The sequence below is a fragment of the Spermophilus citellus genome (genome assembly GCF_964194105.1).
Source record: "Spermophilus citellus genome assembly, chromosome: 4".
Classification (NCBI taxonomy): Eukaryota; Metazoa; Chordata; class Mammalia; order Rodentia; family Sciuridae; genus Spermophilus; species Spermophilus citellus.
This window is the reverse complement of record NC_138185.1, coordinates 110,768,017-111,056,374: the sequence shown is the minus strand read 5'-3', so window position 1 is coordinate 111,056,374 and position 288,358 is coordinate 110,768,017. Positions and strand designations below refer to the sequence as shown.

The 288,358-nt window shown below is 39.8% G+C and overlaps 2 protein-coding genes and 1 long non-coding RNA gene across 10 annotated transcripts; 1 reads left to right on the top strand and 2 right to left on the bottom strand.

The window, feature by feature from the left end:
• Nucleotides 1–108,312: 108,312 nt before the first annotated feature.
• Nucleotides 108,313–217,360, bottom strand: UACA (uveal autoantigen with coiled-coil domains and ankyrin repeats). 4 transcript variants are annotated; one of them, XM_081289547.1, is made up of 20 exons: nucleotides 216,585–217,360; nucleotides 212,387–212,432; nucleotides 157,602–157,735; nucleotides 152,834–152,922; nucleotides 149,376–149,440; nucleotides 148,554–148,611; nucleotides 144,469–144,539; nucleotides 144,274–144,380; nucleotides 140,127–140,308; nucleotides 138,994–139,031; nucleotides 135,747–135,815; nucleotides 134,426–134,533; nucleotides 129,212–129,244; nucleotides 128,689–128,787; nucleotides 123,944–123,980; nucleotides 123,060–123,112; nucleotides 118,383–121,109; nucleotides 116,730–116,882; nucleotides 114,372–114,437; nucleotides 108,313–111,488 (listed from the first exon to the last, which is right to left on the bottom strand). In XM_081289547.1, the coding sequence occupies exons 3-20, from the start codon at nucleotides 157,697–157,699 to the stop codon at nucleotides 111,417–111,419; spliced, it is 4,125 nt and encodes a 1,374-aa protein (XP_081145673.1). In that variant the 5' UTR covers nucleotides 157,700–157,735; nucleotides 212,387–212,432; nucleotides 216,585–217,360; the 3' UTR covers nucleotides 108,313–111,416. The 4 variants fall into 4 exon arrangements, with proteins under 4 accessions (XP_081145673.1, XP_081145672.1, XP_081145671.1 ...); XM_081289546.1 differs by lacking the exon at nucleotides 212,387–212,432; XM_081289545.1 differs by lacking the exons at nucleotides 212,387–212,432; nucleotides 216,585–217,360 and adding an exon at nucleotides 159,939–160,078.
• On the top strand, nucleotides 160,093–270,598 carry LOC308646520. Of its 4 annotated transcripts, XR_014021409.1 has the most exons (6): nucleotides 160,093–160,230; nucleotides 204,694–204,791; nucleotides 214,253–214,318; nucleotides 229,484–229,640; nucleotides 265,426–265,597; nucleotides 267,611–270,598. It is a non-coding gene; the product is annotated as an uncharacterized lncRNA (long non-coding RNA). The 4 variants fall into 4 exon arrangements; XR_014021408.1 differs by lacking the exon at nucleotides 214,253–214,318; XR_014021411.1 differs by lacking the exon at nucleotides 229,484–229,640 and having other exon boundaries at nucleotides 267,611–270,597.
• A 1,081-nt stretch (nucleotides 270,599–271,679) lies between these two features.
• On the bottom strand, nucleotides 271,680–287,713 carry LARP6 (La ribonucleoprotein 6, translational regulator). Of its 2 annotated transcripts, none has more exons than XM_081289126.1 (3): nucleotides 287,164–287,713; nucleotides 276,525–276,732; nucleotides 271,680–273,270 (listed from the first exon to the last, which is right to left on the bottom strand). In XM_081289126.1, exons 1-3 carry the CDS (start codon nucleotides 287,361–287,363, stop codon nucleotides 272,203–272,205), a joined length of 1,476 nt encoding a protein of 491 aa, XP_081145252.1. In that variant the 5' UTR covers nucleotides 287,364–287,713; the 3' UTR covers nucleotides 271,680–272,202. The 2 variants fall into 2 exon arrangements, with proteins under 2 accessions (XP_081145252.1, XP_081145251.1); XM_081289125.1 differs by having other exon boundaries at nucleotides 276,525–276,735; nucleotides 287,164–287,711.
• Nucleotides 287,714–288,358: the final 645 nt, after the last annotated feature.

Sequence of the window (288,358 nt, the reverse complement as noted above, 5' to 3'; positions counted from 1 at the left end):
GATACAGGAGCTGAGAGAAGTTAAGGGGTCTGTCAAAGGTCACAGAATGTGTGAACTTAGGAGCTGGGACTGGATCCCGGTCGGGATGCTTCTGCAGTGCTTGGCCTGGCTCCTGACTCAGGCTGCCTCTCCCCTGCCGCTCTGAATGGCGGATGTGTGGTTATGTGTTCCCCAACTAAGATCTTCCCTCAGAGAAAGAGTAATTCAGTGACAGGAACAAGGCAGAATGTTTCTTCTCTCCCTGAAGGATTCAGGGGGAGAGGACAAGTAAACAGAGCTTCTGAAAGAGGGACCTGCAGTTCTCAACTCTGTCCAGCCCATGCAAGGCTCAGGCACCTGCACACGGGCATGCTGTAGCCAGGACCTCTGGCCTCCCAGGCCTAGAGTCTGTGCAGAGAGGTCTGTCCCTCTGTGCAGAACACAGGAGTTATCCATGGCCTCATTAGCCATCTAGTGCCACCTCCACCACAGCCACAGGAATCCATCCAAACAGTGACAGCACTGAGAGGCACTTGGCTTCCGTCAGGAGAGAGGCTGCCACTCCACAGAGGCAGCCAGGCCAGCTGTCGGCTCCAAAGAAGATGCGCTGCTGGAGGACGTGACAGACGGAGTCCTGGGGAGCTTGCAAACCCCATCTGTCCATGGCTGGGGGTGGGGGCAACGCCTCCCCAAGCAAGGCGCAGCTTTCAAAGTCCCACTTAAGCCACAGAGGGTGCACAGGAGACTGAGTGGCCACACTCCGCCTGCCCTATCCAGGAGGAGCAGCCCCATCAAAGGGGTGCTTTGATGTGACTGGGCCGCCCAGGACCTCCAGGGGAGATTACTCAAGGCCCCAGTTGCATGATCTGCTGATACCAGCAGGTGCATGTTGACTGAGTCAGGGACAAATGAGATTCCAGGTTCTGGGAATTCCCAAGGCTTTCACCCCCAGCATCTTCCTTGCTACTGGCTCCTGCATTTCAGGGATCCATCACCACTGTACGTAGACCGAGTCGTGGGGAGCGCCAGGAACACTACAATTAGCCCTCCCCCCCCCCCCCGTTCACAAAATAAACACAGAATAAGCAAATAAATAGCGAACATTAGACTTACTATAGATCTTCCTGAAAACCTCAGAGGTCCAGACAAGTGACCACTCTCATCTCTTATAACTACCAGCAACTTAAAATCCCTGTTTTCTTTCCTAATCTCTGGGGTCCTCTCTGACCCTCTGGGACTCTTGGTTCCTGTCAACATGGTGCCATTGGCTTCTCCCTTCCTCCTTTCTCTGCTCTTCTCTCCATTTCCCAATCCTCAGAGCAGCAGAAGTGCCTCCTCGGCCACCTTCAAGCCAAATTTCACATTGGAGCAGGACTGGACACAATCATCTCTCTTTGAGGGAACCACCTTGGGATGGCTCCTCTACCCAGCCTCTTTTTTACATGTACCTGTGTTGTCACTGTAGTCTGAGGCATGTGCAAAGAAGCCACCACCTACTTCTTCCCTAAAATAGGGTCTGTCACTTATCCAAAGTATTTTCTAGAACACACCAGACCTTTCCACCAGCGCAGATTTCTAGCAGGCTCCACCTGGGACAACACAGAGACACAGAAATGCCCCTGTACATTCTTACTGGCTTCTAAGACTAAGCTACATGTTGACTGAGTTGGGGACAAATGACTAACTGCACCTACAGTGAAGAGTGGGAATAGAAGGAGGCCAGGAAACCACCACTCTAGACCCCCAGAGCTGGCCACGCCTAGAGGACCTCGAGTCCAGCTCCCAGCAGAGACAACACTGAGGGCCCAGTGCTGCCACGTGAGCAGGACTTGAGCCGAGGACCCCGGGACTTTGCAGCCCTGGGTGTTGGGCCAGCTCTGGTATGTTCTGGCACCTTGTTCTCAGCAGCTCAGCACAAGAAGCCATGCTGAGTACAGGGTGACAAGGACGGTGGCCCTATTTTCCAGGCATGATGTGATGGAGGTGTCTGAGTACTTGAAGACCAAGGCAGCCCCAGCCACCCCCAGCTCCACCACTGCCCTGCTGCAGCTTTCTTTGTGGGGAAGTGCTTGTAAGCATCCTCCACTGCCCTGTGCCAGCTGGAGGAGAAGGACAGGGGGACATGCCCACACCAGCTTCACTTCAGCTCAAGCTCCTATAGGAAATTGGGGGAGCAACACCTGCAGCTGAGACCTCTCTGTACCTTGGGGCAGAAACAGGCCTTTCATTATATTGGCAGATAAACTCTCATATATTTACTGTGTACAACATGATGCTTTGAAGTATGTTACATTGTGGGTGACTGAATCTAGTTAATTAGTGTATTTCTTCACACAGCTATGATTTTTGTGGTGAGAACCCTTTACATGCACTCTCTTAGTAATTTTCAAGACTATAACATATTATTAGCTAGAGTCCCATGGGTACAATAGGTCTCTTGAACTTATTCCTCCTGTCCAACTGAAATTTTCTGTTCTTTGACCAACATGTCCCATTCACCTTGTAGCCCTTGTAACTTGTCAATTCAGGTATTAGATGTCCCCCAAAAGCTCACATATGAGACATGCAAGGTTTATAGAAGAAATGATTGGGTTATGAGAGCCTTAACCCAATCAGTAAACTTATCCCCTGATAGGGATAACTGAGTGGTAACTGAAGGTGGATGGGGGTGTGGCTGGAGGAGGTGGGTCTCTAGGGGAGTGCCTTTGGGGTATGTTATTGAGCTGAGCTTCCTGATCATCATGTGAACCACTTTCCTCTGCCACACTCTTCCATCATGATGTCTGCCTCACCTTGAGCCCTCAGGAATGGAGGCAGCTATCTGTGGACTGAGACCTCTGAAACCGTGATCCCTCATGTCAACTTTTCCTCCTCTACAATTGTTTTTGTCAGGTCTTAAAGTCACAGCAGCAAGCAAAACAGCTGACTGTGACTTACCCCTTATGCTCCCTACTTCTGTCAGAGCAACTTTCTATAATTTCATATATAAATGAGATCATGTGATAACTCTTTTTTCATGCCTGGCTTATTTCACTTAACATAGTATCCTCCCTGTTTTTCCTTACTGTTGCAAGTGACAGGATTTTCTTCTTTTTCTGGCTTACTAATACTCCATTGTGTATCTATACCTCATTTTCTTTCTCCATTCATTCGCTGACAGATGCTTAGATTGATGCTATCTATTAGCTATTGTGAGTAATTCTGAAATAAACATGGGAGTGCAGATATCTCTTTGACATACTGATTTAATTTCCTTCAGATATGTAGCCAGTAATGGGATTACTGGATCCTATAGTCTTTCTCTTTTTAATTTTTTGAGAAACCTCCATCCTGTGCTCCACATGGCTGTGCTAATTTACATTTCTACCAACAGTATACCAGGGTTCCCTTTTATCCACATTCTTACCCACCAAAAATATATAAGGAATTCAAACAACCCAATAACAAGAAAATAAATAACCCAATTTAAAAATGGGCAAAGAACCAAAAAGACATTTCTCAAAAGAAAGCATACAAATGATCAACAGGGCATATATATTTTTTAAATGTTCAAATTCATTGGATTTGTAATCCCCAAAGGATCTCCTTACACACAAGCATTAGATAAATCTTCAGAAAGGTGTTAACTTAAGAGTGGGTCCAAATTAGCCCTAGACCAAAGGCTACCCTGCATTCCTATGAAGAAAGCTTAAAAACAAGTTTCAAAAGGATCAAAGTGTTTTCAAGTAACTTAACTGCATCCCCAGAACAAAGTCCAACAATATTTAAATAACCTTTGATATTTGCAAAATCTAACAATGAACAAGGAAAAAATCTAAAATAACCAGTACACCATCAAAATTCCTACCCACATCTACTCACTCCATTTCTATTTAGCATTACACTGGGAGTCCAGTCAGAAAAATTAGACAAGAAATAAAAGTCATCCAGATTATAAAGGAAGAAGTAAAAGTATCTCTACTTGCTGATGACATGATGTTACAGATAGGAAAATCCTTAAAAAAATTACAAAAATGCTATTAGAACTAATAAACAAGCTCAGCAAAGTTGCAGGATACAACATCAATAGACAAAAATTATATACTGATATAATAATGAAAAAAATATAAGATAAAATTAAAAACAATTTATTTGCAATAGCATCAAAGAACAAAATATTCAGGAACAACTTTAACCAAAGAATTGCAAGACTCATACACCAAAAATTACAAAAACATTGTCGAAAGAAATTATAGAAGATCTAAATAAACAGAAAGACCCCTTCTGTTCATTACCTAGAAGTTAAATGTTGCTCAAATGGCACTACTCCCCAAACTGGCCTCCAAACTGAATGTCTGTCAAAATTCCAACTGCTTCTTTTGCAGAAATAGACAAGCTGATCCTAAAATTCATATGGAAATTCAAAGGAACCCAAAATAGCCAAATTAATCTAAAAAAAAAAAAAGAAAAAGAAAAACAAAGCTGAGGACATGTACTTCCTGATTTCAAAACTTACTACAAAGTGACAGTAATTAGGACAGTGTGGTGCTGATTCAGGAAGGGCATAAGATCTGTGGGATTGAATTGAGAATTCAGAAATAAACCCAAACCACTATGGTCAACTGCTTTTCAGCCAAGATGTAAAGCTATTAAATAAGGAAAGAATAATCAATCATTCCCACACCTTGTGCTGGGACACCTGGATGTCCACATACAAAAGAATAAATTTGGACCCCTGCTTTAGACCACACACAAAAAAATTAACTCAAAATGATTGAAAAGGCTAAAACTATAAAATCTAAAGTTGTAAATTTCTGGAATCCATGAATTAGGCAACAGTTGCTTAGATGTGATACATATAGCACAACCAACAAAATTAAAAATCAGTAAATAGGACTTCTTCAAAATTAAGAATTTATTTGTGTCAAGGATACTATTTAAAAGGTAAGAAGAGAACTCCCATGATGAAACAAAGTATTTGTAAATTACATATCTGAAAAAGTCTAGGATCCAGAAAACAAAGAATTACAAATCAATTAAAAAGATATTCAATAAAAAAACTGGATTAAAGATGTGGATAGACTTTTCTCTAAGGAACAGATACAAATGGTCATTATAAAGATGTACAATAACATTAGTCTTTAGGGAAATGTAAATCAAAACCACAATGAGATATCACTTTGAACCCCTAGGCCGGCCATAATCAAAAAGAGAATGGTAAGTGCTGGTGAGGATGTGGATGAATTGGAATACTCAAACATTGTTAGAAGAATCTAAAATAGTGCAACCATTAGGAAACAGGTTGGCACTTCCTTGAAACGTTGAATAGAGGCTTACCATATGACTAGCAATCCCACTCCTGTGTCTATACCCCAAAGAACCAAACATTCAGGCAAAAATATGTACATAAATGTTCATAGTAGCACTATTCACGATAGCCAAAAAGTGGAAACAGACCAAACATCCATGAAATGATGCATAGATACTCAAAATGTGCTATAGCTATACAGTGGAATGTGATCCAGACACAGTAAGGGGTGAAGTATAACACACACTACAGCCTAGATGGACCTTGAAATCCTGATGCTAAGTGAAAGATGTTAGGCACAAAAGGCCACATGCTGAATCATTCAATTTACCTGAAATGGCCACAATGGGCAAATCCACAGAGATGAAAAATTGATTAGTGGTTTCTAGGGCCTGAGAGGAGAAGGGAACTAGGGGTGATTGCTAATTGGGGCAGAGTTTTGTGTGTGTGATGAAAATGCTTTGGAACTGTAAAGTAGCGATGCTTGCACCATCTTATACATACTAACAAGTAGTGAAGTGCTCATGTCAAATTGGTAAATCTCATTATATAAAATTTATGTTAGGTTTATGTTAATTTATGTTAAGAAGGTGCAGAAGAACATGAGCATAATGCAGAGAAAGGTCAAAGACATAAAGGAGAACCAAATCGAATTTCTAGAAGTGACAAATAGAATATCTGAAATGAAAAATACATAGGTGGGCTCACAATGTTAAGCTTGAAATAGCCAGTTCTCACACTGTGTCTCCTCATTAAAGTGCTCATACCTATGACCAAAATACACATGACTGTGAACCTGTTGACCCGGATTGGGCTCAGTGGCCATTCTCCATTGGCATTAGGTTCTTTCTGAGTAGGTCTGAAGGTAATGGGGGCCCAGTTGGGGACTTTTTCCTTTGAGGATAGGAGGTATGCTATTCAACTGTCTTTTGGGGACCAGGTGTGACCCATGAGCTCCCACCAGATTGTCATCTTGATATGGTTACAGGGGATGTCCAGCCAATAGTTGGTCAGGGACAGTTGATAACCAATACCAGGTTGGCTTCTCAGAAAAGTCAATAACAGTCCCCTCTGAGGAGGAGGGAGTGTGAGGATTGGCATGGAACTGAGAGTGTTATGTCAGTGAGATTAGGAACCCTCTTCCAGACCCACAGATCCATTCATATCCATTTCCCCCCCCACACACACATATAGAAACAAGCAGATTAGATGTTGTAGGAGGATCATTACTAAAATCGAAGATGTTGTAATGAAAACTAGGCAAAATGAAAGAAAAAAGAAACTGAAAAGAAGTGAACAGAGCACAGTGACCTGCAGAACAATAAATAGTCCAATATACATGTAACTGGGGTCTCATAAGGACAGAAGACAGAGAAAAAGCCTAAATAGCTTAGGAAATAATGGTATAAAACTTTAGAAATTTGATTTGAGAACGATAATCTTTTATTGATAATCAAGAATATCAATGAACTCCTGACAAAAGAAGCATTAATAAAACCATAAGATATGCCATAATCAAATTCCATCAAATTAGCGATAAAGAAAAAGATCTTAAAAGCAACTTTTAAGTCTCATTAGGTACAGGGGAACAAATAAAAGGTGGCAATAGAACCCTCATTAAAAATCAGGCAAGCCATGGCGAGAGGAGGGGATTCAGTTTCATTTTGTTGCATATGGATTTCCAGTTTTCCCAACACCATTTGTTGAAGATGCTATCCTTCCTCCATTGCATGCTTTTAGCCCCTTTATCAAATATAAGATAGTTGTAGCTTTGTGGATTAGTCTCTGCGTCCTCTATTCTGTACCATTGGTCCACCCACCTGTTTTGGTACCAGTACCATGCTGTTTTTGTCACTATTGTTTTGTAATATAGTTTGAAATCTGGTATCGCTATACCGCCTGATTCACACTTGCTGCTTAGAATTGCTTTTGCTATTCTGGGTCTTTTATTTTTCCATATGAATTTCATGATTGCTTTATCTATTTCTACAAGAAATGCCATTGGGATTTTGATTGGCATTGCATTAAACCTATAGAGAACTTTTGGTAATATCGCCATTTTGATAATGTTAGTTCTGCCTATCCATGAACAGGGTATATTTTTCCATCTTCCAAGATCTTCTTCTATTTCTCTCTTTAGGGTTCTGTAGTTTTCATTGTATAAGTCTTTCACCTCTTTTGTTAGGTTGATTCCCAAGTATTTTATTTATTTTTTTTTTTTTGAGGATATTGTGAACGGAGTGTTTTTCCTCATTTCTGTTTCAGAAGTTTTGTTGCTGATATACAGGAATGCCTTTGATTTATGTGTGTTGATTTTATATCCTGCCACTTTGCTGAATTCATTTATTAGTTCTAGTAGTTTTTTTGTAGACCCTTTTGGGTCTTCTAGGTATAGAATCATGTCATCCGCAAATAGTGATAATTTAAGTTCTTCTTTTCCTATTTTTATGCCTTTAATTTCTTTCGTCTGTCTAATTGCTCTGGCCAGTGTTTCGAGAACTATATTGAATAGAAGTGGTGATAGAGGGCATCCCTGTCTTGTTCCAGATTTTAGAGGGAATTCCTTCAATTTTTCTCCATTCAGAATGATGCTAGCCTGAGGCTTAGCATAGATAGCTTTTACAATGTCAAGGTAAGTTCCTGTTATCCCTAGTTTTTCTAATGTTTTGAACATAAAGGGATGCTGTACTTTGTCGAATGCTTTTTCTGCGTCTATCGAGATGATCATATGGTTCTTATCTTTAAGTCTATTGATGTGGTGAATAACATTTATTGATTTCCGTATATTGAACCATCCTTGCATCCCAGGGATGAATCCTACTTGATCATGGTGCACAATTTTTTTGATGTGCCTTTGTATCCGATTCGCCAGAATTTTATTGAGGATTTTTGCATCTAGGTTCATCAGACATACTGGTCTGTAGTTTTCTTTCTTTGAGGTGTCTTTGTCTGGTTTCGGAATCAGGGTGATGTTGGCCTCATAGAATGGATTTGGCAGAGTTCCCTCTTTTTCTATTTCCTGAAATAACTTGAAAAGTATTGGTATTAATTCTTCTTTAAAGGTTTTGTAAAACTCCGTTGTGTACCCATCCGGTCCTGGGCTTTTCTTGGTTGGTAGTCTTTTGATTGCTTCTTCAATTTCATCCATTGATATTGGTCTGTTTAAATTGTGTGTATCCTCCTGACTCAGTCTGGACAAATCATATGACCAAGAAATTTATCGATGACTTCACTATCTTCTATTTTAATGGAATATAGGTTTTCAAAGTAATTTCTAATTGTCTTCTGTATTTCTGTAGCATCTGTTGTGATATTGCCTTTTTCATCCTGTATATCAAATCAGAGACTCTGCGTCTGATAGAAGAAAAAGTTGGCTCCGATCTACATATTGTGGGGTCTGGCTCCAAATTCCTGAATAGGACACCCATAGCACAAGAGTTAATAGCAAGAATCAACAAATGAGACTTACTTAAACTGAAAAGTTTTTTCTCAGCAAGAGAAACAATAAGAGAGGTAAATAGGGAGCCTACATCATGGGAACAAATTTTTACTCCTCACACTTCAGATAGAGCCCTAATATTCAGAGTATACAAAGAACTCAAAAAATTAAACAAGAAGACAACAAATAACCCAATCAACAAATGGGCCAAGGACCTGAACAGACACTTCTCAGAGGAGGACATACAATCAATCAACAAGTACATGAAAAAATGCTCACCATCTCTAGCAGTCAGAGAAATGCAAATCAAAACCATCCTAAGATACCATCTCACTCCAGTAAGATCGGCAGCCATTATGAAGTCAAACAACAATAAGTGTGGGCGAGGATGTGGGGAAAAGGGTACTCTTGTACATTGCTGGTGGGACTGCAAACTGGTGCAGCCAATTTGGAAAGCAGTATGGAGATTCCTGGGAAAGCTGGAATGGAACCACCATTTGACCCAGCTATTGCCCTTCTCAGACTATTCCCTGAAGACCTTAAAAGAGCGCACTACAGGGATACTGCCACATCGATGTTCATAGCAGCACAATTCACAATTGCTAGACTGTGGAACCAACCCAGATGCCCTTCAATAGATGAATGGATAAAAAAAAAAATGTGGCATTTATACACAATGGAGTATTACACAGCACTAAAAAATGACAAAATCATGGAATTTGCAGGGAAATGGATGGCACTAGAGCAGATTATGCTTAGTGAAGCTAGCCAATCCCTAAAAAACAAATACCAAATGTCTTCTTTGATATAATGAGAGCAACTAAGAACAGAGCAGGGAGGAAGAGCAGGAAGAAAAGATTAACATTAAACAGAGACATGAGGTGGGAGGGAAAGGGAGAGAAAAGGGAAACTGCATGGAAATGGAGGGAGACCCTCAGTGGTATACAAAATTACATATAAGAGGTTGTGAGGGGAATGGGAAAATAAACAAGGAGGGAAATGAATTACAGTAGATGGGGTAGAGAGAGAAGATGGGAGGGGAGGAGAGGGGGGATAGTAGAGGATAGGAAAGGTAGCAGAATACAATAGTCACTAATATGGCATTATGTAAAAATGTGGATGTGTAACCGATGTGATTCTGCAATCTGTATTGGGGTAAAAATGGGAGTTCATAACCCACTTGAATCTAATGTATGAAATATGATATATCAAGAGCTTTGTAATGTTTTGAACAACCAATTAAAAAAAATCAGGCAAGCCAAAAGACAATAGAGCAACATCTTTAAAGAACAAAAAGAAAACAACAAAAAAATAAAATAAAATTCTATACCCAGCGAAAATGTTTTTCAAAAGTGAAACCAACTGGGCACAGTGGCACATTCCTGTAATCCCAGCAGCTCAGGAGGCAGGAGAATCATGAGTTCAAAGCCAGCCTCATCAAAAGTGAAGTACTAAGCAACTCAGTGAGATCCTGTTTCTATATAAAATACAAAATAGGGCTGGGGATGTGGCTTAGCTCAGTGGCTAAGCACCCTTGAGTTCAATCTCCAGTAACCCCCCCCCAAACCAAAAAAAAAGTGAAGGTAAATAAAGACTTTGTTAGATAAGCAGAAATAAAGGACTTTAATACCATCTCACCAGGGCTCAAATAATATTAAAGGAAGTTCTTCAGGCAAAAGGAAAATGATGAAAAGAATTAAGCCAAATATCTCCCAAAATGTCTTCCCCAAACAAACAAAAATGACAAAAAGAGCAGATTTTACACAAAACTAAACCAACAGCTTAGCTTGAAAACAGAGAATGTTTAGACTATAAAATAACTATATGAAAAGATAAAAATCATTAAATGCTAGCATGTGATCTCCTATGTTGCAACTTCACCTCCAAGAGAGAAGCCTAAGTGTAATTCAAATAATCACCAAAACATGGAAATTATGGGAAAATAATCCAAGCAAAGCACAGGACAGGGAGCCCTTCTCCACGCCACCAGTTAACGATGAGCTCAGCCAGCACCTCAGTCTTAGATTCTGAATGCCATTCTCTAGTCAAAGAAACCAGGGCTCCATGGAGAAGTGATTGATCCCAGGAGGTAGCAGGGAAAATATAAGAAGAGGCTGGAACAGTTTGGGATGCTATAAAAGAAGGAAGTGCTCAAAAAGGAATCAGAGCATATCAAAAAGGATAGGAGGACTGCGGGTGTAACTCGTGGTGAGCACTTTCCTAGTGTAAATGTGGCCCTATGTTTGATCCCCAGCACTTAAAAAAAAAAATACAGGAGACAACCAGATGGAGTTCCCAATGCTCAAAGCTGGAGCAGTTTGGACAACAAGATAAATAAAGATGGTAGTGGATTACAACCCTTAGAATAAAAATAATACCCAGGAGTCCGTACTGGTCTACAGAAGAAATACATGCAGAATAATTCTGGTTAACAAATGTGGAAAGTATGAAGAATAAAAAATTCACCTTTGGAGAAACACCATCATGATAATTGTTGAAAACACAATCTATTGATGGATACTAAAATTGGTAGGTGAAAGTTTGAGGATAAACAGGATATTAGTATATTCTCCATGTATTTCCTCAAAGATATTATCAATTGCAAAAAGGGGGAAATAATAACTTTACAGTGGAGAAACTCTAGAAAGAGCACTTTAACCTAGGATTAAAGTTAGTATCACCAGTAATAAAGCATTTTGATATTATGTACCCATTAGTATAATGCACAAGAACTAGCACAACATCAAACCTGTGGTATTCTTATGCAAACTAATTATGAGAAAATATGAGACAAACCCAAACTGAGAGGCATTCTCAAAAACAATTGACTACTATTTATTAAAACATTAAAGTCACAAAAGACAAGGAAGGAAGGAAATAATTGCTACAGGTAAGAAACACTATAGGAACATAATCAATGTTGTAGGATTTTGAAACAAAAAAAGGACATGGCGGGGGGGGGGCTAATGGCATTTGAATAAAATCTATAATTTAGTTAATAATTTTGTACCAATGTTAAATTCCTGGTTTTGATCACTGGACTATGGTTATATAAGTTGACATTAGGGAAATCTGAATAAAAAGTGTAGCTGAATTCACTGTATTCTTTTTGCAACTTTTCTGAAAGTCTAAAATTTTTTTCCAAATAAAATTTCTGAAAATAGAATTTTTTGTGTAAAGCAAAATAATAACAGTGTAGTGTAGGGTTTATTTGTAATATATATGAAACTAAATGTAAGACATAATAATGCAAAGGATGAGAGTGAGGGAATAGAAAAAATATTTTCATAAATTCTTATTTGAAAGTGGAGCATAATGAATGAAAAGAAATACATTTTAAACCTGGTCAACCACTAAAAAATAAAAAAACAAAATCAATATAGCTAGTAAGCTAGTAGTAGAGATAAAATGGAATTGTAAAAAAAAATCAATTTACTCAAAGTATGTGGAAAAGGAAGGGAAAAGGGAAAAAGAAAAAACAACAAAGATCTGATAGAATCGAAAAGAAATAGCAATATCTAAGATTTTAAAACCATACCAGCCATATGGAAAATTATATTACATGTAAATGATCTAAACATTCCAAATAAAAGGCAGTGGTTGTCAGATTGAGTTTTAAAAAGTGGGAGCTCAACTATTCTATCTATAAGAAATCCACTTTAAACATAAAAATGCAAATATGCTAAAAGTAGAAAGATAGGGGAAAGTGGCATCATGTAAAAAGTAGTTTAAAGAAAATCATATTGCCTATAATAATACCAGGCAAAGTAGCAACTAGAACAAAGAATATTTTCTGAGACACATAGAAGAATGACCTAATGATAAGGATCACTATCCCATGAAGATAAAACTATTCTAAATATATGTGCACCTAACAACAGAGCTCCAAAATTCCTTGAGAAGAATTGAATGGAGATGTAGCCAAACCCACACTTACATTTGGAGAATGTAACATTTCTTTCTCAATAATTGATATCATAAGTGTAATAAAATGAGTCAAACTATATTGAACAGCACAATCAATCAACATGGCCTTACAGAACATGCTGCCCAACACTCACAGAGCCCACGATCTTTTCAAGTGCACATGGCATAGGTAGCACAATGAAGCATATTTAAAAGAACTAGCAGTGCATGCCCATGTTCACCCCCTGGGAATGATGGAAGTTGTTCATAGAGCATGGCAGTGACAGATGATCAGAGACGTGTCCTGTGGAGGCAGAGGCCAGGGAAAGGGAAAGGATGAGGAACCTGTGGTTGACTGACTTTGACAGCCCCACTGGGCCTCTGCTATGAGCTGGAAGGAAGGCTGGAGCTGAGGGCTGCATTCTCACTGATCAGCTGGTATGGGGCTTGGCACCAAGCCTGGCATGGTGGAGGTGGCACCTAAGCCAAGCTGGTGGGAACTCTTCTGTAGGCTGGAGTGCTCAAAGTCACAGGGCAGTGTGCTCAGTGACTCCCAATGCCACAGTAAGGCAGAGTTTGGACATCCCTGAGGCCTTGCTGGGTGGGTGGTGGTGAGGGGAGTCCTGCCCGTTGAGCTGCTTGATCCATCCACAGAGTGTCTGGAATGCTTCTTGAGTAAACTGCTCCTGGGAATCATATACCAACAGGCATCGCAGGTGTGTGAACAATGTTCCAGAGCACTCCAGAAACACAGCCTCCTCTGGAGCTGGCAAAGCAAGGGTTAGCCAGGGCATGGCAGAGAACAGAGTCTGCATCCTGAGTTTTGCCACTAATTAGCTGTGTGACCTTGGGCAAGTCCCTTAACCTATCTGATTTTTGTTTCTTCAATAGATAAATGAGAGAGAGAGAGGGAGAGAGAGAGAGAGACACTGAGAGAGAGACACTGAGAGAGAGCGCACGTGCGCAAGAGGGAGCACTTAGATAATCTCTAAGATGATTAATTAATCTACTGAATTTTCTTGAACTAGAAGGAAACCACTGGGGTGAGGAAGGTTCTGAGGCTTGTAATCCCCTCCCAAAAGGTCTCACAAGGCAATCTAGGATCCCAGGGTGTTCCCTGCCTCTGGGCCTGCCTCAGCCCACTGTCCCCACTCTCTCAGGCTCTAGCTGCAAATTGGTTCCCATAATGCAAGCAAGCTGCCCACATCACTCGTAGGATGGCTTGAGAAAAGGCAATTAAATGCTTTCTTAATTGTAGGATGGCAAGAGGTTAATGAGTTACTATAAAAACCAGTCCCTGCCATCTGGTGGCTGTCACCAAAGCCCACATGCAGGGAGCAATCCCAATTTGTAAGACAGAATGACAGGATCACTCCAAGTCATGAGAAGGTGTGCAGGTGTGAGGTTCGGAGGCTGGGGCCCAGAGTGCGTCCCCCCAGTCCCCAGATGTCTTCTAGCTGCAAGGGATGTTCAAAACCATGCTGGATGAAAAAGCAGACAGGAAGCCAAACCATTCATCAGTTCAAACACTTTTTCTCTGGGATCTGGCTCTCTCAGGGGACGGCCCTGACAGCCACTCTGCTCAGTGTGAGCCAGGAGGAAGAGAGAAAAGTGACAGACTGAGGGAGATCCCGGCCAAGGCAGAGGGAGGGACAGACAGAGCAGGACTGCCAGGCCCTGCCGAGACAAAAACAGACCAGCTGGACAGACAGACAAAAGAGAATGAACTAGGACTGAAACGCCAGGAGATGAAAAGGGACCGTGACAAGGACAGGTGATGAACGTGAGAAGCAGATGAAAGGGCAGGCAATTTTCTAGAGACAGAGACAGGAAAAAAACTTCCCAGCGGTTTGCTTTGTTCTGTGCAAACGTGTTCTCTATGATATGCCAAAGCTCCCTGAGGCCTCCGAAGAAATAGCCCCTCTCCCTAGGAAGGGAGGGGGAAGTGAGCATCAGGGCCAGCCCCTGCATGGCCCCACCACCACACCCACACCCACACACACAGAGAGAGAGAGAGAGAGAGAGAGAGAGAGAGAGAGAGAAAGAGAGAGAGAGAGAGAGAGAGGAGAGAGAAAGAGAGAAGCTCCCACCCATCCAGAAATTCTCGAAGCATCCCCTTTCTCAACCCACACCAGGCCCAGCAAGTTCTCTGTAGCCATGCAGGACCCTGAGTGTCATGTTTCTCTTCCTTGAGCCCCAGTCCCAGTGGCCCCATAGTCTCAATCTGGCAGGGCCAGGGCTGGTTCTCTGGTACAAGGTCCCCTGATGCCAAGAGCTGCACTTCCTATGGTTTCCATGAGGCTAAACACTGCTGGCCTCTCTATCATCACCTAGGAATTGATGGGAGCACAGAGGTCACCCGCAGTGTCCTTCCAGGGTCAGCCTATGCATTGCTTCTAGAATGAGCTGGAACCAGGAGACATTCCCTTCCAAAGTTCTGGAAGCTTCCTCTCCCAGAGCAAGCTCTAGTTGACTCCAGCAGCAATACAAGTGCCTGCCCACAGGCAGAGGCTGGACCCTCTCGGTTCAGAAGGCCCCTTCACCAGCACTGCTGTCTACCTGAGAGGACCATGGAAGGAGCTTGCTCCTGGAGGCCTGGGTCTCAGCTTTAAAAAAAAAAAAAATTCTATATCCCAGAATAAACCAACAATTTTTTTTTAATTTAAAAAAACAAAAGGAATACACAGCCAGAAGATTCCAGTATCTCTATTTTCCACATTCTCTTGAGTTCTTGATTTTCCTTCTCCTCCCTCCTATTCCAGGGCTGCTTGGACAATCTACCTCTCAGGAGACTCTGCACCTCTGGAAGTACCAAGAAAAGGCGATGTCCCAAGAATCTGCCCATCTTACTAGAGGTTGGCGATTCCCCTGCAATCTGTATGGGTAGTTAGGGACAGGAGCTCTGGTGTCCCAGGGTACAATGAAAGTTGGAAATTGCTGGTGTACAATGTATGCCCAACTAGCACAAGCACTGCCACTCAGTGCCACAAGTGCTGACTCTTCTATTTTCAATGATAAGCTGGAATCTCAAGGCTGGCTCCACCTATCCACTGGGTTCTTTGGGGGCTTGCATTACCTGTAAGTCTCCCAGCAGAGGCACACCAGGTCTTTGAAAAGCTTCTTGATTCAGCAGCTATGAGCACCCAGCAGCTGCACAGCAGCAGGGACATTGGGCAATGACCAGGCTCCAGCAGGGTGCCAGCAAAGGTGTCCTCATGCACGGCTCTGGGACATGCTTTTGTCTGTGGTTCTGGCTTTTGTCCCTATCCTTTCGAAGGACTAGTTATTCCTCTCTGGTGAGTCTGTGGGCCACTGGTAGCTTTCCTGCTTCAGAAGATAAAGAGCATGCATGTACCCATATGTTCATGTGACAGCAAGAGCAACTAATGCAGAGACAGAAAGAAGAAGGGAGAGATGGTGAGACACAGAGTCAGGGAGAGGGAGAGAGAGAGAGACAAGACTCTACCTAATAGAATTTAGTTGCCAAGCCACAGGCACTAGTTGGTCCTTGGCCAGCCACCTCTGCACTGAGCCTTCTATGTCCAGCCTTACTCCTGGTGGCCCCACAAGTCTGTGCCTGCAGTTTCATCTCATGACTTTAAACCTTGTTTTTCAGGCTGGATCTACTGTCCACCCCTGCTCCATGATTAGCCACCTCCTCCTGCTGCTTCCCCAGGTCCCCTCTGGCAAGTGTACACACATGTACACATACATTTCACACACATACACACGCACTCCTCTACTTCTGTCCCTGTTCCATCCCGAGTTTGCCAAAAGTCATTGCTAGAAGTTGACACATTCCAGGCTCCAGCTCCTGGTCAGCCTGTTCAGACCCCTCATCCAAGACCTGCAGGTGTGGCTAGGGGAAGAGGAGGGAGCGGAGGCGGCCAGCACGCAGGGTCTGAGCTGCCACACAGAGACATCAAATGCAACAGCAGAAGTTGACTCCACAATTTTAAACTCTATGAAATGAGCCCCCCACCCCAAACATTGGACCCAAAGGTTTTTCTTTGTTATTTCCCAGATGTGGCAGACACACAGCCAGATAGCACGGCCAAGCCTCCTGAGACTGCTGAATCCCTTTTGAACCACTTCCTCCCTCTCCTCTTCAGAGCGAGCGGGGTGCTCTTTGTTAAGAAGTCTAGCTCAGACAGATGTCGCCTGGAATGACTGCATCAGAGGAGACAGTTCAGTTCCGAGGACTGGGAGTGAGCAGCTCGGTGAATTTCAATCAGCACTGCTCTGTGAGAAAACACTTACCCAGAACAAACCACCAGAAGACTCCGGAGCAAAGCATAAACAAATGCAGGACACAGGGGAGCATTCTGTGCAGACAAGGATCACAGAATTCAAAGTCAGAGACGGCTGTCGGGAAGTGATGTCAAAATGTGTGCCCCCAGACACGACTTCCTCAGAGGCTTGCCTTGGGTAGCTGTTCCACCTTCCTCCCAGCGGGGTCCTAACCAGCCAATCAAAACTGCCAGGTGCACCTTCCAACGGTCTTCTATCCGGCACTGGCTGCTATTAACAGGACCCCCTCCACCAGTCTCTGGGTGGCCGGTGAGAACTTGGGCCCCGGAGCCAGAGGGCTTGAGGTTTGAGTGCTGGCCTCATTGCTGGCCGGCGCTGTTGCCCTCCCCGGGCTTCAGTTTCCATGGGAATATTAACAGGAGAGCACCCTTGTCTTCACTTCCAGTCCTTCCAAGGAAGGCTTATCTCAAGATCCCACAGGAAGGAGATTCCTCCTTCAGCTGCTCCCTCAGCAGGCTCTCCTGCCTGGTCAGGACCAGGGCTTGTAGATACAGAGATGCTCATAGATACCACCCTCCTCCTTCCTGACCACTGCCTCCCTCCAGGGTCCACTTTGGTACCCAGGGCCTGTTCCTAGAGCTGTCCCACAGAGGAACTGGACCAAGGGGCCCAGGGAGGCAGAAATCCAGCACCTTTTCAAATCCACTCAAAAGAGCCACAGAAGCCATTCCACTGACAGAGGGAGGAACCCGGGGGGTTCACATGCTGTTTAAAACAAAACATCCTATTTCCAGCCTCGGGGCCCACATGCTCTTGCTATTTCTACCCTGCTCTGGTCCACAGGTCCTTTTCAGCACCCTCCAGTGACCACGGCCTGCTCCTGCTCACTCCCACTTCTCCCGCTATGTCCTCCACTCCCCGGAGAAGCCATGCTCTGTCCAGTGGCCCACCTCATCCCAGTCCTCCTTGTCAGCATGAAGCTGATCTACTCAGAGGCCCAGGGGGCAGTGCCCACTGACCCAGGACTGACTTGTCCCCAGGCCCAGCATTCCACACCCCTTCCCTCGCTTAGTTCACATTTCTCCCTGTGAGTCCAGGATGCACCGGGCCTTCCCTGGAGCCTGACGAGCTCCCAAAGAGCCTGGTTTGCACTGTGGCAAAATTGGGGTCACGTGCCAGTGCTCCTAACTTACTAGTTACATGAGCTGGACCAGTTACTTAACCCTTCTGAGCTTGAATCCCTCCTCTGAAAAACAAAAATGATCACAAAGCCCATTCCAAAGAGTCATCGTGAAAATGAAACAACTCATAAGAAGTGACTACCCCGTATCCAGTCCACCTCCACACACCTCCAACCTTCCATCCACAAGGTCCACAGAACCCAGATGTCCCTCCTCTGAGCTCACAGCAGCCAGCTCCAACCAAGTTAGCCAACCCAGGTCTCCCCGGACCTTGGAGAAAGAGCAAGTTTCCTCACTCAGCTCCAATAAGAAATGCAGGGTTTGAATCTTCAGCTGTGATCAAAGTGGGGACGGGGGTGGGGCCTTGGAGAATTTTAACGCAAGCAAGGCATTTCCTAAGGGAATGAGAATCAGGTGTGGCCCTCCTCCCCCCACCCTGCCCCCAACAATAAGGGGTGGGAGTGCACAGAACCCCAGTTACACTGAACCCAAGAACAAGAGGAAGCACTTTGCCACCCATCAGGCACTGTATCATGCTAATTGTTGTTTTAATTTAACTCTCCCCAGCTCCTAGGAATCATCAGGCAGACTTGGAGCCAAAGTGAGCTTTCCCCACCAGGCCTTGGAGAAATCTGCTTCACCTGTGGAATGGGAGCATGCTACTGAGGAACTTCCAAGGATGGGATCCTGGGTCCCACCCCGCCTGCTTCAAGGTCAATCAGGGGATCTAATCTGAGCAGGTTTTGAAATCCCAGCACTCTTGTGATTTGGGCTGAGATCATTCTTTGTGGTGGGGTTTCCCTGTGAATTGTGGGGTGTTTAGCAGACTCTCTGGCCTCTGTCCACTAGATATCATAGCACCCTCTCAGTTGTACCAACGCTAAATGTCTCCAGAAGTTGCCAAAGGGGGAGCAAAGTCACCCCTGACTGAGAACCACTGGTCCAGGCCTGTCCAGGCTGCTTCATGAGGCTCCCTTTGCCCACCATGGCCCCCTGTGGCCTGGCTGCTCACTGCCTACCAGCCTGGACTCTCGACTCTGCAGCCTGATGTGCTGAACTGCTTCACACTTCTGGCAGCTTGCTCTGGACAGTCCACAGAGCCCTGAATGCCTGTAGGCGCAGAGCACCTGCTGGGGAAAGTGGCCCCAGAAGAGTTCCCGTGACTCCACCTGTGAGCAAACAGACATGCTCCCATCCTGGACTAGCCCCTGTGCAGTCACCTGCATGGGTCAGGGGATTTCACCTGTATTAGACTCCCATCCCTGACCAGGCCTGCTTTCTGTATTTTGGGAAATGGAGAAGGATGTTGCGGAAACAGGTACTGGGGAGAAAACAGAGAGAAGCAAATGCAGAATGCACAACACAGGAGACGCCTGCTTCCAGAATGTGCAAAATGGTCCGTCCACTCCATCAGCCGTGACATCACATATTTCTACAGTGACCATATACTGCTTATTCAATAAATTTTGAAGTCTTAAAATACTTTAAAAATTAATAGTGCATTTTAATAATGAGCTTCTTTATGGCATATTTGTACATGCATGTAACATACTTTGGTCATATCTAGCCCCCTTGCCCTTCCTTCTCCTCCCCCTCTGCTGTCTTCGCCCTCCCCCTGGTCCCCCTCCTCTTCCCTGCTAGTTTCATGTCATCTTTTTTATCTCTAAATTCCACAAATGAGAGAACATGCAACTTGCCTTTCTTAGCCAGGCTTATTTCACTTAATATTTTGATCTCCTGTTCCATCCATTTTCCTGCAGATGACATTATTTTTTATGGCTGAATAATACTCCATTGTGTATATAGATATCATTTTCTCTGTGCATTCATCCATTGACAGGCACCTGAGCTGATCCTATAGCTTGGCTATTGTGAATTGTGCCATAATAAACAAGGGCATACATGTATCTCTATACAGCATGCTGATTATAATCCTTTGGGTATATACCAGGAGTGGCATCACTGGATCATATGATATCACATCATATCTATTTTTAGTTTTTTTTTTTTTTAAGAACCTCCACACTGATTTCTATGGTGGCTGCACTTGATTTATATTCCCATTAAAATAATTTATCTACTACTACATAGTGATTGAGCCATGTCTCCAAACCAAGATTTTGGTTTCTTACATGAACTGGATGTTGTTATTTTTGAGGGCATATTTTAGTTAGCAGATGAAACTATTTTTATTTTGTTCAAGTCAAGCGAGCATTGGTAATAAAAATAAATAGAAATGAAACCAGAAGGGAACTGAGTAGCTATTTTCATTTTTTAATCTCATCACTTTATGGAAGGAAATAAAAAAATAAATCTGTTCCCATAGCACCTTAGTTACCACCACCAAATTAACCTTTCTGTAATTATGATAATGCAAACACACATATACATAATATGCATTATAGGCATAGTCACTTATATTTTAAGCAAAGTGCAGCTATGCTACATCATTCTGCAATTTGCTGTTTTGTTACTTAGCATTTAATTCTTATTGGTGGCTCCCTTCCAAGTCAGTGCCTTGGGAACATGACTGCCTGGTTCAAATACAAGCTCTGACTTCTTGTGGTTGTGTGACCTTGGGCAGGTTAACAACCTTTCTGTGTCTCTTCTTTAACATGTGGATGACAACATTGCCTACTTTATAAAAATGTTGAGAGGGTTAAATGAGGCCACATATATAATAAATGCTCAAAACCACATTAGTTCTTCTTTTCTAAATCTATCTCATTTTATACTTATTTATTTACTTTATGTGGTGCTGAGGATCGAACCCAGTGCCTCACATGCACAAGGCAAGTGCTCTACCACTGAGCCACAACCTCAGCCCCTCTACCTCGTTTTTTTAAGTAGTTGAATGTGATTCTATTACATAGATATATGTTAATTTATTTAACTAATGCTATTTGATAGAAATCGAAACTTCTACAAAGTTTAGACTTATAAGCAAATGAATGCCTTTGTCTATATATCTTCACACATTTATACTCTGATTTTTAGAGGATAATTTCCCAAAGGAGAAATGACTGAGATATTTAGTAAACACATTTTAAGTTCAGACATCTATTGCCAAACATCCAAAAGGTCCTGCTGCTCCATACTCTACCAACACCGCACCCTGCTCATTTCTTTACTCGCCTATGCTGAAGGTTATGGTTCTTTTTCACTGGGTAGGAAAAAATAAAAACAATGCCACATTACTGTTTTCATTTAAATATCTTCCATTATTAGTGAGGCTGGCAATCTTTTAAATCTTTCTTCTCTAATGAGCCATTTGTAATAGGCAGTGAAGGCGGGTAGGTATGTGTGCGTCTTGCCCATTTGCCCATGTTCGGTGTTTCTGATTGACTTAGGGGAATATATTCTATAGTATAAATATCCAGTTTTCTTGCTAGAATGTGTTGCAAAAACTTTCTCTTAGGCTGTCATTTATGCTTTCCTTTATTTATGGTTCCTTTGAAAACACGGATTTGGCTTTTTAAATTTTTGTTTCTGTTTTCATTTTATGTGGCCCAATCTGCGAAATGTCTTTTGTGACTTCTGGGTTTGGTGCCAGACATAGAAGGGCCTTCCCCACCTCAAAATAGACAGGTAGATACATAAATACATACATTCATACATACATACATACATAGAGAAAATTTTTGCATTGTCTTTTAATCATTGATATTTATATATTTAATGCACAGATCTTTAATCCATCCAGATTTGTTCCAGTACATGGTATTAAGTATGTACATAATTTGACCTCTTGCTCATAAATAGATATTTGTTTCATGGTTCAAAGTGTCTTTGGCCTCCAACTGGATTATGAGTAGGAAAGAATCCCTGGATTTGAGTCGGCCTGGCCTGGGAAGGGAAGCTGGCTGGGAAGGAGCGTATTTCCTCCTCTTCCCTCCCTCCCCATCCATTTATTGTCTCCAGTGACAGCAGGTGTTGCCGAGGCTCCTGACTCAGAGCTCAGAGCAGGGCGAGGTGAGTGGGCTGCCAGGGGAGCCATGAACACTACATCACTTGAACACGGCATTACGGGAATGGCCAGAATCTGAGCTATAGTTACCCTGGGACTACAGTAACTTATGTGCCCAGAGAAATAATTTTCCTGGAAGATGCATTTCAGGTAGCATGGAGACTCGGGTGACCCTTATATCATCTGTCCCCAGGTTCCTATGGATTTACACATGCTGGCTTCCCACAATAGAGAGAAATCTAATTACTGGTAGAATAACTTATAGGTAAGGAGACCTCCAGCATGCACCCTGCTGGCTGTAAGTCTCACAGCTAGGTCCTGGGGAATGTGAACAGGCACTCAGACCTGGGCACCCCACGGCTCAGAGGGCAATGCCCACCCAATGCAGGCATGAGCAGGAGAGCATGTGATCTTCCAAGGACCTGGGGGTCTTCAGGGCCTGAGGAATGGAAAAAAACATTGGACTGGGCCTCAGTGTGCCTGGACTGTTCATTTTCCTATTAACCACCAATAGGAATGCAGCCTCCCATTTACCATCTTTCCTCGGTTTCCCTATCGAATTGGTTACTGGTATTAAGTCATATCCCAGGGGCCATGCTATATGCTCCAAGTATACCCTCCCCTGTTTTCACAGTAACACTGGAGAGGAGACTTAGTATTCCCATCTTACTGCACAGAAACAAGATCAAAGATGTCAAGTGAATTACTCCAGTGACATTGGAAGAAAGCCACAGAGCCCATGCTCAAGTGTGTTCCACAGCATCCATGTTTGCGAGCATGGCGTGTGGACCTGCTGCTGCTGGGGGGCCCCATGGAGGGCAGGAGGAAGCATTCCGGGCCTCCCTCCAGGCCCCCAGGACTTTGCTTCCCCTTGGCCCCCATGTGGCACACCTTTCCCTCTGGACTCAGCTGTGGCCCGGTCCACACAGCTGCCCAGCACTGGGCTCCAAGGGCCCCCACCACAGCAGGAGTCACGTCCTTCTGTGGCTGTGTGGAAGAGGGGCCACAGGCCTTCAGACATTGGCAGGTTCGGAACCCAAGATGGGCGGTGGGGAGCGGGCACGTACCATGTGGACATACACAAATTACAACTTACATTGTCACCTGCTAAAGTACAAGGCTTCCATGATTCTACCTTAACAGAAACGTCTTCATCATAATTTTAAAAGTTGGACATAACCATGGTTTTTATACGACTGAAAGTCTTAACAATACCAAAGATGAATTTACTCCACATGGCACATGTCTGGTGGTCCATTGATGGGCTGTCCATATTTGGATGAGCAATAGAGATATTACATTGGTTTTTATAAATTTTTGCCTTTATTTTGGCACAATCTTCAAGTATGTTCATCTTCACAAAATTTTATTCTATTGGCAATAATTATCTAAGGATTAAAAATAAAATGCAGTTGCATTATAAAGGAATAAGCTGTGCATATACTTTCAATTCTAAATACCTTAAAATAGAGGTAAAAATAAAAAAATATTTACATTATTTCTTAAGTGGGATTTTAGCAAAAATTATTTTTCACCTAATATATTCCAAGTTGTCAAAAATTAAAAGGCAGACTTTTAAACTTAAATTCTTAAAAATTTAATTGCCTATTAAATATTTTCTTACACAAAAAATAAGTCACGATTCTAGCAAAGTCCACTTCTCTACCAATGTGAAGAATCAGTATCACTTCACACATTAGATCTTGAGCTGCTATATAGAAATTTAAGAGTAATATGAATGGTTCACTATTAGAATAAGCTTCAGCATCCACAGGCAAGTGTTGGGAGCACTGTGTTAATTCTTATCTCCAGAACCAGAAATTGGAACATGAAGAGAAGCAAGAAAATGAATGTTTGGCACAACTGGGAAACAATAATTTGTTATACAAGAATCTATTGCATTCAAGCTGAGAGGAAGGATTTGACAAGTTAATTAATTTGCTTTTTCTCTTACCCAAGCACTCTGCTCAAATTCTCCCTGCTCTCTGAAGCAGTATCTGCCTCTGACACTGTCAGAAGTGCACAACACACAAGCTTCATGGTGTTTGATGCAGTTTTCCAGGACCTAAGGCAAGAGGCTTTCTCTGGGGCCTGGAAATGGAGAACCACAAGAGCCAGACTTTAGGGTTGCAGACTGAGATGGGCCAGCACTGGGCCTGCATTCCAAATGGCAGCCGTGTGTGTGTGTGTGTGTGTGTGTGTGTGTGTGTGTGTGTTTGAGAGAGAGAGACAGAGACAGAGAGAGAGACAGAGAGAGAGAGAGATATGCAGGGCCCTCCACAGCATAAAGTTCAAAGCAGGGGCCCCTCTGTTCAGGAACTCAGGATGGGGAGGGAAAAGTTCAGAGTTAAGCAAATCTAAACACGACACTGTTTTAAGAATGCCACAGGTGGCTGCACTATTTTTTCAATGCAAGCAGATTCAGCATAATTTTAACCTTAAGAGCTCAGAGATATGAACTGAGAGCAGAGGGGAGCATACAGTTGTTGGTAATGTTCTTAAGATGGAAGGTGGTTCACAGGTCATGTTAGAATCAGGTTTCATAACTTCACATGAAGTAGTTATAGATACATAGGTGTTATAGATACATATCTATTTATGATAGAGATGGAAAAGCTTCTTTTAAAATAACTTTATGCAAGATAATCAATGTTTATAGCAGCTCAATTCACAATAGTTAAATTGTGGAACCAACCTAGATGCCCTTCAGTAGATGGATGGATAAAGAAACTGTGGTATGGGGCTGGGGATGTGGCTCAAGCGGTAGCGCGCTCGCCTGGCATGCGTGCGGCCTGGGTTCGATCCTCAGCACCACATACAAACAAAGATGTTGTGTCCGCCGAGAACTAAAAAATAAATATTAAAAAATTCTCTCTCTCTCTCTCTCTCTCTCTCTCTCTCTCTCTCTCCTCTCTCACTCTCTCTTTAAAAAAAAAAAAGAAACTGTGGTATATATACACAATGGAATATTACTCAGCATTAAAAGAGAATAAAATCATGGCATTTGCAGGTAAATGGATAGAGTTGGAGAATTAGTGAAGTAAGCCAATCCCCCCAAAAAACAAATGCCGAATATATTTTCTGATATAAGGATGTTGATCCATAATGGGGATGGACAGGGAGCATGGGAGGAATGGAGGAACTTTAGATAGGGCAAAGAGGAGGGAGGGAAAGGAGGGGGCATAGATATAGGAAAGACGGTGGAATGAGATGGACATCATTACCCTAGGTACATGTATGAAGACACAAATGGTGTGACTCTACTTCATGTACAAACAGACATAAAACATTCATGTACAGACATGAAAAATTATGCTCTATATATGTACTATGGATCGAAATGCATTCTGCTGTCATGTATAATAAAGTAGAATAAATAAATTTTTGAAAAATGCCACCCTCCAAAAAAAGAAAACTTTATACAAGATAAAACTTGAGACAAAGGAAATATACAACTATGAGTTGAATGACAGCTTGTATGGTATAGCAATGTGACAACAGTCATCAAAGAGGACAATGGAAGCACTGGCCAACACAAGTAGCATCCAAGTATTTACCACCTAAGTTTTATTTGCTAGATCACCTGGGAGGCCAGAGAGTCACAGGTGTGTGTGGTGTGCATGTAGGGTGAGCGTATCCTCTGAGAGCTGCCCCCCAAAAAGCAGGACTCACAGACAGATGAGGAAACAATCAAGGCTGGAGTCACAGGAACTAAAACAGGGAAGAGTCGGGCTTTTAGGGCAACAGGTATGAAGCTACAAGGAACATCACTCTTTAAAACACTTTCTGGACATGTAGCTACAACCAAGCTCAGCACTTCCAAGGGCTGCATAGAAAGCGACTAGTTGATATCACCAGCTGATTGTCCTGTATACGCCTTTCCAAGGGAGGGAAATGGGTATCAATTTTAAAATAACGAACCAACAGCACAAGGCAGTAGGTAGTGGGGTCTGTCTCACCTCTGTATTTTACTCCCCCCAAAATATCCATGTTCCAAAACCCAGAACTTGCTAATATTTCATGGCAAAAGGGACTTTGTAAATGTGATTAAATTAAGGGTCCTGAGATTGGGAAGTACTCCCAGATTAGTCAGGAGGTCCTGAAGTGAAGAGTAGAGGGAGATCTGAGTACCAAGAGAAGAAGAGGAGGGGTGTGAGCCCAGAGGCAGAGATTGGGATAACGTGGCCACCAGCCAAGGAATGTCAGCAGCCACCAGAAACAGGACGAGGACAGGAAATAGATTCTCCCAGGAGTTGCCCAAGGAAGCACAGCCCTGCCAACACTTTGACTGAGGCCTGCAAGACTCAGTTTTTGGATTCTAACCTCCAGAACTGTAGGAGAATAAGTTCCTGTTGTTTTTACGTTGCCAAGTTTGTGGTGATTTGTTACAGCAGCCACAGGAAACTAACACAGCTACCAGAGGGGGAAGGAGTTAAAGGCAGAGGGAGCTACAAAAGCTGTGTGGGCAAGGCCAAGTACTTCAGGGAGCCTGGAGGCTTTGACCCGAGGCCCCCTAAATGCAAACAAAGCTTGAGAAGGATGAATCTGGCTTGGCTGTGCAGAAGGTATGGAAGGCACAGAGGCCAGAGGCAGGGAACGCTGCCAAGAGGTTCTCGAGGCAGCTCAGGCATGCAGGGGTGAGAGCCAGGCCCCTGGGATTAGCAGTGGAAAGGAGAGAAAGGACCAGCACAAAAGAAATTTCAAAGGCAAAATTGATGGGGCTTAGTAGAAGACTGAATATAGCAGATGAAGGAGAAATTTCTTCCAGCTGTTAGAGCAGGCACTAGCAGCGAAGGGGAAATTGGGGAGAGGGGAGAACTTTCTAAGTGTTTCTAACAACAGCAGGAGAATCTAAACTACCCCAGCGCCAGGGATTGAGCTTCCTAAGAGTTAAGGGAACAGCTTGTGGATCAGCGCCCTGCCTAGCTGGAGGACAACGCTTTTGCCAGGGCTCCTTGTTCCAGTGGAAGAATTTTTTCCAGCCCACGTCCTAATCTCCCCTTAGCCGGAGGCCTCCCACAGCCTCGTTTTTCAATATGGGGATGGGCCAGAGAATGGGGTGGAAGGAAAGGACAGAAGTGGGGGCAGAAGGGAAAAGGGAAGGAGAAAACCATGACATGGGTCAAACGCACCACAGCTGTATCCTGCTGCCATTTTGCCTGGGCACTGACCAGGGTCCAGACAAGCCCATTGGACTGAGACTGGTGCTATCACAGCTCCATCAACAGGGCCTTATTTCTGGCTTACTCCTGCATCCCAGAGGACCTGGAGGATAAACAATCTCCCTGCCAGAAATGGAAGTGGATTCTGGCTGGTTGGGGGAATGCGAAGCCAGAGACCAGTGAGAAGAGCAGGAATTAGACTTTAGGAGAACATGTGGTTTAGGGCATATCCCAAAACCAGATCAGGCAGCAGAGCCCCTGAAAAGGCAGTGGTCAAGCCTAGAGGCACATCTTCAGAGATCTTAGCTGCAAATTGGGAGAATGTGTATAATTACAGAGCTCTTCCCCCCCAGCGCTCTGTTCCGACTCCCACCCTGGGACCACGGATCCCCTCAGGGCAAATCCTCCACCAACCGCATCCAGCAGCTTTCAGCCTGAGAAGGGCCTGGCTCTGAAGCCCCCCCCCCCCTTTGTTTGGAAGCTGTCAAGGCTCAGTGCTCATCTTGGCGCAGCAAAGGGGAAGGAAAAGACAAAGAGAGGCCTGCGCTTACCCTTGATTATTTATTGTGCAGCTCTCCCAGGGGCAAGCACCTGTTAGAGGCTTAGAATATCCAGTAAATAAGACAGACCCAGCTCCTGTCCCCAGGATGCTTATAAACGTCATCCAAAACAGCCTTTGAAAAAAGCCTGAGTGGAAGCTTGAATCAGAACCAAATCTCTGCATTTTCCGAAATGATTGAACTGGCAAACATGCTAATGTTCTCTGGACCCAGCCAGGATCCTGTTCCATTTGAGACTCTCTCCTCTTCAGGGCCTCCAACAACCTGCTGAATTACACACCCTCACGTGGGCCATCTCTTCCCACAAAGTCCCCGGAGGAATTCGCTGAGATCACTGAGAAATCAATTTTATCCCACCACTTTCCAGTAGTATTACCTTTGTCCTTGTCTGAGCCCCTTCACATGTTCGTTGGCTCATCCGACAACCATTTATCGAGTGCCCAGAAGGAGTCAGGTGTGGACAGAGGGTGCAGCCCAGCCCGGGGCTGCCAGCCCACAGGGAACTCCACTTGTTAGCTCTTCCGCACAGCCTGGGCTGTTGGACAGGGCAGGCACAGCCACCCAGATCACACTGGCAGGAAGCTAAATGTCAGCCTGCAGGAAGACCTGGCCCCCAAGCTCCCAGGCTGGAAAGTAATTGCATTGGGGAAAAAAATAGCCCGAGACCCTCTAATGCCTGTTCTAACACCTTCCCCCACACTCTGCCCAATTCACTCCATGAGAAACCTCTCTACAGACATCATGAAAGGGCTGTTGGAATTCACCAGTGCATCCCACCTGACCCTCACGTGAGTCCCACAGTGACCCTGCAAGGTAAGCTTTTGCACCCCAAGTTTTCAGACAAGGAAATGGAGGCCCAAGTTCCCCAGCTGGCGGGTTGCCAAATGGAGGCATGATCCCGCTCTTGTGGTCTCAGCTTTAGTCTTCTCTGCTCTGTTTGTTGAGCTGCTTCTCTTTGTTCCTTGTATCTTGTCCCCCTCACCTCCCAAATCGCACGCACATGCCTGACTCAATAAATAATTAAGTTAAATTAAAAACAAAAGTCTCTGCTCCACTCTAGGGCCTGGCAGCAGGCGGCAGGCAATTCTGAGAACACTTGGTGATTTCCAGGGCAAATCGGACCATCACTAACATCCAAAGACACTGCAGTGGTTTCAATTTGCGAATCAGGAGTGCTCTGGCTTCGGAGCCTGGGGAACAATGGAGCATGCTGGGGAGGGAAGGCTGACCTCTCTCAGAACCCCCTCTGTTCCCGGCTAATATGTCCATAGCCTCTTAAATGGAACGTTATGTGTCTGGGATTTTATTGTCAGCCCATCCCTTTTTGGTAGGTTTTAGATTTTTTTTTTTAATCTAAAGTTGATTGCCTCTCTCATTATCAAAGCCACCATCCATCTGTTTCCACTTTCTTAAGGGCTGCAGCAAGGAATAGAGTGGAAATATGTTTTTACTTGAGGTTTTAGGATTCTCCCTCCTCCCCTCTTGTTGAGGGTTGTTCAAGTTTTAATGTTGTCACTGCAATATGATCTTTCGGTAGTGGGTGGCCTGGCTGTGCTATTTGAAACTAATTTACAGCTTCGTCTGAGACTATATCGTCACTTCAGATTAATTAACCAGAGTGCACCAAATATTCTATGATGGGGGGGCAGGGGACAAGGAGATGGGATGGGGAGTTTTAAGCAGAAAGAAAAAAGCTTTCTAAGTTTTGCTGGTTCCTATCCTTAGTCCTTAAAGGGCCATCTTGGCTTTCCTTCCCACCCACCTTTTGAAAGTAAAACCATAAACCATAAAAATTCAGTGTGTTGTCTTCTGAAAGATTTCTTGAGGAAGATAAGAATTCTGTGTTGGTTTTCACAAAGTCAACCAAGGCTGCTACTGAGAAAAAAGGTGAGTGGTTCTGGGTTCTGTCACTGGCTGATGGGGACCTGCACATCACCTGAAGGGTACTAGAGATGAGATGGTGGAGGAGAACACCTGGGCATCTGCCTCTCCCCCACTCCAGAACCGTTCCTTCCAGGGCTGCAGGAGAAGGTCATTTGTTCCTCTCATATTTGCTAAGTATATACTGACCTCTCGTCATGTGCTAAGCACTAGGGGTGAGGACAAGCCTTCAAGAGGCTTATGGTTTTCATCAAAATGACAACCACCATTTGTACCACTCTTGGAAGTCTACAAAGCACTCATATATACATTCTCACTGTGACCTGTGGAGCACACAGTATTGTCATTCCATTCAATAAGGGAAGGAACCAAAGCTCAGAGAAGTCAAAAGGCTGACCACACAGCTGTGAGGTGATGGAGTGAGGATTCAAATCAAGGCCTGTTGCTAAAATAGAGTCCTCTTTCTACAAACCTATAGGAGGGGATTATAAGTACAAAAACAAGAGAAATATAAAGGTCATTTATGCAATTCAGGGTCCACAGGCACCTTATTTTTCTGCAGTGTTCCAGCCACTGCCACCTTGAGACTTGAGCTAGTGACAGGGCCAGAGGAAGCAGCCCTCTAACCAGGTCTAAGGAGTTATGGGGACCTCAATATGGCATAAATCTGTGGTGACAAAACTATGCACATTATCTCTGGGCTGGAGTTGACTTTCTAAAACTGAAACATGCAGAGTGTTTGGACGGCAACAGATTATAATCTCTCTGCTCTTACACGCCAGCAAGTGTCTGAAAGTAATTTGAGAGTCATTAACTGATGCTTGCATAATGCCTGGCTCAAATGCAATACTCAAAACACTGTTGGTGATGGTTCCTTGCCCAATTCTCCCCCTCCATGAATTTCAGAGTTGGAAAGACAAGTCCTTAGACACAAAGGTTGGCCCCCAACCCAATAGAAATATGGACATCTATTGTGGAATTACGTAACCTATTGTATCAGCGGATACAGAGCACTCGCTGTGTGGCAAGCCCTCTTCCAGTACTTTCCCTGAATTAATTATCAGGACAACCCTAGGGGTATTCGATTAACCCATTTGACAGATGGGGAATCTGTGATAAAGATCAGTGAAGCATCTTCTTGCTCAACCAGAATTCAAATCCAGGCAGCTTACCTCCCAGGGAGGGCACTGAGCCATGGTGCTGTCTATCCTGCTTGAGTCCCCTCTAATATCCTGAACAAGTGGGCATCTAGTCTTTGCTTAAATATCAATACAGTGACAGGATGCCCACTATCTACAGGCACAACCTTGAGTTGCAAAACTGAGCATTTGAAGAAGAAAATTCATCTTTATGTTGGAATGAAAATTTGCTTTCCTGCCATTTGTATCCATGGTTCCTGTTCTAGTTCCAGAATAAGTTTAAACTCTTCAACTTCAGTAGGCACAAGGGGCCTATTCGAATGCAAATCTGTTTTTATAGCTCTGGGGTAGGGCCTGAGAATCTGTAATATCTCACGAATCCCCAAGCAATGAGATGCTTCTGGCCCCAAGACCACTGTTTAAGGAGCAAGGGTCTAGCTAGGGAATAGGGGTAAACCCAGTCGGCCACCTGTTTCTGTTTAATTGGTACACGTCCACACCCATCTGTTCACAGCTTGTCTATGGCTGCTCCCTTGCTACCACAGAGGCCAGCAGTCACGACAGAACCCATAAGGCCTGCAAAGCCAAGAATATTTGGCCCTTTACAGAAAAAGTTTGCCAACCCCTGCTCCAGATGACCGCCCTTCACATTATAAAGAAGCTCTGCCCTGTCCTCCCAGCCACCTTCTCACGGGCAGAACATTCCAGGTATCACCACCCTTCCCATCAAGGGCCCTTGGCATCCTGGGGTCTACTTCTGAGCGTACTCAGTGGGCCAGGGGCCTTCTTGAGGGATGAGCCTACCCCCCTAGCCCCCGCCGCATACTCCATTGCAGGGGTGGATGGCACCCATTTCCTCCTCAGTCCCCAGGTCCATTTCTCTTTGTGGAATGGTTGGCATCTGGCCTTGGTGGCTCTGCGGAGCCTTCTGCCAGATGTGCCATCCTCAGGACTCTATTCTTCTCACCAACTCAGCGCTGCTCTAAGGTTCTCCTTAATAATTGATGCTAGTTGCCACTGTGTTGATTCTCCAGCCCACTGAGAACTCTGTGCCCACACCTGGGCAGAACAGGTGTCCCCTTCTTGGAGGCTATAGCCCTGCATTCTGAGTGGCATCTCTGCCCCCCAAAATCCCCATGCAGAGGGCCAGGGTCACAGGCCTAGGAATCATGATCAGGAGCCTTATTACCCTCAAGACACTGCTTCTGTGACCTCAAGGCTCAAGGTCACTGCAGGAGCAGCTCTATTGACAGAGCCTGGCTCAGAGGGTCTCCTTTCAGCTTCCCTTAGGCAAGTGAGAACCTCTTAGCCGGAGTGACTGAAAGGGAGTTCCTGATACACCCACATCTGCCTTTAAAACACACCATCCTTCTCTCCACATTGCCTAGTAGAACCTTCTATGAGAGGGGCCTATTTTCTAGCTATACTGTCCAATGTCATAACCACTAGCCACAGGAAGCTGCTAAAGATTTGAAATGTAGCTCTTACAATCGAGGTACTGAATTTTTTATTTTAAATAATTTTAATGTAAATAATCAAGTGTGGATAGTGGCCACTATATTAGAAGGTAAGGGTAATCTATCTCAGGCATAAAATTTATGAATCAAAGCCCTCACAATCTGATCCTTTTGACTCTTTGGGATCTGATTTTAAATGTGTCTGTGGAAAGAAGTCACCTTTGGGGATATTGTAATCCCTGGTTCCTTCTTATGACTTACCACACAGAGAATATGAGTTAATTTGGGGTGGCTAGAGCAGGGGACACAGGAAGAAAGGGAAAGGACAAGATCAGACCAAATAACATTACCAACCTGGGGCCCAGCTAGGAGGTAGAGGTGACTAATCCATTAAAAAAAGGGGAGGGACTATTGATTTCCACTGGCAACACTGTACTTGATACATGAAAGGGGGGAAAGAAAGAAGGGAAGGAAACAGGTTGGAGGAGAGGGAGCTGCTTCAGCATCATGCAGACTCGGGGCATTTGTAATACAGCTCAAGAAGCAAAGTCACAACAGCTCAAGCAACTGGAAATAAGCAAGGCGCTAAGCTGTGACACTGTCCCCAATAAAACACAAGTTCCAAGAATGCAGACCTTGGAGAGAGCTGAAGAAATCTGAAGAAGGGGAAATAGGCTCTGGTCAGGCAAGGAGCAGGTTTCACTTGGACTGCAGGGAGGGCAGAGGCCCTGGGCAGGAGGAAGTCTTGAACCAAAGCACAGGGCGGCCAGGGGCCAGCCTGGCTAACCCGGCAGCAGAGCTGCTCACCTCATTAGGGGGACACGGTGGGGCAGAGAGCACTGAGGTGAGATGCTTCAGTGGAGCTGGACTTGGGGGCGCTGGGCAGCACAAAATCAGGTGTTTGGGTCTTGGTAATTTCCTAGTTTTCTGAGAAGGGAAGAGGTTGTCCAGGGTTCTGAGAGGCTCCTGCTAAATGCACAAAGCAATGCTCAGAGTCAAGGTCCAGGAGGACCAGGGCTGAGCACTATAGGGCCCTAGCACCATTCATGCCAAATACAGGCTCCTAGGGCTCCTCTAATGGGCTGATGGCCCACTGAACCACCTGCCCAGCAGCCCTGTAGTCCCAGACTATTCCCATGTGACCTCCTGCCCTTCCCTTTCCCCCTTCAGAGGCATCAGACTCCAGCCTGCTCCAGATCTTTGCCCTGCACCCTTCACCAGCAATTCTCTCACAGAATCTTTGACACATCCATTCTGTCTTAGTGTCTGCTTCTTGTGGGACCTGAAATGACATAGCAGGGACCAGAGAGACGTGTTCTCTTTTAAGAGGTTATATGCTCCTCCAGGGTTGAGGCATCTCCAAGACCAACGACATCCATCTCTGGAAACTAGGAAGCACTTGGGGCACATACAAGGGGTCAGGCCACCAAGAGCAAGGGCCGGGGAAGGCTGTCGCTTCACCCAACAGCCCCCCACACCTTTCTTATCCTGCCATTTTCTGGTAGTGCCTGCCAGAGTTGCCAGCAGTGCAAATGCTCATCCATCAGCCTGTCCTGGAGAAAGAGCCTCGGGCTCCCACCTGAGGCCTGATGCTTCACTCCTACCCCTCATGGGCACCAAATGTTCCCAACTTGTGACCCTGAGGTGATAACAGCAGTGTGAGGAATGGCAAGGAGCTGAGGGAGACCAGAGAGGGCCCACGTCTCTGCTGACACTTTCCAGGGAGTTGGGGAAGAGGGGAAGCAGAGGGGTATCTGTCACCTCCCAGTGCCTCCTTTGTCACAGCTGTGTTGGCGAGGAAGGGTTAAAGGCCATCAGAGAAGACAGCTCCACAAACATCACTGACACCCCAGCTCTACTCATCCCATTGTTTAAATCTAGGCTTCTCCCCCCGCCCTGGGGGACCTGTGGGGACTGCCAGTGGATTATGGCATGTTCAGCGGCATCTCTGGCTGATGGCTACCAGGTGCCATTAGCACTCCCCAAACCCTTATGGTGACCACCAAAATGTCTCCAGAATATTGCCAAATAGTCCTGGAGGGATAAAATTATCACTGTTGAGAACCACTGATTTAATTCATTAGCAGAAATTCTACTTGAGATAGAATAAAATTTTTTTGTTTTTTACGGACCATTTCTGTCCCCATCAGCCCCTGGGCAGCAAGCGCTGTTTTCAGGTTTTGCCAAGTATCTGCTAATCTAAAGCTCCCAAGATGACTCTTTCCTGGCCTGGTCCCAGAGGTCCCCAGCCCCATTGCAGAGCCCATCTGTTCGAATCCCATCCCAGGTAGCCAGGCCTGGCCCTCCATGCAGCCATAGTGTAGCTGCTTGGTTAGAGAATCTTCAGGGTCTCATTGATACCTGCCAGTGGTTTCTGATGTGGACCAACCATAAAGCTCTGCTTTTCCCCTTGCTGCATTTAAAGGGAAATAATCCAAGGGGAGATCACACTTGCTGCCCACCACCGAACACCTCTTATTTATTCATTCAACAAACAGTTATTGAGTTCCCAGTAGATGTCAGGCACTGTGCTGAGAATTAGGAATGTAACTATGATGACAGTCACAGCCACGCTCTTCCCACTGGGAAAAGTGCAGGCTCCCAACTCTGATCCCTGGGATTTGAGTCCGCCCCACCACCTAATACCTACATGTATTTGGGCACTTTTTAAAACCTCCCTAGGGCTCAATCCTTCATTTGTAAGATGAAGATAATGATGACTCCAGCCTCCAAAAGAGGTGAGAATTGCACAGTGTAAGATGTAAAAATTGCTTAGCATGGAGCTTGGCATGTGATAAGGTGAGAGCTCACTCTGGGGAGGGGGTGGCCATTGTTATTATTCAAGACATCACAGTCTGGTGGGAGAGACAGACATATTTAATATGCAATTACATAAAGTGTGATAAGTGCCCTGAGAAACAGATGCATAGAATTCCTTTGGTGGTAAATCCAAACTTAAGCTTAAATAGAATTACCTCCCTGCCCCCACTGTCTCATGAGACAGCAGGACATATACTGCAAGCCGGGAAAACGTGTTAAGTCACAAAGAATAGAGCACCAAGCACAGACCAAGGATCTGGGAGTGCTCAGTGTGGCTGGAGCAGGAATGCTGGACAGGAAAGCTGGGCTCATGTCACTCAGTCCTGCCAGCCCATGAAGACATTTGTTCTTGATTAATAGAAAACTATTGAGAGTGTTCAAGCAAAGGAAGGGTGTGATCAGATTTAACTTAGAAGTTCAGAAAATATTTATTTTTATATTTATTAAAACAGTGCTTTTAAAAGATTTTTGTCACATCAATCTTGTGTCTATGTAAAGGACATGGGGAATAAGTTGCCCAAGTTATAACTGTAACTTCATATTCTGAACTAACTCTTTTCATGTCACGCCCCTCGCTGCCTGCATTTGCCCACACAACATGGCCCTCTGGGTCTTCAAGAGGACCCGCCATGCAGCATATCTTGAAAGAGCACCCCACCATGGTCTTCTGTTTAATGTCAGTGGGAGGCTTTGCACAAAACAATGTCTGATGTCTTAACGATAGCCCAGCTCCATACATGAATCGGTCACTCCAGCCTCTTGTTGCTTTAAATTTTGTTTCATTGATTCCAAGGACTTTGGCTATTTCTCCTGCTACAAGTTCACTCTTGATGAAGAGGGGAGAAATGATTGGAAGGATAGAAGTGACCACTGCTTTAACAGGAGAACAAATGAGTAGTAGAAGGTCCTAGAAGGGTCACTTGGAGCCTCAGAGTGGCTTCCAGCAAATTCCTGTAGCATCCAGTCCAGGGGCCATCTGCCCCTTCTCAAGATGAACCAAACTCTAGGCAGCTTCAGGAACCTGACTAAAAGTAAACCAGAGAATGCCCTTGTCCCTAGGCAGTGCAGAATGTGTGTGTGTGTGTGTGTGTGTGTGTGTGTGTGTGTGTGTGTGTGTGTTGTGGGGGGTGGGGAGGTGGTGGAGGGTAGAATATGAATATGAAAATAAATGAAATAAATATCAGGGTGGCACATGCCTGTAATCCCAGCATCTTGGGAGGCTGAAGCTGGAGGATCATGAGCTCAAAGCCAGCCTCAGCAACAGAGATGTGCTAAAAAAACTCAGTGAGGCCCTGTCTCTAAACAAAATATAAAAAAGGGCTGGGGATGTAGCCCAGTGGTTGAGTGCCCCTGAGTTCAACCCCTGGTATTCCCTCCTGCAAAAAAAAAAAAAGAAAAGAAAATGAATGTCAGGGCAGAACAAAAACCACATGCCAAGCTCCAGGGGCTGCCATCTGTGGAAAGGCTGAAGAAATTAGGTCCAGGGTCTGGAAAGGCAGGAGCTGAAAGGGACCAGATCAAAGGCTCCAAAGTCCTGCTGCAGGCTCCGAGCCTGCTGATGACAAATGAGCTCACCAGGTAGAGCACAGGTAAGAGGTTCTGCATGTGTCTGGGGGCTCCAGCAGGGAGCCGAAAGTGCAGATGCCTGGCTCGGAGCTTAAAACAGGGAGTTTGGAGCAACTACAAGAAATACCAAAAAATTTTTAATACTAAATTTTTAATTATACAATTAATTCTCATAATAATTAAAATATTAAAGACAAGGCTGAAATTTCTCAACATCAACCTCAATTTCAATCCTTTCTGCTCCTCTTCCCAGTGGTGACCACTCTTCAGGTTTCTGTGTTCCCAAACCCCGCCTTATTTATTTGCATGTGCACATATATGTGCCCAAAGGAGGTGCATAATAATATTGTTGTGTAGAGCATATTACAATAGGCAATGTAATATGCTTATTGTTGTTACATTGAATAAGTAGGTCCTCCACCTGTAATTTGCTTTTATTCACACCACAGTGCGTCTGGGCATTGGCCCAAGTAGATCAATACAGGTGTCCTCCATCCTCCCTGACCAGAGCAGAGCACTATCTGCTATCCTATGGCTCATTGGACCATTCCCTCAGCAGGGACACTTGGTACAAGGGGTAGAAAATCAAAAACATTTCACCCTTCAGTCAGGGACAAAATCATCTTTTTCAGCAAACAGCTCAAGATAAGGTCTGGAATAATGCAGTTAGCAGGGACCTGAAGCTTGAGGAAGCTCAGACAAGTCTCCAGCCTTAACAGTGAGGACCCCATTTTGGGAAACAGTGAAAGTGGAGAATTGAAAAAAATTGCAATAAGCAAGAAGAATTGCTCCCAACCTTGTCATGCTTGGCTTGACTGACAGCACCTGGTGAGGTGGTAAGAGGGGGTTCTCTGCCTTCTCTTTGGGTGGAATTGCAATCCAGTGCTGGGGCCTGACCTGATTTCCAATCTCCAGCAGAGAGAACTCTTCTAACATGATGGCAGAAGGACGATACAGGCAGATAGGAGGAGTCTCTAGTTCCTGAAAATGTCTTGCTGACCACAGCTCACCTGCCTCCTTGCCCTCAAGCACACATTCCACTTTCCCTGTGAAAAGTGTGGCTTCTCTGTTGGACTCTTCTTCTGATCACACCAGAGTGTAGATGGCAATGCACGGGCTGGATTCTCTAAGGCCTGTACAGGTCAGAGGGTAAAAACAGTGCAAGATCAAGGATGCTGGGGTGGGGCCACAGAGGCTTTATAGGTAGAGAGGATGAGTGGTCACCACATTCTCCCCTTAGTGAGGTCTGGAGTTCCACACTAAAGTGGCACTGTGAGTTCAAGGCTCTCTCCTTGTCCTCTTTTTCAAACCTAAACTGCCCACCAACTCCACCAGCCTGGAATTCGACCACTCAGTAGGAGGGAGCCATGCAGGACCCAACATCTACACCGATGAGCTGGGCAGCACCAGGTTACTGCAGGGGTGGGGTCAAGACCCATAGCAAATGAGCTGCCTGTGTGCCATCCAGATGGGCCTGGAGTAAGGGAGCAGTTCTTACTGCAGGAGCAGAGGTAACTATTTCTGGTCTTAGCTTTGTTATCCATAAAATGGGAATAACAATAACCCCTACCTCACAGATTGTTAAAAAGTCTGATACAGAGGCTGCAGGAGGCACCCGATAAAAGGAAGATACTGATAGTCACATCTGAAATAATTATGTATAATAAAGATTAAAAGTATTGGAATCTGCAATGTCCCTTGTGTCTCAGTGAGGACCTGGCCTCCAGCAGACCAAAACTCAGCTGTCTCTGACAAAGGTGCCAGGTTGATTGACTCATAGATGCCCACCCTGCTGCTGGCACTCCTGAACCTCTACCTCGGTCCTCCCAAATTCACCTGACCATGGTGACTTGGCACCACCACGGACCAAGCTTAGCTGTGACTCAAGTCGATCACCTCTGTCCTGGACCTCAGCACTAGGTGGGCAAAGAACAGGGGAGAAGGGCGTAAGTGACAGGTCCCAGCCCAATCTAGAACCAGGCATTTGCCATAACCATAGGGGGGTGAACATCCCCCAGGTGGCTCAGAGACCTGCTGAGAGCTCCAAGGGAAGTTCAGAGCAGTGGACCAGGCATGGACAGGGGTTCTTTGGTCCCTCTTTAGTTGTCTTTAGGTCTGCAGGGTACTAAGCCAGGCTCACTACTGTACCATATTCCTGGCTTCCTCTTTCCTGTGGTCCTTCACCTGCACCAGGTTCTGAATTTTGTGTTCCCCACTAAAGCCTGACCTCAGAGTTTTCCCTACTCCTTAGAAGGAGGCTGAACCCCACAATCCCTCTGAAGTGGCCCCATCACCCTGCTGAAACAACTAGCCTACTCCCCAGGGGTGGGGTGTTGGTTAGCAAATGTCTCCAATCTCAAGAGCGTCAGACTCAAGGGCCACGCCCTAGACCCACCCTTCACTTAGCAGATGAGTAAAGGAAGTCCCCAGAGAGAAGGAATGTGCCCCTATTACAAGCCTGTAAGGGACCACAGCCTTCAGACCCTCTCCTTCAAAGCAAAATAAACTCCCCTGGATTCCTACATCATCCTTTTCAGCAAAACACCATCACACACCCGTTGTCAATTCTTTCCTAAGTGGACTCACTTGTGTTTTTGGCCTGTGATAGAAATCATCTGGGCACACTCGATGTAAAACTTGGGTTCCGTCCACGAGTACTTGCGAGACTGTGTCTGGAAGGGCTCCGAACCCCCCTTCACAGATCTGGGGAAAACTGAGAGGGACAGTTTGCCCTCACCAAAGAAGCAGCAATTACAGCAAAGCGGGTTCCTGGGAGATCCCCTGCCGCCAGCCCATCAATCCCTACCAGGCTCCCAAGTCCCCACTCTTGCCACGGAGAGCACCAGCCCACGGTCCCACAGCTCTAGCTTGAGATTCCTTTGAAGTCCTTTCATTCGGCGTCCTGGCCTTGAGATTAATGCCCAGTGCGCAGCTAGGATCTGGCGGGACTGGAGAGGGCCTCATTCTGGCTCTGCAGCCTCTCGCGGCCTTTGCTGGGCGCACAGCGCCCTCTGCGGACCGATCACGAGGTCCCTTTCCAACGCAGCCAGGTTCCTCCATCAGCAGCCTTCAGAGGCTGAGCCTGATTGGTGAAGATCCTGACAGCTGCAGGTCCAAGGAGCACAGGGATCTGCGTCAAGGGTATCTGGACACAGGCTTGCATGGACAACCTAGAATCAAGGTGGATGGGACATGTTTGTCACTTCTGAGAACACTGTTTGGTCCACAAATGAGCTGTCAACCTTCCAAGCTGCCATGAGGGCCACAAACAACTGAGCTGATATCATTGGCATTGACCCTCCTCCCCTGCCCCCATCTCAGCACACCTCCATGTGTTGCCCAGGAGCCTCACCTCTCCGAACCCCTCTATCCTCACCCACTAGCCTCCCCCAAATCCTGATCTGTGCAACCAGAGTAGTACTAAGCCTCAAAGCCTGCCTCAACAATCAGGAATGTTACCTCCAAGGACAAGGACCCCTTGTCTTTTTAAGTTGATAGATAGATAGACAGAAAGGCTATGAACTCAACTGATTTGGGAGTCAAGAGTCTGGACTCTTCAGCTCAACCAACCTTGAACTTGTGTGATCTTGGACAGTTCACTTGTCCCTCTCAGGGCCACTTCCTCCTTTTGAAGAAAGAAGAGGTTCTGTTTAGACCTGACACTGTCTCCACTAGGGGTCTCTCCAAAATCAGTACAGCACAGCCAATAGCTCATCTCCACTCCATTGGATATGTCATGCCCAGCCCGTCCCCTCACCCCACCCCACCCCCGCCACTCCCTGCCCCTCCTGCCTGGATGGGGTGGCCAAATGCATCATTCACTACAGAGCTGGAGGCAACTGTGCAGACTGCCCACCACATCCCCTGTTTGCCCACTCTCCCAACCTCTCTGCCTTCTGCCTGAGCAAGCCACCCCACACACTGCTGCCAGAGTGACTATACAAAACACAGCTTTGGCCAATCACTCCCCTGCTCCAAAGCCTTCAGTGGCTCCCTTCAACCATTAGGATAAAGGCCAAGATCCATACCCTGGCAAAGAGAGCCATGGACAATCTGCACCCCCTACTTCATGTATCCAACTTCGCATCTTGATAGTCCCCTTAATGGGAAAGGAGTGTGATTTCCCACAATGCACTGCACTCAGAGGTCTCCTCTTTGCTTAGGACAGCTCTCCCCTCCACCAACAGAAACTCAGTCATTGACTACCTTCTATGCTAATTCCTCCTCCTGACCCTGGTCAGGTTTTCCTACCTCCGTGCTTCATAGCCCCCTGTGCTTACTTCTGTTGCTTCCCCTAACCACATTATATTAAAATGTAATTTGATGTTCTTGTTGTTCCAATTAATTCTCTGTCTTCCCCTCTAAATTGTGAACTCCTCAGGGCTGTCTTATTTGTCTCCAAATAACCCAGATGGCTCTTGGGACCTCCCAGCCCACTTAACTCTAGTTAAGATGAGCTTTGTGAAGGACATGGCTAATTGCCTATCCAATAGCCATTTTCAAAGTCTTCCTTAATGATAGAACCCCAATTTTGTTCAGGCAAACAATATGCCCAGCTAAAATAGTCTCCTTCCCAGATACTCATGCAGTTGACTGTGGCCATGTGACCGACACCTGACAGAAGTCACTGGATGGAGTTCCAAGGAAAGTTTTTCAAAAGAGGGCAGATTCATTCATCTGGCCTACTTACCCCCCTCCTTTTTTCTCTTTTCTGGAACACAGGCAAGATGTCTGGAAGAGCCAGTGACCATTTTGCAACCAAGAGGACAGAAGCAACATACAAAGGTAAAGCAGAAGGTACAAGGAACCTGGGTCCTAGGTGACAACTTTAAACACTGTACCAGCCCTTGCTTTTTAAAATCACTCTTTGGAAGTTTTTATGTTACTTGCAGCCAAATGCAATCATACCTGATACAAATGCCATTTCCTCTCCCAGATGGTCAAAGCCATTCCATACCAGGTGTCTGTCAGTTCCCGGTAGGCTCACATTCTTATGGCCAACAGTCACAAACAAAGGTATACTATCTTGCAACAGAGAGGCCCACCAACTCTCTGTACCCATGCCAGCCACACTCTGTCTCTGGGCTCAGGTTTCCCCATGAAGGAGTTAGAAGAAATTTTAAATCCAGTAGTAAGCCTAATTCTGGAAGTTCTTCAGCCACTCCACCCTAGAGAGTAGGTTCTAGCTGCATCAATTCCTTTGGTCCCCAGCCCCACACTGTCTTGCAACCTCCTCTCTTCTCTTTCCCATCCTCTGATCTTCCCTCCCCATCCCCCGAGGAACAGAAAACAAATTCTTCTCAGGTTTTCCTATAGAGTTACTTGATCATCCCTTTCATGTCTTGGACGCCAGTGTGCTCCCTCACCTTCCAGCTCAGTGACTGCCAAGCTAATTTTTCATCAATGTCCCTCTAATAGAAATTCTGTTCCTCAAGGTTAAGATAATTAATTGTTTACACTTGCCACATTTCTTTCTATCATGTTCCACACACTCTAGGAGCTCCCTGAATGGGCTTGTGTGAGCAGAGCTGGAAGGGAACCCTGAGACACCCCATCATGTCAGGTCAGGTGGAAGGACAGGTAGATGCAAAGGTCAGACAAGTGCAAGCCTCATGGAGACAGGTGCACCAGGTGTCTGTCCCTGGGTGAGTCATGGTTCAGCCTCTGGGCTCAGGTGTCCCCATGAAGGAACTTTAAATCTCACCCGTGTAGTACTAAGAATAATATGACATCCCTTTGTCAATTGGGGGATGTTTTTGCATTTCTAATACTGTACCTTTTTTCTCAATCCATTTTTGAAATTTTAATTTTATCAATGTTTTCAAAATATTAATTTGGGGGTATTTTTAGAATCACCTTTACTGTATGTTTTGTTTATCTTTCTTCACTTATCTTTATTACCACCTTCCTTCATTTCTGTTTTTATTCTAACATCTTAACATTGATGGTTGGCTCACTAATTTTTAGGCTTTCTTCATTTCTAATGTAAATATTTAATGCTATAATCTTCCATATAAATATTGTTTGACTATGGTATCATGTTTTGATGTATAAATCAAAATATAGCAATAATGATAATAAACCATGTTTTGATGTATAATATTTTTATTTATGTTCAATTATATTTTCTTATTTTTGTTATAACCTTTTAAAACTATGACTTGTTGAGAAGTGTTTCTTTGTTTAACTTCTAAAATAAAAGGAAGTTTGTAATTTCTTATTATTGTGGCTTCTGATTTCTAACTTAATTGCATTATGGTTAAACAGCATACCCTGAATCATAACAGTCCTTTTGAAACTTTGGAGGCTTGCTTCATGATTTTTCTTATGCTCAATTTTCATAAATGTTCCGTGAGGCGTGCTTGAAAAGAATGTATGTTTTCTATTTGTGTGCAAAAGGCTATAAATGTCTGTTAGGTCAAACTTCATATTGTTCAAATATTGTATATCTTTAATTTTAATCTCAGATTACTCAGTTAATATAGAAAGGATATTAAAAATTGATTTTGGTCATGAATTTGCAAATCCCTCCTTATGGTTCAATTTTTGCTTTATGTAGTCTAAGTCTACTTTGTTAGGTTCATATCAGTTTAGTATTGTTACGTCTTCTGGATGAAAAATATTCTTTCAGTATGTAATGTAATGGTACTCTGCCAATGTCTAAAGCTAACAAATATCCTTATTCTTCTGAACAAACCATATATTTTAAAATATTTCACTCTGAACATGTCTCCAAACTTACAAATAATTGGGGCCCAAATTTGTACATAATACAATTTTCTTTCTGGCTGATTTTGTAACTTTTTTGTATCTTTGGTGTTCTGCATTTTCATGATGATATATCTAAGGGTGAATTTCTCATCCTGCTTAAAATTCAAAACATCTTAGTTCTAAGGCTTACTGTTTTTCAATAATTCTAGAAATTTCTCAGACATGACTTCCCTGTCTTCTCTGCCTGACACTGATGAGAGATCACCCCATCCTCCATGTTGCTTAATATTTTTCTATTTTCTTTTCTCTCTGGGCCTCATTTTATATAATTACTTCAAACTATCATCTAGTTCATATTTCTGTCTTCAACTGGTCCTATATTCCTTATCTACCAAGATTTGATTTTTTCAATTGTTCTTTCTTGTTTCTAGAATTTTATTTGGTTCTTTTGCAATTATTCTTCATCTTTTTTATACTCTATTTTTCTTTGCTTATTTTCAAAATGCTCCCTGTATCTCTTTGCTTATTTTTAAGTGTCTCTGTTATTTCTATAAGCACAGTATGCATAGTATTTTGTAATGATTAATTCTGATATTAAAATATTTTCAGATCTAGTTCTGATATCTCTCTCTCTCTCTCTCTCTCTCTCTCTCTCTCTCTCTCTCTCTCTCTCTCTCTCATTTTTTCCCCTGCTTTCTCTTGGTCATGGTAAAATTCTTTCATGTCTATTTTGTAATTCTTGACTTTGGACACAAATTCCTTAGAATTTTATCTGAGGGAATTCTTTGAGTCTTAGGTTGAAGTTGTGTTTATCCAGATACTTTACATTTGCTTCTGTCAGTGTCTAGGGCAATTCAAACATAAGATAAATTCAATTTTCTATTACAGATGTTTTTTCATTTCTTTTAAGTAGACTGTATTTGGACTGGAAACCTACAGTAGGCCCAGCCCACAGTTATGATTTTTCTCCACCCAGCACCAAGCCTTATCAGGCAAGGACAGGTTTGCTTGTTGTCTCCTCTGCCTTGTGGGTTTATTTCTCACTCACCTTGTTCCAGCTCCCTGTGAGGTCTCTAGTGGATTTACAAGCTTGGTTGGGCCCAACACTTTATCTCCCGTACCACACAAGTTTTCCAAAACTAGAATTCTTGGTCACCAGTTTGGGGCAAATATCTTCACAGTGAACTGGCTTCTTTGTTAGCTTACCTGCTTGCCTCAGTCCAGCTGCAGCAAAATAACCAGGGGGTGACAAGCAACTTGTGTACATTAATACAGCAGGAGTGGGAGCCGTTTATTGTAGGACAGGAAGGGTATATATACATCTCACACAGCTTATCTTAATTAACATAAACTAGATACAGCAGTCAACCAATAAGGAATCTCCACACTTAATGGCTTGCTGGCGTTACTTCACAAACCACTCCCCCTGGCAAAATGCCAGGCGCCATCTTGACTTGTTTTGTCATTTTTGTTTTTTCTCTTCTTCTTTTGCTTTTCCTTTCCATTTTGTTTCTGCATATCATTTTCATATCAGCTCAGCTTTTCATGTAAAACCACCATTTTCGTTCTAAACAACTTCTCCATTCTTTTTTCATTGTTCTCTTATACAACCTAACTCAATATGACCAGTCCACCAAACTCCCTGAAACAAAGTCAGAAAACACTTTTGAACAGTGCACTGTTGCCCCTAAAGGACCCGTGATTCATACCACCTTCACCACTTAGGTCCCATAAACACTACAGTGATTTTGTTGTGTTGCTTTCCTGCCTTCTTACCTTTACCTACACCAGACCCTATGAGAGACAACTAGTGACTTCTATCTTTCGATGTGAAGCCCAGGAACAGCTATAATTACAGAAATAGTGAGGTTCTTCAGGTCATTTTCCGATAGTCATAATGATGTTACTTTTAATGGACACTTATTACATGCCAGGCATTGTGCTAAATGTTCATTTTGCATTATCTCACTTAATCCTCACAACAGCCCTATGAGGTAGAATAATTATTATACACATTTAAAACATGAATAAGCTGCAATACTTACCACATAGCTACAGTAACTAAGGCAGTATGGTATTGCTGAAATAATAGACAAATAAAAGCAATGGAACAGAGCAGAGAAATAGACCCACACAAATCTAATCAACAGGTGTGTGTGTGTTTGTGTGTGTGTGTGTGTGTGTGTGTGTGTTGCTAGAGATTGAACTGAGGTATTCATGCCTGCTGGCTACCTAGTCAACTGATCTTTGACAAAGGATCAATATTCAAAATAATATTGTCTTGTCAACAAATAGTGATGGAACAACTGGATATCCACTGGCAAAATAATTAATCTAGTTGCAGAACTTTCAAACTTTCAAAAATTAACTCAAAATAGATCAAAGACATAAATGTAAAATTCAAAATGATAAAACTCTTAGAAAATAACATAAGAAAAACTCTAAATGACCTTGGGCTTGATAATAACTTTTTCATTATAGCACTAAAGACAACAATTTAATGAAGGTGGACTTCATTAAAATTTAATATTTGCCCTTCTAAAGACACTGTCAAGAGAATGGGAAGACAAGCCATAGACTGGGAGAAAAGATTTTCAAAGGACACATTTGACACAGTACGATTATCCAAAATATACAAAGAAACTTATAACTCAAGAATAAGAATATAAACAACCGAACTTAAAAATAAGCAAAAACTCTGGACCAATACCTCACCAAAGAAGAAGCACAAATGGGAAAAAATACCAAGAACATGCTCAAACTCATGTCATTAAAGAATCACAAATTAAATAACTGTGAGATGTCACTCTATACCTATTACAATGGCAAAAATCCACAGTAGTGATAACATCAAATGCTGAAGGAGGTGGAACAGCAGGAACTGTCACTCACAGCTGGCAGGAATGCAAAATGGTGTGGCCACTTTGGAAGACAGTTTAGTAGTTTATTATAAAAGTGAACATATGCTGACCATATGATCCAGGATCATACTCCTTGGTATTTACTCAAAGGAGTTGAAATCTTGTGTCCACACAAAAACACAGATGTTTATGGCAGTTGTATTCATAATTGTCAAAACTTTTGGAATCAACCCTGATGCCCTTCAGCAAGTAAGTGAGTAAATGGAGTCGTACATTTGGATAATGGAATATCATTTAGCACTTTAAAAATACGCTTATTAAGCCATGAGAGAAACATGAATGCATATTATTAAGTGAAAGAAGTCTATCTGAAAAGCCTGTGTACTATATGATTTCAATTACAGATATGGGCCACGTAACACCTCAGTCAACAATGGACTACATGTATGACAGTGGTCCCATAAGATTATAATGGAGCTGAAAATTCCTGTCACCCGTGACTGACAGCTACCATAATGTCATAGTGCTGTGCGTTATGTGGCTGTGCTGATACTGGTGTGACCCCATTGTACTATCAGCTATAGAAAAGCACAGAACATACAGTGATTTACAGCGCACGATACTTGATAATGATAAAACAACTATGTTAGTGGTGTATGTACTTCCTATGTTACACCTTTTATCATTATTTTAGAATGTATTACTGCTACTTACAAAATAAATGTACTGTCAGACAGTGTCTGTGTTGTGTCAGCAGCAGCCTCCTGCATCTCCTGTTTACCCTCTCTCCACTACATCAAAAGAACATGTCGAGTGATTGACCTGTGTCATCTAGGTTTATGCAGGTACACTCTGTGATGTTTGCACAAAGACAAGATTGCCTAACAATGCATTTCTCAGGATACATTTGGTCATTAAGCAATGCGTGACTGGACATGACCGTCTGAAAAAGGCAAAACTATGGAGACAATAAAAAGATCAGTGGTTGCCAGGGAGTTCGGGGGAGGGGGGATGAATAGGCTGAACACAGAGGGTTTGGAGGGTGGTGAAGCCACTCGGTATGAGACTGTAATGATGATCATATTGTGATACATTTGTTAAAACCCATAGAATGCACTAGAGTGAATCCTGGTGTAAACTATGGGCTTCAGGGGATAATTACATGTCATTGTAGACTGATGCATTGTAACAAAGGTACCCTCTGGTGGGGAATGTCTGACAGTTCAGGAAGCTGCATATGTGTGGAGGATGAGAATATGGCGATTCTATGTACTATCAGCTCACTTTTTTCCAAAACCCTAAAACTGCTCTAAAAATAAAGTCTGTTTTTCAGAAAGAAGAAAAGAAAATGACAAGCTTAGATCAGATAGCAGTCAACTCAAAGTGCCCAATGGAAGCCAGAGGGCTTTCCTGAAAGCATCTAAGGAGAAATTCATGCTTATATCCACAGGGGCCCTCAGGCCCAGCATCTGATTGTAAAGATGTCAATGCTGCTAAGAAGACAAGTCTCCCATCGCAAAGTCCGAGCCTTCCCAGGAAAACAGGGGGACACAAAAGCCTGGAACAGGAACATTTGGGTGAACAAGACTGAAAACTTGGACCCCAGATCCCCTGAATTACCAGGGACAGAGGAAGTTCACTCTTCTTTTTTAGGAAGAATCAGCTTCCCCACACCTGGAAACCATGCAAAAACCTCACCTGAGACAGGTAACTCTTAAAATATTCCTGGACCTTCTCAAGATCCTCTCTTATCATCACTTTATTGCCTTAGGTCAATAACCATGGTCAGTTAGGGGCACAGTCCAAGCAGAGCAGCCCAGTCCCTTATCTGGAAAGAAGTAGCTTTTGTATCAAAGAATGGTATCACCTGGCCAGTGAACACCTGCAAGAACCATGGGACACGTGTGAGAGCAGATCTGAAGAGTTAAGGCTCAGTACGACTGGCTAAAGATAAGGTTGAATATTTATTATCGTTATTGTCACGTGAGCATGCCAAAACTCAGGGTCATGTCTTGGCAAGGACTTTGGAGCCAGACCTTAGTTTCTATTGATGGCCCCTTCCAGCCTGGGCATAATGAAGACCTATGGGAGGTGGAGAGTCTGGAAGGTTTGGCAAAATACTGATGAAGGGGTAGAATCCTCAGGAGTAGGGGAACGTTAGGGTGAAAGTGCAGAGCTTACTTTGTTTCCTCAAAGTGACCAGAGCACAACTGCTCAATAATGCAATAAAGACGGCCCTGGAAAGGGGCCACCCATGCCCTTCAGAAGAAGCTCAGTGGTTGTTGCTCTTCTCTACAGGATCATGTGGCAAGGAACAGATGCTGCCATGACTGTGGGATCTCCAGGAATCTGAGTGGGGATGATGAGATTCCAGAAGGGCTGATGCTAAGGAGAGCTTTAATCAGCAGCAGCAGGTGGACATACTTATTGGAACAGGCAGTGAGGCTAGAGTAGCAGTAAGCTGTCTGGACCTGCAAGGATCTTGGTAATTGCCAGTTGGCCATGCTGTTCTGAAGGGCCTGATAGTCAGGTTGAGTGTTATTTGACTTATATATCCCTCTCTCAAAACAAAAAACCATAGAGCTGGCATGAAGAAGCTGCCATTAGCTGCCACCATAGAAGATGATGGTTCTTGAGCCAGTTTCCAGATCAAAGTCAGTTCACAGACCTGGGGCCCATCGACTAAAGAAGAGGCCAGAGTCCTTTGAGGAAAAACTCTGATGCTTTTACAAATAAATATGATAAACTATTTTCTGACCCCTTTCCAAAGGGTCCTGCAGCCAGTTACTATGGTAACTGTGCCCTGGGAAAGAACACCCAAACTTTTCAAGGAGTTCTGGACATGGGGTCTGAGCTGAGATTGATACCAAGGGAACTGAAATGCCACTGTGGTCCTCCAGGTACAATAGGCCTTGTGGAAGTCAAGACCCATGGTATGGTCACAGGAGTGGATACTCTTATGTCACTCCCATGGTCTTCCCTACAAAATGATGACACATAGTACCGGCCTCATAGAACTGTGAGACCTAAAGAAGATGCTTCTGAGAAAAGACTGTGTGTTCATCTTGGCCAGTGATAAATGTACATTTCCTTTGTGGCTTAGTAATAAGAAGGTTGGCCCCTATACCAATCATTGAAAAGCCAGAAAAATAAGAAATGCTGGGGAAAGAGTCAGCTGACCAGGCCTGGGCACCATCTTAGACCCGAAGTTCCCCCATGGGAGGTAGCCAGGTCTCCTCACCCTTCCCAGCAGATCAGTCGTCAGCTCTCCAACCTAACAGGCTGCTTCCCCACAACATCAACATCGTGTAGAATGGAACACACTTGACTCAGAGTCAGGATCCTCCTGACTCAGCTCCATGACCTCAGGGAAGCCACTCACCCCATCTGGGTCCCCTGGTATAAAATAAGCAAGAATCTCAGATGCTCGCCAACGCCTCTTTCATGGCCAGGATCCAGAGTTACCAAGGCCAGAACCCAGTGTACACATCCTTGGGGCCTCAGCATCTCTCCATCAAAGACAGAAGTGAACAAGTACAAGGAAACTGAGCCTAGCTATAATAGTCTCCTCACAGAGACCTTCAAATGACCAGATCGATTCTGCTGCTTGACATTCTTCTAAGTTCTGTTATGCACACATGCAGAGCTAAGGGTCCCTCCATGAGTTTAGCCTCGGGAAAGTCTTGTTCAGTTTATTCCCCCCTCCCCCGAAAACTTTATTTACTTATTTGGGTGTTGGAGATTGAGCCCAGGATCACACATGCTAGGCACATACTCAACACCTCCAGCCCCCTCCAGAGACCTTAGCACATTGCTCGTCTCCTTCCCAGTCTCTGCTTTCAGCCACCTTTTAATTCTTCTTTGACCCCGAAAGTGCTACATGTGTTCTTATTGTGATACTGTTTGCCAGACAGGCAGAAGGGGAGCTGGGAGGAGCACAGGAAATGGTGGATGGTCCAGAGAGCTGGTAGAGCTCTTAATCCATACCCCAGGTCCCATTTAATCAAAGCCAGGCCAGAGCCTGGTCAGCCCAAGAACGCAGACCTCAGGCAGATGTCTGCTGCCCCGGGAAACTCTTCCAGCAGCCACTTTCTCCTCTCCGACTTTTGGCAGAGCTAGCACCATTTCTTCATATTAATAATGAAAAAAGAAAAACCCTCAATGAATGTGCAATGAAATGAATCTGCAATTAATTTTAAATAAGCTTAAAATCCCATCGCAATGCCCTCCCTTGGTAGTTTTATGGGAAATGGTTTTCACTAGATATGCACACCAGAAAGATCCTGAAACATACGATAGACAAAATCCTCTTAGGCGTGCTAAAGGGTAATTTGGTTTTTCTCAAATCTACATTTTTTAAAAAAATTAAGGGATAGAAATAAGCCAGCTTTTAAGGAAATATTAACCGCTAACCTATAAACCATCCCAAAAAGCAATCTCCCTACTCAGGAAATTTAGCGTATGGTTTTCTGAGCTTAACCCTTTTGCTTTTTCACTTCTTTAAGAGTCTCTCAAGCTGAATCACTTAAAATACAAGAGGCCTAAGGAAATCTTTTCTCATAGATCCCAAATCAGCAGCAATCCTCAGGCCTGAGGGTCCCTGCACCCTGGGGTCTGTCTGGCTGCAGGTTGCTGGCCAGCCTGGGAGCTCCAGTCCAGGCTCAGGGAGAGAAGCCATTCCAAAGCCTAGGGAGGCCTTTCTTCTCCTAGGCCTCTGGGACAGTTTCCAGCTCTGCTTCCCAGCCCCCCTCCCTTTTCCCCCTGTCTGATCCCTGGCCAAACCTTGGCTCCAATAATAACAATGAGGCCCAGAAGATGAAAAGCTGAAGTCCTTTCCCTTCCAGCTGAAACCAGGTGTGATGCTGGCGGGAAGAGCTTCCAAGCGTGGCTGAGCCAGATGAAGGCACGCTAAAGCAATAACCCGAAAACGAGCCCCACGTGGGGCCAGATGCCCAGACCTTTCACTTATTTTGCTATAAATGAGTTTCCTGGGGCAAAATAATTTCTTCCTTCAAAGAAAAATCACAAAGGCCAAAGAACAGAAGGAGGGAGCAAGAGGGGGAAGAAGCAAAGGCGGGGTGGGAGGACACTCCAGGAAGGAGCCTCCTGGTAGATCTTCCAGGGATTCCCAAAGGGCCCACAGAGCCTATTGGGAACTCTCTGGCATTTACAGGGTGAGCAGCTCCAGAAGCTTCGCCCAAGCTCTGGGCTGACAGCGTGTTCTTCAGCAGGGAGACACCACACTGGTTTGCAGCAGGCCTCTTAGAGGAACAAGGGGACATGGCCCATAATGCTGGACCTCCTGTTTCCCTGGGGACTGGACACCTCCCAGAATAAGGCCGGAGGGTGAGGTAGACTTCAGGCTGAGTTTGACAACTGTTTTCCTCCACCCTCTTTAGCTCTTGGAGCTGCTCAGATGCCCAGACTGGAGAAGGCAGCCTCCAGCCCTGCCTAGGAGGAAACCTCCAATCCTGTTTTATAATCTCAGGGTCATGTAACCTTGAAGATGATTCTGGACACAACCTCAGAATGAAAGCCAGATGCCAGGCCAAGCTGCTTCTGCCTAGTCATTTAGAGTGAACTATGATTCCCATTAAGCGCAAGCTGGTAAAGTGGAAATCGGCCCAGAAAGGAGTATTTTCTATAATGGCCAGAAATTGAGACAGCTCAGACAGGAAGGAGGCCAGTGTGGTCTGGCTGCTGGCTGCCACACTGGATCTTAAGCCACTGTCTTGAACCAACCAGCATACCCAACACCAAACCAACCACCTACCCTCTGGTCAGGAACGAACAGGGAGCCTGAGAAGAATCAGACTATGAGAAAGGAGAAGCTGAGGGTCACTTAGTTCCACTGCCACCTCCTCAGATGTGCCCTCACTGCCCACTAGAGTGTACCACGCTAAGAATATCTTTCCCCACCTCCATACAGCTCAGGCCTGCAGGGGACCTAGCTTTCTCTAAGCAGGTGCACTAGCTCAGGAGCTGGAAGATGGGACCTGATAGGGTCAGTGGTGCCTCCTGGCAAGCTCAGCCAGGGAGGCATTTGGTTTTCCTGCAACAACTCTAACAGAGGGTCCCAGAGGATCTCTAGCTCTTTGAGCATCAAGAGGCTGGGGCAAGGCTTTGCTGAGTTGGCAGGGACTGCAGCAGAGACAACATGGACCTGGAGCCAGGAGCTGTAGTGTGCATCCTGGCCACAGCAGAGCTGCAGCTCCCGTGGCAGGCCAGTTCTCCAGCAGGGGTCCAGGAGGCAGTTCTGCTGACTCCGCCCATCCTCCAATGCCCTGATAAGCACCAGGCTCCCTCCATTCAATCCCTTCCTGCCTAAGTAACCTAGGGTGGGTTCTGCTATCTGTGTTGATCTCAAGAGAATCGGAAGCAAAAGGAAGAAAGTACAGATGCTCAATTTACAATGGGATTAGGTCCTGATAAATCCATGGTAAATGGAAAAAAGCCTAAATTGAAAATGTATTTAATACACCTAACCGACCGAACATCATAGCTTAGCCTAACACACCTTATGTGTGCTCAGAACACTCACTTTAGCCAATGGTGGGCAATGTCATCTAACACAAAGCCCATTTTATAATAATTAGGCAGCTCATCTAACGGATGAAATACTTGTTTCCAAAATACACTGTCGAGCGTGGGTCATTTTCCCTTGTGATCCCACGGCTGGCTGGGAGCTGCAGCTTGCTGAGCTGCCTGCCATTGAGAGAGAGGGTGTTGAAGTACATATTGCCAGCCTGGGAAAAGACCACAATTCAGAATTTGAAGTAGTTTTTATTAAATGCCTATGGCTTTTGAACCACTGTAAAGTTTAAAAATTATAAGTGGAACCAATGTAAATCTGGGACCGTCTTTCTTTATAAAGGAGTAGTCCCTGAGGTTGAACAATGCAGAGAATTTAAGAGGAGAATAGAAAAGGATTTGGGATTTGTCAGCATGAAAGTTATCAGTGACCTTGATATGAGCAATTTCAGTGGGAGGCTGAAACTGAACGGGAAGGGAGCAGGACGAGACAGCTGATGGAAAAATCTCTTTTGAGACGTTCTGCTGATATGAGGAACAGAGGATGACACAATTGCTAGATGGAAGAGTTTTTGAATATGGAAGGCTTCAGAGCACTTTGCCTGCTGAAGGGATGCTGTAGAAAGAGAGGGAGATTGATCGGGCTGGGACTGTGGCTCAGCAGTAGAGTGCTCCCCTGGGGGGGGGGGACCTGGGTTCAATTCTCAGCACCACATAAAAAATAAAGGCATTGTGTTGTGTTCATCTACACCTAAAAAAACCAAATATTTAAAAAAAAGAAAGAGAGGGAGATTGATAATGCAGGGGAGAGAGGATAATCAGACACGAAAAGTCCTTGAAAGCCAGAGTGGATGGAAGGGCAAGCCCTTGAAATAAGGAAAGAAAACCCTCCTTTATAACCTCTGGGCATTGAGATGATAGCAGACCAGCTGGACCCTCAAACTTGTGTGGAGGAGGTGTGAGGGATAGGGTTGAAAAGAACACAGGAAGTCAAGAGAGCTTTGGTTGCCAAACCAAGGAATTCAGACCTCTCCCTGAAGATATTGGTTTCCAAAAACAAACGCTTCACCCAAGGAAGATGCAAGAGCAAACATCCTGGGAGACCCAAATCAAGTCTGTCAGGTCCACATCCACATTGCCAGCCTACCCAGGCAGGTGCGTTGTCAGGTGAGTGACTAGCATCAGGACTGGGGTGGAACTGAAAGGCAGTCTGATGGAAAGAGCACCAGCTTTAGATTTGGATGAATCTGGGTTTGAATCCTGTTACTAATAGCTGTGAGACCCGAGGAAAATCATTCAACTTCTGAGAGCCTCCTCTTTAAAACAAGAATAATCATTGATACTGGAATGGGTGTTGTAAAGGTCAAATTAAATTACATACCTTGCCTAGTATATAATAAGTGTTCAATGAATAGTAGCTCTTGAATCAGAATTCCTGAAAGAGGAGTTGGGATCCAGATTTTTAACAAGCTCTAGGAGGTGAGTCAAATGTTGGCCTCTGGGGGTGGCTGGGATTGTAGCTAAGTGGCAGAGGGCTTGCCTCACACATATGAGGCACTGGGTTCAATCCTCAGTGCCACATAAAAATAAATAAGTAAAGGCATTGTGTCCATCTACAACTAAAAATATTTTTTAAAAAATGTTGGCCCCTAGGGCTTTTTTTTTTTTGAAGCTTTTCCTGTGACTTGGCAGATACTAGGTGATGAATAAGTATTTGTTAAATAATTAGGTGATAGATGATAGATAGGTAAATAGATGATTGATGTTAGAATGAGCAGGGGTAAGTAGAACTGGCCATAAAATTGAGTTTTAATTTAGAACATTACAATTTTGAGTCTTCTTTATAAAACCCTGTCACCCTCCTGTAAATAACAGGGTCCTAGCACATGAGTCATCTCCCTTCTTGGAGGAAAAAGTACAAGGGAGGCCTCTATAATCACCCAATGAACCACAGTGAATCACAATGAACCACAGCCTAACAGCATGCAGACGTGTTATCTTCTAATAGGATCATCAGGGTTTTCAGCAAAGTCCCGGCAAAGCTGGCCTGCCTGAGACAAACTTTTCAACTGGAAGCAGAACAATTCTGTTGGCCCTAATTACATTGAATCCACTTTGGATTGGATTTCTCCTTTTAATCCCAAGATATGACAGAATTCAGGGTGCCTTTGTGTGCATGTGTGTGTGTGTGTGTGTGTGTGTGTGTGTGCACGCACACACACACACGCCTTGCTGTTGCAATTCCCTACCTAGCAGAATCTCCACCAAGGCCAAAGCTGACTCCAGCAGGATGGACCACTCTAAGATTGGCCTCTTGCAGGTTTTTGCCAATGCTTTATCATTCCCCTAATTTATTCATGTCTGAAAACCAAAGCTTTGAAATCCATCTAATTTAACTTCTTCTTGTTGACTGCCTGGCTACTATCCTGAAGTATAAGCCAAAATTTAAGTGTGCAGGGGTGAGCAGGGGTGAGAAAGAAAGAAAGTGCCTGTCTGACATTTTCTTTCAGGAGAATCCTTTGCTGGGCTATTAAAGCTCCCTCTGCATCATTCCAGGTGAATGTCAGTTTGAATATTCAACCTGGGTCTGCAGTTGACACCTCCTCCTTCCTGCAGATCTGGAATTTTGAAAGACAAATACCCTCAAGATCACTGCCTCAAAATCCATTCTCTTGAGGGCTTAGACACTAGACCACGTCTCCTCCAGCTTCATCTCTTTGGGCAATTGGAAGTGTTCTCAGGCAGCTGAGTCTCTCTCCAGGAGGACCCAATGACTGCAAAGACTTTTTTATATTTTTCATTTTTCAGAGAACTGACATTTTTAACCTGAAAGTGGGATATTAATCAAGTCTGCATACGGAATGGAGATCAGAATGACCTGAAATCTACAAACTCAATTTGGAACAGTAGTCATTCCTGTGGCTATTTTCTGCCAACAGCTTCAGAGCTCCAGAGAATCTTGAGGATGGGATGGGATACCTTTTAAGATGAGGTCAAACTAGTGGAGTACTTTTGAGGCCTGTGATAAAGCTTCAAAGTAGTTTTCCATTTTCATTTGGATGTAGTAGCCCAACATGGCAGACATTACCGGAGTTGGAATCCTAGCACGTCCATGAACTAGCGGGCTGGCCTTGGGCGGTGTGACCTTGGGCTACATGTCCTTGGGCAGAGTGACCTTGGCCAAGCTGATTTTTAATCCCTTTGGACCTCAGTGTTCTCATTTGTAAATGGCATTGGGGGAGAGGTCTGCTTCAGGAAAAGAGTAGAAATCAAGAGACTATGTCCAGCACCTTTGTATCAGGGCGTATGCTGGTTACTCAGTCCAAATTAGTTCTGCCCTCCCACCCTGACCCTCCTCCTAGGAGCCCAGAGGCATCAGCCAAGGTTCTTCTCAGAAGGCGCTTGCTGCTCAGAACACTTTTCTTGCCAAGATTTTGTTCTTGCATAAATTCAACAAGCAAAGACTCCTTTGAAGTTCACCAGGAAAAAACTCTGTTCTGGCCTTTGGTTACAGCAAGTTCAAGAACAGGCCCTCGCTGGACAGGAAGACAGACACAGTAATTGGAATTTAAGTTCCTTTGTAAACTAAGAGATAACAACACCTACAACAAAAACTGATATATTAATTTTTTTTAACTTGAGGGATTTTTTTCAACATGGTAAATGAACTACACTGTCAATGTATTTTCTACACACAAAATTCCTACCTAGTAAATAGTAAATTTCTACACATATTTGTTTTTCTTCCCTATACCCTTATCCTTGGCAAGAAGTATGCAATTGATTACCGAGCATCCCATCCCAGAATGCCTCTGCAGACACTCATCCAAACACATTTGCTCAGAACTTGCCATACATTCCAACATCTGGGTGAGGGGTGTTGTTGTTGTTATTGTTTTGGTATGTTTTTGTTGTTGATGTTGTTGTTTTGTGTTTAAAATACAGTTATACTTTTAAGAAACAAAAATACCAGGATTTCTTTAAAAAAAAAAAAAAAGACTGTTTCAAACCAGGCATACAAGTCTCATATGTGCTGAACCATGGATTTCCTGACCTGCACATGCAAAAATATCCCCTTATTACAATGCCTGAGCCTAAGCTTGCTCCACCATGGATGCGATCCTTTGGCTTAAGCATTATCTTTCATTTGGCTACTGGGAAGGTGGGGAGGCTGATGGCAGCTAATGACAATGCCCCAGGAATAAATCTCTAAGTTTATACATGCAACAAATACCGTTGTGTTTATATTCTTCACCTCAAACTAATTCTATTCCTGAGTCCTACAATATTCCAGAGGGTCCCCAGATTCTGGTGTCTCCTTCCTCTCTTTCTGGGGTCATGCCGAAGTTCTGGTTTCTTGTTTTCTAACAAGGGTGAGGGTAGGAAATGGACCTCTACTGGCAGATGTCCAGCTTATTTGCCTGATCCCGTGTCCTATCGACAGGCCCCAAGGGAGGATGACATCGCAGTACATGTGTCCTCCTGAGGCTCTCTGGCATCCAAGAGCAGATGGCAAGGTCCTAGGGTGCCTGTGTACCCACTTGCACTCTGCACCACCAGCTCTCTAAGACCACTGGACGAGCCTCACCAACTTCTGGCATAATGCAGTTTCCAGTGTCTGTCGACCTGATGAGCATCGTGTACATCTCGTTCTGGTACTGGTGTTTCCATCTGGTGTCTAGCAGTGCTGCTGAACACCTCTACATGTATTGTCCACTCAAACTCCCCTTTCTGTGAATTGCCCATTTATGTCTCTTACTAGTTGTTTTTTTTTACATTGTTCTTAGTAGTTTTTCTTTATTGCTATTTTCATTCTTTCTTTCTTTTTTTTTTTGTATCAGAGATTGAACCCAGGGATTCTTAACCACTGAGCCACATCCCCAGCCCTTTTTAAATTTTTTATTTAGAGACAAGTCTCACTAAGTTGCATAGGACCTCACTAAGTTGTTGAGGCTGGCTTTGAACTTTCGATCCTCCAAACTGCTGGGATTACAGGCGTGTGCCACCATGCCCAGCTATAATTCTTTATTTTGAAAGATTTCAAACTAGCGAAAAGTTTTATGGATATTACAACAGAGTATACATTTTAATGCATATATATATATATTACTCTGTGTGTGTTGGGTTTTTTTAATACCTTTATTTTATTTATTCATTTTTATGTGGAGCTGAGGATCAAACCCAGGGCTTCTCACGTGCTAGGCAAGCACTCTACCGCTGAGTCACAACCTTAGCTCCAGTGGTGGTTTTTTATATGTAACCCAACTCTCAGTTGATTGTAATCCTCTGGACCGAGTGTTAAATTGATCTTTATTTTATTTGCTTTTTATTATGGTAAGAAATACATAATGTATTGTAAGTGTATATAGTTCAGTAGTGTCAAATTTATTCACATTGGTGTGAATATATATAAATATAGCTTGTTGAAATATTTGAAAGTATGTTGCTGGCATTCAGATTTGGATATGTCACCACCCCGGTAATTTTCTGAAATTATGAAAAAATACCTCCCAATCCCTTACCTGTCTATTAATTACATCTGTGAAGATCTTCATGTAACCACAATTTTAATTTTGTTGTCATTGATGTGTTTATTTTTGTCCCTTAGGAAAGAGGTTTTGAGGGTCTTACCTAAGAAGTTCTTGGCTTCCCCAAATTGCAAAGATATTTTTCTTAACAATTTTTCCTTTTAACTTTATAGTTTCACCTTTCAAATTTAGATCTTAAATCTAAGGGGGTCAACTTTGTGTGGGATAACATGTAGGAATTCAGTTTTTTCTTCATATATAAGTTTTTTCGATGCCATTTAACATTTAATCACCACCCTGGCTCCTCTTAGCCCAGGGTTCCATGCATGAAGGTTGCTTGCAGACTCTGTCCTCTCCACTCCTCAGTCCACCTGTTCTACCCAGGAAATGCATGATTCTGTGCTGTCTCTTGCTTTCTTTGACCTTCTGTCTGACACATCAACTTGTCTTTTTGGCTCTTGTTTTCCAAACTTTACAGCAATGTGAGGACTTTTACTCTTGTACATAAATTTTAGATGATGTTTTCTCAGTTCTTCAAACCTTCTGCTCACAGCCACCCACTGAATGACCTTCACGCCAGCCATCCAGCTGTCTTCCTACCTAATGGGTTCCTGGATGCTGAGAAGCAAATTTAAATATGAAGGTTTTTTTCCTGAGAATTCACTTCATGCCATACCACAAAAATGCCAAATCTATCTTGAAAATAAATAAAAGACGTTATCTTTTGAAGTGGTTCTGAATTCATGAAATTCAGATATGTAAAGGAGAATGCTTTCATTAATCTCCCCAAACAAATCCAAAGCATCTTAGGGAGACCTGTAACAAATTAAAAAATAAAAAGGGCTAGGGATGCGGCTCAGGGTAAGTGCTTATAGGTTCAATCTTTGGTACAAAAAAAAAAAAAAAAAAAAAAAAAAAAAAAAAAACCTGACTTGAATTTCTTTTTTATGGGAACAGCTCCCATTTTCTCTGGGGTGGAATCTGAGTTCCAAAGGAGTTACAGAGAACTATGGCTTCCAGGCAGTGGAGAGATTCATGGAGTGCTCCACATCACTGAGACAGGTAGGTATCGTTGATATGCACATTGTCCCATCTGTCCTCAATCAATTGTCCTCAAATTCTCTCTACTTCCTCTGTTCCTCTCTTAGGCTCCTAGCAATCATTCTGTGGTTCCATGAAAGCAACTGAGAAATACTAGGAAATTCCATCTACCTAGATGTGCCACAGAACCATTAATTCTCTGAGATCTTGCTGCCTCTCAAAGCTATGCCAGGAAAAATAGGCACAGCTGCCTTCAGATCTCACAAATCTGCTGGGATCTCAGCTGATTTATTCTCTCCACCCTCAAACCACCAAAAGCTGACTTCCTGTATTAGTCATGGTTCTCCAGAGAATCAGAACCAAGAGGATGTGTATATAGAGAAATGTTTACCATAAAACTTTGGCTCACATGATTATGTGAGAATGGCAAGTCCAAACTCTATATCGTGAGCCTGCAGCTTGGAAACTTAGTTCAAGCTTCCAGTTCGAGTCCAGGGTCTGCAGTAGAACCAGGGAAAGCCAAGGGTGCAGATGAGGTCTGAAGGCAGTTCTGCTGGAGAAATCGCTCTTGATTGGGGGAGACTGATCTTGTTGCTCTATTCAGGACTTGACTGATTAGATGAAGCTCATTCAAATTATGGAGGGCAATCTGCTTTACTCGAAGTCTCTCAATTTAATCGTTAATCTCATTTAAAACACCATCACAGAGATACTCAGAATACTGTCTGATTAAGTATTTGGGTACCCTATGCTCCAGCTATGCTGTTACAAAACTAACATACTCTTCTTGGTTAATTCCATATAATCCTGGGTCTAGTCTAATCAGATATTTCAATGTAGAGGATTGATATTTTTAATGAGATATAATTCACATGACATAAAATTTTAATGATCACCACTATCTAATTCCAGAACACTTTCGTTGCCCGCCCTTTGAGTCAAAAAGAGGATTTAGTGAATTGGCAGTGTATTTGACTAACACAATTTAGTGAATTGTATTAGTCCATTTTCCATTGCTATTACAAAATGCCTGAGACTAGGTACTTTATAAAGAAAAGAGGTTTGTTTTCTCAGTTCTGGAAGTCCAAGAGCATAGCTCTGGCTTCCAAATGACTCTGGGAAAGGCCTCATGGTGGATGGCATCCCAGAAACACACATGGGAGAGATTGCACAATGAGACAGGCAACCAGACAACAAGGAGGGGCCAGGTTTGCTCTTTTATAACAGCCCACTCTCACAAGAATCACTGGGTCCTACAAGTAGACTTAATCCCTTTTGAGGGCAGCATTCCCACTAACCTAATTTCCTCCCACTGAGCCTCACTTCCTAGTGGTTCCACCACCTCTTAACATTACTACACTGTGGACCAAGCGTCTAACACATGGAACTTTGAGGGACACGTTCAAACCAAACCATAACAGGTTTGGATAGAGGCAGAAAAGGAACAAACACCAACACTGCACACTGAAACTGTAAGAAACGCTTTCACCACTTGGACTGGGGTTGTCAGAACCAGGGTGTAGGAGGAGGGCCTCCCAGAACTGGGACACGGATTTCCTAGAAGAGAGTACCCAAACTTGTAGTGGAACCTCAGGAGACGGGAGGAGGGGACTTCAGAGCTGAGACCTGGATCTCTGAGATGGGCACTTGGACTATATGCTGGTGTCCTGCGGGAACTCAGGGGGCAGATCTCCCTAAGTTAGGACTCAGGGAGGGGCGCTGCCTGGCTGCTGCTGATAGGGGCTATGATGGGCCAATTATGGGAACTTAAGGAGAGGACGGAACCCGGAACCAATACTGCTGTGGAGTGACGCTGACACGACTGCGAGCACACAGGAAGGCGCAGCGCTTTTCAGTCCTCCTGACTTCCGGGCTCATTTTGGCGCCCCCTATTGGTGGACCTAACAGGGAGCAGCTGGCAAGGAGGAGAGTGAGTTACAAAGTCCGACCCTCACCTTTGTGCGACTGAGGATAGAAGAGGGGTTAGCAGGTGAGAGACCGTAGCTTTTTTAAGCCCAGCTCTGTCTGCCTAGCCCCAGATGGGGTGGGGGATTCTCATTGGGAGTGTTAGAAGAAGAGAGTGGCAGAAATCTTGCTGTCACCCATGATGTTGTTGTTTTTTGTTTTGTTTTTGTTTGTTTTTCCCAAATAATTACCTGTGTTTCAGCTACTTTCCTCCCTGGTCTAAGAGCTCAGGAGCATGATTCCTAGACGTACCTGGGCAACTAACCTTGTTCCAGTCAACATCACTGAATGGAGCCATGCCTGGAGACGGCTGTTTGGAGTGGAGGCCGTTGGTGGTTACAGAGGACTGTCTTTATCCCTAAGTGGACGGGATCATAGTGCACACACTGTTTAGTCATATTCCAGAGATTGATGAAGGGCACCTGGCTCAGGTGAGATGGTCTGTGGCACATAATTTCACTGACCCACTGCTGAACTGCACCAGTTTTAAACCTGGAAGTATTCACCTTGATTAATCAAATAATAAAAACCAGCTTTAGTAAACAGAACTGCACTCACCTTCGGTGCACACTGCTGGCACCAGTGGGAGCCTCACAGTGGATCCTCAGTTCTGATGAGATCCCAGCTCAGACACTGCCATGCACACGTATGAGCCAATCACGTGTGCCCCTCTACCTGTCTCAGATGATATTGCTCATCTCTCTGCCCTGTATCCTGACTGCATAGCCTCCTTCTGTTTATTTTTGGTAGGCAAATACTGTTTGATTTACCCAAGTGACATCTGAGGCTGGGTTTTCCTTTAATCCAAGTCCACTGTTGGTATCTGTCAAGACAGTATGGTGATTGTACACCTTCCCATTATGTGAAGAGTCTAAGTTTTGCAATCCAAAGAGCCAGGAAGGGGATTCTTTTCTTTGCATTTTTGCAGTCATCTTCTCTCTAGAACTAATCAGCACACAGTGGCCTAGCTGCTTCAAGAGATATGTCACAGGAGTTTTTTTGGCTTTTGTTTTTAAAATTTGGTTTTGTAATATTACATATGCCCAGTTCACAAAGCAAACACATACAGCTACAAAGTGTAGCCACCACCCCGAAAAGAAAGAGGACATTGTCAAGCCCCCAGAAGCCTCTGGGTGCCTTCCCTTCAGGTGTACCCTCTGTGTTAACTCACAGGTTCACATTGTATCCATTCGAACAAGCTGGAATTAGGCTCCTTGGAATCCCTGAATTACTTGTAGAATAACTGGGACACTTTTCCTCCCCTTCCTTACTCCATCCCTGCAACCTTTATTTTTCTCTTGAGCAAAGCTTTAGAAGGCAGGAGTAAAACTTTACAGAAGTTGACACGGTCAGATTTGGTGACAGACCCAAAGGTCCCTGTCCTCATCCTGTACCTCCAGTCCTTCCTTCTGATGGGGATCCAGCTGGACCAACAGCGACCCCAGCTAACAATGGACACTCTCAGCCATGGCAGCTGTGCAGAGGCACCAGCCTTGTAGTGACATCTGTCCCACAGCAACACTTCACAGTCCTGTTTCAGCAGCTCGCGTGTCTGGTTTCCAGGTCCTCAGAAACTCCAAAGTGTTTGGTAGCTTTTCTGCCTCCTTCCACTCCTTTCTGAATGTGTACTTCCCCATCCTCTGCCCTAACTGCATGAGGACTAATTCCACCAGCTAATCCTGTGTTCACAGGATCCACTTCCCCGACAGAACACTAATCCACAGATTCTCATAGTCATCACTTTTCTTTCAGTGTTATCATCAACTAGGCACACATACTTAAACACTGCAGTTTAGTTGCACCTGTTTTTTGATGGGGTTTTTGTTTGTTTGTTTGTTTGTTTTAAATGAGTGTAATCTCCCTTTGTTTTTTGTCTAGCTTGATTTACTCAGCACAACGTTTGCAAGCTTTGACCACATTGCTGGGTGAAGCTGCAGCTTATGCTTTTCTTTGCTGTCAGATGTCTTAGTATGAATAACTCACAGTTAATTTTTCCACTTTATTGTCCATTTGGACTAGTATAAATCAGGCTGCTATAAACGGTCTCTTAGCACATTCAGGTACCTATGCTGTATACAGGTATAAGGGCAGAATGGCTGAGTCATGGAGTATGTGAATCTGAAAATTAAGTAGATAAAAATCAAACTGGTGGTTTTACCAGTTCACATTCCCAACATCATCAGAATTGATATTTTCAGTCTTTTCATTTTAGCCATTCTATGGATGCTTAGGGAATACTCATTTGTGTTTTAAATTGCATTTCTGTGATAATGAGTTTGCACACCTATATATATACTTAATAGCCTTTCTTGAAGTGTCTGTTCTGTTGATTTTTTCCAGTAGGTATTTATTGGTTTATTTTTTTCTCATTGACTTATAAATAATTCATTATATATATTTAATATTATTGAGTATATTTTGAATATAAGAACTTATTTGTGTTTTTTTAATGTTTAGTTCAATGAGAGCTGACATATACAGTTATTGAAAAGTCAATCTTCTCTCTGTGGAATTATCTTGGCATCTTTGACAAAAAGCAATCACTCATGTATATGTGGGTCCATTTCTGGACTCTTCCATTCCTCTGATCTAATTGTCTTTGCATCATTTGCTATTCCTGGTTCTTTACAATTTCAATTTTTAAAAATCCATTTGTCAATTGCTAGTTTTAATTAGTCTGCTTAGATTTAGATTGATTCACAGATTCATCATCCCAATTTGGAGATTGACATTTAACAACATTGAATCTTATGATGTGTGAATATGGTGTGTGTGCGTGTATAATATATATATATATATATATATATATATATATATATATATATATATTTAGACCTTTAATTTCTCTCAGCAATGTTCTTTTATTTTAGCATACAAGTTTTTTGTTATAGTTAATCCTAAGTATTTTATTTTTTTGACATTTTAGTACATGAATATTTTTATTTCATTTTTCAATTATTTGATGCTTGCTAATATATAAAATTACAATCAACTTTTGTATATACTTGTATTCAGAAGCTTGGCTAAAATCAGTTTTTTAAAATATTTATTTATTTTTTAGGTGTAGATGGACACAACACAATGCCTTTATTTTTATATGGTACTGAGGATCGAACCCAGGCCCACCTGTGCTAGGTGAGCGCTCTACCACTGAGCCACAATCCCAGCCCTCAGTTTTTAATTCTAACAGCTCTTTGTAGATTTTTTTGAAATTTTTATATAAACAATTATGTTACTTGCAAAACAAAAGCACTTTTACATCTTACTTTTTAATCTACATATTTTAATTTCTTTTCCTTGCCTTATTGCAATGTCTAGGATCTCCAGAACAATGTTGGAGAGTAGCAGTGAGAGCTGCCCCCTGACCTTTATCCAGGCTTAGGGATGGGGTGTTCACTGTTTCACCCTGAAGGTGTGAAATTGTAGGGTTTTCACTGATAACCAATAGTAAATTGAGGAGGGGTTTTTTGTTGTAGTTTACTGAGAGATTACATTATTAGTCAATTTTAAGTCTTTTCAAATTCATTTTCTGCACTCATGGAAATTATATTGCCCTTCTCCTTTCTTAATGAATGATATTGATTGATTCTCAAATGTTAAGCCAACCTTGCATTTCTGGAATAAAACCCACAAGGTCATTGTGTATTATCCTTTTTATATACTGTTGGGTTTAATTTGTTAAAATTTTGTTAGAAATTTTTGTATCTATGTTCATGAGGGATATTGATCTTTTTTTTAATTTTAGGATTAACTTTCACAGATCATGATTAGGGTTATGCTAACTCCAATATTACACAGTGGTCCCACTTTCTTTATTTTCTGAAGAATTTTATGTAAAATTGGTATTATTTTATTTTATTCATGAATTTTTAACAGAATTTACCAAGAAAGCTATTTGGGTCTGGAGTTCCCTTTATGGAAAGTTTGTTTTCAGAGTTTTAAAAAGTTATATTGAGGTAGAACTGATATTAAAAAAAGGCACCCCATATCTATCATGTACAATTTGACAAATTTGTACATACACAAACAGCTGTGATGCCATCACCCCAATCAAGGTAATACCAACATCAAAAACTTAATCCTTGTGTCCCTTTGTTTTTCTACAATATAACATTTAACATGAGACCTACTCTTAAAAGCTTTGAAGTGCATACTCCCATATTGTTAAGCAAAAACACAATGTATGTAGCAGATCTCTAGAACTTACTCATCTATCACGACTGGTACTCTGCAACCATTGTTTCCTCCATCCACAGTCCCCTGCAAACACTATTGTATTTGATGCTTCCATGACATGACATTGACCATTTTAGACACCTCATATGAGGGGAATTGTGAAGAAATTTCCTTCTGTCACAGATTGTTTTACTTTTAAAAAGTCCTTTAGGTTCATTCATGCTGTCAAATGATGATAGAATGCTCTTCTCTTTTTTAAAGCTGAATACTACTCCTCTGTATGTATAGACAACATTTCTCTTTATACATTCATCAGTGATGGACCCTTAGGATATTTCCATGTATCAGTTATTGTGAATGAGATGAGTGGAAATATCCTTTTGAGACTCTAATTTCCATTCTTTTGTGCATGTGTGCTGAAGAGGAAAAGATGGATAGCAAGACTGTTTCATTTTTAATTTGCTGAGGGCCTCCATACTTTACGTTCCCAGTAGTGTACAAGAGTTCCAATTTCTCCACATCTTTGCCAATGCTTGTTACCTTTTGCTTTTTTTAACAGCCTTTCTAGAAAATATAAAGTAATATTGTACTTTTGATATGCATTTTCTTTTTTTTTTTATTGGATGTTCACAACTTTACAAAGCTCATGACAAATCATATTTCATAAATTAGAATCAATTGGGTTATGAACTCCCATTTTTTCCCAAATATAGATTGCAGAATCACATCGGTTACACATCACATTTTTACATACTGCCATATTAGTGACTGTTGTATTCTGCTACTTTTCCTATCCTCTACTATCCCTCCTCCCCTCCCCTCCCATCTTCTCTCTCTACCCCATCTACTGTAATTCATTTCCCTCCATGTTTGTTATCCCATTCCCCTCGTAAACTCTTAAATGTAATTTTGTATAACAATGAGGGTCTCCCTCCATTTCCATGTGATTTCCCTTTTTTTTCTCCCTTTCCCTCCCGCCTCATGTCTCTGTTTAATGCTAATCTTTTCTTCCTGCTCATCCTCCCTGTTCTGTTCTTAGTTGCTCTCATTATATCAAGGAAGACATTTGGTATTTGTTTTTTAGGGATTGGCTAGCTTCACTAAGCATAATCTGCTCTAGTGCCATCCATTTCCCTGCAAATTCCGTGATTTTGTCATTTTTTAGTGCTGCGTAATACTCCATGGTGTATAAATGCCACATTTTTTTTTTATCCATTCATCTATTGAAGGGCATCTGGGTTGATTCCACAGTCTAGCAATTGTGTATTGTGCTGCTATGAACATCGATGTGGCAGTATCCCTGTAGTGTGTTCTTTTAAGGTCTTCAGGAAATAGTCCGAGTAGGGCAATAGCTGGGTCAAATGGTGGTTCCATTCCCAGCTTTCCCAGGAATCTCCATACTGCTTTCCAAATTGGCCGCAACCGTTTGCAGTCCCACCAGCAGTGTACAAGAGTACCCTTTTCCCCACATCCTCGCCAGCACTTGTTGTTGTTTGACTTCATCATGGCTGCCAATCTTACTGGGGTGAGGTGGTATCTTAGGGTGGTTTTGATTTGCATTTCCTTGACTGCTAGAGATGGTGAGCATTTTTTCATGTACTTGTTGATTGATTGTATGTCCTCCTCTGAGAAATGTCTGTTCAGGTCCTTGGCCCATTTGTTAATTGGGTTATTTGTTTTCTTATTGTCTAATTTTTTGAGTTCTTTGTATACTCTGGATATTAGGGCTCTATCTGAAGTGTGAGGAGTAAAAATTTGTTCCCAGGATGTAGGCTCCCTATTTACCTCTCTTATTGTTTCTCTTGCTGAGAAAAAACTTTTCAGTTTAAGAAAGTCCCATTTGTTGATTCTTGTTATTAACTCTTGTGCTATGGGTGTCCTATTAAGGAATTTTGAGCCCGTCCCCACAATCTGTAGATCGGAGCCAACTTTTTCTTCTATCAGACGGAGAGTCTCTGATTTGATATCTAGCTCCTTTATCCACTTTGAGTTGACTTTTGTGCATGGCGAGAGGAGGGGATTCAGTTTCATTTTGCTAACAAAAGAGGTGAAAGACCTATACAATGAAAACTACAGATCCCTAAAGAAAGAAATTGAAGAGGAGCTTAGAAGATGGAAAAATATACCCTGTTCATGGATAGGCAGAACTAACATCATCAAAATGGGGATATTACCAAAAGTTCTCTATAGGTTCAATGCAATGCCAATCAAAATCCCAATGGCATTTCTTGTAGAAATAGATAAAGCAATCATGAAATTCATATGGAAAAATAAAAGACCCAGAATAGCAAAAACAATTCTAAGCAGGAAGTGTGAATCAGGTGGTATAGCGATACCAGATTTCAAACTATATTACAGAGCAATAGTAATAAAAACAGCGTGGTACTGGTACCAGAACAGGCGGGTGGACCAATGGTACAGAATAGAGGACACAGAGACTAAACCACAAAGCTACAACTATCTTATATTTGATAAAGGAGCTAAAAGCATTTTCTTAACAATGACATTGAGTGTCTTTTCCTATACCTGTTGACCATTTATGTTTTCTTTTAAAAGTGTTTATTATGCTCCTTTCTGCTACTTAATTTTTAAATTTTAATCCCATCTTGAAGAGTTTATCATATCTTTCTTGGTCTCTTACATTTTTTCCTAGAATTTTCATGTATCAAGAGTACCAGTTTCTTTGCTGTTACACAGTATGTGTGTGTGTACACGCACATGTGTGTGTGTGAATACACATTATGGCCCTTTCCTATGTCAAAAATTGAGCGTCTATATATTGTTCCATGTGGATTCCTTTTAACTAGCCATTGTTTCTTTTTTAAATATTTTTTTTGGTTTTAGGTGGACCCAAAATTTTTATTTTTACCTTTATGTGGTGCTGAGAATTGAACCCAGTGCCTCATGCATGAGAGGCAAGCACTCTACCACTGAGTCACAACCCCAGCCCCACCATTGTTTCTTTCTCGGGCTCATTATACATGTCAATTCTTTAGCACAAATTGGGGTGGGAGTGAACAGGGCGTAGGCAAGAGAAGTAACAGCTAGGTTTCAGATTTACTGTCCTAGGATAATTTCTCTGAGCCTATATAATGTTCACTTTGTACATTCAAGAATACAAAGAGATTTTTCGCTTCTGAGCTACCAGGAAGCTGATGATTTTGTAGGAAGCCATGTGGACTATAAACTGCTCATGTTATGACAGTGTCCATAGCCCTCCGCCTGGATCAGCAGCCACTTAATGTAATTGTCACCCAGCCTCTCCATCTGTCCACCAGTGCTATGCCACAAGCCACTCTTTTAAAGAGGATGATGCACCCTTGGGATCTCATTCTCCTCTGTCTTCTAACTCTCCCCTGTTCTTTGTTCTTTTCTTTTATTATTAGATCTTTAGAGTTATACATAGTAGCTTGGTTCGTCCTGACAAATACAGGCATGGTTCATAAATGTGTGGAAATCGATTTTAGTTCATGACCCCCGCTCTTATCCCTCCCCCTTTTGAAGTTTTTTTAAATAATAATCTTATTTAATAAATAAAGGTAGATCTGAGCTCCTGTTTCAGTTCTCATAAATTATATTAGTAATTTTGTCTGTGCTGTGGAATTTGTTGGCATAAATTAGGACACTCCCTTCTTTTTATTGTGTGTAGTGTCTCTAGTAATAAGCTTCATTTATTCCTGATACTGGTCATTTTTCTCCTCTGTATTTTCTTGGTGAGTCTAGCTAGGGATTTACCAATTTGGTTCACCTTTTCAGGGAAACAACATTTGACCTTATTAATTTTTGTACTATCTGATCTCTTCCATATTGTTGTTTGCTTTTATATTTTTCCCCTTTCTACTTATTTTGGATTACATTTTTTTCTCTCCTCTAGCCTTTTAAAAGTTAACTTTGAGCATTAAATTTGGACCTTTCATCGTTTTTAGTATAAGCATTTGAAACATTTCCCTCCAAACACCAGTTTAGACAAATCTTACAAATGTAGATGCTGTGTTTTCATCAGGCAGTCTAAAGTATTTTTAAAGTTTCCTGGGATTTCTTCTTTGACCCATGGGTTATATGGAGACGTGTTGTTTCATCTCAAAAATGTGTTTTTTCCTAGATGTCTTCTTGTTATTGATTTCTCATTTAATCCAATTTCGGCCAGAGAACATATCCCGAAAGCTCCAGATTCCGAATTTCTGTCGCTCGCCAACCTCTACCCTGTAGACTTTTCTATTTCATCTGTTGACTGGAATCTTCAAGCAGATTTCTAAAAAATACATATTTTGTCTAGTATCATATTGTACTGAGGAAGACAGTTAATCCAGACCCCCTAGTCCTTCATTATCAGAAACATTTACCAACATGTATTACTCAGCAAAGCCAAATAAAAGCTATGCCATAAAGTGCTTTTGGTAAATTTTTCTGCATGGGATACACTGACTCTCTTCTTAAAATGTAACTCAAATGTTTGGACCAAAAATATTTTCTCTTTCTCCTACTACAAACTTCAGAATCAAACCTAGGCATTCTTCTCACAAAGAGCTCCAAGAGGTGCTCAAAATTGAGGTCCTCAGTCTCAACCATTTGGCATTGTCCATTCATTTTACAAGAATGTCTTTGATGTTTATTAAATGGTATTTGCTAAAGACAGAGAAATAAAACTTACCACTTCTTCTATTTGATCCCTATTTATGTCAACCTAAAAAATTCATTTTGAACTGCATTCACAATTAAATATATTATTTTGTATAAAATTCTATATGCTCTGTCTAGTCCTGTGGCTTTCCTAAACCCTGAGGTCATTTCTTAGGAGGGAAAGATCATTCCCATTCATGTGGATCATTTGATGTAAAGATGCACCATTCTTTGTAACACTTTGTAACACAGTGCCCTAAGTAAGCACACCATCAGTCAGGCTCCTCCAAGAGCAGAAATTCCCAAGCCAATACTCCTGGGTATGTACAATCGACTTAATACCTGAGGTTCGAAATTAGAAAGCCCAAATACCAGGCCCACCCCATTAATAAAGGGGCCCTTCTGGTCTCCATCTGCTTTTTTTTTTGAGAGAGAGATAGAACTTTTTAATATTTATTTTTTAGTTTACAGTGGACACAACATCTTTATTTGTTTGTTTTTTTTTAATGTGGTGCTGAGGATCAAACCCAGCGCCCTGCGCATGCCAGGCAAGCACACTACTGCTTGAGCCACATCCCCAGCCCTCCATCTGCTTTTATTGTCTTATTTCTCTATACTTCTAGAGACTTGGGTGGGATAGGATGGTGCTACTTACTTGTCTCCCTTGAATCCAAGAGATCTGCCAACCAATCCTCTTCTTGAGGTAATTAGTCCATCCTTTCTTTTAAAAGAAAGCATTCTTGTGTTCTCAAGCCTTCAATAGAGAACAGGTGGTTCTGCAGAGGTGGGTCCCTGGCTCAGAGCACATGGATATAACACATTGCTGCATTCAATTTTTACTGCATAAAAATATCCAAATATCTCACCTCATGAATCAGATATATATATATTCACCACTGATTTCTTGGACCATCAATGGCTCATAAATGAACTTAAACTAAGGGGCTCTTAATAGTGATAAGGAAAAGCAAAACCAGGGAGTGGGGGAGGTATCAATATTTGGGTAAGTTGAGAGGCATCTATAATGAAAGAAAAATGGAGTCTTGAGTTTGCAGCGTGGTGTGATAGGGTAGAACTTAGCTCAAATTCCAGCTCTGCTTTTTTTTAACTTATTTTTTAAAATTTATTTTTATGTGGTGCTGAGGATCGAACCCAGGGCCTTGCACATGTGAGGCGAAGGCTCTACTGCTGAGCTCCAACCCCAGCCCCCAGCTCTGCGACTGTAAGCAGAGGCATGGCCTTAGGAGTCCCAGCTCCTTTCCTCATGCAAATAGGAGCAAAAGGTGACCATCTCAGAGGACTGGTAAATGAGGTGATGTATTGGAAAGTCAGAGACGTAGTGAGTTCTCAATAATGACAGCTTGTCTTTTCTCCCCAAACAACTCTTTGGTTCAGATTTCCTTGATTAATTTAGGAAGTCTTGAGGAAGACTCTCAATAATATCGACAACCGAAGAAGTAGAAAGATTTGTAAAAACAAAACAAAGCAAAAGAAAAAACAACAGAGTTTATAGGAGGAATGATTCAGTAAACATCCTACATTTGTACCACTTAATGCTTTGCCAGAGGGCACCCTAACTGCTATTTGATGTGAGCTTCACAATTGGTCCATGAAATTGATGGGGCAAATACTGCAGAGTCCATTGGAAACACAGCAAAACCAAAGTGGGGAAATTCAACACGATTGCTTATGGCACCTCAGTATCTAGTCCTGTCACTTTTTCCCTTGATCCCCCTGATGTATTCTGGTTATTTTGAAATAATGACCATAATGATGTCACCCCCACACATACAAGGCACTTTACGGTGTGCAGGTCTTACATTTATTTTCACATTTGGTCCTCACAACAAAAATTTTTTCTCATTTCATAGATGAGGAGCTCAAAGCTTTAGAGAAGCCAAGCAATCAGCCCAATACACACAGCTAATGCAGAGGCTGAACTCAGGTCTTCTGACAAGTCCAAGGCTCCCGAGCTCCCAGGTAATGATCTCACTGAGGAAAATGAGAATATAGAGGACAAATGGATGTGAATCGGTTTCTGGGGTAAGAGCAGGGTGAGCATTCTCCAGCCCTGGGGGAGCTCTGTGCATGAGTGGTTCTGGCCCTTGTGGTCACAGTGACTGGCACAGCCAGCACTCTGCCTGGGTCATTTAGCATAATCTGAAGCAATGTTGTGATTTATTGATGACTTTTATTTCCCACTGGGATGGCATGAAAATAATCAGATGAATAATGAGCTTGTGAAGATGAATGCTCTCTGAGCCAGCTCCCGCAGAAGGGAATTATTCGATGGGATTCTGCCTGGAGCAGCACAGGGCGATGGATGTTTCTGCAGAAGGCTGGGCCTCATTTGCTCCTTTGGCAGCGAGTTGCTTCTCTCTACAGCCACAGAGAGCTTGAGAGGTAATAGCGCTGGCATCTCCCTGTTCCAAGAGTGGAGATGAGATGAGCATTGATGGTCTCTGGGATGACAGAACAGAACAGAACAGAACCCTAATCTCCGGGTGTGGGGAAGAGCTACATTTAACCCTGCAGGAGCTGGCTTGAAAGCTAAACCCCCCTGAGGTTTTGCAGTGCACAGGAAGTCACCCTACTTGATCACACACCATGGTCCCATCCCACTGGTACAGACATGCTGTTAGTTAGCTATGGCTGAATCCCTGGCCACTCTAAAATTTAGGGGCTTTAAGCAACCATCATTTTATTACTCATATTTCTATGAGTCAGAATCTGGGTGGTTCACCAGGAATAAATGATTTCTTCTTCACTTTGTGTTGGCTTGGGTTGTCCAAGGTGGCCCCTCTCACATGTCTGGGGACATGATGCTGGCTGTTGGCTGGGATATCTCTGTTCACCAGCATACAGCCTCCCTCCAGCAGGACATCCTGGGCTTGTTAACATGCACTGGGGTCTAAGAGCCAAAGTGAAACTACAAGTCTACCTAGACATGGACTTAGAAGTTAATGCTGTACACAATCTTGGTCAAAGCCAGTCATGAGGCCAGCTCAGGTTCAGGCACAGAAAAACTTTCTGCATCTCTGGATGGGAGGAGCTGCGTAGCCACAGCAAAGGGGAGGGAACCCATGGGTGGGGCTCACTGGGGGCTGAAAGCAGACTCTAAGTTAGAGTTTACTGAGCACTCTGTGTATATGAATACCGCTGGACAGTCACACGTGGAAGGGAGGGACAGGAGCAGGAGTGGGCAGAGAGAGAGGGGGATGAGAGCCTCCAGCATCACAAGGAGCACAGATGCCGGAAGGACCCTTCTGTGCTGTCCAGTGGACCACGGTGGCCAGGGCTTTATACATCTGCCATCTGCCCACGCACGCACGCCTGGCCGCTGAAGGGGGCTCTGGGCAGCCCTCACAATGTCCACCTCAACTTTTCCTGTATTGGCCTTCACCAAGAATCTGCTTTTCTCCTGAGAGCCCCATCCGTCCACCTGGAAGACAAAGCCAGACGCCTCTGGTCTGACCTGACGCCCTTCTCAGCATCCCTCACTCCCCTCCTCCCTGCCCTCACGCTGGCACTGCTTCCTGCCCAGGTCTCCTCAATTCTACCCTCTCCCCCTCAGCCCCAACTGCCTCTGAAAAACAAAAACCTGCCTGACACCCTCCGGCTTAGCCCTTCTCTGGCTCCCGTCTCCTGGAGACCAAGCCCTGACTTCTCGACATGGCTTCTCAGGCCAGGTGTGGCCTGCCCTGGCCCACGGCCCAGGACTCAGCACTTCCCTTTCACACTCCTTTCGGACCCTCAGTAGACTTGAGCACTGTCTTGCCTCTGGCTGCCACAGGAACTGTCCCCTCTGTCTGAAAGCCCTGTTCTGCACTCTCCCTCCCCACCTCCTCTTGTTGCCCTTGCCCCACCCTTCACCAGACTGTCTTCAGCCCACCCTTTCCCTCACCCAATCCCCAGCACCATCCCATGTCCCTCACATTCCAGGTACCTCCACTCTCCATCCCAGGCTGCACCCAGGGTAGAGGTGCCAGTGAAGCCTGTCTGACCCCCTGCACTGGACAGTGGGCTCCACAGGAACAGGCTAGGCTCACTGCGCCCCAGGGCCTGGAACACAGCATCATGCAGGGCTGCATGCACAATAATTGCAGCGCCTCACTTACCTGATGCCTGGGCTGTGCTCTGAGCTGATACCCAGGAGGGTAAGGGAAACGAGAGGAGGGAGAGGGCTGAGCCTGAGTCCTGAGTTAGGGAAGCCGAATCTCAGGAGGCGAACACCGTGGCAGGGAAGAAGAGCTGCCCCGGGAGCCTAGAGGAGCCAGCAGGAGCACATGGGCGACACGGGCATTGAGATAACATCCAGAGCTCTACTCCCTGTGGGGCATTTCCACCCTGACAGAGCCCTCAACAGTCCCTGCCATGGGGCGAGATGCACAGCCTGTCTCTTCCTGCCCCTCAAATACTGCCAACCTACAGCACAAGGGAACTGCACGTCATTTCATAGCTCTCACTGAGTCAAGTGAAGTCCATTGTGCTTTATGGGGATTGTTACCCTCAATTTTCAGGTTAGAAGACAGAGCCACAGAGAGGTTAATGGCTCATCCAAGGTCCCCACAATTAGTAAGTGTCAAATGCTGGATTTAAAGCCAAGTTCTGTCTCCTGTCCACTGTGAACACTTGACACTTTGCAGAAAGCCCAGGTGAGGCAATCTGTACAGGTCAAAGAGTAACGACACTGACAGCTACCCACCAATGAGAACAGATCACGAAGCTCGGACTTCCAGTCTCTATGAGTCATAAGCCTATTCAAAAGCAGGACTGGGAGGGAACTTGGAGACAATCTTGTCCAACTACCTCTATTTTTATTTGGTTTTATTTGGTGGGCCCTCGGGGCTGTGGTTTTAAGATCCATCCCTGTTTCTATGTGAACATCTGGTCCACTGCTTTTAAATGCTTCCAGCAGCTACATACTCCCAGATTTGCTGCCCACTGCTGTAGGAATCAGTGTCCAAATGACAGCTCGCTCCCCAAATACACTGCAAAGGTCACCCACAGTCATTGCTGTTTTTAAAGGCGAGAAGATGAGGGCTAAGGAGTGGAGAGACACTTGCACCCAGTATTCACTTATGATAGGCATTTCCAGTTGGCTCTTAGCAACCCCCGGGAGGTGAGGGTAGATGGGGAGCCATTTCTCTCTCCCCTAATATCTGCATGTCCATTTTGGAAAGAATCCTGGCTGGCTGGCCTTACTTGGATGTTCACACCTTTGACTAATCCCAATGGCCAGAGATGGGGCTTCTGACAGGGCGAGCCAGCCTGGATCCCGTGCCCACCTCTCATTTGCAATAGCTGGAGCAGATTCTTATCTGCCCACAGGACACAGAGAGGATAGGGAAAGGACAAAGAAAGAGGGGTCTTAGCAGAGAAAAATAGAAGGGGCCATCTAGGGACTCACAATTACTCCCTGCTGATCATGCAGAAGGGTCCTTTATGGGGGTGAGGGGCACAATGACACTGCTAAAGGGGGAGGGGGAACATGGAGGCGCTGGAGGCTGGAGGCATGCTTGTCCCTGCAATGTGCTTCCACAAAGGACGAAGAAGCCCCAGTGTCTCTCTGTCCCTCTGAGGTGCTGAGCAGGGAATAGCAGCCCCACACATACTCCCTGCTTTATCTACCCATCTCCTCATTTTGCCCCAAGTCTGAGACCCTGCTCACAAACATTACCAGATCTGCACAGAACTAGCAGAGAAGCCACGAGAATCTCCCAACACGCAACAAGCTCTATCCTCCCAAATGCACAGCCCCATCCCTCTTCACAATTTAATCTCAGAAAACACAGGAAAAAGAACAACCCAAAAAGGAAAAAAAAAAACTGCTTCCACAGACTTAATTCAGGTGAGCAAAAATCTGGCAGTTGAAATGGCAGAGAAAGGAAGTTAAGAAAACATAACCATTGGCTCAGAATGTGTATGTGGGCGAAGTATGTTCCCTACCTGCCACACTCTCCTCTTGTCCACTGTGAATTCCTTAGGCCCAGGCAGGGCAATCTGGAAGGGTCAGAGTTCATGGCAATCTGGAAGGGTCAGAGTTCATGTCTCTGGAAGTTACCCAGGACCCATCTGGATATGGTAATTTGGTGATGAAGATCAGTCCCCAGCTTCCTCTTCCTCTGCTGGGGACTGAGACATGCTTTGCAGGGGCTGCCAGGGCTCCCCAGGGGGGTAAGCTGTCCTCACCCAGAACATAACTTGCATGATAACACACACGTCATCAGCTTCTTCTCCACCAGGTCTTGTTTCTCCACACCCCTATGACTTAGCAGAACAACTGCTTGCATTCAAATCCTTCTCTCAGGGTCCATGCTGGTGGGACTCCAACTAAGGCAATGTGAGAACAAAGAAAGTAAATTCTAGAAACCTGGAGGCATAGTACTAAAGTGGTTAACCCTCCAGGCTTTGGGGTCACATCGTCTGCTTGAATCTGCCTTACTGGTTTGTAAATATTTAATATTAAAATGATTATTATTTAGAGACTTTAGGAAGTAGATTTCAAGAGTGACAGAGCTGGAAACTCTACAGAAGGAAGACAGTTCCAGAAGGGTGGGAGACTTCTTAAAATTCTGAGAAATTCTCAGAATATCTCAAATAATTCATTCTACAGAGGCCCCTGCAGAAACACTGTGGAGGACCTGTATTTGAAAGGACAAAGGGCAGAAGGAGTAGCCATAAGCAGGACAGAGAACAAAGTCTACCCACCCCTGCCCATAAGATGAGTGTGGAGAGGCCAACCCCAGAATGTGCTTTGGCTTGCAGATCTCCAAGGACAATAGGAATGGCTTTGTTAAAGCATGTTCCAAACAAAGCCAAGAATGAGGAAGGGACAAGCCAGTGCTTGGGGCAGGACGAGCTGTTCACGGGTGACAGAGAAAGTCAAACTGCTCAACACCCACCTGGCCCTGTCTCTCATCACTGAGAAAGATTTAAAACACACAAGGTGAAGACAAACAGGGTTAGGATGGAATCCACACTCGACTAGGGCCCCAGCAGGCTTTCTGGCTTGACAGGGTTACTAGACAGAAACTCCGAGAGCCAGCAAGGCTGGGCTTGGCCTCAGGTGCATGGGGCAAGTAGGGACTAGGAGCAGGCTACAGGGCTGTGTCCTGAGTCCCAGTAAGTCTTTCAAGAAACTAGATGAAGATCTTAAGCACAGTGCTTAGCCTGGTGAAGGCTCTAAACCAGTACTTTTCAACAAGGGACAGTGACACTCACCCTCCCCGCCACCACACCACCCTTGTTGCCAAGAGGCCTTTGGCAAAGTCTGCATGCCAATTTTTGACTATCACTACAAATGTGTGTGGGGGAAAAGGACTGCTACTGACATCCAGTGGATGGAGGCCAGGATGTGTCCCTTCCTACAGTGCTAGGGAAGACCCCCACGTCAGAGAATTGTTTGGCTCAACAAGTCAATGGTGCCAAGATTGAGAAGCCCGAGTCTCAAAAGATTCCCGTCCAATGAATGAGTGAATGAGACACTGGGCAACCACTATGAGCCCTGGAAATGCAGAAACGAATGAGACACAGTCTCTCCCTCAAGAGCTCAGACTGTAATACAAGAAAAGAGGAATGGAAGTTTGGTTGGGACATGAAGTGGAGATGAAGGGTGGATGGGCCATTAAATGTGCCTGGCGTGTACACAGGGCCCTTAGGAAGGAGCACTGGAGACAATCCTGGGGAGGGACCAGGTGCCATGGTACAAGCCCCCACTATCTTCCAGGCACAGGGTCAACAAAGTTGTGAGGCATGGTAACATAGTCAGAACTATTTTTGAAATAAGAATATACTTATTATCCCTTATTTTAAAGCATTCTTCCCTCCAGCAAAGAATTAGTACAATTTTAATCTCATTTGTAAGTGCACCATGATGACCTTACACCCAAAATGGTAGAACACACTGGAACCTTGGAGAACACAGCAAAATGCTCTGCCCTGGGCACACTCATCAGCGGCTCCTTTGCTCTGCACATGTGCCAGATTTTTTTTAAAAGTGTACAGCTCAATAATTTTTAGTAAAGGTATGGAGTTGTGCAACCATCGCCATAATCCAGTTTTAGAATATTTCTGTCACCCCAAAGAGTCCCTCGTGTGCATTTGTACTCAATCACCATTCCTCCCACAGCCCTAGGCAGCCACGATTCTGCTTTCTGTCTCTATATATTTCCTATTTCTAGACATTTCAAATAAAGCGAATCATACAATACGCAGTCTTTGCCTCCAGCTTCTTTCGCTTAGCATAATGTTTTTGAGGTTCGTCATGTGATAGCATGAATCAGTCGTTTGTTCCTTTTTATTTCTGAATGACATCTCCGTCAGATTTCTATTTAAAAGACTGCTGGTTACAGAATGAAAGATGAGTCGGAGAGAGAAAGTAGAAGCTAACAGACCCTTTAGGACACCCTGGTCGTTGTTCCAGGGGAGACAAAGCCTGAGTTGGACGAGTGGCCTGGGTCGTGAAGAGAGAGGGAAGGGATGGGGTCACAGAGCCAGGAGGCAGTTAGCTTATAGTAGGACCAGCTGGGAGGCTTGTTCACAGGACAGCGTCTGTGGGGGCCAGGTGAGGAGCCTAGGAGAGGCCTGCACTCTCACAGGGCTAAGCAACAGGGATGTGAGCTCAATGTACTTCTGGGAAGGTTCAGACTTGGCTGAAGGGATCATGTTCAACAAATCCAAGCCACCCATGGACACTCCTGGAGGTCTGTTGAGAGCCTGGCTCTTTGAGCCATTGGGAATAGAACACATGTGGCAACTAGACAGGTGACACAAAATTGTGAGGGACAACAAATTTAGGGTAACAAAATTCAAAAAATGTACCAGGCCCCAGTGATGGATGGGCTATGGCAGAATCTGGGCTGATCCATGGTGGAAAGAACTAATAACCTGTGACTTTCTGGTTATTCTTCCTGGGATGCTGTGAACTTTGTGAGAACAAGGACTGTGTTTACAGGGACATAAGGAAAATAATCTGAAAATGAACCCTGAAGCTTGCTCTGAGTTTTTTAAATTATTTTTTTAAATTTATATATGACAGTGGAATGCATTGCAATTCTTATTACACATATAGAGCACATTTTTTCATATCTCTGGTTGCATACAAAGTATACTCACACCAATTCGTGTCTTCATACCTGTACTTTGGATAATAATGTCCATCACGTTCCACCATCATTTCTAACCCCATGTCCCCTCCTTTCCCCTCCCACCCCTCTGCCCTATCTAGAGTTAGTCTATTCCTCCCACGCTCCCCCTCCCTATCCCACTATGAATCAGCCTCCTTATATCAGAGAAAACATTCAACATTTGGCTTTTGGGGATTGGCTTACTTAACTTAGCATTATCTCTCTAACTCCATCTATTTACTTGCAAATGCCATGATTTTATTCTCTTTTATTGCTGAGTAATATTCCATTTTGTATATAGGCCACATTTTTTTATCCTTTCATCTATTGAAGGGCATCTTGGTTGGTTCCACAGTTTAGCTATTATGTGACACAGCCACATCAATGGTTATAGCAGCACAATTTGCTTGCTCTGAGTTTTATGAGGGTCACCTTTCTCAGATACCTATGTGACTGACAGTTCTACGGAATGCCCACAGGTACACAAGATCCCATGTGCAAGGTCATGGACCACTCCTTTAAAGATCGTCTCTCTGAGAGGCAAGTCTAGGAGATTGACCTCTCCATGACTTGCTTCTCCATGGGATGCTGAAAAGATGGGACTTTTCTTTGTGGTAACTGTATTAGCAATAACAAAATGCCTGAAGCTGGAAACTTACAAAGTAAAGCGATTTAATTAGCTCATGATTCTGGTGGCTAAAGGGTCCAAACAGTGTGATACTGGCCTCCTGGTGAGGTTCCCTGGGCTGTACTTCAACATAATAGAGAAACAGAAAGGGAACTGGCCTCATGCACAAAAGGTCACATGGTCAGACAGGAAGCCAGAGAGATTCAGGAGTCAGGATCCCTCTTTTTATAAAAATCTGCTCTGATGAAACCAACCAGGTCCCAAGAGAACTACATTAATCTCTTGTGAGAACAATGTCCTCCAGCAATTCCAACAGTGCCACACCAAGGACCAGGCTTGCAACATACGAACCTTTGGGGAACACACACAAACCACATCAATCCATAATGCTGACCTTTACTTTGTAGTTTCCCCCCAATAAGCCCGTTCCTTAGCCCTTACTGTGTGCTGGGCCAACATTTACCCCAAGCTCTGGTACACAACAGGTGGCCATTCTGGTAGCAACTAACAGAGCCCACTTCATCTTTATATCCATCTGAGCCGGCAGAGTGCCAGCCCATGGTCAGTAGCTCCAGATTTGCAAGGATTAAGTAGGGACCTTATCACTGTACTCACTTCACTGGGCCCTCATTCTTAGAAACTGGAAATTCTGATAAGATTTACCACATTTTCTAATTATATAAGTAGCTGATGTCCTCTGAAGCAGATGTGGAAAAATATAAGCAGTGCTAACTTTTCATTACTTTCTGTATAGAGAATGTATGTTTGAACATTCTTTCATTCCTACACACACACAGACACAGACAAACATACTTGGCACATTTTTTGCTACATAATTGGGATCAACAGTGCAGTTTTCAGTTTCAAATTAAAAACACTTGTTGTCTTTGAAGACACCCTCTGTAATTGGAGCATAACATCCCACCAAATACAGGTTTCATAGTTGATTTTTCCATTTGCCTCTCACTGCCCCTGTAGATTTTTCTGGATCTAGGGATTGACTTTAGTGACACCCAAGTCTGCATTCAGGACTTGGCTCATTTCCCACATGGGCTCATGATTCCTTCCCCAGTTACCCGATTTTGCTTCCTTTGCCTTTAACCGCCTGCTCTCAGTACCGGCACACTCTCCTCTCTGGTGGCCTTGCTTCTGGGCCTCTGTGGACACTCCCCACTCCTGCTCTTCTTCACCCCAAGGGCCTGTTCTGCCCTATTTCCCTGTTTTCTCCTACTAGCTGGTTTCTATGACTCCACAGCTTCACAGTCTCTCTGAGGCCACAGTGGCTCTCTCCTGCCACCTCCTGCCCGTTCACAACATCTCTGACACCAGCTCTCCCCTCAGGATGCTGCCTGGCCACTGATGACTTGGGAAAGGACACACCTAAGTCAGCATGAAGACATTATTGGGTTTACGGAGTAAAGCTACCACTATGACAGACCTGAGTTAATTTGCATCTGAAAATAGAACTGTAAGTTCAATAGGAATCAATAATGGGATGTGGCTGAGAAAAAAGAAAAAGAAAGAAAGGAAAGAAAAGAAAAAGCTAATGCCATTTCCAGCCACCTTTGTGTACTGTTTTCAGATTCAAGATCAATAGGGGTAAGTCACAGGAAAACAGATTTCAGGTCAAAATGAAAAAAAGACTTTGTTAAAGGAGTTTGACCTCCAGTGAAACAGACTGGCAGGGCATTGACCATCACAGGCCACGTTCAGGAAAAGATGGCATCCATTCTGCCTCCAAGATTTCATGGATACCCACTTAAATAAATGTATTCTTAAGAAGTGACTGTAGAAAGAGACTACCCACGTGGTCTTCAGAAGACATGGTCTGATGTTCATGTGGACCTTCATTATGCATTCCCTTTCCTGGGGTCACTTGGGGGTACACTTGGAAGGCCACAGGGAGGAATGTGGTTGCTCCTGCAGCAGGTCCTGAAGAGACCTGAGGCAGGCTTTTCACCATCTCTTTCTTCTTGACAGCACGGGGCAGCACCAGGTTTCATTAACTAGGTCCATCCCAGGTGGGGCACAGTGTCCTCCACGCTCCTTGAGCCCTGGGAATGCAGAGGCCAAAGTCCCCCCCACCCCAACCCCCCACATCAGCCCCATGGTGCTTCACCAACATTCTTGTGCTGTCTGCACTCAAATAAGTCGTAGCAACTCCGAGGGACACTTGCCTGTCACCTACTCAAGGCACATTTCCTTCCTCAGTTACAGAACGGCTGGCAAGGGTAGCAAATGAGTACCTAAGAGAATGGTTCCATTTACCTTTGGAAGAGGAATAAAGAAAGGAAAGTCTTAATGGGTCAAGACAGAGGATGAGTAAATGGATGTCTGTTGGCCCAAAATGGACAAATGCAAAGGCGTGGAGATGGAGGGGCTCGGGAAAGAGAGCATCCAATGGGGCTACAGTAGAACAGGATGAGACTCGAAGCTGGAGAGGGGCAGACTGGGTTCAAGACAAGGACAGCCATGTGAAGAAACTTGGGCTTCACTATGAAGGTCATGGGGGACCACTGAAGGAATATAGAGAAGCAGATTTCCATTTACAACAGACACTCTTGTGACACCCCTCAGTGGAGTGGAGAATGGATTGAAGCAGAAGAGACTAGAAGTAAGCAGGTTAAGGGGACAGCACCACCATTTGTTGATGAAAAGCACCCAGCACCTTCATCTCAGCAGTGAGGATCAGGAGGAGGAGGAGGAGGAGGGAAGGTTTCTACCTAGAACTATTACAAGAGGTAACAAAGGGTTGTAAGGAGCAGGACAGGTTCTGGCCAACCCCATTTTCTGACTTGGGCAGCACTATGGATGGCAAAGCCACTCCCCTACGCAGGGCTGTCATGAATTCAGATACTCTGCCTTGCTGCCCTTGCTTATGGGAACCATATGTCTTGATTTGCATTGGAAACGAATAACATCCATGCTGTGTATGTGATGTGTCTAAGTTTTGGATGCCTAGTGTCTGAACCACTTCTTATGTTTAAAAATGTCCTACACAACATGGCGGCGGGCGCGGAGAGATCAAGTCTCTGACCTCTTCAGCTGTGCAGGCATAGGGAGTCGTAAACAACCTAAATCTGTTTGCTCAGGATCACTAGGCAATGCTGAGCTGACGTGGATCTGGGGCGAACAGTCTGGGCCTCTCAGAACACACACTGAGCCCGGATTGGCTGAATTCAAGCTCCCGTTCACCTGCTTCCCGCAGACAAACAGCTGTGACTCAGCACTAATCCATCCTGCTGAAACAACTGGTCAGCCCTTCTGATCCTACGGAGGTAAATGCCTACCGAGCCTTCATAGGTAGTGGCCACAGGTTTGAAACGGGGCTTGGGAGAGACAGTAAGGACCCACCCATTGCATTGGTCACCCGGCAAAGGGAAACGAACTGTCGCCATTTGCAAGAGATACCACCATGGCAGAGAACTGACGTCATCAGACTGCGGCGGAGGAGATAACTTCATTGAAACCTGCGGCTACAGGTGTGTAATTCCCTACCCTTCCTTCTCCACACATCGGGGAAACCTTAAGGGCCCCTCCCAGCTCTCCCGTGAGCACAATAGCCAGACCGAGGGAATCAGAGGTGGCGCGGGACCCGCAGCGCGGAACTACCGCTCCCACCAGTGCTGACAGCTGAGGTCTCTTGCACCAGCTACCAGGGGCGTGGCTACTGGAGGGCAAGTAAAATTCACTGAGGATTCTCAGCCCCAAGCTCTACCAACTTAGGGTCTGAGGCAAACTGGGAGAGTGTGCCCAGTCATTCATGAAAACAGGGCTCCCGGGACCAGCAGACCTGGCGTGTAGCCAGTATTGTGGTGAGCAGCACCCGTGAGAGGGGCCTGGCTAGAGGAAAAGTGGGAAGTGACTAGACACAAGAGGAGGCCCTAGGCACTCAGGATTGGAGACTTGCCCAGTCTGGGAGGAGCTGCTGCACAGTGATGGGTTCCCTTGTATTGACAGGAGAAACTTGGCCTGGTGGGCACAGCGCCACCTACTGGAAGAGAAGTTAATCAAACTCTAAGACTGCATTTATTAGTTTTTTTTTTCTTTTTTCTTTTCTCTCTTTTTTTTGATTTGGGTTTTTCTTTCATTTTCATTTTTCTTTCTTGTTGTTTTTTTAAATTTTTTTACAATTTTTTAAAATTTTTTTTCTTCTAATTTTAATTTTAATTTTTTTAATTTTTTTTTAAATTTTCTTTTTTATTTCCTATTTTTTTCTTCTTTTGTCTTTTCATTTCTTTTCAATTATCTTATCCCCCCTTCCTTGAATTCTACCTGCTTACTCTCATTCTCTTTAGTGACTTCTTCCCTTCCCTTTTAATACCTTTCCTCCCAAGCATCAAATTAATTTATAGGAGTAAACAGTAACTCAGCAGTCAAACAGAACAAGAAGTAACATGAGCAGCTTCAAAAAGCAAGGAAGAAAAGGAGTACAAACAATGCAGGACAGCCTAAATATTCAGGAGGACCTAGAGTCATCAGAAAAATGGTCATATAAAGAACTCAAGGAACACCTTAGACAGATGGAATGGAACCTTAAAGAGGATACAAGATAGCAAATTCAAGCAGCAAAAGAACACATTGAGAATGAATTACATAAACAGATAAAAGAAGAAGTTAAGCATCTTTATCAGGAGATAGAGATTATAAAAAATAATCAAACAATAATTCTAGAAATGAAGGAAACGATAAACCAAATTAAAAACTCAATTGAGAGTATCACTAACAGAGTGGAGCAAGTAGAAGCCAGAACGTCAGATAATGAAGACAAAATATATCATCTTGAAAAGAGTCTAGCCAACTCAGAAAGGCTGGTAAAAAATCACGAGAAAAACATCCAAGAGTTATGGGATAACATAAAAAAAACCAAACTTACGAGTCATCGGGATAGAAGAAGGTACAGAGATTCAAACCAAGGGAATGAGTAACCTGCTGAATGAAATAATTACAGAAAACTTTCCAGAAATAAAAAAGGAAACAGATATACAAATTGAAGATGCATACAGGACACCGAGCACACAAAATCACAGTAGACCAACGCCAAGACACATTGTTATGAAGATATCCAATATACAGAACAAAGAGAAATATTAAAAGCTACAAGAGAAAGGAGACAGATTACATTCAGGGGTAAATCAATAAGGTTAACAACAGATTTTTCATCAGAGACACTGAAAGCAAGAAGGTCATGGAACAATGTATTTCAAACACTGAAAGACAATGGATGCCAACCAAGAATTCTGTATCCAGCAAAATTAAGCTTCAGGTATGACAACGAAATAAAAATCTTTCATGATAAACAAAAGTTAAAAGAATTTGAAGCCAGAAAACCAGCATTGCAAAGCATTTTGAGCAAAACACTACACAACGAAGAAATTAAAAACAATAACCAAAACCATCAGTGGGAAGTGCCTCGGTAAAGACAGAGGGCGAGGGGAAAAATAATCATGGAGAAACAAACTAAATTTTTTTAAAAAAAAGGATAAATAATCAAACATGGATGGAAGTACAAACCATACATCAATAGTAACTCTGAATGTTAATGGCTTAAACTCTCCAATAAAGCGACATAGGCTGGTATCTTGGATTAAAAAAACAAATCCAACAATATGCTGCCTCCAGGAGACACATCTGATTGGAAAAGACATACACAGGCTGAAGGTGAAAGGATGGGAAAAAATATACCACTCACATGGTCCTCGTAAGCAAGCAGGGGTGGCCATCCTCATATCGAATAAAATCGACTTCAAGACTAAGTTAATCAAAAGGGATAAAGAAGGACATTATATACTGTTAAAAGGAACCATTCACCAACAAGACATAACAATTATCAATATTTATGCACCAAATAATGGTGCTGCGACGTTCATAAAACAAATTCTCCTCAAGTTCAAGAATCAAATAGACCACAACACAATAATTATGGGTGACTTCAACACACCTCTCTCACCATTGGACAGATCCTCCAAACAAAAGTTGAATAAAGAAACTCTAGAACTCAATATCACAATCAATAACCTAGACTTAACTGACATATATAGAATATATCAACCATCATCAAATGGATATACTTTTTTCTCAGCAGCACATGGATCCTTCTCAAAAATAGACCATATATTATGCCATAGGGCAACCCTCAGTAAATATAAAGGGGTGAAGATAATACCATGCATTTTATCTGATCATAATGGAATGAAACTGGAAATCAATGATAAAAGAAGGAAGGAAAAATCCTACATCACATGGAAAATGAACAATATGTTACTGAATGATCAATGGGTTACAGAAGACATAAAGGAGGAAATCAAAAAATTCTTAGAGATAAATGAAAATACAGACACAACATATTGGAATCTATGGGACACAATGAAAGCAGTTTTAAAAGGAAAATTCATCGCCTGGTGGTCATTCCTCAAAAAAAGAAAAAACCAACAAATAAATGAGCTCACACTTCATCTCAAAGCCCTAGAAAAGGAAGAGCAAAACAACAGCAAATGTAGCAGAAGGCAAGAAATAATTAAAATCAGAGCGGAAATCAATGAAATTGAAACAAAAGAAACTATTGAAAAAATTAACAAAACTAAAAGTTGGTTCTTTGAAAAAATGAATAAGATCGACAGACCTTTAGCCATGCTAATGAAGAGAAGAAGAGAGAGAACTCAAATTACTAACATACGGGATGAAAAAGGCAATATCACAACAGATGCTACAGAAATACAGAAGACAATTAGAAATTATTTTGAAAACCTATATTCCAATAAAATAGAAGATAGTGAAGACATCGATAAATTTCTTAAGTCATATGATTTGCCCAGACTGAGTCAGGAGGATACACACAATCTGAACAGACCAATATCAATGGATGAAATTGAAGAAGCCATCAAAAGACTACCAACCAAGAAAAGCCCAGGACCGGATGGGTATACAGCGGAGTTTTACAAAACCTTTAAAGAAGAATTAATACCAATACTTTTCAAGTTATTTCAGGAAATAGAAAAAGAGGGAGCTCTTCCAAATTCATTCTATGAGGCCGACATCACCCTGATTCCAAAACCAGACAAAGACACCTCAAAGAAAGAAAACTACAGACCAATATCTCTAATGAACCTAGATGCAAAAATCCTCAATAAAATTCTGGCGAATCAAATACAAAAACACATCAAAAAAATTGTGCACCATGATCAAGTAGGATTCATCCCTGGGATGCAAGGATGGTTCAATATGCGGAAATCAATAAATGTTATTCACCACATCAATAGACTTAAAGATAAGAACCATATGATCATCTCAATAGACGCAGAGAAAGCATTCGACAAAGTACAGCATCCCTTTATGTTCAAAACATTAGATAAACTAGGGATAACAGGAACTTACCTTGACACTGTAAAAGGTATCTATGCTAAGCCTCAGGCTAGCATCATTCTGAATGGACAAAAGTTAAAGGCAGGGGCTGGGGATGTGGCTCAAGCGGTAGCGCGCTCGCCTGGCATGCGTGCGACCCGGGTTCGATCCTCAGCACCACATACAAACAAAGATGTTGTGTCTGCCGAGAACTAAAAAATAATAAAATATTAAAAATTCTCTCTCTCTCTCTCTCCCCTCTCTCACTCTCTCTTTAAAAAAAAAAAAAAAAAAAAGTTAAAGGCATTCCCTCTAAAATCTGGAACAAGACAGGGATGCCCTCTATCACCACTTCTATTCAATATAGTTCTCGAAACACTGGCCAGAGCAATTAGATAGATGAAAGAAATTAAAGGCATAAAAATAGGAAAAGAAGAACTTAAATTATCACTATTTGCAGATGACATGATTCTATACCTAGAAGACCCAAAAGGGTCTACAAAGAAACTACTAGAACTAATAAATTAATTCAGCAAAGTGGCAGGATATAAAATCAACACACATAAATCAAAGGCATTTCTGTATATCAGCGACAAAACTTCTGAAACGGAAATGAGGAAAAACACTCCATTCACAATATCCTCAAAAAAAATAAAATACTTGGGAATCAACCTAACAAAAGAGGTGAAAGATTTATACAATGAAAACTACAGAACCCTAAAGAGAGAAGTAGAAGAAGATCTTAGAAGATGGAAAAATATACCCTGTTCATGGATAGGCAGAACTAACATTATCAAAATGGCGATATTACCAAAAGTTCTCTATAGGTTTAATGCAATGCCAATCAAAATCCCAATGGCATTTCTTGTAGAAATAGATAAAGCAATCATGAAATTCATACGGAAAAATAAAAGACCCAGAATAGCAAAGCAATTCTAAGCAGGAAGTGTGAATCAGGCGGTAGAGCAATACCAGATTTCAAACTATATTACAGAGCAATAGTGACAAAAACAGCATGGTACTGGTACCAAAACAGGCGGGTGGACCAATGGTATAGAATAGAGGACACAGAGACTAATCCACAAAGTTACAACTATCTTATATTTGATAAAGGGGCTAAAAGCATGCAATGGAGGAAGGATAGCATCTTCAACAAATGGTGTTGGGAAAACTGGAAATCCATATGCAACAAAATGAAACTGAATCCCTTTCTCTCGCCATGCACAAAAGTTAACTCAAAATGGATCAAGGAGCTTGATATCAAATCAGAGACTCTGCGCCTGATAGAAGAAAAAGTTGGCTCCGATCTACATATTGTGGGGTCGGGCTCCAAATTCCTTAATAGGACACCCATAGCACAAGAGTTAATAACAAGAATCAACAAATGGGACTTCCTTAAACTGAAAAGTTTTTTCTCAGCAAGAGAAACAATAAGAGAGGTAAATAGGGAGCCTACATCCTGGGAACAAATTTTTACTCCTCACACTTCAGATAGAGCCCTAATATCCAGAGTATACAAAGAACTCAAAAAATTAGACAATAAGATAACAAATAACCCAATCAACAAATGGGCCAAGGACCTGAACAGACATTTCTCAGAGGAGGATATACAATCAATCAACAAGTACATGAAAAAATGCTCACCATCTCTAGCAGTCAGAGAAATGCAAATCAAAACCACCCTAAGATACCATCTCACTCCAGTAAGATTGGCAGCCATTATGAAGTCAAACAACAACAAGTGCTGGCGAGGATGTGGGGAAAAGGGTACACTTGCTCATTGTTGGTGGGACTGCAAATTGGTGCAGCCAATTTGGAAAGCAGTTTGGAGATTCCTGGGAAAGATGGGAATGGAACCACCATTTGACCCTGCTATTGCCCTTGTTGGACTATTCCCTGAAGACCTTAAAAGAGCATGCTACAGGGATACTGCCACATCGATGTTCATAGCAGCACAATTCACAATAACTAGACTGTGGAACCAACCCAGATGCCCTTCAATAGATGAATGGATAAAAAAAATGTGGCATCTATACACAATGGAGTACTATGCAGCAATAAAAAATGACAAAATCGTAGAATTTGCAGGGAAATGGATGGCACTAGAGCAGATTATGCTTAGTGAAGCTAGCCAATCCCTAAAAAACAAACACCAAATGTCTTCTTTGATATAATGAGAGCAACTATGAACAGAGCAGGGAGGAAGAGCAGGAAGAAAAGATTAACTTTAAACAGAGACATGAGATGGGAGGGAAAGGGAGAGAAAAGGAATATTGCATGGAAATGAAGGGAGACCCTCATTGCTATACAAAATTACATATAATGGGTTGTGAGGGGAATGGGAAAAAAAACAAGGAGAGAAATGAATTACAGTAGATGGGGTAGAGAGAGAAGATGGGAGGGAAGAGGAGGGGGGATAGTAGGGGATAGGAAAGGTAGCAGAATACAACAATTACTAATAGGGCATTATGTAAAATTGTGGATGTGTAACCGACGTGATTCTGCAATCTGCATTTGGGGTAAAATTGGGGGTTCATAACCCACTTGATTCTAATGTATGAAATATGATATGTCAAGAGCTTTGTAATGTTGTGAACAACCAATAAAAGAAATTAAAAAAATTAAAATGTCCTACACTAAAAGTGCAAATGAGAAGCCAAGACTATCTACCTCTATAGAAGCTGAAAATACTCAATTCTTGCTTTCCCTGGCTCCCTTACAGATACAGGACCATTACATGCCCTTCTAATCACACTCCTGCTCAGACTGTAAGTAAAGACCTGGTGACACAAAGAAGCAAGAGTCACAAGACTCTGGGCAGAGCTGGTGACTACAATATCATGGACTTTCTGGGGGCTCAAGGCGGCAACATTAGCAGTGTCTCCCTGTGTCTAATGGTAGTGGTACAAACAGCAGAAGCAGACTTATCACTGTACAGGTCTGTGACATTATTTAAGTAGCCTCTGAGCCTAGCTCTCTATCTCTTCTGGCAAATCTGTAGCCTACTGTGTAATCATTCAAAAAGTATTTTTCTCCCTAAATTAGCCAGAATTTGTTTCCATTGCTTGCAATTAGGGATGCTGACTGTTATTGACATTGAAGTCAGGAGTAGCTGTTGGCAGATGGGAGAATCTGGATAGAGTTTGGGGAGATGAAGCCTGTGTAACCATCTTGTGTTATGTGATGGGATTCCGGCAGTCCATGCCTGCAGAGGTAGCCCACAGATTAAATCACCACCTCCTTACACCTGGTGGGGTAGTGGGCAGGATTATGGCTCCCAAATTTCTCATACCCTCAACCCTGTGATAGTGATTAGGATATGATGCCTTACAGATATGTTACCTTACTCAGTAAGAGGAACTTCGCAGATCAGCCAATCTAAAAATAGATTATTCTGAATTATCCAGGTAGGCCAGAGGAATCACATGAACCCCTAGAAGCAGAAATATAAGGGGAAATCAAGAGAGATCTTCACCATAAGAATAATTTGATGTGTCATTGCTGGTTTGAAGCTGGAGGGCCTGCATGTCAAGGAATGGGACCCTGGGCATTCCTCCTCCACACTGAAGAAAATTCTGGCGGCAACATAAATGGGTTGGGAATGGATTCATCCCCAAAGACTTCAAAACAAACATGGCCCTCTGGCTCCTTGATTTCGACTTTGTGAGCCCTGAGCAGTGGGTTCCATCACATCAGACCATTCTTCTGGACTACAGAACCGTGAGAGAACAAATGGGTGTTGTTTTAAGCTGTGAAGTCTGGTCATTGTTATGCAGAAATAGAAAACTAGTGCAGTTACTGAGGAGGCCATTGTCAGAGAAGAGGTGAAAAGCCTGAAGAATTTGGGGACTGTCCTTGGGTGCTTCCTTCTAAGGACACTGACTGGAATTCCTAAATTCTTGGTCACAGTGGGTGAGCTTATCTGCCTGCCTTCACACAGCACCACAGAGGGCACTGCTTTGTTCTCATTGAGACACAGAGGATTGGCTTCCATGCCCAACAGGTTCTGCCAATAGACTCACCATCTACAGATTTAGAATCAAAGACAAAAATCCATTTTTCCACAATAAAAAAAAATTGGTTGACAATCATCATTCATTAGTTTTACCACGCACCAAATCACCCGGAGGCAGCAGGCCTTGTAGAACGGGGTAATCATTTATTAAGGACTCAGGGTATTTATCGTTGGACAAGCAATACCTTTCGGGGGCTGTTCTTCCATGTCTTCCGGGCCTCAAACCAGCCAGCCAAGATTGCCTGGGGCCAGAAAGTGAAGGGTGGATATGCAAATGTTACTTATCCATATCACACCTCATGACCCACCCCCAATTTTTACCTCCCATTCCTGCAACTCAGAGCTCTTTGTGTTTAAAGGTTTTAGTCACAGAGAAGAATGCTTTTCATCAGGAGACAAAACAATAATTTCTAAAACATCTCAGAGAGAGATGTTGCTAGTGTAAGGGTCCGGCGAAGCATCGGAGGAAGAGACCACCAAGAGACTGACTCATGCAATTGCAGAAGGGGATTTATTGGGGATCCATTCCAGCGAGCTGGGGCTCCGTGCTCACTCAAGAAGGGAGAGCAGCCCAGAGCCCCAAGCAGAGATTAGGCAGTGCTTAAGTACACTTTTTGGGGAGGGCGGAGGCTTTGCATACATCAGGACAAATCATCATGAGGCGCGAGAAAATCAAACAACAATTCTTAAACATGATTAGTACATTCACTGGCGGGAACAGGTTGGGCGGGGGTGATTGGTCACTCCTAAGCGGGGTACACATTCAAACTGATTGGTTCGGGCCCTGTATGCCTATGTGACAAGCTGCACAGGGCCCTAGGCTATTAATCAACTGAATGGCCAGTAGGGCGTTGTCTTAACTGCTTCAGGAATTTCAGGTTCTGGGTGTAGCAGAGGAACTTAACAATACCTGGTCCTTCACTTTTTAACTCAGGCCTTGCAGCTTAGAAACTTTACAATGCCCGGTCTTTTACATTTTAACTCAGGCTTTGTAGCTTAGAAACTTTACCCTTTCACTAGGCTCCAAATATAAAAAAATAATAAAAGTTGGAAGAGGTGGAAATGCTAATTGCCCTTATTTCATAATTACACAATGTATACACATATTGAATGATCACACTGTGCCACATACATCTGTACAATTATTATATATCAATTAAAAATAAATTTCAAGGAAAGGTGAAAAAGTAGCTATTTGAAAAATGTGATCTTTCTGGTCCTGATGCCACTTTGGTTATGACATAATTATTACATAACTCAGGCAAAGAGATGAATAGATGGAGCCTAGGGGCTCCCTCAAACTTCCCTTGGTACTAAGATAATCAGTGGTAAAAATACAGAACTTCTATCTAGTGATACTGAGTCATAGCATTTGCCATTTGCCTTGGTGTAAAAACTCCCACCATGACGAATTTCAAATCATCAATATGAACATGGGGTTGGAATAAGATGCATATAATAGCACACCATTATATAATCTCTGTTCCTTACACATACAAAAGACAATCTCAAAACCATAGTGCCTCAATCCTAAAGAAAAGGAGGACATTCCAATACATGTCCCTGGAATGCCTTTAGTTCCAGGAACCTGGTCACATCAAGGGACAAAAAGGGCAGGCACAGGGTTAGGAATGCCAAGATAAACTAGAAGGACACCGACTTTCGCTCATATAAGCTGGGAACTAGGGCAAGCTAATGCTATCTGTAGAATATTTCCTTTTGCACATACTGAGATACTGGTAACACAAGCAAAGTAAGCAGGATAATGCTGATAGTGTCTCTGCTTCTGCAGCCTAACATAAAACTCCTCTCTGTGTGGTGACTGCTACAGAACTGAGGTTCCTGTGGAAAGGATGTATGTCGTCTAGCCAGTGGAAAAATTGCTGTGAGGGAGAAGAGGTGCTGCTTGGCAAAGCACAGTGATGGACAGTGAAGGACAGAGGTGCTATCAGTTCAGTCTCTCATGACTGGACCTCCTCTGTAAGCAATTCTCACTAAAGCTTATACCTCATGCACTGTCTCCGGGTACTTTCTTTTACTTTCTCAGCAACCTATCCCCACAGCCTTGGCACAACTGGGCTGTGGACAGAGAATGGGTTTGAGATACTGATTACATTTATCTCTAATACAATTTATTTGATTAACAGTTTATATATTTTTAAATAACATCTATATGTTTAACAAATGGCCCACAACATTGTAGAAAATTGACTCATCTTCTCTCACAAACCAGTTAAAGACAGACCCGACACCACCAGTGATAAAGTAATTCTATACAGAAAGGGTCAATAAGTCTCAGATCCCCCATAAATGAAGGTCAGGGTCACCTTTCCTGGTTAAAAAATTCAGTTGAGGTTCTAGCTAATGGCAAAGTGAATTGTAAATATTGTTGAAGAAAAAATCGCAAAACCCAATTCTGTCCTTCAGTCCAGTTGTAAAAATCAAGACTAAAATAACTACCCATATTTTCTCCCATTCCATGAAAATATGAGTTTTAACTGATTTTCCTTGACTTTCCTGTCTCTATATCTCACTCTTAGAGTAGTTGACTTTATAATTTAGTCTCTAGAACTTATTATAGAATTCTGAGAATGAATGTGACAACTCAAGAAGGGCTGGAAAGCCCCAAGACCCTGGACTTAGATATGGAGCTGGTCACAGTTCTTATGAAATGTTGACTTGTCACCCTTGAGGAAATGCATGAATTAATTTTTTATTATGCAAGAGTTAAGAGGGGGACATTTTGTTTTGCATATTTTGTTTTTGAAGCATGAATGTGGAAAAAGGAATGTTGTTGATATAGTAAAATCCCTCAATAAGCATCATTTCACATTGTGAATTTGGATACAACACAATTAGTAATTGCCATGATCCTACCAAACCCTGTTCTCAAATGCAGGAAGACTTAATTGCTTATCTTGTGCTTCTGCAACAGGATGGAGGAGTCAGGCAACTGTGTATGGGAAAGATGAGACGAAGGGTTTGCCCCTACCTCCCTGGTATTCTTCCCACATCAGGACAATGAAATGGAAACCAGCCCCGCAGGAGAGTTTTAGAATGATGTACTGTTCTGGAATCACTTCCCACTGTAGAATCCAGAATCATTCTCTTGATATTTAAGTTGGAGTTGACAGCTTCTCCAATTGTCACCATGTGGCAACCAGGACCTGAACACAAGAGAATCCTGCAGTGGGACTTTGAGAACTTCCTTCTAATTAGCTATGCGGTCTCACCCAGTTAATGAGTTTATTTCCCAGTAATACAATCTCACATTTTACAAGCTTTGATTGGTGTGTGTGTGTGTGTGTGTGTGTGTGTGTGTGTAAATGTGTGTGTATGCTTACTTATGACATTACAGCAGGGGTTTATGATACTGGACACCAAAAGAAAGACCCAGGGATATTTGTGTCGTGTTTACTTAATTTCAGCTTCCCAGCACTTGAGTCAATTTTTATAATTGGGGAGCTCCCACCTTTTACATTTTAGTATGAGGTTGTGCTGACGAGGCTGAATAGTCCCTGCCCCAGCTTCCTTTGTAATTAGTGTATGGGCAACATAGCCCAGGAGCAGCCAGGATGGCAAACCTGCCCTGGACCTGGCATTCAGTGACAACTGTGGCATCTCCACTGAGCCAGTCTTGATGGTTTGGCTACACAGCCCTCAAAATCTTTCCATCTTTCCAGTGATTCCATGAGCTACTTTATATTATTTTTCTTTTTTTTTTTTAAAGAGAGAGTGAGAGAGGAGAGAGAGTGAGAGAGAGAATTTTTAATATTTATTTTTTAGTTTTCGGAGGACACAACATCTTTGTTTGTATGTGGTGCTGAGGATCGAACCCGGGCCGCACGCATGCGAGGCGAGCGCGCCACGGCTTGAGCCACATCCCCAGCCCATATTATTTTTCAATAATATAAACACAACATCTTTTATTTTATTTTTATGTGATGCTGAGGATCGAACCCAGCACCCCATGCATGCTAGGCAAGCACGTTACCGCTTGAGCCACATACCCAGCCCCACTTTTTCTTCTTAAATCAGACAAATATATTTGTAACTAAAACCTATTTATATAGTTCTTACTATATAAATAGATTCTAGAGGGACGTAGCAGAGTTTCATTCCAACTTTGAACTAGTGAAACAAGGAGTAGGGCTACCCAGTCACAGGGTGCTGGGCACACAATTGATTGAAGAGAAATGATGAGCCCTTGGAGGAAATATGGAATCCTTTTTGAATGAATCTGCTTCTCACACCAATTTGCTACTTCCTTGTGAGCTATTTGAAACAAAACTGCCTTTAGTTTTTCCTTTCATATGGCTCATCTTACAATCACTATCTCAACCAAAATAGTGTCAAAAGAAGCAACTCTGAAATTCATAATTCAGAGAAAACAATAATAACTTTACTAGTCCAAAAGCCAAGGAAAACCAATAATCATGCCAAGAATAGAGCCTCAAAACTGTTGTATTAGGAAGTACTTTTGTAATAATCCAAGCCTTGTTGCTGTTGTTGTTGTGAAGGTCCAGATACTGGGCTTAAGATAGTTATCCAAGATCACATCAATAAATCAGGAGATTACCTAGGAGCAAGAACCAAATCTTACTTGTACATTTCACAAAACTTTATAAATTCTCATCATTAAATATGTTTGGGATGGTCCGTGGATATTATTTCGTGTACACACACACACACACACACACACACACACTGAATATTCCTTAAGATGAAGATTCTTTCGACAGAAAGGCAAATTCCAACTTCCAGCTAAGATCACTAATATCTAAAACATGTCTCACTTGATTTAAAGTTAGTTTCTCCCCTTATCGACCAACCTCTTCTCACACCTAGAACCACTTTAGAAGGATCTCAGCAAGCTTTGTGCCTTGGAAATTCAACTGTATTAGTTATTCTACAATGGACTTTGGCTTTAAGTCCTGTAGGCCCTCACAGTCGAGGCACAGTAGGAAAACCAAGATCCTGCATACACCCAGATCCAAACATAGAAGAGAGGGGGCCAACGTGAGCCAGTGTTCAGTATTTTCATTCTAATATGAAATAAGACAAAACTCTCTTTTTTTCCACTCAAGTTCTAAAGATCATCCTGTGGATTAGAGAGGTAGCCCAAGGGAAAACATAAAAATCTTTAACAGATTTATGATTTTCATGAACTTTAGGAAGTTCAGAGCCAATTTTGTAGCCCAAATTTAGTTATGATGTAACCATAGAAGCAGAGATTGAAATGAAGCTTCCACCAGCCAAGGAAAGCCAGCAATTTCCAGAAGCTGGAGAAGACAAGGAACAACTCCTCCGTCACTGGAGAGAATTCAATCCTGTGAACACATTGATTTTGATAGGGAAACCGATTTCTGACTATTGGCCTACAAAAGTATGAGAGAATAAATTTCTATTGTTTTAGATCACTAAGTTTAAGGTACTTTGTTAGCAGTGACCACAGGACACTAATACACTCCCCAAACAACTATGACAGTGACTTTCTGATACATAGCAAGCACTTAAGAAACATTGTATGGACTAGAAGAACCTATGATATCATAGCAACTCCCCAAGGTTGAATTCAAACCATAATTCTTCAGCAGCATATTGAGGCAGAAGACTGAGAAAATGCCAGTAGCAACTCAGAAAGCTAGCAACCAGGTGAAAACGAGAAATATTGGTTTCTAGAATAAAAAGAATAGACTGGTAGTACTGGGTGCATAGTGGCTCAGGGAATTGGCAGGGAGGAAGATTTCCTTCAATGAACTCAAAGAAATTCTCCCACCAAGTTTAAGAGAAATGGGCACCACTCTCCAGCAAATTCACAGTCTGAGCAAAAAAATATGCTCAGATACGGTGAGGTGACCTGGCACAGGAGAGCGTCCCACCATTCTCCAGTCGAGCCAGTGGAGGTGCAGAAGCTATGATTGTGTAAAAAAGACTTTGGATTTCCTAAAAATCCCCATAGTTTACATTTATTTTTCATCTTTCGCTCCATTTTTTTAATTCGTTTTTTGTTCTGCTCTTGGAATACTTCTATTTGAGTATCCGAGAACAACAGATACTTAGACTTTACTTTTCCTTGATTAATGGGTGCCCAGGCCATGAGTCTGTCTAAGCACAGAGTGCAACTGTGACACTGACTTGGGAGAAGAGTGACAGGAGCCACTGCTGCCCATCTTTGATCATGCAGAGCAGAGAGGCAGAGGGCTCTTTCATTGGAAACTGGCGTTCTGAACACTGATAAGGAACGTGACTAAGAAAGAGTGGAACTGGTACAGAGCAGGGTTGGGCAGGAAACGGTTGATCCCGCATCCCACCACAGGCCCTGAGCTGAGGTCCCAGTGCCCAGAAGGGTCTGGAGGAGGCAGGTGCATCCCACATACTGGCCCCTGGACTGAGCCTCTTATAGTGAGAGGTGCAGCACAATCCAGATCAGCCCACAAGCTGCATAGATGATAGAGCTGGCCAGCAGCCCCACCAGACTACTCTCCCAAGCCCAGTCACAATAACAAAGGAATTCTGAGGGTAAGTCTGCTCTGAAAGGGACAATGAGGCCAACAGTTGCTTACAAGCAAAGCAGGGAGGAAGAAGGTTCAGCATACAGACTGCCCTAACAGGTTTGCCCAGTTTGGAACAGAATCCAGGACAAGAGGATGATATTTGTGTCATACAAACTTTCTAATACCTGTGAGATTCTAAAATCAAAACCCAGGAAAGAAATGTGTCCATTTTAACATGCCCAGCAAGAAGGAAACTGACTCTTTACGACTTTATTGTGTTAGCTACTCCATGTTAACTGATTGCTAGTGTCTTCCCATATTTTGTATTTTTTCAGTTATGATTTTATGTATTTTGTCAATTAATTGGATCCTCTCTCAATAGCTCTTCTTTATCATCTCTATTCCCCGCTTCCCTTCTCCTTCATCCTTCTGTCTCTTCTCATTTTATCTTCTGTTTTCCTTCCCTCCCCCACTTTTTTTTTCTTTTTCTTTTTTCTTTGCTCTATTTTCTATTATCCATTTTCCAATTCAATTTAGTATACTATCATTAATGCTTAACCTTTTGAGCCTGTTATATATTATTTCTCATACACTTTCCTCTTTGGCTAATAGAGTTGTAGAGATCATTAGTGATAGCATTTTTAGCATATGTTGACATATACTTAACTCCTTAATTACCAGTTACTAATGATTATTCTCTCTTCTTAAAGTGGTACTGCTGTTTGAACTTAGCACTTTGTTTATACTTGGATGTGTTGAAGCTAAGATATACCCTCAGTCCAGGGCTTATTATACAGAGATAACTCCTCCTTAAAGGACCCTCACATAAAAGAGGAAGGAGGAATCCAACTCAATAAATGCGTAAATATAGGACCACAGAAAACATGAGAAAACAAGCCAACAAGATGCCTCCAAATGCTTATAACTCCCCATACCTAAATCAACATATACTGAAGTGGATGAAATCCTAGAGAAAGACTTCAAAAAGTTGATTGTTGAAATGATTAATGAATTTTAAAAATATCTAAGGAATAATCTAAGAGAGAAAATACAGGATGTATTCTGTCAATAAAGAGAGATTTTCAAAATAAACCAAACAGAAATCTTGGAAATGAAATACTCAATAAAGAATATAAAAAATTTAATTGAAAGTACTACTAATAATAGATATAACAACTAGAAGACAGAACCTCAGAGCTTGAAGACAAGGTGGACAGTCTTGAAAATTGAGATAAGGTTATATAAAATAAAAAAAAGAAAAGAAACAAAACAGGTCAGAATATATAGTAATCCTGGGACAACATTAAGAGATCAAACTTAAGAATCACTGTCATCAAGAAATATATGATTACGTGACCTGTGAAACTCTATATCATGGACTCCCAGAAGAATAAGAAGTTATATTCTATTTATGTATGATGTGTCAAAATGCATTCTACTGTCATGTATAAATAATTAGAACAAATTTTTAAAAATTTAAAAAGCATTTGCTGTCATAAGTTTATATATAAACAACAACTGATATTACTTTGTAAATATTATATTTTGATCATAAAATTTCTCGCTTATTCTTCTGCAATTCAATTTGTACAGCATCATTTTAATGTTTCCTCTGGCACTTTCTCTAATTTATAAAGGTCTGATAAACTGACAGTAAGTTGGTTATTTGTGTGTAATTAAGAATGCTTGTCCATGCACCCTATCACTATATCTTCAATTACAATGAAATTAATATTAAAGTTATATTCTGTGTTTGAAATGAAAAAAGGAAGGAAGAAACAGAAATACAAGTTAATGGCATTGATATCTTTTCAGTGAAATAATAGCAGAAATTTTCCAAACCTTGAAAATGAAGTGGACATTTAGATACAGAAGGCATTTAGAACCCCAAATAGACAACATTAAAAAAATACCTATCCACAACATCATATAATTAACATGCCAAGTATAGAGAATAAGGGTAATTCTACAAAGTCTCAAAAGCAAAATGTCAGATCAGAACTAGAGGTTTAAAAAAATCTTATTTCTCAACAAAAATCTTAAAAATCAAAAGGGATTTTAAGCCCTGAAAGAAAATAGCTACCAACTCAGATTGCTATACCTAGCAAAGCTATTGTTGTAGGGACAGACGAGGTAAGGCACCGAAGATAGCTGCAGCCAGGTTCAGAAGGCACAGCTTTTGCTGTAATCAATTAATCCCCTGAACCCCAAGTTCAGGTAGTTTCAGAGTTTTATACCCAGCATGTAAGGGGAGGGGCTCAGAAGTTCACAGTCTGCAGAAGTTCACATAAAAGCAGCTTTTACTTTTACTGTTCTGGGCAAGTTAACCCTTCAAGGACAACACCTGAGAAGGGGAGAGCTTCTCCCCTTTCTTCCACACCCCCCCCTGCCAGCTGTTACCATGGAGCCCAGTTGTAACTTATCTTATAAATGTAGACATCTCTGTGAAGCCCAGCTCAAGGCCAGAGGCCTTGTTTACACATTTCTACAAACTACTAAACTGGATATGTTTGTGAAAAACTAGTAAGGGGGTTTTTTGTTCTGTTCTTGGTATACTTGGTATACTTGGTATACCTGGATGGCTGGTATCTTCCCAGCCAGTGGCCAAGTAAAACAGGGCGACACGAAAATAAGAAGTTTATCTACTTTGAACTCTTTTGCAGAAACTCTTTTGCTGGCAGTCCTAAAATCAGCCATCGTGAAGATTTCTGGAAAAGCTCAGTTAAGACTTTTCTGTGGAGAAAGGGGGTGCCACTTCACTATCTTTCAAAATTGAAAGAGAAATAAAAATCTTCCAAGACAAGCATAAAGTAAAAGATTTCATGACTATTAAGCCAGCATTGCATAAAATACTTGAAGAAATCCTATGCACAGAAGAAGTTATAAACAAAAACAGCAGAGCTTTGGAGAGGGTAAATATCATTAGGAGTGTAGTTAAGCAAATGAGAATTATGATTAACAACAGAAATAAATCAAAATATCAGGAAATAATAAGTATTTCTCTATAATCACACCAAATATAAGTAGTCTCAATTCTCCCATTAAAAAAAAAAAAGTAGACTGGAAGATTGGATTATAAAACAAGACCCAACTATATATTTTCTGCAAGAGACACACCACTTAGGCAGAAAACATTCTCAGGCTTAAAGTCAAAAGATGGAAAATAATATTCCATGCAAAAAGAGACTAAAAGCAAGAAGGAATACCTACTTTCATATCTGACAAAGCAGATTTCAAGCAAAATTAATCAGAAGAGACAAAGAACAACACTTCATACTGGTAAAGGGTGCCATCCAATAATAAAAATAGTGATAATAAATATTTATGCCCCAAACATCAAAGCACCTAATTACATAAAACAAACTACTTGACAAAAGGCCCAGACAGGTTCCATACAATAATACTGGGTGATTTCAACAAACCTCTCTCACTGTTAGGTAATCCGGACATAAAATCTGAAATGAGACTTCAGAACTAAAAAAACATACTATAAATCAAGTGGACTTGACATCTACAGAATATTGCATCCAACAACAGCTGAGTATAATTTCTTCTCACCTGCCCATAGAACTTTCTACAAAATAGACACTATTTTGGGCCACAAAGCAAGTCTTAGTAAACACATACCACATGTGCCCACATGCACACAAAGTATATAATTCTTTGCATCTAATCAGATTATAATGGAATGAAATTAGAAATTAACCGCAAGAAAAACTATGTAAACTATATAAACACATCCTCACCAACACTTACTGTTGTTTGTGTTCATAATAGCTGCTATTCTGACTGGAGTGAGATAGTATCTTAGAGTAGTTTTGATTTGCATTTCTCTAATTGCTAATGATGATGATGAACATGTTTTCATATATTTGTTGATGGATTGTATATCATCTTCTGAGAAGTGTCTGTTCAGGTCCTTGGCCCATTTATTGATTGGGTTATTTGTGGGTTTTGGTGCTTAGCTTTTTGAGTTCTTTATATACCCTAGAGATTAGGCTCTATCTGATGTGTAAGGGGTAAAGGTTTGCTCCCAAGATATAGGCTCTCTATTCACCTCACAGATTGTTTCTTTTCCGCTGTCATATATAAATTAAAGAAATTAATTTAAAAAGAAAAGAAACTATATAAATACATGGAGATGGAACAACATACTTTTGAACTATGAATAGAAGTCACAGAAGAAATTATCAGGTGAGGGGGCACATGCCAGTAATCCCAGTGGCTTGGGAGACTGAGGCAGGAGGATTGTGAGTTCAAAACCAGACTCAGCAACAAACAAGGGGCTAAGCAACTCAGGGAGACACTATCTCTAAGTAAAATACAAAATAGGGCTGGGGATATGGCTCAGTGGTCATGTGCCTCTGAGTTCAATCCCCTGAACCCTCCCCCCCCCCCAAAAAAAAAAAAGATCATAGAATAAATTAAAGGAGACATGTAAAATTCTTAAAATCAAATGAGAATAGAGACACAATGTGCCAAAATCTCTAAGATATTATGAAAGCAGTGCTAAGAGGAAAGTTCGTAGATATGAGTGCCTACATAAAAATATCAGAAATATCCCATATAAATAGTCTAATGATGCATCTTAAGGTTCTAGGAAAAAAAGAACAAACTAATTCCAAAACTAATAGAAGGAAGGAAATAATTAAAGGAGGGGAAGAGATGCGGTAAAGGGAAGGTACTAGGCAATGAAATTGATCAAATTAGTTTGTGCATGTAAAAATACATTATAATGGATCCCATCATGTATAATAAAGTACCAATAATATTTTTAAAATATTTTATCAACTTAAGTTCATAATAAAAGGAAAATTTCTTTTTCATTTCTTTTTTTTTTTTTTAACCACTGGACTACCAGGGAAATTCTTTCAAAAGGGGAATTCCTGGAAGTGTTCATGAGAGTAGGATTTAAAAAATTAGGTGAATTATAATAGGAAAAAAAGGAGCAAGAGAACATTTCAAATGGTGGGAATAAGATGGACAAGCAAGGAGGCAGGAGATCTCAAGGCTGTTAGTTAGGATGATGATGTTGGGATGTTGGCCCAGTGTGACTTACTGGGGAACAGTGGAGAAGCACTGCAGTACAAATACCTTAGTCCCCTCATGCATGGGTCCATGCTCTGACTTTCACTGGCAGAATTTCCTCCAAATGCAACTGACCTTGCCAATGTGGGACACTTTTAGATTATTCTTCTAAGACCTGAGCATAAGCTGACATATTTTTGGTGTGCTATAAAAATCCTACCTTGGTGTATCCCTTTGACTCTCCTGCCGGAAAGCTATTTGGAGCCTAGAAGGATAGAAAGTATAGTTTGGGTCTTCTGGGAAATGGCTCTGTGAATTACTGACTGACTATTTATCATTGTCTTAAGTATTTTTCTATAATAGTTCTAACTCACAAAGTCCATTCATCAGTTTAATGTGGATGGGGTGACCCACCTAGAAAACGGATGGGCCTGTCATCTGGCTCCAAGGGCTCTAGCACTCATTTCTCTCCCAGTATTCAGGAAGAAAATACTGTCAACTCTATTTTACTATCTGGTATTCTGCTCAGGCTCCATGCATGAGCACATTGGCACATCTGCAGTATAATGACCATCAGTTTTGTGATATTACTGATGATCTTGAAATACTAGAAGATCTTATGAATTCTCAAAGTAAGTTTCCTTAATATCATTGCTTATATACCAGAGTCCTGCCCACATAAAATAAATAGTTTTCCATATGTCAATCCCTAATGGACAGGATCCCCTCAAACCCCCCTTATTTATCAAGATTGCCTTTTATTTTTTAAAAAAAGCAATTTCAGATATATTTGAAACTTGAGGAAAGATGATAGGTTTTGAAGTAGAAAGAAAAGACAGACCACTGGAAAATAAGAAAGCATGAAAAATAACCCCAAATATTTATAGGAACTCTATGCTCAAGGTGGCATTACAAATCAGTGCATAGATTATTTAGTTGAAAATCAAAAATTGTCTAGTTAACCAGAAAACCCAAATAGCAATTTGGATAATAAATGAACTAAATCTATATATCACATCATATCATAAAGCAAATTCCTTCCCTCTATTCTTCCACAGGATGGGCTCCCTTGAAATTGATGGATGCATATAATTTACTGGAAAAGATAACACCAAAGCATTAACAGTGGTTATCTACAGGTTTAGGGTAAATTATTTTTTCTTTGTCCTATCTGTATTTCTAAAACTTTCTAAATTGAAGATGCTTAATTAATTCTAAGCAACAGAAACTGATTCTGGCTGTTCTAAGCAGGTAGGTGATAATGTATTTGGGATGACAGGTATGAGGACCACTGAATTGGGGTCTCACAGTAGGAAAGAGATACAAGGTTTCTCTCTTAACAGAGCATGGGCAAGTAGCAATTTATAGCCAAGGAGCAGATAGAGGTCAGTGGATGGAAAATTACTAAGAGGAACCATCAGGAGTGAGGAGGATTCTTGTTAAAGACAAATCAGGGTGATCAGGTGATCAGACCTCATCTAAGAGGTCTGATAAAGATCCTGATCAGATGTCATGGCAAGGTGAGGGATGAGGGTGATACCACCGATTACCATAATGAGTCCTTACTTCCCTGAATGCTGAAGTATAACACCAAAGAAGCAGGCCTAGGCAAGTGTGGAGTAGAAATTGAAAGGCTGTATTAAAGGATAGCAGAAAAGACCCCCACCCCCACCCCCGCAGGAAGAAGGGCACCTGAAAGGCAGTCTCTGGGAAGGGGAGTTCTTCTCCCTTTTATATCTAAGGTCTTCTTTTGTTCTTCTACAGTTTTGTCCTTTATTTTGCTCATCTCCCTTTACCTCGCATGTGGTGGGGGATGCAGGTGGGAAGGCCAAATGCGGAAGACAGGTGGGCTGATGGGGCAGGGAGGAGTGATCTGGGCAGGAAGGGCCTAGGGTGATTTGATTAGCATCTCCCTGTCTTGCTGGGAGCAGTTTTATCAACAGTTCTTTGGGACAGCCTGGCCTTGGAAACATAACTTTTAAGTCTCCCAGGTGCTGTTCTGTTTTCCTGGGCTCAGATCAACTCTGTTTTCTTTATTAGACTCGATATTAGGCCTGATTTACCTAACTACACTACCTACCTATCCTTAAACCTGGCTTCAAAGGTGATTGCCAAACCGACTTGACAGGGTACTTTGCTAAAATTGGATGTTACAAAAAAGTACATAGATGGGCCTAGAAGATTTCCTTAGCCAGTCAAGCCAAGTTTGGCCAACTGAAGAATGGGTAAACACATAGGAAACCTAAAAGGGTGGGACACAGGTAGAGGAAAAAGAGCAGGAAGGAAGATATCAGGGTAAGATGTCTAGTTTAGAAATTTATTTGAAACATTTGTAGACCAAGAATAAGCCAAGACTTGTAATCCCTGCAGTTCGGGAGGCTGAGGCAGGAAGATGGCAGGTTCAAAGCCAGCCTCTCAGCAAAAGCAAGATGCTAACCAACTCAGTGAGACTCTGTCTATAGATAAAATATTAAAAAGGGCTGAAGGTGTGGCTCAGAGGTTGAGTGCCCCTAAATTCAATCCCCGGTATCTAATAATAATAATAATAATAATAATAATAATAATGCAAGAAAAAAATGAGTTTTTCCTCATGGACCGAAAAGGATACAAAATATAGACTCCTCCTCCTCTGGTTCAATTATCTCATAGGATATAAATTACTCCAAATTTAAAAACAGCATTCTGACTATCAAGTCCAATGGAAATACTTTAGAAGATGTGCCAGGTGGGATGTGCCCAGCAGATGTGCCAAGGGAGGGCACTCTTCAGTTTGAGAAGCATCCCAGTGATGGGCTGGACCCACAGGGGAACCACTTGCCAGTTTCAGAAAGCAGGAACCACTGTGCTCTTCCAAAGGGATGCTGTTGCCTCAGGCATGTGTGATCATTATTACCAGCCAGTTCAGAGTCAAACTAAGGTCAGCTCCAGAAAAGGAAACATGTTTAAGAACCTGTTTTCTGGGATCCAAAGCTGCAGCTTGCTTTTCCTACCCTTTTAATATTTACAATCCCCTTTTCTCCTTCATATTATGAAAAGTAAATGAGCCACCATAAACTCCTTTTTGTGATGAGGTAGAGCAAAAATCATAAATATGCACATTGACATTTCCTTGGGAAACTAGAATATAAATTAAAGGCACTAGCTCTTTACTCTGGTTAGACATCAAATCACAATTAAATCTTCCTCAAATTCTCTGTTGTCCTGGTAACTGCTCTCTACTTAGAAGGGTGAGATTGCCCAAAAGGGCCTGGAAGGAGAGCAAGAGCTTATTAAGGAATTCTTTCTGATGCTCATAACCACACAAGCCCTGCCAGAGTGGCAGCAAGGAGTTGGAGAAAAGCCCTCCTTCAGGTTATCCCAATTGCTGTGATATACTTGGGGCCCTGCTGCGGTTAAATGGCTACGTACATTATAATAACAAGATTGGCTATGGTACACCACAAATATTGACAATAAATAGTATTTTGGATAATCAGATTATAAATCCTCTTAAACACATTTGACTCTAACAGATATATTTAGATTTGCATGAACGGAGCTGGGGGAATTTTTTTTTTAAAGTGTCAATTGGTGTGAATGAATAAAGATAGTTTTACAGGAGCTACACTGCTTAGGGATTAAGGCCAACTGGAACAATTCACTTAAAAAAAAAAAAGCCTCCAAGCTTAAGAGAATGGCTCGAATTTATTTGATTGTGGCAGATATACTTTAATCATTAGGTCTTGTACTGGTAGTCCTGACATAGTTCATCTCTCCATTTGTCCAAAGAAGAATGACTTTTAATTGTGCATAAATAAGATCTTGCAACTCATTGTATTGAGACAATGTTTGCAGCAACAACAAAGAGGGGGAAAATTTAAGTAGCAGTCATTTTTATTTTGGTTTAACAGATTTTTAGCAAGAAGACTCTGAATATGAATCGGCTTCATTTTTAAACCCTGAAGAAAATTTCTAAGCAGCCCATAAGGTGCCACTTCAGTCAGAAGCAATTAAAAAAAGCCTAGAATAGCAAGAAAGAAAATCACAAAATTTGTTTGGACATTGTAGGGAAAAGTTACAAATTACACTAACTCCATTCCCACACCCTACTCAGTCTACTTGCCATTATTCTCTCACATTAAACTTTTCCTAGTTTTGGGGGTGGGAATGGGGCAGGACATGGTATAGGTAGTGAAAAAAAGTTTATATTAAGATGTTGCTAGTCATGTTGTAGCTCCAACATGCAAAGTATTTCAAGCCCATCAAAGGATGGAGTGGACATTCTCCCCATAGGCCAGGGGTTCTTCTCAGGGTCAGACCCCTGAGGCATCACTACAAAATGTGAACTCAGCTTCTCCTCTCTGGGTAGGAGAGGAGAAGGCATTTCTCCAGAGAAGATGCTCTCACACTTAGATTTTTTTGACAATATATAGCAACCTTGAGGATCCTGGAAACAACCTGAAATTTGGTTTCTCAAAGTGCAATACCAACAGAGGAGATAGAGCTACTTCAATTTCTTGCAGGTTCCTTTTTTAAAGTGGCCTTCATCCTATTCACCAAGCCTCTAAGAAAGCTACTTAATGATGCATAAAACTAATTATTATAAAATAAGACTGAATCTGTATGGTAGCTGTTCACAATGTGGAAAATCACACTTTTTCATGGCCTATTTTCTTTTAAAATGTGTGGCCTTTTCCCATCCTTAATGTGTTCTGTATATGTAAAATAAATACTCTTCGCAGCAGGACCCTGGCTCAGAGGCCTTAAAACCTAATAAAAGAATCCTGTAGCTTAATGGTCCTTAAATGCTCAACATCTTTTTCACTTAATGTAAAATCCATCTGATCTAATAGCTGTGACTGAATTATAGATATATAATTTTTTTCTATTAAATGTTAATCTTCTGAGTTGGCAGAGCAATAGAAGCTCTAAATTATTAAGAAGGCAATAACCTCTCTAAACTCTTTACAGAATTCAGAATATTCCCAGGACTGCTATCAAGGGAAAAAAATTGCAAACCTGCTTAAAATATAAAATAAAAATCAGGCCTATTAAGTACAACAATTTGATGGCAGATAACAATTATAAGGGGCATTGTTTTTATTGATGTCTCCCATTATTTCACTGAGAACATACACACACACATATAAACATATATACATACACACACGTGACAGTAAACCTCACAAGTCCTGGCTCTTTTTCATTTACATATGACATTTTTGTTACCTTCCCCTTTTGGTTTAATTCATTCATCCCAATGTTTGTTCATGCAGGCATAAATAATGAAAATGCCCTCTAACAGAACAGTGATACCACATGCCCAATTATGCTAAACACCAGCACTCCCACTGCCCAGAGAGTCTTGTTGGAATGTCATCTCTGCTGCAGCTTGATTAAAAAAAAAAAATCTGTACAATCTTGACTCACTTGAGCCAAAGGTCAATACAGGTAGTAAGACCAGAAACCATGCTAAAAAGCAGGTTAATATGTACCTAGAGACACTGATCTGCAAGGTTGTCTCAAAACATGAAAAAGAGTTGAATTTCCAACGACGTAGTATCAGATCCAGCTTAGCTGGGGACATCACTGAATGAAATGGGAGTTGAAATGACTATTCTACATTCCATTTTCTATTTAGTGTACAATCTATTTTCTGGTGCAAACTCTGTCTTATTCATCTGTTGTTTCCCCCCCCCCAAATTAACTTATGATATTTAGGGGGTGAAGTAAGATCTAGATTCTTTTCTTCTCTGCCAACCATATGCTGCTGTATTTTACATGTTCATCACAGGCAATTCCTCTCCAAGCCAGATCTTGCTGTAAGAGTACTGCCATTCCATTACTTTGGTGAACATACATAAAGAAAAAAAAATCACCACAAGGTTGCAGAATTCTGGATGAGGAAAGTAAGGAGGCAATTAGTTTTTGTTTTTTTTTTTCCACCAGGTGAAGCAAAAGTCAAGAGAAACTCACAACTGTTGAGTCAAATTTGGCATACATGTAAGTGGGTTCTGATACAGCATCATGAACCCCAAAAGTTAATTTGAAACTCTTCCCTTTCCAACTTTGAAAAAAGCAAGCTGAAGAACAGGAGCCATTCAGGCAGGTAAGGTTCTTGTTAGAGAAAAGCTGGTAACACTTGGGGGAAAATGCTTTTGTTCTAAAGCCACAAGATTTTTAAAGCAGCAACGAGCCAATGCATTTAGAAAAACAAAAATAAATAAACTGTATAAAATTTGGTTAGGGTCAAGAGAAAAGGTTTCAAATAAAAAGCAAGCCATAGGAAAGACTGTTAGCTTTTTGTTGCTATGGGAAAATGTCTGACATAACCAACTTTAAAAAATAGGAAATGTTTATTTGGGCTCATAGTTTCAGTCTATGGATGCTTGGTCCTGTTGCTTTCCGGCCTGTGGTGAGGTAGCACACCATAGCAGAAGCAGGGCCGCAGAGGAAACTGCTTACCTGATAGTAGTCAGAAAGCATAGAGGAGGGAGAAGGGAAAAGGGAGAGAGACCAGAATCCCAGTCTCTCTTTCCAGGGTATGCCCCAGCAATGATCTAACTTCCTTCCAGTAGCCACCCCCTCCCCCAAGAGTCCCATCACTTCCCAATAGCACCATAGGCTGGTAGCCAAGCCTTTAGCACATGGGCCTTTATGGAACATTTAAGATTCAAACCATAACAGACTAAGCTAAATTTTAGAACAATGCAGGTATAGCTAGTGATTAAGTCACTATAATTTAAAGTGTTTATTGCATGAATATTTGATTTTAATCATAACACTGACCCTCAGTCAAAGAATTAGCTTTTCTGATGAAGCAGGACTGATAAGAGCGATAAGAGAAACTAAGGATTAAAGGATAAAAGACTGCACTGCAGCAGGAATTCAGTCATTATCTCAGAGGGCACCTGCAACATTGTAGACAATAATTCTCTGAATGTGTCCCTAAATTCAGTTCTCAGTCTTTCTGAACACTGAATGCAGAGAGATTAGCACTATCCATTATCTATGTCCTACTTGTTTACTAAATAAAAGGCTTTAGTTATCAGTGTTATAAATGCAATCTCTGCCTTTCATATCAAAAGGTGAGACAACAGGATTAGCTTAAAAGGATTCTAGACAGCTAACTGAAAATGATTACCATTCTGAATTTTGACCTCATTTTCTACTCCAAATATTCAAAGATTGGAAATGAACTAGTTCCAAATTTTTATAAGGAGTGGGTTCACAACAATACTCTACAGAAAATATTTTATTGATGGTTGAAGACAAAATACACATAAAGTTCCCCTCCCGCCCTATTAAGAAAAATACAACACTGAATTCAAGTATTCAGTCTAGAACTTTGCTCCACTGTTGAGCTTCAATGGTGACCTAAAAGTCACTAAACAGAACTCAGGATAAAAGACAACAATGTATATAATTAAAGAAATCAGATATTGCTTATGTAAACTATGTGTCTACCTAGGGAATTAAAAATAAATCCAATTCTGATTTTTCACCATTGTTTCTATACTGAAGAAATACAGTGGCTTATTCTTTGGTTTGAGAAGCTATTCTGATGGTCCTTTTTCCCCATTATGCAGAGATGGGATAAACATGTCTGGTTCAGGATAGTGAAAGACTTTGCTAAGGCACATTTTGCAATTAAAGAAAAGTCAGCCAAAATGATCACTTTGTTCAGCTATGTGCTAAATTTTTGGTCTGAATGGTAAATAAAATATTAATAAAAATAACATATAAACTTTCCTTAATGAGATGTAATCAATAAAAACGGTTATATCATTTACTATAAACATGTCCTATTTCATTATTTTCTTGCTCTCTATAAAGTTTACTGTTATTGCACTTTTGTCTAACTTAAAATGTCTTTGAAAATCAATTCTCTAATACTAATTTTGTATTTCACATTATTAATGTCATTAATATAATTTTCCTATAAGTATGAAACATCTGGAGGATGCATGTATAATGAGTGCTTGATATAATACAGCAGCAAATGTCAAAGTAACTGCTCAAAAAAAGTCTATAAATTTTTTGACACTTTAAAATCTAGCATATCATTTTTCTCCAAATACTGTGGTAACAAAAGGCACCACAGGTTTAAAAAAAAATTAAGACATCATTGTAAAGATTATGTAGGAACTTTATTATAAATTCCTGAAATATTTTACCCCTGTGTTTAATCTAAATGTAACTTAGCACTACAAAACATTTATGAAAAGAAATTTACTTTAAAAGGCATAAAAATTATTAGCATAAGAAAAATACTGTACCTCCAAAAGAAGTTAAAGTCTCTCATTAAGTTATCTCAATAAAGATAGAACTTGGCCAGCCAAGTTACTATGCATGCCTTAAAACTACATGAGGCTCAGGATCAACTAAAAGATCTTTGATACTCTTAAAAGTAGTCACCAAACAAATTAATTTCTCTTAAATAAATCTTTAAACAAATATTCCTGCCTAACCCCTCTTCATATGGAACCACTCAGATGGCTCATATTTTAAGTAGCTCAAAGGTACGTAGTTAGTCCAAGGCAAAATGTTATGTGGTTTGCAAACTGTAAAAACATAAATAGAATATAAGATTTAACTTGATATTGAAAAACTCAGTAACATACTCATCTAATTAAAAAAAACCCTATTAACGGAACAAAATATATTTTATTTTAATTCCAGTAGCAGAGTCAGGCCCAGAAGAGTCAGAGTTGCACACAGAATGCTCAGCACCAGGAGGAGAAGTCAGACTGGAGCTGCTCAGTGCTAATGCTAGCACACAAGCCCCTGCCGCATCTGAATGATCTGTAGTAAGGCCGCCTGAACATCTTCATCCATGTGACCCTGAGAGAAAGAAACGTTTCATGTCATCATTGTTTACATAGATAACGAAAGTCAAAGCCTTTATCGCAGGGCCCAAGAGGTTGTGACTGACCACATGCTAAACCTCACCATGCTAAACCATGCTAACCCTCACCACTGTGATAGGCTACAGGAAATAATGGAAAAGAAAGAACAGCTCTATTGTGAAAATTTTTAAAAAGTCAATAAGTAGTATGCACTAGTTGATTTTAACATCTATTACAGAAAACAAATGGACAAGCTTCTCACTCTTTTTTAATAATGGCTTTAAATGGTTGGGTAGCTTAAGGTCCAAATGAACAAAGTCAACTACATATTTGTGTTATTGTTGTTGCTGCTACTGCCACTGTTGAGGATTTTTTTCTTTTTAAATTTTCTAAATAATTGAGGGGAAATAATACTCACATTATAGTTTTCATATGAAATGTGATCAGAAAATAAATATCACTTTACAGCTTGCTTTTTTACTTAGTGTCATAGACATCTTTCACTAGAGCTACTTAATTAATATTTGTATAATTTCTCTTTGTATTAAATTTCTTTACCTATTCCCCTAAAGATGAAAATACTTTAAATGTATTTCCAACCTTTACAGACAAATATCTAAAGAAATTGCTGGGTTGAAGAGCTGATTCATATTTTAATTTTGTGAAGTACTACAAAAGTTCCCTTTTAGGGAGATTATAACAATTTATACTTCCATCCATACAGGATATAAATGCCTATTTCCCTCACACTTTGGCCAACACTATGGGTTGTCATCTTTTAATATGTACCAATCCCACAGATTAAAAAAAAAAACAATGCCCTTTGTTCATTTGTATCTCCCCTGTTACTGAGTAGGTTGACCATCATTGTACATGCACAGTGACCTTTTTTGGGGGGTCAGGGGGAGGGTGCAGGTGGGAGGTACTGGGGATTGAACCTAGGAGTGCTATACCACTGAGCTACATCCTCAATCCTTTTTGAGACAGGGTCTTTCTGGGTTATTCTGGAAGCTGGTCCAGAACTTGAGATCCTCCTGCTTTAGCCTCCCAAGTAGCTGGAATTACAAGTGTATGCCTGATGTGATTTGTATTTTAAAAGAAACACTTTATCCAGGTGTGCTAGTACATGCCTGTAATTGCAGCTATTAGAAGCTGAGGCAGAAGGATCAAATAACACGCTTTGTCTCAAAAAATAAAATAAAGAGGGAGAAAAAAATCTGAGATTGTAACAAAGTGATAGAGAACCCGGGGTTCAATCCAAGTACTAAAGAAAAGAAAAGGAGAAAGAAGAAAGAAAGAAAAGGAAGAGAAAGAATCAGGGAGAGAAGGAGGGAGGGGAGGAGAGATTTTAAAAAGTAGAAAGAGACTTCATTAAATGAGTCAATGTGGTGGGCTTTCAACAATCCTCTACTTCTTTTTTTCTTTTTTCCTTGTTGAAATACTTGAATAGGTTTCAGCACAACGCTTCTATTAATATAAAGTTTTGCCTCTGAAATCTGTTTTTATAACAGCAGGATGCTTAAATTTCAAACATTAGCCACAGTTGACTAAACTGAATTCTTAGTTAACTTTATGATGCCAGAAGGCAAGACTATTTCAAATGCCAATTGCTTTTGTTATGTTTCATTAGGACTCAGTAGAAAATAATCTCAAATTTCAGAAATGTAGATTATACTAAGTGGAAAGGCTTGTTAGTTTGTTGCATCTTTCAGTGAGAGCAAGCTCCTCCTCCTTTGGCCAAAACCAGTGTGCTTTACATCCTCTATAACACAGATTTTCTATGCTCTTCTACCATTCTCCTCTAAACTTCCCATTCAGGTGTCCACATACAGTTTTTTCTAATAACTACAATAAACTTTGAAATCTCAGGTTATCCTCCATCTACTCAAAAGATGGCAGTACGGATGCCTTTTTTTATTAGACCGTTCATTCTTTTTCAGCGGCTCCCCCTCCACCTACAGAAACAGTAGGACTTTTGATTTTAGGAATTTGATATTATAAAGGACTTCTCTTTTTATTATTTTATCTAGTTCTCTTTTTAAAAGTGGTCTTCATTTGAAATTTCCTCTCAACACTCATTCCCCCCACCTTTTTAAAAATTTTAACAGTGTGCTCTAACACCCTTCAAATCCAAATAATTCCTAGTATCTCACTTGTCACTCTAACATTTGTCTCTTGTAGTACACACATCTTCCTGAGAAATCTATTCTGAGAATTTTAGAGATGCTGCTCGTGCAGTTTTGGAGATGCTGCTCATACAGAGCATTAAGAATATATTTTAATATGCTAAGTATTTCCTTAATATGATCTAAAAAGAAACAGTGTTCTCAATATACCCCTAAAGAAGAAAATTTGGAAGCTTATGCTTCAATAAATTTAAGGCTCAATAAATATGATAGTCTCTTAATAGACCAAGTTTTCTTTACTTATCACTATTCTACGAATGCCCTCTTTGTCCTCTTCATACTTCTCTAGTATTTTCTACATTTCAAAGAAATACTCCTAAGCTACCAAGAAACATATGAAGCCCTTTCCACTCTCCTCTTTCAGCTGACAGCCACGTGTGGATGTCAAGGCTTTATCTCCAGCTAGCAACACTATTAATGTGCTCTGCCATCATATGTTGCCAAACTGTCTAAAAAATGAGTGACAAGCAGATGGAGACAACACTAAATTTAAGTAGCTGTGTTGCCATATAGCTTTGTAAATTTTTCTGGGAGATATGCAAGCCATGATTAAAAGAAACACAATTATTTTTAAATAAGCATATGGGACACAGCTACTTTAAACATCAATTACTTTTACATGAATTTACTTGAAAATAAAAGCTAATTTTCTCTCAAACAATACCCTTTCTAACAGAGCAATAGTTCTTCACCTGTGCAGCACTAAGGAGGTGTGTCCGATAAATTGCGATTACTTCTTGGTGCTGTCTGTCGGCATCCTAGAAATATGGAAAGATGGGACATATCAGAATATCAGCATTTACATTTCTAAACTTGTGGAGGCTTGTGACAATGCTCTCCTCCGGCTTGATGCTACAAAATAGCAACCTATCAAAGGACTTCTGCTACTCTTCTTAGAACAAACCACCTGGGACCTACCAGACACTGAATTCCATAACGTGAAAGAAGATAAACTTCTCTAATGAATGTGCAAGAATACTCATCATGAAAGCAATACCACTTATCCTAGGTAACATGAATTTACTGTCTTGGTTTACATATACTGCATGAACTTGCCAGACACTTATCAACTTGTGCTTTGGATTATTGGCTAAATTCTCATTTTATCTCCCTGTCACCAACCTGGGTTCCCTACCATGCTTCCAAGACTGAGGTAGCTCTTAACCTCACCTCCTTTTAGTTCAAACACTCCGAGTGGCACTTCTTTATGTATAAAATGACTCATCAGCTTGGTTCTTAAAGTCCTCCACAATTTGGCTTCATATATTAGCCTCAAGATTCAGGCAAGGCATTTTTTTGTTTGTCTGTTTTTTCAATTGCGCTGGGCCATGCCACCTTACACTCCTTCTTCATGGCTCTTCACCCTATTTCCTTTTCCTAGAAGACCCTCTATTTTCCTTATGCCTACCAAACACCATCTATTTTCTGAGTTCAGGCCAAATACTCTCTTCTTGAAACAGTCTCCCACTCCACCAGTAATTATTCCTTCCTAGGAAACAAGGATGCTTTGAATGTGTCCCCCAAAATTTCTGTGTTAGAAACTTAATTCTTAATGCAACAGTGTGAAGAGTGGGGAATTCTCAGAGGTGATTAGATCATGAGGACTCTACCCTCATTCATGGTCTAATGTCACTATCACAGAGTTGGATTACTAGAGTGGGGTCCTGATGAAGAATGAGTTTCACCCACACATGATGCCTTCTGTCCTGCTTTTACACAACAAGAAGGCCCTCATCTGCAGCAGCCTCTTGACCTTGGACTTCCCAACTTCCAAAACCACAGACCATATAAATTACTGTTCATTAGACATTATCTGGTCTGTTATTTAGAGTTATAGCAACACAAATAGATGAAGACAGAACCCTGTCCTTCAGAATCTGGTATTACATTCCTAATTCTGTATCTGACATTTCTCATTTAGAGGTTGGAAGACCCCACTGCTTCAGGCCCTATTGTGAGGCATACACATTATAGTAGGGCATGCACGGGGGAACAAACTCTTTACCTCATAGCAGGACAGAGAGGAAGGGACAGGCTGGGGGTCCCAGTATCCCCTTCAAGGACACACTCCTGATGACTGGAAGACCTCCCACTAGGCCTCACCTATTAAAGTCTTCACCATCTCCCAAAAGCAAGGAGCTGGGGACTGTCTTTAACACATGCACCTCTGGGGGACATTTCAAATCTAAATTATGAGCAACAACTTCTTTCTATTCAAAACCAATTCATAACCAAATCCTACAGAATAGGAAAACATTGGCAACAATTTGCATTTGACTAGGTCATGCTTTACTTTGCATTCAATGTGTACTAGCTCAATTAAAAATGTGAACAAGCTGGATGCAATGAGGCAGGAGAATCATAAGTTCAAAGCCAGCCTCAGCAACTGAGCAAAACCCCAGACAACTTAGTGAGACCCTGATTAAAAAAAAAAAAATTTAAAAAGGGGCTTCTCATCCTATTTTATGGATGTGGAAGCCAAAGATTAAAGGGAATGTTCCATGCCACTCACTTTTGAGTTGCAGGACTAACACCAGAGCTCCCATCTTTAAGGACTTCTAAATCCAGATACCTTCTTTAAAGTTATAAAGCATAAAAGCACAGGAATTCCTATTTTTGTTCGGAAGGATAGAAGATAATGAAAATCTCCCTTAGGTTAGTAGACCAATATTTTAGAGCACACACTGCATGAGAAAGATGCTAGATTGGAAACTGGTCATCCCAAGTTTAAATTCCAGCTCTATGATTCCAAACATGAAGTATTTTAATCTTTGTTTTCTTAAGAATCAAACAGTGGGAATAAAATCTGTTTGAAGAGTACTGATAAAGACAAACTTTATATTTAAAATAAGTAAAGTATTTAAGGTAGTGCCTGGCATATATTAGGCACTAAATAAATGATATTATTATGCCCCCAACAGAGGTAATTTGGGGCAAAAATGATTACATTCTTAGATGTGAACACAGCTACAAATCCATTTGCTCTCCAGAAAAGTCTTACACACAAACTAAGACAGCTGCCAGCCAAGGCCTGTATGTCTGGTACTCACAGCCAGCTGCTGCTGCAGGGCCTTCACTTGGTGCTGAAGAGTGTCAATCAGTTGGCTCTGCCTCTTGGTGGGGCTGCCACTTGTGTATGTGAGTTGGGAAAGGCCATTGAGCGCCTGTTTTAGTCTTTCTACATCATTAAGCAATTCAGTTATCTTTTGAAAAAGAGAAAAAAGTCATGGTAAATGCATATCATCTACTTATTCTTTATAACAAACATCTTTGTACAGAAATCAATCCTTACTTGAGATATTTATTCTTTTTTTGCCAGAAAAATGAGGTAGAAATATTGCAAAGATCATTATCAACAATATATACAACATATTATTTGCATTTCTTTGATTTAATTCCTCTCAGTAAATTTCTTAGAAAAGTATCAAATTAAAGAATATAACACATCCTAAGATTAAGAATGAACTTAGTCTTAATTTCAAATAATAAAAAAGGATCTATGAAGGTACAGAAACTATCTTCCAGGCAATGTTTGAAACAGAAAGAGAGGCATCTCCATCTGACAAAGTGTAAAAAGTAAAAGAACACAGCTCATGTATTTCTAAAATTAACTTGTGTACCCTGTTCTTTATGGAAGTTGTATTATTAAGACTACTTTGTGTAAAGAAAGAAAGAAAAAATAGGGAGGCTCTTTAGAGAAGTGGAAAGAGCACAGACTTTGAAGTCAGACTCGATGTGGAAAGTTTAGCTAATTTCCTTTATTTTTCTGAGCATTGAAAGGTGAAAAACCTTTCATAGTCAAGAAAATCAATGAGGTCATAAATATATACCTAGTACATGCTCAATAAATGACAACATGTACTATTAAACTATATGCTATCATATTCATAACCACTTCCAAACAAAGTTAGAGAATTTACATTCTGAATTATATGGAAAGATGTGCCAGAATTTGTACTTATAACTCTCTAATGAGGAGTGCTGGGTCTGAATCTGCTTTTACTCATTGCTAGTTCCTAGCAGCTGCCATATAGAAGGCACTTAATAATGACTTGTTGGTTAGATAAAACTGTAATCAATCTTCAGCTCATGTCCACAGCAGAAATTATGTGACTACCGGTTTCAAAATATTGTTGAATACCTATTCTGTAAATTGTACCATGAGATTGAAAGAGAAAGAAAATTAAGTTATAAACCCTGCTCTTCAAAGCTGGTTGGAAAGATCAGTCACACAATTCTAATGCAGTAATACAAATGTTTTAAATGCATGGAAAAGCCAAAACAAAATATGAGTTCTAGAAGATAAACCCTTTACTGAAGCCTAGAGTGGACAGGATAGGCTTTAGGAAGGAGAATAAGGGGCTAACAAATGTACAGTATTCAACTCAATAAGAAAGGAGGGGCACTACATACTGGCCCCACTGAATTCTGACTATTCCTCTAGGAAGCCAGTGAATCACAGTATTTTTTCAACTCTTAGATGTACTATCCAAGGAACATTATGAAAAATGCTTTTGATTTTTGTGGGTTTTTTTTTCAATTCAGGATCTTCTGCACATCAATAGTCATAACAAAAAGGGGGCACTTATTTAATAACTTTGTCAGCTTGTCTGTGGAATTCTATGGTAAAAAATTCCATTCTACTCTGGCCGTCCTGCTCTGGGGTTTTCAGTGCATAGCCACACAGACTATACTGTGCCTACCTTATTATCTTTTGCTTCAATTTGTTTAGCAGATTCTTGAATTCTTCTCTGTAACTCTGTGATTGTTGTTAAGGACTTATCACATCGTTCCTTCTGATCCTTGATTTCTTGCTCAATGCTGAAATGTACTAAATCCTTTTCATCTTTCTTCTTTTTGGCATGCAAAACCTCTTCACATACTTCATCATACTTTCTATTGAGATTGGCCAGTTTTTCATTTAAATTAGAAATCTGAGTCTCCAAATCACTTTTTGTTGCTTTATATTTAGACAAATCAACTACCTCTCTCGTCTCTAATTTCTTTAATGCTTGTTTAGTGTTCTGAACCTCGGTCTGGAGTTTAGAGACTTCTTCAGTTTTGTTTTGGCTTTCTTCTTCCTTTTTTCTCAAGCTAATTTTCATGATTCCAACCTCTTTCTCAAATGCTTCCTTAATCTGCAAATGCTCCGCCAGGGGTACTGAAGAGTTCTTTTGATTCTCCAACAGCTGATGCAGTTTGGTCACCGTCTGTTGCTCTTTCTCAAAACACCTTTGCTTATTCTTCAGTTCTTCCTTTAAATTCTCAATTGTGCCATTAAGAGACTTTTTCAGAGCCTCAACCTGTTCCAATGGAACATGCTGTTTTTGCAAAAGATTTTGTGCTGCAAGGATCTCCGAACCCTGTCTGGCATTTTCTTCCATGAGCTTCTCTTTCTCCTTCTTTACTTCAGTGTATTTCTGTGACAGGTCTTTTAACTCTTTGTTTAGCTCTTCTGTTTTTCTGCTTAATGCTCTTTCAGTTTCACGGGAATTCACCATTAGAGCACTCTTATCCTTTAACTCTTTCTGAAGGGCGAAAATCTCCTTCTTTAATTTGTCATTCTCTAGCTTGCTTTTCTTGGCCTCTTCTTCTCTGACAGTACACTTCTGTGTCTGCTCTAATAGCTGTTCTTTTAGTTCTTTCTCTGTCACTTTGAATTTTCGCTCACACTCTTCAAAGCTGATAATTGGGGCATATTTTAGCTTGATGCATTCTTGTATTGTATCAAGTTCCTTCTTCTGGGCTTTAATTTCAGCATGCAGTGTCACAATCTCTTCCTGGCCTTGGTTGTACTTGGTCAGGATCGCAGCATTAGCGTCCTGCTCCTTCTTTAGGCTCTGGCTCATAACATGCATCTTTCCCTCATGTTCTTCCAGGCTGATGTACTCAGCTTTTATTTGATTCTGAGTGTTTTCCAGGTTTCTTTTTAAAATTTCATTCTCATCCTTTATTTTTATGAATTCTTGATTTATACCTTCAAAGCTTTTCTTCACATCAAATAGTTCTCTGTTAGTTTTATCTAAAGAGTTATTCAAGGCAGTCTTAATCTCTTCGTGGGTTTTGGCTGGTACATACTGGCTACTCAGAGTCTTTTTCAAACTCGTGTTTTCAGACATGAGTGCATGAATTTTCTCTTGGTCTTCACCACATTTTTTATTAAGTTCAGATTGCTGTTTTTTAAGTTCAACAATATTGGATTTCAGAGCCATTATCTCTTTTTCATGTTTCTCAGGAGGTATAAACACAGTTTCCAGGTGGCTAACATTCTTACTTAATCTGTCATTTTCCATCAGCAATTTCTCTGTCTCCAACTTCTTCTCTGTATATTTCTGTGTTACATCTGAAAGCTTTTTATTCAAATCATCAATATTTATATCATGTGACTTTTTCATTTCTTCACTTACCTTTAAAGGAACATAATGATTTTTCATTTCAATTGTTAGATTATGTACTTGCTGGCTGAGGAGCTTCTTATCCAGAGAAACTTTTTCAACTTCCTTTTGTAGTGCCTGGTTTTTCAGTGTTAGCTCAGTGATCTTCTTTCCAAGCTCTCCTGACTTTTGTTCTAACCTGCTCTTGAGCTGCTCATGTTCCTCTGGTCTCACGTGTTGGGCGAACTTGGCCCTAATGTTCTCAAGTTCTCTCTTCAGCTGTCTAATTTCGCTAAGTGATTTTTCATATTCTCTTTCCATCTCTGCCAGTTTTTTTGCTTTCTCACTCACTTCATTTGATAATAAGCTCTTCATGTTTTCAAATTTTTCTGTTGGAATGGAAAGGGCCACCTTTGCTAACAATTCTTTTAACTGGCATTCCATCTCCATGACCTTTCTTCCTTTCTTCTCTCGTTCCATTTCACACATACTAAATTCCTTCTGCAATCGCTTATTTTCTTCTATCAACCTACCTTCATCCCTCTTAAACTGTTCTACTAACATCTCATTTTGTTTGATTTGGTTTCTTAACTTTCCCACTTCTGCAGATGCGCCTTCATATTTTGCTTTCATGTCTTTCAGCTGATCCTTCAGTTCTTCCATTATTCTGTGATTCCCTGTGGCTGCTTCACTGGTTAGATGCTCTTTAAGGGCAAGAAAATGGGTCTGCATTTGTTTCACTTTACCTTCTGACTCGTACATTCTCTTCTGCACATCTTTTAATGCATCTTCTAATTGCTTTATCTGTTCATCTGAGTCCTCCTTGACCCTTTCACATTCTAATGCTAAGGCTTTGCACTCTGCCACTTTGTGAGCCAGTTCATTTTGGAGCTTGAGTCGATCTTGCTTTGCTGAATCACAGAAGGTTCGCATTGCTTCTAACTCTTTCTTTAAAATTTCATTTTCAGAGTATGAGGTTTGACTGGGTAAAGATAGCTCCAGTGGTCTTAACATAGATCTGCTTTGCATATGAGCTGGCATACCTGGGGAAGTACACTGAAAAGGAAAACAAGGCATCAATCACAAAAGTCTAAAGAAGACAAAGACTTCTTATTTGCCAAACTGTAGAAAAGGTTGCACATCATCAGGAGTCAAAGGGTTTTTCAGAGTAAGTAGGTATGTTGAGGACTAAAAATCACATCACTGATTTATACGGCAAGAAAATCAGTTTTGAATATGATTTTTTTTAACATACTCAAAATATTTTGGGAGTTCTGTATGCTTGAATCTATTTCTGGCAGAACAAGAAAGAAAAATAGCTGTGGTCTCTGGGCTCTATTTTCTCTTTCTTTCCCCATTCATAATTCCTACCTATAAAACAAAAATATCAATTTTATCAAAAAATATTTACCTCTATGTTTTATGATATATAATGTACTAAGAATTACATATTATTTAGCAGCTTCTGGATTTTTTTTGGTGGGGGGGTACTTGAGGGTTGAACCCAGAGGTACTTAACCACTGAACTACATCTCCAGCCCTTTTTATGTATTTATTTTTTATTTTGAGACATGGTCTTGTTAAGTTGCTTAGGGCCTCATGAAGTTGATAAGGATAGCCTTAAACTCATCATCCTCCTATCTCAGTTTTCTGAGTTGATAGAATTAGAGGTATAAGCCACAGTGCTTGGCTTACATATTATTTAACTTCTAATAAGACATATGACTTCTGAGTACCCTTACTGTTCAACTCTGAAATAATGTTCTTTAAATTTTAAAAATACCACCAAAATAAACCCAGCTAGTATAAGAGCTGTCAAAAGAATGTCAACTCACAAAAAGGAATCAAGTTTTCTTAGGAAAATAAATTAGAATATAGCACATAATAGTCATATAAAATTTGAAGGGTACCTTGTTCCCTCTCTTAAGTGCTGACAAAAAGAGGAAGTATAATTAAACTTCTGAGTGAAATAGTTCAAATACCAGAACATGCAATCATGAAGGACTAAATTTAGCTATTTTTATTTTCTCAATATAGCCTATTACAATAAAGGCTCTTTACAAGTACTAATTCATTGATAAAAGCCATGTGTCATGAACACATCCTATTATTTTAATGGGCAGTTAAATGAAAACTGTCTTCTTCTGAAACAAGAGAAAGAAAATTGACAACATGGAATAATTTCCTAGCCTGGATCTGCTGCCAAATTATCCTTTAATTTATCAATTATCTTTAGACTTATAGCTATTTTAATTGCCCCCAAAATTACACACACATCTTCACAATTTATATGCCTATTTTATTAAAATCACGTACTTACCTAATCTTAAATACTGGTAAGTTGATAACCATTCCTTCCACTTAGATGCTTAGAATTTCCCACCTTAAAGAGGCCTTACACTTTACCTAGGTCTACTCACTCTGACTGTACAAAAGAAGGTATATAAAAGCCTTTACAGCCCAAATATACATCAGTTCTACAGGCTTTAGAAGGTGCTAGAAATACAAACCTTAAACGTACTGGAAAATAAGGACCTGAAGCAGATAGATAAATAAGTAGTTAAAAAAAAAAAAAAAGCCAATACTCTAACTCTTGGAAGCTTGCTTTACTTAGAGGTGAATTTCCAAAACATAGAATGTATATTTAATTGAAAGGATACATTTCAAAGCCAAAACAATTTATTTCAAAATTAGTCATATCTGTTTTCCCCCTTCCATGGGAAAATGTGAAGCGTTAACTGCTATAATAACAGAGGCTCATTAACAAAGACAATGAAACTGTAATTCAAATCTTGTTTAAGCCAATACTACCACAAACACTCTAGAGGGCACCACAAACAGCAATCTCTGCTTTGATTAAACTCAAGAAAGCAAGATCAACTTTGATAATGAAATCTTTACTTAATGCATGCAGATTTAATAAATATATACATAGGACTGTTTTCTCTTTTTTTAAAGATACAAATATTTTCTTAAAACTTTTTTAAATAAAAGAAACAATATTACCTGTGAATCTGTCATATACATTTGACCTTGTTTAAGAAGCACATCTTCTTTTCCTAAATAAATCCAAATAAATGGAACCTTAAATATCTATACCAAAGTAGGCTAAATATTCATTTAGTATCACTCCCTCACTTATTATCCCATCAAAAGAAGCAGGAAGTACAACAAAATTATTCTTGTTCTAAAATATCTATTTTTCTTATTATTTCTACTAAATATAAAGGAATTATGTAAGGTCTATAGTAAGCTGTTTTTTAGAAATATGAAAGATGGTTAAATAGGCTACGTAATTAGTATAAAATATACAGTCAAAATAAAAATATGTTCTCTGAGATTCATAGGATATGTATTATCATTATACTGAGTGAAGAGTTTAATACTCACTAGGGAAAAAAAATAGATTTCCTAGAGAAAGTGTAAAACTGAAGAGTAAATGAAGTGAAGACTATGTACAGTCCTAAAATAATTAATAAATAAGTAATTATTTATGAAACTTGTAATTACAAAATACTTATCTGAATTGAGATTGATTTCCCCAAATCAAAAAACTGTGTTTGTTTTTATTTCCATGAAAAAGCCAACTATCACAAGAAAAATGTCTACTGATCAAAAAGGCAAATGTGGTAATTCATACAATGTACAATTTAAAACTACAGGTGGCAAAGGAAAACAGGGCCTCAGTGACTCTCAGAGTTTATGGTAGAGGTCATGGCATTCATCTGAACCTCTTCCTATTCTACTTACTGAAGTGTAACACACAGGTGGGTGTAAAAAATTTAACAGCAGGAGTATTATGTACAATCAGACAAATAAATAGGTATAAATATTCTTTTTCGCTTGAACTGGGAGAACCATAATAACAAAGCCAATATTTTTATACTCACGGTTACTGAAATGACTTCCTGATCCTAAATGATCACTCTGAAATCAGAAGCATAAATTAAAACACTTGTGTGAATGCTGCTTCATTTTCTTGAAAGTTCTAGTTTAGCTCTAAATGATCCAGTCATTAAAACCACATTTTTTACATTCCTTTTTTCTCCTGAGTATTATTCTATTTGATCCCACAAAAAGACACAGCACTAACAACAATTAGACAGATCAGCTGGGAATAAACAACTTCACTAAGCATTTAAAAGCAGCTAAGTGTTTCAAGGAAAAACTTTATTGCTCTATAGAAAAAAAAAAAAAAGTGAGCCCCAAACAAACTGAAACAACTTTCAATATCTAGTGTTTGCCCCTGCTTTATCTCAAAAGGAAAGAATTACCCCGTTTGCATCCAGGACTCATTTTACTTTACCACTGTTGGGAGCAGAAACCCTACCTCAGTGACTATGAAATATTAGTGTAATCCCTTCCTTTGGAATTTATAGAATATTGATTACTTTTGAAAGCAAAAGGAGACAGAGAGCAGGAAATGAAACTGTGGCAAAGACCTACACACAAAGGTAGTAATAAACCTGTCAATGTATCAGTTAGGAAAAGGAACACAATAAACACTTCAGATACTTTGAATTAAAATACCCTTGGTTTGCTCCTTTTCCCAAGTAAGGAAAATACAAAGAATCTAATATATAAACTAAAGTATCACACTTCAAGAATAAGTGTATGCAGATGAAGTTCTGGGAGTATTAGTAGCAAAAGCTACACATCAAATTCTTACATTAAGTTACTATGATAAAAGTCTAGAGTTTCATAGCTAAATTAATGCCACCTCCATTAAACCTTAATGCTCTAAATGTGTGAAAAATATCTCTAAGCTTACTTAAGTTCTTCATTCCATGCAATATTTAATATCAGAGTTTGTAAAAACCTAAATAGGCTTGTATGTGGATGTAAGGGATCGAGGTTATGCACACAAGGAGTTAAAAAAAAACCTTAATTTGGTTTTGTTATCTTTATTTCTCAAATGAAAACAAATGCATGGATTATACAATTATACTTATTCTAAAATATTCATATTTCCATGTATTTTTTCTATAAATGTAAGGGAAATACCTTCATATTAAGAATTACACATAACTCACAGCAATGCTATTGGCAGTTTAAGAAGTTTTTAAACATGTGAGATGATACAGTAATGGATATTTAAGTTGTTCCTTGGTGTCCATGAGGATTGGTTCCAGGACCACACAGATGCCAAAATCTATAGATGCTCAAGTCTCTTATAGAAAATGGTACAGTATGTGCATTTGACTTCTATCCATATCTTCCATATAATTTAAATCATCTCTATATTACTTACAATACCTAACACAAGAAAAATGCTATGGAAATAGTTGTTATTTAGGAATATTAACAAGAAAATAGTATGTGTTCAGTAAAGATGCAATTTTAAAAATATTTTCAATCTGCAGTTTATTTAATCCACGGATGCAAAAATCATGAACATGATTGTGGAACCAACCTAGAAGCCCTTCAATAGATGAATGGATTAAAAAAATGTGGCATTTATACACAATGGAGTATTACTCTGCAATAAGAAATGACAAAATCATAGAATTTGGAGGGAAATGGATGGCATTAGAGCAGATTATGCTAAGTGAAGCTAGCCAATCCTTAAAAAACAAATGTCAAATGTCTGCTTTGATATAAGGGGAGTAACCAAGGACAGGGTAGAGACGAAGAGCTGGAGAAGAAGAATAACATTAAACAGGGATGATAGGCGGGAGGGAAAGTGAGAGTTAAGGGAAATTGCATGGCATTGGAAGGTGAGCCTCAGGGTTATACACAATTACATATAAGAGGAAAGGAGGAGTAGGAGGAAAATTATAGAAGTGGAAGAAACGATTTATAGTAGAGGGGATGGAGAGAGAGAAGGGGAGGGGAGGGGAGGGGAGGGGTGAGGGGACAGTGGAGAATGGGATAGACAGCAGAATACATCAGTCACTAGAAAGGCAATTTGTAAATCAATGGAAATGTAACTGATGTGACACAGCAATCTGTATATGGGGTAAAAATGGGAGTTCATAACACACTTGAATCAATCTGTGAAATATGGTATATTAAGAACTATGTAATGTTTTGAACAACCAACAATAAAATAATAAAAAAAAATCATGAACATGAAAGCCTGATTTTATTGAAAGTTTTTATTTTATTTATTTTATTCTTAGATTTTAATGGCTGCTTTCATAAATACTGGGTCACATATAAATAGATCCTGTAATTTTCTTCTTGAAAGTAAAAAAATCATTCCTAGCATGAAAATTAATCAAAATTAATATGTAACAACTAAGGAAACTAGCCCCATTATATTGAAAGAAGGGTTACAAAATGGAATGTACAATATGACTCAAGCTGTTAAATGAGTATGTGAAAAACAAATAATGCACAAAGTACTACAAAGATATTGGTCAGGTACTAAAAGCACAAAGTACTACAAAGATATTGGTCAGGTACTAAAAGCACAAAGATGACAGGTGTCTCTATTTTCTGCTTTTAGTTTGACTATATTTTCTAATTTAAAAATGCACATGGTTTTGTGATAAGAAAAATAAGGTACTTTTCTACAGATTATTATGACCTTATTGAAAGTTACAAACCTGACAAACTAGAGTTTCTCTACAGAAAACAACTTATTCCTGAGACATGCAGAGTAGAAGAAAAGTAAGGTAAAAACAGTACCCAAATTACAGGTGCCAGACTTTGATGATTACTTCAAAGGTCCTGTTTATACACCTGTATTTTCTCATTCAAGCTATTCTAAGTGCAAAACTAGCATGTGATTTAAGATACCTGGGTTCAAGTTTCTGCTCTGCTACTTCCTATTTGTGAAGTCCCTCACTGGGTAAAACCGCTCTGCTCTTCAGCTTCCTCACTTATAAAGTGCAGATAATAATAAAACATATCACACAGGGTTGAGGTGTTCATTAACGCACATACACTGCACAAAGCAGAATATGATTTGTTCCATGAAAATGTTGACTATGACTAGATTTCACAACCTTAAAAAGAAGTCTTCAAATACGACTAGATTTCATAACCTTTCAAATGTGAAAAAGAAATCCCTACAGTTAGATTATTCTTATGTTTTAGCTTATAGAACTGTTTCTGAACACTCTCTAGAATGCAGCCATAAATAAAACACTTTTGTTCTATTTTTAAAAACGTATGAAGGCCTAACTCAGCTGCCTGAGTACACCAGCATTAAGTGCCCACTATAATAATTTCTGCCCACATATACTCTGTGTAATCACAACCCACGTCAAGATACAGAGTATGTACAGCAGCCCAGGAGCTTCTTCATGCACTACTCTGGCCTATAACCCCTTCACCAAAGGGTGGCCTCTATTAAATATCCAACAACACTGATCTGTTTATCTGCTTTTAGATTTCATAGAAATAGAACTGTGCAGTATGTACTCTTTGTGTCAGATTGCTTTCATGCAACGTTACATCTGTGAAAGTCATCCATGCTTTACATTCTTTTTTCATAGCTGCACACATACTTTTTTATTTACAAAGAAAACAATTTACTCTGATGTCCCTCAAAATATGCTGAAACTTAACTTAGGTGATTAAGTCACAAGGGCTTTGCCTTCATGAATGAATTAGTGCCTTATAGAAGAGCTACCAGGAACTAACTTAGCCCCCTTTTTGCCCTTTCACCTTCTGCCAAAGGAGAACACAGTTTCATATACTTCCACCACATGAGGATGCAGCCAGGAGGCCCTCACCAGACAGCAAATGAGGGCACCTTGATCTGGGATTTTCCAGTCTTCATAAATGTGAGAAATAAACTTTTGTTCTTTATAAAGTACCCAGTCTTGGGCACTTTGTTGTAACAAAGTGAATTAAAACACACTTTCAAAGTATCATGGAATTATATTTCCCAGTAAGAATAAGATTCATTCTCAATCAGCCACTTTTTTCAGCAATCCCTAATGATGAATGACATTATACAATATATAATATGGCATTACAGTTAAAAGTTGAAGAGAGGTTCCCCTTAATGTAGCAAGAGCAAGGAATGACAAGAAGCAAGTGTGAGAGAGGCTTTAAGTGCTGGTAACATTCTGTTTCTTGATCTGGATGTGTTTAAATTGAAAATTTATTAGCTTGCACACTTTAAGTGTGTACTTTTAAAATGTCTATTATATTTCAATAAAAGTTAAAAATATGACCTTGAAGAAACTAAAAACTAACTGATTCAACCAATGGTGAGTATATGATGTCAGCTTTATTAATATACCATTCTCACCAAGATGTTCTAATTAGACCATATGCACACAGTTCTTCCTGAGACAACCCTGGTCATACTGCTTTTCATTTATATGATTCTTTATTAATCTTGCCACTATAATCACTGAAAATTTACAGGTAAAAACATGAAGTTTTGAAAAGGTACAAATAAACAACTAAGAAGGTTGGGGAAAAGAATCTGGACTGGAGCTAAGTGTCAACAGCATGCTAGTCAACTGTAATGACCTCACCTAACCGTTACAACTCTCTGAAGAAAGGCAAGATAGTCCTAATTTTTCCAAAGAGGCAAAAAACTCAGAGATTTTAAACAAAATCCTGAGGTCACACTATAACAAAGAGTTATAACCCAAATTCAAGCCTGATGCCAAGCCCCTTACTACTACTACCTACTATGAATTATAGGAAATAAATAAATTTTCTATACCTCAAGATATTTAAATCTATTTTTCAGAGTCTCAATAGTTCTTAAGCTTTCTTCATGTTGCTTTTCTTTAGCTGCCAAGAGGGACTTCAGCTTTTCTCTCTGAAAAGCAAGGAATAAATACAGAGTAAAATCACCCTGTGCATGAAATAGGAATTCCTTTGAGAACTGGAGTTAATGAATTCTCTAACCTGGTGGAATTTATTAGTAGAATTAATAACATAAATATGCTAATAAATCATGCAATATATATAAATATTATAAAAAATTCAAATCTCTGTTATTTAAATCTTAGTATGTTCATCCTTTATAATGTTTAGAATTTTTCATCATGTCATGATAAGTTCCACAGAAAACAATATTCAAAACAATTTTAAGTCACAAATAGGTTTTCCTTTCCCTTTACGCAATAACTAGAAATAGAATCTTGTTTTTCATCTCAATTTAGGACTTAAACCTTTACTACAATATTATCTTCAAATTTACAAAACACTTTATATGTTTAAAATAAAATTTAGCATCCTACCTCACTTTCCAGATCATCAGCAACCATTACTTCCTAAATTTAAGAAAAAGAAATGTATTTTAATTCTTGAAAGTTTATCTCAAAAGATAAGAGAGTGGCAAATATATTTTTAAAAGACTGGTAAATGTCTTTAAGATTGGAGACAAGGATGTGAGAAGAAAATGGTAAGTGCTACCATGTCTGCTGTAGTTCATTCTTCTTACCGACTTCAGAAGCACTTTTTTGATTCAAGTCAAAAGAAACTTCCCAAGTCCTATCTGCTCTTCCTCCTCATATCTTCTGCCTACAACTGCTTCTTCAATCCCCTGGCCTCTACTATAGTTCAATACTTTGCTATTTTCATACACCTAAATTATTGATAATGGCCTTCTTTTTTGGTATGAACTTCCTTATTGTAAAATGTCACATACACACAAATATAAGTCCATTTTCAATACTTTAAGTATTATTTAGAGGACAATAAAGTGAACATCTGTACCACTATCTTTCTATATTTATAGTAAAGGAATGTATATCTTCTATAATTCCAAAGTTCAGGATTAATTTTATATGCTAAATCAAAATTGATAATTTATTTTTCTGTTAAAAGCTACTATGTCATGAGTTGTCCTACGGGAAGTTCTCATGGCAAGGAATGAGGACCCTTTAACAAGCATCACGTCAGTCAGCTTCAGAGCAGATCCTTTAGCCCTTCAGATACTGCAGCTTGGTTGACTGGCTGACTTCAACCTGAGGGACCTGGAGCCAGAACCAACCCTGCTCTTAAAGCTTCTAAGTTTGAGGGTAACATATTACACATAAATAAACACCTAATACACCTTGTGTATATGAAATTATCTTTATTTTATCCTCTTGTTTGATTGAGTATTTGACTGGCGATAGAATTTTAGCATGAAATTTATTTTCTTCAAAATTCTGAAGGTATCCTCTACTGTCTTCCCATTTTCAATGTTACAGTGAGATTCAGAGTCATTTTGATTTCTGATCCTTGAACATGCTACCTGACTCTTTTAGGGAGTGGGGGGAGACAGTTGTTGGTAGGATCTTCTTCGTCCTCAATTCTCTGAAGCTTCACAACAATTGCTAGTTTCATCAACGGTGGGTCCTCTCTATGTGGAAAAGCATGTCTTTCATTTCTGGGAAATTTTCTTTAGTTACCTTTTTGATGATTTTCTCCCTTCTGCTATCTCTTTCTGGAACACCTATTACTTAGATGCTGGACTATGCTCGTCTGTTTTCTAATCTTTCTACTTTTTTCTAGTTGACAAGTCTTTATCTTTTTTCTATACTTGCAGGGTGTTTTCCCAGATTCACTTTTTTTTTTTTAATATCAGAATATTCCCCTTTTAGATGAGATATTTTCTGTGTCACTGAAAATATCAAGAGTAGTCAGTTTTAGGGTTTTGTTTTTTAAAACTTCCTTTCCTGCACAAACCATTTCTTACATTCTCCTGTGTGTTAAATCTCTACCTTCCACAGCTCATAGATATGCAGCACCTTGATTTTTGCTCGTGTTCAAAAGTGAAGACTTAAAGAGCTGACTGAAAGGTCTACGCCTGTGTATGACTAAGGATAGTACTGCAAGACAGTATGATGGGGCCAGCTAGGTAAGGAACCCTTCATTTCAGCATTTTAAAGTGTTTCCTCCTTGGGCTGGAAAGATTCCTTTGAGAAGACTTCCAATCTCCTGCTGGCTGTAAAGGACTCACTTGCAGAGCAACAGGATCTTAGCACTAAGAATGCCAACCATTACTTAACCTAGTGTGTTTCTTACGGTGCACCCACCTTTGGCTACACTTGGTGTCCTCAGTTCAGATATTCTTCTATTGAGAAGAATAAAGAGGAACAGTTAGAACTGAATGAAAAGAGTCAGGTATTTAGGAACCTGTTTTTTTTTTTTTTTAACAGAATTTTAACTACTCATTCAGCTTTCATTCCTAAATCCAGAGATAGCTGACACTACCAACTCCTAAGCTTTTTAGAGGTTATGAATTATAAATCATTCCACTTTCCCCACTGCTGGCCTTAGATTCAAATTTCTCAAGTCTAATAATTTATTGTTCATTAATCTGCTTTCCAGATTCAATATTTTGTTACTATGATATCTGTTCCTATTATACCTGTCCTGAGAGATGCTTTTGAAATGTCCCTTAACTCTCCTTTCAGTGGAGATGTGAATGGAAGAATGTGCATGTATTCTAATTGTTGCCTTAACTAAGAAGTTATCCCAACCAAAGTTAGTATTTAATTTTTATAATGAAAAATTAATCTTACCAATATAATTTATCAATTTCCACACTCATCTGTGTTTCTTATATCCCACTACTTTCCTCTTACTTTATCTTTCTTGATGCAGAAGTACATTCTTTAATGATTATTTTATTGAAGGCCTACGTGTGGCATATTCTCTTAGTCTTCAGAAATCTGAAAATGTCTTCACTCTGCCCTCATTCTTGAATGAGTGCTTGGAAACAAAAGTCTAGGCTGAAGCTCATTTTTGCTAGCATTTTGATGGTATTAATGGTTTTTCTTTTTGTCAATATAAATTACATTGTCTTTCCTTTTTAACCACTTTTAAGATCTTCTCTTTAAATCTAATGGTATATAGTTCTACAATGTAATATTTAGTTGTATCTATATTTTTGTTTCCTCTTGGTACTCAAAGTACACAATCACCTAGTTTCAATTCTTGAAAATTATCAATAATTATCTCCATTTTATTTTAATTGGACTTATCAATTTTTATGTATTTTTTATCTGTGTGCTACATCTGGATGCATACTTTACACTATCTATAAATCAAAACTCAGTCTTTAAGTGTAACCAATCTTTTTTTTTTAATTGGTTGTTCACAACATTACAAAGCTCTTGACATATCATATTTCATACATTAGATTGAAGTGGGTTATGAACTCCCAATTTTACCCCAAATGCAGATTGCAGAATCACGTTGGTTACACATCCACATTTTTACATACTGCCATATTAGTGACTGTTGTATTCTGCTACCTTTCCTATCCCCTACTATCCCCCCTCCCCTTCCCTCACATCTTCTCTCTCTACCCCATCTACTGTAATTCATTTCTCTCCTTGTTAATTTTCCCATTCCCCTCACAACCTCTTATAAGTGTAACCAATCTTGAGTTTAGCCTGTCACAATTTTTATCTCAGTGGCTATCCTCAGGGCAACTAAATCAATGTAGTGGGGAGAGGCAGTAGGAAAGGGGACGCAGAGATGATTCTAAGGTTAGTGCAGATACCAAAACCAGTCAGTAGGGCTCTTAGAATAAAAAAAAAAAAAAAAAAAAAAAAAAAAGGAATGACTAATTTCCAGTTAAGATGATGAATTTGCTTTTGGATACATTCCATTTTAGGAAAATCTAAAAGAGATAGAAATATATTAAAATAATGAGGAAAATTAGAACCAAAAGGACAGATATCCCAATCATGGACTTATTTCCCACTCTTTTTTTTTTCAGTGTAAAAGTTGTATTTTATTGCCATGCTACAAAATGTATGAAGTTGGCACTGATAGGGAGAGATACAGAACAAAGGGTGGGAAGGGACAGAGGGCAAATGATGTTACATATACAACAAGGTTTTATTTAAATTAACAGTGGTTAAGTTTTGCCAAGATTAAAAATGCAAACCAAATTTTAAATGCTGATATGAAACAGCATTAAAATACAATTTGTGCATAGTACAGTATCACTTATGTCTTTTATTAGAGAAATATGGAATGTTTTTAAAAGAAATTAATTATGGGGGTAAAATTCATATTTCATATACAATTTGGCAATGGTAGTCCCACTGTTAGACAATTTTTATAAAAGAAAAAATTAAAAATCTAATAAGCTACCTTTATACAAAGTTGCTATATTTATGCCTTTATTATGCAAATTAGGACATACAATAATCTTACAATATTATACAATGCAAATAAAAACATAACACAAAGTTTGTCCTTTATAAAACGTATATTTTGCATTTACTAATGCAAATGTGGCACACTGGTGACTACTGTACTATTGATACCAGTCTGTTTCCATGCTATATCGACCAATTGTCATAAATTGCAACTATAATAATGCTACAAAAGAAATGTTATACCCCCAAAAAATGAGGAAGTAAGGATGGGGAACAGAGATGTAAAGAACAGGGAAAAGATAGATAGGGTGCTGGTTTGGGCAGAGTATATTGTGGTATGTCATAAAATATTTGTTAATTTTTCAAGCCAAAAACATTTTCTATACATTCTGTAATTTTGTACCGATGCCTTTATTCAAATTTGGCAAACATCAAGGAAAAGGTAATTAGTACCACATACCTCACACATCAGAAATATGAATGAGATGCCAATACATCAGTTACTCCTGAATGATGCCTTTGATAGTGTGTCTATTTCCCAAATATATATATTTATACACACACTACACACTGCACAAAACACTTAGGCATTATGGGTTAGGAACAGCACAGGGGGAAACTGGGAAGTACTTGTCAGTTTGTTAAAATCTTTAACTTGAGGCAAACACCTGATGGCATATTGTTGTAAATTATGAAAACATAAGGCCCCTGTCCCATTTTTAACAGAACATTACTGAGGTACATTTTTATATACTGTGCCACAAAGTTTGGGAAGTTATTTCCCACTCTTAAAATAAAAATATCACACAAGATGGCACCTGTGACAAGTCATACACATGATAAAATATGCATTTAAAGAGTGAAATGATTATCCTGGATTTCATATTTTCTTTAAAAAATAATAGCTTATAGATATTTCTTGCATTTTCAACCTTTACACAATAGATAATATAGATCACTGTTTCTGTGACTTTGTTCATAGTAGCACTCTCTGGAATATCCCTTTGTTCCTTCTTGCTTGCTACAAAATTCAGTCAAAATACCATCTTCTTGCAGAAGTACCACCTTAGAAGCAGCAGCTCACAGCTCTCTCCTTTCTCCTCTGAATGTCCCTCACATGTCCTTACTTATCATCTGGGTTGCATTACTTTATATTTTTACATTAGAAGCTTCAAGGAAAGGGTTTGGCCTCTAGTAAGATACAACTGTCCTCAGGACAATGACTTGATTTTACCTCCTTTAGCATTGTGACCTGAAGTGACAGGCAACTGGTAACAATATCTTATTGATAATTATAGGTACTAAAACAGTTTTCAGATTTTTAAAAATACTGTGCAGATTATTTACCTCATTCAACTGTAATTGTAAACCATTGACTTTATCCAATAGTATCCTTTGTTCTTGCTGAATTTTTCTCAACCGCTCTTTCAAATCTTCATTTTCAATCTCCAGATCCTTAAAAGAGAAAACAGATAAAATTTTTTATAAAATAAATTTAAAAAGCAGTTTGCTATCACAGATAAACATATATATAAAACAGCTTTAAGTACAAATGATATAATTTCAATGACAATGTTACTCAAAATCTAAAAATGAGTAATAAAATTACTGTCCAATGATAATAAATACAAGTATATTAAGGAGAGTAACTAATCAATTTGATTTCAACAAATAAAAAATAAAAGCAACACTTGGAAACAGAATATGGCAGAATATGCCACTTTAACTTTTGCTTAAGAATTCCCAAGTTGCTGGGTACAGTGGTGCACACCTGTAATCCTAGGAGTGCAAGAGGATTTCGAGTTCAAAGACAGCCTCAGGAACTTAGCAAGGCCCTAAGAAACTCAGTGAGACCCTGTCTCTAAATAAGACTTTAAAAAAAAAAAAAACTGGGAGTGGGGGGTGATGTGACTCAGTGGTTAAACTCCTCTGGGTTCAATCCCTGGTACAAAAAAAAAAAAAAAAACTCCAAAGTTTATGAAGCATTCTAATGCTTCTGTTAAACTAATCATTTCACGACTCTGATAAAATATGAAAGGTTCCTACTTAAGTCCACAGTCTACTTTCTCAACACTACCTAGAAACCCAAATAAAATGCTTTTATTATATTGAAAGCAGCTATTTAACTTATAATTTAATGATGTTCCAGTAATAAACTAAGTATGAGGTCTTTCCTCAACATAATCCACTTAATAATTACTCTGGAAAACTTTGACCAACATAAAAAGGCACTGTGTAGTTAGTTTAACAAAATTATTTTTCTTCATAAAAATAAAAAATTTTTAAAGTTTAGATTTTATTTTTTTATATTACCATTACTTTTATTACCGCAATTAATTTTACAACATGAACATAAATGTATGGTTTATAAAAGACATGAAAATCATAAAGAGTTACATAAATTGCTGTTATTTGATTTTCTAGTGTAATCGAAACAATGTATTCTATACTATACTTCTGTTATATACTTGAGTTACTTAATACAGACTCAAACACTCATAACAAAAGTCAATTTTTGAAGAAGAGTAAGAAAATATCCCAACCACAACAAACTTCCTTGCCTTTCCCCATTCATTTCACCTGTGTCTCTGTTCTCACTTCCCCCATCCCACTATATACAACACTGAAATTCTTTTAAAAGTAAGATATTAATTTTTTTTCTTTGTACCTGAATGTTTTGATGCTCCCTCTGATTTGACTTTATGTTTATTTCATCTTGCATGTGTGTCAAATTTCGCTTGGGTAAAACATTAAGAAAAGACAAATTAACAAGTATAAGAATATGGAACAGTAATATTTTCCTCAATAGTCAATAAACCCAACCAGTGACTTTCAGTTCATTCAACATTAAATTTTACTGTGTATAACACAAGATGGCAGTATTTCCACTTAAAAACCCCTAAATGGAAAGCATCTTTAAGGATAGAGGCTTTAAATAAATCAAAGTATAATTTAAAACACTACCAATTTTTTAAACTTATTAAGGATTTATTTTAACTAAACTCACAAAATTTAAAAAGGAAAATTTTTTACTAGACACAATATGAATGTTGTGCTATAAAACATCATATACCACTTCATAGGAAGAATTTAGTTTTTAAAAAATGGAGGGGAAGGGCTGGGGCTGGGGCTCAGCAGTACAGCGCTCGCCTAGCAAGTGCAAGACACTGGGTTCGATCCTCAGCACCACATAAAAATAAATAAAATAAAGGTATTGTGTCCAACTACAACTAAAAGAAAATTTTTTTTAAAATGGAGAGGAAGAGGAAACCACATTAAGTTTGAAAGACAATATGGAGATTATTTCCTTTTCTGAGGAATGCTAAAACAAAGTATCAAGATGTGGTGTTAAGAAGAGACACTGACTTGGATATAGAAAAGATCTCTAAATAACTCTGTTGGGTATATGTTCCATTTTTTAACACTTACAGCTTTGGAACTTTATTCCAGTTTAGAGATTTGCTTTAACAAAAACAGAGCACAATGATTAAGCAAGAGAACAAATAACCTCCTTTTTAAAAAATCCAATTGGTCTTTAAATCTGCATAATAACCAATTTAGAAACATCACTCTTAAAGTTAAAAAAAGACTGCTTTAATTCCTCTAGATAATTTTTCATGTTTTATATTACTTGTTTGTTTAATCAATTTATTCAACTACCATTATAATGAGTTCGGACCTAGAATTCGGGGATAGGTCCCTTTAAAAAGATATTCTGTAGCCACAATTTCCAAAATATGTTTCTAGTTTCATTCATCCTACTAGAGGACTGTTCCTTAAGAGACATTTGACATTTATTAACAGCTCACTTCATCCTATCACTCTTATTTTTTTATTGTTTTTGAGACACGGGTCACTGTGTTGCCCAGACCAATCTCAGATTCTCGAAATCACTGTGTTGCCCAGACTCAGTCAATCCTCCTGCCTGGGACTACAGGTGCCCACTATGGCTCCCAGCTCATCATAGAGCCCTCATTCCCAGCCTTCCTCTCAGAATCCTCACCCATTTCCTCCACTCCTTAACCCACCCCGCTCAGACAAACTAAGTCAACTCCACCCATGAAGACCCAGCTTCCTGACAAGGCCTTCTTAGCAATAAGAAGAGAATGTTCCTTGCCCTTCCAGCTCCAAGAGGCAGTGACCCAGGCACAACTAATGGCTGATATAAGCCTTCCGCAAGCTGTTGGTCTTCAGAAGACATATTTGAAGTCTTTACCACCCCAAGTTCTTCTTAACACAGCACCTGGTTATTTTACCACTCTCTCCTTCTGCCCCCTCCATCGTGTACACAGCACTTCTGCCAACCTGAGCTTCTACTGTCCCACAGGTGGGCGAAACACACTCCCTCATCAAGGATTGGAACTTGCCTCCCCCTCAGCCTGTGAACTTCTCTGGAGCCCCCACTCTCTCCATCTTCATCCTTTAATACTGTTTCCTTCCTAGCATCTGCTCTGATGCAATTGGTCATTTGTTTATTGTTTTTCTCTCTCAATAACCTGGTAGCTGCATGAGGGCAACAACTTGGCACCTGGCAATATCCTGACACTTAGAACAGTTACTGGCACACTGTAGGTGTTTGTTGAACAAACAATTAAGTCTTCCTTTTACAACTATATTGCAGGTTTCTTGATAATAGGGACTGCATGGCTTGTACAAAAACAGATCCTATTTATAGTAGATAGTCTATAAGGATATTCAATAAATACTGGAAACAGGAATTAGGAGTCATTAATCTTACTGCTCCTAGTAGAAAATTAACTCCTTGTATTCACTCAGAAATCCTTACAGTACTGAGCAGAGTACTATTCCCATGTAAATATTCAATAATTCTTTATTTTAAATATCTGTACATTTCAGAACTCATTTTTCTCTTCTGTGGGATGGTTGGTATAAACACAAGAGAATACTTTTTATCTGACTCGACTCCTACTTAAATTATCTGAGAAACAGGGAGAAGGTTGATGAAAAAGAAAGTATCAACAGACATGACCCATGTATGAACATGTTACTTCATTCTGATGGATTGAAAAGAAGAACAAGCTTTAATACAGCTTTCAGACTGAGGTGAGAGGTAGAGATAATGGTGCAGAATGATGAATAGAATTGCTCAGAAGGTACCTGATTACTTTTTCTTCAGGGTTTGGAAGTGCCCAGGTTCCTCTCACTAGAGAAAAGCTGAAAGCCTGGAAGGGAACAGCCAGCAGTAGAGGAAAGCTGCCTACACTAGCTCTGCAGACAGAGTGCTGTCAGCCACCCCACTTCAACTCAAAAAGATGAGAGGAAAACACAAGACATTTACTCAAACCAGGACATAAAACCAGGGTTAAACTGTGATTTGTTAAGTGGTTAGTATAAAGTATGAATTGTTCCATGTGCTATTTTTTAAAGTCCTCAATTGAGTATACATAGAAAAAAGACTTTTAGAAATAGAAAATACTCTATATTAACAGTGGTATTGAAATCACAATAGATAATCAGTTCTTAACTGTTTTCTTCGGTTCTTACTGCACTAAAAGAATTTTCCCAAATCAGTACAGATTGGCTCTGTTGTTGAGAGAGGATAGGGGGAAACTGCCTATGATCTGCCAGGCTAAAATTCATCATTAAATAATTTCAGTGAGGTGTGATATCACCACATACATGGAACTAAATGCCCCAACCAGGAGGCTATTTTTTCCCCACTGGATACATTCATTGTGATTATGATCCATTACCAGGCTAAGTGATATTATCTTAATATAATAGGATCTTATGATCTTAATACTACATTCTACATGGGCATGATAAACTTGGGAGATAGAAAGCATGCACTTCAATTCACAATGAGTTGTGTATAATCATTAACCAGCTTTACTAAGTACTTTACTTAAATTGCACAATACCTACAATTTTTAAAAATTAAAATTAAGATCTACCTGTTGCAGAGATGGTCCTTTCTTCCAAAGTTCTCTCCCTAAAGATTTAAAGAGAGAAAAACAGTGAAACAGCAGAGTATTATGGGTAGATATGCATTTCTTAACTATACCACTCAGTCAATATTAACTAAATAAATCTAAAACTTACTACTTTTTAGTTTTAATTCTTAAATTCATGCTTAAAACAATAAAATAACATTTTTGCTAACCAAATTAACAAAGTTTTTTTTATATGACAATATTTAGATAACTGAAACATCAACTTGTTAAACTATCTCAAAAGCCATAATGTACATATCCTAAAGCCTAGTGATTCAATTTCTAGGAACTGATCTCAAGGGAATAATAAATAAACATATGCCCAAAACACATAAGGACAAACCAGTGAAAAAACAGATATAACTTAGATACCACCAACAGAAAATTGTCTTAATTAATTGCCTTAATTTAAGTAAATGGAATCCTATGCATTAATAAAAATTATACTAAAAATATGAGGAAAAAATAGAAAAAAGAAAAAGTCTTCAAAATATGTTACATAAAAAAGTAAGCTACAACTCAGTGTTATAGGTGACCTCAATTTTATAGATAAGGAAAAGACTGGACAACTATGCTTCAAAATATCCACAGAGGCTTCTCAGTGGCAGGATGAGTGTCTAACTTTATTCATTGTGCTCTTCTGCATTTTCCAATTTTTCTTTCATAAATAGAAAAACACTTGGTATAGGCATTTGATATATATAACATTTGAATACTTTATATACATATGTTAAAATGTTTTTTTTTCTTTAAAATTTCCTGAGTATAAAGTTAGGAGCTTCACTACTTATCAAAAATATTAATATATGCAGTTTTTATGTGTCAATTAAAAAATATTAGTAAAATCCTTGAGTTGACTATTCCTCTCAGTTCTTAAATTAGTCCACAGTATATCAGGATTTATTTGATAAACTACACAATAAATGTGACAGACACTGTCCCAAAACAAAGGGGTATGATGTAAGTAAGCAAATCTATGGTACAAAGGGAGGGAAACCAACACTTTATTAAAACTTTATTATTTATTATCTAAGTCTTTAAAAAGCTGCTCTTTCTTAACCTGGACTTTTCTAGTCATAGAGAACTGCTAATACCTTTGCTGGTGTTTTCTGATGCGGTCTTCAGTAAGGTTAGAATGTCCAGATTGTCACCAATTCTTGCGTAGTAAGAACTATCATGGCCAAGGGCATCCAGTAAGCTTACATCAGCACCATTTTTAATTAAGATTTCTACTGCATCTCTGCAACCATACTCACAACCCAGCATGAGAGCCGTTCTAAAAGGAAAGGGGAAGAATAAAAGACCTTGAGGAAAATCCAAGGAAATGTTTCAAAAATATTCAGCTAGAGGCCTCCTTAAAACATCAGTAGTACTTTAAGAGATTATACTCATTACAGATACAGATTTTACTTTATCTGTTTATCTTACATTTTAATTTCATCACATTTATAAAAAAAATTTGCTTTATGTTTGCAGAGCTTAAACCTTATGTTGTCTTATATACTTTAATTACTTGTCAAACTAAACTTGTTTATTCCAGTTCATCAATGTGGTATAAATAATTACCATAAAAAAATCTTCTACAACTAATATTGTCACCCCCTCTGCTCAAACCTTAACTCAGTCTTTTCATAAACTGAACCACATCACACAAACTTCCCAGAGAAATCATTTATCCTCCAAGGGAGGGCTTTCTGTCTTTAAGCTTCATTTAAAACTTGTCTCATTAAATGAACTTTCCTCAACTACTCACACATTAACATAGACCATTCCTTTATTCTGCATGAGAAAGCCATCAGCACTTAAACATTTCACATATGTCAGCAAATAATCATCATGAAATAATACAATTAACTTGTCATGGAAATTTAGAAGGACCCTAAAAATTATTTTGTCAAATTGTTTTTACAAATAGAAGAAGACCTTAGAAGATGGAAAAATATACCCTGTTCATGGATAGGAAGAAGTAACATCATCAAAATGGTGATATTACCCAAAGTTCTCTATAGGTTTAATGCAATGCCAATCAAAATCCCAACAGCATTTCTTGTAGAAATAGATAAAGCAATCATGAAATTCATATGGAAAAATAAAAGACCCATAATAGCAAAAGCAATTCTAAGCAGGAAGTGTGAATCAGGAGGTATAGTGATACCAGATTTCAAACTGTACTACAGAGCAATAGTAACAAAAACAGCATGGTACTGGTACCAAAACAGGTGGGTGGACCAATGGTACAGAATAGAGGACACAGAGACCAATCCACAAAATTACAACTTTCTTATATTTGATAAAGGGGCTAAAAGCAGGCAATGGAGGAAGGATAGCATCTTCAACAAATGGTGCTGGGAAAACGGGAAATCCATATGTAACAAAATGCAGCTGAACCCCTTTCTCTCACCATGCACAAAAGTTAACTCAAAATGGATCAAAGAGCTTGATATCAAATCAGAGACTCTACGTATGATAGAAGAAAAAGTTGGCTCCGATCTACATACTGTGGGGTCGGGCTCCAAATTCCTGAATAGGACACCCATAGCCCAAGAGTTAATAACAAGAATAAACAAATGGGACTTACTTAAACTGAAAAGTTTTTTCTCAGCAAGAGAAACAATAAGAGAGGTAAATAGGGAGCCTACATCCTGGGAACAAATTTTTACCCCTCACACTTCAGATAGAACCCTAATATCCAGAATATACAAAGAACTCAAAAAATTAAACAATAAGATAACAAATAACCCAATCAACAAATGGGCCAAAGACCTGAACAGACACTTCTCAGAGGAGGACATACAATCAATCAACAAGTACATGAAAAAATGCTCACCATCTCTAGCAGTCAGAGAAATGCAAATCAAAACCACCCTAAGATACCATCTCACTCCAGTAAGATTAGCAGCCATTATGAAGGTAAACAACAACAAGGTGCTGGAGAGGATGTGGGGAAAAGGGTACTCTTGTACATTGCTGGTGGGACTGCAAATTGGTGTAGCCAATTTGGAAAGCAGTATGGAGATTCCTGGGAAAGCTGGGAATGGAACCACCATTTGACCCAGCTATTGCCCTTCTTGGACTATTCCCTGAAGACCTTAAAAGAGCGTACTACAGGGATACTGCCACAACGATGTTCATAGCAGCACAATTCACAATAGCTAGACTGTGGAACCAACCCAGATGCCCTTCAATAGATGAATGGATAAAAAAAAAATGTGGCATTTATACACAATGGAGTATTACGCAGCACTAAAAAATGACAAAATCATGGAATTTGCAGGGAAATGGATGGCATTGGAGCAGATTATGCTAAATGAAGCTGGCAAATCCCTAAAAAACAAATGCCAAATGTCTTCTTTGATATAATGAGAACAACTAAGAACAGAGCAGGGAGGAAGAGCAGGAGGAAAAGATCAACTTTAAACAGAGATATGAGGTGGGAGGGAAAGGGAGAGAAAAGGGAAATTGCATGGAAATGGAAGGAGACCCTCATTGATATACAAAATTACATATAAGAGAATTTGAGGGGGAAGGGAAAAAAAACAAGAGAAAGAATTAAATTACAACAGATGGGGTAGAGAGAGAAGATGGGAGGGGAGGGGAGAGGGGATAGTAGAGGATAGGAAAGGTAGCAGAATACAACAGTTACTAATATGGCATTATGTAAAAATGTGGATGTGTAATTGATGTGATTCTGCAATCTGTATTTGGGGTAAAAATGGGAGTTCATAACCCACTTGAATCGAATCTATGAAAAATGATATGTCAAGAGTTTTGTAATGTTTTGAATAACCAATAAAACAAAGAAAAAAAATTGTTTTTACAACTGAGGGAACCAACACCTAACAAAATAAAGTGACTTATCATCAAACTTCAATTGAGACTACTGAATTTCATAAGAAAATTATTCTTGCCTTTACTATCCTATGTAAGCTCTTTCTTATACAACCAATACCCCATTGTTGCTGGTATAAAATTCTATACAAAATAGGCATTAACAAAGTTGTATTATTAGCTTTAAAAAATGCCAAAAACTCAATAACAACCACAAAAAACTTGAATACAGTGTTAAAACTATAATTTTAAAATCATTTGCTATTTAGCAAGTTTATAAAACATCACGGTGTGTGTGTGTGTATGTGTGTGTAAAACAAAAGAACTATAAAAATGTAAGGCATTATACATAAATCACCCAGAACAACCCTCTGTAATCCCAAATTTTAATTTTAGAATCAAATTTTATTAGTTATGCTTAGACAAACAGATTATAGTATCTCCACAAAATAATACAAGAATTCCATCTTCTTAATCATATTAGTGATTTAATTGCTTAAGAATTTCCTCCATTGAGATGTCTGCACAATAAAAACAATTAGAATTATAAATATGACATCTAAAAACTATTTTATTTGTCTTCTTTCAATGAACTATAAATAGTATACATGTTTAGAAGAATAAAATTAAATAAAAAGAACAAATTTATTAGTAATTATTTGTAAAATCCCAGAAACCTAGCTATAAATTATTACAACAGCCCAACTAATTAGGGGAATATATTTCAGATATTTGCCACCAGAAAGTTTGTGACCATATATACATCAGAATTATAATATAGAAAACACCATGACACACCGGACTCAGAGAAGGAGAAAAGGCAGACTGTGGGTGGAAGTTAGCAGAGCAGATTACCTGAAAAACATTCATATACAGGGGGAAAGTAAACTAAGGGAAGCTTAGGATGAAGAAACAGACTCATTTTCAGAGGAGACAGCACTGTGCTCTGATAAACTAAGGAGAAAACACCTCAAGAAAATCGAAATTGACCATGTCAACCTTTACAATGTCCAAGAACCACCTGAATCTAAAAAAAATTCACAAGTGAAGAAAACAGTCTATAGATACAATTTTTAAAATTCTTCTGTATTTTGTATTTATGCCCATTTCATTAAAGATTTTTTTTAAAACTTAAAATAACAGGGATGTACTTTCTTTTTCCTTCAGTTCCCTGACCCAAATATAGGCCCTAATCACTGCTTTTATTCACCATTTAACCTGTCATTTCCCCCTATTTTCTTCTCCTTTATCCTTCAGCAGACTGAAGAAAAGTGAGGGATGGATGATAATTCCAAAGAAGAGTAAGCAAAGGAGGGGAGAGGAGAAGGAGAGGGAAAGGCCAAATCACAGCAGCAAAGTTTCAGAATCACTGTGCTTCCAGCTGCTACCTTGGAGCCAAGAAAAAAGAATTACCTGTTTTGTTTGTCTCTGGAATTAATATCTGCCCCTCTATCTATCAGCAGTTGACATATTGTTGGCCTACACATCTGAGTAGCAAGAACAAGTGGTGTCCGCCCATCCTAAGCAACAAGAAAAATAAACCAGCATTAAGAAAAGAAAGTTGGAACACATGAGACAAAATGAGAATAAAAACATAAACTAACTTACTATATCCTTGGCATTCACAGAGGCCCCATGGTCACAAAGCAGCTGTATGCTAGAAGGACAGTCTGCCATTGCTTTGAGAAAGAAAGAAAAGTGATAAATGCTGAACATCTGTTAGGACACATGGTGCTTTTCTAGGTACATATAAAGCAATATAGTTCTTCAATTTCTACACCACCAATCTTTATATTCATCATCCTCAGTGTAGCATTATAAGCATCAATTTTCTATTTAAAAATGGGTTAAATGAGATCATTTTGTAACTTTTTGACTAATTTATTAGGATCAAGGAACTATTGTCATCCTTGTAGAAGATAAGAATATATTACTAATCAAGGGCAAAAGAGATAATAAAAACCAAACTTAAATTTTCTATTTATAGCATGTTTTTAAACATAGCTACAACTACCTTGTTTCTTGAAGTTAGTGGGGTTTTTTTTAAATATTCATTTTATAGTACAGTCACAGTGAGTAAAGAATGAAACATACAATTCACATTTTATTTTAAAAGTAGAGAATGCAATATCTGCTCTTTAATGATGGAAATTGGGCCATTTTGCTTAAAATTATAAAATCACATAACACTTCTTCTTGAGTAACACTAGACTTCATATTTACATTGGGAAAAAACTTTTATTAAATTTAGACTGTTTACACGCCTCATGATTTTTTTTTCAAAGCCTTATGAGCACATTATTTTTTTCTCCTTGGTGGAACTTAATAGAATTAAACAAAATATACGTAAGAAAATCAAGTAAATTTTAATTTTTGTCTCTGAGCCAGCAAATCCCTCATTAAAATGCTAATCAAACTTAAAGAAATAAACCAAACTGAATACATTAATTCAGAAACTAAAATTTATAACAAGCCAGGTTCAACTATAAATGAGAATTAAAAATGAAAGGCTTAATAAATTCCAGGGTTATAATATACTGAACATGTAAAAGTTAGTATTAAAGGTCCATGGTGAAGACTGTTAGCTAGTCACCCAACTTGGATTACCCTCTCTTCCATGATAATAAAGTTGTATTGAGCACATAGTGACTCATCTAATGACTCCATTTTCCAATCCCTCCCCCCAATAGCCAAGTGTGGCCATGTGACTTTGATTCTGTCTATGAAATGTGATAAGAGTGATGTGTGTCACTTCCCAGTCTAGACCTTAAAAGACTAGTGATGCCTTCCTCTACAATCTTTTCCCTTCCTATGAGCTGGAACACAGAGGTGCCTGCTATCAGCTCAGCCTTAAAATTGAGAACAACTCTAAAAGATGGTAAATCTGCTAAATGGAAGAAATCTGGGTTTCTAAATGACCCTGTGGAGCGAAGCATTAGCCAATGTGAATATCAGGTCTGTGACATGAAAGAAAGAAATTCTGTCCTTCCTTTAAAGCCAATGTTAATGTTATTTTATGGTTTGTTATATAGTAACTTAGCCTAAGACAAAAATTACTATCGAGTGGGGTGCTAATATAACAAATACATAAAATAAACAGTACAGGTTTAATGGTTGGATGCCATGTGATGAGTTAACAAATCTCAGGCTAGAAATCTGGTGAACCTCTTATGCTGTGACAAAATATTTTACACAGCTATCATCTATGATAATTTAGAAGGTATATAATGTGATTATGAAGGCTTTCTTGGTTAGGCAATAGAAAAGAGCCATACTAATAGGATATATTTAATAATATATGTATTTGAGACCTCACAAGTGTGGTAAAGCAAATTGTTTCTCTATACCAAACAATACAATATAAAATCATTGTTGCTTACAACTTTTCTCAAAGGCCTTATAGCAAGCGGAAAAAAAAATCAAATCCTAGAATAAAGATAAGATTGAGGATGTTATATTGACATTCAAGACTATTGTTTCAGATGGCTTTAAGATAAGTAGCCATTAAAATAAGATAAAAAAAATCCTGAGTCTAGAAATAAAGACAAGAGATAATGGAGGGTTAAGAACCATATGTCCAGCACATAACTTCTGATATGGTTCTTGGTATATAAGTGGTTGGAAGCAAATACGTTTTGAGGGAATTGTCCTACTGCAAAAGCCCAGTCAGCTGAAACTCAGTTGTTCCAAACTTAATCTGCTTCCACAAAGGGCAACTTTCTCCAATAACCAATTTACCTCTCTTAGAGGAATATAGACTAGTAGGACTCTCCCTAAAGGCAGGGCCAGGAGCCAGAGAGAGCAATGGATAAGGGATGTCTCCCATAAAACAGAAGGGGAAGGTGGCAGCACCAGTAGAACAAATCAAGAAATTGAACCCTAGGACCTCAGCAGGAAGTCCTGTTCCAAGTTCTGCTCAGCAGGATTTGATACCTGTTACTAACTAGTGAGTGCTGTCTGTCCCTGTTCCTTCCTTCCAAAAAGGAATCTTTATTTTACTTACCCTGTTCTTGTGCCTTCACTCTATATTATAAGGAGATACCTTCCCTTTGAATTTATAGACTGCTAGACTATGAAGTGTTACCTCAGAGCCAAAATGATAAAACTGTCACAACATCCAGAAATCCTGGACTTTGAGCTACAGGCTGAAGAACTGACTTATGTATTCTCACCCTTGAGAAGAAGATGTAGGATTCCATGTGTGGGGAGTAGAGGCTACAGAAATATCTGGAAGGACAGAGTTGGATTGGAGCAGAAATTGTGAAATCTGTTCTCCCCTTTTTCAACTGTGTAATATACTTCTGAGCCCCTTTTACAGATAAAAAATGCCACCTGGCTTTGCTTTCTTCAGGAGAATATGAATGGAGGGTTATTTATCACTTCTAAGTTTGGGCCTTAGACTTTGAGCATGTGGTCCACCCATGTTCCCTTTCCGCTCACTTCTAGTCCCCTCATAGACAAGACTATAACTGCTTCGACCACACAGTTGAGGAAGAAACCCAGAAGATAGAGTAGCAACAAGATGAAAAGAATTTCATACAGAAATGACCATGAGTCACCTGCCAATCTATACTACATTCAAAAGTTTTTTGTAAGAAGCTTATATTAGAGTTCTTTTGGTAGAGCACTAAAAAGATATCCATCCTACCAATAAATGCATTGAACAAATATTAAAGATTTCAGTTGATCAGGTGGTACCAGTTCTAAATAAAGGGGATAAAATTCATAATAACTCTTGGAATTTTATTGTAAGGCTGAAATGATAATGTACATGAAAATGCTTTGCATATAATACCATTCTATATAAAAATAAAAGAGAAGAAAATGCATTGAGAAATAAAAATAGAAAAGCACCTAAAATGCAAAAGAGAAAAAAGTGAAAGAAAATTAAGACATAAAAAGTTAAAGGAAATTAAAGTGTATCTTTAATATGGATCACTGTAAGTCATGCAAATAGTCCCTTTACATGAAAAGAGAGGATAGATTTATTTTTTTCATTCTAGCAAACTATAGAAATTTCATACTGAGAAGAACCACACAAGAAGTCAGGCTATCTTACATTCCAAAAATACCTGAACATCTAACTTTTTCAATGTATTTTCTTTATGACACCTAAAGAATAATTCAGACACTTTGACACATAAGTATGAACAATAAACTCTGTGAAATTACTAGTAAATTTTTTATATATAGCACATTACAGTGATATGAAATTCAGTATTGACACCTCTAAGTCAAAACAATCACCATAATTAATTAATTAAGGCACTATTTATGATTTAAATGTAATAGTATTATTAACTTCATTCTGCAAGTGAGAAAAAATAAGGCTCAGATATGCTAATTAGGTGCATTCAATTTTAGAAACAAAAGTCTTTCCTACTTCCCATATATTAACAATTCACACACACACACACACACACACACACACACACACACACACAGTGCTTGGAGCTCCTTGATAGCAGGGTATGCTGTATTTATCTTTGTGCCTTTAGTATCTAACAAACTGGCCTGTAAAAATTCACTGATTCAATCTTTTTAAACTTCATAATCTAATAAATTATACATAGAAGTGTAGAGCATTCTTTATTTCACTATGAATCATACCAATACATGTTAAAACTTCGACATTAATTTAAATGATTAGATATTTTAACAAACATTTGTGTTCATGTGAAACCTTTGCTTACCTGCATCATGAAGTGCAGTTCTCCCCTGAAGGTCTACATGTTCAGTAGGACAATTGTACTGTTAAGACACAGAAACTTGGGTGATCTGAGAGAGTTTTGTTTTAAAATTTAATATCCAGACTGAAATGAACAGCTGTTATTTCTTAAAATATTCCAAATATCAAAGAAACTTAAGACTTTTTAGACAATGTAGCAAATATTTTGACATGAAACAAATATAATAACATGATATAACTGTAAATTTCATGGTATTTCACCAAACAGGAAACATACGGTATATTACAATAGCACGGAATATTGAAAATATGTTTGTTTGTTTGTTTGTTTTTTCAGTGAAATTTAAAACAAACTTCTGAATAAGAACAAATAAATCCTACTGTGAAATTTAGTGGAAGACCCTTTGATTAAATTCAGCCAACTAGTTCACAGAATTTTGTGGTTGCTGGATTAAAAGTTTAACTAATAATGTTAATATTATGTAGTCAAAGTTATCTACATTTATATAGAAATATATAAATCATATCTTCTATCACTTTATCTTAGGCCGTATTCTAGACAACAGAAAATTCCAATCTCCAGCTAATGTCAACAGGAAGGTCAAGTCTTTGTTATTTATTTTTAATACACTGAGTTATGCAATTCACTTCCCTTGGAGTTTTTGTTCTTTATTGTTCACATTCCTTCACAAACGATGGAAAAAATATCATGTAAGCTAACAGTCAAAGTTAGCCTACCATTTTCTTTGAACTCAAATTCCAAAATACATTAAAAACACATTTTTCAGTCAAATAATAAAACTACAATTTTAACCACTTCCACTACCTGTAGAAGTTTTTGCAGGCACAATGCATGTCCATACTTAGCAGCCAGATGAAGAGCATTTCTCCCTAAAAAAGAAATTATGTAAAGGATTGTTTTCTTCATACATTAATTTTTATAAAAATATGATTCTTTATTCCAAAATTAGTTGACAGGATACTTAATTTGTAAGCAGGCTCTTAGTTTCTATGATTTTTCACTTAGTCTGATATTTTAATAAGAGATAAATATACACACAAAACAATAAAGATGGGATAAAAAATTGGCATACAAATTCAAAGTAGTAGGAACTTTGTCTTATTCACCACCACTGAATCTCCAGAACCTACAGTAGTATCTAAGACAAAGTAGGTAGTTAAGTACTGGCATAAAGAAAGAGGGAGGGGAGAAAAAAAGAATGGGAAGAGGAGAAAAGGAAAGAAATACCAGATTTTATGTAACATTCCCAATTAGGTAGTGTGGGCAGTAATAATGGAGAAAGTTAAATATAAGTCATAGAAAAGGTATTCTCTAATTTTCATACTTCACCTAGAATTCATAGTCCATTATGAGACTATATTTCTGAACATCAGACCACTTGTTCAAATATAATATGTACCAAAATGTGCAATTTTATACACATTTTAAAAGAAATGCCAAAGGGATTGGGGAGGAAAGGTTACCAAATAATTTAAAAAGCTGACTTTGAATTTTGGATAAAGTAAACTCTCAGAGGTTATCTTAACTCCAAACATTCTCTTCTAATTATGTTTTTTTACACATTCATCTCTCTTTGTTCTCTTTTTTACTGGTTTACTTTAGTTATACATGATAGTAGAATCCACTATGTATAATTATACAAGCATGAAATATATTCATCTCTCTTGAATAGTAAAAAATACAAGGGTTTCACTAAGATATTCTGTCTTCCACTTTTTAATACTCTTAATTTTCTTCTAACCTCACAAATTTCTGAAAATATAATTTCACTTTGCAAGTACACCTTTCTACTAGAAAAATAATTTATATTCTGAGCATTTTGGATGGATAAATAAATTGGCTTTCAATTCCCAGTCAAGAGTTTAGGTAAGTGGATAGGTTTTCCTGGTCTGATCACTTCTCTGTAGCTGGTTAATAAGATTCTAGAACAAAATACAGTGAGACCAGGCACAGATGTAATATATCAGCCACATCCAATCATCTTCTAATTTCAAATCAGTCAGATGTGATCATTTCAAATTTCAACTTAGTACCATTAATGGACAAGTTTCCTAGAAACATTTTACATTGTGAAAAATAACTGACAGATAGCATGGAAATGGAGGTGGTGGAATGAGGCATAGTGGTGAGTCTCTGGTGTTCAACAAAATGTTACAGAAAGCTGGTTACATAAATAGGCCTAAGGAAATACCCAATCCAGACACTTGAGATGTAGCAGCAAAAAAAAAATCAGGACACACCAGATCTAAAATGTGCAATGTTAAGGAAAACACCAAAGGGGTTGGGAAGGGGAGGAAACCTTTCATTATAAATCACTTTCATGTAAAACAGAAGTTAGGTTAGTTTACATAAAAATTTTAAATCAAATATCCACATCTGTTTTGTAACAGATTCTGTAACAAATGAGAAATGTCCTTGTCTTCAAGAAAGGACATCTCTAGAGACAGACAAAGAATCAAATAAAAATATAGCTAAATAGCAGCATAAACAAAAGAAAGGAAGACTTTAGGATATGTTAGAATGCAGTATATGAAGCAATGTCTGCTGATCTTGGGAAAGCTTTATTTGAGTTTTCTCTGCACTGAAGGAGGCAGGAAAAAAGTCACTAGATTGGGCTGGGGATGTGGCTCAAGCGGTAGCGCGCTAGCCTGGCATGCGTGCGGCCCGGGTTCGATCCTCAGCACCACATACAAACAAAGATGTTGTGTCCGCCGAGAACTAAAATAAATAAATATTAAAATTCTCTCTCTCTCTCTCCCTCTCTCCCTCTCTCTCTCTTAAAAAAAAAAAAGTCACTAGATTATCCACAAGGCAAAAATGTCCAGAACAGAAAAAACACAGATTAAAAAAGAAAGAAAGAAAATACATGTTTGAATTGGAATCAGCACAGTAAATAGTCTTAAAAGTTCTAAAGACATATAGGTCTAAAATTTCTAAGAATATATACACCTTCAGTGATATACAGGAACATTCCTACAATAAACATATTTCTTTCTTCAAACATAGGTAATAAACTAAGTTTGGACTTTAATTTAAAATTTCATGTATGTTAGGTAAAGATTTTCCTCACTAACTCAATTGTGACCTCTGTTTCCCTTTTTCTGTTTCATTTCTAAAAACAACACTGGTTAACAGTAATGTATTTATTTGCCCATACACAGAGTCATAGGATAAAATATTAAAGATGTTTAGCAAATTCTCTGCTCTGAGTCAATTCCTATATTTCACTGACTAACAAAGTAGAATTACAGAGAACTAAGCTGTTAAAGAATGCCAGAGAAATGAGAACGGTGATCCTGATGGACTGAAAAGTAACACTCACTGAAAACATAAAAACATATTTTTTAACATAAAAACATATATTTTATGTTAACACTCACAGATATATTCAAATACTTACGCGTCTACCTTTGATGTGCAAACTTATGCTACATGATTTTAAAGGACAGACATAGGCATGACTAAGTGTAAGCAGAAGATAAAGTAAAAAAGATTTCCATTGTTTTTAAAAATATGTTTTTATAAATATAGCTAAGCAAACAGACTGGGTTCCCTTTGAGGCACAATGGCTAAGAACACAGACTGATTATCTACTGAAGGGCCTTGGGCAAGGTACTTAACAGCTCAGTGCCTCATACCTCACTGAGTTAACATGGAGATAAAATGAGTTAACATATGTGAAGCATATAGGTACTTATTTAGCAGCTTAGCAGAGAAGGTATACAAATATTATATAAATGTCAGCTATCCTTGCTACTATCCTTATTGTTGAAGTTGTTGCTATTTCGAGGTGGTTAGTTCTCCATCACAAAAAATGTCTAACTGAATGTCAAATGACCCCATGACAGAGAGGACTCTTAGAATAATATATGAATATCAATTCAATAGCCCTAAAGATATTAAAAATCTGAGATTTTAGGATCCCATAACACTACTAACACCAGCACTAGACTGTAGGTCTTACACTGCTTATCAGTCTAGTAATCCTTTCTCCTCAATTCCCTATACATGACTGCTCTCCACAATGATAACTCAGAAGTAAACATTTTTCTCAACTATTTGAACATAGAAAAGTAAGGAGTTTTCTTTAGTCTAACTACTTAAGTGGCCAGGGGTATAGCTCAAAAGTAGAGAACTTGCCTTGCATGTGCAAGGCCCTGGATTCAAACTGAAACAACACACACATACATATGCACGCACTAACAGTGGACAGTGTTTGCAACCTCTTGATGCTTTGACATTGACTATGGAGGTAAACATACCTGCAGTGTCACTGGTTGTAATGTCAATTCCATGTATAAGGATGGCATTCAAACACTCAAGATTCCCCTTTGAGGCCACAACATGGAAGCTAAGCAAAAAGAAAATATTTGTTATGCCACAGAACCTACCAAAGGTAATTTTTATGTTACATGAATGTCACTATTTATTCAAAACGCGCGTGCGTGTGTACACACACACACATTTAAAGGCTACATATTTAAAGGAACATATTGAGCATCCCTAAACCAAAAATCTGAAATTTTAAATACTCCAAAGTTGGATTTCTGTAACATGCCAATACATTCCAGAACATTCATTAGAACCAATAAAATATTCTAATATTTAAGTCTTAAGAGAAAATTTATACCATTAATACCATTAACTCCATAATTTACCATTTCAATAGCAAAAGTATTGGTGCTTGGATAATAAATGTACACTGAAAGATTTCTATTTAGATCATTTTGTTTAATTTCAAATATACCAAAAATACCCCCAAAAAAGTTATTACAAAATCCTGAGGTAAAGACACATCAAAACATTTATCTCTTGGGGCTGGGGTTTTAGCTTAGTGGTAGAGAGCTTGCCTGGCATGTGTAAGGCACTGGGTTCAACCCTCAGCACCACTTAAAAATAAAACAAAGGTGTTGTGTACATCTACAACTAAAAAAAAAAAAAAACAAAAAAACAAAAATTTAAAGTCCATTGACAACTAAAAAATATTTTTTTAAAAATTTACCCCTTCTCTTTACAATTATCAAACTAAGTCTTCCAAACAAGCAAAATGACCTTTAAAAGTCACAAAAGAACCTGTGACCAGTGACCAAAGACTACCAGCTAATTCTTCTTCTTGCTTACAGACCTTCATGATTGGTTAAGTTTCACACAAACCGATGTAACTGAATGATTTTCCTTATAAGGCAAGTCGAACCTGCTTAAGAAACTGTGAAGCATCAAGGATTTAAGACACCAGATAACAAAACATTCCATTTCTTTGATCATCTACTTTATTAATCAACATTTACAGAAACTTTCTCTGTGCACTAAGACCTGACATTGACTACCAAATTCAAAGCGGTAAATAACATAAGAGTTGTTGGCAAAGGACACTGAACTCAGGTTGAAATAGAAATGATGTTCTAAACAAGTACAATAACCACTCTGAAGATGCCAGGAGACAAAGGATATGAATGTGTTCAGCAAGGTGCCTGGAAACAGAAGCACTCTGCATCGTTTTCTCAACCCAGGGTGCATCCCTGGCCAGACCATTGAAAAGTTTTATGATCCTCCTGGTCCCTGAAAGCTTAGTACTTCTAGTTCCCCCATCTCTGCCTTATTATTTTATGAAGAACTTAACATTTTCATAATACATAAATTCAATGCTTATTTTCTTTATAGTTTTTGAATCTCTTCTTAATCAATTGCAAACTCAATAAATGCAGAGATTTTATCTGTTTTCCTTTCTATTGTAGCCCCAGAATCAAGTGCAAGACAGATAGTGGACCTTGAAATATTTGAATAACTAAATACTTAGAGACAAACTTTGAAGACAGTTTGCAAATTAATTTCCAAGTATTATGATACTCAGTGTGTGATTCTACCTACTATTATGACAGATAAAATGCAAACTAGAGACCAAGCATTCCTTAAAAAAAAAAGCAGGTTTGAACACAAACTGAATTAAAGAAAAATAGATGTTTCTGATAAAAGGTATATAGTGTTCTTAAGAGTCAGATTAGTTCTCCTTCTAACAGAATAATTAAGGCTGAGGATATTGTTCAATCTCTGAAATAACACTGAAATCAAGAAATAATTGTTACATTTTTGCTTTAAATTTCAAAATTTAAAAAATCAGAATAAAGTTTTTTATAATTACAGATAATACAAAAGATACATTTGTAATGACCTATACTTGACTACTTACTAAATTCTTTAATTAAGGAGAAACATAGTTTATATTTATTAAGTATATATTAAGGCTGAGGATATCATTCAATCTCTCTGCAATACTGAATGAATTATACTATGCAATGCACTATGAGAGCCTTTTGGGCGCTGCTAATTCCTTCACACAGATACTTAGCCCCCCCCAATGATCTTGGAGATAACACTTTTTGTTTGCTTGCTTGTTTTTATCTCTTGGCTCACAAAATTTAGAAGACCCTCTTCTTCAAAATTAATCAACATTATAAGAATGACATGCTAAAAGTCAGAAATCAGAACAAATCTATAACAGATTATTAATATCGGTATGCTATAAATAGTAAATGTGCTTCAGAAAGACAATACATCAATTATTAAAATGTGAGCAAAGAACTGTAAAGGAATATGAAAAACTGCTTCACAAAAATACTCTTTTGCAATTAAAATATCAGTTCTTAGGTTTTCCTTTTAAGAATCAAGAGACGAATTTCTGCTTCCATAATGGAAGATATAGATAATTTGGACAATCAGTAGCTTTGAGGACAAATAGAAAAGCTGCACAAAATATAAACATGTCCTCAAGGGTATTGGTAAGCTAAAAAGATAGCAAAGAAATGACTAGGCCAGGATGCAAGGGAAGACAGATGCCCAGAGGGGAGAGCTTAGTATCTGAGCAGAGGCCACTTCTTCCTTCTGAACATTTGCTGATTCCAGAGAAAGCAGTTGGGAAGTTGAACACCACTTTGAAAGCCATTGGGGGAAGGGAAGTGAAAATCTAGAGCCCGTAGTTCTGTCATTGGTGGTGGGGATCCTTGGTGAACCTGCCTATTTGGGGTTGAAAGTTCCAAAGGCTGTGCCCTAGGAGAGAGGTACACAGGAAAGAAACAGAACCTTGCAGTGACAATGGCTAGGCTTCAAATATTTCATTTGTTAAATAACACTGAGATCAAGAAGAACTTGTTACATTTTTTTGCTTTAAATTTCAAAATTTAAAAAATTCAGAATAAAATTGTTTTTATAATTACAGATAATACAAAAGATGCATTTGTAATGTCCTATACTTAACTAAACACTAAATGCTTTAACAAGGAGGAATACAGTTTACATGTGTGAATAAAAATTGAAAATATTTTATCCCATGAATCCCAGGAAGAATTCTACTTCTTACACTGAAAACCTCAAAGATTAATTCTATTCATTTATTTCACAAACCTAGAATTCAAAGTTCATCAAATGATACTAAATTTTATACTCTAATATAAGTAATTTCACCCAAAACTGAACCTTAGATCAAAAATTCAAACAAAAACTCAAAGATCATTCATTCAAAACACTGAAAACAGGGATGGGCTGAAACAAGGTTTCACCAAAGAGTTTCACACCACAGAAGACTTCCTTTATCTTTTAACATCTCAGAGTTTCTGGAAAAACAAAATCACTTACAGATACTAAATTTTAATTATTTCTACTGTGGGTCCATTTTCATAAATAACTTAAAATTTAGAAAAAAATAGGGAAAAGCAAAAATAACCAGTATGTCTGTAACTATCAAATTACAACTTGATGAAATTGAAATATTATAAACGTTTAACTTTTCAAATTTTATTGTTTATTTCAAACTTTGTATTATCTTTAAAACTACTTAATTTATAGGCATGCTTTACTATTTTTACTATATTTAAAAGTCTAAGCATTCCAAGGTAATGACCTCCAATCAAACATTAGCTATTCACTTCCTAATATTCATTTCTATATTTAGTCTTTGGTTTCCACCTATAATATTCTGAATAAACGCTTACAAGTATAAGACTGAGGAATTTTAGGAAATGGGACTTTTCACCTTTAACTTTGGAAGGATGCCCAGATAGGGTTTTAACTGCTATAATTATAAAGGGTCTTAACAGAATCTATATCTACCCTTTAAACTAACTGATCCCCACCCTCAACAGGAAGGGAAGCAATGAAGATTTGGGATGGGTTGGGGAAGAGACACATGGTTCATAAGCACATAAACTAGCCAGCTGTCCTTCTCAGTATCAAAAACAAGAGCAGGATCACTACCTATGTCTCTCTAGGACACACTAGTTATTCTGCTTCCATTCTGCTCTGAACATTTTCATTTAAGTATCTAAGTTAAAAAAAAAATAGATCAGGGACTTGGGGGGAAAGACAGTAAAATTTACAGAACTCTTCAAAGAAAAAAGCTTGGGCTCACATCCTAGTTCTGTGACTTTCCATGAGATTAAAGCAAGCGTTTTAACTTCTATAAACTTTTTTTATACTTCTTTTATAGGGCTGCTCTGAGATCAAATATGGAAATATGAAAAAATCTTATTAATAAAAATGCATCAAATAACTATAGGCCATGGTTTACTCTTGGGCCTAAACAGCTAGACCATCAGAATAATCTGGTGTTCTCTCTCTCACTTGGGAATCTTTGAAATTAGAACAATCATTAGCTTGTTTGAAAGGTTTTTCTTTTGTTTTTTGTTTTGATACCAGGGATTTAAGGGGGCATTTAACTAACCACTTAGCCACATACCCAGTCGATTTTTCTTTTTACTTTTTAAAAAATTATTATTTAGAGACAGGGTCTTGCTGAGTTGCTTAGAACCTCATTAAGTTGCTGAGGCTGGCTTTGAACTCAGAATCCTACATCAGCCTCCCTAGCTGCTGGGATTACAGGTATGCACCACCATACCCAGCTGTTTGAAAGTTTAACAGTGAGTTTTGGTAGAGACTTCTTAATTAAAAATTAATATCCATAGTTCACAAATTTCATTTGTATCCCAACATTCTACCCAAATTTTCTTCAGACATGCTTTCATCATGGGCAATACTTACGCAGATCTGCCCTCCACATCTAGTTTGCCTGGACTGACTCCCTTTTTAGCAAGGATTGAGGATACTTTTTCTACATCCCCTCTCTCTGCAGCTTTCATCAACCGGTCATCATATTTATTCCAATCTGCTGCATGCTACAAAAAGGAAAAAAAAAAAAAAGAAACATGGCATAGTATATTAGTAAGATTTTGTGGAGGAGGAAGGAAAAAAGAAGGGAAAATGGTACTGCGTAAGACAATTCCTCCTTTTCCAACAGCATCCCAAACTTCCTTCTCTGTGCTGTGCTAACTTAAATAGAACAGCAGTTACAAAATCTTCCCAGGACACAGGACATTCAAGTGTAGTTTACATTGTACTTTTGAGAAAAAGTATGCTTCTCATTTTCTCTGTCCTGTTCCCTTTGTCCTCAGGGAGAAAACAAGGAAATTAATAATTACTAAAAGCCACCCTGTGCCAGACATAAACGACCCCAAAAAACCCTAGTAAACTAAAATTATCTTCTCTACTTAACAGATGTGGAGAGTCAATGCTCTGGGGACATTAAATGGCTGAAGTCGCCGAGCCCAATCTTGACTTCTCCCAAATCAGTTGCTTTTCCTATTCCCCAATCACACTTTCAGATTTGGCTCCCAGGACTGTTAGCCATAGAATTCTGTATATATTTTAAGAAACCACATTCCTCTCCCACTTATTTAAAGGTACTGTTAGAAATATATTTATTTCTATAAGGCAAATAATACACACACACACACACACACACACACTCAATACAGAAAGAAACTCATTATGCTTATATATTAGGATAAAAAGAGAACTTTTACACCAAAAAAAACCTAGAAAGTCTCTAAAGTATTAATTTCTTAGAATCTAAAATAATAAAATTAGAAATGACTTTCATTTTCTTATTTACATTCAGTACATTTTAATTTTATAAAAAAGATTTTTAATTTTAACAAAAATTCAATACATGTTTTAAAAAGGAAGATCAAAAGTAGTGTTTTAGGGCTGGGGTTATAGCTCAGTAGTTGAGTGAGGCACTGGGCCGAATCTGCAGCACCACGTAAATAAATAAATAAATAAATAAATAAATAAATAAGGATATTGTGCTCATCTACAACTCAAAAAACTTTTTTAAAAAAGGTAGTTTTTAAAAATAATATTTATTTGTATATATATTTAATTGTACTAAGATTATATTTAGCTTTGATTTGAAGAAAGTTCATTTTAAGATATTATTCTTAGTAAGCAGAAATTAAAGAACACAGAAATTAAATACATGTTTTTTACACATTCAAGATTTTAACCTTTTAAAATATATATCAACTTCCTGCTTAATTCTGTGCCAAATCCAGTACTATTTCTAGAACAAAAAATATCTACACATTTTTCACATAACTTATAAAGCAAATCCTATGCTTACAAATATCATAACAAACCTCTGGGGGGGAAGTTTTTTACTCACAGATTCCCTAAATGTTTGTTTAATCAGCAAGATTATTTTATATCTAATATTCTCTGAACCACAAAAAGAAAAAAACACCAATTTTCTAGCTAAGTATTCATTAAAAATATTAAAATTGTGTATAAAAATATAAATACATTAAAATTTTAACTCACTCTTGAAATTCAGTATTTTTATGGAACCTGGTTCAAGTACCTACAGACTTAATAATTGTCTTGAAATCTATAACAATATGAAGATTAACCCACTTCTTTCTAAATTCAGAAGTTAAAATTGACAATTATGAGTAGAGAGCAACACTATTTATTGGCTCAAAAATCTAAGTTACATTTTAGGCACTACCTTTCTCTAGTGCAGATCAAAACAGTTTAGTGACTCTGATTTGAGGAATGGTAGTGGATGCAGACCTAAAAGACGCCACACTTTCAAATGCCTCAGGGATTAAGTCATATTTAACACATTTTCTCTGTATTGATTAGTTTATCCTTACAAATAAAACAATCATTATTTCCAACTAGCTGGTGGAGCAAAAAGCTACATAATTCCAAAGGAAGGCTTTAAAAAAAACCAATTAAACAGGATCAAAGTCTCACATGAGGATGTGATTTTCAGTCTACTTCATCAAGCTCCATTTTCAATTCTGGTTCAGTGTCAGTTAACAGTAATGCTGCTTAATGATTAAGAGTCTATCATGTGCTTTTTTAATCCAAGAAAACAAACAAGAACTTTTATTTTCTATCACTAATCCTAATGGCAAATCAGGAAGAAGAGTAATCCAAAGAAAGCAAAATTAATAAAACAGCACATTTTAAAAGATCACAGTTCAGAAAGCCGAATGAGAACCTTTTGTTACACTGAACTACTAGGATACCTACTCTGTTCTTAGGAGCACAAGAAAACCAACAGCTCATCATAGACAGGATTTAGTTTCTTGTTGCTAACGGCAAACCACTCCGCATTAAGTTACAAATCTCTGCAGCTCACAAAGCAAGCCTTCACACAAACGCCTAATGAGTGGGGTGACTCAGTCCCTCACATGCTGTGCTACACTTAGCTTGGATCTCTAAGGATATTTTCTTCGTCTTCAGGATCCTTCTCCGCCTTCATAACGCTTGAAAATTATTTTCCTCACAGCGCAGCACTTGATTAACAGGAGCCTCAAGTCAGGTACTGTAACTCCTCCTATTTCTCGTTCTTTAGAGACTGTCTTTCAAAGTCCTCCCTTTCAAGGACCCCACTAGAAAACCTGAACAGTACTCTGCATCCTGCTGCTTTGAAACTGCAACAGAGACTCTGCAGTGCATGATAAAACTGTCCACATCCGAAAGGTCCAGTAAACAATGCAGAGACTGTCTCCCGTTGATGGAGTTCTATTTTAGATTCCATAGGACCTGACAGCTGAGTAATAGAAAGGAGCAGCTAAGAATATATTGTAAAGACATGCTTTTCTTCTGAGTAATAAATTGCAGGTCTCCTGGGAAAATGACTCAAACATGTTGTAAAACATGCTTATTATATAAAAACAACTTGTGTGACATAATGACAACACTGTTAAGAGACAAATTTGGTTATCCTACAAAACAATATTTAAAACCAGTTTCAGTCTTAGGATCATCTATCATGGAGTTATAATAGCCTTGACAAACAGAATATAAAATTCTATTTAAAGCCAGTGTGTCACACTTTAATTTAAGGAAACACACACACTCACAGTAACACTTTCAAATTTCCTCCATTTTAGTACCCATACCAGTCTCATTCCGCATACAACCAAGTTTCAGCTTACAACTGCTGCCAGTCTGTCTCCTTGCATGTTAAATGAGAAGAGTCAGAGGAACTGCCAAGACATTAAATAGACTACATCATGATGAATACTTTTCAACAAATTTTAAATTTAACTCAGTACTCTTTAATTTCCAAGTTTAGCACCCTGCCTGTTATAACAAGTAAATATTTTATCAGTGGAAAGTCAAATTATCTGGATTTGGCAGATTAAAAAACAAATAAACTGATTAAACACTAAAGGAGGCATTAAATATTGAACTAGACCATAAATGAAATTCTGTTTGGGGACAAAGCAGAGGACTCCTCCACATTCTCTACAATATCTATACTTGTACCAACATTTCACACATTATCAGGTTGATACACCCACAAGTTCAGGATTCTTTTTTAAACCATGTTTTATTTACCACAATAATATAAGAATAATTTGTACTTCCTCCAAAAAGGCACATTCAGGAAAAATGTTTCCTGGGAATGCAAAGCATTCCAACACAAGCATTTATAGGAAGGAGGTAACTGATAGCCTATAAGATCATGTGCCCAGTACAAAATTCTGTTATGAACTTCAGCAAGAAATCCATTTCCTACTATTTAATTTTAAAACATTAGGTCCATTTTTTAATTTTAAAGTATATATGTATTACTTTCAGAACAATGATTTTCCCCCCTCAATCTATGAGCTATCACAATGGATTTATCTAACTGAGTCAAGAAACTCCACCCAGCCTATTCAATCTTCTTCAGAGGAAATCTGGAATAGAACTCAGGTCTTATCCTTTGGTTAACAAAGCAAGTACATTCTTTTTGACATAGGACAGCATCAGCAAAAGAAATAAAAAGAAGGGGGAAACTTGTAAGGAGTAATTAAAGCCATAGAAGAAGCTGCCCACGCTCAAGATAGGATGTGAGTGTCCTAGTGTACAGAGAAAGTCCCAAGCCTCCCCACTCTGTGGCTCAGTCTCCAGCTCCTACTCTCACACACTCCTTCACTGCTGTTGCCAAGGAATCCTAAGCAAATCCCTGTTATTGCTGTCCCCTGTTATCTTGAAGGTTCTTCCCTCACCTTCATTCAGGTTCTTCTCAAATGTCATTCTCTCAATAAATGCTTCTCAGATCTCTGTATCTAAGCAGCCCCCATCTGCTTGACCCCCACCACTCTTTATCCTGTGCCACTGTACTTTCCTTCAAAATACTTAATAGCATCTGCCATTATATTATCATTTACCTGTTTAGTATATAACTTACTGCCTATCTCCCTAGTACCTCTATAATTTGACTAGATATCTAAAGTCTTTTCTATGTCTATTTGAAATTATAAAGCTATTTTTTAAGAAAGTAATTTGGAGGGCTAGGGCTGGGACTCAGCAGTAGTGTACTTGCCTGGCATGTGTGAGGCACTGGGTTCAATTCTCAGCACCACATATAACTAAATAAATCTAAAACTGTTTGAGGAACCCTCTTTCTCTTGGAAGACATTGCTAACAAGGTCAGATCTGGAACATATTTTTACTAGCAACACTGTTTCCCAGTAAACTGTCCACCTTCAGACAACAAGTAGGAAGCCCAAGAGTGGCTCAGCTAATTGCAACTGAATAGACCCTACAGCTTGTAGTCAATTAAAAATCCTTGGGGGTGGGGGGTGCTAGGGTCATAGCTCAGTGGTAGAGCGCTTGCCTAGCATATATGAGGCACTGGGTTCGATCCTCAGCACCACATATAAGTAAATAAAATAAAGGTATTTTAAAAAATCCTTCTAGACCCTTACCTCCTGTAAAATCTATGTCTCAAGTCTCTCTTCACCACTCTTCAAATCCCACTGGGCCCTTCAAAAAGTACCATAAATAATAGTTAAAGAATACGTATTGGAGTCAGGCAAACCTGGGTTCAGATTCCAGTTCTGCTATCTTCCCGCTGTGTACAAGTAGAATTTATTAATACTTTATAAGCCTCAGTTGCCTCAAGTACAAAGAGAACCTATCTATATAAAGTCCAACAGGTAATACATAGGAAAGGTCAGCACTGTGCCTGGCAGATATTAATGTCCAAAAATTGGAAGGCATTGGTGATGGTCACAGAGCTCCTGCTCAGAGATGCTGAACAGAAGAAAATTCTTTTAAAAACTACCAAAGTAAAAAAGAAAAAGAAAAAAACTTCAAGCACTTTTTCTGCCTTTCCTATGTTTCTATGTCAACTATGCCTGGGGGTAATTAAAATAGTCGATGAGGGTAAGTTTATATTTACAAAGGTATAATGGCCAATAAAAAAAAGAATTAGAATTTCACCATTTTAAAATCCTTATATAATCAATGGATCTAAGCAATGATCCTCAAAGACTGTTAACATCACTAAAAGATAAGTAGATCTTAGGTTCCTTTTATAATAGCATCAAACACAGAATTTTAAAAGAAAACATTTATCTAAACCTCTAACTACAAGAAATTCAGAGGACAGAGGAACATAATAAACTACAATACAAGGATGAATCAGAAAGTTCTATCACAGAGAAAATTGTGGTTTCTAAAAATACAACAAGAAAAAAAGAGATGTAGACCTATAGGTCAGGTACAGTGGCACATATCTATAATCCCAGTGACTGGGGAGGCTGAGGCAGGAGAACTTCAAGTTCAAGGCCAGCCTCAGCAACTTAGATTCTCAGCCATGATGTGAGAGGCTGTCTCAAAATAAAAAATAAAAAGGGCTGGGGATGTATCTTAGAGTAGAATAATGATACCACCAAAAAAGAAAAAAGAAAAAAAAAGTGAACCTTTTTTTTTTTTTACTCCCTTGTTTATTAAATTTATTCCTAAGTATTTTAGGTTTTTTTGATGCTATTATAAAGGGAATTATTTTCTTAATTTTTTTCATATTATTCATTGTCAATGTATACAAATGCAACTAATTTGTGTAATTCCTATATAATTAAATTACTTCAGAAATATACCAATCAATCACTAGGCATGGAACTTAAGTACCTTAATTAACTATTTTAGAAAACATAGCTACTGACTGGATATTTGATGATATTAAAGAATTATAATAAATCAAGGGTTTGGTAATAATGTTACTATGATTTTTAATCCCTTTTTCAGGAAACATTTTTAGATAAATGATAAGACATCTGGTATTTGCTTCAAAAATAATAAAAATAATCAGGGGGCAAACCAAATTCAACAGAACTTTTGAAGGATTATATACCCAAACTAAGCAGAATTTACTCCTGGAAGGCAAGGTGACTCAAGATGGGAAAACCAATCAGTGTAATACACCAAATTAACAGGATGAAGGACATCATCTCAATTGAAGCAGAAAAAGTATTTGACAAGATATGACTTCAAAGGTAAAAATATTCAACAAACAGGAAAAGAAGGAAACTACCTCAATGTAATAAAGACCATATATGAAAAGTGCACTGCCAATGTCTTACACAGCTCTAGATGACTGAAGGCTTTCCCTGTAAGATCAGACACGAAACAAGGATGCCCACTCTAGTCTTCTATTCAATACAGTAGTCAGAGCAATTAGAAAGGAAGGAAGGAAAAGGAAAAGAAAGGGGCAGCTGAGGAAGGAGAGGGCTAAGGAGAGTAGGTGCAAAGAAAAGACATCCAAATTGGAAAGAGAAGAAGTGAAATCGTCTCTGTTCACTGATGACATGTAGAAACCAAAAAAGTTCCACCCCCTCACAAAAACAAGCCTGTTAGAATAAATTCTGCAAAGTTGAGGGATACAAAAGCAACACACAAATTAGTTGCATTTGTATACATTGACAATGAATAATATGAAAAAAATTAAGAAAATAATTCCCTTTATAATACCATCAAAAAACTAAAATACTTAGGAATAAATTTAATAAACAAGGGAGTAAAAAAATCTGTACACTGAAAACTACAAAACATTGCTGAAAAAAAATTAAAGAAGTCACAAATAAATGGGAAGATATCATGAACTTGGAAGACTTTATGTTGTTAAGATTTCAATACTTCCCAAGGTGATCTACAGATCAATACAATCTTCCAAATTCCAATGGCATTTTTTTTTTGCAGAAATTGAAAAATCCATCCTAAAATTCATGTGGAATTTCAAGGGACCACAAATAAGTAAATAATCTTGAAAAAGAAAAAAAAAAAGACCAAAGTTAGTCGTCTCATACTTCTTGATTTCAAATATACTACAAAGCCACAGTAATCAAAACAGTTTGGTATTGGTATAAAGACAGGTTATATATAGTCTGGAATAGAATAAATAGATAAATTTCATGTATACTTTCAAATGATCTTTGACAGCAGTGCTAAGATCACTCATTGGGTAAAGAATAGTCTCTTCAACGAATTCTACCAGGGAAACAGGATATCCACCTGCAAAAGAATGAAGCTGGACCCTTATTTTACATAAGATACAAGAATTTACTCAAAATGGATAAAAGACCTAATTGTTAAGACCCATAATGATAAAACTCCTAGAAGAAAACCTGCATGACATTGGATTTGGCAATGAATCCTTAGCTATGACACCAAAAGCACAGGCCACAAAGGTAACACTAGATGAATAAGACTACATCAAACCTAAAAACTTCTATGTAGGGGTTCGAGATGTGGCTCAAGTGGTAGTGTGCTCGCCTGGCATGCGTGAGGCACTGGGTTCAATCCTCAGCACCACATAAAAATAAAATAAAGATATTGTGTCCATCTAAAACTAAAAAATAAATATTAAAAAAAAACTTCTATGTAGCAAAGGAAACAATCCTTCCAATCAGAGTAAAATGTCAACCTCTGGAATTTGAGAAAATATGTGCAAATATATAAATCTGATAAGGGATTAGTATGTAGAAAATACATTTTTAAAAATCTTATGACTGGGGCTGCAGTTGTGGCTCAGTGGTAGAGTGCTCGTCTCGTATGTGTCAGGCCCTGGGTTCAATCCTCAGCACCACATAAAGATAAATAAAATAAAGGTATTGTGTCCATCTACAACTAAATACATATAATTTTTTTAAGAAAACTTATGACTTAACAAGAAAACAAATATCTAACTTTTTAATGAGCAAAGGATTTGAATGTGCATTTCTCCAAAGCTAACACACCAATGGCCAACAAGCATATTAAAAAAGATTCTAGATGTCAGTAATCTTTAAAGAAATACAAATCAAAACCATAATGAGCTATGCCTTTGTACACCTGGATAATGACTATCAAAAAAATTATAAAGGGCTGGGGATGTGGCTCAAGCGGTAGCGCGCTCGCCTGGCGTGCGTGTGACCTGGGTTCGATCCTCAGCACCACATACCAACAAAGATGTTGTGTCCGCGGAGAACTAAAAAATAAATATTAAAAATTCTCTCTCTCTCTCTCCCCCCCCTCTCACTCTCTCTTTAAAAAAAATTATAAAGAAAGGAAAAATAAAGAAAAGACAAAGGTATTAGAAAGTACGTACAGAACCATTTCTTGAACAATGTTGGGCATATAAAATACAGCAATCATATGATCCAGTCATATGGTTTGGGGCATATAGCCAAAAAAATTGAAAGTCAAGTCTCAAAGAATTACTTATACACCCATGTTCAAAGCATTATGAACATAATGATATTGACAGAGGCAATCCAAATGTCTATTGGGGGATGAATGGATAAACAAACTGTGGCATATGCATACAATGGAATATTATACAGTCTTTAAAAATAAAGGAAATCCTGTCTTATGCTACAACATGGATGAACTTTAAGAACACTCTAAGTGAAATGAGCCAGTCACAGAAAAAAAAAATATACTGTATGTTACCATTTATATGAGGTATGTGAAGCAGTCAAATTCATAGAAACAGAAAATGGCATGGTGGTTTGTCAGGGGCTAGAGGGAGGAGGAATGAAAAGTTATTATTTAATGGGTATAGAGCTTTAGTTTTGCAGGATGAAAAAATTCTTTAGATGAGTTTCATAACAATGTGAACATTCTTAAAACTCTGAACTGTATGCTCAAAAGTGGTTAAAATGGTGAATTTCATGTTATGCTTTTTATTTTTTTTTTGTTTTATTGTTTTTTGAGAGAGAGAGAGAGAATTTTTAAATATTTTTTAGTTTTTGGTGGTCACAACATCTTTATTTTATTTGTATGTGGTGCTGAGGATCAAACCCAGCACCCCGCGCATGCCAGGCAAGCGCACTACCGCTTGAGCCACATCCCCAGCCCCCTTATGTTATGCTTTTTAGCACAATTAAAAATAAAACATAATACAAGAAATGCAATGTCTCCCAATACCTTAACATGATTAATAAAAATTTATAATACGTTTTTAAATCAGGGATTGAGGGTGTAGATGAAACATTGACCATGGGTTAATATTAACTATTAAAGCTGAGCTATAGGTTCATTATACTCAAGTATTCTCTTGACCTCTTACATTTCATGCACTGTTGATACATGGCACAAAAAATATGGCTGATGTATAAATTTTTAAACTTCATTACATGCTTATCACTAAGGTCCTTCACTGAATTATTAGCATGGCAGGAAAAGCAGTACAGTGATCCTTTAACAAAAGGCACCTATCTTCTTTTAAAAAGGAGCTATTAACTTCTCAACATATCTTGGCATGTACAAGTCACAGACTGACTGTCTTCTCTTACCTTAAATTTTAAATGAAAGCCTTCTGAAAGGAAGTAATATTTTTAAGGCACACTTAGTGTTTACCATGTATGAGAGCAAAAACACTGCCACAGTCAGTTATTACATTAGTTTGCAAATCGTTCAACTCAGCCGCTAGCCAAACTTTCTATGGCAAAAGCCAAACTACAGTTGTTTCTGGAGAATATAACATACTAACACAAATCAGTTATTTCACTAAATAGATCTAAGTGTATCATAACTTAAATCTTGAAATCAACATAAAAGAAATAACTTGAAAAAGTTTGACACTGATTCTCATTCATATTGATTATAAATTCATAATTTTTCAGAAATGCTATGAAACTTTTTTAATTTAAATGAAATGCATGATTACTTTAAATATGTATATACTACAATTAAGTTTACAAATGAAGATAGAAATGACCATAATTCCAAACTGCAGAAATGACATTATTAAACATTTTGCCTAGTTTCTTTTCTATTGAATGGTCTAATCAAGATAAATCTAACATTGAATAAGAATCCAATCAATATTTAGAACAGAAAGTCTCTTAGAAGAAATGCATAGATGTAAAAAAGAATAAAGCAGACTCTAAATCCTATGCAAATCAATATAAAATATCCTATATTTAAAAGACAGATGCAACAGGACACAGTTAAAATGATCTAGTAACCAGTTTAAGCCTAAAAACAATTTTTGATACATTATGCAGAGAGGATGACAATAATATTGTCACAGAAATCTGCTTTAAACTGAGTATCATGGACTTTAAGAATCTGATGAAAACAATGGATCCTCTTTTTAAATTGCATATAAGCACACACACGTGAAAAACCAACTGTGCTTTCTATTCTCACACTCATCACAAATTACTTCTATGACCAGATATGTGGGACAAGCAATTTTCCAGGGGACACCCTCCAATTTAATGCAATTCTGACACTACTCACCTGGAGACTGCCTCAGGTCCCCAAGATTGCTGCCCTCCTCACCTAAGATGCTGCTGTTGGAATAGGTTTGTCCCCTCCAAAACTTACACTGAAATTTGGTCCTCAACAGTGGTGAGAGGTGGTGGGGCCTTTAAGAGGTGATCAGATTGCTATTCACAGGACTGGATTAGTTTCTTGAGAGCCAACTGTTATAATGTGAAGCCACCTCTTGTACTTTGTCTCCAACAAACTCACTTGCTTTTTCCTTTGTTTGCCAAGTTATGATGACCTCACTACAAGTAGAGCAAACGTCTGTACCATGCATGCTCTTAAGACTTCACAGTCCCTAGAATTCTGAGCCAAAATTAATTTCTTTCCTTTATAAACGATCAAGTCCCAGGCATTTGATTATAGTAACAGAAAACAGATTAAGACAAATCACCACTTGCCCCATGTTGTGGCCTATGCTCTGACTAACTGGTGAATTTTATGTTATGCTGAATTTTATGTTATGCCGTGATCCCCTCTTCTGGTTTGATTAATTTGCCAGAGCAGCCCACAGGATAAAAGGAAGCAATTCACTTATATTTACTCATTTATTAGAAAAGATAAATACCTAGGATACAATAAACAGTCAGATGAAAGAGATGTATAGAGCAAAGTATGTGGGAAGCAGCAGTTTTCTTACCATCTCCTGGAGTGTCACCCTCCAAGCTCCTCCTGTATTCAGCAAGCAAGAAATTTCTGAACCTTATCCTTTTGGGGTTGTTATAAAGACTTCACTATGCAGGTATGCTTGATTACATCATTGGCCACTGATGATCAACTCATCCTTCAGTCCCTCTCCGCTCCCCCAAGGTTAAAGGATTTTGTCTGCCATAACTGTAGGAAGCTGTAGAATGACTGTAGAATCCTGTTGTTTTGACACCTACCTGGTATTCTTTCTATTAATTAAACTATTCTCATGTCTCTAATTATCTGGAAAAAAAAATCAATGTAAAAATGCAAATATTTCTTTAAAAATTTAAACCTAAGAAACTCAGATGTCCTTTACAGCAAAAAACATATGAAAATGTCTACATTTACATATGCAAACTTTTATGAAGCACCTTCTACATGTCTGGCACAGCACCAGGGATACAACAGTAAGATAGCCAAAGTCTCTTCTCCTTAATGAAACCTGATGACCTAATAAGGAAAGACAGAAAGTGAACAACTAAGGAAAACAAGTTATCAGGTAAACATAGGGAAGATATGAAGGCAATGCTGGAGTAGAATGTGAGGCTGGCTAATCATGAAAGACTGTTCTGAGAAGGTGATCATGATGTTGAGTTCACAATGACAAGGAACAACCAGCCCATGAGGATTTACATTCCAAGGAGAGAGAACAACAGTAAAAGTACAATTTATCTGCAAGAAGGCCAGTGTAGCCGATGCATAATCAGTAAGGGGGATCCAGGATGAGATAAGGGTAGAAGAGAAGGCAGGCCCCAACAGATGTAAAATGTGGGATTTCTCAGTTTTATCATAAACATTTTTCAAAAGGGACTTCAAGGATTAAAGTAACTGCCTTTTCATTAAGTTCTTTGGGCCACTTTATAACAAAGTCTTTAAAAAAAATCCTATTTTTTTCACTTCCAAGAATTTATATTAAGCAATAACTGGCTGAATCTTAACTTCCCTTGAAATGTTTACAAGACTAATCAACTACTTTAACATACCAGATACCATAATCTATCTTACCCGTTTCATACCTAGAAACCCAAATAAACTTTGAAACTATACTAAAAAATAACCATAAAAAAATAGTACCTTAAAAACAATCTCAATCATAACCTCAAGATAAGTGTCTTTTAAAAAAAGAATGTAGAGGCAACTATTAAAATCTTCTCCAATGGAAAAGGTACATATGCCCTAAATAAGAACTAAATAATACAAATGTATCATTTAGGTAAATTCCCCCCAGTAGCTAATTGAAACAAAATACAACAGGATTCTTTAGTATCAGTAGTTATCAACATTCCCAATTATTAAACTTAAGACAATCACCACCACAATTTAAAACTTAGCAGAGAGCAAAGCTCATGAAGCATTAACATTCCTTAAATATTAGGCTGCACAATTAAGAACTGTTCTACAGTTCACTGGACTGGTGATGGTTAGAAATATTTCTCCCATTCCATTTAGTCCAAAGATTATTTATTTCTCCCTCTTGTGTAACAGCAGCAAATTAGAGCTTACATAATAGGAAAGGAAAAGAAGAAGGCTAAAATAAACCGGGAAAACTAAAGCTGTACTACTAGCTTCCTTCTCCCAGACCCCTAGCTCTCTTCTCTTTATGATTTTCCCTTATCTTTATTTAATTATGCCCTATCCACCTCTCTCACCCTTCTAGAGGCAAAAGTATGCAGTAAGGAACAAAGAAAAGAAAAAGAAAACTATACTCTATCAATTACTTTTCTGAGCACAGTAATAACAGGCTTAATCCTGCTTCACTGGATTTCTCTGCATAAAAATGACAAGAACTAAGATGATGATGATGATAATGATGAGCATTTAAATAATAAATATAATCCCTTCAGGATCTCAGGTGGCTATTTGATCTGGGAAAAAAAAAATCTTTTTTTTTTTTTTTTTTTAAGAACTAGGATCAGAAAGACTAGGAATGCACTGCCCTGCCAAGATTTCCTAACCACCCAGTTTGATTCTATTCTAGTCTGTTGTTTAAATACCAGACTGTCTACCCCGCCCTAATGCAGGTATTTGTTCCCTTATTAGAGCTGTCTAGGCCCTCAAAAGAGGTTACTAAAAATATAGACCCAGAAATTGCAAGTTTAATAAATATCACTTGTTTCTAATATCACCTATTTCACCCTTCTTCAAAAGAAGACAAATTCCAAATATAATGTGTAAATATATGCATAGATCTTAAGTAGAATAAATTATAATGCATGTTATATAAAAATAGAGTTCTGAGGTTGGTTAAGTAAGGTTTTATTCAAAATCACTTTTTAAAAGTTAAAGAATTGGGAATTTGGAAAAAATAAACTTTGTTCCTTAATATTTTTAGAAAAATATATTCAAATTAGAGTTCTTAAAATGCCTGAATGTCATGAGTAAAAATTTTTAAACATTAAAGTAAAAACCAACGAAGGTCTATTATCACCTCCCACGCCTACATACACCAATGAACAGAGTGATACCTTTGATGAGTTTTAACAAATATTTTTGCCAATGTTCTAATATGTATCTCAAAACAGGACTGTTTTAGAAAGCACAAAGTGAAAAGCAAAACAGATACATTTGTTAAAATAGAGCCTCTGATGAAGGTTTTCCACAGTAAAAAAAAAAAAAAAAAAAAAAAAAGATATTTTTATTTCTTTGGCTTTTTTTTTTCTAGGATTTGTAAAGAAATATTAATTAAATAAAAATATGAAGTTTGGGGGTTTGCCAGAATCCAAAAAATCCCTTCAAGACTTAAAGTGAAAACAAACCTTACAGATACCAGCCAATATTTTTAAAAATCTAAAATGGAAAATATGTACATAAAAATAAAACTTATGGGGAAGTATATTTTTGGTAAACACATTTGAACGTAATTGTTTTTGCTCTTATATATTAAATGAATATGTTTTTTACATAACACAAAGATCTTCCTACACAGTTATTTTACAAAGGAGTTCCTTTGAGTGAATCTTAATATGTTTTCTATATTAAAAATGCATGGCCATCCTAATTAGAATAAGTTATAATCCATGTATGTATAATGTTAAAATATACTCTACTGTCATATATATCTAAGAAGAACAAATAAAAAAATACATGGCCGAATTAATAATAAGAAAGAATACTTATTTGCATATTTAGGTTTATAGTGAAAACAGCTTCTAAAATAAGGATGCTCCTTCAAAGTTGTTTAAGAAATACTTCTGAGCGCATATATAATTGTTAAACTTTAAGAATCCTGCAGTTTAAGTCATATTGCTATTGAAAACTCAGTCCTTAGCCCCAATTGTCAATCCAGTAATGAAAACACAATTTTGAGAAGAGGAAAAAAGAGTTTTATTGCTTTGCTAGCAAAGAAAAAACACAGGGGACTCCTGTCCCAAAGGCTGTGACTCTGCCCATCAAGAACAGGGGGATTTTTAAAGAGGCAATTCAAAGGCTACATTCTTGTGTGCTCTGTTGTAAGTGGTAACTCACTTGTTAATTTAGGAGATAGTCATTTCCACATCTTCTGGTGCCAATCCCAAAGTTTGAATTACTTTGTTCCTTTGGTGGGTGTGTGCTGCAGACAGATAACTCTGCCTAGGATGTGGAAGAAAGGTAAATACAGTTTCCCCCAAGATTAGTGAAGCAAAGAGATTAGGAGGCGGAGGGGGAGAGAGAGAAAGAGCAAGAAACAGGTCCCTTTTAAAAATAAGCTGCAGCAGCAGAGCAACAAGGGCTACACTCAAAGCATAAAATGGACCACTGTTACAATATTGTCGTTTCTACTTTCCAAATACGGCGTGAGTGAATTAAAGTTAACTAATTTATGGTGGTGGATTGTGCAGCAATCTTAATGTCTTTCACTCCTGGGAGCCCACCCCTTTGCAATGTGACTTGGTTACTCCTCCTATTAAAACATGGCATTTATTGCCTTGTCCCTTGAATCTTCACTGGACTTGTAACTTATTTTGAATGCAGTAGAAGTAACCTGGTGAACGTCTGCATGTAGGCCTCAAGAGACCTTGCAGCTACCACTTTAGCCTTCTTGGAATGCTGCCAGCACACTGTGAGCACAGCAACCCCCTTGAGGATAAAAGTGCCCCAGAGAAAAAGAGCCCAGCTACCCAGACACACTAGCCAGAGTCATGTGTCAGAAAGAGTGGTGTGACCATCCTAGCCACCCAGTCCTGGTGCAGCCACCAGGCGAGTGCAGTCATTTGAGTGGCCCTAGCAGACCAGTAGAATCACCACGTGGCAGGGCCTAGCCCAAACTGGTGACCTACAGAGTCAGCAAGAAATAAAATAGCTGTTGTTTTAAGCCACTAAATTTAAACCTAGAATTGTCTGAATTCAGAGTCTAGACTCTCTCCACTAAATAAAGTTGTATTTTATTCTTTGCTATGGAAACACATACACCTTGTAGTCTAATTCAACTTTGTAGATATTAAGAGCAAGCAAATTAGGAAATAATAACAATTTGGTTAAACATTATCTGAAAACAGGGGATGAAGTGGGTACAGAAATACGTCTTTTTACCCTCTTAAAAGAAGGAAAATAGATATCCATATTGAAATTTGTAATGGCAAATTTATAGAAAAAAAATACTTACAGAAAAAATACTTCCCCTTCTTTCCCATAGATACACAAGTATTCATTTGGAAACTAACAGGAGAATCACAGCCTCTGGGACAGGAGTCCCCTATGTTTCTCCTTTGCTAACCAAACATTAAAACTTCTTTTTCCTTTCTTCTCAAAATGATGTCCTCATTTGGATTGTGCTATGGTTTAGCTATGAGGTGTGTCCCCCAAAAGCTCATGGGGGAGACAATACAAGGTTCATAGGAGAAATGTTTGGGTTGTGAGAGTCTTAACCCAATCAGTGATTTAATCCCCTGATAGGGATTAACTGAGTGGTAACTGAAGTGGTGGGGTGTGGCTGGAGGAGGTAGGAATTGAGGCTTGGCTTTGGGTATGTATTTGTATCTGGCAAGTGGAGACTTCTCCCTCTGCTTTCTGATCACCATTTGAGCTGCCACACTCTTCCTCCATGATGTTCTGCCTCACCTCAAGTCCTGAGGAATGGAGCAAGCCTTCTATGGACTAAGACCTCTGAAGCCTAAACCTTTCCTCCTCTGCAATTATTCTGGTAATAATTTAATCACAGAAGCAAAAAAGTTGACTAAAACAGATTGGTAATGAGGACAAGATCCAAGCTTTCAATAAACTGGCAACCACAAAGGAACCCAAGAGCAGCCCATGCTCCAGTTCTTTGGGGGTGGGTCTGGCACTGTGAGCAACCCCCCTTCCACACTAAGGATGTAAGGTGGCTGGTAAGCTTTTTTGAGGGCACACTGATAGAGAATTAGAAGATGGGGTGAGTTTGCCTTGGGTCCAACCAGAGGAGCTATTTCTGTGAGTAAAGGAAAGGACTAAGGGACTGTCCAAGCAGCTCCAGAAGCTCCAGGGAACTCGGGCCTCTCTCTCAACTGTATGGGTTGCTCCATCTTTTGGTCTACATTAAGAAAAAGGAAACCAAATACAGCACGTTGGCCATCTGGATTACCTTTCTTTCCCATCCTAGGTAAAGTGATCTGTCCTTGAGCATATATCCTCCACAGGAATTTCGATGTAGGGATGTCACCAGAAGATCTAAAAATGACTATTTGCCAAATTAACAAGTGAATTATGATCTCCACCAGTAATGTAGCCTTTGAATCACCTCTTTAAAAACTATCTGTTCCCCTTGATGAGCAAAATTACAGCCTCCCCTGTGAAAGCAATAAAACTTTTCTTTTTGTCCAACATAAAATAAAGCCTAACAGAACTCATTTGTTTTATCCATGAAAACTGAGCTCAGCACGTGATCTAAAAAAAAAAAAAAAATCTGAATGTGCAATAAAAATTTAGAAATGATTGATTTTTATTCATCTAATAAAAGTTGTGGCTTCAGAAAATGCATTGAAGTCTAAAGTGAAGGGATACACTAAACTAGGAGAGGGGCATAACAGAACAAGAACCACAGCATCTTCTCTATAGGTTGGAAAACTTTCTCTGTAAAAGGGTAGGTACTAAATGTTTCAGACTTTGTAGGCCATATGATCTGTTGTAACTTCTTAATTCTGCCACTGAAGAATGAAAGCAGCCACAGACAACATGTAATGAATAAGCATGGCTATGCTCCACTAATACTTCATATATAAATATATAGGCAGCAGGCCATAATTTGCAAACCCCTATTTAAGGTACTATTATATTATATTCAGCCAAATATGCTTTGTTTATTAGCTCTGGTCAAACTAATCTGTGTGCTGACTCATCATGAGGATTATTAGAAAGTACTCCCTCTATTTACATTTTTTCTATCTGCAAATTAGTAATGTATGTGATGGCTAAATTTTGTGTCAACATGGCTCAGTTATGGTGCTCAGTTGTTTAGTTTTAAACATAAGCCTATGTTGCTGGAAAGGTATTTTGCAGATGTGCTTAACATCTAAACCAACGTGACCTAAAGTAAAGGGACTTACTCTTTATCATGTAGGTAGGCGTCATTCAATCATATGAAGACCTTCAGAGAAAAAACTGAGGATCTCCAGAAAAGAATTGTGCCCCAAGACTATAACATAAAAATTCTACCTGGCTGGTTAGGAATTTTGTTCATATCATATCTTTTTGTTGTTTAATACTAATGGACACAGGTAACTTATTCATAGTCCTCTGTCCCCAAACTAATATTTATAATATGAGCAATTTTTTTCCTCTGTATATGGTAGATAAGTATCTCATAGAACTTCTAATTCTGTAAGATATATCCCTTCCTACAATGCAGTGTAAAATATTAAAGGAGCTCAAAAAACTTGGCAGCAAAGAGCTCCATTTAACTCCTTTGCCCATTATGTCCTGAGTTTAATCAAATAGGGTTTTGTTTTGTTCTGTTTTTTGGCAGCATTCCTTTTAATGCAATGAAAAATTGCTTTAGAGCAGTATAACCAGGGCTTCCTGATTACCAACAAATTGGCCTGGAGACCTATAATAAACATAGTATCTTTTGAAAACCTGAAAAAAAAAAAACAACTTAGTACTGCCTGAGTCCCCAGCTTGCTCTATAAATTTCAGCTTCATCATTCCCCACAATCACATAAGCCAATTCCTTAAAATAAATCTCTTTTTATAGGTATATACCTATATCCTATTAGTTTTATTTCTCTGGAGAACGCTGATGAATATGTAGAATATTAAGGCAAGATGTCCTTAAATTTTTTAAAAATATATACTCTGATGTTTTATCACATGTCTACAATTTAGAAGAAACAGATGTCCCTACCTATTCATTTTTGGATCACTCATGTGACATATTTGACTCATTAGTCAAATGGGAAAGAATGAAATGTCTGTCACATCTAAACAAAAACTTTAAGTAGCAGTCTGAGCTTGGTCCAGCCTTCTTGCTTCAGTAGTCAAGAGATGGGCATCTCTGATGTAAGGGATATTTCTTCGGCCATGGTTCCAAATGAGAAAAGGTCTGGAGCACAGCCGTAGGCTGGGACAGAACTGAAGCTGACTCAAAATCTGTACGTAAAGGTAGTACAAAACCTAAGATTTTTTAATTTTGAAAAGTCACTGAAATTCAGAGGTTATTACTACAACAGAACTGAACACTGCAGAAACTAGCACCAGAAATGGTCTGTTACCTTAACAATAACCACCAACAAAAATAATTTTAAAAATCTGAAGTAGGGTTTGAAGTTAGGTGACAGATGGCAAGGAAACTCTTAGTGGAGATTGGAAAAATGGCAAACTACATCATTCAATGTTAAATAATAAAGCCATCATGTATAAAATATTGGATAAGTTGATGAAAAAACTAAAAAATAAAAGTTGTGCTTTACTTATCATTAACTGAATTTGATAAAGTACTATTAGAAAAAGGGCCAGCAAGGATAAAAAGAGAACCCTGAAAATCCTGGACTTGCAAGGTAGAAACTTTAAGTTATTTTCCATCTTAACAGGCACAGAAGTGCTTTCAAAGGTCCAAGTAAGACAGAAACTCAGGGCTAAGACCAAATCAGAGGTGTGGCCATCACGATATTTAAGATCTCTGAGCTGATGGATTTGAAGAGAGACCCACACACCCAGGGGAAGAGACTAACAATGTGGTCCCTCAGAAGCCCAATAAACTCAGGATACCTGTACTAAAGTCTTTGTAGCTATCAACACACAAATGATCTGACTGATCAAACAGACAAAAAGACAATAGACAACCAACAAGTAACCCCCAGCCTGAGTTAAGAAACTGGAGCTGACTTCTTCTAGATCACCTTTGGGTCTCCAATTCTCTGAGCATGCTGAGTAGGCTGCTCAACCCTGACTGCACTTCCCAGTTAAGAAGGGCGTATCTCCCAATATGCTGTTCAAATGCGGACAAGAATGACATACTAAAAGAAGCACCTCACAGAGTACACAGCTGAGAGCCATGAAAACAACATACTGGGGTGCCAATCAAGGAACAAACCCCAGCTAATCATGGAATACGCCATCATATCCAGAAATGAATCCTCACTACATTTACCCAATAGGATTTTCAGCAGTGCTAGGGATCCATGATTGCCATGTGTTTCCATTCTTCCTTTTTTTTTTTTTTTTTTTTTTTTGTATTGGGGATTGAATCCAGGGGTGCAGGGGTGTTTAATCACTGAGCCACATTCCCAGCCCGTTTTTAAAATTTGGGGGTGGGTGGGCGCTGGAGTTGTAGTTCAGTGGTAGAGTGGTTCCTTCGCATGTGTGAGGCACTGGGTTCAATCCTCAGCACCACATTAAAAAATAAATAAATAAATACAAATATTGTGTCCATGTACAACTTTAAAAATATTTTTTAAAAAAATGAGGCCGGGTCTCACTAAGTTGCTTAGGGCCTCAATAAGTTCCTGAGGCTGGCTTTGAACTCAAGATCCTCCTTCCTCAGCCTCCCCAGGCCCCACACACGGGGCTCTTCCCCTTTCTCAAAAAGAATGTTTACTGTGGATATCCTATTACTGAACCATCACCATATGTGGCAAGAAACAGTCTCAGTTACTGATCAAGGAAATCTATATATACAAAAGGTACAAAAATTTTAATGAGGTTTAGACTGAAGGAAATTCTTGAGGTGTTTTCTTTCCTTGAGGAAAGAATGAATCTATTTTGAATACTGAAAGGAATGAAGTTAACATTTGTGATCTGACTGACCAGGTGTGGTGGCACATGCCTATAATCCCATCTACTTGTGGGGCTGAGGTAGGAGGATAGTAAATTTGAGGCCAACCTGGGCAATTTAGCAAGACCCTGACTCTCCCCCCACCCCACCCCAAAAATAGAGGACTGATTGATTGGATTATGTTATTATTCACAATTTACCATCCCCCATCCTTCAAAGAGGTTTATACATCTCTGTCCATTAATTTATAACTTGCCTCTATTTCCTGTGGGAAGAATACTTGCCCCTGCATCTGACTTTGAACTTGACCATGTCCCAAGTTCTGGCACTCAGGAACCACACCACACCTGACAGAAATTTTAAGAGGTTTTGCATGGTTTAGCCAACCCTGAGTTCTGTGCACTACCATACAAATGGCAGGTGGAGACAAGGGATGCTTCTTCAGTCTGGATCTTGGAATGAACACGTTTGGAGCAGAGCCACTCTGAGCCCACAGTCAAAAGCCTACATGTAGTGTAATGCTGTTATAAGTCACCCCTGTGGTAAAATTGGTTAATACAGAAATCAAATGAAACAAAAAGTAAAAGGGGAAAGAATTATGTGATGCATCATAGGTATTACTCTAGTAGGTGAATACAGAATGACATGCTATGGACGTAGATAAGTACAGTTAGTGAAGGATCTGTTTATAAAAAAGACTATGGGTAAGGGTAAATAAGGATTCTTTAAGGATAAATCAGTTCAATTTGATTGCTGGAAACAAGGTTGTGGTAATAAATAAAACTAAGGTTGCTTAGTTTTATTTATTATTGAGCTTATGCTTCACACAGACTATAATCAAGACAGATTTTTATGATGACCATTTTCATTTTACATAAAAGAGAAACTTAGAGAAGTTCAATAACTTGTCAACATTACACAGCTACCAAGTAACAGTTAAAAAATTCAAACCCAAGGCTAATTCTAAAATTCAATTTTTTTTCTATACCTACTATCAAAAAAAGGGCACACCCAGTTGTTCGAGAGGCTGAGGCAGAGGATTACAAGTTCAAAGCCAACCTCAGCAACAGCGAGGTGCTAAGCAACTCAGTGAGACCCTGTTTCTAAATAAAATACAAAATAGGGCTGGGGATGCGCTCAGTAGTTGAGGGCCCCTGAGTTCACTCTCCAGTACGCCTCCAAAAAAAGGCACAGATTACTTAAGAATCATGCCATAAACAGTGGCTACTTGATTTTATACCATCTACCAGTTCTTTTTTTTTTTTAGGGTTTGATTCTTTTATTTTTTAATTTTTTTGCATTTATTTTTTATCTTTTATTGATTTTATTTTTTTTAAATACAGGATAGCAGTAGAATGCATTACAATTCTTATTACACATATAGAGCACAATTTTTCATATCTCTGTATATAAAGTATGTTCACGCCAATTTATGCCTTTATACATGTACCTTTTTTTTGCATTACAACTCTTAATACACATATACCACAATTTTTCATATCTCTGTTTGTATATAAAGTATGCTGACACCCAATTCAAGTCTTCAGACATGTACTTTGTATAATGATGTCCATCACATTCCACCATCCTTGCTAATCCCTGCCTCCTCCTACCATCTACCAATTCTAATAAGAAAAGTTGATACCATAAATTCAAATTCTGAATTCTTTTAAATACATTATTCATATTGAATATTTCTTTTATAATCTGAAATGTACCTATTATGTGACAACCAAGAATCTAAGACAATACATCATTTATCTCTATTCAATAAAAAAGTTTATATTTGGACTATAGTAATTCAGAATCCCAAAGATTCAGATAAATGATGGCCTAAATCTAACTTTTCAAAATAAAAAAGATTTCCCAGACAAATTAACAATAAATAAAATGACAGGTGATGTGTTTCAGAGTTTTTAAATACTTTTTAATCTAGCAAATAGCTATTAAACTCTCCTTAATAGCTACAATTAAGTGTTGTTTTATTATGTAACAATATATTCAGAGTAAAAGAGAAAATACTAATACATATTCAAAATGAGAAGCCAAGCAAGAGAGAGGGAGAGAGAAAAAGACAGGTAAAATCATCATTAAAGTGATGGTGAGTGATATTAGTCAGATTATATTGTTAATGACTACATTGTTATATTGTGTGCATGTATGAATATGTAACAACACATCCCATCATTATGTACAACTATAATGCACCAATTAAAAACTATAGAAAAAAAGAACACTAATTTTATATTTTGTTACCTATCTGTCCTTTCAACACCTAAATATACATTAAGTTTTAAGTCAAAATAAGAACATACTATACATGTTTTACTTAAAGAATTATTCTTAATATGAATTTATCAGAATTGCTTATAGATGAATATTTCTTTTTTTTTTATTTTATTGTTGGTTGTTCAAAACATTACATAGTTCTTAATATACCATATTTCACAGATTGATTCAAGTGGGTTATGAACTCCCATTTTTACCCCGTATACAGATTGCTGTGTCACATCAGTTACATTTCCATTGATTTACAAATTGCCTTTCTAGTGACTGATGTATTCTGCTGTCTATCCCATTCTCCACTGTCCCCTCACCCCTCCCCTCCCCTTCTCTCTCTCCATCCCCTCTACTATAGCCTCAGGGTTATACACAATTATATAAGTGGAAAATTATATAGATGAATATTTCTAACTTGGAGAATTCCAAAGCTTATTAAAATATCAAGCTTTCTGGCTCCCTCTGGTGGTAACTAACATAAGCTTTTTTTCCCCTTCAATTAAAAAAAAAAATCAAAATGACCCAACTCAAGAGAAGGGCTCCTTTAACACTAAAAATATCTTTAAGAACAAAGGCACATGCACAATTGGGCCATAATGTGTAAAATGGATAATTTTTGAGTGAATATCTATTATTAAACAACATCTGGCATCACAAACACCTGAACTGAGTTCCAAGGTTGACTTAATTGCACCAGTTTTGTCATGTGTAAAATGAAGCTAATACTTACTTCATTACTTATAATAATCGGAGTTAATATCTTTGCACTTTTGCTATGCTCCAAAGTACTAACACAGAAAAAAATGCAAAATAAATGGCATTTAACTATCACTACTACCACCACCACCACCTTGATGCTGGCTTATAATTAGACAGCATGAAGAATTTCTACTCAGTGATCAAATTCAAACAGGTGTAAATGTCTTGAATGCAAATCTACTGTATACACAGTCTTCAAGGACTTCTAAGTATTTTATTTAATCCTTTATATACTTTTTTCCTTTATTAGCACCTTATAGTTATACATAATAGTTAGGTTCATTTTGACAAAATCATACATGCATGGGAATAAATTTACTCCATTTAAATCCCCAGTCCTCCCCCACTTTTCCTTCCCCTCTTCCCTCCCCTATTCTCTTTCCTCTACTCCACTGATCTTTCACTCATTTATTTTAATTAGTGCTTTATAGACATATATAAAGGTGGAATTCACTGTGGTATATTTATACATGTACATATCACAATTTTTTCAAATTCATTCCTCATATTTTCACTTTCCCCATCCCTTCTCCCTCTCTCCTCATCTTTTTCTACTCCATCGATCTTTCCCTACATCTGTATGATATCCGACCTCCCCTTTTTTCCCTTATTTTGCTCTAGATTCCACATAAGAGAGAAACATTCAACACTTCATTTTCTGAGTCTGGCTTATTTCACTTAGCATGATGTTCTCCATTTCTATCCCTTTATCATCAAATGCAATAATTTCATTCTTCTTTATACCTGAATAAAGCTCATTAAGTATATACACCACATTTTCTTAATCATTCACCTACTGATGGGCATCTGGGCTGGTTCTATAACCTAACTAATTTGAACTGTGCTGCTATAAAAACTGATGTGGCTATCACTATAGTAGGATGGGATAAATACCAAGGAATAGGATAGCTGATAGCTAGGTCATATGATGGTTCCACTCTTAATTTTTTGAAGAAACTCCATACTGCTTTGCAGAGTGTTTGTACTGATTTGCAGTACCACTAACAATGCATGAATGCAGTACATACAATCTTTTAACAACTTTTTATTGCTCAAGTCCAAAATCCTTACCATGACCTCTAAGATTCTTTACGGTCTTGTCCTGCTGGCCCCTGAAGTGTAATCTTGAGTTGGATACTCTCCCTCTAGCCCTTCAATCTCTTTTTATGGTGAAGTTTTTCAAAAGCACCAAGTTCCCTCATTGGGTAACTGGGAATAGTGTTCCCTTTCTGCATCTCTAACTCATTTTTCAGATCTCTTCCCTCCCATTACATATTTTGGTATATCTCTCCTTTGTACAGCTAATTACATAGAGTTGTGGCTTTATATTTATATGTTAGCACTGGAATCCTGTCTTCTCCTCTCTTCTAAGAAGTACATGTTCTGCTTACTACTCTGTCCTTAGAACCTCGGTTGCTGTCTGCATATACTAGGAACTTAAATATCTATTGACTTAACAGAAATAAACAAATATTGAAATTGAAAAATTCTTTACAGACCTGCTTCAGATAAACAGTGGTCATATAAATATTATGTTTTGTATTTCTTCTCAGGCTAACTAGTATTCATAAAGGCTGACAGAAAACAATACTCAAATAGAACTATGTTTAACACATCACTCAAAGTAGTTCCCTTCCAAGAAGAATCTTTAAGAGAACAGAAACCTAAATATATAATGATAGTCCTTCAACATCCCAAATTTAAATTTCGAAAACTTTGTGTGTGTGTGTGTTTGTGTGTGTTATCTTAAGGGAAACTATATTTTAAAATATAGCTCATTTATAATAGAAACAAGCTGCCATTGAAGGTCATCTTGTCCCGCAACAATAAATATCTAGTAATGTGTGTGGCCTCTCCTGTGGCAAATATGGATAAGTCAATCTTAGCACTCTTTCCTCGATCAAGACCACCTAGATTCTTGACAATAAGGCAATAATCAGTAATGTAAGAGAAGCATGGTCATTTTCATTAGCACAGAGAACATCTTCTGCTACAAAAGGAGGCAGCTAACAACTCAGGGAAACCTCCCTTCCTCCCTGTCTTAAAAGAAAATCTAATTTCAACCTTCACAACATCCTTCCAACCTTAAAGAGGACCTCTCATGACAGATTTCTTTATATTCCAGTTTCCACGGAGAAGGGCAGATTATGAATTGACATAATGTATTTCACACATTATCATTTAGCCAAGAAATAGGAACCAAGAGTGGAGACACTGAAGTACTTACGACTGCAGAGGTACATTAAGAAGGATGGTTTTCAGGAAATCAGACCCTGGCCATGAAAAAAACAATGCAAAATAGATGAAGGAGACACCAAGACATCAAAATATAAGTACTTTATACATTTGAATCTGCTCCTTTGTTCCTATTTTTCTGACCCTTTCTTCAGAAATCAAGCTTTTGATAAACTTTTTTCCCTTTTGGGTAACATGAGGTAGAAATACTCAGCTCACTAGTCAGCTACTAAGCTCTCATTATATACCAATAAGATGATATTTAATACATCAATGAATTTTTAGTCTAACTCTGTACCCCTAAACCCAATCAAGACTGAGTTTTTGTTGAAATAAAAGTAAGATTAATTTATCAAGGTGACCAAAGGCCTTCCCTGGCAACAGGCAATTGAGTCTCCCTTACCAAAACCTTTAATTCAAACTTTTACAAATGCATATCTGAGCAGCACAGAGGAAACTATAAAAACTATAAACAGCATTGATTTTTCTCATCAGCTTAGAAGTATATTTTTTGCTGTTCTTTTTATAAGAAAACTAAATCTCCCCAAAATTCAGGCTTTAAAAATATTTCACTAATTTTTCCAATTTATTTCATTTTACTTGGTTTCACTTTGATTTTCTTCTGTACTACAAATAAAGGTACAATAACTTGGCACATTTAAAAGATCACAATTTTAAGATACAAACATTCCAAAAGATAATGGAAGGAAATAACTAAAAACTTATAGCTATGAGATATAGAATTAGAAAATACTTTTTTCTTTCTTATTTTTATATTTTCTATATGTTCGATAATGAATATTTTTTCTGTTCAGGCTTCTTTATTTGAAAAGAACAAATAATCTTTCAGATGCCTTAAGCAAAACAGGATTTATCATAAAGATATCATAAGAGTTACAAGGAAAATCTAACAGAAAGCAAACAATGGGAGCCATTAGGAGGCTGAGCCCTAAGTCTGAGTTAGAGGGTGGCCTGGGAGCCATTCTGCTCTGAGAGCCTCAAGAATATACTCAGGGAAGCTGTTGCCAGTGTTCTGCCATGCACCCTGCTAAGCTCTCATCCATGTGTGCTTCTCCATTCCCACCATCAGCTGTGAACACTCTGCCTTTGCCACCATATCGAACTCCAAACTTCTTCCATTTTAAGTATAAGGCTGTGGTTGAGGTACTAAGGAAAATAAGCAGCTTTTTTTTTCATTTTTAAAATTTGTTCCAATTAATTATACATGACAGCACAATGCATTTCGATTCATTGGACATAAATGGAGCACAACTTTTCATTTCTCTGGTTGTACACGATGTAGAGTCGCAACATACGTGCAGTCATACATGTACCTAGAGTAATGATGTCCATCTCATTCTACCATCTTTCCTGCCCCCAAAACCCTTCCCTCCCCTCCTCTTTGCCCAAAGTTCCTCCATTCTTCTCACGCCACTCACACACACTCACACATACCCCAATTATGGATCTGCATCTATTTATCAGAGAGAACATTGGGCTTTTGGTTTGGGGGGATTAGCTTACTTCGCTTAGCATGATATTCTCCAACTCCATCCATTTACCTTCAAATACCATAATTTTATTCTCTTTTAATGCTGAGTAATATTCCATTGTGAATATACACCACAGTTTCTTTATACATTCATCTCTTGAAGGGCATCTAGGTTGCTTCCACAGTTTGGCTATTGTGAATTAAGCTGCTATAAACATTGATATGGCTGCATCACTATAATATGCTGATGTTGAGGGCTGAAATCAAGTCAAGATGGCGCCTGGCACTTTGCCAGGAGGAGTGGTCTGTGAAGCAATGCCAGCGAGCCATTAAGATGATGAGGATTCCTTATTGGTTGACTGCTGTATCTAGTTTATGTTAATTGAGTTGCCTGTGTGTAATTAGTTAAGTATATATACCTCTGCTGTCCGGCAGAGAAGCGGCTCCTGCTATCTCGGGTGCCCGCTACTTTGAGTTCTCGCTCAGATCCTGCTGAGGTCACTTGCAATAAAGTAGTTCCGGATTCAACCTTCAAATTGCTTGTCACCTCTCGGTTATTTAATCCAGCCAGACTACGGCATGCTGATTTTAAGTCCTTTGGATATAAACTGAGGAGTGGGATAGCTGAGTCAAATGGTGGTTCCATTCCCCATTTTCTAAGGAATCTCCATACTGCTTTTCAGAGTGGTAGCACCAATTTGCAGTCCCACCAGCAATGTATGAGTGTGCCTTTTCCCCCACATCCTTGCCAACATTTATTATTGCTTGCATTCTTAATAACTGCCATTCTGACTGGAGTGAGATGAAATCTTAAGAGTAGTTTTTATTTGCACTTCTCCAATTACTAGAGAAGTTGAACATTTTTTCATATATTTGTTGATCGATTGTACATCTTCTTCTGAGAAGTTTCTATTCAGTTCCTTAGCCCATTTATTGATTGGTTTTGTTTTTGGTGTTTTTTGAGTTCTTTATACATCCTAGAAATTACTGCTGTATCTGATGTGTATGCAGTAAAGATGTTCTCCCACTCTGTGGGCTCACTCTTCACATTACTGATTGTTTCTTTTGCTAAGAAGCTTTTTAGTTTGAATACATCCCATTTACTAATTCCTGATTTTATTTCTTGTGCTTTAGGAGTCTGATTAAGGTAGTCAGGACCTAATCTGACCTGATGAATATTTGGGCCTACTTTTTCTTCTATTAGGTACACTGGTCTAATATCTATTATCACTTCTATTAGGTCTCTGGTCTAATATCTAGATCCCTGATCCACTTTGAATTGAGTTTTGTGCATGGTAAGAGATAGTAGTTTAATTTCATTTTGCTGCATATGGATTTCTAGTTTTCCCAGAACCATTTGTTGAAGAGGCTATCTTTTCGCCAATGCATGTTTTAAGCACCTTTGTCTAGTATGAAATAACTGTATTTATGTGGGTTTATCTCTGTAGCTTCTATTCTGTACCATTGATCTACATGTCTATTTTGGTGTCAATACCTTGCAGTTTTTGTTACTGAAGTATGGTATTGTGATACCTCCTGCTTCACTCTTCTTGCTAAGGATTGCTTTGGCTGTTCTGGGTCTCTATTATTTCTTATGAATTAAAAATTGCCAGGGCGGGGGGAGTACTGGGAATTGTACCCCAGGGATGCTCTACCACTGAGCTACATCCATAACACTTTTTATTTTTTTGAGACAGGGTCTTGCTAAGTTGCCCAGTCTGACCTTGAACTTGCAATCTTCCTGTTTGAGTCTCCCAAATCAGTGGGATTATAGGCATGTGCCACCATGTCCTGCTAAATTTAACTTCTGATTATAAATGTAATATGGAAACATACATACACAGATGGTTTTAAAAACATACAGCAGTACAGAGAAGGGTATATTGTCGCGTCCCCCTTGCCCGCAAGGAAGACGCAACACCGGGAATCTTCTTCCAGTCGTTTATTCTGGTTCTCGAGATCTCTTACACTCTACTCTCTTCTTCATCTTCCTCTTCTTCATCTTCTTCATCTTCCTACCCGAATGCTCCTACCAGCCTTAATAAAGCATCTCAAGCCCCAATGCGAAGCTGCCACGTGGAGCTTTCTCATAGGGTGTTAGAAAACCACGCACCAACTCTCCCAATTAAGGAGTTGTTTGTCACAAACCACAGTCGAGCCAGCGCCATCTTGTAATGGCGACCGCAGTCCGCAGAAACGGCTCACTACAGTTCCCCCTTTTGTTTTCTAAAAACAATACAGGCGAGAGTAGAGGTCCTATCCCACTGTGCAGAAGTGGCTGCATAGTATGGCTCAGCCCCAAGGAGGGCCCTTCCCCAGATCTGAGACCATATCAGCCGACGCTTTTCTCGTGGGACGGGGCGTGGACGCGTCTAACCCGCATGCAATAGGACATGCTCTCCTTGAGGTCCACTTCAAGGATCACTCAAGTGCAGTGCCTTGCCTCGCATCCTGTATCGTGACGATGGTGGACGAAGGGGGATAGCTGAGGCTGAACTGTGGCTGTATAGAAATATAACGACAAACAAGTTGGTAACACCCTAAAAGAAAGGCACGGGTAATCTGTGCAAGCCAGACTTGAGGTGAAATGCCATTACTCATACTAAGCCTTCAACCAGGAACCTTATCAGACCCAAGCAGGTCAGGACGTTCCCACATGACCGTTGTTGGCTGAATATGAAAACAGACACCACAAATCTTTCAAGGCCTTGTGAGCTCCTTCAAGGTCTTGTGAGCTGGCCTCTTTGACATGCACAAAAATCAGGGCTGGATCCAAGCCCTGGGGGCCGGGGGGAATCCGTGCCAGCAGTTCCCCCCCTTTTGTTTGTTGCACGTCAAAGGGAATCAAGTAGCCCCTGTCTTAGGTCGTTCACTGCCCCCACACTGCTTACCCGTCTTTGGGGAGGCCCCATTCCCCTGTCTTAGGTTGCAGTGCAAGCGTGAAAGTTGCCCGTCTCTGGGTACTACAAGATCAGCTTGTTGTTGCCAAGGCGTTCAGTGGTATCTATTCAGCCAGTCATTATTGGGTCTTTAATTGGTTCCGGTTCAACAAGGCATAGAGTAAAAATAAAGAAGAAAAAGGGGGCAAAAGGAGGAAGGCATGAAGCAGGGATCATTGTAGAAAAATCATCTTCGAATTGGTCGGAGACAAACTTCAGCAAGATCATCCTTGGTCTGCAGGCGTTGACAATGGATCTGCATTGGCCCAGAAGTCAGAACGCCAATTTGGTCTTCAATAAATTGTGTCATTCTCCTACCTAGGCAGGGGCCTACAGCAGCTATAAGGAGGAGACCGAAAAGCGGTCCCATTACAGTGGATATCAAAGGAGTTAACCATGGGGTATTTTTAAACCACTGTTCAAACCATCCTTGTTGTGCTTCAAACTCCTTTTGTCTTTTAGCCAATCTTTCCGTGACCTTTTCCATAGTTTTACGGATTACCCCAGTATGATCTGCATAAAAACAACACTGTTCCTTTAAGGCTACACATAGTCCTCCTTCCCTTAGGAATAATAAATCTAGTCCCCTCCTATTTTGTAACACAACTTCTGAGAGGGAGGTGAGGGACTTTTCCAAAGCAGTAATTGACTTGGCCATGGCTGTTAAATCTTATAGCTGGGTAGAGAATAACATTTAAGATCTACAGTGGTATTAGAGGATAATTTAGACAGTATTACTACCCCTTCATAATAGGGCGGCCTGGAGGTCAAGCATAGCCAGCAATCTTGGGTCCTGTTAGGACTAGTGGCATTGAGAGCGAAAAAGGCTCCTTGGATCAAATCAAAAAGACGATCTCCAGTTCCAGGGTGTATGGGCCCAGGGGCACAATCAAAGGTTTGATAGCCCACAGTTATTGTTTGACCGCTGGGGGAAGACATCACCGCTGGGGCTATGGGCTGTTTGGGTCCAGATGGGGCCCCCCGATCTCCGAGCACCTGATTGGGCCCCACCAAACCTCCAGTAGGCTGTTCTGTGGTCAATCCAAGCCGAAAAAGCAGGCCAGGATTGCACTGTCCGGGGGTGCAAACACGCAGCCCCCAGAGACATCCCCAAGTCCAATCTGGCTGCTGTCCTCCATTGGAAGCAAACTGAACAGCAATATCCGACTCTCCCTCCATTGTTCGCCAGAAGTGGGCAACATCAGTCTGCCAGACATCATTGGTGTGCAAGCCTCCAGGACCAACACCCAGACTAAGGGAATGAATGAATGGAGCACACACTGGGCATAAGAAAACAATTTGTAGAGTCTGATCACGTGAGCACCCCGCACAGAAGCGTAAGGATTGTGTATTTAGATGGAATTTAGCATGGAGCTAAAGAGCTGATCCGTTTGTAATTGTTCCATGATAGTAAATTGTCTGCCAATATAAGGGGTTGCCTCAATAACTGAGGCTAAATTAGCAACATAGAGACTATCAGTATACACATCAAGTGGGATGGAATTGTATAGTTTAAGGGCCATAATTAGAGCCTCAACTTCTGATATTTGGGCAGACAGTCTAGGAACAGGGTGTCGAATTACTTGAGATCCATCAAAAAACAACAGCAAACCCTCCTTTTTGCTCCGTCTGTATAAACAGTTTGAGCTCCCGAAATAGGCATAGAATAGTTTATCTGGGTAACCTGCATGTCTTGTAGGGCCTTCTCTATCAGTCTTAATGATTGTAGAGCCTCAGGTGTGGGATTCTCTTGTAGGGCCTTCTCTATCAGTCTTAATGATTGTAGAGCCTCAGGTGTGGGATTCCTGACTGAGCTGGGGGAAGGGTCTCCTTGGAGGAGATCATACAGAGGCTTAAATTCCTGGAAAGAGAGGAGTTGGCACTGTTGTCAAAGTTATAAACATACCTCTTAAGAGAGGGGGAAAGGGAGAAACCTTTAGCAACTTGACGTTTCTCCCAAGAATGATCCTGACAAGGCGTAAATGTTGGGGGGAAACCAAGATTAGGGGTACAGTAAGGAGAGGCCTTAAAATGAGTGGCATTATAAAGACTATTAGAAGAAAGAGGCACTGGGATTAGTACTTCGGAGATAATAGCCAAGGTAGTTATGTTTAAAGCAGAGCTATTTACGGGGGTTCCTGAGCCTGATTGTTCCCCTGAGGCTACTTAGCTCAATACAGCACTGAGAATGCTTCCCTGAGACCTGACTGGACCGCAATGGGTCCTTCCAGTTAGTCAAATTCTTGGTCTTAAGGCTAATACAATGAGCGTTCCCGAAGCCAAGACAAGAAACTCCTGTGAGATTAACTTGAGATTGATCAAAAATGCTTTCCACCTGAGTTAGTGTGAAGGCGGCATCCACTCCATAAGTGCGCACAGACTCCGCCATGGTCTTCAATTTATCATCTTATGAGTTTAACATAGAAACCTGTGGAATCAAATTTTGTCTGAAAAAGATATCTTCCGTTAGCATTTACAGGTAGGCATTTTTTAAAAATACAGTTTCTGAGTAGCTCCGGTAGAAATCTGAAACGCAGCAGTACAGGTTAGTGGCTGGAAGGCGGGACTAGAAGTCCTGTCTGAGTGACTGTGGAAGAACCAATCGGTAGCCCCCAAGAGTGTGGGAGGTGGGACCAGGAAGCCGCTCTTCCGCCAGGCAGCCCATGGTTACCATGGTGATGCAAGCAACACGGAGTCCGTCGCTCACCCTCAGGGCAAAAGTTCCCCAAGATTTCCTAGCCGACCGCACCTTGCCTGATTTTGTTTGCATTTTTCCCCGCCTGGCCAAGCTCTTACTGCGGCAGCAGCCTGCTCTGTTTCTGGACCATCCCCGCACACTCCGGCTTCCGGGCCGGGGCGGGCTCCTGTTCCCTTTTCCCGGCTGCAGTGGGCGTCCCTGGGCATAGATCCCAGGGTCATAATTAATTTGCTGCTGCGGCACCCATGGCACAGCAACAAAAGGAACACAGAAAACGAAAGACACAGACGACAAAAAAACACAGAAAACAAAAGTGAAAGTACACATAGCAGCTGCAATAAAATATGAGGCCTACGGGGTCCCGCTCTCGGGGACGAGGGGTCCGCTCCGCTCAGGGACGAGGGGTCCGCTCAGGGACGAGGGGTCCGCTCAGGGACGAGGGGTCCGCTCAGGGACGAGGGGTCCGCTCAGGGACGAGGGGTCCGCTCAGGGACGAGGGGTCCACTCACGGGACGAGGGGTCCACTCACGGGACGAGGGGTCCACTCACGGGACGAGGGGTGCACCACTCCTGACGACTGAAAGTTCTGATTTTCCCGGGTCTCGGCACCATTTGTCGCGTCCCCCTTGCCCGCAAGGAAGACGCAACACCGGGAATCTTCTTCCAGTCGTTTATTCTGGTTCTCGAGATCTCTTACACTCTACTCTCTTCTTCATCTTCCTCTTCTTCATCTTCTTCATCTTCCTACCCGAATGCTCCTACCAGCCTTAATAAAGCATCTCAAGCCCCAATGCGAAGCTGCCACGTGGAGCTTTCTCATAGGGTGTTAGAAAACCACGCACCAACTCTCCCAATTAAGGAGTTGTTTGTCACAAACCACAGTCGAGCCAGCGCCATCTTGTAATGGCGACCGCAGTCCGCAGAAACGGCTCACTACAGTATATAAAAGGAATTTTTTTCAGGAAAAATGAAAAAAAATGAAAAATGACAGGAAAATTTACATTTAATTCATTTCCAAAAATCATAAAAATGATTTTCTTATTTCATAAACAATCATATAACAACTACAAAATGCAGATCATCAAAAGCAAAAACACATCACTTTAAAATTACTGGACATCATATCACAAACAAATAATATGCATTACTTTAATTTAAAATTTTTTTTATTTATAGGTGCACACAATATCTTTATTTTATTTTTATGTGGTACTGAGGATCAAACCCGGTGCTTCACACATGCCAGGCAAGCGCTCTACCACTGAACCACAGCCACAACCCTGATTGGTTCTATTTTAAATAGATATTTTTCTGACCTTCACTGTCCACAGAGCAGATAAATATATATTAACAATCTATTTATAAAGTATATAAAATACATCATCATTGTAGAAACATTGTAATTCCTCTTATACTTTTAATCTGTCCTACTCAGGAGTAAGTGGCTAAACTAAAAGCACTGTGAAAGTATTCTCAAAAAGCAAAATCACCAAATAAACATGTAAGTGATGCTTAAGATATTAACTGTTGATAATACCCTTAATCTATCCTAAAACTTCTACCTGATAGGGTCAGTCATCTCAGTCAGTGGTTTTCAAATCTAATTTTAGAAATTTTCTTCAAAGAAGACCTGACACAAACTACACTATTTAAAGGCAGGATCCCTTCAGTGTATGTTTCCTTCGTTTGTCCTAAGATTCTTCATGGAGCAGCTCTGACAGAGTAGTGGGCAAACAACTGCATCAAAATACCTGGTACAGGTATTTATTTAAAATGCAGTCAAGACACCACTCTAAATCTTCCAAACCCCTTTCTAAGCTAGGCATGGTAGCACATTCCTATAGTCCCAGCTCCTCAGAAGGCTGAAGTAGGAACATCACTTGAGCCCTGGAGTTTGAGACAACCTGGGCAACATAGTAAGACACCCCCTTCAAAGGATGTGGGGACAGGAAAAGAAAGCAGAGGAGGGAATAAAAGGATGAGGGAGGAAAGAAGGGAAAGGAGAGAGGGAGAAAGACAGAGAAAGAAAGAGTCCAAACCCACCTCTGGATGGTTGATCTCAGAATATGTATGTGAACTTCATATTCCTGAACCCCTTAAACATGAAACTATTTTTAAGAGTTTGGTTAAGAATTTGGTGTATATTTTCCTGTTTAAAAAATCTCCATTAACCAAATCGGAATCATACTAATAGACTGTTCTCCAACTTGCTTTTCTCACAAAATTATATCTTAGACATCTTGACACACCCTACATCCCAAATGATAATTTCCAAAGTCTTACAATATTCTATAGAGAAAAAAAAATTTAAAGGAAATAATAAATGTTTTCATTTTACTGTGTTATTATAAGTACTCTGAGTTGATTTTGAAATTTAATGTTGGGGATTTTGGTATTACTATTATACTGGTAGATACTACTATTATACCAGTTAATGTCCAAACCTCTGGTGTGGGATTTGAAATTAACATTAGATTCCTGAATTAGTTAGCCAGTTTAATTTTCATGTTTTAGAAATATTTAATCATTCTTAAATGGCAATTTTGAATGTATCATATCACATTTACAAAGCCAAGTAACTCCACAGTATCCCCCCTTCTTCATGGGAACACATTTCAAGGCTCCCAGTAGATGCCTGAAAGCACAGATTGAACCAAACTCTAAATGTACTGCTCTTTCCTCTGTATACATACCTGTGATAGAGTTTAATTTATAAATGAGGAAACAGTAAAAGATTAACCTAAATAACTTTAATCAAATAGAATAATCATAACTATTATAACAAAGTTTTGTGAATGAGCACTCTCAAAATACCTTATTGTATGTACTGACACGGATTTTTTTCCTTCTTGACAAGTTTACAGATACAAGATACACTTTGACCTTAGATCTAAGCAATCTCAGCATACAATTTTTTCTCTCCTTATTAACTTGATAACTTTAACCTCTCCATGTAAAGGAAGCACTTTACAGTTTCTCTTTTGCATATCTGAATTGCCAGCATTATCAATCTTGTACACTCACAATAAGAATTTACTAGCTAAAATAAGGGTTTACTTTAATACAAGCACTACAATACCATATCAGTTAATTCTGATAACACAGATGGCTACTAAGAACTAATAGGCGGTTAGTAAAACACAGTGTGGATACAGCAGACAAAGGAATGACTCACTTTCCAGATGGAACGGAGCAGGAGGGCACAAGATTTCATCCTGCTACTCAGAATGACATGCAATCTAAACCTTCTGAATTGTTTGTTCCAATTTACCATTTAATATTTTTAGATGTGGTTGATTGCAGATAATTGAAACCGTGGAAAACAAGACCACAGACAAGAGGGGAATACTGTGTATGAAGAATAAATTGAATCTGGCATAATCGGTAGTTTTCATATTACTTATATGCTTTAAATATTTTATTTTTATCTCAGATTCTTAATTATATCAAACTACTGTAAAAATCATTATACTATACAATTAAAATAAAATATTTTGTACAGAACAGGATAGAATGCTGAAGAATTCAACCTGCTTTCAAATACTATTTTCTACATTTGAGAAATTATGGAATTTGAAGTTTAACATCTTTATTATGATTTTTATAGGATTATAGATACTTATATTGATTGATTATCCTAATTTCAGTAAATAAATGCTTATACTGATGATGACAGGGCTCATGATCTCTGCTTCTGCAGGGCTAGATACTGGAACAGGCACTAACTTTCTCTGGTTATCAAACATTGACTTGTGATACCCACATGGTATAATAGGTCTAAGAGTATATCATATCCATCATTTTTTGAGGGGGGGAATTCAAGAATATGAAAAATATTTAATAATAAGCAGAATGTCTCAAAAGATTTCGGTCCTTTTTGAGTGCAGCAATGCTGTATTTGGGAACCATTTCTATATTATAAACAGATTTAAAAGAGTGGGATATTTCATCCAGACTTATAAATGTATATATTAGAGAAAAAAAAACTGTGTTTTTTTAAGGTCAAAATTTAAATTTTATGTTGCACTCTTTCTAATAACTTTTACTTAGCACTAAATTGCATAGTACTTTCTCCGTATTTAAAACTTGTTAGTCTATTACTTTACATATATTTATATAATTAGTGTCATAAATTAAGATACTTGTATTTCTACCTATACTTTAAACTTCCAATCATATCCTTTAACTTAAAATGAAAGAAACACTTTTAGAAATGAAGACCACACAGCAAGTGGAGTGCTAGCCACAGCACTCAAACAAAAGCCAAGCCACACTTAGAGACCCAATCCACAAACAATTTTCCAATAACAGAGAGATAACACTGCCTCAAACACTTGGTAATTTGTTATTCCCTTCCCACATCTCTCCTGGATTCTCATTAATGTTTTGAGGGAAAGATGAGTTTTTAAATAGGCTCGTGAGTATATTATCTTGAATTTTGATTATTTCTCAAATAAATGTATACAAATACAAATGAAAGGTTTTTTCTAAATAACCTAGATAAATTTAATTTATACTAGTCAATCGCAATAAGAATTGTTATAGTTTATATTGTTTTCCTAGTTTAGACACTGTGGACTACTTATCTATTAACTGGTCTCATTGCTTCTATTCTACCCTTGCACCACCCTACAGTTTATTCTCTCTTCAGTAAAAATATATTTTTTAAAAAACCTAAGTTAAATCATGTCACTCCTTTGTTTAAAACTCTATGGTAGTTAGTGTTCTTGCCATAAATGTTTAACCTAAACCTAATAATAAGAAAGCAAATAAAAAGCTGGGTGCGGTGGCGCACACCTGTAATTCCAGTGGCTTGGGTGGCTGAGACAGAAGGATCACAGGCTCAAAGCCAGCTTCAGCAATTGGGGGTGTTTAACAACTCAATGAGACCCTGTCTCTAAATAAAACACAAAAGAGAACTGGGGATGTGTGGCTCAGTGGTTGATTGCCCTCAAGTTCAATCCCAAGAAAGAAAGAAAAGAAAGAAAGCAAATAAACTCAAATTGTAGAAATGTTTGTAGAAATGTTTTTTTAAAAAGCACCTGTATCCTATATTCTTAGACTGGCATCCAAACACAACGCAAAGTCCTTACCCATACTTGACCCAGATCCCTAGAGATCATTGATACAATCTTCTGTTTTCTCCCCCTGCTCATTTCAATCTTAATGGCCCCCTGACTCTAAAATATGAAGACAACAAATAAGACCTCATCTCAAGATCTTTTAACATGCTATTTGCTCTGCCTGAAATTATTACTAGTCAAAGAAAAAAGTAGAAATATTCATTTAAAAAACCAAAGGCATTACCATGTGATAATGAATCAGTTATCTATTACCAAAAGACTAATTCATAGTGATTAAAATAGCTACCATTTATTATTTTTCATGAGTTTACTGGCAGGTAGTTCTACTAGGCTGGGCCAGGCTCAGAAATCTCTACTTGGCTTATACATTCACATATGCATCTACAGTCAACTAACAAGCTGGCTCATCTAGAATGGTCTTTTCCAGTTTTTCTGATGATTGACTAGATTTCAGTTGGGGTAACAGGGACAACCAGTAACAGTAACCAGCATGCTAGAAAGCATGTGCTTAGATTTATTAATCTAAACTATCTTCACAGTATTTATGTTCCTGTGACATTGTATATAAATTAAATCACTTTAAGTACATAAGATATACTTTGTATCTTTATAAACTAAACATGCTCTAACACTGGGGTACAAATCTATGATAGCATTGGCCAAGGGAAATCATAAGAACCAATTTAAAGACCTCCATTCTGGTATTTCGGGGGGCGCGGGGGGGGGGTGGATAATAAGTTGCTCCTTTAAAGAAAAGAAAATGCAGTAACTTGCTAACCCAGTGATGCACCAAATAGAGCTGAGAAGACAGCGAGCACAATAAAGAACCTAGGAGAGAAATATAAGGGAGACTCACTCTCAGGACAAACAATGAGTCAAAAAGTGAGGCAAAAGCCTGCTGTTTACAACTCATCTCCAATCCAGCAGGCAAGGGAAACAGCACTTTGATTTCTGCATGACAAAAATCTGTCCTCTACTAAGCCTCAGCACTTATACCTTACCCATCAACACCTCTGTGTCCCTTCAAAGAACCACAGGGCCTACCATCTGTGCTAAAGTGATATCAAACGGGGAACTACTGATAGAGAGGGTCACTTACAAGAATACAACTAGGATAGTTGGCAAAATTTTTAAATTGTAAATTAGGTAGAAATGAGGGGCATTTCGGGAAGTTTCCAAAATTCTGTCCTTTATAAAGTTCGCTTTGTGTTTTAAAATGATTTATAATTTGTAAACATGTATTTCAAACATTTTTTTCCAACAATGTCTATTTAACTAAACCAATGTTATACCCAGAAACACTGGGAAGCAATAGTAAATAGTATGTGGTTAGGAATGTTAAGTTTTAGTAATCAGTTTCATGCAAAAATGACTATAAACCAGGGTTTCACCTTCAGAGTGCAAATGTATTCCTTCCCTAATTGTGGTCTTCTATAAGGAATATCTTTCATTCTAAGCAGTCAGGAGCAGCCACAGGAAGTTTATCTTTTAGGTTAGAACCAACAACAACTATGTGACAACCTCATCACATCAAATGAGACATTGCATTTTCTTAGGTACACACAAACACACCACCACACCCAAAAGTATTTATAATGGGTCCTAAGTGTAGTTCCTTCCTCTTTCCTGACTCACCCTTTCCCATGCTATCAAAACAGTTCCACAGCAGGAATGCAATTAGATCTAAGCAATTAAGTACTTGCTATTCTATTTCCTCAATGGGTATACAGAAAAGATTCTGATTAATAAAGCTTAACTTACAGGGCCTTACAATACAGTTCTTTCATTAAGGCTAAATTAAATTACTTAATGTGGCTATAAGCAATAACAGGCACAAGTTCTTTCAGTTCTTTCACACATCTTTTTTTTTTTTTTAAAGGCCATACACCAGCAACTTGAAACTACCTTTCCAACTACTTCATACCTCTACACAGAATTTCTAGTCAAAAAATGTTCAGGTCTGTGCATCCCCCAATCAACATGGGGCAGCAAAAGTTATTTCCTTAGTAAACTAGTTAACTGGACAATGTTAAGGAATGCAGGATTTGGGGGCTCTTGATACCAATTATATTAGTGATATATTATATTAGTGATATATTAATTAAGCAAAAGGAAAACATGCAAATGTTCATCACACCCAATGCTTGCTCACAAGTCTTTTATACTTATGAATCTATATGTTTTAAGTCATAAATTTCTAAGTAATATTAAGCTGTTAGTTTTATAGGAAAGTTTATTAAATTAATACAACTCCATTTTAATTATAAAAAGTAATATAACAAAGAAATGGGAAATTTAAAATTTTTTCATAAATCTTCCACATCTTCATAACTGTGATCATTTTTTATATCTTCTTCCAGTCTTCTCCTTTGTGAATGTTTTTCATTTATCAGATTATGCCTACATTTTTTATTCTGTTTTTTTTTTTTTTTTTTTTTTTTTACGTATAAGATTTTCATTTCCTTATAGAATTTCTTCATATTCTTACAAAGTGGCCTTTTATATTAGTTTTCTCTCAGGTACAAATCTATGACACACAGGTACAAATCACTACAAATGTAGAAGCTTAAAAACAACTATCGGTAAGTTCACAGTTCTGTAGATCAGAAGTCCAGGTGGAACTGACTACATTGTCTCCGTAGGGTCTCGTTTCTCAAGGACAAAAATCAGGGTCCAGCCAGCCTGGACTGTTGGCTGAAGAAAATTTTGCTTTCAGGATCCTTCAGGTTGTAGACAGAAAGCAGTTCCCTGCAGTGGGGGGACTGAGGTCCATAGTTCCTACTGGCTGTGTGACAGGAGACTCTCTCAGCTGTTTAAGGCCACTCATATTCCTTCTCATGTGGTCCCATCCACCTTCAACCCGAACAACAGGACAAGACCTTCTTAAATTTAAATCTTTTAAATTTGCAGGTCTGCTTCAAGCCACAGAAAAATCTGTGGTCTTTAAAAGGGTGTGTCATTAGAATTGACCCACCTAGAATAATGTCCCTTTTTACTACCTTAAAGTCAAGTGATTGGAAAACTTTTATTATCTGTGCAAAATTTTGTTTGTCATTGATTATGACATAATCATGGGTATATTTTTTCATTATAAAGTCCTGGAAATTAGGGTTAAAAAAAATCACAAAAGGTCATTTCTAGAATTCTGCCTATTACATCTGTGGATCACTAAAGAAAATTATTTCTCACTGTGGGTTGTAGTAAAAAGAGCTTAAAGGTCATCCAGCCACTCCTCTAGAAAACTTTAAGGTAAGGGCTGGGGCTATAACTCAGTGGTAGAGCACCTGCCTCACATGTGCAAGGCACTGGGTTCAATCCTCAGCACCACATAAAAATAAACAAATAGAGAAAACTTTAAGGTCACTTCCAATCCAAAATTCTAAAAATCTAATATTAAAATATATTAAAAAATAAAATGTAAGGTTGTTTTTAAAATTAGAAAGGAAATAAAATTATATAAATTGAAAAGATAGTTTTAAATTATGCTGAAGCTTTTCCTTGTTTAAAAAAAAAGAAAATATTTCTATAATCACTTTTTTTTTAGTCTGTTTTCTAGTCATATCAAGAGATTGAACCTTTAAGGAAGAATGATACATGAGAGTAGAAATAAAGGTTAGTGCCAAATCATAATGCCTGGGAAATTCAGAAGGGAAAAAAAAAAAAAAGAACTCTAAGCCAGTGACAATTTCACAGTACAAACTCATCTGATTCTAGATATAAAGATTAGAGGAGGTAAAGGGGCCAAATGAAAACTAGGTAATATACAGGGTATTCCACTCAAGGATCACTAAGAAAAACTACAACTAAGGGTATAACCCTGTTACCAGAATGGCAGGCCTCTTAAAGAAGAGGGATCAGCTGACTGGCTTTAGTATAAAAGAGTCCACATCCCACATTCCTACGGAAGGAAGGAGGGAGAAAGGGAGACGAAGGATAGGAAGGAGGAGGAAAGAAGGCAGGGAGGAGAAAAAGAAAAGGTACTTGGCATATAGTAGGTGCTAAATACATATTTGTTGAATGAAGATAAAATATAATGGATCATAAATACATTTGTTAGCCTCCAGTAACCTTTACCAACTCAGAGAAGTATTTCTTTCTTTTTCATTTATTTATTTTTTAAAATTTGTTCTAATTAGTTATACATGACAGTATTTTGACACATTGTACATAAATACAGCACAACTTCTCATTCCTCTGGCTGTACATGATGCAGAATCACACCAGTCGTGTAGTCGTACGTATATAGAGAGGAAAATAATGTCCATCTCATTCCACTGTCTTTCCCACCTCCACATCCCCACCCTCCCCTCACTCCCCTCTGCCCAAAGTTCCTCCATTCTTCCCTACCTGCCCCCTCACTATGGATCAGCATCTGCTTATCAGAGAAAGCATTCGGCCTTTGATTTTGGGGGGTTTGGCTTATTTCACTTAGCATAATGTTCTCCAGCTCCAACCATTTACCTGCAAATGCCATAATTTCATTCATGTTTAAGGCTGAGTAATATTCCATTATGTATATGTACCACAGTTTCTTTATCCATTTATCTGTTGAAAGGTATCTAGCTTGGTTCCATAGTTTAGCTATTGTGAATTGAGCTGCTATAAACATTGATGTGGGCGGGCACAGAGGATGAGACAGGAGGATGATGAGTTCAAAGCCAGCCTCAGCAACAGCAAGGTGCTAAACAACTCAGTGAATCCCTGTCTCTAAATAAAACACAAAATAAGGCTGGGGATGTGGTTCAGTGGCCAAGTGCCCAAGTTCAATCCCTAATACCTGCCCCCCCAAAAAAAATTGATGTGGTTCATCACTATAGTATGCTGATTTTAAGTCCCCTGGGTATATGCCAAGGAGTGGGATAACTGGGTCAAATGGGGGTTCCATTCCAAGTTTTCTAAGGCATCTCCATACTGCTTTCCAGAGTGGTTGCACCAATTTGCAGTCCCACCAGCAATGTATGAGTGTACCTTTTTCCCCACATCCTCACCAAGACTTATTATTGCTTGTGTTCTTAATAATTGCCATTCTGAATGGAGTGAGATGAAACCTTAAAGTAGTTTTGATTTGCATTTCTCTAATTGCCACAGATGTTGATAGAACATTTTTTCGTATATTTGTTGATCGATTGTATTTCTTCTTCTGAGAAGTGTCTGTTCAGTTCCTTAGCCCTTATACTGATTGGGTTATTTGGTTTTTGTTTGTTTGTTTGTTTGTTTGTTGTTGTTGTTGTTGTTTTGGGGGGGGGTTGGCGTTAAGTTTTTTTTAGTTCTTTATATACCCTGGAGATTAGCACTCTATCTGAGGTGCATGTGGTAAAGATTTCTCCCGCTCTGTAGGCTTCTCTTCACATTATTGATTTGGTTTTTTTTGCTGAGCTTTTAGTTTGATTTTTGATTTAGTTTTGATTGTTGATTATTGATTTTACTTCTTACACTTTAGGAGTCTAATTAAGGAAGTCAGGCCCACATGATGAATATTTGGGCCTACTTTTTCTTGTATTAGGCGCAGGATCTCTGTTCTAGAGCCTAAGTCTTTGATCCAGTTTGAGTTGAGCTTTGCGTAGGGTTAGAGATAGAGATTTAATCTCATTTTGCTACACATGGATTTCCAGTTTTCCCAGCACCCTTTTGTTGAAGAGGCTGTCTTTTCTCCAATGTATGTTTTTAGCATCTTTGTCTGGTATGAGATAACCATATTTATGTGGGTTTGCTTCAGAGAAGTATTTCTAAATCTTAAGCACTAGTGGACAAAAACCTATCAATATAAACCAGGCTCACCCTAGATCTAAGGAGAGCAGTACATAAGGAGCTGGGTTCCCAGAATGACAGAAGAAAATAGGGGTATGCAACAAAAGTGTGAAATCCAAAAATAAATAAATAAAAATAAAGCCTTAAATATTAGTGGAACTCAGCTTTGCTGAAATTTTTTAATCTCATAGTAATAAATTATACAATAGCAAATACACATGTAGATACAGTGTTCTCAACAGAATTCCAAAGAAATGTCCCCAGCAAAATAAGCCAGGATTCTATCAGTATCAACTAGTAGAAAGAGCTTATTAACAGCTGTGAATGATGCCATGGAATGAAAAGCTTATAACAAACACAGAATACTTCAACTTCTCATCAAACATGCAAGTGTAATGTTTTCCATGGCTTACAAAATGCTCTAAGTCTAGGGTTCTCATTCACTTCTGTACTCTGAAGATTTCTTGGGGGAAAAAAATGTGTATTTTGTCACATTTACAAGGATTGTTCCATCTCAACTGTGCTTTATTCAGTTAACCAACTCAAAACTGCATTGTACAAAAACAAAAGCGGTATTCACATTTACCACTCATGGAATCAATATGAGCAGTTTGAATTAGAATTCAAATCTTTTAATTCCACTATAAGCAATAAATCTTACTCTTCACCTCATAAAAATGTGAGCAACACATTTCATTTTCAGAACTGGACCAGAGCAATTCTGTATATAGCCAACAAAAATTAATGTAATGGTTTAATTGACAGATAATGACCATTGCTTAAATTTCTATACCTTCTGTTCGACAGTTTCCAAAATATTTCCATTCTTTTTAGAACCTAAAATTTCTGGTAAGTTAGAAAGGTAAGTGGTGTCCCCAAGAGAAATAACTCAAAACTTTCTGAGATAAAGTGCTTTGCTCAAGTCACAGACATTTTTAGCAGCACTACCTGCACCTGAATCAAGATTTTTTGATATCTTGTCTATCATCCCTGATCTTTTTGCTACAGAATATCTCTACTTTAGTGGTATTAATACTTAAAAATGAAAGAAGATGTTTTTAGCATTGCATCAAATTTCTTTATATTCAGAGGGAAAAGCAAAATAACTGAATAAACATGTTAAAGAAAACATTTATTTTTTAAGATCCTAATAAAACTAATGTGAGAAAATAAATAGCTATTATCCTAATATTCTAAACTAGAAGAATTATTTAGCAGTCAAAACAATGGACACACTAATAATCCACTCTAGACAATCATGAGCTATTTTGAATAATTCAATAAGTTATACCCTATTCAGAAATTACATTATATTCTTAAACATAAATTTAGGTGATTTATTTTAAATTCAAAAAATTCAAAGAACAATAAATTTCAAATACTCATGGACATACAATGAATTTTTTGTTTTGTTCCTCAGGCAACACAGTGCCTTGCATAAAGAACATGTGTTTTTAAAAATGTGTTCAAATATAATTTAAATACTAAATAATAATTATTTCAAAAAGAATTTCGATAAATTATAATTCTTAGATATAAATAATTTTTTTAAAAAAATCAGTCAGTCTACAAATAGGAAAATATTCACTTAGTAGCAGAATGCAGAACTGAGCATCTAAGTGTGGTCTATACAATACTATGCAGGCAACTCTCTCACTGACACAAAGACAAATGTGGTAACAGTCTTCTAGAATTTCCTCCTAAGATGCCACATCACTCAGTATAAGCCTGCTGCAAGGATAACTGCAGAGGCATGAAGTCAGTAATAAAAGCAAAAGGACCAATGACAGCCTGTTCCAGAGCTCTGGTCCCTGCTTCAACCTAGTGACAAGACCAGTACAACGCAAGTACTCACATGCAGCTGCATCAACACTCTCTTCCCACCTGCCACTACCCTTACTAATGCTCCTTCCCCAGATGCTAATCAGAGAGATACTCTGCAGTGCAGAGGACTGCCAGTAACCCCTTTACTCAGCATCTGGCACAGTTTCCTCTCTAAATAAATATATTGGTATTTATATATTTTTTAAATGAATCAATTTAAAAGCACATTAGCAATTATTATAAATGTTTCATGGATGTGACAAAAATCATAAAAATAAGGAACTAATATTATTACTAAAGTTTGAAAGTTGGTGTTACCATGTACAATGCAAGGTAAAGGGGCCTGAGAAATTAGAAAACACAACTTTTTCATATCGCTGAGTTTCCTCACCTTTAAATACAAGGTCCAATTTCAAATATCGGCATTATATTAAAGATATTTAAGAAGATTATTATTCTTAAGTGATGCATACTACGGTATTTAACGATGAAATAAAATACTATGATTTGCTTTCAAATCATTCAGTGAAAAATGAGTGTACTATGTACATAAAATTTGATATACACATATTCAAATAGAGCAAATGCAGCAATATATTAACGTTTGGGTCTAAGTAGTAGGCAGGAAGATCCTAGATCATGGTACTACTATTCTTTTTCTATTAAAAAGTCAAAGAAAACAAATTACCTTTTAAAAATTATCTTCATAATGTTAAACTAAGATATTTTCCAAACATCATCAGAACATTGAGCCATTCTTCCAAACTAATTATAAGTAAGTGTGCTTTTTAAAAAACGTTGTTAATATATAGGAAGTTGTAGGCAGTGTCCTCTCACCCCATCAGAACATAATTACATCCAATCAGATACCCAGGGGACTCAGTGGGAATCACATAGGACAAGTAGGCAGGGGCTTGAGAATCTGTTTGCTGTGTGACTAGTGAGTTAGAACTTTGGATCTCTGGTACCCTTCTCTCCATTTACTTCCAGCACTAAAGGATTCAGGCCCTCACTAATTCTTGCCTATGCCACTGAGGCAGTTTCATAACTGATCTACTACTCCAAGTTCCATCTCCTCCAATCTCTTCTGAACAGAACTACTACTAGTAATTCATTAGAAACACACTTGGTCATGTGATTGTCACCTCTGGGTCCACAGGACAAAGTACAAACACTTACAGATGGTATATTTAAAACCATTCCAACTTCCCCTCTGCCTATTTTCCACTCAAGCCCACTGATATCATTCTAGGATCCAGGAAAGCTGAGCTGACAAACTAATTGTTCCCTTCCCCCCACATCATATTTCTCTTCTATGTCTGTTCTTCCCTCTGATAGGAATTCTATCCTTTCCTGGATTACTTCTGTCACATCCTAGAAGCCTCCGACTAAGAGGCTCACTCTGCAAACTGTTGATTGCCATGGGATAGGGAAAGGTAGGTGGAAAGCAACTACTTAATGGGTCCACAGTTTCCTTCTGAGGTGATGGAAATGTTTGTTACTACATAATACAGTATTTACACAATACTGTAGATACACAAGATGCCACTGAATTTTCACCTTACATGATTAATTTTATGTTATGAATCTCACCTCAATTGCAAAAAGAAAAACAACAGCAGTTTACCTTGAAAACTCAACCTGGCTCACTTCTCAGCTCCACACTGGATGGATCAAGTACCTTGCACATTATCACAGCACTTAAGGCTTTACATTATTCTGCCAGAAAACTGTGAATAAGCCTTTTGTTTTGTCTTCTCATCTCCCAGTGTTCAGCCTAGGACAGCCCTTGAGAAATATTTATTTTCCATAATTGAAAAATAGAGATGCCAATTATCTCCCTCAGGGCAAGAAGCTGAAACGGATGACCTTTGGAAGATCTAGGTTACATGAACACCTTACAGAAGTCTGTCTTTGTTGGAGAAGATCAGGAAATCCATACTTCACCCATAAGCAGTCAACAATGGAGTGACCTCCAGTGAGATGTTTCAGTTAGTAATTAAGAAGTAATCTTTACTGAGACAACTTCAGGCACTATGCTAACAAGTAAGCCCTGATTATGTCTCACAGCTACTCTACAAAATACAATTATTAACCTCATCTTCCAAATGAGGCAAACAAACATATTTGAGTTCTTGTCTAAGGTCACAAAACTGATTACCAGGAGTGGCAACACTCAAACCCAGTCTACCTGGGCTACACAGTTTGACCAAGTAGCATCAACATGTTACCCTACCCCTTTATACTTTTCCCACTACAGTTTCAAGAGCCATTTAGGGTCATTCTTTGGCCCACCATTTATCTTTTATAAGGCTGAGAAGGCATTTCATTTACTTACTTATCCGTTGTCATGATTGCTGTTTATATTCCATACAGTGATTTTTAAAGATATATAATGTTAATTTTAAAAATCTATCCATCAAAAAAGAGAAATGATCCTTAAAAAGATCTCTCAATTAAAAGACTTCTCACATGTAAATCAGCAAGCATTTGACTGTTCCTCTTGCCCATGCCAAAAAAGGTCATGTGCCTGCTTCACTAGAACCACACCCACAAGGCTTCCTCACTGAAGTGCCCCAACCTCTGCACAGGGTAAACCCCCTACAGATTAAAAAAACAAAACAAAACAAAACATGAAATTAAAAAAACATGCTGAAAGAAGAATGGCCCATTCTTAGTTTAGAGAGTGTTGGGAGCTGCCCCATAGGAACCGAGCACCCCTTAGCCCTGAGCCATTGAAATGTGGAGCTGTGGCAAGCCAGCCATGGGCTGTGTGAGAACTAGGCGCATTGAGTGCACACAGTGGACTGACCTGACTTGCCCCTCTGTTTGGGTGGGACTCGCTCTGGTCTTTCCACTTGCTCTGCCTTTGACCCCCACACATCGCAAGAGATAGGCATGGCCTTTCTAGATGTCAGTCAATCTGCTGACAACAGACATCAGGAAGCTAGACCCAACCCCCTGACACCTGACCCCTTGCCTCATTTGAATGTCCTATCCCCAATAAAAAGGGTTCAGCACATGCCCCAAGCTCTCTCTCTTTCCATGGACCCCTAAGATCAGAGAAGCTGGCACATGACCCAAAGAAAAAAGTATTTCTCTGTCTGTGTGATTATTTCGTGCAGTCCAGTTCACCTGGAGTGACATGAAGCAGGGGTTAGGGTATAGCTCAGCAGTAGAGCACTTGTCCAGGAATAACAAGACCCTGGGTTTGACCCCTAGAGCCACAGGAAAACAAAACCAAAACCAAAAGTCATGATGTCTAAGTGTGCACATGTGCATGCTCTCTCACACATTCTCTGCCACTCTCTCTAAGAAAATGCCACAATCTAGTAAGAAGAAGATTTTTACCAAGATTCAGTAAAAATAAAAAATAATTATTTGTACATCTGTAAGGGAAAACCTTACTACAGAGTTAAAGTCAAACCTTGACAACTTAGCAATAAAGCCGATATTAAAAATGTCATCTCTTTAAAAAACACACCCTTTTAGACATACATACACACAACCCTCCAGATTAAGCCAGTTTTCAGTTCTACTGGATCCTCAGGACTTCCTTTACCTATATATACATCCTTCTAAAAATCTGATGCTAAAATAAAGCATGCGAGGATAATGTGCAAAAGATCCAAAAAAAAAAAAGAAGGGGGTATGTAACAGTATTAATATAGAACAATGTAGAATTCAAGACAAAAGTCATAATGTGACAAACTAGACCCTTTTACAGTGAATATAAAATAGCCAAGAACCTTAATGTAACAATTATCACAAAATTAAATACTTTTAAAAAAAACTTTGAAATATAGGGGAAAATGACAGAAACAGAAATTCACTATACTGAGACACAGGCTACTCTCAAAGCTATGAATGACCAAGCAACAAAGATACAGATATAAAGCTCTTCCAGATCAATATGAATAAGACATCAGTTTAAAAAATGGTAAAAGAACATGAACAATTTCTAAAACAAGAAATGAAAGCAGTCACTAACATGAAAATATGTTCAAACTCCCTAGAACACAAAAACACAAATTAAAGCAACAATTCTTTTTTTCCTATCAAGTTGACAAATATTTGCTTACATTCATTCTATCCATTACTGAAAGGATACAGGGAATCTAACAATTTTATACACCACTGGAGGAAGTATAAATTGATTTTTGAAACTTCCCATTGAAGACCTGCTTTCCTGTTAAACACCCCACCCCATTTTTTATATGGCTTAAGATACAAATTCCATAGTTTTAAATTTGAAATTATACCAGTTCAGAATGGCAAGGACATGGATTCCAGAACCAGGCTACCTAGCTTCCCACTTACCAGCCATGGCAGGTAAATTATTTAACTTCTATCTGAAATGATGGCAAAGTGCCCACTTCTTATTGCTGTGAGGACTGAGTTAATGTAAATCACTTAGAAGAAAGCTCGGACACACATGCTCAAAACATGTTGGCTAGGGCACTTTTATTTCTCATGAACAATTTAAATAATTCACTAGCATTTCCTGAGAACAAAACAAATCCAACAGATAAAACTTTTTTGTGTGATTACAAACAATTCCATTTGTGTTTTTGTGCTGTACTTTTTTAAGCCCCCCCAAAATATATACATTTTCTAAATATATTAAAGCTATATAATCATTTGTATCTGCTCAAATAATTTCATATTGCTTATAACTTTCAAATACAAATTTTTAGCATAAAATATTATTTAAAATTGTTCATATATCACTACTGTAGTGTTAAGATAATTAAATACTAACTAAATAACAAAGAGGCAGGATGGAATTTTAAAACAAGCACAACCAGTGGTTATGGCACAGTAAATAGCACTATGGGTAACTTGTTTGGTCTCAACTCTATTTTCTACAGTGATTTACATGAGGTGGGTATTTTGTTTTTTGTTTTGTTTTTAAGAACAGAGGATGGAACCCAGGGCATCATACATGCTAGGCAAGTGCTCTACCACTGAGATACACAACTGGCCTCCAAAGGCTTTAAAACAATAGCAGCCTTTTATCCTAACTGGTTGTCATATACCTACTCTTCATTAAAAAGACTTGCCAGGTCTGATTCAATTAAACAATTACAATTTATCCCATTCCCACCCTCTGCTAGATCCTTTAGTCACTCAACCACATCATTTCCTCTTCCGCCCATCATTTTAGAGAGGTTACCATTTGAAAATATTAACATTTAGGATTTCTGAGAACAAAACAAGTCCAATAGACAAAACTTTTTTGTGTGATTACAAACAATTCCATTTGTTTTCTGGGTTGTACTTTTAAGCCCCAAAACAAACATACATATACATATACATATATATATATATATATATATATATATATATATATATATTCTAGGTATATTAAAGCTATATAAAATGTTTAATAATTTTATTATTTAGAGAAATAAGGTGATATAAATATACTATCCACTTTTCTAATTTTAGAAAGTGCATTTCAGTCCTCTGTTTTTAGGGGAATTCGTTACATAAATCACTTTGTTTTCTCTTGAATAAATAAGCTCATACAGGTGAAAATTTTAACCATCTGATATACCCTTTAGGTGGCAGAATAAATATTTGCCTAACTGTAATAATAGGATAGTGAATGGTTCCATATTATAGAGATGAATACAAACAGAATACATGAGATATAAGGTTCAAATCTAGTTCTTTGGACCTAGATTTCTCTACCAAGGACCCAACTATAAGTTAAACATAGCTGATGACAACAAAATTTTGTTGGCTATTAGCTAAATCTAGGGATGATGGCAGAAGAGAAAGGGTAAACTTGTTAAATCACTATTATGAAAACTTCTGAAAGTGAAACTTTAGTGACTCCACTACAATCTCTCTAAACATGGCATAAACATCAAGTATTTTAAAATTTTAATTCAAGTTAATTAAAAAAAAAGGGAGGGAACTTCCCTAACTACAACCCCCAATCTGTTGCCTTCTAACCCCTTTCACTGAAATTCTTACAAGGTGATTAGTTTAGTTTCCTAACCTGATGCACCCTCAGCAGGCTAAATAATTTCACAGTTCCACACCACAATACTTGCTCTTCTTTTGCCTACAAAGTCATTCAAGTTGTCTTTCTGGCCCTGGCAGAAGCTTCACTTGCCAGCCTTTCCCCTGTCCCTACTCTATACATCTGCACTCCCATAGCAATATATACAGACCTCTATTATGGCTCTGATACTGTATTACTGTTATTGTTTAATTGTCTCTTAAAATCCTTGAAGGCTGAGACTAATCTTTCTTATTATAAAAATTTTAGGAAATATGCTGAATTCAACAGTAATACAAAAGTAGATACAATAGCATCACAAACCACCCAGCTACAACTGACCAATTTTAGTTCAACTATAACCCTACTTACTCACCCCATCTACCCTCCACCAGAGTATTTTGAAGCAAATCCTAGACTTCATATTATTTCATCTGCAAAAGCACTTCTAAATATATCTTTGAAAGATACTCTTTATAAAGATAATGACATTACTACCATAGTCACATTTAAATTTGTTAAATAATTCTATATCATGAAGTATCCAGTTAGTGTTTACATTTCCTCAATTGTCTTATAAGCTTTCACTTTCTACAACTACTTAATCAGGGTCTAAATAAAGTCCATCATTGCAATTGTCAATATGTCTTTTAATCTCTTAAAATCTTATAATCTCTAGATTTCTTCTCCATCTTTTTCCTTTTCTTATAATTTATTTTTGAAGACACTAGGTCACCTGTTCTTTAGTTTCCCACACTCAGAATTCTCCTGACTACATCTCACATTTCTCTTTCCTTTGTATTTTCTATAAAATGGTGGTTATATGTAAAGGGCTATCATATTCGGGTATGATTTTCTGGGCAAGATACTAATAAATGGTGAAGAAAATATCTACCAGGGGATAATGTTCACTGTCTAAACTCTACACCCATTAATTCACTAGGACATGTAAAATCATAATACACTAGCATTCTTGCTTACTAGCTGGAAGAATATGTGATATGTTAATTCTATCACCCCTTCTTCGTCTATTAGCTGGGATAAAATTCCTTTCATAAAGAGAAACTTTCCCTTATTGACAGTTTAGTTACCCTGAGATACAGTTTACAACAGAAAATCATGACAAATATTTTGTTATATCCCTTTATTTTTCAGAGCGAATGCATCAGTTCCCCAGCATACTCTAAAAGTGACAAATTGTTTTTATTTTTTAATCATCACTACGAACTCATGGATTGAAAGATTTTAGTCCACTGTAGTTGTTTCCTAATCAATGATCAAAAGGTCCCATCTTTGGCCAAGTGGGGGCCTCTTCAAGTTAGCATCAGAATTCTAATCTTTTATTTCCCCCCTGCATTCTAGCATGACAAGGAATTCCAGGCTCATCTTGTACTACTTCTGCTTCCAGTTTGGAATCATCCATTTCTTCAAAGAGGATGTAACAATTAATCCATTCTTGAGACTAACTTAATATTACATAAATATTTTCCAAGCTAAGTAACTGCTGAGCAAAGTCCAATTCCTAAACTAAGTTTAAATTTGAACAATATGTATGATGCACAATAAAGATATACAAATTACTTCATCCTTATTAATATAAGTACTTAAAATCCTAAACTACTCATCACTTAAGTTTTTAGACTCATGTACCAAAAGACCTACAAAAGCAACTGTTTTGGTATTCAGATACAAATTTCATAATTCAAATACACATGATAATGTGGGTAAACCTGCTACTTATGTTGGGGGTTGAAGTGGAAAAGTATAAAAAAAACAAAACAAAAAATCTTCTTAACTAAAGTCTTCATCCTTCAAGAATCACAGGAAATATAATGCAAGAATAAGAATAGGAAGTTGTCTAAATAAAACTTTAATTAAGATAGGCATTTTTAATTAAAGGTTGTAATCTTTAATGATAATGAGTGAATAGTGCTCAATTAAGTATCGTGAGTTTAGAATGACGATAACGATTTGTGATCTTAATTATTCACATTACCCAGAAGTCACTGTGGTAATATTAACATGTTTTCAAACACACCCAAATCCCTGAGTGGAAACCATAAAACCAAAACTAAAATCCAAACTAAAACAAAATCATGTTTAACTCTTTATGCTTTCTAAACATCTCAAACTAATATCCTTAGTAGGAACCAAAAGAAGTTTTTTGAAAAAATTTTAGTTGCTATTTTGTAACCAAATTCCTTTAGAAATCACAATGTTTCTTCAGGGTGCTGAGGCATTAGCGAGATGCTTTCAGAATAAAGTTAGAATCTGGCACTGTGGGGCATGCCTTTAATTCCAGCAACTTGGGAGGCTGAGAAAGGAGGGTTGCAAGCTTGAGACCAGCCTCAGGAACTTAGTGAGACCCTGTCTCAAAATTTAAAAAAAAAAAAAAAAAAAAAGAAAAGAAAAGAAAAAAAGAACTGGAAAGTGCATAACCACTCACTGGTAAAGCACCCCTGGGTTCAATCCCAATATCCAAAAATGAAAGGGAAGCAAAAGTAATCACTGCAGGACCTCCCAGGTCAGAAAACTTTTACAATCAAGACTTTGCTACAAATGTTTAACATAGCTACAATTTAAAGTGGAACTGCCCCTTCCAAAGTATCTGCTTACAATATTTGTCTCTAGAATGCAGCCTCTACTAGTTCTGTAAATACAGTCCCTTAATTTTATTACTAAAGGTCAGATTTTATAATTAAAAATAAGTGTAGCAACAGAAATATTCTAGTTTATGATTAATAAATGCAGCTATCTCCAGATTTGACTTGTAAAGTACTAATCATCAAATGTATTTTACCCTGAATTAATAATTGTGAACTGTTTATCTATGGATATATAAACCTGTCCCCATTTAGCTGGGCTTTAAACTCACTAGCATATTTATAACAATGGTACTAGTCTGAACATTTAAAATTACTATTTTTCTGCATATCATCTGTGTATAATTATAATTTAGTATGTTAAACTAAGATGCTATATTTTACATACATACTATGTCATAAAATGTTTACATACCTAACATACTTCAGTCTATTGCTCATGTCTCCTCTTCAGATATAAGCTTAAATAAATACACAAAGAAAACCATGATATAAACAATTTTAAAATTTCAAATCAAAGTAGCTCAAATTGTAATTATTTCCATGATAATCAAAAAAAAAAACATTAAATTCAAATTAAGGGATTCAAATAGGGGAAAGGAGGGAGAAAAAAGAAAGCAAGATGTATACCTTCTTACAACAGAATAAATTCTGTGTGTATTCAAAAAATGCAACAAAGCAAACAGAAGAAACTTGGGGAATTTCTGCTGTTGTTTAATATTGCAGAGTGAAAAGGCCAAAATGTAACATAAATCTAAATCTAAAAGTCACAAAATAAAAGGTTAAGAATTCCGATAGTGGGGCTGGGGATGTGGCTCAAGCGGTAGCGCGCTCGTCTGGCATGCGTGCGGCCCGGGTTCCATCCTCAGCACCACATACAAACAACGATGTTGTGTCCGCCGATAACTAAAAAATAAATATTGAAAAATTCTCTCTCTCTCTCTCTCTCTCTCTATCACTCTCTCTTTAAAAAAAAAAAAAAAGAATTCCGATAGTATAAAAACAAGCACTTTCTGCCCAGCAAATGCCACCATAAAAATATGACAAATTACCAATAAATTAATATTAGCTATTCATATTAAAAGGGCTAATTTTCATGCCATAAAGTACATATAAATTAATAAAAAATTAACAATGCAAAAGAAAAATGGGAAGGATAAACTGTTCACAGAAAAGAAGATGCAAAGCAACTGAAGAGATACTTCACAAAAGAAGAAATACAACTGGTCAAGAAATATATAAAAAAATGTTGAACATCTCTAGCAATTAGAGAAATACAAATCAAAACTACACTGAGATTCCATCTTACTCTAGTCAGAATGGTAAATGAAGAATGCAAGTAACAATAAGTGTTGACAAGGATGAGGGGGGAAAGGTACACTCATACACTTCTAGTGGAACTGCAAATGGGTGCAACCACTCTGGAAAGCAATATGGAGATTCCTCAGAAAACTTGGAATGGAACCACCATTTGACCCAGTTATCCCACCCCTTAGCATATACCCAGAGGACTTAAAAACAGCATTGGATAGCAGCCACATCAATGTTTACAGCAGCTCAATTCACAATAGCTAAGCTATGGAACCAACCTAGGTGCCCTTCAACAGATGAATGGAAAATTTCTCAGCCATAAAGAAGAATGAAATTATGGCACTGGCCAGTAAATGGATGGAACTGGAGATGGAAATGGAGACTATCATGCGAAGTGAAATAAGCCAATCCCCAAAAAACCAAAGGTGGAATGTTCTCTCTGATATACGGATGCTAACACACAATAAGTGGGGGACGGAGAATAGAAGTTCATTGGATTAGACAAAGGGGAATGAAGGGAAGGGAGATGGAAAGACAATAGAATATGACATAACTTTCCTATATTCATATATGAATGCAAGACCAGTGAAACTCCACATCATGTACAACCACAAGAATGAGAAGTTATACTCTACGTTTATATGATATGTCAAAATACATTCTACTTCATGTATAACTAAAAAGAATAAAAAAAATGAATATGAGAAAAAGAAGATGCAAATGGCTTGTAAAAATTTGAAAAGATGTTCTACTTCAATCATAAGGGAAATAATGCAAATCTAAAGTACTCCTGTCATATTTTATCTGTCAGAATAGCAAAGATCAAAAAATTTAAAGACTTTTAATAAAAGGTCAAAAACATTTTTTTTTTCCCACACATTGGTTTCATGATACATAAAAGGAAATTTGACAACATCCTTTAAGGTACAAAGAATGTACCTATCCTCTAACCTAGCAATTCCACTTCCAGGAATGGGAAGCTCTGGACCAAATTCACCATTAACAAAACAACACAGGATATGGAACAGCAAGAAAGGTGAGCTACTATTTCTATGAAGGATGAATATTTATATTCATATTTGTTTATATATACTAAGCTTTCTCTGAAGGAACATGCAGGCAACTAATAACAACAGTAGCCTCTGAGGTGGGTGGGACCAGGTGAATAAAGGACAGGGATGAAAGGCAGACATTCTGTTGCAAATATTTGTTGTTGTTGCTGTTGTTGTTGTTGTTCCTTGCAAGTCAAACCAGGTCCTATATTATCTATTCAAAAATGTCTAAAGTCAAGGTGGGGGTGGGAAGGAGGGAGGGAGAGGCCTGCCCAATCATAACAATAAATACATAGGTGACCAAATCAGGAGTTATGATGTATATATAGACTGAAAAGCAGAAGGAATCAATTTCTCCTGTATATTTTATTCTATCAATGCTTGGTTTGGCTTTGTTAGTTACCACACTCACTTTCATTTAAAAATCTTACAAAACTTACTCTAATATGTATCAAACTGAGAAGACTTTTGTTGTTGTTGTTTTGTACTGGGGATTGAACTCAGGGGCTTTCAGCCATTGAGCCACATCCCCAGTCCTATTTTGTATTTTATTTAAAGACAGGGTCTCACTGAGTTACTTAGAGCCTTACTTTTTTCCTGAGGCTGACACTGAACCTGCGATTCTCCTGTCTCAGCCTCCCAAGCCGCTGGGATTACAGGCGTGCACCATCATGCCCGGCTCCATGTATTTCGTCTTCATTCCATTATTTTATGAAAAGTAACAGAATGCTGAATTTAATGAGCACTAAAGACATAAGCTTCCAAATGTATAAAATGAAAATTGAGATATGGAATATACCAATAACAATTAAATACTCTCTCTACTTTTCTAGAGGAGAAAACAGGATAAAATTAAGGTATATAAGTTTTCAAGTGCTATGTAAATCCTTAATGTAAAAACAAACAAAACTGTGGGAGATGTAGCTAAGTAGATATAGAACAGCATATCTTCCATAAAGCTGAAAACACAACCTGTATCACAAAGAAGTTCAATCTTTAACTTGGCTATAATGATCTCCAATATTACTACATATTTTTGCCAATTATTTTTTTAAGTGAAATCAAAGGAGTCTTTTTCCTGAGCTTATGAAACATTTTCAAGCTTTACTAACACCACCAAATATCATATTATCTGAATCCATTCTTTTTATTTTTAAATTTTTTAATTAAAAATTCTAGTCCCTCCACAATTTCCTTATGACCTAGTAAAATAATCCTAGAAATGGGTGGAAATAAAGGCACAAATCTGTATAAAGTCTAATTCGTATTTTCATAAAAAGCATATAATCCTTTGGTAAAATCTACACAAAACTATAAAGATCCTTTTCAATTACTCCCACTATGTAACTGGGCTGTTTCAGCATAAATTTCCTCGATATTTGATTCTTCAACGCTTTTTAAATAGCATTTATTTTAATAAGACAGAATTGTGATGATATTGCCATTCTTCTAACCTGCCAAATTATCTAAATCCCAACATCTGTGGTCAGGCTGTTTCCCAAGATCCCTGTTCCCCTGCCAACTAAACAGAGGCCCTGACTATTCTCCTTCTTAGCCTGCACACAGAGACGGGCTGCAAATCAGTGGCGAGTGGTGTCCTTTATGGATCTGTTCCACAGCTGACATGGCCAACAGGGCAACCCCCTTCCTGACTTCCCGACCTAGAGGGTCAACACCTAAGTGAGGCTTTGTCTTCACAACAATGCCCATTCTCTCGGCCTCTCTCAAAATCAGATTTTCCCAGTGACAGCGACAGCGGAAGACCCACGACGTCCACGCAGCCCGGCAAGACTCAGGCTCGCAGTCACAGCCCCGAGACCCGTTCCGAGTCCGCGCGAGGCGGCGCCTGGGGCGCGGCCTGCCCACCTGGACTGGCCCGCGCGAACCCCGGGCAGGGGACGCCCTGCGACCGCCTCGCCCCCGCGGAGGACTGCGGACGGGGAGCCTGCGCCGAGAAAGGGGAGGGGCTGCGCGCGGAGACACTCCGCAAACGCCAGCTTTAGTAGGGACTACAAACCCGAAGCCCCCGGGCTTCTCCCGAAGTTCCGAGACGCAGCGACGAGGGGCGGGGCAGGGACCCCCAGAGGAGCTGCTGCCGCGGCGGGGAGGGTCCGCGGGGTCTCCGGGCCTGAAGAAGGGTCGCCGGGCCCTAGAGCCGGACTGACTGAGGGCCCACGGGGAAGGGCGGCGCAGGGCTTGCGAGAGTGGAGCGCAGGGAAACCCAGAACGCGAGCGGACCGCTGGACTCACCGCGCTGGCGGCGGCAGTGGCGCCTGACGACGCGGGGCCGGGCGCGTCCTGCCTCCTCAGGCGGGACTTGAGGCTCTTCATGGCCAACTCTTGGCAGTCCGGCTCCCGGCGGGCGCGGCGCGCCTAGCCCGCGCGCGAACCTTCAAGCTTGAGAGTTGCGAGAGCTAGACGGGGAGGAGACTTCGGGGGCGGTGCGAGCTGTGCCCGCCCCACCTGCCACCTGGGGCGGCCGCCTGCTCCCGGCCTGAGGCTCTCCCCTCCCTCAGCCAATCGGCTGACCGCATGGCGGGGGTGGGGTTGGCCCCAGCCAATCGGAATCCGGGAAGAGGGAGGGACTTCCCTTTTAAACTTAATAACACCCTTCCTCTCGCTTGCTGGAGGAAAAGTTAGGGAACTTCGAGTGGCGTAGGTGTGCGGCTAGTGTCGTGGAAAGGCTCCAGGCTCCATACTTCTGGCGTCCTCCCACTCAGGCGGTGGAGCCTAAGGTCCAGAGCAAGCTTAGGGTCCCGCTAAGCCAGCCCTAGTCTTCCCGGACTCCCTCCTCTTTCCAACCACGTGCTCTTTCCAGAGTAAAGTTCTCTTCCGTTGTGTCCCAGAAATTACTCTGGGTTACCTGTACAAAGACCAGATTTCGAGAGCAATTTCTCTTCCGCCTGATGTTTTACGACACAAATCTCACAAATTCCACAGCCACTCGTGCCAAAAACTCCAGAAAGGTAACCTCTAAGAAATAGGTTGTTGATAGTACAGAAGGACATACAGTTGACAGACTTTGACATACGTTATTGTAAATCAAAGGACATGTTAGGTGTTATTTGTTGAGTGAAGAACCCACTGCTTTGGAGGGGAAAAATGGAATGAAGGGGAGGGGTGCTCTCAATAAACAAAATTTGCCCACATGGCTAAAGTGATGTTGTCAAAAAAAAAAAAAAAAACTAAGTCATAATATGTCTCCTATAGAAACACATTACAGATTAAAGTATAGAAATGACTATATGGCTGAGGCAGGAGAAATGCAAGCTTGTGCCCAGCCTCAGCAATTTAATGAGGTCTTGTCTCCAGATACACAATAAAAAATAAAGAAAAGGTCAGGGGATGTAGCTAGGTGGTAAAGCACCCCCTGGTTCAATCTCCAGTAATACACACACACACACACACACAAATGAAAGTACAGAAATATGGATTAATGAAAATTATTTAAGGAAAGGGTGAAGAAATCATCTGGTGAGCAATACCCAATAATTTGCTGTCAATGCGATAGTTTCAAAAATCTTTGGTGTCAGTTTTTTCCCAGTAAAATGTTTATTCTAGCAAGCAACCATTTCAAAAGATAAACAGGTTGTCCACGGTTCTAACAAAGGACTCTTTTTGTCTTCTAACAGGGCAGTTGCTTTATTTTTAGTTTCCTTACAGCAACTCAAGGTTTTATTCAAATATTTCAAGAAAGTTTCCAGAATTCTCTTAGAGAGACAGCATTCAAAGACTCCTTTTAAAAAGTAGATAACAAGTACTGGAAAAAAATACGAATTCTGTCTTAATTGTATCTACGGAAGAAAATTTTCTTTGATTCCCCCTTTTCCTCAAAGGCCACAATCAGTTTTTGTTGGCTCTTTATAGTGTTTGCAGATGGCCGGTTACTCTCTGTCCTCATTGCCACTACAGAGCCAAAATTATCTGATGCCTGTATCATTATAGAAGCTTCCCAACCAGTATTCCAAACTCCAGTCTCACCTCTCCCATTACCAATAAGTTACTAACCATCACTGAAAAGTCTTACAAACTTCTCTTTTTTCAAAAACCTTCAACAGCAAGTGGGTAAATCTACCTTCTTTATGTAGCATTTAAGTCTCTACAACATGGACCCAACCCTGTTCTCCAACTGGCACTCTGAGCCAATTACTCATAAACTCATTTCTCAAACATCGGTCATGGTTTCCAATGTCTCTCAGTGTGTATGTCTTTACACATGGACATTGTACAATAATACAATAATAATAATTCATATGGATTCAGTATATGAATCCACCTCTAATAATTTTTTCTCGGTCTACATTTCATCTAACAAATCCTGCTTCCCCAAGTGTGGTTAGAAGGGAGCAAAAACAGCACTCGAGGTCTTTCTGAAATACCGTGCTATTCTATCTAGATACTGCTTACACAACTAGTATGTTCAGTTTATGAGAATTCACTGAGCCTATACTCTTCATGCAGTGTACACTCTTAAGTGTGTGCTATACTTTAATATATACTTTATACTTTAATAAAAATGGTAGTTTTTAGATAAAGTATACATTCCTCCCAAGTGTCTTTCCCTATAATAGATCATGTAATCATTACCTAATCATGCAACTGAAAAATTAGAGCAGCTGTACTAATACAAATAATCTGAACTCATTACTGAACTCCAAACCTCTTAAAATCAGGAAAAAGCTAACATACATTTGCATTTCCTAAAATGTTAGCACATTATAATATTCAATAAGTATTTCTGAATGGACCAATGCATTCTTTTTAGTCGCTAGAGTGAAATGTCATTGGTTGTTCTGGTTACTCATGTGACACAAATTTGGGACCCCTCCCTTATGAACACAAGTGAGATGATCTTGGGCTATGTTACTGCTGAAATACTTGTACCACCAATCAACTGCTTTATTCTGGACTTAAGATAAACACCCCTTTCCATCAAGTCCCCTGGCTGAATCTTAAATGTTAATTGTCTTTAGTAGCACTGTCTCCCCTACATAATTGGCTGTTGAGCTAACTGCAGCCTTATTCTGTACTGGTGTTTCCTGTAGCATCCAAATTATCATAGCCCTGGTGGCGTTATTGAATAAAGCAAAGGAAACAGAGCCACAAGTATAGCTTGCATCAGATTCCAAAAATGTTGGGCAAGTTATTTTTATGAAGTGTCTGAATGATGTCCCCATGGTGTTTGTGTCCAGTGGCTATTATGGATTTTTCCAGGCTAGAAACTTGATAGCTGATTCTATGTATTACCATTTGAGAGCAATTAAATGAACTGCACTAGTTTGAATACACAGTGAAAGTTTTGATCTGGAAGCCCCCTAAATAAAGTCAAGTTGCTATTATTAACATTTAGCCAGACAGGTTTGGTTTGTTTTTGTTAATTATTATCACTATTTTTCATTTTTATCTTCCTTTCAGAGCAAAGGGCACTTATCAAACCTAAATGGACTTTCATTTGTTACCATACTGAATCTATATAAAATACTTTTTTGTTTTGCTTCTTACTTTTTACAGTATATGCAAACAGGAAGCGTAATGCACTTTCTAAAAGTATTTTAATAGGATATACATACACATGTTAAAGAAATGCTAGATAATGTAAAGAGTATACAGATAGGATTCTTATATCACCTCTCTCCCTTTGACATCTGATGCTAAACAACTTGTGTCCTAGATAAGGGGACAAAGCTAGCATATAAAATTCAAATGGAATCTACTTTCTAAACTGTTCATAGGATTGCAGGTATGAGTGGTACTGAAGGAAGGGGAAAAACAGAAGATAAATTTACTTGAATGAAAGATCCCAAGGTTGGGTATTCATTCATTCCTTGGATGCACTCAGCTGAGAGTTAACACCAGGTAGGCAGAAATTACCCCAGGGAATCTAGAAAAAAAAGCATAACTGGGATCTCACTAATAACTCAGATGATGCTAATGACAAGGATGATTTCTCAGAGGAGAAGAATAAAGAATGAACATACAAAATCTAAAATTTACACAGAGAACAATTCCTTTGCAAACAGGATCTCCTTTCAAGCAAGCTTCAGTTACGAATTCCATTTCCAATGACTTCCTGGGAAATCCGGCCAATGAAGCCAGTCAATAAATTCCGCAGAAGGGCCCAAGACATCATTCATTCTCTCCCTAGTTCAGATGCCAAGGCAGATAGCTGGCAGAGACACGTGTGGCCACAGGGTCACGAGGAAGGGTCCCCCACCCACCCAGAGCTCCAGGAACGAGAGACCTGAGGCAGTTCTCACACCCACTTTTCTCTCCACATTTGGAACTAAAACACGTTGCATAAGAGGGCTTAAAAAAATAAATAGGTCATCTCTGGCACTAACTTTAAAACTATCTGCATTTCTAATAAGCTGTCCAGTGACTCCATCCTGAAAACTAGAGTGGGAAGAAGAAAGTGGGAAGAGGAGGTAGCTTCTGCTCTATACAAACATAGACCCTTATGTTTCCTAGTTATTCATAACTAAAATTTCCAAGGATGTCATTTTCCACTTACAGAAACAACATTTTAATATCTCCTGCTGAGGGTTGTTTTGTATTTATCTACAGCAATCTTGAGTTGACCATCTATCTCTTGACCTGGGCTGCTTTCCACCTATCTCTGTCTTCACTGGCATTTATGGACTGTCATTCATCTATGATACATGAACTTTGCCCTTAGTTTCAATGTGGAAAGGGAGAGCAGAAAGCAGGGAGGGTCCTGGTCAGAAACAAAACTAGACTTGCCCAGGATATTGACCTTATAACCTTAGACCCCAGGGACCTGTCAGAACAGGGAGGAGAACACAGATGATGCTAATAACTTATTTAATATAAAGAAAACCCAATGGGCTTCACTTGGTGAAAATTAACCTTCATTATTAAGTCTTGATTACAAAGCTCCAGATATACCATTGCTTTCCCTTGAATGAGAAGACTATATGCCCATGATTCAAGGCAGAGTGCCTTTCTTTATGTCTTTTTTTTTAATTAGTATACTTTCAGAAGCTCTTTCTTGCCTCTTTTAAAGCAGGCTGCTTAGCCTAGAATCTAGATAAACACCAGAAATTTGGTTCAGGGATCAGAAACCATCTGATTCCGTAGGAAACTTTCCCAGACCTTGGAGTTTTCTTATCTTAGCCAGGGGACCAGGATATGAGCAAACAATGAGCCAAAAGACTTTCAAAACTTCAGCACTATCAAATAAGTTGAATAAAAAGGCTTCTTGCCTTTGAATTGAAAATGTGGCAAATAAAGGCTATCTCTGTAGAATTTTAAATGATAACTTTGCTTGTCCTTGCTTGTGCTTGTACTTTTTCCCTTTTGGATCTCCAAAGGACCTTTTAAAGTTCTGGCAAGGTACTCAGTAAATACTCTAGACTAAATGATTAAATTACTAGTACATTTTGTGGTTGGTTCAATACCATTAATTACTCAATGCCAGTATTTGCTAACTGTCCTAACAAAAGAACATTGCAGACAAAATAAATCAAGCTAAATTTCACTTTCAAGTACACTTGGAAAATGACCTAAGCCTTATGCTAGGTGTTCAACAGTGAACTTAGTTATTTAAATTGAAATTACTATATTGATTTATGCTGAAAGAAAGATCATAGTCAAAACACTGGAGAGGCATATTCCAATAAACTTATATGTAAGGAAATTTATTATATATTATATTACATATTGTGTTATATATTTTACATATTTTAATGTACCATTTTGAATTTTTCATCAATTATCCTTAGAAATTAACACATCTTTATGTAAGTCCTAATTTTATGTAAAAATTAAGCCCATATGAATGTAGATAAAAATGTGTGTTTTTAAAAATTATTCTTAAAAATTAGTTGCTTGCATGATGTAACAATACAATTTATTGATTGATTGTTTTTGTTTTTTTAATTTGGTTACCAAAAGACTCAAACTTTGGCTTCCTGGAAGAGAAATTGATGAAAAGTTATGAAAAGTTTTTTTCTGAATTCCTCTTCTTCAAAACTACTTGCACAATGTTTAAATTTGTTTTAAAATTAAAATATAATTTTGCTAAATGATAATTAATTGCAATGCTTATCTGGGAAATTTTCTTAAATCAAGGTATAATGCTTGTATACAATGGCATTCCACATTGCATCTAGGTTATCAGGGCTATTTTCAAGGTGTATTCTATTCCAAGAGATTTGTCCACTGCTGTACCCTTATGGATTAATCATGTATATATTCTTTATATCATCTATGTCTATCTGATACATGTATGAACAAATATTCAATAATAATGGATCAGTATATGCTTTTCCAATTGCTGTTTTAGGAATGCTGTTGCCACACGCAAAACATATAAAATAACCAATAAATTAAAATACCAACACACTCTGGTCTTCAAAAGAGTTACATTTTAATTCCATCATGCTGGGGAGAAGCATGTACACATTATGCTCCATAAACTTCAAAACCACTCCAGGCCTAAATAACAATTAAGAAAAGTTCCTTTGAACCTCAGAAGGGTAAAGTTCATTCATTTACTTAAGATCAAGGCATAGCATTTGAAGCCTACTCTAAAAGGTATATTTCTTCCACTTCTGAGACAGGGAGCACTGAGAGAATAATACACTGTTAAAATCCATTGACTTTTTGGCTCATGACTATGAAGTGACACTCATCAAGTCAACAAATGCAAATAAACCTAAAACCCCTCACACCCAGAGGGTTGGGCTCTTAGTGGGTAATTTAAGCACTAAGTACAGCAACCTTGTGGAATCACAGATATGAATCACAGCAAATCACCGAACAACAATGAGGACTGCCCAGACTGCCACATAAACTCTTCCATCCAGAAAACTCCCATCCAAAGCACATTGTTCCTTGCCAAGATCCCTGACAGGCAGCTGTCCAGTCTCTGCCTCAGTGTTAACCCTTGCAATGATTTTGTTCAAATCACACTTCTTTTTTTTTTAATTTAACTGGTACATAAAATTGTACATAGTTATAGAGTACCATGCGATGTTTTTATACACAAAAACACTGCATAAGATTCAAATCAAGGTAAATTTATCTATCTCCTCAAACATTTATCATTTCATTATGGTAAAAGCACTCAAAATCCTTTCTTCTAGATATATATATATATATATATATATATATATATATATATACACACACACACAAAATACATTATTATTTAGAGTCACCATACTGTACAATAGAACACCAGAACTTCTTTCTCATAACATCATATTTATTAATAAATCTTTCCCCATAACTTCTTCCCCCTTAAATCACACCTCTCTCCAAAAAGAAACTGTGGTGAATTATAATAAATTTCATTACCAGAAATTTGTTCTGATAACAAAAGTAGGAAATAAATCTGAAAAAGGGAGAACCCACATTCATGGCTGGAGAGACTATGCCTGCTGCCTTAAGCTTGAAATTTAATTTTCCCTTTCCTAATAAACAAAAATGAATAAACAAAAATGTAAACAATCTGAAACAGCTTTAATATTGGAAGCAGGAGACTCAGCGGGTTCTCAATGTAGTCAAGTTCTCCTGATGCATCATTCTGAAATGAACTTCTCATGTGGGTGTGACTTTACATATAGGAGAGTGAGCATGATCATAGACAATCTCCTCACCTGGAAGAAATGTCTTTGTTGAGGATCCAGAATGTTCACTCATTGCTACAGCAATTATTGGTTAGTCACAAGTGATATGTAAACTAGTGCTGGGGAAACAGCAGGTACCAAGATGGACAAAGGGCTTGCTCTTGTGAAGCAAAAGTGCCAGTAAGGAGGACATAAAGTAAGCCACCAAGTTTCCTTGGATGATCAAGGCATATCTTTCTGGAGAAATGACTTGACCTAAGACCTGAATGATAGGAAGCATAGATGTGGTGGCAGAACACTACAAATACAAAGGCCTAAGGGGACGTCCAGCTTCACATACTGCAGGAATATACTGAAGGCCTGTGGACCTGAAGCATATAGGAGAAGAACATGAGCAAGACAAGGTTGAAGAGGCAGGATTGGGCCAGCACAGAGAGGGCCTGGTGGGTCAAAGTAAGAGTTTTTAATTATAGTCTCAGGAAACTAATTAAATGGGGATGATCTGGTGTTATTTATATATCAAAAAGACCCTTCTGGTGCTAGAGAGAAAACTGATCATAAATAAATAACCAAGACAGAAATCAGGAGGGCCTGAACAGGATTGAGACATCATGTAGGAATAGAGCCAACTGGCTGATTAGATTGGACGGAGAGAGAAACATTAAGCAAGTAGGTAGTGGTGTCATTTACTGAGTGGGCATGATTACAGGAAATATATTTTGAAGAAAACGTCAAAGTTCTATTTGGTCTTTTTGTTTGAGCTGCTATTTGAATACTCAAGTAAGGATATAAGTAGGACTGAAACTCATTAGAGAGTGGGGCTGGAGACACAGATTGGGGAATCATAGGCAATCATGGAGACAGATAAGATACATTATGGAAGAAGACAACCAAAGGCCAAGATGTAGGTACTACAACATTTACAAATTGAGCAGACAGAAGGCACAAAAAGGAGTCTGAGAGGGACTGGCTAGCGAGTAGGCAGAAAGCCAGAGAATGTGGTGATAGCAGCCAAGAGAGGATGGTTTTTCAAAGGTCAGGGATCCTGATGCCACTGAAGGATGGAGAAGCACAAAGACAGATAGATGAGTGACCACTACATTTCCCATCATGGATGTTGCCAGTAGCCTTGACAAAATGGTTTCCACCAGCTTGGGGGAGAGAAAGCTGACTAAAGTAGATTTGAGGGGGGAAAAAAAACAGAATGTGGAAGGGTGAAGACTTTGACCAAGTGCTAAAAAGGGAACAGAGAAAGGAGATGGCAGTTGAGAATAGTGAGACAGCAGAGGAAAGCTTTTTATCCTAAGGTGGGAGCTAGAACTGTTTTGTAGGCTGGAAGAGGATGATCCAGTAGAGAAGGAAGGGCTGATGATACAGAGAAGGGAGACAACTCAGAGCTGAATCCTTGAGAAGGTGAGAAGGGACATGATCCTTTAGGTACAGCTTGGACACATTATTTATAGTAACAGGATTGAGACTATATTTATATGTGTGTGTGTGAGTGTGTGTGTGTGTATACATATACACAGACACACATACAGACACACTTTGGTTGGTGCATTTAGTGAAAGGAAAAGAAGAAGGTCCCGCCTAGATTGCTTATATTTTCTCATGAACCACAATCTTCCATTAAAAGGATAATGGAAAATGAGGAAAGGGCGCCTTAGGAAGTTTGAAGACAGTTGAGAAGATATAAAAGAGCCCATAGTTTGTAGTCCTGCAACCCCCAAATATCAAATTGATATGCCTGATAAAAGAAATAGTCAATGTTATTGTGAGAATATGATAATAGTTTCTCAAATGACATCTTTCTATCAGCAAACCATATCAGCTTGGACAGGGACCTCCCTAATTATCTAAGCCACCAAATAGCAAATAGCTCATTTATATTCCAAAGTCATAGAGGGACTGGTCAAAATATTTGTTTGCCAAAGCACACATTTTATTTGTGAGTGTGTACCCTGCGTGCTACTATTACTACATTATAACTAAAATGTATTGAAATACTTCATGTGCCAAGCACTGATAGGTTCTTTGCATATGTTTTTCTTCAGTACTTTCAGCAACTAAATGAGCAGTTTACATCATTATTATCCCAGCTTTATAAATGATGAAGTTGAGGTTTACACAGCTAAATTATATCAATATTGGAGATCGTGAAATTGACCATGAGATGAGAAAGACAGAGAGTCAGCAATTACTAATCAGGCCATGTAGTTATGAATGGAGTTGCGTAAACAGGTGTAAAACCATATCCTAGTGAGGTATTCATGCTTGTAAACAGTTTTTTTTTCATATAGGGAAAAATCTATAAAACCAAAACAAAAATATAATGGTTGATACACATAAATGATCTGCTATAGAAAGTTAAAGTACTCAGACAGAAAGTCTAGTTGAGGCCAGGCACAGTGGCGCACACCTGTAATCATAGCCATTTGGGAAGCTAAGGCAGGAGGGGCACAAGTTCACGGGCAGCTTCAGCAACTTAATGAGGCCCTAAGCAATTTAGCAAGACCCTATCTCAAAATAAAAAATTAAAAAGGCTGGAAATGTAGCTCAGTGGTAAATCGCCCCTGGTTCAAACATCAGTACAAAAAAAGAGAGAGAGAGAAAGAAGAATAGAAGTAATGAAAGTCTAGTTGAAAAACGGACTTTTAGAAAGCTCTCTTCACAAAACCAGCTGGTAAAATGTTTATCAGCTGTTATTTTGCAGCTGGTGGCAGAGTTGGTGAGCAGGGGAGTAATTTGCCAGTAACTTTCAGTGCAAATATTTCCACCATAGAGTTCAAGCTGTCAATGTGACATCAAACAGGTCACCAAAATTCTTGAAAATTTACAACTTGGCTCTTGTGAAACAGTTCCAGCACACCTGTGGAAGCAGCTCAGGTGAATCCTGACACTACCAGCTCTCATGTGTCCTACAGTATATCTAACAAGGATAACTTTGGGGTTGTGGAACTTTGATTGGTCTGAGATTATAGCCCCCCTCCTCCCTTCCCATGGACCAAGTGAACGAAATAAAATAAAAGGGAACCCCGGGCAAGAACTATACTGAATCTCATGTATGGTTAGAGTGAGGAATAGGCAGGATAGGCAATCTTATTTCAGTCCTTGTATTTTGTTTGGACTTTCTCTTTTTTTCCAAAGCATTGAAAAGATTGCATGAATAAGACATAATCAGATACCACAACAAACAAAAATTCCATACAGAGATGTCACATTGGTAGCTTGAACTCTATGGTGGAGTCTCAGAGTGGTCGCTTCCTGAGTTTCAATGTGTTTGTGTGATTCCAGGCCTATGGTCTTAAACAGTAGTTACATAGCTAACATACCCCCAAGCAAGTACGTGAGAAGCTGATGTGGATTTATTGGATCATATAAGTGATTGAACTTCCTATTTGGAAAATAATTCATGTATAGAGATTCAGCTCTCTGCCATTTTAAACAAAGGATTCATTGACCTTCTAGTTTCAAGGTTAGGAATGGTAATACCAAAGTAGTGCTTTCATAGAGTCATGGGTGATTGTTATGTGAACTCTCAGAACTATATCTTTCCAGTTTCATTTGTGATTCATGTCAGAACAGGTATGGTTTGGATTCCAAGGTTGAAACAAGCCTCCAGGGCAGAATCAAGTTTTCTTTCAAACCTGTTTTCTGGATTTTTATTTTTTAAAGTCCATGTTCCTGGTGTTATAGGAACACTGCAGTATTTTTGTTGCTAAAAGTAAAAATCTAGTCAATGGTATCAAAAATTGAGATTCTAGATAAATATCTCAAAGAAACAAGTGAAGTAGCAAAAAAAAGAAGAAAAATCCTTCAAAACAGGAGAAGTAAACAACATGAGAGTTTGTGACTGAGAAAATTTATTCAGTCATTAGATATTTACTGAGTACCTATGAAGTGCCACACATACTTCAGAATCTTTGAGTTTCATCATTATCTCCAAAGGAGTCAGAACACTGCTCACCCCTCTCCTCCATATTCCATATGACTAATTTCCTCATCTTCAAATGTCCTCCTTCTGTTGAGTCCTACCTTGGCCTATTCTGCTTTCCTCCACCCCTGCTATTTGAGTTCCCCAAGTTTTTCCATATTACTGACAAACATCTTATTTTGACATACTACATAAACAGATTACATATAACACATCAGGAAGCAACAGGTGTCATTGTAGCTGGAACAAAATGAGAAAGAACAGGAAATGAGGAGGATGACTTGAGAGACATAAGGGAGGTCTGGGATATCCATCATGAATCACATGGTAGGCTATTGTATGAATTCAGGACTTTTCTCTGAGGGGCATGAGAAACCATATTTTATAGTAATCAGGGTAAGATTGGTAACCATCCTAGAGGTGCAGCAGTGGAAAAGTGACTGGATTCTGGATATGCTTTGAAGATTGAACAAGCAGGAATTCCTGGTGGATTGATATGAAATGTGTGTATGTGTGCGATAGAGTCAGTTGTGAATCTGAGCATTGAATAGAATTGCCATCAACTGAGATGGGGAAGACTGTGGGTCAAGTAGGTTGTAGGGAAGGAATTTGGACAATTGGGAGCTTCAGTACTGGACATGTTTAGTATGAGACATCTACTACATATCCGAGTAGTAGTTTAGATAAATCAATCTGGAAACCAAAAGTAGGGTCTGACATGGTGAAATACATTTGGATGTCATTAGCATATAGTTGATCTGAGATGGCATGAGGTCATCCAAGGAGGAAATATACAGAAAAGAGCCTGAGGACTGAGCTCTGAGCCACTTCAATATAAACAAGTTGGGAGAAGATAAAGAACCTACCAAGGAGATGGAGATGATGCATCTAGGGAAGAAAGAGGGAAACCAAGAGCATGGGGTTCTGGGAACCAGGTTAAGGAAGGACACAAGAAAGAGGACACGGTCGGCTCCATCAGTGCTGCCATCAGTGCAATGAGGACTCAAAATTACCATTGCCTTTGGTACCATGGAGGTCATTGGCCACCATGACCATAGGCAAATAGCATTGATAGGATAGTGGGTGTGGAAGTCCAACTAAGTTTGGCTTTCAGAAGAAATGGAGGAGACGAATTGAAGATTACAGTAATAGACAATTCCTTCGAGGAGTTTGTTCTGCAAAAGGGAATGAGGAAATGGGTGAAAGCTTTTCTAAGATGGGAGATAACAACAGAATGTCTTCAAATAAATTTTACATACTTAGCTCCACGCACACACACATCCCAATCTTAGCACTTTGATTATATTGTTTACAGGTCTCTACGTCAATAAATTCTGATAATAGATAAACTCTCGAGGACAGGGACTTTGTTTTATTCAACTTTATATACTAGCCCAAAGCATTCATTTTCTGTCAGCTATAACAAATTACCACCAGTTTCGTAGCTTAAACAACACAGGTCTGAAAGTGAGCTATCTAACAGGTCTCACTGGAATAAAGGTGTGGCAAAGTGCTCTTTTCCAGTTTCTAGAGGTTGCCCACATTCCTTGGTTCTATGTTCCTTCATCCGTCTTCAAAACCAGCATTGTTGCATCTCTGACCTTTTTTTTTTTTTTTCACAGCACATCCTCCTCTGACTCTGAACTCAGCTGGGAAGGATTCTCAGATTGTTAAGGAGGCATATAATTAGACCAGGCCTACCCAGATTATGCAGGATCATCTCTCCATCTCAAGGTTTTTAATCCAATTGCATCTATAAAGGCTCTTTTGTCATATAAGGTAATATATTTGCAGGTCCTTGGGATTAATGTGTGAACATCTGTGGGGGTCATTAATTCTTCTTATCACATTCAGTGACTGACATTTAGCTAGACAAATGTTTGGAATATCAACCCTCCACGTGTTTCCTTATGGTATCAATCTGACTGCATTCCCAGGGCTGAATTCCTTAAAATCTGTATCTATGACAGCAGAAACTGTCTCACTTTTGTTCCTCCCTGTATTCCCAGCACTCAGCAGAAGGCATGGAGTGGGTACACAATAAAGATTTATCGAATAGCTGAATGAAAAAATAAGTGAGTAAACCTATTCTTTCATGTGAGCTGCTATAGGAGAAATCTCTTTTGGGGCCTCAGCTGATAATATCCAACCCCTTCAAGGGAAAGGGGCTCCCTCTTCATGGGCAGGCTCACTTTATCTTCCTTATCTTTTCTTCAATATTTGATTCTACCTTGAGCACATCCCTTCCCTTCAGTCCCTACTGAGCTTATGCCATCTGCTATATTAAGCCGTTTATGGCATTTCCATTAAAAGAAGGACAGATGTTTACTTTTTAAATTTATTTTAATATATAATATATATGGTACAAAAAAGTTTTAAGTACAAAAGCAAATTTATTGACAAGCAAGCTGGCCTTCCTGTTCCAGCCACCCTGTTTCCTTCCAGAGGCAACATCTTCCACCAGTTGATTTGTTTGTTTGTTTTTGTTTGGGGGAGGGGCCTAATCTAACAGGAATATGCTGAATGTACACATTTGTTATATAAAACGAAAGCATCCTGAATAAAAAAATCTGACTTTACTTTTTATTTAACAATCTCAATCTTTCCAACAGCTCTTAGTGTGCCATTAAGTAGAGACGCAGCGATTTATTAAACCCCCTGGTCTTCCTGTGACCTCTCTGACTTTCTCAGTCCTTCTCTGGATCCTTCCTTTACTGGTTTGCTAGGGCTGCTGGCCACACACTGTGGCTCACAACAAGGGGAATGTATTGTCCTGAGGTTCTGGAGGCCAGCAATCTCAAATAGGCTTCTTAAGTGGGAGGGTTTCAGGCCCCTGAGGCAGAGAGAATCTGACTGTCCTGGGTGCAAGAAAGCAGATGGAAGGAGCTGTAGTGTAGGTGTGGCACCTAGAAGACCAGATGTGTCACCAAACTAGAAGGCAGTGGAAGAAATTCAAATGCCTGAGAAGGGAAGTCCAAGGCAGCAGAAGGAAAACACATCCACGACTCTCCACAGCTGCCTCCACCCAACCTGTCCAGAAGCAGCTTGCCCCACTTCCCTAAGCACTTCCGCCACTCCTGCTGCAGGGTTTCCTCCCGGCTCCCACCCCTCAGGGCGACTGCACATTCCAGTGCCCTTGTTCACATTCTCCTGCTTCCAGAGAAGCTTTTAAAACCATTGCCTACACCTTCTGTCCTGAGAACTTACCTGAGTTTGAGGTCCACTTACTGGTCCTCCTGCTACCTCTCTGGACAAGATTTCTTGGTCTTCTCTGAATTCCTTCTCTATTGGGTTGCTAGGGCTGCACGCCACACACTATGTAGCAGTGGAAATGTACTGTCTCACAATTCTTGAGGCCAGAAATCTAAAATCAAGGTGTTGGTAGAGCCACACTCTCCTGTCTGCTGTAGAATCCTTTCTTGCCTCTTGTCAGAGACCCTTGGTGATCGTGCCTTGCAGATGCGTAGCTCCAGTCTCTGCCTCCATCCTCACATGGTCACCTTCTCCCTGTGTGTCTCTACATGATTTTTTCCAAGCATGTCTTCTCCTCTTCTTATTAGGACACCAGTCTCACTGGGTTAAAGGCCTACTCCATCGTGACTTCAGTTTAACTAATTACATCTGCAGTTACCATATTTCCAAACCAGAGCACATTCACAGGTTCCAGGGGTTAGAATGTGAACGTACCTTGCAGGGGGCACAATTTAAACTATGACACCATCCTATAAAACTGTTGTCTACAAAGTGGGGTGAGACACCTCTGAGAACAAGATAATCTTTTGGGAAAGCAGAAGAAAATATCAAAAGTTCTATTTCTACTTATTTTTTTTTCCTTAAAGGATAAGAAATTAAGCTTTCCTAACACTTCATATGTGCATTAATATGGTGACCTCTCTTGCATTCTGTTGTCAGAGCCCCACATCACGCCCTGAGAGAGTGGAAACTGAGGGACAGTGGACTCTCTCTTCAGGGCAGAGGGCTCATGGTGGTGCCCAGCTTCATTGCCTCATACTGTAATTTATGTGCTTCAGGATATCAATAAAGTGGCTACTTTATGAACACAAGACTTTTAAATAGTAGACTCTTTATAAGACTTTGTACTGAGAAGAAGCATATCCATGAAAATACTTTAAAATCCGACTGAACTATGAAGTTACACTTTATTTTACAAAATTTTCTCATTTTTCTGGACTTTTTTCTGATGACAAATTCCTTTGAGAAACACAAAATATTTGAATATATCCTTTCAAGATAAATGTTATATTTTAAGAATGAATGAGAAATACATTTTTCCAGAAGGTATTCATGCTGAGGAGAGCACACTGAAAAAGGACATTTGGAAATATTTCCATTGTTGAGATGAAATAACCATGACTCTACCCAAAACTCTCATAGTCTTCCATTTCTGGCAATAAGGAAAATGAAATGACCTGAAAACCATGCTTCTAAAAACAGATAAAGATGTTGAAAAGAATGATCATTTTTAATGTATAATGCAGTTTCTAAGGAAATAAGAGCAATTCCCAGGGATCATAAATGAAGAAAGGAATATAGCCCAGAGCTGATGGTGCCGTAGCTGCAGTAGGAGACTGAGGACAGGACTCACCACTTTGGGCCACAGGAGGCAGGGACATGAGTCTTTAGTGACAGCATGCCCTGGAAAATATCACCCACCAGCAAAGACACCCTTGGGGAAGTGTCTCAGGTCTTCAGGTGGGGAAAAAGGCCGTCTCCACTGAGTGTTTTTAACCTATGCCTAGTCTCACATCATTTGGGGATTTGAAAAGATGTTAAGACGTGGACTATGCATGACAAAGCCAAGACATTGTGTTAAAAACTGTTCTGAAGTCATTGACACCCTTGGCAGAAGCAAACTAAAACCAATCCAGAGAGCAACTCTCCCTCAAACTAGGTTTGGTATAATTCCTCCTCCTCCTCCTCCTCCTCCTCCTTCTCCTCTTCCTCCTCCTCTTCTCCTTCTTCTTCTTCATTTATTTTGTTTTTAGCAGTTTTAGGTTCACTGCAAAACTAAGAGGAAGGTGCAGAGCTTTCCTATGTATTCTCTGATCCCACACATGCCTCACCTCTCCCACCCTCAACAACCCACCAGAGTGGTACACTTGTTACAATTGATGAAACCACATTGACACATCATAATCACCTAAGGGCATAATTGGCACTAGGGCTCCCTCTTGGCAGTGTACCTTCTGTGGGACACTCACACACACACAAACACACACACACACACACACACACATATAATGGCACACAATCCTCACTGTAATATCAGGCAGAGTAGCTTCCTCTGTGCTTTGCCTATTTATCTCTCCCCACCCTCTATCCCTCTGCCCCTGACAACTGCTGATCTTTTTGCAGTTTCCATAGTTCTCTTTTCCGGATTGCCATGTAGCTGAAATCATGTAGTACATAGCCTTTTCTGATTGACTTCATTTACTTAGTAACATGTATTTAACTTTCTTTCGTGTCTTTCAATGGAGGATTCTTCTTGAGATAGTTTTTAAATAGGTAAATTATTTTCATGGCTAAAACCAGTTTAAAGGCCATAGTCCTCCAGGTTTAGAGGCTGTGACGCATGGACTAGAGTGGAGATGGAAACCGGAGATTTTGAAGGTATAATCAATGGGCTTTGATGGCTGATTTAAATGTGGTGGAAGTAGATAAGGAAGACTTCATACTTTTCAACTCGATTGCCTGAGTGAATACTGTTGTTTTTTTTAATTTATTTTTCTTTTTACTGTGTTATATTTTATTCATTTTGTTGTGATACTAGGGATAGAAGCCAGGCCTTGCACATGCCAGGCAAGTACTCTGCCACTGGGCTGTTCCCCCCAACCACACACCTCCCCAATGCTCCCAGCAACAGTGTTGCTTTTTTTCACAAAGAAGGTATACAAGCAGGAAAACCAGTTTATGGGGTAAGAAAGGTTTGATTCCCTGTATGTTCAACTAGAGCTATTTGCAATGCTTCCACATCCAGCAGCCAGGAGGACAGGCAGGTCTGGAGCTGAAGATAAAAAGCTGATTGTTGTCAGTGTGTATAATGGTAATTTGAGCCATAGGAATGGCTAGGAAAGCTCAGGAAGTGGGCAGAGTGATATGAATCCTAGGACCGGAGAATGGGTGGAGAAACACAGGCCAGCAAAGAGTAAAGAGGAAAACCAACAAACTCCAGGGACACAGAGGTCAAATGTCAGTAAATATTAAGTGCAAGTGCTATTGACAGAAGTCGACAGCTACTTTCCTTCTAACTGTCACCCTTATTCAGCAAGGCTTCACCACACATTGAGAGTACTCCTGAGCCACACCTCTGACCAATGTTCATTTGTGAGAAAGCAAATAAAACTAACGTGCCCTGTGCAGCAAGTCTGTGTTTGCAGACTTGAGTGTAATTATTTGGGATATCTAATTGCTCTTCTTTCTGGGTATTTTAATATTTCAATTAAACAATGTGCAGAGCAGAAATTGAATATTACATCAGCAAATTTTCTGTCCTAGCAAATGCTCAATCCACTGATAGGAGAACCACAGGCTCATCCAAACGATGGAAAAGGTCTGTATAATTATGTTTTCTCCAAGGAGGTTTAAGGGATATGGTGGTTTCATAGGTCATGCTTGCTAATCTCTCTGACATCTATCCTCTGTGCATTACACAGCCATTGTCAACTGACCAGCTCAGTTTAAATTTAAGACTACCAAATTTGGGGCCAAGGAACCACTAGGTCTGTGTTCCTCATTCTGTAGCCACATCTTGGCCTGTTCGCTTCCCAATTTATATACAACTTCAGTCCAGTGCTCAACATTCTTTTCAAGCTTTATGACCATTGCATGTCTTGGCCATTTCAGCCTCTGGATCTTTGTCCTTCATATAAACACTTATCACATTTTCTCTGTCTCTCACCTGGTTTTTGATGATATGATACTTAGTTTAAGATTAACTTCTCACTTGATCATATTTCTCCTCTGCTCTGCTTTCTATGTGGTTTGCTCCCCAAAGATTCACATACTAGAAGCTTGGTGCCTGATGTGGTGGCGTTGAGGTGGTATACTCTTTAAGAGATGGGACCTCCTGGGAGGCAATTGAATCTTTTAGAGGGATTAATACTTGTTTGTAAGAGTGTTCCAACTTCTTTTCTCATTGCATTTACTGTCTGTCTGTTCAAGTCATGGTAGAATAAATTTCATAATCTCTCTTCTGCTGTAGAGTTTAACCATGAAATTTCATTAAGCATCATAAATTTACTTTATTTCTTAAAGGCAATTGCCATATCTCTATAACCAGACCATAGGAACTGTACTTTATACTTTATATCTCCATGGAGTCTAGTTCAGTGACCTGCCCGAGGATAGTGCTCAATTAATAGCTCTTAATCGATTGGTCCATTGGCATTACACATGTACAAAGGCATGTTAGTGGTGGTCCCTATACTTAGGAAAGATTTGGTGCAACTGAGGGAAACAGTGCAACCTAGACAGTTATGTGACAACACATGAAATGTCCGCAGACCTCTGATTCATGGTAAACAAATGCAACAAGTCAGTGGTTCCCAACTTTTGGACCTTGGGCCTCTTGTAATCTTTGGGGTTTACTAGGCTTCCCAAAGTCTGTATATTTTAAGATAACTCAGAGGGGCTGGGGATGTGGCTCAAGCGGTGGCACGCTCGCCTGGCGTGCGGGCGGCCCGGGTTCGATCCTCAGCACCACGTGCCAACAAGGATGTTGTGTCCGCCGAGAACTAAGAAATAAATATTTAAAAAAAAAAGTTCTCTCTCTCTCTCCTCTCTCACCCTCTCTCTAAAAAAAAAATAACTCAGACATATCTCAGAAGGGCCATAAACTTATTTTTAAATGTTTCTATTGTGATCAGCAAAATGGCCTCTTAAAAGTCAGGATTTCCTGCTATCCCTTGTTTAATGTGAACTTTGACAATAGATGCTAAATGAACAATTATTGTACAGGTTCTGTGAACATATCTGGAAGTTAAAATTATCATATTCAAAAAGCATTATTCAATCCAGTGGTAGAGATATCCAGAATTTAGAAAAGAAAGTCAACACTTTGGCCTAAATGGATCAAACGAGTTTTTCATTTGTTTATTTATTTTTTTTTCCCTGAAAGATGGGGTTTGAACTTAGCTTTGAATAATGATTAAGTTTTTATTACAAAGGTTTGACCCATTTTTAGTGTCCCAATGTATAAAAAAAGGAGAAAGACTATGGTCTTCATGTCTATGTGCTACAATTCTCTCCCTGATAGGTCATGATACACAAGATCAGAAGGCACATGGATGAATTGGAGTGTAGGTGAATGCAATATCAGGTTAATTAACTTCCTTTAAGAGCATCCAGAAAATTAACAAAGACATGAGAAATTATTCATCCCAATAATGCATGCCAGTCAGCCAGGAACCTCTGAAACCTATTACATCAGGTTTTTAAAAAACATCTTCAAAGCATTGTAGACAACTGTGCAACACCAGCCACACCCTCAACACTTAACAAGGCAACATGAAAACAAGAATACCTGAATCTAAGGAATCACATATAAGAGGATGTGCCTTCAAATCAAGTCCAATCATTTTTGCTTATCATCAAACACGGAGATAAACTAGCAGTGACTTGCTTCTTAAGCAAGTTATTTCATGGGGGCGGCTTTGATTTGATAAAGTGAAGAGCTGGAAAAAAGAATCATTAGGGGCTCTAGAGCCACCCGTCCCCCAGGGAGCTGACAGGTGCCACTGTTCTAGCCTTGTGTCCTAGGAGAAGTGGACAGAGGAAGTTGCCCACGAAGGTGGGCAGAGGAAGAGACGACCTCCCTATTAGATCTGGAGAAAGTCCCAAAAGGCTGTCGTTCCTATAATCCTTTCCTAAAAGCTCTTTTCTCTGCAAGAAGTGAAACATTACACTCTGCCTTTCTGACCTTTCCCTTTAGGCTAAAATCTGGCAGTGAACACATTTCTTTCTTTCTGTCTTTGAACTTGGGTTCACATCAAAACTGCTGCCTGTTTGCTCACTGCACTGCTGGAAGGGGATCTCCTGTAAAATGATCCAACTCTTTTGGAAAATATTTTGCTGTGAAGGATCACAATGCTTAAAAATAGTCATCACCTTGTAGCATGTAATCCTACATTGATTCCAGAAATCAATTTTAGAGAGGTATTTCTAAATGTAGTTAAATATTTAGGTAAAAATATGTTCATGGTTGAGTTGCACAATTGCAAAAACAATGGAAACAACCTAAATGTCCAGGACAGAAGAATGTTTAAAAAGTCACAATATACTGAAACGATGAAATATGGTGTTAAAAGTATTGTGTTAAAGAATTTGAGATAAAAACTTGGAGGCTCCATGTATGCCTAACATATCAAAATACAGGGGCTGGGGTTGTGGCTCAGAGGTAGACCGCTCACCTAGCATGCCTGAGGCACTGGGTTCCATCCTCAACATCACATACATACATACATACATACATACATACATACATACATAAATAAATAAATAAAATTGTGTCGACCTAGAACTAAAAATTAAATATTAAAAAAATACAGTCTAGGCTTGGGATGTGGCTCAAGCGGTAGCGCGCTTGCCTGGCATGTGCAGGGCTCTGAGTTCCATCCTCAACACCATATAAAAATAAAATAAAGATGTTGTATCCGCTGAGAACTAAAAAATAAATATTGAAAAATTCTCCCTCTCTCTCTCTCTCTCTCTCTCTCTCTCTCTCTAAAAAAAAATACAGTCTAGGGGCTGGGGTTGTAACTCAGTGGTAGAGCACTCGTCTAGCACGTTCGAGGCCCTGGGTTCGATTCTCAGCACCACATAAAAATAAATAAACAAAATAAAGTTGTTGTGAAAAAAAAACAGTCTATTGTCAAATATATCAGAAAAGAACAAATAAAAGAAGAGAGAGTTGTACTGCAAAAAAAAAAAAAAAGAAAAAGAAAAAGAAAACTTTGAGACACTGCTTATATTGCAAAATCATGAGATTGGTTTTCTGATAGGTTTTGAGCTCTGTAGACAAAAACATGGATAGAAAAAAATATTGAAAAGAAACCTACCAAAGTGATAGCAATGGTATTTCTGGGTGTTTGCCCATATCCACTTTTTTTTTATTAATAGGCTTTTATTGTTATCAGAATAAAAATATGATTCAAATACAATGAATGAAAATGTTAGCCATAAAATCTCTTAATGAAGCAAATGCAAAAGTTATTGATTTCCTTCTTTTTTATTTTTCTACATTTCTTCAGTTATTTATTATTTGTATAATCAAAGAAAAAAATTAAGAAAACCCACAGGAAGATTACCATGGGGCTCCCACTGCAGCTCCACACCCCTGAGTGGTCTTGATGAGATGGAGCATGTGTATTCGTTAGCAGCTCAATGACTGACAAAGGGGCCCAGATGGAAAGTAAATACTATGTTTGTGACTAAATTTAGACTACAGGTGGCAGGAAGGACACAGGAGGAAGGATTAAAGATCTAAGGGGGTGGCTGCTGAGGAAGTCTCAGGAACCTAAATCTGTGTTGTGCTGTTGAGTGGAAATAGCTCTTCCAAACATCTTGGCCAGCTGTTGCTACGTTATTTGTTCTGGGTACTGGAGAAGACTCACTTGTCCCCACAGGTGCCCAGCCACTGCACCATCAGCAGCAGTCACTTGAAACTAGGAGCCAGCTGGGCAGTGACCTCTCTAGAGAGTTTGGGATATTTTCTGCTTGCTCCAAAGGCTGGCTGGCCTAGCTACTAGGAAGACTGATACCATGGGCTGGTATTGCAGGCAAGCTGGACAAAGCCCAGGAAGCACCTAGGAGATCATCTTGTCATCTCAAACATCTGGCATCCAGTGCAAAGTGAGAGCTCTGGAGACAGCATCACATTTATCTTCTAGTCCTTCCTGTAATTAGTAGGGCCTTGGACGAGCTGTTTGACCTATGCCTCAGTTTTCCCATTTAGCCTCCCACATTGGACCAGGCATATAGTTGATGAGTGATAAATGTGGCTACATGAATGACAAAGAATGGGGTAGGGTGGGCTTCATCAAGTGGGCCCCTGGGAAAGGCTCACAGGGGGTTCTGCCCTTTGGGAAGAGACAGTTTGGCGTTCCCTGGTCTCCCATACCAAGCCCCACTGATATAAAAGGGAAACCCCTTTTGCCCATTCAGAAATTCTCCTGAATTTCCTTTTGGTGGGAAGGCTCCAATCAACAATCCTGCCCACAGTTAGACATTATTCAGTCTTAGGAGCAGGTACCTAGTGGTGGGGGGATGGGAAGCAGCAGAGCCCCCACCACGGGTTGTGAGGTAGTGGGAGCTGCTTTTCTGCATCTGTCTCACAATCTTACTTCCTCTGACATATTTCTATCTTAGCCTCAACCGTGTTATTATAGTATCTTTAAAAATGTGGGAAAGCCCCCTCCCCCGCAATTCCCAGCATCCAACCCTGCTACCCTGTCTCTGGTCACATGTAGTAGAGTCCAGACTAGAGCCAACTATAACCAACTAGAGGGTCAAAGGGGCCCCAGGGGACCTCAACATAAAAGAAAAAACAACAGCTCATCAAGGCATTTCCCAGGGCCTAGCCAACTGATGCTGAAGCCCACACAGCTTCTCTTAAGAGTTGAGAGGGGTGGGAGAGCTTCCCTTGGGGGTCTTGAGGGGAAAAATAAACAGGAAAATCAGCATTCAGAGGAGAGGAGAGGACGTGAGAATGGAGGCCATCCTGATATACCCAGAGTGGGCAGTTGTCTGAGATACACGGTTCATCTACAGCTCTCAGTCATCCTGAATCTCTGCAGCCTCTGAATGTACAAAGTAATCTGGTACTTTAGCCTCTTGAGTAGAGTCAGGGGCACATCCCATGCCAACCCCAGCAACCAGTCCACGATAGCAATTCAAGCAGAGACAGGAACATGTAATCAATTGCTGCTCCAGTTTATGGGGGTTGGGGTGTGGAAGACGGAGCTTGCGTACCAGCTGATCAAGCTGGGAGATTCGGGGGCTTCCTCTGAGGTCAGTGTAACTAATTTAAGTCATCTGCCTGCTAGAACTTTTTTAAAATGAAGTTTTAGTAGGATTCTTCATGTGGGTGCTGTGGTTAAACAGAAATTCCTTTTAAATGATGTCTGAAGAGTGAGTCAAAATAAGGCCAGAAATCTAGTGGTGAGTAACTCCAGGACAGAGCACCAGCTGGGTGGAGAGGGTATTTATGCAGAGTGCACGGGCCAAAGTGGAAGGGAGATGGTTCCTTCTCCAGCTCTCACTGCAGGATATGGCCTTCTGCCCTCCTCCCATCCCACTGCCTTTCTGCAGGAGATTTCTCCTTGCAGAATTCCTAAACAAGGCTCAGCTTCTATGATAATCAAGTCCCCCTCTGTTTCAAAATAAAGTTTCTTTTATTGCTTTTTCTCTATGATAAGAGTTGTAATGAACAGCCATGCAGCTAATTGCATACATTCTTAACCCTTTTTGTTGGATAATTTCCCAGAAGTCAAATTGCTGAAGCTCCTTCATCTTTTTTGTGTTAGGAAAATTCAACCCCCAGATGTTGGCCTAAGGCGCTACACAAACATTAAAAGATGATGGGGTGGGGGCAATGGACAGCCAGGCCAGTGCCCTCCGATCACACTGCTGTTTGCACTGTGCAAGATAACGAAGCTACTCTTCATCCTTATGTGAAAGTTGGAAATACCCGCAGTGAGAATGAAGGCCACCATTATAATTCGACTTCTTGTAAAATTGAGGGCTTCTAATTAAAAACCCTTTGGAGGAGATACTCATCTTTTGGGACCTTGGGTCTGGGACGTCCTGGAAATGTGAGCTGTCTATCAGATCTGTCAGCATCTTCCTGGATCCAACCACTATTAGCATGTGAGAACACTGAATCTCTAGACCTTCTTTCTCTTCTGCTGGCCACAGGGGGATTGGATAAAAAAATTTTTTGAAGTTCTATAGGAATTTCTAGACCCATTATTACACAGTATCTCCTTGCACTCTGCATAAGCTCTGCATTGAGGGGGCTTATAAGGAAAAGCCTCAGAAGAACAACTTGTATTTATTTCTAAACAACTTGTATTACTTTCTGAGCAGTTGAGATTCCTCTCCTCCTGCACCTCAGTAGCACAATTTCAATTCAGTCACCTAGTGCCTAAATCTGTCAACTAATAACCCTACCCCTACCCCAAAGAGAGAGGTAATGAGATGGGGAAGTTGTTGGGGCAGGAAGTAGATTTGTAGAGGGATAAGTACAAATGGAGAAGGAAGAGGAATGTGTGCACAGAAATTGAAAGTGTGTTGTTCTGGGAGTGAGGAGACGGTTGCAGTTGTGCCAGCGATATGCTGTGGAGCTTTGAGGAAGCTGCTTTCCTATTGGGTCCTGTTTTTCCATCACTCAGACAGTGGCTTCCTAGTCTCACTGAGCAGTGAGATAAGATTTGATAAGATTTCTCATCACGTGGTTCAGAGCATCCTTTGGTAACTTTTTTCAGTCCTTTGTGTTTTCTGAATCTTACAGACAGGTTCCCAGTGATTGATCACATGTTTATGCCAGGGAGAAGTAGCAAGGTAAGCTTTGATCTTTGCTCTAAAAGCCCTCTGGTTTTCAAAATCCTCTTCTATAGCAACAAACTCTTGTTTATAGGGGCCCAAGCCACCTTATCTTTAAAACTTATAACATGGGGGTCTCCAGGGGCTGGGAATGTCCACTTCATGCATATCTGGAGAATTCTCCCTTTTCTGCTCACCAGTCCCTGAGCTACCAGGAACTACAGAGTTGGCAGATTGATTTCATCCTGCATGCTAGTCTAATCATCTGGTTGTGGCTGCCTCAAAGGTCATAGTGGAAAAGGACTCCGAGGCTACTTCTGGTCTTAACCAGAAAGACTGCATGTCTGCCATGGGAAGGAGGCAGAATTGCGCCATTTCTCACTTGCCTGACCTAATGTATGAGAATTGGTCAATCAGCTTTCCAGTGGGTTCCCATACTGCAAGGTAGGGATACAGAAGGTCAGCCCTTGTGGGGAAGATAAGCCTGGGCATAAAGAGATGTTTAGGACTGTACAAGCATGCCCTCATCTCTTCCAAAACCTTCCACCAGCATGAATGCAAGATGGCACCTCTCAACTTGAATACTGGGTTTTCTCAAACTGTATTCTTCTCTCCAATCCTTCTCTTGAGGAAGTTTTAACTTCCCTCCTGTATCACATTTTCTTTTGAGCAACTTTGAGACTCTCTTTTCCAGTTGGAAGAACTTGGCTGGATCATTTATGAACTGGAAGTTGACACTTCAAAGAGAATCTGCTATCTTTTGGAAAGACAAGATTTAGAAACAGTACCTGGGAAAATGTTTGATGTGATCTCCTTATTCTTTTCATGTGAACACAAAACACAGCAAGCTTAAAGTGGTTGTTAGTGTAACTGTAAGGTAAGGAGCAGAAAGTCCCACAAGGATTTTTAAAGCAGGCTTGCTAGACTTGAAGATATCATGCATCTCCATTCAAGGCAGTGAGGTCTGCAGGGCAAGCCAGCACCTGGACTCAGGAAGGCAGAACTCTTCTTTCTGTTTCATCACCCTGGGGAGGGCAATTCACATTCAGGGCCTCAGTTTCCCCATCTTTTACATGCCCTGCCCATCTCATAGGGATTGGGGGACAATCTGATAGGAGAAAGGATGTGAACGTGCTTTGGAAAGAAGGCTTAAGAGCTATAGAAATGGGAGGCATAATCGTTTGTTTTCCTAAGTGGAGCTGTCCTTTTGCCATCCCTGCTGGAGAGGCTGTTTGGATCATAAGTATTTGGCCTCTGAACCTTTACTCTGGAGTGGAGCAGCTGTGGGTGGCAGGAATGTGGAGAGGGAGGAAATATCAGAGTTAGCAAGCATGGGCCTCAGTTCCAGAGTTGGCCAGGTTTCTAGAAGGAAAAAAAAAAATCTCAAGTAGCTCTTTGTGGTCATGAAGAATATACTTATGTGATTGTTTTCAATGTCTTAGAGTCTGAAGAATATCTTGAAAAGACACTTATCACCATGTAAAACAATAGAGTTACTCATTTAACCTAGGCTGGGCACATAGTTATGTGAAATGGAGACTAGATCAAATTGTCTATAAATGATTCAGCACCCCTCTTTTTCTAGCATCCACACAGTTGGACATACAAACCAGGATTATTTCATCCATAGTCACTGAGATAGTGGTTTCAAATGCATTTGGTATATCCTTCTGTCTTTCCACCCAGTCAGAAAGTTCTTCAAAGGTCTTTTCAGTGACTTCATATTTTTATACTCAGTGCCAAGCACTGTGTCTGGCTCATAGTGAGCACTTGGGTAGTTTCCTATAAGTAAAATGCCACTCCATCTGCGGGTATGTTGTTATCCTCAAGGCTTCCAATGGTTCACGTCTCTGAATCCATGAGCTTGCAGACTATTGGGATATGTATACCAATCAACAGTCAGCTCTAATGGCCAGTCGTGTGAGTGAGGCCATTTTCAACCCTCCAGTCTACTTCAAGCCTCCAGATGGCAGAAGAACTGACCTGCTAAGCTCAGCTCAAATTGCCAACCCTTAGAATCATGAGCAAACTCTAGTTTTAAGGCAGTGAGATTGGCATGTTCTGCAGGAATAGATCACCAAGATGCTACTTCTTTAAAAACATTGATAGAAATCTGTAGGTCAAAAATGGCCAATATGTTATCCCATCTATCAACTTTTAATTGATTGGTAGTGCTTTCTTGGGGGAGTTTCATGAGAACTTGAAGGCCAAATTAGTGTGAGGAGGGGAAGCCATGATTCATTAGCAATACACACAAAATACACAGGCCAGAGTAGTGGCAAGGTACATGCCACATATTTACCATCCTTTTTTCCATGTTATCAATCAGACGGAGGCCAATGAATAAGGAAAGCAAAATTACTCAAGTGTAATGTAGGGCAGGCAAAATAGTTAGGGATTTTCCCAGGGAGTTAGATCATATTTTCCAGGAACAATGGTGGTGAGGGCAGAACTCCTCAAGGGGACCCAACCAGCAATACGTCACTGGAGAACACAACCATGTACTGAACTGAAGAGAGTCACAGTTTGGGAGTCTGGCTGGCTCTCCAGGATTCCTGGGACACTGGGCAAATAAGTTTACTATGGTTGCAGATCTGGTCATTACCCTTGAAGTTCCAGAAAGTCTGTGTTCTTGGTGCATCTGGAACTGACTGGACTCTTGGGAACAGACTTAGAAGAACTACACTCCTGAGAGACTACCAGCAAAATAAAATGAGGGATTCAGGGAGACAGTTCTTATCTTCTTCCTAAATTAGCCCTTTAAAATGCTAGTTCCCACAAAGAGGATGAAGTGGGAAGATTCAGAGGGAATATTTCCTGTGAGTCATGACAGTCCAGTGGAACATCTTTGCCCCTCACAGTGCCCTCAGGCCCAATGCCCTCTCCTTGGAGCACAACTGGAGCTGCACTAACTCGCTTGCAGATAGAAATTGTTCTTTGACGTCTCTGCAGACCCCACTCCTTCTGAGACACACTTCCTCAGACATTAATTTAACTGACTAGGCCATTCCTACTTTCCTGTTCAGAAACCCCTTCTGGAGATTCTACCATAATTAGAGTTTTGTTTTCTCAAGTCACTGACTTATCAATTTCCACCTTGATTTATAAGGCATCTTACTGCATGGAAGATTTCTACATAATGCATTGGTTTATTCATCTATCCATCTTTTTTTCCTTTTTTTTTTTTGGTACCAGAGATTAAACCCAGGGGTGCTTAACCTCTGAGCCGCATTCCCAGCCCATTCTATTTTTTTTTTTTTTTTTTTTTTTGAGACAGCTTCTCACAAAGTTGCTTAGGGCCTCACTAAGTTGCTTGGCTTTGAACTCGTGATCCTCCTACCTCAGCCTCCCGAGCTGCTGGGATTACAGGAGCGTGCCACTATCCCCAACCCATCCATCATTTTATCTATTTATTCATTAAGTACTTAATGTGCACCCAGTTGATACTGGGAGACACACAGAGAGCAGAACATGAGTACTGCTTCTAAGGTGCCTCAAAGGTGAGAAAGGAGACAGAAGTTGGGCTGGGGATGTGGCTCAAGCGGTAGCGCGCTCACCTGGCTTGCGTGCGGCCCGGGTTCGATCCTCAGCACCACATACCAACAAAGATGTTGTGTCCACCGAGAACTAAAAAATAAATATTAAAAATTCTCTCTCTCTCTCTCTCTCTCTCTCTCTCTCTCTCTCTCTCTCTCTCTCCTCTCTCACTCTCTCTTTAAAAAAAAAAAAAGAAAGGAGACAGAAGTCTAGGTAGAGACAAGTCCTGGACTAGTTTAGGGAAGAAATGAAGATAAGTGGAGCAGAGGTGATAGGGAAGAAGGGGCAGATATTTTTGGTATAGGAGATTGAACCCAGAGGTACTTTACCACTGAACTACATCATCCCTGGCCCTTATTTTTAATTTTAAGACAGAGTCTTGCTAAGTTGTTGAGGCTGGCCTCAAACTTGCAATCCACCTGCCTCAGCCTCCTGAGTTGCTGGAATTACAGGTGTGCACCACTATGCCTGCCTCAGATATTAAGGAGAGATGTTAAAGACAGAAAGTAGACTTAATAACACCTTTATAGATAGGCAATGGGGGAGAGAAGAAAGAGACCAAGATTAGTACTGAGTTTTTATTATTATTGCCATCATTACAATTGTTAACAGCTGGCATTCATTAGTGCTTCTAGCCTGACAATACTATTCTAAGGACTTTATAAGCATGCATTGATATAATTCCTCATAATCCAAAGGGATAGGCACTGACATGATGTGCATATTTCAGGTGAGGAAATGCAGTCACAGAGAGATGGGGGAACCTGTCCAATGTGATGCAGCTAGAAGTGGTTAAGGGTAGGGTGACTCTCAGGTGTCTCGTTCAGTATCCCAGTAGGTGCCTCCCACAAAGATAGGAAATGTAGGAAGATACACAGGACAGTTTTAGAAATGTGCAATTTGAGACACCAGGGACCATCCCAGTGCAGTTCCGAAAGGAGGGGTATGTCTAGGAGGGAGGCCAACTGTGCTGGAAACATCAGCTTTGCCATGCTCAGCATGACCATGTGGTGGTGGAAAGAGAGATGGGGTGGGGAATGTCAAAGACAGGGCCAAGGTCAGGACCTGGGAGAAGACTCAAGAGTGAAGGGACAGTTGGAGGAAGAGGAACCAGAGAGGGACTGTGGTAATGAGTAATTCAAGAGCTGAGATACAAACCAGGACCAAGAGATGTCATAGAAGGTGACAGAGGAAGAGCTCCCTAAAGCAGGCAATGCCCATACACATCAGATACCACCAAGAGAACACACAAAAGAGGCCTAAAAGGCAGACCCTGAATTATACCTTCAAGAAGGTTAATGACTAGTGGCCCGGACAAGCGCTGTTTGTTTTAGTGGCATGACCTCCAGCTCCCAAAGCGCCCAGATCAGTGGTGTTCAACCAGTGGGGCAGTAGGATTCCTTGGTAGACTGCAAAAATGCAGACTTGACCTTGACATGGAGAGTACCTGTGGCTTTGGAGCAGGGACTCTGTCTTGTGTTTTAGAGAACTAAGAAGACCAGTGGCGGGAAGCTGGGAGACCTCTTCCAATCAGTTTCCGGCCTCATCCAACAGAAATGGGATCTCTAGCAGAGAGAATCCTAGAATTCCTAGAATTCCCTTGGTACTGGCAGACACAGTTTTTGAGTTTGCTTCCCCTAAGCCAGGGAACCTGAAGGCTATACTTTGGAAACTAAACCATAGGGAAGGAGGAGGGAGAGGAGGAGGAAGAAATGATGAAAAAAAAAGAGGTATAATGCCTTCTTATATTTATTTATATTCTAAATATGTATTTAAAATAATCACAGAAAATAAAGTTTTCAGAAAATAAAGCTTTTGCAGAGTCGGTTAAGGAGGAAGAACCATAAATGCCCAAGAACAATAAAGTAGAAAAAATAAGCAGAGGAGGAAAGAATATAAAAACAGGAAGTCTGCAGGCAGCAGTTCCCCATGAGGTCATCTGCAAAGGCCCCAGGGGTCTGTTCTCTGCAGGCCATGGGTGTGGAAGGAAAAGCTCGGGAGTAGGCCTTTTCTTGTACCCTTGGGTACTAAAACAGGGCAGAGCACGGGGTCAATGCCAGACACAGATGGAAAATTTCAAAAGCTATTTGTATATGGGATGGGGAAAGGGTGGTCTCAAGTGGGCCCCAGGGGTAAAGGAGGAGGCAGATCTGATGCTCAATTCAAGTCAGAAGATGAGCCCCTTCTGGACCTGCCATTCAGAGGCTGTGTGACCTTGGGCAAGGGCCTCCACCTCCCTGGGCCTGTTTCTCTATCTGGGATTTAGTGTGGTTGGCAAGGCCTGCACACATGGGTGGCCAGGGGACCTGTTGATATCCAGCTATGCACTGTGGTATGAGCTGAGACCGAGAAGAAAGGGTGGTTTATTTGTTTGTTTATTAATATTCTGCCAGCCAAACTCAGAGCCCCAAAGCTGTGACCATTCAGAGAGGTGCCTTTTACTCCCTCATACAGAGAGCTCCAATGGTGCCCTCAAGTGAGGGGATGTGGAGGTACAGTTGGAAAAACAGGCTAAGGCCACCCTAGGAGAGCCTTGGGTGCCATGATAAGAAGCTTGGACTTGTTCTTGAGTGAATGGAAAGCCAGATCTGCGTGAGCCTGTGGCCTCCCCCAATCCCTTCTCCAGGTCTGTTCCATGGAGAGTTTCTGCTGCCACCATCACCCCACCTCCTAACCCCGAAGGCCACCACTCACCCAGGGGTGAGTGCTGGGCTTGGGCATGAAGTTCAATGCTGGCTGTAAAACAGCTCCAGCCCCCACATTGTCCAAACTGACCTAGACCACTGAGGCTGGCCCCGCAGCTGCTCAGAGGGCCCAGGTTCACAGTCCAGATGCAGGAAGGAGCTAATGCCCCATGGGGTGAATTGGAGCAGGGAGAGACGGAGACAGGGAGGAAGCAAGAGACAGCTTCCAGACTCTTCTCCCTAAGAAATTGCTCCAGGGTACAGTGGGTTCATGTGGCCTCCCCAGAGTCCAGCATGACCTGCCACCCTTCCTGTGATGCCACAGCCTACGCCATAACGTGCCACTTTGTATTTGCCAGGTCCACCCCCTTTCTCTCATGGTTGCTGCTGCCCCAGGGTTACCTTCCCCTCATCATAAAGCTCTATCATGCAAGAGTGACAGTTTTTTATTCATTGAATTTTGGGGGGAGAATGGGCTAAGCCAGAGGGCTCTCCCTAATAATAGATACTGGCTATCTTGCTGACCCTGGAGAGGAAAGGCTTGTCACATTCGTAAGGTGACTTTCCTTGCTCCTGAGTGTTGTTAGAACATACTCCGGTTGGGCAGAAGAATCAGGAGGATGTGGAGTCAGACAGAACAGCATTCAAATCTTTCAGGAAGTTGGGTGAGGACTTGATTTCTATAAGTCTTAATTTCCTCCTCTGTGAGATGCAGATAATAAAATTTCACAGAGTCAGCCATGATCAAATTAAATGAAACATTTGTGTGGATTTTACAGCATATTGCAGGCCACACAGGATGGGCTCAGGCAATGCTGTGCTTTATTGTAATGATCGGGAAAATTGAAAGCTAGGCCTTTGAGTGGCAGCCTGGGAACAGCAACTGCAAAGAGGCATACCCTCAGGCCTGCAGGAAGGGAATGACTGGCAGCTGAGGCTGGTCTGGAAGACTTCCCAGATGGGGTTCAAATGTGGGGATTCTCTGCTGTTAAACATGGATGGTGGCCCGAACAGTGATCCCAACCTCCCTGGAGCCTGTTTCCTGTGCAGAGCTGCAGACCCACGCAGCCACCCACCCTGACCTCAGCTGGGAGCATGCTCACCTCCCACACCTGAATGCTATTTCCGCTGCTGCTCCTGTCCCCATTTCATTTTCAGAAAGGACAGGCATCTTGCCTGGCTTGTTTTTGCTGTGGCCTTGGGCTTGGAAACGAAAGGCATGATTTAGCAAGAAGTGAGTCCCAAGGCAACCTAGGACACAGCCTTTCTTTCCCTGCCCACAGCCACAGCAGCCCGTGGGCACCTCTGAGGCCAGATCAGGTGTCAGAGACCAGACTTCAAGGTCATGACATGTGTGCATGGCAGCACTGTTGCTGGGGACCTGTGTTTATTTGTACTGCTCTGCTGCTATTTGTGGTGACAGACCACCAGTGGAGAAGGGTTGGGGAGGGGAAGGGCTTCTACAACGGGGAACTGAGGCAACTGGAGAATGTGATATTCCAGGTTGCAGAGGGAGTCCAAAGGGAGGGTTCTGTTTTGTTCTTTTATTTATTTATTATTTATTTACCATTGAGGGAGCCCACACATGGAAAAAGCTATAAAAAGAGAGATGGAAGTTGGTGGAGCAAAGGTCCTGGAATCCAGGGCACAGGTCAAGAGTTCTAATCTCCCAGTGGATAGGTCACCTCATTCTCTGATATTGGTGGGGGTCGGTGTGAAGGGCGGCAGACAGAAGGATGTGTGTAGTGGGGAGGCTGGCAGGTGAAGGGTTCATGCCCCTGGAGGCAGAGCCACCATCTGGGAGCAGAATTGAACTAAGAATGGGATGGAGAAAGCAGAGATGAAGGACGGAAACTACCATCACAGGGAAGGGAGAGGATGCTCCCTAGAGACAGGGTATAGGCCAGCTCAGCACCAAAGACTGTGAGTTTACAATTTATCCTCCAACAGCATTAGGCAATACAGACTCAGGGTCTAAGAAGGCAGAGGGTAGCATTAGACCCAGGGTTGACATGAATGAATCCAAAGGACATCACAGTGGAATGCATTGTGCCCAACCCCTGGAGTCTAAATAGTTATTAAGCCTAGAATTTTATTGTTCCTCTCTGAAAACAAAGGGTAAGTGGCTCAGAAAGCTTTTTGTAAATACGGGGCCATTCCCATCTGCACCCAGGTGCCAACTCTTGTGCTCCCCACAGGGCCAAGTGCTTGTCTTGTGGGAAGCTCAGGTGGTACAGGTGCAGGTGGCCAAGTAGTCACCCTAGCCTCTCGGGCAATATTCCATCTCTCTGTGTCCAGGGTACACAGAGCCCAGACACAGGGTACAGTCAAGACAATTTGGCTTCTGGTCACCTGTGTACAGGCTCTGTAGTCACTAGGGCTGTAGTCTTCCATGCAGCTGAACTCAGATCTCAACCTATCAATCAAAAACTGGTCACAGGGGGGCTGGGGTTGTGGCTCAGTGGTAGCGTGTTTGCCTGGCATGCATGAGGCACTAGGTTTGATTCTCAGCACCACATACTAATAATAAATAAAATAAAGGTCCATCAACAACTTTAAAATATTAAAAAAAAATAAGCTGGTCACAGGGCCTGGGATTGTGGCTCAGTGATAGAGCACTTGCCTAGCAGGGGTGAGGCACTGGGTTCAATCCTCAGCACCATATAAAGATAAATAAATAAAGGTGTTGTGTCCATCTACAACTAAAAAATATTAAAAAGAAACAACAACAACAACAAAACAAAAAACTGGTCACAGATATCACTTTGCCTTCTCTCACAGTACCCAACACACAGACAAGAAATTCCACCAGCTCCCCACTACCAAAGCCAGTTTTTCTAAATAGAGAGGTCTTATTAATTGATATATATTTGACTATCTTGTGTTTCCTTGACTTGTTTCCCCCAACTCCCCATTTGTGTGGGAGGAGCTAGGGAACAGGTGAGTTGCAAACATCAGCAGATTTTTTTTTTTTGGCAAAGTGATCAGATTGGGGCCACTTTCACCCCTATATATAACACAGTTTGGCTCTTATCCCAGGCCTGCCTTTCTAAGATGCCAAGAGCACACACAACCAAGAGACTCAGCCTTCTAAGAGATGAGTCATGTGAATTTACAGTTCTGGTCTTTTTCTTTTTTCTATTACCACTTTATATTTTTATGATCCACTTATCTCAAAAAAATGATGAAGGGCAAAAATAAAAACCAGAAGCTCACCTACACTTTATCTCCATGTTCAATTATTCCTCCCTTTGATTTTGACAAAGTTGAGGCTTTGAGCATGATGCTGTAGAAATCTTTGTTATGTCGCCATCTCGTGATCAAAGAGGATAACTACCTGTTTATGCTTCCAAAACATGGTATTTTTATTGAGCATCCACTCTGTCTCAGGCACTGTACACCAATTGTGGTTGTCTCTTAACATTGAAAACAAGGGTGCGCCTATATGGTAGGAAACTTCCCCAGGGACAGTAGCAGCTGCATTGTGGGAATGCAGTATCCACACCTGTCTCTCTCCTCCTCATTTGAGATTTCACCCAGACTCTCGGATGCTGAAAGGAGTTTGATGGAACAGTACTGTCTGGAGCTGTAGGATTTATTTCAGGTTGCAGCAAAGCACGGCCTTTTCCAGCTGCAGTTGTTTCCTATCCCTACACACTAGTGCTTCTCAACCCCGGCTGCACATTAGAAACACCCACAGGCATAGAAACAGCGATAGCCAGTCCTCAGCCCCAGAGAGCCTGATTGCATAGTTCAAGGTTGAGGCATCAATATTTTTAAAGCTCTCTAGGTGCTTCTGATGTTCAGTTGGGCTTGGGAGACACTGTAAAAATTACTAAACTAGGCCGGATGGCACTCTTTTTATTGCTGTTATAATTGGAGGAGTTTCCCTTGCCCCATGCACTTCACACACTCAACAACACATGAAGACAGAAACTGGGAAACTGTCTGGTCCCATCATCTAAGAACTTCATTTGTCTCTCAGTTACCAGAAATACTTTCCAAATTGCCAGTGGGTCTTTGAGAGGTGCCATAAGCTACTATTAAAAGGAAGATGGTGGGGGGGCTGATTACAATGGTAGAGTGCTCACCTAGCATGTGCGAGGCACTGGGTTCGATCTTCAGCACCACATAAAAATAAATAAATAAAATAAAGATTTTGTGCCCAACTACAACTAAAAAAAAAAAAGGCAGATGGCATTCTTGGCCAATCTAAGGGTGCACAGTTTAAAAGTGGAATGGATGGGTGGGAATTGAGCAGAGGAACACATTCTGATGGCCAGAAGTATGCAAAGGAAAATTCCAAGGAGCAGTTTGAGGGTGGGGAGTGAGTTTGTGTTTTTTATTTTTTTTTCTTTAGTGTCTAAAATTAGTCTATGCTATTTCTGGGAATTAATGTTTGTCATTAGGAGGGATATGTGCATGTACTAACTGTTATTTTATGACCATTTGGAAGAATAAAGAGGTTTATTATCAATTCACATTGGTGGAACACCTTAAAGAGGACGAGGTGTGGGGTCCTCATGTCCCTCACAGCTTATTCAGCTCTTAAGGATTTGGAGAGTTCATGTCCATCTTGGACCAGTTTGCTGAGCTACCAGGGAGTTGTCCAGGTTAGAACAAGACTTGGCTAAACCAACTCCTAGGGGAATCGAGTGGGGTTGGAAGATCCTGTGTGACAGACAAGTCTCCATAGGTGGGAGGAGTTTCTCAAACACAGGAGGAAATGCACACCTGTTTCAGTCCATTTGTGGTACTATCACAGAATACTGCAGGCTAAATAACTTATAAAGAACAGAAATGTATTGACTCTTGGTTCTAGACACTGGGATGTCCAAGATCAAGGGGCTGTAAACTGACAAGGGCTTCTTGCTAACCATAGCATGGCAGACGGTACCCCATCCTTTTGTAAGGAACCCACGCCTATGATAATGGAATTGACTCATTCATGAGGGCAGACTGCTCATGGCCTAAGCACCTCTTTTTTATTTTTTTGGTACCTGGGATTGAACCCAGGGGCACTTAACCACTGAACCACATCCCCAGCCCATTTTTCATATTTTATTTAAGACAGGTTCTCATTGAGTTGCTTAGGGCTTCAGTACGTTGCTGAGGATGGCATTGAATTTATGATCCTCCTGCCTCAGATTCTCCAGCCAGTGGGATTATAGGCATATGTCACACTGCACCCAACAGGCCCTACCTCTTAATACTGTTACATTGAAAATTGAGTTTCAATACATGCTTTTGGGGGGACATAGTCAAACCATAGTGACACCTCAAAAAGAGAGGTTTGAAGGAGGCTGCTTGTCTGGGAGAAAGGCAGACAGAAGGTCAAGGGAACAAGATCAGCACCCGGAGAGTCCTGTCAAACATGTAATTTCTTGCATAATTTTCCTTGTGAATATAAGAAAAATAGGACAGTAGCCTTTAGTGTCTTGGAGTTTTATCTAATTTGTCCAACCTTTAGTACACTTTGTGATAATATTGTGAAGACAGAAGGGCCGTATTTGCTGCCTCCTCATGCACCTGAAAGCTGCAGGAAGCTGGGAGTGGCTGGCCCTGACTGAGTGTGGCCCACACAGAGCCCAGAGCAGCCAGAAGAGGACAGAACTCAGAGGGACGGAGGCCAGAGGAAACTCAGAGGTGGGAGACAGGAGACACCCCTCTTCTAGAGGGAGAGGACCCCAAAAGAGGAAAGGAAAGCTGCCATTTTGGTTCCACCAAAATGCCTTCATTATCAAAAAAAAAAAAAAAAAAAGATAAAGAAAGATGGCTGCCTGAGAAGGGCCATCTAAAGATGTGATTTTTACTCCATTAGCTTTGAGTAGCAGCAGGATGTTCAAGCAGAGGTTTCCCATAGATATGAGCACATATCTGGCAAAGAGAAGGCAGATTTTTTTTGTCCTTGTGATGCTGGGGATGGACCCCATGCTAGGTAAGCTCTACCACTGACTACACCTCCAGCCCCAGAAAGTGGAATATTTAAGACAAAACGTACCAATTGGAGAGCCTGGGCAGTGTGAAAACTGCACGAGGAGAACAGGTTTCAGAGACATAGACCATGTCCTAGTCCTTTATTTTACACATGAGGAAACTGAGACCCAGAGAACAGGGAAGGCCACTGAGGTTCCCGTGGCTGGCACCTGCTTCTGACTCCCAACTCAGGTTTTGTTTGTGTTTTTAGTTTTCCCCGGTGTCATCTGGATCCTGGTAATTTGAACATTGTCTTTGGTGAACCCATGAAAGGCACTTTGTGGGAAATTCCGGGAACTCACCAGCCAATACTCATATTAGATTTTCTGGTGCCAATTAAAGATAAGTTTTATTATCTTGTCTTTTTTTTTTTTTTTCAGTAGAGTTAATTACCAGTGTTTGTGTAGGCAGGGAGCTGAATCTCTGAGTCAGAACTCTCCTCTTTGTTTGAGTATATTCAAAGACTTCAGGACTGCGTGGGCAAAGAGTATCAAATGGTTTCCATTTAAAAGGGAGTTTGAAATGGAGCCACAGGGCTTGGCTGCTGTCCTCATGCTAGGCTACATTTCCATGGGGGCAGGCCCAGCCCTTTCATAGAAGTGACATTTGCCCATGGCAGAGGTGACCAGGGCTTCAAAGAGGAGAAATAAAGCAGGAAAAAGGTGGACACTTCCCAAGAATCAGATGAAATTGCCCATTGGATGGAAATCAGCTACCTGGGGATGGCAGAGGGAGGCGTCCACAACTCCTCGAGCTCAGGTGGACATTTCTCTCTCTCTCAGTAGGGTTAATGCCCATGCAGCCATTTTGTCAACTGAGACTTGGGGATTGGGTTGGCATTCGGGCTGCCAGCCAGAAGGTCCAGCAAACAGGCACCTCTTGAGCTTCTAAATATCATCTCTCTTCTGTAGTAGCACCTTCAAATCTGAGGCCACCTCAAGCAGTGACTCATGGGGCTCCCAGCAGCCTGGCCCACATGTGTTTTCCAGTGTTTTCTGAGGTCAGAGATTCTAGCCCTGCCCCTTCTTGGTTAAGCCTCGTGTGTCCTGAGGAGCTGGGGCGGCAGAGAAACTGCTGGGAGGTGTCCACACATGCCCAGGCCTCCCGAGTTACGTTTATAGCAACAGGGACCCCACCGGGAGCTGGGAGCGAGCTGGCAATAAGCTTCTGTGGTCTGGATCGTATCACCCTGTACCTGGGACCCTCTGAAAAGCGTGGCAACGCCACGTCTGTTTATCCTGAGACAGAAGGCCAAAAACACACTGGAAGAAGTCCTGTCCCTACATCCTGGGGGTTAGCCAAACAAGGAAATTCTAACCACAAGGCAAAACCGCATTTGAAAAGCCAAACTGTTTTCTTCTCCCTCCCAGTCCTCGGTCCTAGTTAAAAGTTCCAAATATTTGGTCCTCTCTTCGTAAGGTATGGTTGCTTTCCTTTTTATAAGTGAAAAAGCCTTTTTCCCCGCTAACATTCACTAGTATACATCCATTCTCCGCATAGCAACCAGAATTCTCTTTGAGAAGAACAAATTCCTTTCCAAGTGTTTTAGGGCTCTCTATGGGCTGGCTATGTGACACTCTGTCCCCTGCAATTTGAGCTCCAGCCATAATGTCCTTTATTCACCAAGCACTTCAAGTTTGGGGGATTTGCAAGGAGGGCTCAGGCTGCCCGTACACCTAGAAGCACTGCTCAGTCATTTTTATTGCTATTAAAAATTTCCATGCAGTAAACTTCGTTTTTGTTTTTGTATAGTTCTACAAGTTTTCACAGATGCAAAGATCCCTGAAATCACAAACACAAACAGGATAAAAAACTACTCAAGTTCAAGAGAATTCCCTCAAGCTTCCCTTTACAGTCCGTTCCTTCCCCATTTCCTTCCAGCTACAGATCTGTCTTCTGGTCTTAGAATTTTGCCTTTTTCAGGCTGCCATTTAAATGGAACTGTATGAAAAATGATATACTTTGAGACTAACTGATTTCACTTAGCATAAAGCATTTGATATTTGCCCACAGTGGGTATGCATCAATAGTTCATTCCTTTCCATTGTTGAGTAATGTTCCATTGTACAGGTATTTTAATTTGCTCACCCATTTTCTTATTGAAGAACATCTGGATCATTTTCAGTTTGAGGTAATCATGAATAATGCTGCTGTAAACATTTATGTACAGATTTTTGTGTGAGTTTTTCTTTCTCTATAATAAATACCTACAAATTTGATTTGTGGGTCAAATGGTAAGAATATTTTGAACTTCTTAAAAAAAAAAAAAATCCAACTGCTTTCCAGAATGTTCTGTACCATTTTACATCTTCATCAGTCCCATATTAAAGTTCCTTGTCAGTACTTGCTATTATCAGAATTTCTTATATCAGCCAATCAAATTTGTATGTAATGGTACCTCAATGTAGTTTTTTTTAAAGAGAGAGGGGGGGGAGAGAGAGAGAGAGAGAGAGAGAGAGAGAGAGAGAGAGAGAAAGATTTTTAATATTTATTTTTTAGATTTTGGCGGACACAACATCTTTGTATATGGTGCTGAGGATCGAACCCGGGCCACAAGCATGCCAGGCGAGCGCGCTACCGCTTGAGCCACATCCCCAGCCCCCTCAATGTAGTTTTAAATTTGTATTTCCCTACTGACCAATGATGTTAAATAGTTGTTCATATATTAATGTGCCACTTCTCTATCTTCCTTGGTGAGATGTGTGTTCAAATCTTTTGCCCATCTTGAAAGACTGTTGAGTGTTGAGGGTTCTTTATATATTCTGGGTACAAGTTCTTTCTCAGATATGTGATTACTAAATACTTTTTAGCAGTCAGTAATTTATATTTACATTTCTTAGTTTTTCCCAGAACTAAAATTTTTAATTAAATTAATTCTGATTTATTAGTTTTTCTCTTAAGGATTTTGTTTTATGATCCAAGATCATAAAGGCTTCTTTATTTTTTAATCTAAGAGTTTTATAGTTTTATGTTCAGTCATATGGTTTGTTTTCAGTTAATTTTTATATATGATGTGGATACGAAAAGTGTGGTACCTAATGGAATACTATATTGCAACGAGAAAGAATGAACTATTGATACATGCTACAATCTCAAAAGAGTTATGTTGAGTCCAGGAAGTGAGATTAAAAATTTAAAATTTACATGCAGTAAATGGATATGATTCCATTAACATAAAATTTTAGGAAATTTTAACTAGTATAAATGAAAGAAAGCAGATTAGTGATTGCCAGGAGACAAAGAGTGAGAAGGAGGGATAAAAGAGAACAGAAGGAAACTTTGGGGAAAGATGGATGACTGGGGTGATGGTGTTGTTGCTATATGCATATGCCAAAATGTATCAAATCATATGCTTTAAACACATGTTGTTTGCTGTTGTATCTCAAGAAAATGTTTAAATTGATCATATTTTATAGACCCTATAGGTGGAATCCTTTAGTCTGTTTCATTCATCTCTATCCTGTAGTCAACACCATAACTGCTATGATCATAGTAGTTTTATTTTATATCTTAAAATTGGATACTGTGAGTCTTCAAATTTGTTCTCTCTCAAAACTGTTTTAGATATTCTAGTTCCTTTACTTTTGCATATACATTTTCTAATTAGCTTGCCTAGATCTATGAAGAATCATGTTTTTGAGGGGAGTGCCTTAAATCTATACATCAGTTGGGGAATGTTTGATATTTTGACTTCAATGAATATAATGGGAACAGAAAGTCTTTGAATTCTTTCATTAATTTTTAAAAATTATAACTAAGTGTATGATATTCTTTTGGAAACTATTGTAAATGGCATTGATTTATAAATTTCAGTTGCCAGTTTTAGAATTGAGTGCCCTTTTGTGTTGATCTTCTACTACATGACCTTGTTAAATACAATTTGTCCTCAAAATGTTTTTATGTAGATTCCCTAATATTTTCTACATCTGTGAGAGAAGACAGGTTTGTTTCTTCCTTTCCCATCTGATTTGCTGTTAGAGTATCTAGGATTTCCAATTGTGTGGGACAATTGTGGTGAACTCACACATGGCCCACTTATTCTTCACATAACAAAAAGAGACAATCAGCTGGCTCATCCCTCTCTGTGAGGCAAGAGGCAGGGCCATCAGCTGTGAAATCCTCTTGAAGACAACTGAACCTGCCACGGACCAAGCCTCCACCCAGGGACGCTCCCAAACTCAACCATCAAGATGAATAACACTTGAGGTAGATCCAACATGGCGGTGGATGCAGAGAGATCAAGTCTCTGACCTCTTCAGCTGCGCCAGCATAGGGAGTCGTAAACCTTCTAAATGCAGTTTGCTCAGGATCACTAGGCAATGCTGAGCTGATGTGGATCTGGGGCGAACAGTCTGGGCCTCTCAGAACATACACTGAGCCCAGATCGGCTGAATTCAACCTCCATTTGCCTGCTTCTCGCAGACAAACTGCTGTGACTCAGGACGAAACTATCCCGCTGAAACAACTGGTCGGCCCTTCTGAACCTACGGAGGTAAATGCCAACCGAGCCTTCATAGGCAGTGGCCACAGGATTGAAACGGGGCTTGGGAGAGCCAGTCAGGACCCACCTGTTGCATTGGTTACCCGGCAAAGGGAAATGAACTGTCGCCATTTGCATGGGATACCACCATGGCAGAGAACTGACATCACCAGAATGCGGCGGAGGAGATAATTTCATTGAAACCAGCGGCGACAGGTGTGTAACCCCCTAGCCTTCCCTCTCCACACAGCGGGGAAACCTTAAGGGCCCCTCCCAGCTCTCCCGTGAGCGAGATAGCCAGACCGAGGGAATCAGGAGTGGCGCGAGACCCACGGCGTGGAACTCCCGGCTACCGCTCCCACCAGTGCTGACAACTGAGGTCTCTTGCACCAGCTACCAGGGGCATGGCTACCAGAGGGCAAGCAAAATTCGCTGAGCATTCTCAGCCCCAAGCTCTACAAACTTAGGGTCTGAGGGAATGGCAAACAGGGAGAGAGTGCCCAGGCATTCATGAAAACACGGCTCCCAGGAGCAGCAGAACTGGCTTGTAGCCAGTATTGTGGTGAGCATCACCGGTGAGTGGGGCCTGGCTTGAGGAAAAGTGGGGAAGTGACTAGACACAAGAGAAGGCCCTAGGCACTCAGGATTGGAGACCCGCCCAGTCTGGGAGGAGGAGCTGCTGCACAGAGATTGGTTCCCAAGTATTGAGAGGAGAACCTTGGCCTGGTGGGCACAGCGCCACCTACTGGAAGAGAAGTTAATCAAACTCTAAGACTGCGTTTATTAATTTTTTTTTAATTTGGGTTTTTTTTATTTTCATTTTTTTTGTTGTTGTTTTTTAAATTTTTTTTAATTTTAATTTTAATTTTTTTATTATTTTTAAAAATTTTTTCTTTTTTTCTTTTCTATGTTTTTCTTTTGTCTTTTCATTTCTTTTCAATTTTCTTATTCCCCCTTCCTTGAATTCTACCTGCTTACTCTCATTCTCCGTAGTGACATCTTCCCTTCCCTTCTAATACCTTTCCTCCCAAGCCTCAAATAAATTTATAGGAGTAAACAGTAACTCAGCAGTCAAACAGAACGAGAAGTAACATGAGCAGCATGAAAAAGCAAGGAAGAAAAGGAGTACAAACAATGTAGGACAGCCTAAATATTCAGGAGGACCTAGAGTCATCAGAAAAATGGTCAAATAAAGAACTCAAGGAATACCTTAGACAGATGGAATGGAACCTTAAAGAGGATATGAGACAGCAAATTCAAACAGTGAAAGAACACATTGAAAATGTATTGCATAAACAGATAAAAGAAGAAGTTAAGCATCTTTATCAGGAGATAGAGATTATAAAAAAATCAAACAATAATTCTAGAAATGAAGGAAACTATAAACCAAATTAAAAACTCAAATGAGAGTATCATTAACAGAGTGGAGCAAGTAGAAGCCAGAACGTCAGATAATGAAGACAAAATATATCATCTTGAAAAGAGTCTAGCCAACTCAGAAAGGCTGGTAAAAAATCACGAGAAAAACATCCAAGAGATATGGGATAACATAAAAAAACCAAATATAAGAGTCATCGGGATAGAGAAAGGTATAGAGATTCAAACCAAGGGAATGAGTAACCTGCTGAATGAAATAATTACAGAAAACTTTCCAGAAATAAAAAAGGAAACAGATATACAAATTGTAGATGCATACAGGACACCGAGCATACAAAATCACAGTAGACCAACACCAAGACACATTGTTATGAAGATATCTAATATACAGAACAAAGAGAAAATATTAAAAGCTACAAGAGAAAGGAGGCAGATTACATTCAGGGGTAAACCAATAAGGTTAACATCGGATTTTTCATCACAGACACTGAAAGCGAGAAGATCCTGGAACAACATATTTCAAACACTGGAAGACAATGGATGCCAACCAAGAATTCTGTATCCAGCAAAATTAAGCTTCAGGTATGACAACGAAATAAAAATCTTTCATGATAAACAAAAGTTAAAATAATTTGCAGCCAGAAAACCAGCATTGCAAAGCATCTTGAGCAAAACACTACACGAGGAAGAAATGAAAAACAATAACCAAAACCATCAGTGGGAAGTACCTCAGTAAAGACAGAGGGTGGGGGGGGGAAAGCTAATCATGGAGAAACAAACTAAATTAGAAAAAAAAAGATAAATAATCAAACGTGGCTGGAAGTACAAACTATATATCAATAGTAACTCTAAACGTTAATGGCTTAAACTCTCCAATAAAGCGACATAGGCTGGTAACATGGATTAAAAAAACAAATCCAACAATATGCTGCCTCCAGGAGACACATCTGATTGGAAAAGACATACACAGGCTGAAGGTGAAAGGTTGGGAAAAAATATACCACGCACACGGTCCTCGTAAGCAAGCAGGGGTGGCCATTCTCATATTGAATAAAATCGACTTCAAGACTAAGTTAATCAAAAAGGATAAGGAAGGACATTATACACTGTTAAAAGGAACCATTCACCAACAAGACATAACAATTATCAATATTTATGCACCAAATAATGGTGCTGCGACGTTCATAAAACAAATTCTCCTCAAGTTCAAGAATCAATAGACCACAACACAATAATTATGGGTGACTTCAACACACCTCTCTCACCATTGGACAGATCCTCCAAACAAAAGTTGAATAAAGAAAGTATAGAACTCAATATCACAATCAATAACCTAGACTTAACTGACATATATAGAATATATCAACCATCATCAAATGGATATACTTTTTTCTCAGCAGCACATGGATCCTTCTCAAAAATAGACCATATATTATGCCATACGGCAACCTTCAGTAAATATAAAGGGGTGGAGATAATACCATGCATTTTATCTGATCATAATGGAATGAAACTGGAAATCAATGATAAAAGAAGGAAGGAAAAATCCTACATCACATGGAAAATGAACAATATGTTACTGAATGATCAATGGGTTACAGAAGACATAAAGGAGGAAATCAAAAAATTCTTAGAGATAAATGAAAATACAGACACAACATATCGGAATCTATGGGAAACAATGAAAGCAGTTTTAAGAGGGAAATTCATCGCCTGGTGGTCATTCCTCAAAAAAAGAAAAATCCAACAAATAAATGAGCTCACACTTCATCTCAAAGCCCTAGAAAAGGAAGAGCAAAACAATAGCAAATGTAGCAGAAGGCAAGAAATAATTAAAATCAGAGCAGAAATCAATGAAATTGAAACAAAAGAAACTATTGAAAAAATTAACAAAACTAAAAGTTGGTTCTTCGAAAAAATAAATAAGATCGACAGACCCTTAGCCATGCTAACGAAGAGAAGAAGAGAGAGAACTCAAATTACTAACATACGGGATGAAAAAGGCAATATCACAACAGATGCTACAGAAATACAGAAGACAATTAGAAATTATTTTGAAAACCTATATTCCAATAAAATAGAAGATAGTGAAGACATTGATAAATTTCTTAAGTCATATGATTTGCCCAGACTGAGTCAGGAGGATACACACAATTTGAACAGACCAATATCAATGGATGAAATAGAAGAAGCAATCAAAAGACTACCAACCAAGAAAAGCCCAGGACCGGATGGGTATACAGTGGAGTTTTACTTACAAAACCTTTAAAGAAGAATTAATACCAATACTTTTCAAGTTATTTCAGGAAATAGAAAAAGAGGGAGCTCTTCCAAATTCATTCTATGAGGCCAACATCACCCTGATTCCGAAACCAGACAAAGACCCCTCAAAGAAAGAAAACTATAGACCAATATCTCTAATGAACCTAGATGCAAAAATCCTCAATAAAATTCTGGCGAATCAGATATAAAAACACATCAAAAAAATTGTGCACCATGGTCAAGTAGGATTCATCCCTGGGATGCAAGGATGGTTCAATATACGGAAATCAATAAATGTTATTCACCACATCAATAGACTTAAAGATAAGAACCATATGATCATCTCGATAGATGCAGAAAAAGCATCCGACAAAGTACAGCATCCCTTTATGTTCAATACATTAGAAGAACTAGGGATAACAGGAACTTACCTTGACATTGTAAAAGCTATCTATGCTAAGCCTCAGGCTAGCATCATTCTGAATGGAGAAAAATTGAAGGCATTCCCTCTAAAATCTGGAACAAGACAGGGATGCCCTCTATCACCACTTCTATTCAATATAGTTCTCGAAACACTGGCCAGAGCAATTAGACAGATGAAAGAAATTAAAGGCATAAAAATAGGAAAAGAAGAACTTAAATTATCACTATTTGCGGAAGACATGATTCTATACCTAGACGACCCAAAAGGGTCTACAAAAAAACTACTAGAACTAATAAATGAATTCAGCAAGGTGGCAGGATATAAAATCAACACGCATAAATCAAAGGCATTTCTGTATATCAGCGACAAAACTTCTGAAACGGAAATGAGGAAAAACACTCCATTCACAATATCCTCAAAAAAAATAAAATACTTGGGAATCAACCTAACAAACGAGGTGAAAGATTTATACAATGAAAACTACAGAACCCTAAAGAGAGAAGTAGAAGAAGATCTTAGAAGATGGAAAAATATACCCTGTTCATGGATAGGCAGAACTAACATCATCAAAATGGCGATATTACCAAAAGTTCTCTATAGGCTTAATGCAATGACAATCAAAATCCCAATGGCATTTCTTGTAGAAATAGATAAAGCAATCATGAAATTCATATGGAAAAATAAAAGACCCAGAATAGCAAAAGCAAGTCTAAGCAGGAAGTGTGAATCAGGAGGTATAGTGATACCAGATTTCAAACTATATTACAGAGCAATAGTAACAAAAACAGCATGGTACTGGTACCAAAACAGGCGGGTGGACCAATGGTACAGAATAGAGGACACAGAGACTAATCCACAAAGTTACAACTATTTTATATTTGATAAAGGGGCTAAAAGCATGCAATGGAGGAAGGATAGCATCTTCAACAAATGGTGTTGGGAAAACTGGAAATCCATATGCAACAAAATGATACTGAATCCCTTTCTCTCGCCATGCACAAAAGTTAATTCAAAATGGATCAAGGAGCTTGATATCAAATCAGAGACTCTGCGTCTGATAGAAGAAAAAGTTGGCTCCGATCTACATATTGTGGGGTCGGGCTCCAAATTCCTTAATAGGACACCCATAGCACAAGAGTTAATAACAAGAATCAACAAATGGGACTTACTTAAACTAAAAAGTTTTTTTTCTCAGCAAGAGAAACAATAAGAGAGGTAAATAGGGAGCCTACATCCTGGGAACAAATTTTTACTCCTCACACTTCAGATAGAGCCCTAATATCCAGAGTATACAAAGAACTAAAAAAATTAGACAATAAGTTAACAAATAACCCAATCAACAAATGGGCCAAGGACCTGAACAGACACTTCTCAGAGGAGGACATACAATCAATCAACAAGTACATGAAAAAATGCTCACCATCTCTAGCAGTCAGAGAAATGCAAATCAAAACCACCCTAAGATACCATCTCACTTCAGTAAGATTGGCAGCCATTATGAAGTCAAACAACAACAAGTGCTGGCAAGGATGTGGGGAAAAGTGTACTCTTGTACATTGATGGTGGGACTACAAATTGGTGCGGCCAATTTGGAAAGCAGTATGGAGATTCCTGGGAAAGCTGGGAATGGAACCACCATTTGACCCAGCTATTGCCCTTCTCAGACTATTCCTTGAAGACCTTAAAAGAGCATACTACACGGATACTGCCACATCGATATTCATAGCAGCACAATTCACAATAGCTAGACTGTGGAACCAACCCAGATGCCCTTCAATAGATGAATGGATAAAAAAAATGTGGCATTTATACACAATGGAGTATTACGCAGCACTAAAAAATGACAAAATCATGGAATTTGCAGGGAAATGGATGGCACTAGAGCATATTATGCTAAGTGAAGCTAGCCAATCCCTAAAAAACAAATGCCAAATGTCTTCTTTGATATAATGAGAGCAACTAAGAACAGAGCAGAGAGGAAGAGCAGGAGGAAAAGATTAACATTAAACAGAGACATGAGGTGGGAGGGAAAGGGAGAGAAAAGGGAAATTGCATGGAAATGGAAGGAGACCCTCATTGTTATACAAAATTACATATAAGAGGTTGTGAGGGGAATGGGAAAATAAACAAGGAGAGAAATGAATTACAGTAGATGGGGTAGAGAGAGAAGATGGGAGGGGAGGGGAGGGGGGATAGTAGAGGATAGGAAAGGTAGCAGAATACAACAGTCACTAATATGGCATTATGTAAAAATGTGGATGTGTAACCGATGTGATTCTGCAATCTGTATTTGGGGTAAAAATGGGAGTTTATAACCCACTTGAATCTAATGTATGAAATATGATATGTCAAGAGCTTTGTAATATTTTGAACAACCAATAAAAAAATGAATAACACTTGATGCATATTCTAAAGAAATCACAATGCAAAAATAAATCACCCGGTGATGAACAAAATTTCAGTGAAAACAGGATTGGTGTGATAATTTTTCCTTTGCCGTGGGTTCTATTACGCTGCACTGTGATCCGGACCCTGAAGGAAAGTCCTGATCTAATAGCCGTTTTACAGAAAACAGAGGTTTGGAAGAATAAATGCAGTGTAGGAGGGACCATAGTACGATAACCAAATAAATCGCAAGAGAAAAAAAGCAAACAAACCTGGGGTGCTAGGGCCATAGTTACACAGCTGTGTTCATTTTATGGAATTTTCCAATAGTCTGTTATAAAGCAATATAAATATTTTTTTTAAAGATGAAAGAAAAAGTTCCTAAATTCAGTTACTAAAACAAGGTGATTGGATTATGGGGTGTTTATGGGATCTTATTTTTAAGGTTGTTTTATAATGTTTAGTCAGCATTTTCTAGTTAGTTATTTGTTACATAATTAATGTTAAAATGTCAAGTCCTATTACCTTGTCATATAATTAATAATTTCATAATAGATACAATTTAATAAATTAAAAGTTTATTTTTTAAAAGAATTTTGTCTTTAATTAAATGAATTCTGATTTACTAGTTTTTCTCTTAAGACCCCTGAAATCACAACCACAAACAGGATAAAAAAAATTCAAGTTATGAAGGAGATACACTGAAGTAGGTATGGGGTGAAATGAATGAAGTTTGGGATTTGTTTAAAAATATTTTAGACAAAACAAAGAAGAGAGAAAAAGGAACAAATGGAGTAAATGTGAGAAAAATTGATAATTGTTGAATCTGGGGTACATATTAGAATTCATTGTACTCTCTACTTTCGTATTTGCTTGCAGGCAAGGAGACGGTGACATCACTGAGTGACGTGGGAAGTCAAGAGGGGAAGCAGGCGGGCACATGTGTGGAGGCAGCGGGTGGCAGACAAGGTGGTATTCTGGACGTGTTCTGAGTGAGGATGTTCTGCCAGCACTTCAAGGGGAATGAAGACATGTGAGGAACGAGAGATGGGTAAGTGAGAAATGAAAGACAGAGACCAGGCAGAGATACACACCAGAGTTCATTTGTCAGAGATGACAAATAAAGGCCATCTCTCTATAGTGGAGAGAGGCAAAACAGGCTTGGGTTCTGGGACTTTTATGGAGCCGGCTCAGGAATCAGAGCCTGGTGGGTCCCAATGTGGCCAGTTAGGGATTGGATTGGGATGAGGGAGTGGTGAAGCCTTTCTCAGAAACACCCAAGTGAAACTTTTTCCTTAAAATGGCAGCTGTCACTTAAGATGGTCCAGATGCTAAGGACCTTATAGTAATAAAAATTTTTAGATGGCTCTTTCCCCTGCTGTTTCCTGCTCTTGCCATGGAACAAGAATCCAATGAACTATCAACACCTTTTATCTCATATGATTTCTCAAACAGGTGATGTTGAAGTTGATGGATAGTTTATTTTTTATACTATTTTAAAAATAAGATCTCAGTGCAGCTCCTCTTTTGGTCTCAAAGGAATCCCAGCTCTTCACATAGGGGTCTCCACTCTTTTCTCCAAGGATAGATGGCAAGATTTGGATGGATGCAGAGACTAAATCCCCTCCAGGGATTCCTCACCATCATTTTATGACACCCCCCAATCTGTTCTTGTGCCTGTCTGCAAAGGCTGCAGAGCCCAGCACTTTAATTTGGTCTGCTGCTAAGTTCCCTGTGAAGTTGTCAATTTCAAAGTTTTATAGACTCTATTTTCCTTAAATTGTTTTAAGACTATACCAAAATACAGATGTCGAACTCTATAATGTAGCTACCAGCTGCTAATCACTTCTCAATGTCAAAGTCAGCCTCTCCATTTTGTGAAGGGATGTACAACTGAGAAAAAAACAAAAACAAAAACAAGATTTTTGCCGCCAAATCTTAGCTCCTTAAAAGTATTAACCCAGTTAATATTTAACATCTCTTAACATCTCTCTTGTATTTAAAAATGAAAACGCTTGTCTATCCCATTTATAGGTTCTTGTTTGCAGGTTTGTAGACTTGTAGTGTTATAAAGATAATTTTTGGATAAAGAAAACATTTGTTTGTGTCTATCTGTTCTTCACTGTACTCTGCCTCATGGCAAACTTAAGATGACATATTAGAGACTTAAGAACACTGTGGTAATTGAATTCACCTGTCAGGCTGGCCCACCAGAATGTATTCCAGACATTTCAAGGTGGAACTGTCACTCATTTCACACAGGAGAAAGGCAGCAAGGGAGTTTCCTGGGTCCTGGCTTCTGAAGATCCCTAAGGTCCTTGGCTTCCACCCTATTAATCAAGTTCCCCATCCAACCCCGGAGCTCACTCTTCAGATTTTTCAGGGGTTCTGAGCTCAGGAGTCACCATCCCAGACTTTGTTATGCATTATATACTTTTCTACTCCTTATGATGAGACCTGCAGAGGTTCCATAGTGTAGTTCAGGGCCAAAGCTTTTCAGGACAAGGGGAAGCTGCCAACCAATGCTGAATCACGGAGCCCTTAGAATCTAGATGCTCACAAGAGGGTCTTCTTAGATATTTGAAAACACTAAATTTTTATGACACTTTACAATATTATTAAAGATAGAAAAGAAGTTGTTGTTCAGTATCCACCCAATAAATAAATCCTGAGCTCTTGCCGAGGACCAGGTACTATGTGTTGACATACATTGTCCCTTCCACGTGGCTCAAATTGAAGCAAGGAAATGGAGCATAAGCAATTGAGTATAACACAAAGTGACGAGTGCTCTAGATAAGTCTTTCCCATCCTTTTGACTTAGAAGGAGTTTATATCTGACAGTTTTAGTGACACTATATCTTTTAGGGCAATTTCTTTATGCTAGGATGGTTTGCTTTCCACAAATTACCCCTTTAATCCTTACAAGAACATTGGTGTTGTGAGCATGCTTATGCTCATATTGCAGGCAAGGGAACTAAGGTTTAAAGAAGAGGGGCATGTCTTGTCATCTGCCAAATGACAAGGCTGCAATTTAAACTAGGGTTTTTGTTATTCTCAACCACAGGCGTGTACTCTCAATGGTGCGTCCTGGCTGTGATCCTCTTGGAGGCTATACTTCAGTTTGGACACTAGAGGGCGCTGAGATAGCAGAATGGTGGGAGTCATTTGCCTTGGGCTACCACTGGACAACCACAACAAATTGATCTTCCTAAGTGCATCTTTGAAGGTGGAGAAGGCGGGTGTGAACCTACTGCAATCTCCAGTTACAGATAAAGGCAAGGATCATAGGATTCATCTTCCCTCCAAAACACTTTAGCCCCCTGCTTCTTTCACCCTTGGTATTGCTCCACAATATTTGTGGAGTTTAATTGAATGTCTGTGTATAGTCACAAGGCACATGGGCACCTTGCTTCTGCTTGTCTTACAGCTGATTCCAAATCAGAGGTAATGTGCAAACAGCTGCATACATAGAAATTGGTCTAAATGAAGGTAGCTGGTTTGCCCATGGCCGTTATACACACACCAGATGAGCACCCTCCCGCTCCATATCCCATTTATTCTAGCTCCCAGACCACTGAGTGGCTGGCAGACCTCATCCCCACTGACCAAGTCACAGAGAGCTAATCCTGAGGCTTTATAAGGATGCTTTATAAGGATGAAGTACTGTCTGTAGTCTTCGGGATTATTTTTCCATGAAGAAGTGAGCACACACCAAGATCTGTGTTGGTATTGAGAAGAAGTTGACATTTCTTGCTGCTTCAATCCTTTCCTCCTCGAACCTTTGCTGCTAGTTTCTGAGTTTTTTTCAACATGTTTACAACTTACAAGGAGCTGTGTATGTAAATGAAAATTACTGGAAAAAGCTACTTCATGTTTTAGGGAAAAGCATTTAAAAATAATCAATAAATAATGTGTCTTCAAAAAATACTTGTTCACATGTTTCAGTCTTGTGTGGCAGAAACCAAACAGAGCTGTTTTCAACCCAGCCACACCCTGGAGTGATGCAAGAGTAAATGAGACACAGACACGGACATGTTTCGGTTATGACTCTGGCCTGACAGTTCAGGATATTGCCCTACACTCCAAAAGGATGTGGACCCACTGAGTAATATTCAGAGGGTCTTCTCCACAAGATGCACAGCATGTCAGGGGATACGGGGCAATTTGTCTCTTTTTTCCCCTTATGTACAGAAAGAGGTGGCCAGTATTTTTGTTTGTTTGTTTTAAGTAGAGAAGTTATGTGACCAGAATTCTATTTTATTAAGATGAATAAGGTGGTATGATGGGAAGAATTAAGGAGGGCTGGACAGGCAGACCTTAGGAGAAGTGTGAGTGGGACAAGTCAAGCACTCAGGGAGGAGGAAGCAGGTATAAAATATTTCAGAGCAAGAATCAATAACTCCGGATTCTTGTGTGAATATGAGAGAGCAGGAAACAGAAGGTATAAACATGGCAGCTCAGTCTTTGAGTATTTACCATGTGCAAGCTTTTCAGATATCAACTCACCTAATCCTAACAAACCATAGAAGGTAGAAATTATTATTCACCTTTTCTGGGAAAGAAAACAAGGCACAAAGAGGCTAAGCCATTTGTCAACAGTCAATAGGATTTAAATCCAGGCAGGCAAACCCCAGAGCCTGTGTTCTCCACATTTTTTACACAGTATCTTTTCCAGTCTGGGTGGCTCAGGAGATGGTGACATCAATGACTGACATGGGAAGTCAAGAAAGGAAGCAGGTGGACACATATGTGGAGGCGGGGGGTGGCAGACAAGGTGGTATTTTGGACGTGTTCTGAGTGAGGATGTTCTGCCAGCACTTCAAGGGGAGATGTCCAGCAGGCTTCATGTCCCAGTGCAGAGAGGGAGCTGGTTTTCATTAAAAAGAATGAAACATCTGTAAAAATACTGTTGGCTGGATTTCCCAGTCAAGCTGTTCAAGAAAGGCTTCATGCTAGCAAACAGGAAGACCATGCTGCAGTTGAAGCTTTGGCCCAGAGACTTAGAAAGAGCAGGTTCGTCAACAAGGTGCCCCTGGACTACTATAAGCACCACATGGAGAAGTCTACAGAAAAGACTAGGACCAAGCCCTGAAAGAGGACAAAGGAACAAATGTCCCTAAGGCTCCCGTCCTCATTGCAATGGGCCAGAGCTTCTATTGCTGACTACCTATTACAATCCTGGAGGGAGCCTCAACCCAGAACCTGTTAAATCAAAACATCTTAGGGTGAGCTCTCCAGGTGATTCTAGCATGAAGCTAGGGTGAAAAACCACATGGAGAGAAGGAGAAAGGTTTGTCTTTGGAGGAGATAATCAGAGAGCAGAATGAGTAATGACCAACATCTGCAAAGTGCTTTTTAGGTACTTTCTCTCCCAGTTCATAAAGCACTTTGCCCATGGGTGGGTGTTATTTAAGGAACATCTGATTGTTAGCCACTGATTGGATGGGGAAAACATGAATCAAAGAGAGAGATTACTTGCTCAAGGTCAAACAATTATTCACTAGAAAAGCCACAACTAGAGTTCAGTTCTGCTGACTCAAAATTCAGGGTTCTTTGATAGCACCACCCAGGACAATACCACAGAGGAAAGGCCAAGTTCATCCATCTTCATATATAAAGGTGAAGGTGTAGGTATTTTAAAAAGTAATCATGCTCCATGGGAACTTATCTAAAATAGAGCTGCAGTGTGTGTGTTAGAACAGAAAAGGGTGGAACAGCATGGATGAGACCACTCTGGGAAGCACTGGGAAGCCCAGATGGCCTGGTGGTCCTGGAGCAGCTGGTGGATCAGGCAGGGACAGTGGGAACAGAGGTAGGGGGTGAGACACAGGGAGGAGGCTGGAGGGGGCTGCCACTCACTGCAGGCCTGGGGTCCAGACACAAGCCCTTGGGCTACCTACAGCAGGTAGTAGTGGAAAGGGAAAATCTTAAAAACTCCTGGAGGCATTTACCAGTTGGCAGGAATTCTTCTGACCCTTAAGGGACATATCATCCTACTAACAAATAATAATTGCCTGCTCTTGATACAGAACTGTATAATTTAAAATGTACTTCTTTATATTAAATGGCTTCTTCCATTTTCACAATTGTTTGAAGTGAGCGTTATTATCCTTTCTCGGCAGCTTCCTGTGTAAAACTGATATAAATCCTGTATGAGGTCTAACAAAATGCCTAGCACGACATGGGAGGGCGCTCAGCAAATCCTAGCACCTTTGGTTTGCAACTTGTGAATTTGGATGGTGAGACTCCCAATGTCGAGAACCATCTGGTGGCTAAGAGTGTGAGCTCCAGAGCCCAGCTAACTCCACTGAGTTGGTTACCCACATGAAGTCTGTTTCTTTGCATATAAAAGAGAGAGATAATACCTGGACCTTTGTCATGTGGCTGTTGGGAGGACTAAATTAGATCATGCATGGAAAGTTCTTAGTATAGTTCCAGGCAAAATAATCACTGTCCAATACTTATCCACAAGTTCTATTAAAACCCTAAAATAGTAGATGGGAAGTCAACACTGGAATTGAGGCCAGTGCTCTTTCTGCTACTCCCAGATGATAATGGACATTAACCCATGTGAGAAGGGAAAGGCTGCAGTTACAGAGGCCCAACTGCATTCCAGAGATAGGCATCCTGAGGAAGCACTTCCCAGGGAAATGAGGAGGCTCAAGGGGTTAGTACATTCCCAAGGTCACAAATAGAGTCAAACTGACACCTCCAGACCCACAACCTTGGTCTATACCAATGGTCCTCACTCTAGCATATAACAGAATCACCTGGAGTCTTGTCAAAACCCACATTCCAGGTTCTTGTCCCAGAGTGTCTTGTTCAGAAGGCTTGGGCAGGACAGAGAATCTGCATTTTAACAAGTTCCAGGTGATGTCATTGTTGCTGGTTTAGGACCCTACCTAGAGAAACATTATGACGTGCTAAGCTGCCTGCTCAGTGAGATTCACTGTGACGAGAGAACTCTCACCTGCAGGAGCTCCAAGGAGAGCTCAGGGCTGCCCTGGGATACTCTGAAAACATGTATCCCTGCTGAGCTTTTCAGGGCCTCATGGCACAACACCCACAGCCTTTTCAGATGGGAACAATTTTTGTCAGGCACAATCTATGACTTCAGAGTCAACACTCCAGTGGGTGTTTAATTATTTATTCACTTGACAGGGAACATACATTTGGTCCTACAAGACACCATGCTATAAGTTTATCTATTTGCCATTAAACAACAAAACTCACCTTGGCTCTTAGGAAGCCCTAGTATGGCCTACCAAGGACAGCTCAATCACTGCAGGGTGGTGGTGGGGAAACAGTCTCCAAAATGGGACCTGTTAGACATTCTCCAGGCACCCTCTGTCCCACAGCCTTTCAGAGCCACTACACACACACACACACACACACACACACACACACACACACATCAGGCACTATTCAAATAATGGCCATGCTGGGACAAATGGGTGATATGAACTAGAAGATGATCTCAAAACCATAGGGTACCAGACAATTTATATGCCTTACAAATATAAATTAAGAGGTCTACATGTATACAAAAATCTTGCAAAGAGGACTGAATTCCATTCTATGTCATGCCAGGTATTTGTCAGAACCTTGAAAACACAGGCGGTTTTCCATGGAGCTGGTATTAAAAATAGAAGGCATTTATACACAGGCCCTGCTCCTCTCATGTCCACCATGAAATCCTCTGGTGTCGTCAGGGCCCCTGGGCAGCCTCAGCACCCCTACAGGTAACCCATCTGCAGTCTGCATCTTCCGAGACAACAGGGGACTTGCCCCAGGACTTTTTTCCTGTGTCCCCATCTCAGCTTGGCGGCGCCTCCGAACCCAGGGGCTGCCAGAGGGTGTGACGCTACTGTCAGAGGAGTAATCCATGCACTTGCGGAAGATCTCGGGACTGGTGCTAGCATGCAGTCTACCTTCCTCAGCCAGTGGGGACTTTCTGGAGACACCTTTGCGTTGGGCCAAGGGGCTGCTCCAAGGACTTGAGCACGGGGAGGCATTGGGGCTCAGAAAGAGGTTCTGGTGGCCAGAAGGGCTGAGCTTGTTGGTGACCACATGCCGTCGGCCAGCCATAGGAGATGCGGGATTGCTCTCAGGGTCAGAGGAGCTGTTGGCAGAAGACTCATCCCCCATGTATTGAAGCTCCTCCACCCTCTTGTTCAGGGACCTGTTCAGGTGGATGCTGGCAGAGGGCTCCTCATCATGGTTCTTATCTTTGGAAGGTTTCTTTTTGGGTGGTTTCATACCGATCAGGACAGCTTTCATGTTTTCTTTCCCCTGAGATTCTGTGATCATAAATTCGTGGGCTTTGATAGCTGCTTCTACCTCCTCAAACTCCACAATAGCGCACTCTTGGGTCCCCACCTGGCTGTAACGGCTGCTGATCCTCCGGATATCAGGGGGCAGCTCTCTTCCAGGTTTGAGGATCCTCACTGATGAGATGACTCCAAAAGTCCCAAAGAGCTTGAGAAGATTTTCCATCACCTTCTCCTGCACTCTTCCATTCTTCTGGGGGGTGGCCAGAGCCCACAGCTTGGAGGATAAGTGTAGATCATAGACCAGGAGCATCTTGCTGGGAAGGTTCTCATTTGGAAACAGTGGGACGGGGGTGGTCCTCCTCACCTTCCGATGGTCCTCATTCAACTCAAGGGTCACTGAATACTTCAAGGCATGTGCTGTGGTTCTCCAGTCCCGTGTGAGATGCTTCACCTAAAAAACATACAGCAAATCTGAAATGGTACCTAATGTCCTTGTCTACATTTAAGCATACTGAATTTCCTTCCTTCTCTCCCTCATGCCTGTAATACTAATATCTAGACTCATACCTGACTGCGTGGGCACTCAAATATCTGATGAATGGAAACACTTTCTACATCTGCAGACGAGGGCAGCACAGTTCAGAGCTGTCCAACAGGACACTCCATGACAGTGGAAATATTTAATTCTGCACAAGTGTATAGGTTAAACCTGTAGGTTGGATCAAGGCTGTTGTATATATAGATCTAAGGCTCACCTCCAACTGGCAACAAGACCTCAACAGTCAGCCTCTTAGTGCCTCAACTTCCTCATCTGTAAATTGGAAATGTTAGTAGTGTCTACCCCATACAGGTGTCATGAAGATTGAATGAATAAAAATACACATTTACACATAAAGATGCACACCATTACATGTAAAATTTAGACTAGTGCCTTGCTCCCAGAGAATATTCAATAATTATGTGCTGTTTTTATTTCAAATTTTAGGTGCTATTGTTTTGATAGGACTTGGAGATTGTGACATTCAAACCCTTCTCTGAAGTCATATTTCTGCATTTGATACAGAGAAGGTTCCAAAAGATCTTCTCTATTTCTCTGCAATATCTCTGGAAAATGACATGGAGTACTTCAACTGGGACTTAAATCCAGCTTAAGCCTCTTAAAGAATGATGAAATAATCCCTCCCTCCCCCTCCCTTGATGGAAATTGTGCATATTGATGTTGCAGTATATGAAAGCTATATTTATATTGTAAAATAGTAATTTTCTAGAGGCCCACTTCCGGTGAAGGGAAAGCCAGGGAGAATGAATCATCCCAAAGAAACAGTGAAGGTGGGTGGGGTAGGTGACCTGAGCCAAGAGTGGCGAAATCAGAGTCCTCTGAGGCCAGGCCAGTGAAGCTGCTCTGCAAAGGAATCGGGAACTCCAGGTGCCCCTAAGCCTACAGCAGAAACTTCATGGAAATCAATAAAGGAAGGCTCACTTAACTGGGTGGGACAGGGAGACCATGGGACAACCTGAAAATGGACAGGCTCTGGACTGAGAGCACTGTCCACTCTACAATGTTCCTCTAGAGGAAATGGCCAGACTTAGGCTTATGGTGTAGGAATCACAAATCATCTACACACAGAATCAGTGGGCTGATCACTGTGACATGGGCCAAGGAGAAGCAGGCTTAGGTGTGAAGAAGATGATTGCTGGTCATGGTGACATTGTGGGAAAGCCAGGTAATGGCTCTATTGGGGTGAGACATGGTGGAACCTTTTCAAAAAACTGATAGGGAGGGTACCCTTCAGAGAGAAGAAGCAACTGCCTCCTAAGCCTGAAGTCTGAGTAAGGAGTACTTGGGGGAAGGCAAATGCTGCCTTACTCAGAGGGCTGAGAAGTTTGTTGAAGACCACATCCTAAGGAGGGAGAAGCAGGCTCTGGCAGAACCACGGGCCTCAGAGCCAGCAGCATGGTCCTCTAGGAAAGCTCTGTTAGAGTCTGAGCATCCTAGGCCTGTGTACTGACCTATTACTAGGAGTGTCCAGGTACCACCTTAGAAAAGGAACCAGGCAGCTTCTACCCTTGTGCAATTTCTAGAAGAACTCTATAAGATTTTCAGAAACTTTGTAATTTTCTTATGTTTACAACCTTTGTCACATGCTTCCCATTATGATTAGCAGGAAACCCTTTGAATGAATAGGGTGTTAGTTTTTATTTAAGGGGTGTTAGGGCATCTGTCTGTATTCTGAAGCTGATTTTCAACAGAGAAGAACATTCCTGAATAGATCCACAAGTGGAAGCTTAAAAAGGAAAGAAAAACAGGCTGGCTCTTGAGGTCCCTGGGGAGCACTAAAGGAATGTGCAGGGCAGTTCTACTGGAGGCTTCATTTTGGGATCCCTGGCAAACATTTTTCATGGGAGAGCTTTCTCACTGTTCTCTGGACATGCGATTCCTTTCCCCTTCTCCTGTCCCCTGAAAACTCCTGCTCATCCTCCAAGATCCTATCCCAATCTCACACCCCTGGGGAGAGTTCTCGATTCTCCAAGCAGGGTTACTTGCTCTGATCCACTAACTCCTAGCAATACTTTCTTCAGTCTTTTGTAGAATGGGTTCTGTGGTAAAATGCCACAGGTATCTCTTCTTTATTGAATGGTGAGCTTCTCAAGGGCATAAAGAATACCATATTCAACTTTTTTTAAAAAAATTTTTTTGTAGTTGTTGATAGACAGATGCTTTTATTTTATTCATTTATTTTTATGTGGTGCTGAGGATCAAACCCAGTGCCTCACACATGCTAGGCAAGAGTTCTACCACTCAGCCCCAGCCCCCAAATTCATCTTGTACCTCCTGTATACATAATATGACACTCAGCAAATAGAAAGAATGATAAAGGAATAAAGAAGAGATAGAGATAGATAGGGGGAGAGAGAGAGAGAGAGAGAGAGAGAGAGAGAGAGGGAGGGAGGGAGGGAGGGAGGGGCACACTCGTGGGTGAGGCAGAGAAGGGCTCTAAGGAGCAAAGCTCCTCCCTAGTGCTCTCTGACAAAGCGCACAGGCAACTTGGCTGGGACCCACTTGTTACACAGCCCATTATGCAACGGGCCATGTGGTTCTTTTCCGTTCTAGTAAATACACTTCCCCCAAGGGAAACAGAGTTCTTATTCCAACTGGGCTGTCAACTCCCCGAGAAGCAGGGAGTTCAGAGCCCAAATGCTGGAGTAGGCACAACAGGGACAAGCAGTCTGCTGCTCAGTTTCAGCAGTTCTCTGTGGTATAGGTGAGGACCTTGCCATCACACTGGAGTCTTGGAGAGGCTCAGCTCCCTGGTTCTGGGTGCTCACTCTCTCCCTTTTTATATTCAACTTGACAAATGAAAAGCCTAGATTTTGTGTAATTCTAGGCTCTGGATATCTGTTAAGGCCTTCAAGTGCCCCTGTCCTGGTGCAGCAACCTCCTGGGCACTCAACTATGAACAAGTCCCAGTGTTTCATAACTGGACAGCTGAGACTTGGCCCAACACCCAGGACCCTTTTCATAGTGTGCAAGTATATTGTTAATAATGACCCTAAATCCATTCTGTTCATCATTTTTCTAATGCCTCAGAGTCAATAAAAAATGGCTAGTCAACAGGGTTCTAGAGAGGCTTAAAAAAAAAAGTGATTGCCACAACCCCCAGCACCCTTAAGATCCCAGAAGTGGCTTCCGAGGATCCACCTCACCTTCTTAAAGGAGGTGAGCAGCTTGACGCTCACGTAGCCCAACTTGTTCCTCCTCACGTGCTTCAGCAGGAAGGCGTCCTTCTCCAGGTTTTCATCAGAAAAGTAGAATTCTATCTGATCCACCAGTTTCTTGATGAGCTCCTCATCTGGGGGCTTCCACTCCTGCTCCAGGTCCTCGTGCTCGTTCTCGCCCCCACTCGTAGTGGTGCTGCTGAGGCCAGAAGGAGACACTGAATTAGGGGTGGAACTGGGCCCTATAACCACCATTCCTAGGTGAAGTCCTAGCCCAGAAGCTCAGAAGTTGATCTTATTTGGAGATGGGGTCAAGGCAGAAGGAATCAGTAGAGATGAGGTCATAGTGGAGTAGAATGGACCCCTGATTCAGTATGACTGGGGTCCTTATGAAAAGGGCGGATATGGAGCCTGATGCACACAGAGAATGTCATGTGCAGGTGGAGCAGAGGTGGAGGTAATGCAGCAGAAACCAAAATCAGCACAAGCTGCTCTTGGAAGCTGGGGGAAAGCTTGGAACAGACCCTTCCCCAGCACTTTGGAGAGGAAGCACAGCTCTACTGACACCTTGGCTTCAGACTCTAGACGTCCAGAACCAGGAGACAACACATGCCTGCTGTTCTAGGCCACCCAGTTGGGGGCTCTTTGTCATGGAGGCCCTAGGAACCGGGATTAGGTTATGCCCTAACTGGGTTCCTCAGAGGCACTGAGTGGAACTAGACTCCTCATGTAGCCATAAAAGGTTGGGTTTTGTCTCCAAACACCTAAAAAAATCAAGCTTTTACCGAGTGTGGAGGATCATTATAATAACAACTCCCACTCCTGACATTCATGTGTGCTGTGCCATCGGCCAAATGCTTTTCACACAGACTACTTGTTCTTCCCTCTTCACGGTGCCCACCCTCAAACCCAGTAGCTGGGAGACAGTGCGGCAGAGTAACTTGGTCCTGTAACAAGATCCCCCCCACTGGTTATAAAGAGAAACTTGGTTTCTTAGCTCACTGGGGACATAATCTATTCCTTTGTAGCCATCTGCTTACTGTCTCTGAAGAATCCAGTTTGGATGTGACCCAAATGAGTCAAGGACACATGCTTTGGGGAATATGTACCTTTGCAATGAGAGGAGAAAGAGGCGACCAAAAGACACACTGGCAGAAGAATCATAAAAGTCAAGTCACCTAAGCCCAGGAGGACAGAGAGCATCAAGAAGGTGGTCAGCAGTGCCAGATCCTGTAGCAGGGCAAGAAGACCAAGATGGAGAAGAGGCACCTGAATGTGATAAACAAGCTCTTTGGTGATGTCCGAGGCACAGAACAGGTGGGCAGAGGAGGTGTGCCCCGGGGAGATCTGCCCAAGCCTGGCTGGACAGACCTCCTCTTCTCAATCCAGTCTGAGACAGGTTCACCTTTGGTGAGGAAAGCAGGCATGGCAGACCTGAGGAGAGCCGGGAGGCCCCAGCGTAGGCGCCAGTGGAACTGAGAGAGCACACTGCCTTCTTCCTGGCACTTCTTACTTGTGGGAGTTCAGCTTTTACACAGCACTGACTGCTGTTATTTGGGAGTAGGATGTACTGGTGTGAGGGTCACTTTTGCTGTCCAGGTGCCTCTGATAAATGAGGATTTGTAATAAGCTAAATCATTATACCAATATCCCGAGTCCACCTCAAACTCTCCACTCCCCCTCATCACCACCCCAGCCTGACCCTGCTGATCTACTCACATCCTTATCAGCTGGACTCAGAATTCTCCATGTGTTTGTAATTATTTTATCTGGCTTATTCTCCACTGATGTCCAAAATGAAAATTTGGGGTCGCTTATGTCCCCAAATCCCTTCTTTAATTTTTAAATTTTTATTTTTCAATCTTCCATGAGCCTTCTATTTGTTTTACATGTTACATTTAACATGATTTCTTATTCCATCAATCTTTGTTTTTCAATTATTCTTCACCATACACACGTGCATACTATTGGCCTAGCTTTTCCTCTACCACTCCCTCCATGTCCAACCCTCCAAATTCAATCAGATGTACCTTTATTTCATTTTGCTGTGGTTCATAATATTTCATTCTATTCTCTAATATTCCATGTTTTGTCTACAGATACTAAAAATTAAAAGTTCATCCATTTTATTTTATTATTATTATTATCATTTTATTTTTCCTTTAAGCGAAAAATAATTTACTAAAATTGTATTTCTCTTCTTAAAGTCCTATTAGTTAACTGCATCTGAACTAATCTCTTACGTACCTTTTCTCTCATGTTATCCATCTTTGCCTTTGTCTTTGATTTACATGCTAAGAGATTTCATGGTATTATCTTCTGACTTTTCCTAATGAATTTTAAAATTTCAATATTTATTTAGTCTCTAAGAACTCTTTTTGGCCTTCAGATTGTTCCCTTTTAAGAGCAGCTTGTTCTTTTTTTGTTCATGCAGTGGCTTAAATTCTCTCAGGATACTAATTGAAGCATGAATCTTTTAAACTTGTTTGTTTCTAACACCATCAACTCTGTGTCCTCCAGAGTCAGTTCTTCCATTTAACTTTCATGCCACTGGTAGCCATCATGTGATTAGTAAGCAATTCATTTTTTTCTGCATTTAAAATCTTCAATAAACTATTTTCAAAAAATTATTTTAGAACACTTTTAGATTTATAAAAGAGCTATAAAAATAGTACACATAGGTTCCCATATACCCCACATTAGGCTTGCCTATCACTAACATCTTACATTAGTATGGTACGTTTATTACCATTAATGAACTGATAATTCTACATTATTATTAGCCAAAGTCTATACTTTGTGCAGATTTTTAATTTTTTACTTATGAGATTCTATCCAGGATAATATATTACATTTAGTTGTCAGGTCTCCGTGGGCTCCCCGGGCTGTGAGTTCTCTGATTTTTCTTGTTTTTGATGATCATGCAGGCATTGCAAAGTACTGATTAGCTATTTATAGAATGTCCCTCAATTGGGATTTCTATGATGTTTTTGTCAGGATTAGATTAGGGTCACAGGATTTGGGGAGAAGGACCATAGAGGTAAAGTTCCATGCTCAGCTACATCATATTAGAGTACAAACTATCAATCAAACTTAGTAACAGTGGATAGTAACCTTGGTCATGGGTCTGATGTGCTTTATCTACAGCAAAATTACTCCTTTTCTTTCTATACTATATTCTTTGGCAGAAAAAATCACAACATACAGCCTCCACGTAAGGAAAGGGAGTCAAGCTCCACAGCTATTAATTTTGAAGAATGAACGTCCAGGTTGCCTTTTCTTGGCAGGGTGGGTGGTTTTATGCTCCTGTTGATTTTGTTTTTTCTAGGTGGCCCTCTGTATTTCATGGGTGGGGCATGCCAAGCGGCAGGCTTCTCTTTAGGGTGAATAGGCAATAACTCATTCAGTTGGGGTCCTCTACCTAAAAGAAGGTTTACTCTGCAGCTACCAGCTACCAGTTTTACCTTAACATCAGTACATTCAATTCCTTTAGAAAAGAGTCTTCTTTCTTTTCTCCTCCTTGAAAATAAATGATATGTTGCCTGCTACTTTTCATTGGCAGGCAGAGAGGCTGGGAAATGGTTCTAAAGGAAGAATTTAAATCACCTCTCAGATATTTGCATCTCTTTTTATTCTTGCATCTTTCATATATTTCCCAACCAGAGCCTTTCTAGAGTTCTGACTTCCCACCTCCCACCTCCTCTCGTGTTGTATTTTTGGGCTACAGCCGCCTCCATCATGTGCCATGTTACATATTTTAAAGGACAGCTGTTTACTTTACTGCTTTACTTTAACAACAATAATAATAGTAGTAGTAATAATAATAAAAGGTTTTCTATTACCTACTAGATGAAATCTAAAGTCCTTAGCTTCATATTCAGATCCTTTTAGAATCTGGCTGTACCTAGCTTCCACACTTTCCATCTATCTGCTTTCAGATCCTCTGCTCCAAGCAATTAGAAAGATCACAGTTCCCTGTGTCACAAATTACCCAGACTCTCTGCCTTGGTGTGTTGTTCCCATCTCTGTGAATGCCTTGTCCTCTGTGAATAGTTGTATTGTGGCTACTTGTGTGCATATCTTATTAGCACCGTGAACCCTAAGTTGAGGGTAGGATTCACATTGCCTCCTTCCATTCTACAACCATTCCAGACTCTTGCACATAGTAGGAATTTTAAAAGAATCAACAAGATAAAACAAATAGTTGTTGTAGGAGTAAATCATACCTACCAGGGTTCTTGGAGGAAGGAAGTACGGTTACTGGTAAATACGTACTTTACAGGTTTTCAAAAAGACTTCAAAAATCTTTATACCTAAGTATTGGTTTTCCTTTTTTAAAAAAATACATAAGTGGGAGTGATTATGAAATCTTCCTGTTATTACTATATGTCTGCTAGAAATGGACACAAAGAATAGAAGAGGATACATTTCAAAACAGGTAACTGGGTTCCATGGATCAGTGCTAAAATATTCATTATATTTGTAAATGATTTGGAAAAACAAAAATGATATGTAGCATAACACCTCTAAAGATCTCATGTTAAACTGGGTATGTTGATTGATTCAAATGAAAATGGTGGGATAATGAGATCCTCACTGACTTGTGACCGAGGAAAGATTTCTTGAACTTATGTCTATCCTATCACATGGTCTAAGAACAGGAAAATGATGGTTAGCAACAAGGATATTGAATACAAAGGAGAAATATCATTTATGAAAAACACTAGGGTTCAGACCCATCTGTGTGAAGTTTCTTTTGACTCACTTCTAGAATAAGATAACAAATCAGAAATGGTCCAAAAGAGCAATCAAGTTGATAACACAATATAAAAACAAGAGGGCAGATTCAAAAGGTAAAGGTTCTGGAATGGAGGTGTACTTCAGTGACGGAGCACTTGCCTAGCATGTACAAGGCTCTGGGTTCATCCTCAGCACCACCAAAAAATAAATAAATAAATAAATAAAATAAGGCTCTTCAGTGAGACAGGCTGAAAACATTTAGGTATGTTCTCAACTTCGGAAAAGGCATCACAGGAACAATCACATTAGATGCCACTAACAGAGTCCACATTCTGTTTGGATGGCCCGAAAGTTCTCCCATCAAAGAAAAGAGCAGGAAGTGATGGAGATTATGGAGATCATGACCTTCCTTTCTAACCATGTTTTCAGCCATGCTGCTCCAACCTAGTCCCTAGGTCCTGAAAAGGAGTATAACTGGTAAATGCCTCTGCAAAACTAAATAATGGTTTGTCGTAGGGAGTAGAGATGATGTCTATAAAGCTCTTAGTTTCACATTTGGCATAAATTGGCATTAATAAATGGAGACTTTTATTGTCATGACCCAGAGCAGGTAAAATGTAGCCCATGCAATGACCCTGAAACATTTCAGAGAGGAGGAAACCTAGATGATTGTGTTTGCTAAATGAAAAGCTGTTGTATTCAGTGGGTTTTATAATTCATAATAATGCTTAGTATTATAATTTTGAATCATTTTGACATATTATAAATACAGAGCAAAATAAGAAAATGATTAATGTCATTAGGAAACAAGATTATCAGTGTAAACAATAAAATAAGAAAATAGCAAAAACACTGCAGTGTTTAATTTGAATAGGAATTACCAATATAAATTTATCTTTCAAAAACAAATATTTTTTATCCTTGTTGCATTAAAAAACCATAAAAGCAATTATACCCTAGTAGAAATTAGCACTTTTATTCCAGATCTTGGTTCCTAAACACTTTCTCACTAGTATTTGAAAAACTATGCATTTCTGTAGAAATGGCTGGATTCCATGCCTGGAGTAGGAAAATAAAAATCAAGGCTGAGGGCTGAGGATGTGGCTCAAGCGTAGCGCGCTTGCCTGGCATGCGTGTGGCCCGGGTTCAATCCTCAGGACCACATACAAACAAAGATGTTGTGTCTGCCAAAAACTAAAAAATAAATATTAAAAATTCTCTCTCTCTCACCTCTCTCTTAAAAAAAAAATCAAGGCTGAAATATCTTGTATCCCAAAGCAAGGAAGTGCTCAAAAACTAATGAACATGTTGCTAAGGGATGCACTAAAAACAGTGTGAGGGGGCTCCCGGAGCTACATTATAGACACTTTGAACATCAAGAATAATGATCATAGCTCATTATTGAAAAGTAAGCAAATAAAAATCCATGCATGAGAAAGGAAGTGAGTTCAAACTTGAGGGAGACCGCTGGATTTAAGTATTTGTTGTGATTGTTACACCAACTGCTCTCTTTAAAAATTGGTAATGAAGGGAAAATTATTTTTTCCTTAACCCTTGATCAATCCGGATTATGAGGCAACTCTCTTTTTTTCATAAGAATGTTAACCAATCAAGTTACAAAGAATGGCAAAATTAGAAAATTACCAATTAGTAATTGCCAGTGAAGCAATAGACCCAGGTGAGGATCATGAATGGAAGCTAACACCATCAGGTGAAGGTGACCGGTAAAAGAATAGTCACAAAAAGACTAGGTAACTTAGAAGTGCAGGTAAGTTGCTAGAAGCATGCAACCTACCACGACCAAGTTATAAAGAAACTGAAAATTTAAACAGATCAATAACAAGTAGGGAGACTGAATCAGTAATCAAAACTCTCCCATCAAAGAAAAGAGCAGGATGTGATGACTTCACTGCTAAATTCTACCAAACAAGAACAAATACCAGTCCTTTTTAAGCAGTTCCAAAGAATTGAAGAGGAGGGAATCCTTCCAAACACATTTTACCAGGCCAGTATTACCCTTGTATTAAAGCCAGACAAGAGCACTACAAGAAAAGAAGTACAGTTACCTATGATGAACACAGATGCAAAAAACTTTGGCAAAAGAATAGCAAACTGAACTTAACAGCATATCAAAAGGATCATTTGTCAGTCTTGGTGGCAAATGCCTATAGTCTAAGCTACTCAAGAGGCTGAGGCAGGAGGATCAATTAAGCTCAGGAGTTTGAGAACAACCTGAGTAACATAGCAAGACCACTATGTCTTTTTATGAATAGATAAATAAAAGGATTGTTTACAATGATCAAGAGGGATTTATCTCTGGGATAGAGGGATGGTTCAACATACGCAAATCAATAAGTTTGATATGTGGAACTAACAAAATGGACAAATTAACAAATTATTCGTAATTACAAAGGGAAAAAAACATACCGGTATAATGGAGAAACTGCCTTACTGAAACAGTCAAATTGAGCATCACTAATGGTGGGATAACTCCTGAGGCGAAGTTTCACACATAGCCTATGAAGTATTGTTGCCAGAATGTTTCATCTGGATTGACTCCAATGCAGAGCCCTAACTTTCAGTTTATAAGAAGCACATACATGGTACAAAGGAGCAAGTGTAATGAAACTATGAGGTTGTAATCAGACCAATCCAATAAGTGAGACACTCAGTAAGACGTCTGGCCTCTTCTGTCCAAAATAATAAAGCATTAGGGGGGAAAAAGAGGTTGGAATGTTCTAGATTGAAAGATCCTAGAGCAACATAATGGCCAAATGCCTCAACCTGGATTGGCTGGGTTCTAATTTGAGGATAAAAAGTAACATCTGTAAAAGACAATTGTGGGATAACTGGGGGAATCCTTGAAATGTGGAATTTGGCTATTAGATGATCTCAGTGATTATATAAGGGAATTATTGTTAATTTTCTTAGCTAGAATAATTGTGTATTGATTTTACAGGGAATGTCATTATGAAGTGTTACAAAACAAAATATTCAGGGTATAAATCTTGTGTACAATGTACTTTCAAATGGTTCAGGGGAAACCACACACATTATATATGCATCAAAAATGTGGTAAAATAGCAGGGCAAAGTGGCACATGCCTGTAATCCCAGCGGCTTGGGAGGCTGAGGCAAGAGGATCGTGAGTTCAAAGCCAGCCTCAGCCAAAGCAAGGTGCTAAGCAACTCAGTGAGACCCTGTCTCTAAATAAAATACAAAATAGGCCTGGGGATGTGGCTCAGTGGTTGAGTGCCCCTGAGTTCAATCCCCAGTACCACCTCCCCACAAAATATGGCAAAATAATAACAACTGTTAAACTTAAATGGTGGGTAAATGAATGCTCACAATACTATTCTTTCATATTTTCCTTATTTGAAAGTTTTATGTTAAGAAAGTTAAAAGATATTTTTAAATGAGTGAGACAGGGGGAGAAGACTAATGAACATTTAGAAGTTATGAAGATTTTTTTATTGTGAATTTATCCCTTGTTTCCCTGGAATAAGCCAGATGTTAGGCTAGGGACTAGATATGAAGAGGTGTGGGACAGGTAACTGCCTTCAAGGAGTTTCTTGTCTAAGAGAAGGAAGACACATGGTTTTCAATCAGGATGAAGTGAGTTTAATGACAGAGACACACATTCATTCAGCAAGAGTTCACTGTGTGTCTACTACATGCCAGGTGCTGTGCTAAGTACTGAAGGTATAGTAAGAAAAAGGCAAGCATGATCCCTGGATTCACAGAGCTCATATCCCGTGGAGGAGACAGAACTATTGAATTATAAGTGTTAGGTCTAAAATGTATAGAACACTATAGCAACACTGAGAAGAAACAAACCCAGCTCTGGGAGGGATTTTGGGGGGAAGGCAGGGAAGTTTGACTGACAAATCAGTCAATCAGAGGATCTAGAGGTGGGAGAGCAGAGGCACGCAGACAGGAAACAGGCTCCCATGTTCAGGGAACTAGAAGCAAATGAGGTACTGCAAGAGCATGAAACAAGACAGGCCGGGAAAAAAGCCACGGGTTGAGGGGATCATGTAGGTGGGTGCAACATTTTGAACAAGCAGATTTTGGAATCTGGGCTTTCTCCTGTAGGCGCCGGGAACAGAGAACATTCACACAGGGCGGTGGCTGCTGACACACCAGACTGGGTCCAAACTGGGGACAGCATTTATCCAGTTCTTGGCTGCATCTCCTCAAGCCCTGGATGCTGCCTGCTGGGTTCTGTCAGCTCCACTACCCTCAGGAACCCCAGAGATTTTTCTGGGGTCAACTCTAAGCCGGTGGGCAGCAGGAACTGCTTCGCACTGAACACTTCATGAGCCTCAAGCCAATGGAGCTGGGAAAGAAAAAGGACAGCTCTGGAGGGAGAGTGTGAGGGGTGAGGCAAGAGGCCCACCCATGTTTGAGGACCAATTTCTCCTAGACCTCCATAGAGGATCTTTCAAAGCTCAGAAAATAAGCAGGGCTTTAATCCTGGCTAATTTAATCTCCAAGATAGGCGCAGCTTTATTTGTCCACAGGCAGGAGAAAAATAACATCAGAAAGATAAACCACTCAGAGCTATTTTACATGACTTCTGAAGTTCTGTGACGAGGTGGCTGCTTCTCAAGACTCTGAGTTGTCAGTTACTGCAGTTTCATCATTTTTATGCCCTCAGTACTAAGCACAGAGTTGCATGAATCAGGCTTTTTAGTATACAAAGTGCTGATAGATCTCCTGTGTCATATGCTGTGGTACAGTTTTCCTGTCCTAAATGGTGGGGTTGGACTTTTCTCCTCCGTTAGCTGTCTCCTCTGGTCTGCCCTGAATCTCTGGGTTCCTAAGTCCAGACCCTTTTAACTGGGGAATGGATCTGGTCCCAGTATCCTTACACCCAGTCTTCAGTATTCTCCCAGTGAAGTAAATATGCCTGCTAAGGATGATCCTGCAGAGCCTTAACAGCTGAAAGCCTGTTCAGAATCTTAGAGGAAAGAGGGTTCTTACAAATGCCTCTTGGCATTTCCTAGAATTTGCAAGTTCTGTTATTATCCTCGTCATTCCTGTGGATACTACATACTGTATCTCCTTTCAACAGCAGGACCAAACAATCACAGTTCTGAAGGACCTGGGCATTAGTGGACACAGCCAAAGGTATCTGGCTGAGGACAAAGCTCAGGACCCAGGGGCAAGGTTAGACAGGTGCCATGCCATACCAGCTCCAAGCCATCTATCAACCAGGAACCCCACCCCCACCGTCCCAGGCAGCAAGATGATGTTGCAGGCAGAGAAGTCAGGAGGGATGCCTATGTGAAACTGGGGATTCCCGGGGTGGGGGGCGGCGGGTGCAGGGGTTGCATAGATACAGCAGGGAAACCTCAAATCAGGGCAAGAGGTCTCTCCAACTATGAAATCACGGCTCCTTGAAGTCCCATCAGCAAGTGTCAGCTGCGCCCGGCTTGCTCCCACCCTAAGGCGATGATGGCAACGAAGGATCCCAAAGGACCACTCTCAAGGGGAGGTGGTCCAGCCTCAGGGGTGAAGGCTAGGCTGTTGGGAGAGCTTTGGGGAGGGGTCTTTGGGGAGACCACACGGAGGGGACGTCTCCTCCAGAACAGGGGATGGCTAGGCTGGCCCACGTAGGTCCGCCTCCTGGATCCCAGAGCATCCCCGCGTCCAGGCCCCTCTGATCCCCGCCGCCAGCTCCGGGAGCCTTGTCGGGTTAAGAAGCTGCGGAGTGGGGAACAGACGGCCGCCAAAAGCCAGTTCTGACTCAGTGGGACAACCCAGAGCCGCTTCCCCGTTGGCGGGGCTGACTCAACCCCTCTACCACTGGAGCAGCAGCGCGCAGTCGGCTACCCCGACTCGCGTTTTCGCCTCCGGGTCCCCCTCCGCAGGCCCGCGCCTACCTGTGCCCGCGGCTCGGCTCCTCCTCGCTAGCACTGCCCCAGCCGGGGCTGAGGTACCGGGCCAGGTCACCTGCGCTCCGCGTCTCCGCCCCCTCCTCCTCGTCTTCTAGCTCCTCCACGTCCTCGGCCTCCTGGATGGCGACGCGGATCTGCACAGTCGTCTCGGGTCCGGGCGGAGCCTCCTCGCCGGGCTGGGCCATGGCTGGCGGGCGAGCGGGTACTGCGACACCGCCCGGGGTCTCCGCACCGCGAGGCCCGGCCAGCCGGGCGGCGGCAACTGCGACTACCCGGCCCCGGCGGCGCGAGTGCGGCCGCGGTTCGGCCCAGGGGAGGGACCGGGGGTCGCCGCGGCCCGCCCCACGCCGCTGCCGCCGGCACCGCCCCGACCGCTAGCGGAGCGCTGGCGCAGGCGGGGCCACGGAGGGGGACTTCCTCTGCTCTCCCGCAGCGGCCTGTTGGGGAACGCTCCTTTGGCCCCTGGACCCTTCCCTCCGTCCTCCCGCAGTAGGCAGGGCCCCAGCCCAGAGAAGGTGCCACGACTCCCCTCTTCTCGCCTCTCCTTCACCCTTCACCGCTGCCTGCGTCGGGAGGGGCGCAGCGCATCTGACTTTTTAGTTCGGACTTGACTCTGGGGGCGGCAGACACAGACACCAGCTTAAGGGGGATTCTGTGTTCCCTGCGTGTCTTTCACCATGACCTGCAAAGATGACATCAAGTCTCCACCTTTAATTTCTTTGGCGTAACCACCCTATACTGCAGCATCTTATGAGGTCAGATACTTGGCTCTGTACAGTGGTTCTCAAAGTATGGGATCCTAAGAGCAGCAGCATCAGCCATCCCTGGGAACTTGTTAGAAATTCACACTCTCAGGCCCATCCAGACCTCCTGAACCAGGATCTTCAGTTCAAAACTTTGTGCATCTGAAGTCCTCTAGATGATGCTGAAGTTTCCTAAGTTGGACAACCCACGGACTGCCTTACACATTATAAGTACACAAATGTTTGTTGATTGAATAAAGGGGAATGCCAGAACATTCTAAAACCCTGACACTTTTTCACTTGTAGCTTTGAGTCCCACCTCGGCCTTACAAACTAGGGACAGGGGCATAGACATGAATGACTTGAATCTGTTTTCATGAAGCTCTTAATTTAGGACCTTAAACATTATTGATCATATCAATTTGTTACACAAAACT

Coding starts and splice junctions, on each gene's coding strand:
- UACA (XM_081289546.1), bottom strand. CDS start 216,665: ATGAAGAGCCTCAAGTCCCGCCTGAGGAGGCAGGACGCGCCCGGCCCC. Junction 148,612..149,375: donor GCCTGCAAAAACTTCTACAG/GTAGTGGAAGTG, acceptor GTGTCTTAACAG/TACAATTGTCCTACTGAACA. Junction 135,816..138,993: donor AAGGACCATCTCTGCAACAG/GTAGATCTTAAT, acceptor GTTTTACCCAAG/CGAAATTTGACACACATGCA.
- LARP6 (XM_081289125.1), bottom strand. CDS start 287,363: ATGGCCCAGCCCGGCGAGGAGGCTCCGCCCGGACCCGAGACGACTGTG. Junction 276,736..287,163: donor GAGCCGAGCCGCGGGCACAG/GTAGGCGCGGGC, acceptor TTCTGGCCTCAG/CAGCACCACTACGAGTGGGG. Junction 273,271..276,524: donor TGCTCACCTCCTTTAAGAAG/GTGAGGTGGATC, acceptor TATGTTTTTTAG/GTGAAGCATCTCACACGGGA.